We start from the raw sequence: 288,358 nt of genomic DNA, 5'->3' as shown, positions 1-288,358 counted from the left end.
CATGTGTGTATAGCAGAGCTCTGTGCGTCTGTTATCTGTGGATTTATCTGTCATCCAGTTTCTATCATCTATCTAGAGCAGAGGTGGGGAACCTTTTTCTGGCCGGGGGCCATTTGGAAATTTCTACCATCATCCGGGGGCCACATAAAAATCATCACCTTGAAAATTACCCCAGTATATTTAATCAAACAATTAAGTACGGTAACTCACCCTTAAAGGGACTCTGTCACCCAAAAAATCGTATATGAGCTAAGGCCACTCTCATCAGGGGCTTCTGGAATGCTGTAGATATGCCCCCGATGTAACCTGAAAGGTAAGAAAAACGGGTTATATTATACTCACTCAGGACCGGTCCCGCTGCGGTCCGGTCCGATGGGCGTCGCGGTCCGGGTCCGGCGCCTCCCATCTTCATAGGATGACGTCCTCTTCTTTGCTTCCTGCTCCGGCGCAGGCGTACTTTGTCTTCCCTGTTGAGGGCAGAGCAAAGTACTGCAGTGTGCAGGCGCCGGGCCTCTCTCACCTTTCCCGGCTGGTTGCCTTAGCTCATATATGATTTTTGGTGTGACAGGTTCCCTTTAATATAACGGCTGGAGCTGCTTCTCTTTGGTGCAGCTGTGATTTTAGGTGATACTGATCATGTTGCTTCTCACAGTTGCTTTTCCAGGGGTGGCAAAAAGATCACGGGTGGGGGGGGGGGCACAGAAATCACAGGGGGGGCACAAAGATCAAAAGAGGGCACATAGCTGGAGGGGACAGATCACAGGGGGCACAGATCACATGGGAGCACAAATATCACAGGGGGGTACATAGCAGGGGCACAGAGATCACAGGGATGCACATAGCTGGGGTACAGCGATCACAGGGGGGCATATAGCTAGAGGACACAGAAATCACTGGGGGGCATGGAGATCACAGAGGGGCACATAGCTGAAGGGGACAGATCACATGAGAGAACAAATATTGCAAGGGGCACATAGGGGGCACAATGCTGGGAGCTACAGTGATGACAGGGATGCACATAGCTGGGGGCATATAGCTGGAGGGCACAGAAATCACGGGGAATAGAGATCACGGGGGGTACATAGCTGGGAGGCACAGATCACAGGGGGCATATAGCTGGAGGGCACAGAAGTCACAGGGGGAATAGAGATCACGGGGGGTACATAGCTGGGAGGCACAGATCACAGGGGGCATATAGCTGGAGGGCACAGAAATCAAGGGGAATATAGCTGCGGGGGGGCAGAGAGATCACAGGGGGAACAGAGATCACTGAGGGGCACATAAATCACGGGGCACATAGCTGGGGGGCACAGGGATAGCAGGAAGGGCAAAGAGATGACATGGGGCACATAGCTGGGAGGCACAGAAATCCCAGAGGGCTTATAGTTGGGGGAGCAAAGAGATCATATTGGGGCACATAGCAGTGGGGAGCACAAAGATCACAGGGGGCACATAGATTAGCTGAGGGACACAGATCACCTGCAGAGCTGCCAGCACAGAGATCTCTCTGGCTGCAGCAGCTCCTCTTCCGGGACAGTAGGACTGGAGAGCATTTGGCACTGGCTCCGCCCACCCCATCACTAACCCCACCCACCCCGTCCGTTCAACACATCCGTTAAACGTACTGCACTAACGCAAGTGCCGGCGCTTGCACAGCGCTAGAGCAGATGGAGCATCTGCTAGCTCCATCTGCGCTAGCAGTGACGGACCCGGAAACGCTGCAGCCCGTGTCTCGGGTCCGTCACTCAATGACGGCGCATCGCTAGCGCACGCCCATTGTGGGCATGCGCTAGCAATGCATCCGCCATTGACAGTAATGGCAGCGTTAACGGACTACGTTATGCCGCGGTGTAACGTAGTCCGTTAAACGGGTCACACTAGCGCAGTGTGAACCCTAACCCCGCCCAACCCGATGACGCCGTTCATGTGCAGGGCAGGCAGAGTTCTGTGATGAACGCTGCGTGCTGTGCACTTGCAGGATGCAGCTCGGGGACCTTAACGCGGGCCGCATGAGAAGCCACCCCTGATCTAGAGATTCAAAAATTGGAGGCAGCACACCATTCTAAGTGAAAAAAGAAGCTTCTGTTTAAAAGCCCATCATGGCTACATTTCAGTTCGAGTGAGAACATTTTTTTAAGCCAACCAAGAAGCTTCTTTTTTCACTTAGAATGGTGTGCTGCCTCCAATTTTTGAATCTCTACATGAGGTTTTGTTTTTGTCTGGGGGGCTCTGCACCCAACTTATGGTTTTTCAGTTATGCTCTTATTTTTTGTTATCCATTTATCTATTATCTATCCATCTATCGATCTGTCTATTATCTATCTATTATCTTATCTATCCCATATCTATCATCTGTCTATTATGTTTCTATCTATTATCTATCATCTATCTATTATCTATCTTCTGTCTATTATCCATCCATCCTCATATCTATTATCGATCTATCTATATCCATCCATCCCATTTGTATCTATGACTTACCCTCTGAGATCACATTTATCCTGGTCGCTACACTGAGCTCTTGCATTAAGGTTTTCATCTTATTCGTAGGAAAAAAAACAAGATTTGAATGGAAAACCTGAGAGAACTATGAGGCAGCGGAGAAATTTTGTACTATTTGGGATCTTGTCTGTTTAGTCAGGCAGAAACATGCTCAGTGCATAAACGTGAACTTTGTGTTGCATGTTAGACACTGACACCCCTTACCCAGCCTCTCGTATTATCTGTGGGTTGCAAGCATCTTTCGGGGCTAATGAAGGCTGCCATCATCTGCCTGTAACAGCCGCCGGGGGAGCTGACACCAACTTGTGATGCCTGATTTAAAATGACATGAGAGCGCATTTGTGAGACCTGTATCTACTATAATATTGTGGGATATCTGCCCAAAGTAATGGTTTTGCCATTAATCTGAGATGGAAGTTTACCTCTCAGCTAGACTTTAGGAGAAAGTACCTGGAAAGTGTTCATGTGCCGTCGCCAATTCTTCACAGTCACAACACAGTGTTCCTAATTTGCCTGTAATGTTTCTTTGGCGTATTTATTCTTTAAGTTGCATTGGTTATTTATTGGTTAATAAACATTGGGAGAAAGTTATCAAAACAGTCTTTAAAAAAAAAATTGTCTTTGATGCTCTCGTAGCAGCCAATCAAAGCGCAGCTCTCATTTTACTAGAGTTGTTTGAAAAAAGAAAGCTGAGCTCTGATTGGTTCCTGTGGGGAACAAAGACAATTTACACTTGATAAATCGGGCCAATTGTGTTTTATATTATGGTAAAATATTAGCACATTTTACTGTACAATCGGTGACCTGGTAATATATCTATACTGCTGATATAGCAGCATGGTGGACCCCTAGAATGATTATCTCTGGGGGCCCAAGGTACTCTAGTCTGACGCTGGTTTTGCATGTCCCCGCCTCCCTCGCTGGTGATTGATAGTGCTTGCGGTCTGACTATTGTCTGCAGACATTGCTCACGCCAGGCAAGCCGATGTTGTTAATCACCAGTGAGGGAGGCGGAGACATGCACAACTGTGCGCTAAGCCTCTTGGCCACACCCAGGGTGCACCTAGCATTCTAATTAGCATACTGGATTAATCTACAGTTTCTGCAGAACGGGTGCTGTGATTAGATCCCAAAAGATGCAAATTTTTATAGGATTTATATCCCTTCCAAGGCTGCGTGCTTAGTTTATGCGGTCAGACTGCTTCAGCAAGCGTCCTCTAATAAATGCTGTGGTGACTGTAGGTTGCAACTCCAGCAGCAACTACTACTAAGGCCTCGGTCAAGAGAGGAAAAGGCTCCGACATGGCAGCATCGAAGGTGAGAGCAGGAAAGTCTGCAGATTTTGTTGCAAAATGGGCGAGTAATACCTCCAAAAGTGACTCCTCAAAGGAAAGAGCGGCTAAGGTACGTGTTAGTTCTCATCAGGTGGGTGATGCAGTGGTAGCCTGCGGCCTTATAGGGGTCTTTTCATATTAGCTCTTCAAAGGGTCTAGCAATCATGTCTGGGATGTGATCATATACGAATGACTGGTAAAATTGACAGAAAGTTCATCAGCCTTTCCTGGCACGTATTAGAATGATCTCTTAGGTTGCTGTGTAGCACGGCACGGCTAAGATATTTTTTTATTTGGTTCATCAATACATCGAAATCGCCAATCTAAACTATAAAAGTTCTTCCCTGCACAAAGCCTAGCCTCAGCGACGCAGCCTAACCCCCATGAACGAGCTGCCCACAAGATTTGCTACAAGCTCAGGTGAGACATCTGAAGATACAGGACGGCTTTCTGTGTACAGGGGACTTTATCAGGTTCCAGGTCCGCACTGGTTTCTCAGCTACTTTGTAAGTTATTGGATAAAGCGGTGTGTGCGTCGCCAGATGATAGAATTTTGTGCTATTTCATTTCGTAACCCCTTTGCTCTCCCTGACGTTACTAGACGTCACAGCCGGAGTGAAGCATGTACGAAAGGAAGGAGCTGAGCCCGCGCCATAATGGACAAATGTCAGCAGTGTTATACTGCCAACATCTGACTGTAGCAGCAGCTACTGGAGCTAGCTCCTATCACTGCTGCTTTACCGTTTAGATGCCATGTCAGTCACTGATGGTGACCCCTATATTACCTGATTATTGGAGCACTTATGCACCAGCTCTCACCACCAACCATGACATAATAGGTTGGTGTCAGTGGGTTATTATGACTGCTTAGGACCTAATGCCCCTCCATTGCTGGCATCCTGGCGATCCTATGACAGAGCTTCAGAAGGGACCTGCTGTAGTGCAGCGTATAATATAAGCGCTCAAATGTAGGTTAAAGTACTAAGAAAAATCCAAAAAGTTAATATATTTAAAAAAATGTATTTTAATACTAATATAAAGGTATATATCACTTCTCTTTCCCCAGTTACAAAATAAAAAAACACATATGGTATCATAGTATCCATAAAAGACCAAGTTATCAAAAAATCTAATTATTTTAGCTGTACTATAAAAGAGGGGAATAAAGTGACGATGACGTTGGGTTGAAGGTAGATTTTGTTCTAAAAAGCATTATTTTCATCTCTTATGTGGAGCTGACGTTGCTCATGGTGACGCGACTGTGGTTATTGTAGCAGCCACGAGCACATATTGCATGGACTTCTGTATCTTAGGCTACTTTCACACTAGCGTCGGAATCTCCCCGTCGCAATGCGTCGGGCCGAGATTCCGACGCTAGCGTTTGATGCGCCGCACAACGGGTGCAGCGGATGCATTTCTCCGGCACATCCGCTGCCCCATTGTGAGGTGCGGGGAGTTGGGGGCGGAGTTCCGGCCGCGCATGCGCGGTCGGAAAAAGCGGTATTTAACGTTTTTTGCTCCCTGCGGTCCGCCACAGCACGGCGCAACCGTCGCACGACGGTTGCTACGTGTGGCAATGCGTCGCTAATGTTACTCTATGGGGCAAAAACGCATCCTGCAAACAACTTTGCAGGATGTGTTTTTTGCCATAAACGACGCATTGCGACGTATTGCAAAAAACGCTAGTGTGAAAGTAGCCTTACATTGTTTTTAGCCCATTTTGGTGGTTGAAGGAAAATGACTCTGTGTGTATTGGGCCCAGGAGGTTGAAGTCCCCGCAGCTGTGGCAATGACAGAAGCCCCCACTCCCGGTGCTTATAATTAAAAATGGTTATCATACTTACACGATGATATAGTTTTTTCTGCCTGAAGCTGCCATTAGGGGGAGCTACTTGCCTTCACAGTTATACAGCAAGTACATTCCCTATAGAAGACGGTCTGTGCGGCTCTAGGCAGGAGTATTAGGTGCTGCCTTTGGGACCACAGAAAATCGGTCGGCTGGGCGCGACCAATCAGGGAAGTGGGATTTAAAACATGCACTCTGGGACCGCTCACACAGGGTTAATGCCAATGGTGACGGACCGCGTTATGCCACGGGTTACGCACTCCGTTACCGCTGCTATTAACCCTGTGTGTCCCCAACGTTTTACTATTGATGCTGCCTATGCAGCATCAATAGTAAAAAATCTAATGTTAAAAATAATAATAAAAAAAAAACCTGCTATACTCACCTTCCGTAGTCCGACGATGCGCTCGCACCTTCCGCCAGCTTCCGGTCCCAGAGATGCATTGCGAAATTACCCAGAAGACTTAGTGGTCTCGCGAGACCGCTACGTCTTCTGGGTAATTTCGCAATGCATCCTGGGAACGGAAGATGGCGGCAGCCGCACGCCCATTGCCACAGCTCCATTGGATCCCAGGAGGTGAGTATGTAACTATTTTTTATTTTAATTCTTTTTTTTTTAACAGGGATATGTGCCCACACTGCTAAATACTGCGTGGGCTGCATGGCTGCTATATACTACGTGCGCAGTCCTATATACTACATGGCTGCTATATAATACGTGGGCAGTACTGTATACTATATGGCTGCTATATACTACGTTGGGCAGTACTATATACTACATGGCTGCTATATACTACGTGGGCAGTACTATATACTACATGGCTGCTATATAATACGTGGGCAGTACTGTATACTATATGGCTGCTATATACTACGTTGGGCAGTACTATATACTACATGGCTGCTATATACTACGTGGACAGTACTATATACTACATGGCTGCTATATACTACGTGGGCAGTACTATATGCTACATGGCTGCTATATACTACGTGGGCAGTACTATATACTACATGGCTACTATATACTACATGGCTGCTATATACTACATGGCTGCTATATACTACGTGGACAGTACTATATACTGCATGGCTGCTATATACTACGTGGACAGCACTATACTACATGGCTGCTATATACTACGTGGACAGCACTATATACTACATGGCTGCTATATACTACGTGGACAGCACTATATACTACATGGCTGCTATATACTACGTGGACAGCACTATATACTACATGGCTGCTATATACTACGTGGACAGCACTATATACTACATGGCTGCTATATACTACGTGGGCAGTACTATATACTACGTGGGCAGTACTATATACTACATGGCTGCTATATACTACGTGGACAGCACTATATACTAAATGGCTGCTATATACTACGTGGACAGCACTATATACTACATGGCTGCTATATACTACGTGGGCAGTACTATATACTACATGGCTGCTATATACTACGTGGACAGCACTATATACTACATGGCTGCTATATACTACGTGGGCAGTACTATATACTACGTGGGCAGTACTATATACTACATGGCTGCTATATACTACGTGGACAGCACTATATACTAAATGGCTGCTATATACTACGTGGACAGCACTATATACTACATGGCTGCTATATACTACGTGGGCAGTACTATATACTACATGGCTGCTATATACTACATGGCCTGTGTTAGATACTGCGTGGGCTGCGTTATATACAGCGCATCGGGTATTCTACAATATGTATGCATGTATATTGCAGCCACATAGTATATAGCACAGGCCACGTACTATTTGTATGTTATATACTACATGGCTCCTATATACTACGTGGCCTGTGCTATATACTATGTGGCTGCTATATACATACATATTCTAGAATACCCGATGCGTTAGAATCGGGCCACCATCTAGTTCTTAATAAATATGTAAATTTTTTGGAAGCTGGATTATTCCTCCTTTTTGCTCGTAACAGAAATAAGCACCAGAACAACAAGGTAATGGCATAGTAAGGGAGATCCCTCAGGCTGTAACCTGTGTGACTGCCTTTTGCGGCACCTTTCTACCCAGACTCGCATTAAACGATGCCAAAGTATCAGAGCTGCAGAATAGAAACCTGATGCCCTGAAGCCAGGAGGCCTCCCTGACCGGGTGTAGTGAGCCTTAAAACCCATCAAGGCCACTTTGTCCTTATCTGCATACACTTCCAGAATGACAGAACGTATTCAGCGAACGTTGGATGTTTGACAACGTGTAGATAGAGGACCATGTCGCAGCCTACAGAGCTGCAGAACGAAAGCCTAATGGTATACGAGCCAACAGGCCCTGCCAGTGAGTGAGAGTGAGCCTTAGGGTGCAGACAAATGGTTGTATTACTTGAGCGAGGATTGTATTGCAATCCTTGGACTGGCCAGACACATCTCCTGATCTGTTACATACATCAGTCTGTTAGGCTCAGGTCAGGAGAGGTGCCAGGCCAGTCCAAGGATTGCAATACGATCCTCGCACGAGAAATACAGCCATCTGTCTGCCCCCTTAAATGGGTGGTCCGAAACTAATATTAGTTTTCCTTTTAAATATCTGTCTATTTATTGTAATAATATAAGAGTTTTTCTAATATGGTTTGATTAAAAAGTCCTTACCTTTCCCTCTGTAACTAATTTATTTATTGTTGCCAGTCCTTTGAGAACCCCCAGTGTATGCTGGGATACTCGTGGGACGTCATTCATCATGGGGTCACTGCCACAGCATCTGTCCCTACCCTGAAACAAAGCATTATCAGTAACCACCAGCTGGGCAAGTCGCTGCTGTATTGAGCATGCATTGGCTGCAATTCCTTCAAGCTCCCTTCTTACTGTGCAGTATTGAATTTATCCGCTCACAGTGACAGTGCGCTCCTTCACCGACTGGTGAGAAGTGAACTGTCAGTGCCCATTGTAAGGAGATAACCTGGCAAGCAGAGACCAGCCACAAATCAGACATCACTTGCATTGAGTGTCGGTACCAGAACAACAATCAACCTACCCATTTTTGGAATGGAGGGCTTGTCATGGAGGATGACCCTGGCTGCAGCATTTGGAGCAGAGGGAAATGTCCGCGTTGTCGATGAAGAGCACACTGAATTTGCATGAATCGTGAGAGAATTAAAGGATGGCCTGAGAGCCTTCTAGGCCGCAATAGAAGACGGGACCTAAAGTGAGGCCCTGCTGCAGGAGAAAAAACTCACATGGAAGCCTACTAGCCACGATCGGAGCCAGGACCTAAGTTAGAGACCCGGCTTCAGCGAAAGACCTGGAAGGTTGTGGGAATCATGACGAAGCCGGGAATAAAGTAGGGATCAGTTAGATAGTGACAGTGGAGACTGCGAGATGGCGCCGCAAAGAATTGGAACGATGTGACGTAGATGCCAGGGGACAGTGTGCCCACTGTGGACAGGCAGAAGAGGGGGCCTAGAAAAAAGGGGAGGCAGGAAAAAAAAACAGTATAAACACATGTGGTCAAAATTGTTGGTACCCCTCGTTTAGTGACAGAAAAATCCCTACTTTATTCCCGGCTCCTTCATGACTGTGGGTTTTTCTGTCACTGAACATCGCTGACGCAGCACCGCACAACGCAGATGTGAACGTAGCCTTAGTGCTGACCCCATCAGACTGTAAAGACCCATCCTATTACTTGGTATTGTTGGCAGAAAAATGGGAGTATGTGCTCCTTCTAAATATCCATGAAAATCACTTCGATGTTGAGTCTGGTTTAGAAGATTTGCCAGGCTGTATTATTGGAGTATGGGTACATGGGCGTAACCTGGTTTGTACTTGTCCCAACAGCCTTTAAAAGTTACTTCTATATTTTACTTATTCCACAGGGAAAAATGGAGAGTGTCCTATCAGGTCAGAAGACGGCGAGGAAAACTGCTGCCAAAGTCTCGGAATATGGTAAGTAATAGTCACCGTGTGTGCAACTTCTAGAAAACGATTGCGTTTTCAAGTCCCCTATTGGGATTTAAAAAAAAAAAAAACTTTAGTAAAAAGTAAAAAAGAAACAAAACCACAAAAAAGAATATTAATACCCCTAAATGGTACGAAAATCAAAATGGTGAATAATAAAATGCATATAAAAATAATATAATATTTGACTACGGTACTTTACAAAATATTAATAATTAAAAAAAAAGCTAAGATTAGTATCTGCATTACCGTTTTGGCCCACAAAATATTTTATAAAGACACTGTACACCAGGGGTGTCAAACTGCATTCCTTGAGGGCTGCAAACAGGTCATGTTTTCAGGATTTCCTTGTACTGCACAGGTGATAATTTAATCACCAACTCATTATTTATGTAGGTGATTAAATTATCACCTGTGCAGTACAAGGAAATCCTGAAAACATGACCTGTTTGCAGCCCTCGAGGAATGCAGTTTGACACCCCTGATGTACACCATAGACACATATAAAGAAAACTATCCCCAGAAAATGATTATTGTTTTGTTTTTTAGAATGTAAAGAATTTCTCAATACATTATAAGTTGCCTTTAAACAATACAACTTGTCCTGTGTTCGCAAAAAAAAAAAAATAAGTCTTCATATGGATATGTAAAGTTATAGCTTTGGGAGGACACGGAGGAAAAAAACTATAAAGCCGCTGCAAATAGACACTGAGCCCCCGATGAGTTATTATCTCAAAGCAGAATTTTGAACTGATAAATTTTAGAATTAAAAAAAGATGAATATGGACTGTAAACTCACGGGTTAAGTCCTTGACTTTTTCCCAGCACCTGGAGCAACTGGTGACTGTGCGGATGATGCAAGTTACCCCCGAGATTCTCAGGTATGTGTCGCAAAGTGCGCTTCTCCATACACATCCTTTCCTCTCATTGGACATTGTGCTAAGCGCTTCTTGACTTTTTTTTTTTTTACCAATTATTACAGCGTCCTCTCCAAGCCATACCTGAAAAACGAAAGCTGTGCTTAGACAAAAAAGACAAGACCACTCCAGCTAATGAGAGTACCGAAAAGCCAAGTGGAAAGATGGCCAAAGTTCAAACAGAGCCGGAAGCAAAGCCAACGCCACCTGCTCAGATCACCCCAGCAGGTCAGTACATTTGGGATTCAGGAACCAAACACTGAATTGTATGGTTTTCTGGGATTTCTGTAAAAACTAGGTAAAGAGTATAAAGCTGCATTTACAGAGGACTTGTCACTTGCTGAAAAAAATGAAATGCCTTCTAACAATCCCTACGCTTCCCTGATTCTTTCGCACTTTTCCGTTTCGCTCTGCGTCACTCCATTGCAGAGATATTCACATTTGTTGCTTTTGGAGCGCGGTATGTGAAATCTCTGCTTGCAGTCCAACTAGGCGTTTCTTCACAATCTTTTCTTTAAAAAAAACATGACTACACAGACGTAATTATTTTTTACAAAATGCAACTTTTTAAAAGCTGTAAAATATGAAACAAACTATAGTTTGTATATTTGTAACCACTGTAGTCATATTGAGGAATTGTATTACCAGCTCTTTTTTGCCTCACAATGAACACCATATAACCTAAAAAAAATAAAAAAAACTGTGGCGGAATTGCAAGTGTTTTTTTATCCATTTCACCCCACTTGGAGTTTTTTTTAACACATTATTCGGTAAAGTGACTGTTGCCATTAAAAAAAACTAAAGTCCCTCCTGCAAAAAATTAGCCCTCATGTGGGTATATCAGCAGAAAAATAACAAAAAAGTTATGGAAGAAGGGAAGGAGAACAAAAATAAATGAAAAATGAAGGAGATAAAGATTGTGGACACATTCAGAGACCTTTTAAATGAAAGCATTTGATTGATTCTTTCAGTGAGCTCATTCTGACGGGAGTATTTCTAACTATTATTTTCCTTCTTCGGAGCCGCCCTCAGCTGATTTATGACCACATGAAAGTTGAGCTGAACTTTGTGGTCATAAGTCAGGTGAGAAGCTCAGAAGAAAGGAGTTGTTACACTCTCCTATCAGAAAGAGCTCACTGATGGACTCTCAGTTATCTCATTCTGCAACACAAAGACAAGCATTGCAAACGTTTTAATGCCATCCAATTAAAAAAGTAAATTTTGGCCCAAACATTTTTTGTTTAGCATCTGTTTATTTTCTTTCTCTAAAAGCTCTGCTGGACTCTGAAGAAGAGACGATTTTGGCCCTGTTGGAGGGAAGGAGCCCCAAAAAGTCAAAATTGAAGAAAAATTCCTCTACAAAGATTAGGGATGTAGCAGCTGCAACAGTGACCGTCCAGGATAGTAGTGTCCTTGAGAAAAGTCTCCCCCGACATGTCACTTTGTTGCCCAAGAGTCAGAACTCGGAAGACGAAGATTTTGTTATAAAATGCCCGGCTGTCCCAAAACTCAGCCAGTTGTCTGCAAAAAAAAGAGGCAAAAACCACAAGAGTCCCTCCAAGATCAGGTTGTCCAAAAAGAAGCATAAAAAAAATAAAAAAGCAAAGAAGGAGAAAAAAGTGATGGCGGAAGAGACCACCAGCTCTAAACCCACCAAAAAGAAGAAATCTGATAAGGACAAGAAAAGTGAGTGACTCTGTTATGTTGGTCTGAGTGTCCCTTGTAGATGAGCCGATCATTGGGTTTCCACGTGGGGAAGCTGCCATCAGTGGGGCGTAGATTTTAAGAGGAGGTTTCCTCAGGTATGCTATTCAGGAGCGCAGTGCTCCTCTGTCTCCCGGCGTCCTGCATAACAGTGGGCAGTGCGCTCCTGATGCACAGTTTGGAATAATGGCCCAAAAGGAGAGGCACCTGTGCAGCATCGATGGAGGGAAGGGGATACAGCCATCCGGCCAGCTTCAGAGCTGAGCTAGCAGTCACACGCTCCTTGGGATCCAGCCATCCGGCCAGCTTCAGAGCAGGGCTAGCAGTCACACGCTCCTTGGGATACAGCCATCCGGCCAGCTTCAGAGCAGGGCTAGCAGTCACACGCTCCTTGGGATACAGCCATCCGGCCAGCTTCAGAGCAGGGCTAGCAGTCACACGCTCCTTGGGATACAGCCATCCGGCCTGCTTCAGAGCAGGGCTAGCAGTCACACGCTCCTTGGGATCCAGCCATCCGGCCAGCTTCAGAGCAGGGCTAGCAGTCACACGCTCCTTGGGATACAGCCATCCGGCCAGCTTCAGAGCAGGGCTAGCAGTCACACGCTCCTTGGGATCCGGCCAGCTTCAGAGCAGGGCTAGCAGTCACACGCTCCTTGGGATACAGCCATCCGGCCAGCTTCAGAGCAAGGCTAGCAGTCACACGCTCCTAGGGATCCAGCCATCCGGCCAGCTTCAGAGCAGGGCTAGCAGTCACACGCTCCTTGGGATACAGCCATCCGGCCAGCTTCAGAGCAGGGCTAGCAGTCACACGCTCCTTGGGATACAGCCATCCGGCCAGCTTCAGAGCAGGGCTAGCAGTCACACGCTCCTTGGGATCCAGCCATCCGGCCAGCTTCAGAGCAGGGCTAGCAGTCACACGCTCCTTGGGATCCAGCCATCCGGCCAGCTTCAGAGCAGGGCTAGCAGTTACACGCTCCTTGGGATACAGCCATCCGGCCAGCTTCAGAGCAGGGCTAGCAGTCACACGCTCCTTGGGATCCAGCCATCCGGCCAGCTTCAGAGCAGGGCTAGCAGTCACACGCTCCTTGGGATACAGCCATCCGGCCAGCTTCAGAGCAGGGCTAGCAGTCACACGCTCCTTGGGATCCAGCCATCCGGCCAGCTTCAGAGCAGGGCTAGCAGTCACACGCTCCTTGGGATACAGCCATCCTGCCAGCTTCAGAGCAGGGCTAGCAGTCACACGCTCCTTGGGATACAGCCATCCGGCCAGCTTCAGAGCAGGGCTAGCAGTCACACGCTCCTTGGGATACAGCCATCCTGCCAGCTTCAGAGCAGGGCTAGCAGTCACACGCTCCTTGGGATACAGCCATCCGGCCAGCTTCAGAGCAGGGCTAGCAGTCACACGCTCCTTGGGATACAGCCATCCGGCCAGCTTCAGAGCAGGGCTAGCAGTCACACGCTCCTTGGGATCCAGCCATCCGGCCAGCTTCAGAGCAGGGCTAGCAGTCACACGCTCCTTGGGATATAGCCATCCGGCCAGCTTCAGAGCAGGGCTAGCAGTCACACGCTCCTTGGGATACAGCCATCCGGCCAGCTTCAGAGCAGGGCTAGCAGTCACACGCTCCTTGGGATACAGCCATCCGGCCAGCTTCAGAGCAGGGCTAGCAGTCACACGCTCCTTGGGATACAGCCATCCGGCCAGCTTCAGAGCAGGGCTAGCAGTCACACGCTCCTTGGGATACAGCCATCCGGCCAGCTTCAGAGCAGGGCTAGCAGTCACACGCTCCTTGGGATCCGGCCAGCTTCAGAGCAGGGCTAGCAGTCAAACGCTCCTTGGGATATAGCCATCCGGCCAGCTTCAGAGCAGGGCTAGCAGTCACACGCTCCTTGGGATACAGCCATCCGGCCAGCTTCAGAGCAGGGCTAGCAGTCACACGCTCCTTGGGATACCGCCATCCGGCCAGCTTCAGAGCAGGGCTAGCAGTCACACGCTCCTTGGGATACAGCCATCCGGCCAGCTTCAGAGCAGGGCTAGCAGTCACACGCTCCTTGGGATACAGCCATCCGGCCAGCTTCAGAGCAGGGCTAGCAGTCACACGCTCCTTGGGATCCGGCCAGCTTCAGAGCAGGGCTAGCAGTCACACGCTCCTTGGGATATAGCCATCCGGCCAGCTTCAGAGCAGGGCTAGCAGTCACACGCTCCTTGGGATACAGCCATCCGGCCAGCTTCAGAGCAGGGCTAGCAGTCACACGCTCCTTGGGATACAGCCATCCGGCCAGCTTCAGAGCAGGGCTAGCAGTCACACGCTCCTTGGGATACAGCCATCCGGCCAGCTTCAGAGCAGGGCTAGCAGTCACACGCTCCTTGGGATACAGCCATCCGGCCAGCTTCAGAGCAGGGCTAGCAGTCACACGCTCCTTGGGATACAGCCATCCGGCCAGCTTCAGAGCAGGGCTAGCAGTCACACGCTCCTTGGGATACAGCCATCCGGCCAGCTTCAGAGCAGGGCTAGCAGTCACACGCTCCTTGCCAAGGATACCGGCCACTGCTGATAGGCTGCAGAGGTGGTCGGTAATCTAGGCAATAAGCAGTAAACTACAGAGTTAAAAATTCCTCCGCTTTTGAGAACTGAGAGGATTTTTAATAAGAGGTAAATTGCAAAGTTACTTGTTTATTGCAATTTTAGCCATTTAACAAGATAAAACAATCCCTTTAATATTCTTCTAGCGCCACCGATGGTGAAATGAAATATTTCACAGTTACAGTATCTAATACAGAGATATTGTTCCCTGCAGAAGGCGGCGATAAAGCTAAAAAAGAATGCAAGAAGCTGATGCAAGGTTCAGCGGCTTCATTTGGAGAATCCACAGATTCTGGAGTCGGGCTTCAATCAAAACTCAAGAAAAAGGCAAGTATCGGCTATATAGGTGAATATTGTCGTTAATAAGGGGCAGCCCCCAGCTCGTTATTTCAGGGGTCCCTTGTAGATTAACACCAGTGGCTCCTCAGATTCAAGGACTTTTAGAGGACGGATCCACATGTCCAAGTTTCCTCTTCTGCAGTTCTGCTCAGTGCCCACCACCGCCGCCTACGGGGGCCATGGGCAATTCTCAGCCACGCATGTTGGTTTGGGGTCATATATTACATGTTATACCCAGCTGGTGTCAGATCCAGTTTAACCCCTTCCCATCTGCTGCACATAGATCAGCTCTATCCTCATTGATGGGTTAATACAATAAAATAAAAATGACCATGAACCCCCGGCAGGACCCTGGTGAGAGGAGCAGGCGGCTCTCTTGGCATTTTATCTTCTGGTAGTAAATGAGTATACCTTATGAATAGAATATAATAAAAAGCTAAGACTTCTCGTAAAACCCTGCATTGTGCTATTCCTCTGTTATTCCTCCTGGAAATGGCTATAAAATAATCTGTGTTTTTTATATTTATATACAGAAGGTAAAAGTTGACAAAGAATAACTGACTTGCTCATAGAAGCGAAGGTAAGTTTTTGATTTTTGTCTATTGCTGTCATTTTACACATAAAAAGCAATATTCTGCTATTATTTGGCTTTTAGATGGAAAACAACCCTTCAATATGGATCCGAGACAAAAATATTGGTGAACTTCTAAGGCTGTCATATCTCCTGCCCTTGTAACTTGCGATAATCTTGTATGTAGAGGGGTGACGGACCCTACTTTTAGGATAACTTGGGCTCACGAATGGCTTCTGACATGTAGATAAGCTGTGACATTTTTGACACAGAAACTTGCATCTTACATAAAGTTATATGTAGGTGAATGAGGAGTAACAGCAGGGGAAAAAAATCTGGTTTTGAAGTGTGTAGCATGGAGTGTCTGACGCGTTTCCTGCTGGTGCTCAGAGAGTTTCTAGTGTTGGTGTATCGCCGCTGCAATGGATGAAGGGGGCTGGCTGGCTCACTTGTTTCAATGGCCAAGCCAGCCCCCTTGTCTCAGGGTTGTTCTTATGTTTAGGAACATTATCCCACCTCTAAAAGTCTAGACCTATTTAGGCATAACGATGAGGTGGGACCCTTTGAGCCCCCTAATGATCTGCTGTAAAATGCCCTTTCTGAACAGAGAGGTGACTGCACTTGTGCTCCTCAGCTCCATTCATTCTCCAGAGAAAGACCCCACAGACGGAGCTGAAACATAGCTGCTGTTGGTGAATATGGGATTCTTACTTTTTTACTATTTTGGATGTGCTGCCTTTTTCTTCGATTTTTATATCTTTTGATAGGAAACTTTGCCAGTGGATACATATTTTTTCATCCTTTTTTAGCATACAACTTAAAAGGTTTCTTAAAAAGCACATAAATGTGTGAATTAATTTTTGTGTTTTTATATATGCCGCCGATCTCCTGAATCCGGCGTGGCTTTTCATTTGTTCCTGCTCCTCTCCATACCTGAGATACGGTTGTGTCTTCCCTGTATTTAAATCGTCTTGTTAGCCAACTGGGTGTGGTTCTCATAAAAATGCAAAGAGGAAAAAATAGGACCACGCTCAGTTCTCTAAAAAAAAAAAAAAAAGACCAGATTTATATACTGGGAAAAGAGGGACATATCTCAGGAACGGAGAGGAGCAGGAACAAAAGAAACACATCTTTGGATTCAGGAGAACAGCGGCATTTACACCAGGGAAAAATAATTACCGTAGATATTTCTGGCAAGTGATGGGTCTTACGAAAAGAGCTTGAGGGTCCCCCGTCCCCATCACTATTATCAGCCCTATTTCATGCGCTTGTCTGTCTTCATATCTTAGAAGTAACATCTGATTATATTTTCCTTTCTTTCAGAACATCGTTGTATGGAAGACTTTAGACCTCGTTATGTTAATGTATATTTTGCCTACATCGTTATGTCAGGCTTGTCAAAAGAAGATATTATTTTATTACTTTTAAAGCCTCTATTTAATGTTTAAAGCGTTACTCGGTTTGTAGTTGGTTTACTTTTTTTCCTTGTTTTGTTTTTTACTTTGTGTTGTGCATGAGAAAAATAGAGTTCTGATACAATAAAGACTTCGTAGAGTTGTTCTGGTCGGAAGCTTTCATCACCTTTGTGCCGAATAGGAGCCTTAGGCCGGGGACACACACAACGTATAAAAAAACGGTCCGTTTTTGACGGACGAGAATCACACAAATGTTACCAAAACAATGATCCGTGTGCAGTGCGAGGATGCGATTTTCTCGCATTAAATGATCCGTGTGACATCCGTGTGGCATCCGTATGGTGAGATTTTCTCACACACTTGCAAAATGAGCAAATAATGGCTGAGCCTTTCCTGTCACCTGCCCAATGCCTGAGAATTTCTCGCAAGTCACACTGATGGTCCGTGTGCTGTGCTATTTTTTCTCACCCCCATAGACTTTCATTGGCGATTCTCGGCCGAGAAATGCTGACAATCGCAGCATGCTGCGATTTCACTCGGATCCTGAATACGGCCGAGAAAATATCGGATGATGGGAGCTGCCCCATAGATTAACATTGGGAGGAGTGCTATGCGATTTTTTATCGCATTGCACTCGTCCGTATTACGGTCTAGTGTGACCCCGGCCTTAGATCGGTTGTGGCCTGACCTCTGGGATCTGCAACGATCTACAAAATGGGAACCATCGGTCCTCCAGGTGCAACTTCATTCAGGTGGGTTTTTTTTCCACATATGCAGAATAATGGAACGTGGGTCACCTGATTTTCACAGACGGATCAACTGTGCGTTTTGTGACTGGCTAGGAGAAAATATGGCCTTGTAGACATTCCCTTTAATCCCTGTATGCATACGGAGGTAACATTTTATCATGGCTGGGGTACATTTGTGCAAGCAGAGTTATATAGCTGTATTCTGCCTGTAATTGCTAGCTCCGATCGTTGCTGTTTAGCGGTTTTAGATGCTGCTACAAGTCACTAACAGCGGCAGTGATAGCGGGTTATAACAGCAGGTGAGGGTTGCCATGGCTGACACAGGCTGGGCTTCATAGGAGACCATCATGTACATGATATTATACAATACTATAGTATATAGAACAAGCGCTCCAAGGATCGGAGGTTTCAAGTCCTCTAAGAGAAGTAAAAAAAAAATAAGGTAAAAAATATGGTTTTATGAATATAAAAAAAAAACATATAACTTTTAATCATCCCCACCTCTATCCATTGAAAATATAAAATTTTAAAAAATCTCGGTTTATATTGTCTTGTAAAAATGTGATTTATCAAAAGAATAAAAGTAACTCATTTCTATGGTAAATGCTTAAAGAAATTTTTTAAAAATCCCAATAAAAAAATCCAGTAAAAATTTAAAAATCCTACACGTAAAAACAAAAAAATGCAATTAAAACGTCATACATATTGGATGTTTTTCCCCCCCTATTTTTAAGTACATTATATATATATATATATATATATATATATATATATATATATATATATATATATATACATATATATATATATATATATATATATATGGTGAATAAGTCATAAAAGAAGTTATGGCTCTTAGAAGAAGGGGAGGGAAATAAAAAAAAAAAAGTGCAAAAATGAAAAATCACAAACTTTTGCCGCAAGAAGACGGATGAATGGAGGGATAACATTACTGTAATTACATCTTTATTTGATTTTGCGCATATCTTTATATAATTCTTAAAGATAAAAAAGTCAGTTTAACCCTCGCAGCAAACAAAACATTTCTAAATGTCTAACACACACTTACAGATAAATTGTCATAATGATTTTAACATCAAGCACCTCTATAAAATGAAATCCTAAGCGCACGATATAAAGCGGTCAGATTACTGTAAGAAACACTAAACTACAGAGCATTAAAGGCCACCAATCTTTTTGCTGCACGTAGGATACTTTGCTGAGACTAAACTCTTTGGCCCTCGATTCATGGAGCTGTTTTCATCAGAATTCTGGCTTAAAATGTTGTAAAAAAAAAAATCTTTAAAAATTGGATGTGAAATTTTAATACACAAATTTTTTGTTCAGTCTGTTTTATATGATAAGGCATAGTCCATTATCATAAACTTAAAAAACATGGATTTTATGGGGGACATTTTATTTTAACTTAAAGGCGTGTCTAAAAAAAAAAAAAAAAAGCGTATCTGCACAAAAAAAAAAATTCTGAAAAATGTTGAATTGCTTGGATTCTGCAGCTTCTATGTATCACCGTACATAATAGAGAGCAGAAAGAGTTAACAGCACATCTGCCAGTGAGCTCTTCTGACTGCAGGTTTTGTGACCATTGTCTCTTTTCCTAGATCCACTTCTAAGCTGGTATTTATGACCAGTTCAAAGGTTAAAGGGAACCTGTCAGCTGATTCATGCTGCCCAAACCGCGGGCAGCATTTTTTTTTCTGCTGTATATGTAGCAGAATGGTGAGCTAATGATATCCCCGGACCCCGCCCACACCACTGATTGGCAGCTTCCGGTGTACACTGCCAGCAAGCTGCCAATCAGTGCTGGGGGCGGGGTTACACAGATTAGCTGGACTGCCTTTCACGTGAGACCTAGTCAGGCAGTAATCTGCTGATAAAAGACACTGATTGTATTGAAACGACAACACACAGCCTAGTAAGTGACACATCCCTGGAATCAGTGTTTCTATCCCTGTATAATTCTGTCCTCAGATTAAATATTAAAAATCTTGTGACAGATTCTCTTTAAGGGCTTATTCAGACAAGTTTCGCAAAAGAAAAACGGATCATGCATTTGGCATCCGATTTTTACGGATACATTGCACTGGTTAACCCCGGAGTTTGTATTCGATCATGTACATGTTATACTGCTGATGTATACGGTAAATATGGATGCCGCACAGGTGAAAAATCCGGTCACATGGATGAAAGTTTTCATACTCTTGGCTGAACTCAGATAATGGGTTAATAAGCTCATCTGTAGCTACCAATGGGTTTTATTTGGGGGGAGACGCCTAATCTTTAGCTTCTAGCAACTAAGATTTTATAATTTTTATTATTAGGTCCAATTTTTTGTGTTGTGTTTGTAAAATGAATGTTTACAAAATAGGAAATCATGTCATTGTCATTTTTTTAATTGAAGATTGGGACGCCCTTTTCTGAAAAATCCGTACTTGAAAAAATTTTGCAAATTATGTTTCTGATTCATTGCTAATTTGGCAAGTAATGGGTTAAAAATCGTCCCAGTTTCATTGAAAAAACGATTTTCAACTAATTTTCATCTGTGTGTCCGTTTTTGACGCCCCTGTCCGACCCTATCCTTGGTTCCTGAAAATTGTTACCACTTAAATGTCATAATTAGGGTTGAATTGGACTCGTTAGTAAAATTGTGCTGGACTTCTTTGGTTTCTCATTCCATGACATGGGGGACTCCAGTGTATTGGGGATGGTGAAGTCAGAGGCGCCTGCTTTATTAAGAAGTGCACGCCTCTTAATGAATCAGACATAAAAGTGGCGTACTCCTGGGGAAAGATTTGTGGTATAAGATATGCCACACATCACCCTGAATTAGGCAAGCAGGTGTTGCCACGCTCATTCCTGATACGTAATCAGAGCAGCATGAAAATGTAGGCGCAGAGACCCTGATTCCAGCGATGTATCACTTACTGGGCTGCTTGCTATCATTTTGATATAATCACAGTTTTCTCTGCTGCAGGGCTTAAAATGCTGTGCAGTGTATATCCCCGCCCACAACACTGATTGGCTGCTTTTTTTGTGTATATTGACAGAAAACTGCCAATCGGTGGTGGGGGCGGGGTTACGCAGAGCAGTTGACTAGGAGGCACGAGAGACAAAGTCCTGTAGTGATAATCTCCTGCTGATAAAACACTGATTTTAACGAAACTCACAGCCCAATAAGTGACACATTGTGGGAATCAGGATCTCTGCTGCTCTCAGATCATATAGCAAAAGCTGCTGACAGACTCCCTTTTAATAAAGTTCTTGTCTTGAGCCAGCAGAGGCCCATAGAGTGTCGGGATGGTGATGCGTCAGCATTTCTGTCACTCTGCTGTACTGCTTTCCCATACCGCAAGCCATTGCAAAAAAAGTATACAGCCCCATATGCCCTTTTTACAGTTGGAGTCAATGGAAGTAACGTATGGCTATGCTGTATATGTCCAGGGGCCATGTTTCATAGTGCAGCTGATCTAGGACTGAAATGCAATAACTCATGGACTGATGCGGTGCTTCTTCTGGAAAAAAAAAAAAGGCATTTTTACTAATACTGGCCAATATCACTGAATAAATGTGAGACCCTTTATTTTTTGGGAAGGTTTATGACAATATATGTTGATTCTCTTCCATGTCAAACAGCGCCATCCTTGTCTACAGGCTGTGCGTGGTATTGCATTGTAGCCACCTTCGAGTTAATGGAGCTGAGCTGCGTTACTTCGCACATCCCAGGGGCAAGTGGTGCTGATGTTTGTGGCGTCAAGCAGCCATGATTTACCGTTCTTACACAAGCACTTTATGGATCTTGCGGTTCATACTCAGGAGCTAAGAAGGTTAGAATTCCGATCAAGGATGTGAAACGTTAATGATTTCATAAACACTCTTATTCTTATGGATTAAATTAACTAGCGCACGCCCGACGTAAAGCTTTTATTCTCCTTTCTCAGAGTGATAAGTAACAGCAGACTAAATTACGAAGCTTGTGCTTTAAGCTGGAACCTGACAGCCTTTAGTACGGAAAGTGCAGCTCTGCGAAATCATCACCAATTATAGTCTCTAGGAAGAGTATTTTTTACCTGTAGAATAAAATGAGAGAGAATTATACAAAGACGTAAGCAAGAACGATACGTCGATGGGTGTTTGGCGTTAATGCGCTATTATGTCACATGCACGTGACTGCGTTATTCCCCGTTTTGTGCGGAGCTGTGATAGCCCTACCATTCCACTGTGCCAGAAATTTTTTTTTTTTCCTTATGAATTTTTTTTGTGAATTGAGTCGAAAAATGATTTCATTCCTTTAATAGTTCATTAAAAGCTTGTGAGTAAATACACAAAGGAAAAAAAAAAAATAATGGGCCAGATTCGTTATCGTATCTATGGCTTTTTTTTTTTAGTTTGCACCATTTTTTTAATTTTTGCCTTATTCTTTTAATTTGTGCTTTTTTTTAAAGCCTATATTATGCGGCCACTTTCTTTTGTTTTTGTTTTTTTGCAAATGTCCTTTTTTTTGTTCTGATTTCATACGTTTTAATTTTTTTTTGGCAACATTTTAGCGGAGCGTGTGCCTTCTTGCGCTAAAAAATAGCAAAAGAGGTTGAGGACGAAAACGAAGAGCGTCTTTGATTAAGCACAAAATTCATGCAACATTTTGAAGATTTTGGAGCAAAAAACAGCAGCGAAGACCACAAGACAAAATAAAAAGGGATTTTAAAAAAAATGCAAATCATGAATCAGGGCTTATAGTGCGTTTTGTTCCGCAAAAATAATCTAAGACAGACTTCGTCAGGTGGAAGCTGCCCAACCTCTTCAATAATTGACAAGTGACTTAATAAAGTGGTTTTGAAAAGCAGGTTGAGAAAACTCCATATTTGACGCTGCACTATTAGTTCTGGCTTCCAAATACTGATGTAAAATACTGCACGTGTGAACATGGCCTTACATTCAGTCAATAATTGGATAAGAACCAATGCCCCGTAGCTGCGCATCTCGCACTTACCATTAATGCATTATTCATCATAAATCATTACTCCATCTTGCTCCATTCCATCTTCCATCATTGGCTCGTTAATGACTGTGGGGGAGGAAAAAAAAAAGTGTGTTAGATGATTTATCTTTAGAGGGGTTGTCCATCCTTCCCGATCAGGATACGTGTAGAGGGGCTGATGTATGACGCAAAAGAGATCAGACAGATGAATGTTATAGAAGCCTCCCATGAGTCCCATCATTCACGATGAGTAAACAATGCTGGATGTAAAGGAAATTTGTCAGCAGGTTCTTGTTATGTAATCTGAGAGCAGCACGGAGGGGCTGAGACCCTGATTCCAGCGCTGTGTCACTTACTGGGCTGTGTTTTGCTATTTCAATAAAATCAGCGTTTTATCAGCAGGAGATTATCCTTACAGGACTAGGTGTCTCGTGCCTCCTGGTCCGATCTCACCCTCACAACTGATTGGCAGCTTTCTGTCAATACACAGTGTACACAAAAAGCGACCAATCAGTAGTGTGGGCGGGGTTATACAGGACTCAGCATTCCGAGATGAGATCTCCAGCTTAGAAAACAGTGATTGTATCAAAATGTCGGCAAGCAGCCTAGCAAGTGTCACATCACTGGAATCAGGGTTTCAGCCCCTACATCATGCATTACACAACAAATGCCTGGTGACAGATTCCCTTTGACCTCACAGATTATAGCCCAGTGTTCCTTTTTGCTAAACCACAATTCCTAACATGCAGACAGCCGCTATTATATTTGTGAGCCCCGATCTGACAACCCTACAATATAAAGTCTCATACACATTCTCATGACTGCTTTCACATAGATTGTGTGATTGCAATGATATACTGGCTGTTATTACCGCTGCAGTCAAGCCTGCCCCGAGTCCTGGTTTCTGGGATCTCCGTTCCATTTCTGTAGACACACCAGCAGTAGCCTGTGCTCCTCCAGCACTGCGTGCGTGAGAAATCCCCGTTGTCGTCGCACTGAGGCACAAAGGCACCAGGCATGGTGTGTTGTTGGGCTCTCATTTGGCATTGGGTCATCAATGGGGCACCTGAGACATAAAACATAAGTGTGAATGGTCCGTAGACATTTGTGATGGCTCCATACTACTGAGACGACTTCAGTGCACAGGGGAGACATAAACCAGAGAAGACAAGTGGTGGCTGAAAACCAGGAAAATATCGAGGATTTGGGGGTTTATTTTAAATTGTTTTATAGTTTCTTATTTTAATGTATTAATGTCACTTACAGGATATGGACATCCACTGGGGCAATTTTTTGCATTAACTCACATGTTGGTATTTGGGGCTAAAAATCATTTAAGGTGAGGAACATGGTTGTTTTTTTGTTTTTTTTACAGGGGACAAGGGCTTCAATGCATTATAGGTGTAAAGGTGAGTATAACTGTTTTTTTTTTATTTTAAATAAATGTGTAAAACGATGTTGTTTTATTTTAAATACAGGATTTTATTCTTGCTGTGTTTTTTTTACAATATGACTATGAAGTTAGTAATGTGGGTGTCTTATAGACACCTCTCCATTAAAAACCTCTGGGCTTGATGTCAGCTGACAATACAAAGACGACATCAACCACAACCCTATTACCCCACCTGCCACTGCCATAAGGCAAGTGGGAAGAGAGAGGCTAAGAGACAAATTTGGAGCATTTTATGGATGCGCCATTTCTGGGGCCGCTGCAGGCGGTTGCTGGTAGCCTCGGAGGGGGGGGGCAATATATCTGGCCTTTTCCAAAGCTACTAATATCAACCCGCAGCTGTCTGTTTAGCCTTTGCTAGTTTGAATTTATAGAGGGACCCCAAGTCATTTTTTGGGGGAGGGACCCAAATAAATTAACCAGTAAAGGCTAAGCAAACAGCTGTGATCTGTTATTAACATAAGCCACAGTCATGGGCTTTCCCTCTGCTGGTTATGAGAATTACAGGAGAGCCCACACCATTTTTTTTTTATTTAATTCTTTGTTACATAGAATGTACACAGCAGGCGCTGAATACAACTCCCATCGTTGTTGACTGGTCGCGCTAATCTCAGGCAGACCAGGCAACAATGATGAGAGCTGCTTTAGCAGCCGACGCATGGGAACAGCTACTGTAACTGTACTGCTTTTCACAGGCGCCGGTAGGTGTCACACAAATGGCACACGGATAGCAAATGAATACACGGATCTCACATATGTGCATTTGGATGGAATTCTGTGACCAAAAATGTGTAGGGCAACAAGGAGCCTGTAGTAGTCAAATGGTGCCAAATCTTTAATGAAACCTAGTTGCGAAAATTATTTTTTAGCTCATGGATTTAAGTAAAAAAAAAATTGTCCCACATTTAGAGATGACTGATTTCTCCTGGAACTGTAGTTTTTATAATCGCTATTACATAGGAGAGATTCCTTGTTTTATTCCTAATACTTAAAGGGGTGTCCCAAAAGCTATATATATAGGGCTTATCTCTAATCTGCGACCACTGACTGGCAGCAGCGGTGAAAAGTTGTAAGAGAGAAAGGAAACTGGGTGGAGATAGGGAGTGAGGTCTGGAGGAACAGCGAGAGTTTAGAAGGGGTTAGTGATTTTATTTTAAATTTTAGACCCACCATTGACACATTTTCTTAAAGGGAATCTATCAGAAGCAGTAGCATAGAGCAGTGCGCCGATACAGTTAAACTCTGCGGCAGAGCTGGAAGACACAATCTCCTTGCACTGCTGGCAGTGCATAGCAACTTCAACTACCGCTAGTTGAAAACCAATGATAAAGAGGGGAGCCTCAGTTGACTATGGGGCGCATTATACTGTATGGACTATAGGGAGTTCATTATACTATACAGAGGACTATGGGGCGTGCATTATACTATACAGAGAACTATTTAGTGCATTATATTATACAGAGGACTATGGGGCGTGCATTATACTATACAGAGGACTATGTAGTGCATTATACTGTATGGACTATGGGATGCATTATACTGTATGGACTATGGGGTGCATTATACTACACAGAGGACTATTGGGTGCATTATACTGTATGGACTTTGGGGAGTGCATTATACTATACAGAGGACTATGGGGCACATTATACTGTATGGGGTGGTGCATTATACTATACAGAACACTTTGGGTGCATTATACTGTATGGACTATGGGGTGCAGTATACTATACAGAGGACTATGGGTCGCATTATACTGTATGGAGTATGGGGAGTGCATTATACTATACAAAGGACTATGGGGCGCATTATACTGTATGGACTATGGTTTGCATTATACTATACAGAGGACTAGGGCATACAAAGGACTATGGCATGCATTATACTGTATGGACAATGGGGTGCATTATGCTATATGGAGGATTATGGGGGTGTATTATGCTGTATGGACTATGGGGTGTATTATACTGTATGGACTATGGGATGCATTATACTATACAGAGGACTAGGGCATACAAAGGACTATGGCATGCATTATACTGTACGGACAATGGGGTGCATTATGCTATATGGAGGATTATGGGGGTGTATTATGCTGTATGGACTATGGGGTGTATTATACTGTATGGACTATGGGATGCATTATACTATACAGAGGACTAGGGCATACAAAGGATTATGGCATGCATTATACTGTACGGACAATGGGGTGCATTATGCTATATGGAGGATTATGGGGGTGTATTATGCTGTATGGACTATGGGGTGTATTATACTGTATGGACTATGGGATGCACTATACTATATGGTCTATTGGATGCGTTATACTATATGGACTATGGGGTGCATTACACTATATAGAGGACTATGGAGTGCATTGTGCTGTATGGAGTATGGGATGCATTATACTGTATGGACTATGGGGGGCATCATATTATACAGAGGACTATGGGGAGCATTATACTATACAGAGGACTATGGTTTGCTTTATACTCTATGGACTATGGGATTGCATTATACTATACAGAGAACTATGGAGTGCATTATACTGTATGGACTATGATGTGCATTATACTATACAGAGGACTATGGGGCGAATTATACTGTATGGCCTATGGGATGCATTATACTATACAGAGGACCATGGCATGCATTACACTGTATGGATTATGGGGTGCATTATGCTGTATGGAGGATTATGGGTGTGCATTATGTTGTATGGACTATGGGTGCATTATACTACACAGAGGACTATGGGACACATACGGTCGCAGCGGCTCAGAATTGGGGTATCAGCATAATAAGGAGTTTGTGCAGGTTGGGGATAGATGGGGACGGTGCTGAAAATATGAGAAGTGAAATGTGTCTTTGTTATAATCTCTGCAGCCGAGTCATGGCTGGAGAAGTTGTCATGTCGGTCTGGGCCAAATGTAAAAGACAGGAAAAGTGAACGATTCCATCAGAAAGAACGTCAGCGGTAAGTCACTATCTGTAACTGTGCTGTGATCTGTTATATGTTCTGCAGGGCTGGTGTCTACCACTATATGGTCACCGTATGGCGGTAATATCAGTGTTGGTCTCCCAGATCTGCAGAAAACTGTAACACTATCACAATCACAACTGCTGCATCCAGTAAACTAAATGACACATCACTGGAATCGGGGTCTCTGCGCCTACATCATGCTGCTGTCAGATTGCCTTTAAAACAGAAGTCTGCATAGATTATTATTTATTCTATATTAACACTACATACTAGACTTAACATACACAAGACATGTACGGATACAAGATACAGGAGGAGGACGGGGTCCGGCCTAGGCGAGCTAACAATAGAAGTTTATGGAGTACTTCCAAAAACATCTGGAATCTCATGAAATATGTGGTGGGGAATACAGAGATTTGGAGCCTGACATGAGAGAGGACTTCTGTGAATAGATATACTGTTTTTTTAGCTAACATATGTCATAACATCAAGTCCTGCTTTGTTATCACTCGTGTTTGCTACGAAGCTTTCCACAATAGACATAGGAGGGAACATATATTCACCACTCGGGGTTTCATCGATAAAACGGGGCACTGATTCGGTTGAGTAACTGGTAGAGGCATAAACCAGGTTTCCACTTGTTCCAAACTCAGCAGGTAGAAGGTCCCTTTCCTGCGGTACATTGGCTCCTGAAGAAGAAATTGTGAATACTATGAAATGCAGTGGACAGAAGCGGTGTGTAGCCCATGTGTTACATCGCACTGGTGACCAGTATGGGAGGAAATTGACAATTTTGGGGTTTCTTCGTAGAGGACTCCTGGTTTATGCATCTACCATGAATATGGTCGACATCTGAACTAAAGTTACAAAAAAATGACCACCCACAAAGGTGGAAAAGTATTCTGACCAACATTACACTCGGCAAATGGTCCCCAGGGCCAGTGGCCACATCGGTTCGCAGGGCCCTGGTCCATCAGCCACTGACTACCAACATGGCTGCCTGACCAGGTTCCTCTCCGTCTTTTGCTCAACATCTAACTACTGCCTTTAATAGTGATTCACATTACCGTTCGGTACCTCTATATGCCATACATTTCATGGCATGAAGGTTGCCTCTCTCACATTCATGTGGAATCCAGGGAAAAAATTGTGGAACCTACAGTTGCATCCAACACCATGGTAATGAGATAATCTCTATAATATATCTCTATAATACTGTGCTGTATAGTGGCATCACAGGGCGGCAATGGGAGTGGCTACATAGCTTCAGAACCATACACACATACAGCTCTGCCATACAGTATGTGCCCTATTACATTCTCATAATATATCTCAATAATACTGTGCTGTATAGTGGCATCACAGAGCCGCACTCATAGTGGCTACATAGTTACAGAACTATACACACAGCTCTGCCATATGTGCCCCATTACACTCATATAATATATCTCCATAATACTGTGCTGCATAGTGGTATCACAGGGCGGCAGTGGGAGTAACTACATAGCTACAGAACCATGCACACCTACAGCTCTGCCATATGTGCCCCATTACACTCATAATATATCTATAGTACTGTGCTATATAGTGGCATCACAGAGCCGCACTCGGATTGGCTACATAGCTACAGAACCATGCACACCTACAGCTCTGCCACATGTGCCCCATTACACTCATATAATATATCTCCATAATACTGTGCTATATAGTGGCATCACAGAGCCGCACTCGGATTGGTTACATAGCTACAGAACCATGCACACCTACAGCTCTGCCATATGTGCCCCATTACACTCATATAATATATCTCCATAATACTGTGCTGCATAGTGGTATCACAGGGCGGCAGTGGGAGTAACTACATAGCTTCAGAACCATGCACACCTACAGCTCTGCCACATGTGCCCCATTACACTCTCATAATATATCTCTATAGTACTGTGCTATATAGGCAAAAATTGGAACAGCATCTACAGAATACCTGGTGTAGTGCAAAGCTTCCCCAGTCAGTAGTCCAATGACTTCCAGCAATATGAAGAAAAAAGAAGAGAAGCAGCACAAAAAATAAAGAAAAATGTGGACTTTATTGGCAAGATGGCGTGGCGACGTTTCGGATACAAAATCCTTTCTCAAGGCTTGAGAAAGGATTTTGTATCCGAAACGTCGCCACGCCATCTTGGCAATAAAGTCCACATTTTTCTTTATTTTTTGTGCTGCTTCTCTTCTTTTTTCTTCATATAGTACTGTGCTATATAGTGGCATCACAGAGCTGCACTGGGAGTAACTACATAGCTACAGAACCATACACACATACAGCTCTGCCACATGTGCCCCATTACACTCTCATAATCTCATAATATATCTCTATAGTACTGTGCTATATAGTGGCATCACAGGGCGGCACTGGGAGTAACTACATAGCTACAGAACCATGCACACCTATAGCTCTGCCACATGTGCCCCATTACACTCTCATAATCTCATAATATATCTCTATAGTACTGTGCTATATAGTGGCATCACAGAGCCGCACTGGGAGTAACTACATAGCTACAGAACCATACACACATACAGCTCTGCCACATGTGCCCCATTACTGTACCTCTTTTACCGGTTTAAGTCACAGAACCCATTACAGCAGCTATTTTTTGCTTTCTGTAGATATTACAGTTGTAGACTTGGTACCTTCTCTAATAGTGGAATTTGGAGCGTTCTCTGGTCCTTTGGAGTTCTGCACTAAGTAAAACAGATACCACTGCTGCATCCAAGAGTCAAAGAGCTAAAAGATGAAGAAACAAAAATTATTATTCCAGGGTGCACAAGTCTTCTCGTAAATTAATCACATCTGGGAGGAAATACAACATTATGGTTTAATACACTGAACTGGTCCATTGGTAATTTTATGGAAATATTATGAATATAGAAGAACTTTGTTATGGAACATTTGTTCATTTCCAGCTTGTTAAAGAGAATCTGTGACTTGTGATGAATATGTATATTTTTTACATCATGTATTTATCCCTGTTCTCCTGAATCCGACAATGTTTATCTTTTGTTCCTGCTCCTCTGCGTTCCGGAGATGTGGCCTCTTCTTTCCTGTATGCATATGTAGTATTGTTAGCCAAGTGGGTGTGGTCCTCACCTGTTCTTCGTGGGATTGTGCTTGAGGATCACACCTCCTTGGCTAAGAACACGAGGTCTATATACAAGGAAGAAGGGGCCATATCTCAGGAATGGAGAGGAGCAGGAACAAAAGAAAAACAACGCCGGATTCGGGGGAACAGCGACATTTACATTGAATAAAAAAGAAAAACATATTTATGGGAAGTGACAAGTCCTTTTTATGAAGATCATTTGATACTGTTTTCCAGTTGGGATTCCCAACAATAGCTGTAATCTGTGAGGAGACCTGGAAATAACTGTATAATTACCTGCAGCGCCACCACAGGAGAAATAAAGCATTACAAAAGAGTCATTCAAATCAGCAGGTTCTCTATGACAGGGTCTCGGATATATAGAGGGTCTCTTACTCTGTGAGGACCCTGTCCTTTCCTACATTACATAGAGTCTATGTAATGTAGGAAAGGACAGGGTCCTCACAGAGTAAGAGACCCTCTATATATCCGAGACCGACCGAAGAGGGACCCTGTGAAGGAACAGTCTTGCACAAAAGCTACTTTTGGTGGGCCCCCCATCTCTAGGACCCTACGCATGGGAACCAATGATATGTCCACCCCTGAACCGCTGTCCACTTTGGCCACTGGATAAAGATCTTGCACTGAGGGACCCTCACTCAGGGTCTACTAACGGGGTACTCGAAAAATGGTTTTCTAAACTAGACCTCCCCTTTAAACAATGGATTCAGTTATTCCTAACAGAATGTGCCCGATTTGCACTCACCATCCATTCCTCATAGCTCAGAGACCTCCGCAGCTTCCTGAGGTTGTCCAGGGTGGTGCCATTGAACGTTGGATATTTTCTCAAAGGATTCGAGAACTACGGTCAACAGAGAGACACGCAAGACAGAGGGTGAGAGAGAAGAAACGCTAGTAGCTCCCTTTTGGTCTTCCTACATATCATGACATGGTCGGTGGCGTCAATCAAAGATCAACTAAAGTTACACAATTCCTTAAAGGGGCTTTCCATCAAAAATTTAGTGGTATCGAGAGAAGCGGATGAGAATCTCGTCGGCATGTGACCGCCCACGCAAGCGATGGACAGAGAGGGCAATCCTGACAGTGTAAGCATTGCCCCTCATCACGATTTGGCATGCCGTGAGTGCAGACCTTTCTGCTGAGCTTGGAAGACCCCTTTAAGTTATGATCATTGGTCAGTTCTTAGTATGTATTTGGGAAAAGATGGCCAACGTTATCCTGAGGAGATCAGCCAGTAATCTGAGACCTCTGAACAGGAAATCATGCTGGGCGTCATCCTCTAGGGGCGCTGTAATGGCATCCGACAAGTCACATGTAGCTGTCGCTTACCAGGAGCATGTATTCCGCAGCATCCCCAACGCTGTTGCTGGCCATTGCCTTTTTTTCCAGTTTCTGTGAATTTAAAGCAAAATGATTCCAATGACCATCAAAAACTTGACAAATGCCCCCACTTTTAATGTATTATTTGGGTGTCTTTATGCGTCGGGACCCCTTAAACACCCCGATAAAGGTGAGTGAAGCCTCCCGTTTCAAGCACAGAAGCTCTTTCATAGCTGTCACAGATCTCTTATGGGTCTGCATCCCTAGTGCCCTCCTTGTACAGTCACTCCCCTTTTCAAAGGAAGCTGCTCTAGGGACACAAGGTGTTATTTTACTGCTACCAACCTGACCAAAAAATGTTTGGGAAATACAGGTTTTACTTTGGTGGAAATGCTTATAATTACCTGTTGGGATCCATCATCATCTTTAAAAGCCAAAGGAATGTTGAAAGTTGCCATTCTTAGCTTTGGTCGATTTGGGGAAGGAGCTGTTAACGTATATAGGGTCATAAGAAGAGGCAGGAAACAAGCAAGTTTTATTATTTTGAAATGCGATATCACATAAAATTATAAGAGGATTATAAACCTGCAAACTATTATTGCATCAAGGTAACTAATACAATCCCTGTTGCCACCACTAGAGGGCGCTTACTGCATACTGTAAGTAAATCTGTATGCAGTAAGCCGCTCATCTCCCTCTAGTGGTGACTGTAGGTAGACACAATTTTATTATTAATTATAAACATATCTATAATGAAATATTATTAAACTCATTAGGGAAATGTCCAATTATGTAAAATAGTACTGACGTGAGCCGGGAAGTTGTTTAATCATTTCGTTCAGCTTTATCTGCCTTGTTGTCTCGTCCAGCTCACTGATCTTGCTCTGCTGTTGAGTGATGAAGTAGATGGACACTGCTTGGCCGGCGACGAGAAGTGCGACAAAGATGGAGAGGAACGGAACAACTTTTCCTCTGTTACATGTCATAGCACTGGGGGAAAAAAAGCAATCTTTAAATACCTGGTCACGATGAGAGGAATAAAAGCGGCAGTATATGTAATAGATTGAGATAAAACTAGGATCTAGTGCACTAAAGTGAAGTCAATCCGTGGTCTTCTTCATAAATGTTCGTACATAAATGCTGTATTTTCCCTGTCCGCCCATCTGGAAATGTTCAGTGGGGGAGGAGGGGGATGCAGCTTCAGTGTCTCCGCCTCTATCAAGCAGTAGGAGAGGAGGAGGAGCATTCAGGGGTCATCTGTTTGGTCAGGTCACACCATTAATGGGGTCTGATTAAAACAAGTTATCACCTATCCACAGGGCAGGTGTTAACTTGTTGACCGCTGCAACCGATCGGCAGAACGGGGATATCCATCCAGTTAGAGTGGAAGTATACACTTTCCCTATTGGGGTGTTGAGTGCTGCGCTCAGATTTTTCCAGCAGTTCCATAGAGAATGAATGGAGGCATCCGGTTGGCGTGGATCCGAGTGGTCGGACACCCACTGATCTGGAACTTATCACCTACCCAGTGGATTAATAATATTTTGTTTTCACTGGGAAAAACCCCTTAAGGCCATGTTCACACGATCCTTTTTTTCTTGCGGAATTGCCGCGATTTTCCCGCTGCGGGTCCGCAGCTGTTTTCCATGCAGGGTACAGTACAATGTACCCTATGGAAAACAGGAACTGCTGTGCCCACAATGCGGAAAATCAAAAAAAAAAAACGCGCTGAATAACTGCGGGAAAAAAGAAGTACCATGTCACTTCTTTTTTCGGAGCCGCAGCGGTTCTGCACCCATTGACCTCCATTGTGAGGTCAAACCCGCAGTAAAACCCGCAGATGAAAAAAATATCTGCGGGTTTTATTGCGGTTTGTGGTGCCGAACCGCTGCAGCAGGAAGTGCGGGGAAGCGGGCGGAAGTGCGTGGGCGGAGTGTGGCTGCCCCCCCGTGCTCCGATCCCCTTGTGACCACTCTTTACTGTAGCCAAGAGATCAGGAGACGAGCCTCTCTAGACGTTCCATCCCAACCCTTGCAAGGAGCTGGATCATTTGTAAAATGTACTTACCCTTATAAAGCAATTTTTTTTACATATTTTAATAAGTTACATTTAGAAAATGATTAATTTACCATTTTATTTATAAAAAAAAAAAAAAACAGGGTCATTGTGTTGATAAGTCTTCTTCAACCCCCAACATTCGGCGTATTGTTTTTTTTTTTCTTTTTACTATACATACTAGTCCCATAAGGGGTCTGGGACCTGCGAAAATTTGATTTTAGTGTTTGACAATCTGACAATTAGCCAATCAGGACCTGCCTGGATGTACAGTTGTGGGAGGGGCTTAAAGGGGTTGTCTGGAGAAAACAAGTCATCATCTATCAGCCTGATAGTTGGTAAATCACTGATCGGTTGCAGTCTGGCCGCTGGGACTCGCACTGATTGGTAGAATGGGAATATTTTTTCCCCGATTGGGCACTACAATCTCTGTTATGAAATGTCACGGCAGATCAAACACCCGGCTCCATTCATTCTCTAAGAGGCTGCCAGGAAAAACCGAAAGCAAAAAAAGTTATAAATATTATTGTTAGCATTAATAATAGGACTTCCTATAACATCCGGATTTTAGCTTCATGGCTTTTGTAAAATAAAATCCAAAACATTTTAGTGTTTGAGAAGCAACAAAATGTCGTTCATCCCTGTGGCCCCGAAATCACTACAATAACGAGCGAGCTGCAAGATGCCTCTGCCTGGCAACTGGTGACATCACGCAATCCTAGGTGTATGATTGGTTAATTAATTAGATATTATACGCAAAGCAAAAAAAAAACAATCTGAGGGGTTGAAATCAGATTTTCATTAGTGAATGGTCAGTGGCAATTTTTAAGTTTTCACCATCAGTTTGCGTATAGATGTGCGTGTTTCTCTCTCTATGCATATATATATATATCCACTTCTTTCTCTCCACCTCTCTCTGTCTCTCTTCATCCCTCTCTCTCCCTGTCTCTCTTCCCTCCTTTCTCTCTGTCTCTCTCCTTCCCTCTTTCTCTCCCTCTCCTTCGCTCTCTCCCTCTCTCCTTCCCTCTTTTTCTCCTGTCTCTCTTCCCCCCTTTCTCTGTGTCTCCCCTTCCCTCTCTCTCTCTCTCCCTTTCTGTCTCTCTCTCCCCCTCTCCTTCCCTCTCTCTGTCTCTCTCTCCCTGTCTCTCTTCCCTCTCTCTCCCTCCCTCTCTCTCTCCCTCCCTCTCTGTCTCTCTCCCTCTCTCTTCCCCCCTTTCTCTGTGTCTCCCCTTCCCTCTCTCTCTCCCTTTCTGTCTCTCTCTCCCCCTCTCCTTCCCTCTCTCTGTCTCTCTCTCTCCCTGTCTCTCTTCCCTCTCTCTCCTTCCCTCTCTCTCCTTCCCTCTCTGTCTCTCTCCCTCTCTCCTTCCCTCTCTCTCTCCCTCTCCTTCCCTCTCTCTCCCTCTCTCCTTCCCTCTCTCTCTCCCTCTCCTTCCCTCTCTCTCTCCTTCCCTCTCTGTCTCTCTCCCTCTCCTTCCCTCTCTCTCTCCCTCCCTCTCTGTCTCTCTCCCTCTCTCCTTCCCTCTTTCTCTCCCCCTCTCCTTCCCTCTCTCTCCCTGTCTCTCTTCCCTCCTTTCTCTCTGTCTCTGCCCTTCCCTCTCTCTCTCTCTCCCTCTCTGTCTCTCTCTCCCCCTCTCCTTCCCTCTCTCTGTCTCTCTCTCCCTTTCCACACTCCCTTTTTCTCTCTCCCTTTACTTCCTATCTCCCTTTCTCTCTCTCCCCCTCTCTCTGTCTCTATTCGCATGTGTTTATCTGTCCTTATACATATAGGGTCTAAGGGGTAATGTTTCTCCTTATGGAGAGTGACATACCATCTCTGGCTTGTCAAGGTAAGGAGGCTTATTCGCCGTGAAATGCTCCTCTGGGAAATATAATATGCAAATTGCCTCTTTAGAGAAAAAGAGGACTTAACTCTATAGTGCCACCTGTTGGAAGTAGCGATCCTACAAGTCACAATCAACTCTTTAACGAGTCGTGCAATATGACTTAGGATAAAAGCCAAATCTGACTTGCAGGATCGCTACTTCCAACAGGTGGCGCTATAGAGTTCAAGTCCTCTTATTCTCTGAAGAGGCAATTTGCATATTAAATTTCCCAGAGGAGCATTGCACGGCGAATAAGCCTCCTTACCTTGACAAGCCAGCTGGTATGTCACTATCCATAAGGAGAAACCTTACCCCTTAGACCCTATATGTCTATAGACAGATAAACACATGCGCCTAGAGACAGAGGAAGGGTGAGAGAGAAAGGGAGAGGAAGGGTGAGAGAGATAGAGAGGAAGGGTGAGAGAGAGGGCCAACAGCCCAAAACACCGTGTCTGCAAATTGAGATATTGATTTGGCTTTTATCCAAAGTCATATTACAAGACTCGTTAAAGAGTTGATTGTGACTTGCAGGATCGCTGCTTCCAACAGGTGGTGCTATAGAGTTTAAGTCCTCTTTTTCTCTGAAGAGACAATTTGCATATATACATTTGTCTTTCTCCCCCTCTCTTCTCTTTCTCTCGTCCCTCTCTCCCCCTCTATCTCCCCGTCTCTCTCCCTTCCTCTCTGTCTCCCCGTCTCTCTCCCTTCCTCTCTATCTCTCTCGTCTCTCTCCCTTCCTCTCTATCTCTCTCGTCTCTCTCCCTTCCTCTCTATCTCTCTGTCTCTCTCCCTTCCTCTCTATCTCTTTCGTCTCTCTCCCTTCCTCTCTATCTCTCTCGTCTCTCTCCCTTCCTCTCTATCTCTCTCCCTTCCTCTCTATCTCTCTCGTCTCTCTCCCTTCCTCTCTATCTCTCTGTCTCTCTCCCTTCCTCTCTATCTCTCGTCTCTCTCCCTTCCTCTCTATCTCTCTCGTCTCTCTCCCTTCCTTTCTATCTCTCGTCTCTCTCTCTTCCTCTCTATCTCCCCGTCTCTCTCCCTTCCTCTCTATCTCCCCGTCTCTCTCCCTTCCTTTCTATCTCTCGTCTCTCTCCCTTCCTCTCTATCTCCCCGTCTCTCTCCCTTCCTCTCTATCTCTCTGTCTCTCTCCCTTCCTCTCTATCTCTCTGTCTCTCTCCCTTCCTCTCTATCTCCCCGTCTCTCTCCCTTCCTTTCTATCTCTCGTCTCTCTCCCTTCCTCTCTGTCTCCCCGTCTCTCTCCCTTCCTCTCTATCTCCCCGTCTCTCTCCCTTCCTTTCTCCCCGTCTCTCTCCCTTCCTCTCTATCTCCCTGTCTCTCTCCCTTCCTCTCTATCTCTCTTGTCTCTCTCCCTTCCTCTCTATCTCTCGTCTCCCTCCCTTCCTCTCTATCTCTCTCGTCTCTCTCCCTTCCTCTCTCTCTTCCTCTCTATCTCCTCGTCTCTCTCCCTTCCTTTCTATCTCTCGTCTCTCTCTCTTCCTCTCTATCTCCCCGTCTCTCTCCCTTCCTCTCTATCTCCCCGTCTCTCTCCCTTCCTTTCTATCTCTCGTCTCTCTCCCTTCCTCTCTATCTCCCCGTCTCTCTCCCTTCCTCTCTATCTCTCTGTCTCTCTCCCTTCCTCTCTATCTCTCTCCCTTCCTCTCTATCTCCCCGTCTCTCTCCCTTCCTTTCTATCTCTCGTCTCTCTCCCTTCCTCTCTGTCTCCCCGTCTCTCTCCCTTCCTCTCTATCTCCCCGTCTCTCTCCCTTCCTTTCTCCCCGTCTCTCTCCCTTCCTCTCTATCTCCCTGTCTCTCTCCCTTCCTCTCTATCTCTCTCGTCTCTCTCCCTTCCTCTCTATCTCTCGTCTCCCTCCCTTCCTCTCTATCTCTCTCGTCTCTCTCCCTTCCTCTCTCTCTTACTCTCTATCTCCCCGTCTCTCTCCCTTCCTTTCTATCTCTCGTCTCTCTCCCTTCCTCTCTATCTCCCCGTCTCTCTCCCTTCCTCTCTATCTCTCTGTCTCTCTCCCTTCCTCTCTATCTCTCTGTCTCTCTCCCTTCCTCTCTATCTCTCTGTCTCTCTCCCTTCCTCTCTATCTCTCTGTCTCTCTCCCTTCCTCTCTATCTCTCGTCTCTCTCCCTTCCTCTCTGTCTCCCCATCTCTCTCCCTTCCTCTCTATCTCTCTGTCTCTCTCCCTTCCTCTCTATCTCCCCCTTCCTCTCTATCTCCCCGTCTCTCTCCCTTCCTCTCTATCTCTTGTCTCTCTCCCTTCCTCTCTATCTCCCCATCTCTCTCCCTTCCTCTCTATCTCTCCCGTCTCTCTCCCTTCCTCTCTATCTCTCCCGTCTCTCTCCCTTCCTCTCTATCTCTTGTCTCTCTCCCTTCCTCTCTATCTCCCCATCTCTCTCCCTTCCTCTCTATCTCTCCCGTCTCTCTCCCTTCCTCTCTATCTCTCCCGTCTCTCTCCCTTCCTCTCTATCTCCCCATCTCTCTCCCTTCCTCTCTATCTCCCCCTTCCTCTCTATCTCCCCGTCTCTCTCCCTTCCTCTCTATCTCCCCGTCTCTCTCCCTTCCTCTCTATCTCTCGTCTCTCTCCCTTCCTCTCTATCTCCCCATCTCTCTCCCTTCCTCTCTATCTCTCCCGTCTCTCTCCCTTCCTCTCTATCTCTCTCGTCTCTCTCCCTTCCTCTCTATCTCTCTGTCTCTCTCCCTTCCTCTCTATCTCTCTGTCTCTCTCCCTTCCTCTCTATCTCCCCGTCTCTCTCCCTTCCTCTCTATCTCCCCGTCTCTCTCCCTTCCTCTCTATCTCCGCATCTCTCTCCCTTCCTCTCTATCTCCCCGTCTCTCTCCCTTCCTCTCTATCTCTCTCGTCTCTCTCCCTTCCTCTCTATCTCTCCCCGTCTCTCTCCCTTCCTCTCTATCTCTCTGTCTCTCTCCCTTCCTCTCTATCTCCCCGTCTCTCTCCCTTCCTCTCTATCTCCCCGTCTCTCTCCCTTCCTCTCTATCTCCCCGTCTCTCTCCCTTCCTCTCTATCTCTCCCCATCTCTCTCCCTTCCTCTCTATCTCCCCGTCTCTCTCCCTTCCTCTCTATCTCCCCGTCTCTCTCCCTTCCTCTCTATCTCCCCGTCTCTCTCCCTTCCTCTCTATCTCTCCCCATCTCTCTCCCTTCCTCTCTATCTCCCCGTCTCTCTCCCTTCCTCTCTATCTCCCCGTCTCTCTCCCTTCCTCTCTATCTCTCTGTCTCTCTCCCTTCCTCTCTATCTCTCGTCTCTCTCCCTTCCTCTCTATCTCTCTGTCTCTCTCCCTTCCTCTCTATCTCCCCGTCTCTCTCCCTTCCTCTCTATCTCCCCGTCTCTCTCCCTTCCTCTCTATCTCCCCGTCTCTCTCCCTTCCTCTCTATCTCTCCCCATCTCTCTCCCTTCCTCTCTATCTCCCCGTCTCTCTCCCTTCCTCTCTATCTCCCCGTCTCTCTCCCTTCCTCTCTATCTCCCCGTCTCTCTCCCTTCCTCTCTATCTCCCCGTCTCTCTCCCTTCCTCTCTATCTCCCCGTCTCTCTCCCTTCCTCTCTATCTCCCCGTCTCTCTCCCTTCCTCTCTATCTCCCCGTCTCTCTCCCTTCCTCTCTATCTCCCCGTCTCTCTCCCTTCCTCTCTATCTCCCCATCTCTCTCCCTTCCTCTCTATCTCCCCGTCTCTCTCTCTGTAATGTGGAATGTTTTTCTTGGCTGCACAGACGATGAACAGTGCGATATTTGCTGGAATCTGCGGTGTGTGAACCCAGCCTTACAGAGGGTGTCCCATCTGGCACGTTGTCTGTGGTGGTGAATATTGCGGATTTCTGTATTAGTCTGCGGTGGGGCTGACGACCTTGTATAGGACACAATGTGCGTTTGTGACTGGGACAGAGGAGAATGTGGCGGCTCCAGCAGAGGCCATACGGCCATAGCCGTCATAGGATGTCGCGGGCTCCTGTCCTCTGCTGTATCAGGTTCTACGCTATATCTGCGTCGCTGCATTTGACGCTTGTGAAATAACAAACCCTGAAATTAGATGTTTGTTCTTGAAATATTATCTACAAGCAGGAAATGTAGAGACGGCCCATTTACTTTCGTTATATTAGAATTTGTTACTGAGGTGAGGGAATAAAAAGGGGTTACATAAAACCTCTGGGGCCACATAGCAAAGGTCAGAATCGACCTCAGCCACCATCACAGCAAATCACTGGCTTCCTGAGACTGCGTTGTGAAGACCCAATGGGATTGCAGAGGGAGCCTTCCTGTCTGACCACTTAGATATCTAGGCTGCCTTTCAGCATCAGAGGGGTTCTTCTGTTGTGATCAGAGCTGGCTCCAATCACAGCACTCACAGGCTGGTGTCTGCTATGTAAAATAGCTGAGACCCTCCAGGAATGGAGCAGGTTCATCACGAGAACCTGCTCCATGCTGCTCATCCCGACTTCTGCCATACATATACGGCGTATGTCGGGAGAACGTCCGGCAAGGCGTGAGACCACAGTCGCATACTTTTCCGCTATTCATGTTGCCCCAATGGGGTCATGTATAATGATACTTGTATCCGTGTTGGTGGGGCTACAGCCCCCAAAAGCCACATCTGGACTGACTATATACACCAAAGCGATAGATCCCCGTTTTTATATATTGTGCTGTTTCGCCTTCTAAACTGATCCTAATTGAAGTAAATGGTGCTGTGTTGCAATACCAGACTCAGCCCATAGACAAGAGTGGCGCTGTTTATGAAAAAAAACAACACATACTATCATATCGTCCATGGGCTCCTCTCAGAGATGGTTCTAATCGGGTCAGGAGAGGGTTAACTTAATGCTGATAATTGTCCTAATGGTCATGACTTTGCATAAACACATGATACAACACCGCCCTCGGGGTCAGCAAAGCCCATTAATATTAGACAGGGGGAGTCTTGGCGGGCGCTCGTACTGATCTGTTACAAATAGGCTGAAAATGATGGATTCACACAACTTTCCTCTAATGTTTATGGGGGGGGCCTGAAGGATAGTCCTTCATTATTAAGAACTGGAAGACCCCGTTAATAATTATAAAATGCATATTAGTGATGTACTATTAGATATATATTACAATATTAGTAAATGGCTGATGAGCAAAGTGAAAAATTTAAAGCAAATCACTTGGAAAATAAAAGCGAAAGTCTCCGGTGACCGAGACAATCATGAGCTTCTTCAGGGGTCATATATAAACCTATGCATCCGACGGGGGTCCAAGAGGTTCCAGGAGGTTAGGGGACCACGTCCACCTCAAGGCAGGTGGAATTGTGCATTATGTACTGCAAAGGGCCCATATACTGTCCGTGTACAGGGGCCCCTTCTGTCAGTGCCCACTCCTGAGCGTCTCATGCTGCTGATAGTGGTGGCGTGTAGTCCAGCTTTGCTTTGCTCCAGTGATCCCCAATATCACCGTGTCGCCCGTATCCTCAGAGTATATGGACCCAGGCAAAAAAAAACTCCTGTATCCCAGGTTCCCGAAAACTCTGATTATGACACTGCAGAAAGTCACTTCTTTCAGCGTTTTTGCAGCAATTTTTCAACCATAGAAAGCAATAAGTAAGTGCACAAACGCAGGTATCAGGTTTAACTGCGTTGTTAGTGAAAAAAAAAGCAGGTACAGCAGAGTGTGAAACACATTTATTTTTGTGTTTTTCCCAAGTTTAAAACATAACGTCTTGGTCTCCTGGAAATGACAGTTAGGATTACTACAATTTAACAACATTAGCGATATGTGCAAAGTACACATCGGCTGACCAAGGTGTGAGAGTGAACAAGACCGGAGCAACTCAAGGGCCGACCAAAGTGTAAGGGTATGTGTCCACGTTCAGGATTGCATCAGGATTTGGTCAGGATTTTTCATCAGTTTTTGTAAGCCAAAACCAGGAGTGGAACAATTAGCAGAAAAGTATAATAGAAACATATGCACCACTTCTGCATTTATCACCCACTCCTGGTTTTGGCTTACAAAAACTGATGGAAAATCCTGACCAAATCCTGATGCAATCCTGAACGTGGACACATACCCTAAAAAGTAAACTGTGTCCTACAAACTCAATGGTCTGCCAATGTCTTAGGTAAACTATTCCCGACCGACTCACCTATCCCTGCTGTTACGTCTGTAATTGTGTATTCTTCCATGAACTGATGTGAACTTTTTTGTTGAGAAAAATCGCTATTTTTTCGGACATAAAAATCTTTTTACACTAAATAATTTGATCAAATTGCTCTTTTTTTCCAAAATAGTGTTGTGGTTTCACATATGTCTTGCATTGATGATCTAACACATTGCATTGCTCATGCTTCTGTGGTGGAAGCAAAACTAAACTATGGGATCCTGAAAAACCCAGCAAAAAATGCAGGTTGAAAAAGGCTCACAACCCCGAGCCGAAACGTTGGCACTTTGGTCTGTTAAATAGCACCTTTTTTCACCTTCAACTGGTGTGCTACCTCCATTTTTATTTTCTATCTATCTATCATCTACCTATCTATTATCTATTTATTATCTATCGATTAACTATTATCTATCTATCATCCTTCTATTAACTATTATCTATCTATTATCTATCATCTACCTATTATCTACCTATGTATTATCTATCTATATATTATCTCTCTATCTATTTATTATCTATCTTCCACATTTGAAACCTTCAAAAAAAAACCTCAAAACTCATGCATTCAAAAAATGCTTAGATCCTGCAATTACCCCGCTGCAACCTCCCACCCGCCCCACTGTGTCCATCTCCAATACCCTGTAGACTGTAAGCCTGTGATGGTGCTGTACACTCTGTACCTGTCTGACAATCTGTTTATAAATATGGCGGCTCAGTGGTTAGCATTGTTCTTTTGCAATACCGGGGTCCTGGGTTCAAATCCCACCAAGGACAACATCTGCAAGGAGTTTGTATGTTCTCCCCGTGTTTGCGTGGGTTTCCTCCGGGTTCTCCGGTTTCCTCTCACACTCCAGACATACTGATGGGGAATGTTGATTGTGAGCCCCAATGGGGACAGAGATAATGTCTGTAAAGCGCTGCGGAATATGATGGCGCTATATAAATAAGCATAATAAATAATATATGCCACATGTATGTTACCCCCTTTTTCATATGTATAGCACTCTGGTATCTCTCTAACCCGTATATTCATACCGTGGTTCCCTGTCGCCCATCGTGATCACGTCCTCGGCCGGCATCTCCTGCTGCACCAGGTTCTGGGCTTCCTCGGCCATCTTGTGGTTCTGGTCTGCTCCTCTCCGGACCCGTGTTCTGGACGCACTGATTTAATAGTCGCACTGGCTAATATCTAAAAGTGGCTAAAATCTCCTTCGAGAACCAATGAAGCTTCGTTAGGAAGTGAAAGTGACTTAAAAATACTTAATAACAACACACGAATTGGAAATACCCCGAGCAGAAGAGGTTTTTTTCCTCAGTCGGAGTCCACATCTAGACTACTGATTGGCTACAGAACGGCATCACTTGTTGCCGAGCAGACAGGCTTTCACGGTGTGGGACTTTCTCGTTCTCTCAGACTGTGTGCTGTAATATGGGGGAAGGGAGCGTAATACAGGTATAATCTCCGGCTCTAAACCTAAAGTCTACACCGGGGCCGTGTATATAATGGAGTCGTCAGCCAGGCAAATCTGCAGAGATTCGAATTCAGCAAATATTGTGAATTTATCAGAAAAATTTCATTCACATCGAAGTTATTAAAAGCAAATTGAATGTTCTTTATGTTTTGGGGTCTGAGGAGCCCCCACCGTCCAGTCCTCCATGCCTCTTCTTTCCACTTCACCCCTCATGTTAAACGCTGCAACCTATGGCCATCGTCCAGGCTTCTGACTTCACTGCGCACCATGACAGTGATTCGCCCGCCTAGACTCTGCACCGGGTCCAGTACTCACAGGGGAATGTCACGGTGGCGTCGACCCGGTCCGGTCCGTGGCCCTGGGCGCCCTTTGCTAAGGGAGTGTTCTTAAAGGGTTTTTTGGAATAGAGTTTGTTCGTGACGCCACCTGTGGTATTCGGTCAGTAGGGACCGACGCTGCTTAAAGGGGTCCTCTGGGGTGGTGTTGTTGCAGCAAGATGGTATAACTTCCCACAGGTGAAGTAGGCCCCCAGGGCTCCCGCTGTATGGTAAGGATGGTGTATGACGACAAATAAGTGGAGGACACAGATTGGTAAAGTCTTTACCTGGTTTACTGATGGTAGTAGTAGGCCTCAGTCCAGGGTACCAGGCACAGGTGTAGCTCTGGTCTGGCCGGCTTGGAGGCAATAAGCAAATCCCCTTTTCCTGGTGAGGTCCGTAAGCCTTTACTACTTGCAGTGATGTGCGAAGTCGCTGCTGCCTGAAGCTTGCTGGCAAGGTATTCCTTTCCTCTCCTGTCCTGGGACAGGTGCCTAGGCACGGTGGGCAGTGTGAGCCATTTTACAGGGTCTCTATCACGACTCGGGCTCTCAAGATACTGCTTCACTTCAGACTTGGTGTGGGCAAGTAACATGCAGTCTATTGCCCTCCGGTTCTGGCGTGCGTCCTGGAGAGCGACACGACCTCAGGCTCCCGGTACCCGGCTTCTGCACTCTGGCTCTGAGGATGCCCGGTCACAGTTCCCCTCTGAGCCCCTTTTCCTCCACTGTGCTCCTTCCCTCTTTGGCTCCACCACTTTCAACCCCTCGTGTTCTCCTTCTTTCTTGGAGCTGCAGCTCAGCTCTGGCTGCATGGCTCCGTTGTCTGCACTCAGATCCAGACTTCCTTCTCTCTCCTCTCAATCCGACTAACTGTCTAACTCCTCCTCCAGACCAGGATATATCTATCTGAGGGAAGCTGCCCTGAATCCGGGTTCAGAGCTTCCTCTTCTGGCCTGGATTCGGAATGTGTAGTGTGTGGGTGCCTTATCTGGTACAGAGAATCTCCCCTGCCTCCAAGCAGGATATCACCCTCCACGAAAGGAAGGCAACATCACTGTAACAACCGGTTACCTGGGGTGTTACAACAGCATGACACAAAGTGATGTCAGAGGCCCAGTTCGCACATGGAAGCCTCGGCCTCAACTACCTGCGCTTCTCACAAAATTTGAATATCATCAAAAAAATTACTTTATTTCAGTTCTTCAATACAAAAAGTGAAACTCATATATTATATAGAGTCATTACAGACAGAGTGATCTATTTCAAGTGTTTATTTCTGTTAATGTTGATGATTGTGGCTTATAGCCAATGAAAACCCAAAAGTCATTATCTCAGTAAATTAGAATGCTTCATAACACCAGCTTGAAAAATTATTTTAAAATCCAAAATATTGGCCTACTGAAATGTATGTTCAGTAAATGCACTCAATACTTGGTCGGGGCTCCTTTTGCATCAATTACTGCATCAGTGCAGTGTGGCATGGAGGCAATCAGCCTGTGGCACTGCTGAGGGGTTATGGAAGCCCAGGTTGCTTTGATAACAGCCTTCAGCTCGTCTGCATTGTTGGGTCTGGTGTCTCATCTTCCTCTTGACAATACCCCATAGATTCTCTATGTGGTTATGGTCAGGTGAGTTTGCTGCCAATCAAGCACAGTGATACTGTTGTTTTTACACCAGGTATTGGTACTTTTGGCAGTGTGGACAGGGGCCAAATCCTGCTGAAGAATGACATTTCCATCTCCAAAAAGCTTGTCGGCAGTGGGAAGCATGAAGTGCTCTAAAATTTCCTGGTAGATGGCTGCGCTGACTTTGGTCTTGATAAAACACAGTGGACCTACACCAGCAGATGACATGGCCCCCCCAAACCATCACTGATTGTTTAAACTAGACCTCAATCAGTTTGGATTGTGGCCTCTCCACTCTTCCTCCAGACTCTGGGACCTTGATTTCCAAATGAAATGCAAAATTTACTTTCATCTGAAAACATCACCTTGGACCACTGAGCAACAGTCCAGCTCTTTTTCTCCTTGGCCCAGGTAAGACGCTTCTGGCCTTGTCTATTGGCCATGAGTGGCTTGACACAAGGAATGTGACACTTGTAGCCCATGTCCTGGATACGTCTGTGTGTGGTGGCTCTTGAAGCTGTGACTCCAGCAGCAGTCCACTCCTTGTGAATCTCCCCCACATTTTTGGAATGCCCTTTTCTTACCAATCCTTTCAAGGCTGCGGTTATCCCGGTTGCTTGTGCACCTTTTTCTACCACACTTTTTCCTTCCACTCAACTTTCCATTAATATGCTTGGATACAGCACTCTGTGAACAGCCAGCTTCTTTAGAAATGACCTTTTGTGGCTTACCCTCCTTGTGGAGTGTGTCCTTCTGGACATCTGTCAAGGCAGCAGTCTTCCCCATGATTGTGGAGTTACTGAAACAGGGAACTTTTTAAACGCTTAGGAAGCCTTTGCAGGTGTTTTTTGTTAATTATTTTAATTTATTGAGATAATGATTTTTGGGTTTTCATTGGCTGTAAACCATAATCATCAACATTAAGAGAAATAAACACTTGAAATAGATCACTCTGTCTGTAATGACTCTATATAATATATGAGTTTCACTTTTTGTGTTGAAGAACTGAAATAAATTAACTTTTTGATGATATTCTGAGCACCTGTAAGATAGTGGGCATTTCACTTCCAAGCAGAAGCTGCCTGAAGAACGGTGAGGTCACTACATTTAGACACTTCACAGTTTCGAACCCTGAAGGGGCAAAGTGACAAAACCCATGTGCACAGCAAGCCATTTTGACATTGCTGTGGACATATTCATGCTTTTTGACAATTTTTAGCTCTTTTTCAAGCAGGTTCCAGGTGGAATCCACCTGAAAAAAATGTCATGTGAACATACCCATACTCAGCTGGGGACAGCTAGCTGCAAGAATAAGAAGCCTGAAGATAGGAGTTTGCTGTGGGGACGACGCTATTAAATTGGTAATTGTGGTAAGGAATCTGGAGTAGCTCTATTGGTTTGGTCAATAATGCAGAAGATATGGAACAAGGCCAGCTCCCATGGTGTTATATTAATGTGCAGGCGCACGTACACCGAAGTGGCCAATATACAGGCATATCAACTAACACCAAAACCAAAGAAATGAGCTGGACTATAAAATGGTATATATGCAATAAGTAAGGGCATCTTCACACTGTAATCATTTCACACACAAAAAAAACCTAAATAAAATGAGCATAAATAAGAATAAATAATTGCATAGTAATAGTACATATAAAGAACATTGATTACTTAGCTCTAAAAGCCATCCCACCACGTCACGGTGCACCCACTGGGATGGTCCTAACCTGTATCTAGTACTGCTACCTTACCATGTGTCAAATGACTTTAATGTGGATAAGGGCAGTTTTCCATGATTATGTTTTTGGCAATACTCCAATTATGCAATGTTTTTACACCTCCTAGGATGGGAAAAACCTTTCCTATCAATGGGAACTTGTACTTGTGAATTCTCCAAATTATTGAGGGTCCATACATAGTAACCAACATTGGTGTTCACAATGTAGGGATGTGTCAGTAGTCACTATGAGGACTTTACAATGTGTGTGTGGACATCATACTGTGTTAATGGGTCACTGTGGGGGCTTTATAATGTGTGTGGGAAATGGTGGGGACATTGTTCGATGTTAGGTGTCACTATGGGGACCTTTTAATGTGTGTAGGGGAACTGTGGGTACATCATACTGTGTTGGGGGCATCATATTATGTGGAAAGAGTGGAAAAATGATATAGGAGGTATCATACTGCATGTATAGGGCATTTCTGGAGGCATCATACACTATAGGGGACATGAAAGGGTTATCGTGGTAGGTGAGAATATTAAGGGGCTTCAGTAGGGGCACTATTACTTTGTGAGTATAGCATTCCCTTTCCCTGTCTATAAAAGTTGGGAGGTATGCCCCTATGTAATTGTGCTGTGACCCCGCAAACATTTTTTTAGGACTGGTGTGGAGCCCAATTAGAACTTTTGCTAGAGTCCCCATCATTTCCATTAATATACAGTCCAGTAGTTTATATTGCATGAATACGTTCGTACATTGCCGAAAAAGTTCCCCTTTAGTGGTTACTGACGACTCAGACTTAAAAGAGAGAAATTCCCCTTCCTTTCCTCAGTCTGGAAGAAAAACCGAAACATGGAAAGTGCCATAAGTACTGTATCTGTATGGTAAGCAGTCTCCAGCCGCAGTCAGGCTACAGTCACATTACCATTTACACAGTAGCGTAGCTACCGGGGGGCAGAGGGGGCCATCGCCCCGGGCCCGCTGCTCTGAGGGGGCCCAACCGGAGCTACGCTACTGCAACTGTATCGGCGCGATACAGTTACTTTCTGCAGAAGAGCAGGGAGAATCGATCCCCCTGCTCTGCCGCTATGGGGCCCCTGAGCAGGTGGGGGGCCCGGTGCCAGCAGTGGGCCTCCCGCCGTCATCGGAAGATCAGCTGTACCGGCATTCAGAAAATACAGCTGATAGCAATGATGGGAGAAGGAGCGCTACACTCCTTCTCCCATCATCCCCCTGTCAGTGCCGCCGTCTGACATCGCCGACACTGACAGCGGTCGTGATGACGTCACTGCCCGGCCCCCGCTGTCAGGAGATCAGAGGGAGCAGCGCAGGAACCAGGAAGAAGAGAGGTGAGTATTTATTTATTTTTGAATGGGTGCTGCTGCCTTATTACAGGGTCTGCCTATGGGGGTGCTGCCTTATTACAGGGTCTGACTATGGGGGAGCTGCCTTATTACAGGGTCTGACTATGGGGGAGCTGCCTTATTACAGGGTCTGCCTATGGGGGGGGCTGCCTCATTACAGGGTCTGACTATGGGGGTGCTGCCTTATTACAGGGTCTGACTATGGGGGAGCTGCCTTATTACAGGGTCTGACTATGGGGGAGCTGCCTTATTACAGGGTCTGCCTATGGGGGTGCTGCCTTATTACAGGGTCTGACTATGGGGGAGCTGCCTTATTACAGGGTCTGCCTATGGGGGTGCTGCCTTATTACAGGGTCTGACTATGGGGGAGCTGCCTTATTACAGGGTCTGACTATGGGGGAGCTGCCTTATTACAGGGTCTGCCTATGGGGGGGCTGCCTCATTACAGGGTCTGACTATAGGGGTGCTGCCTCATTACAGGGTCTGACTATGGGGGTGCTGCCTTATTACAGTGTCTGCCTATGGGGGCTGCCTTATGCTATAGAGTCTGCCTATGGGGAGTGCATTATACTATATTGTGGACTATTTGGTGCATTATGCTACTGTATATGGAGGCTATCTAGGGGGCCATCATACAGTATGGAGATTACAGTGTGGGGGTCATTATATATTGTTGGAGCCATCAAACAGTTTGGGGGCTACTAAGGAGTCAGTATACTGTGTATAAGAGAGCATCATGCTGTGTATAGGGGAGCTGTACAGGGGGAGACTCGGGAATTTATTAAATGTAAAGTGGGCACTTATTGTTATAGGGCAGGGGTGTCAAACTGCATTCCTCGAGGGCTGCTAACAGGTCATGTTTTCAGGATTTCCTTGTACTGCACAGGTGATAATTTAATCACCAACTCATTATTTGTGTAGGTGATTAAATTATCACCTGTGCAGTACAAGGAAATCCTGAAAACATGACCTGTTTGCAGCCCTCGAGGAATGCAGTTTGACACCCCTGTTATAGGGGGACTCAGGTTACTGTGGCTATCAAAGGGGCACACAGGGCAATATTACTTTCTAGGGGGCAAAATGTGGGCACTGTTTTCTAGGGCACTTGCACCCGGCATTACTATATTATAGAGGGTTGCTTTAGAATTTAGAAGGCAGAGAGAATCACACAGCAGGTGTAGTAATAGGGACACATACGGCAGCAGCGGCTCAGTATTGGGGTATCAGGTGCAGTAATAGGGACACATACGGCAGCAGCGGCTCAGTATTGGGGTATCAGGTGCAGTAATAGGGACACATACGTCAGCAGCGGCTCAGTATTGGGATATCAGGGGCAGTAATAGGGACACATACGGCAGCAGCGGCTCAGTATTGGGGTATCAGGTGCAGAAATAGGGACACATACGGCAGCAGCGGCTCAGTATTGGGATATCAGGGGCAGTAATAGGGACACATACGGCAGCAGCGGCTCAGTATTGGGGTATCAGGGTGCAGTAATAGGGTCACATACGGCAGCAGCGGCTCAGTATTGGGGTATCAGGTGCAGTAATAGGGACACATACGGCAGCAGCGGCTCAGTATTGGGATATCAGGGGCAGTAATAGGGACACATACGGCAGCAGCGGCTCAGTATTGGGGTATCAGGTGCAGTAATAGGGACACATACGGCAGCAGTGGCTCAGTATTGGGGTATCAGGTGCAGTAATAGGGACACATACGGCAGCAGCGGCTCAGTATTGGGGTATCAGGTGCAGTAATAGGGACACATACGGCAGCAGCGGCTCAGTATTGGGGTATCAGGTGCAGTAATAGGGACACATACGTCAGCAGCGGCTCAGTATTGGGGTATCAGGTGCAGTAATAGGGACACATACGGCAGCAGCGGCTCAGTATTGGGGTATCAGGTGCAGTAATAGGGACACATACGGCAGCAGCGGCTCAGTATTGGGATATCAGGGGCAGTAATAGGGACACATACGGCAGCAGCGGCTCAGTATTGGGGTATCAGGGTGCAGTAATAGGGTCACATACGGCAGCAGCGGCTCAGTATTGGGGTATCAGGGGCAGTAATAGGGACACATACGGCAGCAGCGGCTCAGTATTGGGGTATCAGGTGCAGTAATTGGGACACATACGGCAGCAGCGGCTCAGTATTGGGGTATCAGGTGCAGTAATAGGGACACATACGGCAGCAGCGGCTCAGTATTGGGGTATCAGGTGCAGTAATAGGGACACATGCGGCAGCAGCGGCTCAGTATTGGGATATCAGGGGCAGTAATAGGGACACATACGGCAGCAGCGGCTCAGTATTGGGATATCAGGGGCAGTAATAGGGACACATACGGCAGCAGCGGCTCAGTATTGGGGTATCAGGGTGCAGTAATAGGGTCACATACGGCAGCAGTGGCTCAGTATTGGGGTATCAGGGTGCAGTAATAGGGTCACATACGGCAGCAGTGGCTCAGTATTGGGGTATCAGGGGCAGTAATAGGGACACATACGGCAGCAGCGGCTCAGTATTGGGATATCAGGGGCAGTAATAGGGACACATACGGCAGCAGCGGCTCAGTATTGGGGTATCAGGGTGCAGTAATAGGGTCACATACGGCAGCAGTGGCTCAGTATTGGGGTATCAGGGGCAGTAATAGGGACACATACGGCAGCAGCGGCTCAGTATTGGGATATCAGGGGCAGTAATAGGGACACATACGGCAGCAGCTGCTCAGTATTGGGGTATCAGCAGGATGAGGAGTTGTCCAGGTTGGGAATAGATGGTGATGGTGGGAATATGAGATGTGAAATGTGTCTTTGTTGTATTCTCTGCAGACGAGTTGTAGATGGTAGAAGTTGTCATGTTGGTCTGGGCCAGACGGAAAAGACAGGAAAAGTGAATGATTCCATCAGAGAACATCAGCGGTAAGAGATTTTCTGTAACTGTGCTGTGATCTCTTATATGTTCCATAGGACTGGCATTTACCACTGACCATATGGTGGTAATATCCATGTTGGTCGTTATATAGAGATTATCTTCAGTAACAGCACGGTCATCTACTGAGGTTCTCCTCCACTATTAGGGGCCGTCACCGAGTTGTAATCAAGGTTACCTGGTTAGGGACCTACTCAGAAGCTTCGCCCTCCTGGACCAAAACCCTTAGCTATGCCTCTGCATTTACCCATTTCATTGTGTCTTCTATTTTAGTAACAAACTGTATTCATGTGCAAAAGTCATCCATTGTATGAGTACAGCAGACGAGGCACATTCATTATTATGGGGTCCATCTCAATTTCGTTTGGTGGCTGTACATGCAGGACTTTTTCTTCTGTTCTAAAAAAAAAATAGAGGAACCCAGACGGACCCCATGATAATCAGTGGGACCCCTCTGCTCATGTCTGCATATGCAGTAGGTATAATAATAATAATACTAGCAAATTCTTCCAATTAGAAATGTAGTATAGTTCTTCTGATTCGCTATGTCTCTTTCCTCATGCGCAGGCTTTGCAGGACTTTAAGCATGGTTAAATACCATTAGCATCTAGCTATCTAACTGTCGCTATATCAGTGGTCCTAACCATGGATCCTAAGGTCCTGCAATGCCTGCACATGAGGAAAGAGACATAGCAATGTCGGCAACTCAGCAATGAAAGTCTATGGGTCAGTCAAAAAAATGGACATCACTCTGATGCCACATGAGAAGGTGGAGAAACTTTATTTTCTCGGCGGTGAAAAAAACCCTAATAAAACGCTGGACAAATGCTGATGAAAATCTGATAAAAATCACAGAGAAACTCAGTTCGTTCTTTCATATGTGAAGAAAACTGGCATCTGAATAAGGTCTTAAAGAAAGGATGTTACAAAAAGTTAAATATATTATAACGTTAGTGGGGGGGGGTTTTAACTTACAAGGACACTTTGTTAAATTTGTGACAGATCGGCCATCTTTTTTTCTCTTCTCACAAAATTAAAAGTGAGAGGAGGAGCTGTGGAACACACTGCAGCCTATGTAATCTCAGAGTGCGGTAGATGAGCTTGTGCTCTATCCAGGAAGAAAGCAGGATGACAAAGCTTACTTCATCATACTGAGCTTTGTTATCTTGGTTGCTGCCTATGCAGAGGGCAGCAGAAGTTGCCGATTTCATCTAAACTGCTGCGCTCTGCATATGTATCTGTGACACCAACCTCGATGATAAAGCATGTATATACACTGCTCAAATTGCCAATCCTGGTGTTCTGTGGCAAATGCCAAGCGTCCTGTACGGTGTTTGGCTGTGAGCACAACCCCCATCTGTGGACGTCGGGCACTCAGACCATCCTCATGGAGTCGGTTTCTGTTTGTGCAGACACATGCACATTTGTGGCCTGCTGGAGGTCATTTTGCAGGGCTCTGGCAGTGCTCCTCCTGTTCCTCCTTGCACAAAGGAGGAGGTAGCGATCCTGCTGCTGGGTTGTTGTCCTCCTACGGCCCTCTACACATCTCCTGGTGTACTGGCCTGTCTCCTGGTAGTGCCTCCAGCCTCTGGACACTACGCTGCCAGACACAGCAAACCTTCTTGCCACAGCTCGCATTGATGTGCCATCCTGGAGGAGCTGCACTACCTGAGCCACTTGTGTGGGTTGTAGAGTCCGTCTCATGCTACCAGGAGTGTGAAAACACAACCAACATTCAAAAGTGACCAAACATCAGCCAGAAAGCATTGGTACTGAGATGTTATCTGTGGTCCTCACCTGCAGAACCACTCCTTTATTGAGTGTGTCTTGATAATTGCCAATAATTTCCATCTGCTGTCTATTCCATTTGCACAACAGCATGTAAAATTGATTGTCAGTGTTGCTTCCTAAGGCTACTTTCACACTTCCGTCTTTATAAAGACGTTGCAATGCGTCATTCTGTGCAAAAAAACGCATCCTGCAAAGTTGCCCGCAGGATGCGTTTTTTGCACATAGACTTGTATTACCGACGCATCACGACGTATGGACACACGTTCCATACGACGTGCACTGGATGCGTCGGTAATTGGCGGACTGTCGTCACAAAAAAGTTCAATGTAACTTTTTTTGTGCAACGCGTCCGCCATTTTTGACCGCGCAAATTTTTGGCCTAAACGCCGCCCCCTCCTCCCCAGAACTCACAATGTGCAGCGGAAGCGCCTGAAAACTGCATCCGCTGCCCACGTTGTGCACTATTTTGCACAACGTCCGTCAGTACGTCGGGCCGACGGTTTGCGACGGCCCCGTACCGACGGAAGTGTGAAAGTAGCCTAAGTGGACAGTTTGATTTCACAGAAGTTTGATTTACTTGGAGTTAGTTTCTGTTGTTTGAGTGTTCCCTTTATTTTTTTTGAGCAGTGTATATGTGTATATATACAGTACAGACCAAAAGTTTGGACACACCTCATTTAACCCCTTTCTGACATCGGACGTACTATCCCGTCCATGTGGGGTGGGCCCCTATGACCATGGACGGGATAGTACGTCCAGCGCGATCGGCGGCGCTCACGGGGGGAGCGCCGCCGATCGCGGCCGGGTGTCAGCTGCCTATCGCAGCTGACATCCGGCACTATGTGCCAGGAGCGGTCACGGACCGCCCCCGGCACATTAACCCCTGGCACACCGCGATCAAAGATGATCGCGATGTGCCGGCGGTGCAGGGAAGCATCGCGCAGGGAGGGGGCTCCCTGCGGGCTTCCCTGAGCCCCCCGCAGCAACGCGATGTGATCGCGTTGCTGCGAGGGTCTTACCTCCCTCCCTCCCTGCTCTAGCCCCGGATCCAAGATGGCCGCGGATCCGGGTCCTGCAGGGAGGGAGGTGGCTTCACAGAGCCTGCTCAGAGCAGGCACTGTGAAGCCTGTAGCGCTGCATGTCAGATCAGTGATCTGACAGAGTGCTGTGCAAACTGTCAGATCACTGATCTGTGATGTCCCCCCCTGGGACAAAGTAAAAAAGTAAAAAAAAAAATTTTCAAACGTGTAAAAAAAAATAAAAAAAAATATTCCAAAATAATGAAAAAAAATATATATATATTATTCCCATAAATACATTTCTTTATCTAAATAAAAAAAACAAAACAATAAAAGTACACATATTTAGTATCGCCGCGTCCGTAACGGCCCGACCTATAAAACTGGCCCACTAGTTAACCCCTTCAGTAAACACCGTAAGAAAAAAAAAAAAAAAACGAGGCAAAAAACAACGCTTTATTATCATACCGCCGAACAAAAAGTGGAATAACACGCGATCAAAAAGACAGATATAAATAACCATGGTACCGCTGAAAACGTCATCTTGTCCCGCAAAAAACGAGCCCCCATACAGCATCATCAGCAAACAAAAAATAAAAAAGTTATAGTCCTGAGAATAAAGCGATGCCAAAATAATTATTTTTTCTATAAAATAGTTTTTATCGTATAAAAGCGCCAAAACATAAAAAAATGATATAAATGAGGTGTCGCTGTAATCGTACTGACCCGAAGAATAAAACTGCTTTATCAATTTTACCAAACGCGGAACGGTATAAACGCCTCCCCCAAAAGAAATTCATGAATAGCTGGTTTTTGGTCATTCTGCCTCACAAAAATCGGAATAAAAAGCGATCAAAAAATGTCACGTGCCCGAAAATGTTACCAATAAAAACGTCAACTTGTCCCGCAAAAAACAAGACCTCACATGACTCTGTGGACCAAAATATAGAAAAATTATAGCTCTCAAAATGTGGTAACGCAAAAAATATTTTTTGCAATAAAAAGCGTCTTTCAGTGTGTGACGGCTGCCAATTATATAAATCCGCTAAAAAACCCGCTATAAAAGTAAATCAAACCCCCCTTCATCACCCCCTTAGTTAGGGAAAAATTAAAAAAATGTATTTATTTCCACTTTCCCATTAGGGCTAGGGCTAGGGTTAGGGCTAGGGTTAGGGCTAGGGTTAGGGCTAGGGTTAGGGTTAGGGCTAGGGTTAGGGCTAGGGTTAGGGCTAGGGTTAGGGCTAGGGTTAGAGCTAGGGTTAGGATTAGGGTTAGGGCTAGGGTTAGGGCTAGGGTTGGGATTAGGTTTAGGGCTAGGGTTAGGGCTAAGGTTAGGGCTAGGGTTAGGATTAGGGTTAGGGTTAGGGCTAGGGCTACAGTTTGGGTTGGGGCTAAAGTTACAGTTAGGGTTTAGATTACATTTACAGTTGGGAATAGGTTTGGGATTAGGGCTAGGGTTAGGGCTAGGGTTAGGGCTAGGGTTAGGGCTAGGGCTACAGTTTGGGTTGGGGCTAAAGTTACAGTTAGGGTTTAGATTACATTTACGGTTGGGAATAGGGTTGGGATTAGGGTTAGGGGTGTGTCTGGGTTAGAGGTGTGGTTAGGGTTACTGTTGGGATTAGGGTTAGGGGTGTGTTTGGATTAGGGTTTCAGTTATAATTGGGGGGTTTCCACTGTTTCGGCACATCAGGGGCTCTCCAAACGCGATATGGCGTCCGATCTCAATTCCAGCCAATTCTGCGTTGAAAAAGTAAAACAGTGCTTCTTCCCTTCCGAGCTCTCCCGTGTGCCCAAACAGGGGTTTACCCCAACATATGGGGTATCAGCGTACTCAGGACAAATAGGACAACAACTTTTGGGGTCCAATTTCTCCTGTTACCCTTGGGAAAATACAAAACTCGGGGCTAAAACATATTTTTTGTGGGAAAAAAAAAGATTTTTTATTTTCACGGCTCTGCGTTATAAACTGTAGTGAAACACTTGGGGGTTCAAAGTTCTCACAACACATCTAGATTAGTTCCCTGGGGGGTCTAGTTTCCAATATGGGGTCACTTGTGGGGGGTTTCTACTGTTTAGGTACATTAGGGGTTCTGCAAACGCAATGTGACGTCTGCAGACCATTCCATCTAAGTCTGCATTCCAAATGGCGCTCCTTTCTTTCCGAGCTCTGCCATGCGCTCAAACGGTGGTTTCCCCCAACATACGGGGTATCAGCGTACTCAGGACAAATTGGACAACAACTTTTGGGGTCGAATTTCTCCTCTTACCCTCGGGAAAATACAAAACTGTGGGCTAAAAAATAATTTTGGGGGGAAAGATTTTTTTTTTTAATTTTCACGGCTCTGCGTTACAAACTGTAGTGAAACACTTGGGGGTTCAAAGCTATCACAACACATCTAGATGAGTTCCTTAGGGGGTCTAGTTTCCAAAATGGTGTCACTTGTGGGAGGTTTCTACTGTTTAGGTACATTAGAGGCTCTGCAAATGCAATGTGACACCTGCAGACCATTCCATCTAAGTCCTCATTCCAAATGGAGCTCCTTCCCTTCCGAGCCCTCCCATGCGCCCAAACAGTGGTTCCCCCCCACATATGGGGTATCAGCGCACTCAGGACAAATTGGACAACAAATTGTGGGGTCGAATTTCTCCTGTTACCCTCGGGAAAATACAAAACTGGGGGCTAAAAAATAATTTTTGTGGGAAAAAATTTTTGTTTTATTTTTACGGCTCTCCATTATAAACTTCTGTGAAGCCTTTGGTGGGTCAAAGCGCTCAGCACACATCTAGATAAGTTCCTAAGGGGGTCTACTTTCCAAAATGGTGTCACTTGTGGGGGGTTTCTACTGTTTAGGTACATTAGGGGCTCTGCAAACGCAATGTGACACCTGCAGACCATTCCATCTAAGTCTGCATTCAAATGGCACTCCTTCCCTTCTAAGCCCTCCCATGTGCCCAAACAGTGGTTCCCCCCCACATATGGTGTATCATCGCACTCAGGACAAATTGGGCAACAAATTTTGGGGTCCAATTTCTCCTGTTACCCTCAGGAAAATACAAAACTGGGGGCTAAAAAAATAATTTTTGTGGGAAAAAAATTTTGTTTTATTTTTACGGCTCTGCATTATAAACTTCTGTGAAGCACTTGGTGGGTCAAAGTGCTCACCACACCTCTAGATAAGTTCCTTAGGGGGTCTACTTTCCAAAATGGTGTCATTTGTGGGGGGTTTCAATGTTTAGGCACATCAGTGGCTCTTCAAACGCAACATGGCGTTCTATCTCAATTCCTGTCAATTTTGCTTTGAAAAGTCAAACGGCGCTCCTTCCCTTCCGAGCTCTCCCATCCGCCCAAACAGTGGTTTACCCCCACATATGGGGTATCAGCGTACGCAGGACAAATTGTACATCAACTTTTGGGGTCCAATTTCTTCTCTTACCCTTGACAAAATAAAAAATTGGGGGCGAAAAGATAATTTTTGTGAAAAAATATGATTTTTTATTTTTACGGTTCTACATTATAAACTTCTGTGAAGCACTTGGTGGGTCAAAGTGCTCACCACACCTCTAGATAAGTTCCTTAGGGGGTCTACTTTCCAAAATGGTGTAACTTGTGGGGGGTTTCAATGTTTAGGCACATCAGTGGCTCTTCAAACGCAACATGGCGTCCCATCTCAATTCCAGTCAATTTTGCATTGAAAAGTCAAATGGCACTCCTTCGCTTCCGAGCTCTGCCATGCGCCCAAACAGTGGTTTACCCCCACATGTGGGGTATTGGCATACTCAGGACAAATTGTACAACAATGTTTGGGGTCCATTTTCTCCTGTCACCCTTGGTAAAATAAAACAAATTGGAGCTGAATTAAATTTTTTGTGAAAAAAAGTTAAATGTTCATTTTTATTTAAACATTCAAAAAATTCCTGTGAAGCACCAGAAGGGATAATAAACTTCTTGAATATGGTTTTGAGCACCTTGAGGGGTGTAGTTTTTAGAATGGTGTCACACTTGGGTATTTTCTATCATATAGACCCCTCAAAATGACTTCAAATGAGATGTGGTCCCAAAAATAAAATGGTGTTGTAGAAATGAGAAATTGCTGGTCAACTTTTAACCCTTATAACTCCCTAACAAAAAAAAATTTTGGTTCCAAAATTGTGCTGATGTAAAGTAGACATGTGGGAAATGTTACTTATTAAGTATTTTGTGTGACATATCTCTGTGATTTAATTGCATAAAAATTCAAAGTTGGAAAATTGCGAAATTTTCATAATTTTCGCCAAATTTCCGTTTTTTTCACAAATAAACGCAGGTACTATCAAAGAATTTTTACCATTGTCATGAAGTACAATATGTCACGAGAAAACAATGTCAGAATCACCAGGATCCATTGAAGCGTTCCAGAGTTATAACCTCATAAAGGGACAGTGGTCAGAATTGTAAAAATTGGCCCGGTCATTAACGTGCAAACCACCCTTGGGGGTAAAGGGGTTAAAGATTTTTCTGTATTTTCATGACTATGAAGATTGTACATTCACACTGTAGGCATCAAAACTGAAATAACACATTATATGTGTGTATATTATATACTTAACAAAAAAGTGTGAAACAACTGAAAATATGTCTTATATTCTAGGTTTTTCAAAGTAGCCACCTTTTACTTTGATTACTGCTTTTCACACCCTTGGCATTCTCTTGATGAGCTTCAAGAGGTAGTCACCGGGAATGGTCTTCCAACAATCTTGAAGGAGTTCCCAGAGATGCTTAGTACTTGTTGGCCCTTTTGCCTTCATTCTGCGGTCCAGCTCACCCCAAACCATCTCGATTGGGTTCACGTCTGGTGACTGTGGAGGCCAGGTCATCTGGGGTAGCACCCCATCTCTCTCCTTCTTGGTCAAATAGCCCTTACACAGCCTGGAGGTGTGTTTGGGGTCGTTGTCCTGTTGAAAAATAAATGATGGTCCAACTAAACGCAAACCGGATGGAATAGCATGCCGCTGCAAGATGCCGTGGTAGCCATGCTGGTTCAGTATGCCTTCAATTTTGAATAAATCCCCAACAGTGTCACCAGCAAAACACCCCCACATCATCACACCTCCTCCTCCATGCTTCACGGTGGGAACCAGGCATGTAGAGTCCATCCGTTCACCTTTTCTGCGTCGCACAAAGACACGGTGGTTGGAACCAAAGATCTCAAATTTGGACTCATCAGACCAAAGCACAGATTTCCACTGGTCTAATGTCCATTCCTTGTGTTCTTTAGCCCAAACAAGTCTCTTCTGCTTGTTGCCTGTCCTTAGCAGTGGTTTCCTAGCAGCTATTTTACCATGAAGGCCTGCTGCACAAAGTCTCCTCTTAACAGTTGTTGTAGAGATGTGTCTGCTGCTGGAACTCTGTGTGGCATTGACCTGGTCTCTAATCTGAGCTGCTGTTAACCTGCGATTTCTGAGGCTGGTGACTCGGATAAACTTATCCTCAGAAGCAGAGGTGACTCTTGGTCTTCCTTTCCTGGGGCGGTCCTCATGTGAGCCAGTTTCTTTGTTGCGCTTGATGGTTTTTGCCACTGCACTTGGGGACAGTTTCAAAGTTTTCCCAATTTTTCGGACTGACTGACCCTCATTTCTTAAAGTAATGATGGCCACTCGTTTAGCTGCTTTTTTCTTGCCATAATACAAATTCTCACAGTCTATTCAGTAGGACTATTAGCTGTGTATCCACCAGACTTCTGCTCAACACAACTGATGGTCCCAACCCCATTTATAAGGCAAGAAATCTCACTTATTAAACCTGACAGGACACACCTGTGAAGTGAAAACCATTCCCGGTGACTACCTCTTGAAGCTCATCAAGAGAATGCCAAGAGTGTGCAAAGCAGTAATCAAAGCAAAAGGTGGCTACTTTGAAGAACCTAGAATCTATATACATAATTGTCTAAGGGGTACTTCCGTCTGTCTGTCTGTCCTTCTGTCACGGTTATTCGTTCGCTGATTGGTCTCGGCATCTGGCTGTCATGGCTGCCGCGACCAATTAGCGACGGCCACAGTCCGATTAGTCCCTCCCCTACTCCCCTGCACTCACTGCCCGGCGCCCGCTCCGTAATCCCGCTCACACAGGGTTAATGGCAGCGGTAACGGCCCGCGGTGTAACGGACTCCGTTACCACTGCTATTAACCCTGTGTGTCACCCAACTATTTACTATTGATGCTGCCTATGCAGCATCAATAGTAAAAATATGTCATGTTAAAAATAATAAAAAAAAACAAAAAACCTGCTATACTCACCCTCCGCCGCCTTTCTCGCTCCTCGCCACGCTCCCTGGACCGCTCAATTGCAAGCGGCAGCTTCCGGTCCCGTCCCAGGGCTGGTGTGTGGCAAGGACCTGCCGTGACGTCAGGGTCATGTGACCACGACGTCATCATAGGTCCTTGCTCACACCAGCCCTGGGACTTGCAATGGAACTCGGCTTCAGGAAAATGGCCGCCGCGATCTCCATCTGCGCACGCGCGGCATCCTGCGGCCATTTTCCTGAAGCCCCGAGAAGCCGAGCACTACCATCTGTGCACACGCGACCTCCGGAAGATGGCCGCCGCCAGCAATAATCCGTGGACAGTGCTACAACGCGCCTGCGGAGGGTGAGTATGTGTTTATTTTTTATTTTTTTAACCTGTGTCATACGTGGCTGGACAATATACTACATAGCTGGGCAATATACTACATGGGCTGTGCAATATGCTACGTGGCTCTGTGCTGTGGGCAATATACTACGTGACTGGACAATATACTACGTAACTGGGCAATATACTACGTGGCTGAGCAATCTACTACGTGGCTGAGCAATATACTACGTCACTGGGCAATATACTACGTGGCTGGGCAATATAGTACGTGGCTGGGCAATATACTACGTGGCTGGGCAATATAGTACGTGGCTGGGCAATATACTACGTGACTGGGCAATATACTATGTGGCTGGGCAATATACTATGTGGCTGGGCAATATACTACGTGACTGGGCAATATACTACGTGACTGGGCAATATACTATGTGGCTGGGAAATATAGTACGTGGCTGGGCAATATACTACGTGACTGGGCAATATACTATGTGGCTGGGCAATATACTACGTGACTGGGCAATATAGTACGTGGCTGGGCAATATACTACGTGGCTGGGCAATATAGTACGTGACTGGGCAATATACTACGTGGCTGGGCAATATACTATGAGACTAGGCAATATACTACGTGACTGGGCAATATACTATGTGGCTGGGCAATATAGTACGTGGCTGGGCAATATACTACGTGGCTGGAAATATAGTACGTGACTGGGCAATATACTACGTGGCTGGGCAATATACTACGTGACTGGGCAATATACTACGTGACTGGGCTATATACTACGTGACTGGGCAATATACTACGTGGCTGGGCAATATAGTACGTGACTGGGCAATATACTACGTGGCTGGGCAATATACTACGTGACTGGGCAATATACTATGTGGCTGGGCAATATAGTACGTGACTGGGCAATATACTACGTGGCTGGGCAATATACTACGTGGCTGGAAATATAGAACGTGACTGGGCAATATACTACGTGGCTGGGCAATATACTACGTGGCTGGAAATATAGTACGTGGCTGTGCAATATACTACGTGACTGGGGAATATACTACGTGACTGGGCAATATACTACGTGGCTGGAAATATAGTACGTGACTGGGCAATATACTACGTGGCTGGGCAATATACTACGTGACTGGGCAATATACTACGTGGCTGGGCAATATAGTACGTGACTGGGCAATATACTACGTGGCTGGGCAATATACTACGTGACTGGGCAATATACTACGTGGCTGGGCAATATAGTACGTGACTGGGCAATATACTACGTGGCTGGGCAATATACTACGTGGCTGGAAATATAGTACGTGACTGGGCAATATACTACGTGGCTGGGCAATATACTACGTGGCTGGAAATATAGTACGTGGCTGTGCAATATACTACGTGACTGGGCAATATACTACGTGACTGGGCAATATACTACGTGACTGGGCAATATACTACGTGGCTGGGCAATATACTACGTGACTGGGCAATATACTACGTGGCTGGGCAATATAGTACGTGACTGGGCAATATACTACGTGGCTGGGCAATATACTACGTGGCTGGAAATATAGTACGTGACTGGGCAATATACTACGTGGCTGGGCAATATACTACGTGGCTGGAAATATAGTACGTGGCTGTGCAATATACTACGTGACTGGGGAATATACTACGTGACTGGGCAATATACTACGTGGCTGGAAATATAGTACGTGACTGGGCAATATACTACGTGGCTGGGCAATATACTACGTGACTGGGCAATATACTACGTGGCTGGGCAATATAGTACGTGACTGGGCAATATACTACGTGGCTGGGCAATATACTACGTGACTGGGCAATATACTACGTGGCTGGGCAATATAGTACGTGACTGGGCAATATACTACGTGGCTGGGCAATATACTACGTGGCTGGAAATATAGTACGTGACTGGGCAATATACTACGTGGCTGGGCAATATACTACGTGGCTGGAAATATAGTACGTGGCTGTGCAATATACTACGTGACTGGGCAATATACTACGTGACTGGGCAATATACTACGTGGCTGGGCAATATACTACGTGACTGGGCAATATACTACGTGGCTGGGCAATATAGTATGTGACTGGGCAATATACTACGTGGCTGGGCAATATAGTACGTGACTGGGCAATATACTACGTGGCTGGGCAATATACTACGTGACTGGGCAATATACTACGTGGCTGGGCAATATAGTACGTGACTGGGCAATATACTACGTGGCTGGGCAATATACTACGTGGCTGGAAATATAGTACGTGACTGGGCAATATACTACGTGGCTGGGCAATATACTACGTGACTGGGCAATATACTACGTGGCTGGGCAATATAGTACGTGACTGGGCAATATACTACGTGGCTGGGCAATATACTACGTGGCTGGGCAATATAGTACGTGACTGGGCAATATACTACGTGGCTGGGCAATATACTACGTGACTGGGCAATATACTACGTGGCTGGGCAATATACTACGTGGCTGGGCAATATAGTATGTGGCTGGAAATATAGTACGTGGCTGTGCAATATACTACGTGACTGGGCAATATACTACGTGGCTGGAAATATAGTACGTGACTGGGCAATATACTACGTGGCTGGGCAATATACTACGTGACTGGGCAATATACTACGTGGCTGGGCAATATACTACGTGGCTGGGCAATATAGTATGTGGCTGGAAATATAGTATGTGGCTGTGCAATATACTACGTGACTGGGCAATATACTAAGTGGCTGGAAATATAGTACGTGACTGGGCAATATACTACGTGGCTGGGCAATATACTACGTGACAGGGCAATATACTATGTGGCTGGGCAATATACTACGTGGCTGGGCAATATACTACGTGGACATACATATTCTAGAATACCCGATGCGTTAGAATCGGGCAACCATCTAGTACAGGGTGGAGCGCGGTAATTTGCTTTTTTGCACTGCATGCTGTAGCGGCACTGTCGGTCGAAGAGAGGGGAGAGTGGGTGTGGCTTACAGTGGCTGATGGGAGATTTGTATTCCTCTGCCTTTCAGTTGCCATCATGCAGTGGACACGTGAGGAGAGGTCATTTTGTGTTGAAGCGTATTTTTCAAATGCCCACTCGATCATTGCAGTGCAGCGTGCTTTTCGTTTACAATTCGCTGTTCCTCCACGCGGATTTGTTCCTGGACGGCAATCAATTGTAAATTGGGTGAATGCATTCAGAACAGCAGGGAATGTGTCATGTGTACGAAGGGGACCTGAGAGAAGGATTACAACACCACAAAACATCGAGAGAGTTAGAGCAGCAGTACTGCAATCTCCGAAACGCTCTGCTCGGAAGCAATCATTTGCTCTTGGCATTTCAAGACGTTCTCTCCACCGGATTCTTCATGATGAACTGAATTTTCACCCGTATAAAATGTGCGTGGTCCAACATTTGTCAGCATGGGACTATTTGACACGGCGGACCTCTTGTGAAGACATGTTAGCAACGATACCCCGTGACGCAATTGTGTTTTTTTCTGATGAGGCACATTTTCACCTCATTTTCACTGTGTGGTGCGCCATATCACGAGTAGGCATCATTGGTCCTTACTTTTTTCAGGATAATGGTCGTGCCATAACTGTGAACTCCGAATGGTACTTGTCTATGATACAGGATTATTTTCAGCCGGCTCTTGAGGCAATGGAACTAGAGGATACATGGTTCCAACAGGATGGTGCCACTGCACACACAGCGAGGGTTACCATGAATTGTTTGAGGCAAATGTTTCCTGGACGGCTTATCTCTTTGAGGGGAGATGTGAACTGGCCAGCACGCTCACCAGATTTAGCCCCATGCGATTTTTTCCTTTGGGGTTACCTGAAGTCTAAGGTGTATATCAACCGTCCCAACACCTTGGAAGACCTAAGGAACAATATTGAAGCTGAAATTGGCAGAATACCAGTGGACATGCTTGTTAGAGTTCATGAAAACTTCAGAAAACGTATGCAGCAGTGTGTGGATAGCGAAGGTCGACATTTGCCAGATACACTATTTAAAACCATGTAATTTAAAAATTCCATTACTGTTCAGTATAATTAAAATATAAAATAAATTTTTCTAATGATCATAATTTTTTTATTTCATTCCCAAATCAGCAAATTACCGCGCTCCACCCTGTATAAGACATAATTTCAGTTGTTTCACACTTTTTTGTTAAGTATATAATTCCACATGTGTTAATTCATAGTTTTGATGCCTTCAGTGTGAATGTACAATTTTCATAGTCATGAAAATACAGAAAAATCTTTAAATGAGAAGGTGTGTCCAAACTTTTGGTCTGTACTGTATATCCTGGATTTCTCCAATAAAGGAGGGCTAATACAAAACATAAAAGCATTTTGTGCATGAAGGTATTTCGTCACAGGACAGGGCTATGTCCACCAGGCTACGGAGCTGGTCTGTTGACTTGTACCAAGAAATCTAAAATGTAGTATGAGAACAAGAGGATCAAAGGCAAATAAGGGCGTTATCACATTGCGTTCTTGCCCGCGTTCAGTGGTCTCATCGCAAAGCGGGATTTGGGTGTATGCACCAACGGGGCCATTGACTATAATGGTGCCGACATTCACCGTGTGCTACACTTTGCATCATTTTTGGGTGTATACGCCTTCAGGAGGCGGAGACTCTTACGCAGTCTACTACCTGATTGGGCGCCGGGATCATGTGTCACTATAACCGCCCCGGGAGTCAGAGTGCTGACAATGTGGGAACGGCGCCAGCACAGGTGAGTATAGGCTTTTTTATTTTATCGGGCGCTAAGTGTGGGTTATGAGACGTTGTCCAGTAGTGGGCAACATCTTCAACTTTCCATTGAGTTATTTGGGACTTTCCATCTCCCCAGCAGCAATCACTAGCAAAGAGGATAAAGCAGAGTCCATGAAGGCGGCTGCGGTACAATAACCTGTGACATTTGGAATTTTAACTTTTATTTCTTCAGAAGTTGAATGTAGTAGATGACTATTGGGCGTTTCCAGCGATGGCCGAGGTTACTCACCACCGCCGCCCCTGTCTCCGTTTCTGCTTTCTGGAGAATATGAAGATCCTGCTTACTGTCCCAGTTCTGTGCTATATACGATGTGATGGTTTCTCTTCCTCTAATTTGGGGATAATCGGATTTTTCGTTGCAGTAGTATGGCGTCTCTGTTCGCTACGAATGTATTAAAATAATACGACGATTTGTCCAAGTGTTTTCGCCTGAAAACTAAGGTAAAACAGTTTGAAAAATTGCAATATTTTGGGGTAATTCGAAGCTGCACAAAAATTTGCCGACGTTTATGAGGGAACGTGCTGGGATTAAGTGTTATCCGAGCATGAAAGTGCCAGTGGTTTTTACACCAGAAATGATACTCTAGTCCCTGACTGGAGTATCATTACTGGCTAGGTACACGGAGGATCACACCACAAAGAAAATGTGCCAAATTCGTTAAGTGGCGTGCGCATCGTACTCCAGCGAGCCCTTCGTTAAGACTGGCGTGAATCAGTCCCTTCTCCGAAATTGGGCATGGAGATATGAATGGAGCACACATTGAGTTTGGTAATGAAGCGGTGTAAGGAGCACTCCCTGATTTTGGGCAAGGGTGAGATGCAAAGACCATGATCTTAAATTGGGCATGGACAAATGTAAGGAACCTGGAAAATTTGCCATGGTGAATGCTCACAAACTGGGCATGGAGAGGGGTGGGAACATGCTCAGTCTACTACAACATATATATATATATATATATATATATATATATATATATATATATATAAGGACAATGTGTGAACAGACTTCCTACCACAAACATGAAATCACAGTCTTCATAGACCCAAGTTTCAATAACTAATGGTATGTGCAAAAACACGTCACCAAGGCAGAAAACCTCCAGCAGGATGCAAGAGAACAATTTTTAAAGTAAAACAACAAAAAAGCCTCTGTTATGGCGTAAACCGTGCAAAGAAATTGCATGAATTTTATTTTTCCTGAAACAGCGCCATCCTTGTCCACTGGTTGTATCTGGTATTACAGCTCAGCTGGATTTATTTAAATACAAATATATTAATGTAAATGAGTAGCTCCGACCTGGAGATCCTCTGCAATGGTTTTGCGGTTGATGAGCCATCATGTCAGAGGCTGGCGCTGGCAGTTCAGCAGTCGTGGCAGAGATGCTCCATTGTTTCTGCACAGATGGTAAATGGTACATGTTGCAGTCACTTTGCACTTGCCTACAATCTGTGCTCACACTTCTGAGCACTACCAGTCAGAAATAAGTCACATTAGTAGACTTTGTCTCATCTGATCATACGTGCTTAGCCTTAAAGGGGCGGTTAAAAAATTCAAATTTATTTTCAGCTTTAATCCTTATCTATTCCATGCCATAATATAAACTATTTTCTAATATACTTGAATTAAATATTCTCCTATCCTTCCCTCACTACACTATCTGACTGCTTTTCTCTTTTTTTTGCTCCAAATTCACTTTTGATGACACTTCGTTTGAGAATCCCAGTGCATGCTGGGATACCCAAATGAAGTATCATCAGAGGGGCAGAGGGTGAAGCTTCTGCCCCCTCTCTGAAATGGAACAATCAGTGATGCCTGTTTCATTGGCTGGGCTAGTCTCTGCGTGGTGTGCACAATGACAGTGCACTCTCTCACCGCCAGCTCAGATCAGTAGTAATAAATCGGCTGCAGAGCACGTTGTCAGAATACCCAGCATGGAGAGACCAGTGACACCTCCACAAGTGATGCCACTGGTATTCTGACACTGTTCTTGACGATTTGTTACTGCTGAACTGAGCGCCCAGAGAGCGCACTGTCATTGTGCACGTCGCATAGGGACTAGCCCAGCCACTGAAATGAGCATCACTTTGATATGCAAAGAGTTTGTATGTTCTTCCCATGTTTGAATGGTTTCTTCTGGGGTCTCTGTTGTGAATTCTGCTCTTGGGTTCCCTCCAGTGGTGGTAGGTGGGAATGCAGTTGTCTCTGAGTCACAGTCCTGGCCAGGTGTATCTGCTAATTGCTGTTCTGACTGGGATATTTAAGTGTGCAGGATTCATTAGCCCTTGCCAGTTGTCAATGTTTCTTTGGAAGTATTGGATCTCTGCCTGGCCTCACCTGCTTAGCTGCCAATTTCAGCAAAGATAAGTGTTTTGTTTTTTGTATCTGTAGCACACTGTTGTGTGCTTGTTTCAGTTTTTTCCTGCTCTGTTTGTAGGATTCACTGGAGTTGCAGATATACGCTCCTACATCTTGGCCAGTTGTACTATTATGATCTGGTGACCTAGGAGCTGCATGAGAACTTTCACTGGAGAAAGTGGCCACTATACTGACCGCAAACCTGAACGTAACACCGCAACTAGAAGTAGCCGTGGAGTGTACCTAACACACCTAGACACCTAGTCACAGCCGGAGGACTAAATTCCCCTAAAGATGGATATCGGAATACTATCTTGCCTCAGAGAAAATCCCCAAAGGATAGACAGCCCCCCACAAATATTGGCGGTGAGTCGGAGAGGAAAAAACATACACAGGCAGAAAAAACAGGATTGCACAGGAGGCCACTCTAGCTAGATAGGACAGGATAGGACACAGTTCTGTGCGGTCAGTACTAAAACCCTTCAAAAAATCCACAGCAGAATATACAAAAAACATCCTACATCCAACTAAAAATGTAGGAGCGTATATCTGCAACTCCAGTGAATCATACAAACAGAGCAGGAAAAAACTGAAACAAGCACACAACAGTGTGCCACAGATACAAAAACCAAACACTTATCTTTGCTGAAATTCCCAGCTAAGCAGGTGAGGCCAATACTTCCAAAGAAACATTGACAACGGCTAATGAATCCTGCACACTTAAATATCCCAGTCAGAACAGCAATTAGCAGATACACCTGGCCAGGACTGTGACTCAGAGACAACTGCATTCCCACCTACCACCACTGGAGGGAACCCAAGAGCAGAATTCACAACAGGTCTCTAGATCAGGGGTGTCAAACTGCATTCCTCGAGGGCCTCAGACCATGCGTGTTTTCAAGATTTCTTTTGCATTGCACAAGGTGCTGGAATCATTCTGTGCAGGTGATTAAATTATCACCTGTGCAATGCAAGGAAATCCTGAAAACATGACCTGTTTGCGGCCCTCGAGGAATGCAGTTTGACACCTCTGCTCTAGTTTCCTGCCTCACTCCATAAGACCTACATGATAGGAAATCTAGATTGTGAGCCCCAACGGGGACAGTGCCAAAAACACCTGTAAAGCGCTGTGGAATTAATGGAGCTATATAAGCGAGTAAAATAAATTTAAGGGGGGGGGGGGGGGGCAGAGGCTGCAGCAGTGACCACTGCCTCTGTCCCTTGATGAGCTTCATTTGCATATCCCAGCATGCACTGGGATTCTCAAAATGTCTTGAAAAAGGAAAAAAGCAGTTAAGACAGTGTAGTGCGGGAAGGACAGAAATGGTTAATACAAGTACTGTATGTTAGATAACGGTTTTGATTATGACACTAAATAGACAGGGATTTAGAATGAAAATTCCTTTGGATTTTGGAACACCCCTTTAAGCCATCCTTCGGAGGAGGTGTAGAAGTTCGGTGTGAGGGGGTGGGGTGAATTTTCACTGGAATGTCCTCCTCCCCTTGACTGACCACATAATCATCAGGTGCAACAATTCCAGGAAATAAGGGATTTTCCGGGTATTGCAACATTCCAATCTACTGTAAATACATTTCTCGCCATTGTCGAGATCTCGGCTTGCGGTCAGTGAATGGAACGGTTTGTGTTTACACTGGGAGCTGAAAACCTGCACAGACCTGTCTGGGCTTCATGAGGTCTTTTATCATCAACAGGAACAATCATTGTCTGGATCCATCATGAATCACTTATAAAAAGAAGTCAGGATACTAAATGTATGGGATCCTTGCACTTCTCACAGCTGAGGGTTTGTTACAGTTGCATCCAGTCTCCCTCGAGTTACACAATACATTGAATCAAATAGGATTTTATCCTGCTTAGCTATGCAGACTGGAAACTGGCCAGACCTATGCGAGGACGTAATACGCCTGTATACGCATTTTACTATATGTCGCTCACATTGCGCCACCTTCTGACAGAACACAGTTACTGCAGGACACCTTATTATTATGATAGAGATGATAGAGATAGAGATGATAGAGAGGGCACCTGTCAGCCGATTCATGCAGCCTAAAGCACAGGCATCATGAATCTGAGCTGGGCTGCATGAGTGCAGCAGGGTATATCTTTCCATAAGATGCTCAGGGGTAGGAGATCTGGAGAGTGACCACATCCGGAGACCAGACTAGTCGTGGTCGACCATCGACGACTCTTCCCATCGCTGTTGCAGGTGACTAAGATTTCTCCCATGGAAAAAAAACTTGTCAATCACCTTTAGCAGCGCTGGGAATAGCCGGCCAAGGGCAGAGAGCGGCTAATCTGGTTTCCTGCTATGGTCCCCAGCCAGATCTTTATGTTTTTGTTATGGTGTTTCAGAGAAAACATAACCTGTTGAATCCTTGTGGATGGAGCAGGCTCAGCAGCCGATCCTGCTTCACATCAGGCAGACGCCAGCTGTGTTACACAGCCTGCATGAAAAATGTACACTAAACACAGCAATACTGCGATATAAGCAATGGGAGGTTCAAATCCGCTAAGGTTAAGTTCCCACTGAGTTTTTGACCCGGAGTATTTTCACTGCGCAAAAAACGCAGCGTCAGTTCCAGTAAAATGATCGGATTTAGGCTATGTGCACACGTTGCGGATTAGGCTTAGGAATTTCTGGTGCGGATTCTGTCTCCCCTGGCAGAAAACGCACCTGCGGATTTGTCGCGTTTTGTGCGGTTCCACGTTTTTGCTGCATTTTTTACCCCTGCGGTTTTCTATAATGGAATGGGTACAAAAACGCTGCAGAATCACAAAAAAGTAGTGACATGCTACTTCTTTTAAACCGCAGCGTTTCCGCAAAGTGTGCACAGCATTTTTTTTTCTCATTGATTTACATTGTACTGTAAATCAATTGCTGATCTGCAGCGTTTCCGCACTGCAAAAAAACGCTGCGGATCCGCAACGTGTGCACATACCCTTACAGAAATCTCCTGCCCACTGGGTGTTTTTCTTTTTTTTAAAGCTGCAGTTTTGTTTTGAAATCTGCAACAATTTACCACATAAAATTTCATTAGATGCAAAAAAAAAAAAAACCCACAGATAAAAAATGCACGTGCATTTTTAGTGCATTTCCACTTGCGAAAACACTAAAAAAAAAAAAGATACAAAATGCCCCAATAGGAAATCTACATCATCAATAGCACAAAGGCCATGTTCCCGCCACGAGCTTTTGGGGTTACATATTTTCTGCACCCATTATGTAAATTTGGTTACTTGCGTTGGAGTCGTTTTTTTTTTCTACATGTGAACCCATAGAATAATTTAGCATAGCGACAGTAAATCTTTCGGCAGCGTTCTCGTGGGTTTCTGTAGGGGCACTGCCATATAGAATACACTGTTACACAAAATGACTATTTTTTTTTTTAATAATGTGCAGGAGGAGGAGGACGATGCGGCACACGGTCGGTTCTGCGTTTCGCCTCCCAGATGGAGTGTAATACGTGATGTGTTCGAGCCCGCTCAGATGTGATGAAGACCCCCATGTCACCGATAAGGACTCCTGTATGAACACGTCCTATTGTAGACAGTTTGCGGTGGTCTTCTGCATAGTAAGATATGGAATGTATGGAATTATACAGACACTGTACAATGAGAAGTGTACAGAAGCCCCCCGATCTGCGAGATGTGCTCTGCAGGGAGCTACCAGACATCTCTGCAGAAACTGAAGCAGTTTCAGAAAATCCCTTTACCCTGGAGAAGTTATAACAAAATAATAATCCATTTAGCTTTACCCACCCTCCCCAGGTCCAGTGTGGAGTCTCCACTGCTACCTTTGGCATGTGTTAAGTGTCTTTAGTGCTCACTTCATGTCAACAGCGCTGAAGACAATCAGCGAGTAAAACGCCTCCGGAAAAAAAAAACCAAAACATCAAGTTAGGCCGCTGCACCGTCGATGTGACATCAGCACTGCAAACAATAGCAGACCCTGGAAACACAGCGGAGACTCGAGGCTTGACCAGGGAAGACTAAAGATCAGTTCAAAAAAACAAACAGGAATCTCCTTTAACCCCTTTCTGACCTCGGACGGGATAGTACGTCGGAGGTCAGATCCCGCTTTGATGCAGGGCTCCGCGGTGAGCCCGCATCAAAGCCGGGACATGTCAGCTGTTTTGAACAGCTGACATGTGCCCGTAATAGGCGCGGGCAGAATCGCGATCTGCCCGCGCCTATTAACTAGTTAAATGCCGCTGTCAAACGCAGACAGCGGCATTTAACTACCGCATCCGGCCGGAAATGACGTCATCGCCAACCCCCGTCACATGATCGGAGGTCGGCGATGCGTCTCCATTGTAACCATAGAGGTCCTAGAGACCTCTATGGTTACTGATCGCCGGTAGCTGTGAGCGCCACCCTGTATATATATGTTTAAATCACCCCCCTTTCTCCCCAATCAAAAATCACAAAAAAAAAAAAAAAAAATTCAAATCTACACATATTTGGTATCACCGTGCTCAGAATCGCCAGATCTATCAATTAAAAAAAAAAGCATTAACCTGATCGCTGAACAGCGTGGCGAGAAAAAAATTCAAAACGCCAGAATTACGTTTTTTGGTCGCCGCGACATTGCATTAAAATGCAATAACGGGCGATCAAAAGAACGTATCTGCACCAAAATGCCATCATTAAAAACGTCATCTCGGCACGCAAAAAATAAGCCCTCACATGGCCATATTTACGGAAAAATAAAAAAGTTATGGCTCTGGGAGGGAGGGGAGTGAAAAACGAACACGGAAAAACGAAAAATCCCAAAGTCATGAAGGGGTTAAACACCATGGTCTGTACTCCGTGCACGAGGCCACATGCGCCACAATACCCCCTTCTGCCGACTCTGCCCTCGATCATTGCGCCCATCTCTGGTAGAACCTCTAGGGAAGAAGACCCACATAATACGACATCCAATGCTGCCGTCCTCCCGAATCAGATGTGTCTCTTTAGATCCCCTATAAATCTGACCTTCACTGTGACTGGCATCATGTGGATGGTTTCCATTGCCTGAATAAAATTCAACTACATCTAGTAAAATAAAAAGCGACTCGTTGGTTTTGGTCTGGCAATTTTATTAACAACTGATGGACAAGGCTGGAAAACTACAGACGACGACCACGGCGACCGCCCTTTCTGCGGGTGCTGTCTGATGGGATGGGCGTCACATCCTCTGCAGAGAAACAAGAGACACTATTAGAAGACCGGTGATTACAGCAGGAGTATATACATACAGAGCTCACCCAGCTAAGGCGAGGTCTGCATATGGCCATGTAGAGCTGTAATGGAGCTTCTCTACAAAACATATGCCCCATGACCCCAGACTATGAAGACTAATAGAAGACATTTGTGCACAACGTCATTCTGAAGTGACCGTAAACATGCAGTGCTTACAAGCTCTTTCCCACAGATCTTGTAAGCACTGCTCTGCAGCGGGCCGTATCGGGGCCACTTTTGCTTCAGACACTGGACAGGCAAAGTGGTCTCCACAAAGCAAAACAGTTTGGGCCAATGTCGCAGGGAGATCACTGGTCCAAACAAATCAAGGAGAAGCGATTCACCCAGCATGCCAGGAAGTAGAGGATGGGTGCCCTCCTGAAAAGGCACAAAACACATCGCCTTCTACTAATGCCTAGTCTGCATTTCCCCATGAGTACAGAATATTTACCATTACAGGGGATAATAATAATAATAATAATCTTTATTTTTATATAGCGCTAACATATTCCGCAGCGCTTTACAGTTTGGCACACATTATCACATTAGGGGATCTCCACTACTCAAACGCGATATGCCATCTTATAAAATAAAGCCAACCTATGCTCCCCTCAGATACCAGCACTTTCCAGCGATGATGGCAGTGGGTCTCATATGGCCTTGAGACATCATACAAGCCCTGCAGCGGTCACTTCACTCACTTCCTTCCTACCTAACGATAATTTGGGGGAAGTCGGCAGCAGCTCTCACTTTTACTGGATGTCCAAGTCATCTGAAGTGGCGGCTGACATCATCTACCAAGTTGATAGGAGCCACAGGAGAGCAGTGGAGGAGCAGAGCATAGGCTCGTGCTATTTTACAAGGTGTTACATAGCACTTAAGTAGTTCGAGTAGTGGACAACCCCCTTTAACCTTCTACAAGAATAAAGGTTTCCCCATAACCGTTCTTACCGATGCGGCCAATTTTCATGCCAGAACGAGCCAGAGCTCTGAGGGCAGACTGGGCACCAGGTCCAGGGGTCTTGGTTCTGAAAGTAGAATTAATTTCAGGCTATAAATTTGTGCTTATTGACATGAATATATTGGCAATAACAAAAAGACACGAGGGCTTAAAGAATCCCCCATCACATCCACAAGTGGCACCGACGACAGGTTTCTGCAGCGGTGCCTCTTACCCCCGGTGTGGAGGTATATGGTGCGGTAGAAACCCTTCAACTTATTGACTAACACCCTACATAGGGCGCTGAGGAGGCCAACAAGCCATACTGACTGGGTGACCATCAGGCACAGATGCAGCATGGCAAATCTAACCTTTAGTACCTCTAGTGAACACGTATGAAGTGGTCGTACGGCGCATGCGAGTGCTGCTGCCTCCCTCAGTGTCTACCTGCAGCTACAAGAGTGACGGGGAACATACAAGCCAATGTAAAAGGTGGCTACAGCGGTCACATGTACCCTGCTGCCCCTCTAACAGATGACTGTGGGGGTGCAGAGAGCAAGACACTTAATCTAATATTGCCTGAACTAGTGGCAGCAGGAATTGGGCCCCGGTACCGTTAATGTACCCTGAAACTTCTGAATGCCCACGACCATGTGCCTTGAATGACTAGCCCAAGACAGGTCCCGGTGGCATCTCGCTGCCACTTCCCCTATAAGGACAGCTCACCCCCTTTGTGTATAAAAGAACCGTCAGAAGGATCAGGGTGGAGAAGCCTCGGGCTGGGCACTCACAATCAATGGTCCCCAGTTGGCCTTTATAAACAGGTTTCCTCTGAAGTGCTGCTGCCTGTGGTTCGGGCAGCAAGAATCTCATGGCAGGATCTTAAGGACTAGTGTGGATCTCTCTTAAGGGAAGACATGGCTTACTGCTGTAAGTAGATTCAACCCATGATCATTTACACTAGAATTTTTATTTATTTTAATTCTAAAGCGGACTTTTTAAAGGGCCTAGCATAGAATGACTGTTCAGACCAAGCCCTGCTGCTTCATGGTGGAGCCATTTATATACAACTTCCCACCTGCTTGTTTTCTCACCACCATGCTCTACTTTGATTGACAGCTCTGGCTTCATAGAGGCAGAGAAGAGATAGATGGAAACCAAGCAGGTGGGAAGGTGGATATAAAATGGTTGGCAGCCGTGATGCACCCAGTGTATGGACTTTGTGCCAACAGTCCCTTTACAGTGGTCTGCAGCTGACAGCCACAGGTGAAGCCAATCTCTACCATAGACTGACATAAGGCCCCCTAAACGGTCACTGAATGGCTCCACAGGCAGCAATCGGACACATCAGGGTGTAATGTGCAAGTCAGCGCAGCCATGTGAAACACTGTTCCTGCAGCGGGATCCTGGCATACCATCACATCATCTGAGCCCAAATACTGCATTTTTGGGTTGACCGGAGAATAACGCAACTGAATTCACCGATTCACATTTTTCCTCTTCCCATTTCACACATTTATAGATGCCAGTGGTCCCATTCCTAGGGCATTGCTCTGCGGCTCTCCACTGCCAAACATATACAGCAAGTTATCTTGAGGAGACTAAGCATCTCCGCAAGATAAATTGACATGCTGCGGTCTCGAAAAGTGCAGCATAGTGGAGATGAGATTTCTCTAAGTCCCCTCCACTATGGTGTAACATCTGGCGGCTGTGGATGTACGCAGCGTCCAACCAGTGGGAATATACCTTAAGGGTCACCCAACACGGTGCCTCTTCTCGTCCATTACCTGTTGCCTCCAGTGGCTCGGAGCTTGATGTGAAGAGCGGTGATGCCGAGCTCCTTGCACCTCTGGGCGACATCTTGAGCCGCCAACATAGCGGCATAAGGAGAGGACTCGTCTCTGTCGGCTTTCACCTTCATCCCGCCGGTCACACGGCAGATTGTTTCCCTGCAGAGTGCGACACGCAGGTAAGAGCAGAGCCATCACGTGACTACACTACAGCTTTAGGATCGGGAGGGGGGTCACTTACTTGCCAGACAGATCGGTCACATGTACAAAGGTGTCGTTGAAAGAGGCAAAGATGTGGCAGACTCCAAACACGTTCTCCCCTTCGGCCACTTGTGGCCCCAGGCTGATCACCTGCTCTTCCTTCTTTTCCTTACCCTTACGTGGAGCCATTTCTAGGAACAAACATCACACAGGACATTATATAGGCACCCACCTATCACATATACGGGTCAGACACTGCTGTAATGCTTCTGTATAATCGCAGACAAAATCAGTAACTGCAGGAATGGGGGGAGGACATGCTAGGGATTGGTGTAGGGCGAGTAGGGGGCCACAGGGGCAGAAGAACAGGGCGCAAAATGCCATGGCATCAGCTGCACTTATTGGGCACAGCCACGTGCCAAGCTGAAGGCGTAAAGCTTCTTAATCTTGGTTGCTGCCACCAACCAAAAGCTACGCAGACCCCAATTAGGCTACGTTCACATTAACGTCGCGCCGCTGTTGCGTCGGCGACGCAGCGGCGACGCGCCCCTATGTTTAACATAGGGGACGCGTGCGTCTTTTTGCACGCGTTTTCCGACACGTGCGTCGTTTTAGAAGCTAGCGTCGGATGCAAGAAAACGCTACAAGTTGCATTTTTCTTGCGTCCGATTTCGTCAAAAAACGACGCACGCGTCGCAAAAAGCGCGCGTTTTTGCGCGCGTTTTTCCGTGCGTCGCCGACGCAGGGCGGTGCAACGCTAGTGTGAACGTAGACTTACTGGTTGATTAGAGGGGGTCTGACTGCTGCGACCGGCACATGGCGCCACCATGTGCATCCACTATGTGCTCAGCTTTATCTTGTAGCCCCACAGAACCAATGTAGCAGTGGTCCAGATCCTTCTGCTGATCCGTGAAGGTCCCAGCAGCCGAGACCTCACCACTCCTACAAATGGTTGACTGCAGATTTTTGCGCACAGCGAGGATTCCCCAATATGAGCGGTGGTCACAGGCCGACTAGAAACGAGCAGCCTCGCTCAATGCGAGAGAACAGAACCTGGACATGTCTATCTGGACTGTGGCAGGATGTATACAAAATACTGCCTGCTGCCAGCACCGAGACTGGCGAGTCCTCATCACGCAGCACGCACAATACGACAAATCTCTAGCCTGCCATCACAGATCGAACGTAAATTTATAACCCGAGTAGAGATGAGCGAGCGTGCCGGGATAAGGCGTTATCTGAGCATGCTCGGGTGCTAACCGAGTGTCTTGCGAACTTATTGCATGCAGAAGCAGCATATCGAGCAATCCCTCCAGTGTTGCGGCTTTCGGACAGTGGCAAGACGTGCAGCCACGGGGGACTCGAAACATTTATCAAGCACGCCGAAAATAATCAATTTAAAAACATGAGCATGCTCAGATAACACCTTATCCAAGCAGGTTCGGTGAGCACTAAACCCAAGGCCGGACAACCCCTTTAATAACTACGGTAGAAAAACGCAACACGGTTTGGTAAGTACAGAACGAGGATTCATTACGTTACATAAAAACATCTGGGGTAACTAGGGGTTAAGGCCGCGTGATACATTAATGTTCTGGCGAAACACAAACAATGGACGAATTATAGGGAGGTGAGCACTATATTAGGGCACATTACATGGGGACACCGGGCTCAGGACTGGACCGGAGGAAGGGAAGCAGAGCACTAACAGGCGCAGATATTGGCCCATCCCAGAGGGGGCTGCGGACCCCTGGTGCCAGGTACTAGGACCCCGAGCACATGAGAGGAGCCATGGGGGGAAACAGCCGAGCTGCGAGGCCTGGAGGCGCACACTGACCTGCAGTCCTATGTAAATAAGGCACAGCCACCCTCCGCTCCGTAGAGGAGCATGCGGGGCCGCAGAGCCCAGGGTGTCCCTGACTCCGGCGATATCAGTACACCGGCCCCCTCCACACCGAGCACCGTGCCCCCTTACTCCCCGCCGCCATCTCCCCTCAGTTACGAAGGATGGATTCGGATTCGGTTGCCGAGGCCGCACTTACTGCTACGTCTTCTCGAGGAGCCGCTACAGGAAAGGAAGGAAGTTGGGCGGAGGGGGCAAAGGTCACTCCCATAACCGGAAGTGGCTCCTCCTCGCCACTTCCGGGGTCACCGCAGTAAAGCGAGATCTTTTTTTTCCTAAAAGAATAATGTTTATGGCCGTAATATTGTACGAAACTGCAACGGAAAGGATTTATTCATCTTGGAAAATCACAGCTTGAGAGATCACAGATATCCGTTTTCCAGTAACAAAGATGGCGGATCTGTAGTCATTCTTGGGAATACTCAGAATGCGTGCTTGTTGCCCATAGCAACCAATCAGCGTCTCCGTTTTATTGCTCCAGCTCAGGTAAAAAGAAAAGAAAAGAAAAGGGAGCTGTGATTGGTTGATGTGAACAGTTTTGCTTGAGGCTTTCTGGAGGTTGTTTTTGCCTCCTTGTTTTTCTAGAGCCGTGGCTTCATGCTTCTGCAGCAACATGGCGGCATGAGGCCTTATTGCCTCTATTTTTGTGGGACGAGTTATCATTTTGACTGATACTGTTCACCTTACCATAAAATTAGCTGAAATCTATATATACATACACCTAAATATATACAGTGCAGACCAAAAGTTTGGACACACCTTCTCATTTAAAGATTTTTCTGTATTTTCATGACTATGAAAATTGTACATTCACACTGAAGGCATCAAAACTATGAATTAACACATGTGGAATTATATAGTTAACAAAAAAGTGTGAAACTACTGAAATTATGTCTTATATTCTAGGTTCTTCAAAGTAGCCACCTTTTGCTTTGATGACTGCTTTGCACACTCTTGGCATTCTCTTGATGAGCTTCAAGAGATAGTCACCGGGAATGGTTTTCCAACAATCTTGAAGGAGTTCCCAGAGATGCTTAGCACTTGTTGGCCCTTTTGCCTTCACTTTGCGCTCCAGCTCACCCCTGGTGACTGTGGAGGCCAGGTCATCTGGCGTAGCACCCCGTCACTCTCCTTCTTTGTCAAATAGCCCTTGCACAGCCTGGAGGTGTGTTTGGGGTCATTGTCCTGTTGAAAAATAAATGATGGTCCAACTAAACGCAAACCGGATGGAATAGCATGCTGCTGCAAGATGCTGTGGTAGCCATGCTGGTTCAGTATGCCTTCAGTGTGAATGTACAATTTTCATAGTCATGAAAATACAGAAAAATCTTTAAATGAGAAGGTGTGTCCAAACTTTTGGTCTGTACTGTATATATACAGTGCCTACAAGTAGTATTCAACCCCTGCAGATTTAATAAGATGCAAATAAGTTAGAGCCTTCAAACTTCAAACAAGAGCAGGATTTATTAACAGATGCATAAATCTTACAAACCAAAAAGTTTTGTTGCTCAGTTAAATTTTTATAAATTTTAAACATAAAAGTGTGGGTCAATTATTATTCAACCCCTAGGTTTAATATTTTGTGGAATAACCTTTGTTTGCAATTACAGCTAATAATCGTCTTTTATAAGACCTGATCAGGCCGGCACAGGTCTCTGGAGTTATCTTGGCCCACTCCTCCATTCAGATCTTCTCCAAGTTATCTAGGTTCTTTGGGTGTCTCATGTGGACTTTAATCTTGAGCTCCTTCCACAAGTTTTCAATTGGGTTAAGGTCAGGAGACTGACTAGGCCACTGCAACTCCTTGATTTTTTGCCTCTTGAACCAGGCCTTGGTTTTCTTGGCTGTGTGCTTTGGGTCGTTGTCTTGTTGGAAGATGAAATGACGACCCATCTTAAGATCCTTGATGGAGGAGCGGAGGTTCTTGGCCAAAATCTCCAGGTAGGCCGTGCTATCCATCTTCCCATGGATGCGGACCAGATGGCCAGGCCCCTTGGCTGAGAAACAGCCCCACAGCATGATGCTGCCACCACCATGCTTGACTGTAGGGATGGTATTCTTGGGGTCGTATGCAGTGCCATCCAGTCTCCAAACGTCACGTGTGTGGTTGGCACCAAAGATCTCGATCTTGGTCTCATCAGACCAGAGAACCTTGAACCAGTCAGTCTCAGAGTCCTCCAAGTGATCATGAGCAAACTGTAGACGAGCCTTGACATGACGCTTGGAAAGTAAAGGTACCTTACGGGCTCGTCTGGAACGGAGACCATTGCGGTGGAGTACGTTACTTATGGTATTGACTGAAACCAATGTCCCCACTGCCATGAGATCTTCCCGGAGCTCCTTCCTTGTTGTCCTTGGGTTAGCCTTGACTCTTCGGACAAGCCTGGCCTCGGCACGGGAGGAAACTTTCAAAGGCTGTCCAGGCCATGGAAGGCTAACAGTAGTTCCATAAGCCTTCCACTTCCGAATGATGCTCCCAACAGTGGAGACAGGTAGGCCCAACTCCTTGGAAAGGGTTTTGTACCCCTTGCCAGCCTTGTGACCCTCCACGATCTTGTCTCTGATGGCCTTGGAATGCTCCTTTGTCTTTACCATGTTGACCATGTATGAGTGCTGTTCACAAGTTTGGGGAGGGTCTTAAATAGTCAGAAAAGGCTGGAAAAAGAGATAATTAATCCAAACATGTGAAGCTCATTGTTCTTTGTTCCTGAACTACTTCTTAATACTTTAGGGGAACCAAACAGAATTCTGGTGGGTTGAGGGGTTGAATAATAAATGACCCTCTGAAAAGACTTTTCACAATTTAAAAAAAAAAATAAACAAAGAAATAACATTCTTTTTTGCTGCAGTGCATTTCACACTTCCAGGCTGATCTACAGTCCAAATGTCACAATGCCAAATTAATTCCAAATATGTAAACCTGCTAAATCTGCAGGGGGTTGAATACTACTTGTAGGCGCTGTATATTTGTAGATTGTGAGCATTCGCGGGCAGGGTCCTCTCTCCTCATGTACCAGTCGGGACTTGTATAAGATTATTGTACCTGTTTTTATTATATATACCCCTCCTCATATGTAAAGCGCCATGGAATAAATGGCGCTATAATAATAATATATATATATATATATATATATATATATATTAGAAAAAAAGGGGGAAACAGCACAGCAGAGTTCCAGAAAAAAGTGATGTTATTGCCCAAAAGTGTTGACGTTTCAGATACAATCCTTTCTAAAGCGCTTGAGAAAGGATTGTATCCGAAACGTCGCCATAACATCCAACGAGAGGCCGGATATTATACACCGGGGGGGGGGGGGGGGAAGCTGGATGTTATACACTGGGGGGCGAGGGGTCAGATGTTATACACTATGGGCAATGTGGTCCAATGTTATACCTGTTAGTAAAGGCAGATGGCTTGGTGAGGGACCTGAGGTTATGCACCTGGGCTGGGGGACACTGGGGGGGAAGGGCCGAATGTTATACAATGTAGGTGAGGGGTCGGATGTTATAGAACAGGGGGCAATGGGGTATACAATGGTGACGAGGGGCTGCATATCATACAACCGGGCAATGGGACTGAGTGAAAAAGGTGAAAACATTAAGATATGTGTCCCAATACTTCTCTCCATATAGTGTTGCCCTGTATATATTACACACAGCCTCGTCCGAATCAGGTCATTTAGTTTTCCTCCACAGTATAATTTTCTCTGGGCCATATTGTCCAATTTTCTATTAATGCCACTAAAATCAATATTGTCATCACAAAGCATTATATAAAGCACATCACATATGAAAGAAGTGGCCTTCCGAGACCTTATTAGTAGACTTCCAGGAATTGAATGGGAACTCGTTGGCAAATTCATACCGTCCTAATTGTAAGCAGCATGACAGTGACAGGTCCTTATAACACTGAAAGAAGGGGTGTACTTTTTAACCCCATTCTACTATGAAGACTCCACTAGCGATTTTTGAAGCAAAAACTTGGACAAAACACTCAAAAAAGATACCCGGGTGTGTTTTGGGCATCTTTTGAGCTTTCTCATTGAGTGTCTTCAGAGCGGTAAATGCCAGAAGAATGGTCGGATCACTTTTATGGAAACCTGAAGCCGTTAAAAGATGCTCAAAAGCCTGAATATTTGAACAGCATATAAATACACATATTTCTACACTTTCTTTTAAACATTTTTGTGTTTTCTCATATGGGTTTCGAACTGGACCTGCTCCAAACGCACCTGAAAAAACGTCATGTGGACATACCCTAATGGAGCAATAGGGTACATCCACTTAATTCAAACTCCAGAGGACTCAGGACACTATTTACTGACGAACGGTGTCACGTCTCCTTACCACCGCCTTTGGTGTCCTGACAGTCTACGAATTCCACACTTTCCCTCTGCACCCCCAGTATAGTTTGTGGCTGCTGACATTGTATTTTTGCTGGAAGCAATGACACTGCCACTAAGGTGCGCGCATGCACTGACTTCTCTGACAGGGCCAGTGCCCACAGATCCACCTTCTCCAACCAATACTTTCCCAGTTACTTAAAAGATCCTTCCCCATTAATCTATTGAGTAAAACAGTGCAGAGGTTCCTATCTATCCAAAGCTGTCCTTCATAGTTGTATTCTGACCCTGACCTCCTGCCAATATACTGTGTAAGATGGCTGTCAGACACATAGTGGATGGGAGACAAACCTGGAGGAATGCTTTTGTAAGGGGTAATCGGCCATGACTGGTTGATTGTGAGCAGCTGAAGAGTTGGAAGAGACGGCTGTTCACCATATCTCCATCCCTGGGTATGGTTCACTTTGTAAAATTAGGCTGTTAGTCTCCCACATGCCTGTGTGCATGGAGGTGTGCAGATCTCCTGGATTGAGTGCCTTTGCTAAAGGACTAAGTAGCTGGATTCTAAGCCGGGTGGGCTAACCAGCAGTATTGTATGGAGTTTTTTGCTTTATGTTTTACATTATGCCGGACTAGGGCTATATTTGAGTTTCCACTGATGTGGTTTATGAGGACTGAGATAAACCAGCCCGAATTTTATATAGAAAAGGTTCCTGTGATACCTTATATCGCTCTCAAGTGAGTAGCATTGCTACAACTGTATTGAGCCAATTCTGCTTGCCTTGACCTTGGCTTGTTGGACTATACTTCATGGCTTATATATTGGAAACCATCATCGGCTGTTAATGATGACAACTCTGAGGTTGTTCGCAAGTGGGATCCTGAAATCCAGATTCTTGGACATAGGTTAGAGAATGAATATTGGGGTGCCTCTAATGCCAAATCCGATCCACTACAACGTAGGTCTTGTGTGAAATGGGCCCCCAGCAGTCAGATATTTGTCACCTATCCTGTGATATCCAATGTAGATGGCACAAGCTGTGGTGCTTCCGAGCTGCAGCCTGTAAACAAAGACTGGGGCAGAGGCAGAGAGGCAGAGCTGGACTTGAGAAAGGTGCGTTTGTCATTCGAAATGTGTGATGAAATACACATCTATGCCAGACAACCTTTAACAAAAATGAAAGAAAGCAAAAAACCCTTCTATAATTCTTTAAAGAGTTATGTGTAATGGAAGGAAGCTGGGGAAGAGGATCCTACAATTCGAAGAGCATTGAGCATCTGCTTACATATTTCATGTTCTGGGCCAATTAAGGACGCCTGAAACTGCCTAAAACAACAATAGGCGATCCTTGCATTTTTAAGGGAAGCTTTATTCACTCTGGAGACATTTGCTGAGAAATTCCGGATATGTTGTGTGGACTCAGCTGATCTCGGAATAAATGTTTTTTGTTTTAGGAGAACGAGGTGAACACAGAACTCAGCAGATGTCGAATGTGTAGCATCAGCCTAAAAGGAATAACCAATGCTCTCCGCCACACTCCTTTTATTTAACCCCTTTACCCCCAAGGGTGGTTTGCACGTTAATGACCGGGCCAATTTTTACAATTCTGACCACTGTCCCTTTATGAGGTTATAACTCTGGAACGCTTCAATGGATCCTGGTGATTCTGACATTGTTTTCTCGTGACATATTGTACTTCATGACAATGGTAAAAATTCTTTGATAGTACCTGCGTTTATTTGTGAAAAAAACGGAAATTTGGCAAAAATTATGAAAATTTCGCAATTTTCCAACTTTGAATTTTTATGCAATTAAATCACAGAGATATGTCACACAAAATACTTAATAAGTAACATTTCCCACATGTCTACTTTACATCAGCACAATTTTGGAACCAAAATTTTTTTTTGTTAGGGAGTTATAAGGGTTAAAAGTTGACCAGCAATTTCTCATTTCTACAACACCATTTTATTTTAGGGACCACATCTCATTTGAAGTCATTTTGAGGGGTCTATATGATAGAAAATACCCAAGTGTGACACCATTCTAAAAACTACACCCCTCAAGGTGCTCAAAACCATATTCAAGAAGTTTATTAACCCTTCTGGTGCTTCACAGGAATTTTTTGAATGTTTAAATAAAAATGAACATTTAACTTTTTTTCACAAAAAATTTAATTCAGCTCCAATTTGTTTTATTTTACCAAGGGTAACAGGAGAAAATGGACCCCAAACATTGTTGTACATTTTGTCCTGAGTATGCCAATACCCCACATGTGGGGGTAAACCACTGTTTGGGCGCATGGCAGAGCTCGGAAGCGAAGGAGTGCCATTTGACTTTTCAATGCAAAATTGACTGGAATTGAGATGGGACGCCATGTTTCGTTTGGAGAGCCCCTGATGTGGCTAAACATTGAAACCCCCCACAAGTGACACCATTTTGGAAAGTAGACCCCCTAAGGAACTTATCTAGAGGTGTGGTGAGCACTTTGACCCACCAAGTGCTTCACAGAAGTTTATAATGTAGAACCGTAAAAATAAAAAATCATATTTTTTCACAAAAATTATCTTTTCGCCCCCAATTTTTTATTTTCCCAAGGGTAAGAGAAGAAATTGGACCCCAAAAGTTGTTGTACAATTTGTCCTGAGTACGCTGATAGCCCATATGTGGGGGTAAACCACTGTTTGGGTGGATGGGAGAGCTCGGAAGGGAAGGAGCGCCGTTTGACTTTTCAATGCAAAATTGACAGGAATTGAGATGGGACGTCATGTTGCGTTTGAAGAGCCACTGATGTGCCTAAACATTGAAACCCCCCACAAGTGACACCATTTTGGAAAGTAGACCCCATAAGGAACTTATCTAGAGGTGTGGTGAGCACTTTGACCCACCAAGTGCTTCACAGAAGTTTATAATGTAGAACCGTAAAAATAAAAAATCATATTTTTTCACAAAAATTATCTTTTTGCCCCCAATTTTTTATTTTCCCAAGGGTAAGAGAAGAAATTGGACCCAAAAAGTTGTTGTACAATTTGTCCTGAGTACGCTGATACCCCATATGTGGGGGTAAACCACTGTTTGGGCGGATGGGAGAGCTCGCAAGGGAAGGAGCGCCGTTTGACTTTTCAATGCAAAATTGACAGGAATTGAGATGGGACGCCATGTTGCGTTTGAAGAGCCACTGATGTGCCTAAACATTGAAACCCCCCACAAATGACACCATTTTGGAAAGTAGACCCCCTAAGGAACTTATCTAGAGGTGTGGTGAGCACTTTGACCCACCAAGTGCTTCACAGAAGTTTATAATGCAGAGCCGTAAAAATAAAACAAAATTTTTTTCCCACAAAAATTATTTTTTTAGCCCCCAGTTTTGTATTTTCCTGAGGGTAACAGGAGAAATTGGACCCCAAAATTTGTTGCCCAATTTGTCCTGAGTGCGATGATACACCATATGTGGGGGGAACCACTGTTTGGGCACATGGGAGGGCTCAGAAGGGAAGGAGTGCCATTTGAATGCAGACTTAGATGGAATGGTCTGCAGGTGTCACATTGCGTTTTCAGAGCCCCTAATGTACCTAAACAGTAGAAACCCCCCACAAGTGACACCATTTTGGAAAGTAGACCCCCTTAGGAACTTATCTAGAGGTGTGGTGAGCACTTTGACCCACCAAGTGCTTCACAGAAGTTTATAATGCAGAGCCGTAAAAATAAAACAAAATTTTTTTCCCACAAAAATTATTTTTTTAGCCCCCAGTTTTGTATTTTCCCGAGGGTAACAGGAGAAATTCTACCCCACAATTTGTTGTCCAATTTGTCCTGAGTGCGCTGATACCCCATATGTGGGGGGGAACCACTGTTTGGGCGCATGGCAGGGCTCGGAAAGGAAGGAGCTCCATTTGGAATGAGGACTTAGATGGAATGGTCTGCAGGTGTCACATTGCATTTGCAGAGCCCCTAATGTACCTAAACAGTAGAAACCTCCCATAAGTGACACCATTTTGGAAACTAGACCCCCTAAGGAACTCATCTAGATGTGTTGTGATAGCTTTGAACCCCCAAGTGTTTCACTACAGTTTGTAACGCAGAGCCGTGAAAATTAAAAAAAAAAAATCTTTCCCCCCAAAATTATTTTTTAGCCCCCAGTTTTGTATTTTCCCGAGGGTAAGAGGAGAAATTCGACCCCAAAAGTTGTTGTCCAATTTGTCCTGAGTACGCTGATACCCCGTATGTTGGGGGAAACCACCGTTTGAGCGCATGGCAGAGCTCGGAAGGGAAGGAGCGCCATTTGGAATGCAGACTTAGATGGAATGGTCTGCAGACGTCACATTGCGTTTGCAGAACCCCTAATGTACCTAAACAGTAGAAACCCCCCACAAGTGACCCCATATTGGAAACTAGACCCCCCAGGGAACTAATCTAGATGTGTTGTGAGAACTTTGAACCCCCAAGTGTTTCACTACAGTTTATAACGCAGAGCCGTGAAAATAAAAAATCCTTTTTTTTCCCACAAAAAATATGTTTTAGCCCCGAGTTTTGTATTTTCCCAAGGGTAACAGGAGAAATTGGACCCCAAAAGTTGTTGTCCTATTTGTCCTGAGTACGCTGATACCCCATATGTTGGGGTAAACCCCTGTTTGGGCACACGGGAGAGCTCGGAAGGGAAGAAGCACTGTTTTACTTTTTCAACGCAGAATTGGCTGGAATTGAGATCGGACGCCATGTCGCGTTTGGAGAGCCCCTGATGTGCCTAAACAGTGGAAACCCCACAATTATAATTGAAACCCTAATCCAAACACATCCCTAACCCTAATCCCAACAGTAACCCTAACCACACCTCTAACCCAGACACACCCCTAACCCTAATCCCAACCCTATTCCCAACCGTAAATGTAATCTAAACCCTAACTGTAACTTTAGCCCCAACCCAAACTGTAGCCCTAGCCCTAACCCTAGCCCTAACCCTAGCCCTAACCCTAGCCCTAACCCTAACCCTAGCCCTAGCCCTAACCCTAGCCCTAACCCTAGCCCTAGCTCTAACCCTAGCCCTAACCCTAACCCTAACCCTAACCCTAGCCCTAACCCTAGCCCTAACCCTAGCCCTAACTCTAACCCTAGCCCTAATGGGAAAATGGAAATAAATACATTTTTTAAATTTTTCCCTAACTAAGGGGGTGATGAAGGGGGGTTTGATTTACTTTTATAGCGGGTTTTTTAGCGGATTTTTATGATTGGCAGCCGTCACACACTGAAAGACGCTTTTTATTGCAAAAAATATTTTTTGCGTTAACACATTTTGAGAGCTATAATTTTTCTATATTTTGGTCCACAGACTCATGTGAGGTCTTGTTTTTTGCGGGACGAGTTGACGTTTTTATTGGTATCATTTTCGGGCACGTGACATTTTTTGATCGCTTTTTATTCCAATTTTTGTGAGGCAGAATGACCAAAAACCAGCTATTCATGAATTTCTTTTGGGGGAGGTGTTTATACCGTTCCGCGTTTGGTAAAATTGATAAAGCAGTTTTATTCTTCGGGTCAGTACGATTACAGCGACACCTCATTTATATCATTTTTTTATGTTTTGGCGCTTTTATACGATAAAAACTATTTTATAGAAAAAATAATTATTTTAGCATCGCTTTATTCTCAGGACTATAACTTTTTTATTTTTTGCTGATGATGCTGTATGGTGGCTCGTTTTTTGCGGGACAAGATGACGTTTTCAGCGGTACCATGGTTATTTATATCTGTCTTTTTGATCGCGTGTTATTCCACTTTTTGTTCGGCGGTATGATAATAAAGCGTTGTTTTTTGCCTCGTTTTTTTTTTTTCTTCTTACGGTGTTTACTGAAGGGGTTAACTAGTGGGCCAGTTTTATAGGTCGGGCCGTTACGGACGCGGCGATACTAAATATTTGTACTTTTATTGTTTTTTTTTTTTTATTTAGATAAAGAAATGTATTTATGGGAATAATATTTTTATTTTTTTTTCATTATTTTGGAATATTTTTTTTTATTTTTTTTTACACATTTGAAAATTTTTTTTTTAACTTTTTTACTTTGTCCCAGGGGGGGACATCACAGATCAGTGATCTGACAGTTTGCACAGCACTCTGTCAGATCACTGATCTGACATGCAGCGCTGCAGCCTTCACAGTGCCTGCTCTGAGCAGGCTCTGTGAAGCCACCTCCCTCCCTGCAGGACCCGGATCCGCGGCCATCTTGGATCCGGGGCTGGAGGGAGCAGGGAGGGAGGTGAGACCCTCGCAGCAACGTGATCACATCGCGTTGCTGCGGGGGGCTCAGGGAAGCCCGCAGGGAGCCCCCTCCCTGCGGGAAGCTTCCCTGTACCGCCGGCACATCGCGATCATCTTTGATCGCGGTGTGCCGGGGGTTAATGTGCTGGGGGCGGTCCGTGACCGCTCCTGGCACATAGTGCCGGATGTCAGCTGCGATAGGCAGCTGACACCCGGCCGCGATCGGCGGCGCTCCCCCGGTGAGCGCCGCCGATCGCGCTGGACGTACTATCCCGTCCATGGTCATGGGGGCCCACCCCACATGGATGGGATAGTACGTCCGATGTCAGAAAGGGGTTAATGTTTTTCTAATCTAAACAGGTTCAAAGTTCTCTGATGATTAATTTTTTAATAAAAATCTCTTTGGTGGTCTGAGATTTGTTTTTCCAATACCGAACTCAACGTTATCTGCAAATATACTGAACAAAAATATAAAAGAAACACTTTTGTTTTTTGCTCCCATTTTTCATATGCTGAAATCAGAGATTTTTTTCTAATTCTCTTCTAATCTGTGTTAGTGAGCTCTTCTAATCTGTTAGCGAGCTCTTCTTCTAATCTGTGTTAGTGAGCTCTTCTCCTAATCTGTGTTAGTGAGCTCTTCTCCTAATCTGTGTTAGTGAGCTCTTCTCCTAATGTGTTAGTGAGCTCTTCTCCTAATGTTTTAGTGAGCTCTTCTCCTAATCTGTGTTAGTGAGCTCTTCTCCTAATCTGTGTTAGTGAGCTCTTCTCTTAATGTGTTAGTGAGCTCTTCTCCTAATCTGTGTTAGTGAGCTCTTCTCCTAATCTGTGTTAGTGAGCTCTTCTCCTAATGTGTTAGCGAGCTCTTCTTCTAATCTGTTAGTGAGCTCTTCTCTTAATCTGTGTTAGTGAGCTCTTCTCCTAATGTGTTAGTGAGCTCTTCTCCTAATCTGTGTTAGTGAGCTCTTCTCCTAATCTGTGTTAGTGAGCTCTTCTCCTAATGTGTTAGCGAGCTCTTCTTCTAATCTGTTAGTGAGCTCTTCTCCTAATCTGTGTTAGTGAGCTCTTCTTCTAATCTGGGTTTGTGAGCTCTTCTTCTAATCTGTGTTAGTGAGCTCTTCTAATCTGTGTTATTGAGCTCTTCTAATCTGTGTTAGTGAGATCTTCTCCTAATCTGTGTTAGTGAGCTCTTCTAATCTGTGTTAGTGAGCTCTTCTAATCTGTGTTAGTGAGCTCTTCTAATCTGTTAGCGAGCTCTTCTTCTAATCTGTGTTAGTGAGCTCTTCTCCTAATCTGTGTTAGTGAGCTCTTCTCCTAATCTGTGTTAGTGAGCTCTTCTAATCTGTGTTAGTGAGCTCTTCTAATCTGTGTTAGTGAGCTCTTCTAATCTGTTAGCGAGCTCTTCTTCTAATCTGTGTTAGTGAGCTCTTCTCCTAATCTGTGTTAGTGAGCTCTTCTCCTAATCTGTGTTAGTGAGCTCTTCTCCTAATGTGTTAGTGAGCTCTTCTCCTAATGTTTTAGTGAGCTCTTCTCCTAATCTGTGTTAGTGAGCTCTTCTCCTAATCTGTGTTAGTGAGCTCTTCTCCTAATGTGTTAGTGAGCTCTTCTCCTAATCTGTGTTAGTGAGCTCTTCTCCTAATCTTTGTTAGTGAGCTCTTCTCCTAATGTGTTAGCGAGCTCTTCTTCTAATCTGTTAGTGAGCTCTTCTCTTAATCTGTGTTAGTGAGCTCTTCTCCTAATGTGTTAGTGAGCTCTTCTCCTAATCTGTGTTAGTGAGCTCTTCTCCTAATCTGTGTTAGTGAGCTCTTCTCCTAATGTGTTAGCGAGCTCTTCTTCTAATCTGTTAGTGAGCTCTTCTCCTAATCTGTGTTAGTGAGCTCTTCTTCTAATCTGGGTTTGTGAGCTCTTCTTCTAATCTGTGTTAGTGAGCTCTTCTAATCTGTGTTATTGAGCTCTTCTAATCTGTGTTAGTGAGATCTTCTCCTAATCTGTGTTAGTGAGCTCTTCTCCTAACGTGTTAGTGAGCTCTTCTAATCTGTGAGCTCTTCTAATGTTTTAGTGAGCTCTTCTCCTAATGTGTTAGTGAGCTCGTCTCCTAATCTGTGTTAGTGAGCTCTTCTCCTAATCTGTGTTAGTGAGCTCTTCTCCTAATGTGTTAGTGAGCTCTTCTCCTAATCTGTGTTAGTGAGCTCTTCTCCTAATCTGTGTTAGTGAGCTCTTCTCCTAATCTGTTAGTGAGTTCTCCTAATCTGTGTTAGTGAGCTCTTCTCCTAATGTGTTAGTGAGCTCTTCTCCTAATCTGTGTTAGTGAGCTCTTCTCCTAATGTGTTAGCGAGCTCTTCTAATCTGTTAGTGAGTTCTTCTCCTAATCTGTGTTAGTGAGCTCTTCTCCTAATGTGTTAGTGAGCTCTTCTTCTAATCTGGGTTTGTGAGCTCTTCTTCTAATCTGTGTTATTGAGCTCTTCTAATCTGTGTTAGTGAGCTCTTCTCCTAATCTGTGTTAGTGAGCTCTTCTCCTAACGTGTTAGTGAGCTCTTCTTCTAATCTGTGTTAGTGAGCTCTTCTTCTAATCTGTGTTAGTGAGCTCTTCTCCTAATCTGTGTTAGTGAGCTCTTCTTCTAATGTGTTAGTGAGCTCTTCTTCTAATCTGGGTTTGTGAGCTCTTCTTCTAATCTGTGTTAGTAAGCTCTTCTTCTAATCTGGGTTAGTGAGCTCTTCTCCTAATCTATGTTAGTGAGCCCTTCTTCTAATCTGGGTTAGTGAGCTCTTCTAATTATTATTATTGTATATTTTTATAGCGCCATTTATTCCATGGCGCTTTACATGTGAAAAGGGGGCAAATATAGACAAATAGTACTAAACATGAGCAAAAAACAAGGCACACACGTACATAAAGAGGAAGGACCCTGCCCGCGAGGGCTCACAGTTTGCAGGGGATGGGTGAAGATTTACTAGGAGAGGGTAGAGCTGGTTGTGCGGCGGTTCAGTAGGTTGAGGATCACTGCAGGTTGTAGGCTTGTCGGAAGAGGTGAGTCTTCAGGTTCTTTTTAAAGGTTTCTATGGTAGGCAAGAGTCAGATGTGTTGTGGTAGAGTTCCAGAGTATGGGGAAAACACGGGAGAAGTCTTGGATGCGGTTGTGGGAAGAAGAGATGAGAGGGGAATAGAGAAGGAGGTCTTGAGAGGATCGGAGGTTGCGTGTAGGTAAGTACCGGGAAACCATGTCACAGATGTATGGAGGAGACAGGTTGTGGATGGCTGTGTATGTCATTGTAAGGGTTCTGAACTAGAGTCTTTGGGTGATAGGAAGCCAGTGAAGGGCTTGCCATAGGGGAGAGGCTGGGGGGAGACAGGTAGATTAGTCGGGCAGCAGAGTATAGGATGAATTAGTGCCAGAGTGGAGGCCAGAGAGTAGGAGGTTGCAGTAGTCAAGGTTGGAGATAAGGGCATGCACTAGTATTTTTGTGGTGTCGCGGTGTAGGAATGCGCAGATCCGTGTGTTAATGAGCTCTTCTTCTAATCTGTTAGTGAGCTCTTCTCCTAATCTGTGTTAGTGAGCGCTTCTTCTAATCAGTGTTAGTGAGCTCTTCCTCTAATCTGTGTTAGTGAGCTCTTCACATCCAGATGATGATTAGACAGCATGATGGCTACAATAAAAGGCCACCCTACAACAGGATTTTACAGGATTGTGGGTCCTTTAGGGGCGGAAAACCAGTCAGTATCTGGTGTGACCACCATTTGCCTCATGCAGTGCAAAACATCTCTTTCGCATAGCTTAGGTTGGTGTTTGTGGCCTGTTAAATGTTGGTCCACTTCCCTTCAATGGATGTGCGAAGTTGCCGGATACTTGGCAGGAACTTGAACATGCTGTCGTATATACCGATCCAGAGCATTCCAAACATGATCAATGGGTGACAAGTTTGGTGAGTATGCTGGTCATACAAGATCTTCGTACAGCCATTGAAGAGGAGTGGACCAACATCCACAGGCTACGATCAGCAACGTGATCAACTCTATGCGAAGGAGATGTGTTGCACTGCATGAGGCAAATGGTGGTCATACCAGATACTGATTGGGTTTCTTCCCCCCTTCTGGGTCCCCAAATACTGTAAAACTACATTTTAGAGTGGCTCACCTGTTCAATAACCATGCTGTCTAATCATCATCTGGATATGTCACATCTGTGAGGTGGATGGATTATCTCGGCAAAGAAGTGCTCACTAACACAGATGTCATGTTCTGTTCCGAATCTGCGGGCCGGTGCTCCAGGGGTTAATACTTGGAGCCTCTCCTTGGCTCTGGGAGGGGTTTATATGACTGCTGTCCGGCTCCATTCCTTGTCAGTTATACTTCTGCCCTCGGCTGAGTTAGTTGACCCCCTGTCGGTGCCTGCCTTGTCCGATTCCCTGCTGTTGACCCGGTCCGTTTACCGTTGCTCTCGTCTTCTGGTTTGGTACTGTGTGTGTTCCTGGTTTCCGACTTCAGCTACGTCCCTGACTAATCTCCCATCTATACCCCTTGTACGGTTTTGACTCTTGGCCTGACTTTGACGTCCCTCCTGTTTAGCGCTCATTGGCGCCCCTTACCACCTTGCCTTCCAGCAGGTCCCCGTCACGCTCAGCGACTCCCTCCTGGAGTGTTGTGGCTGGCCCTGCCCCGGGTCCGCCTTTGGCAAGTCACATGCCGCAGGTCCTGCTGGCCGGCGGTCAGCTCCCTCCGGGCTCTGCGCAGTCTCGTCGTGCCCGACCTGAATCAGGACCCCTGCACTGACCGGTATATCAGTCACGGAGTCTTGACAACAAATTTACACAAATTTGTGACCATATTTGACAGAAAAAGGACTTTTGTCCTGAGATAAAAGTCTCAGAACTTTGAGTTCAGCTCATGAAAAATGTTTTTTTCTCCAGTGGTGGTTACAGATACACTCATATTATTTACTCCTATGTACACTGAACAAAAATGTAAAGTTTCACAGTTTCCGCCACCACTGGATAATGGCGGAAATGTGCCGTCTAGTGACGGTTCACACTTCTCTATCTGGAGTCTGTTTTTGGTGAATTCCAGAACATCACCCGCCTGACTACATTGTGTCAGCTGTAAAGTTTGTTGGAGGAGGGATAATGGTATTAACGTATATTGTTTTTCAGGGTTTGACATAGGCCCCTTAGTTGCAGTGAAGGGGAATCTTAAAAAAGGTTGTCCACTACAAAATATTCTCTCCTGGAAAGTAAATCCTCCCCCTACATATATCAGGCGCCGATACTGTGTCTCTCGAGGCTTGTGTGACATTTTTATGTCAAGTGAGCTCTCCAACCAATTAGCCACTGTTCAGTTTCTTCGGACAAAATTAACACTTGGAAGAAGTTAGAGTTGCTGCTGTTCTGATTTCCTCAAGATGTCATTTATGTCCCAAGGAAGTGAGAGTGAACAGCCGCTGATTGGATGCAGGGATCACGTGACAGTGTCATGCAATCCCTGGGACACCCGGAATGTTGAGTACAGGAGGTTTTTATTTTACAAGCGGAAATATAGCGATTGAGAAGGGGTTGTCCGAGTAGTGGACGGCCTCTTTAATACTTCAGTATAGAAGACATTTTGGACAATTGTTTACTTTTAACTTTGTAGGAACAGTTTGGGGAAGGACCTCTTCTGTTATCCATAACTGTACCCAGAGCACAAGGAAAGGTCTATAAAGACATGGTTGGGGAAATTTGGTGCGAAAGCCGTGACCTGTCGCACAGAGCCCGGAATTTAATCCCGTTCAACACCTTTGGGATGAACTAGGACTGAGATTGTGAGTCCGGCCTTTCATCTGTTCTCAATGTCTGACCTCACAAATGCTCTTCTGGATGAATGGGCAAAAATTCCCACAGACACCTCCGAAATCTTGTAGAAATCCAAGATGGCACATGGAGCGGTACCACCAGTATTTATTACCATACATAAGACACTTTATTTTGACTACTTTACAAGCATTACTGAGGGTTGTATAGCTGGCGCTCCATCTCACCCCAAATTATTGGTACCAGATTAACTTTCATTTCATTCCATTTAATGACATTACCACATGGTTAATAAGAGAAGGGGACAAGATCTAAAACAATGCTATAAAAGGAAGAAAAAGTTCATAATAATATCGATTACACGGAAAGAGCTTTATCGACCGCATTCGGTGGGGCTACAGCGCAACTTTACTCTGTGCAGCTACCACTTAAGTATAATGCAGGTGAACGGGGTTCCATTGCGACCCTTAGAGTAAACCACAAAGGCCAAAACCAAATAGGCAGATTTTTTGCAACTTGCTTGTCACGGTTGCAGTGCCCTGTGGGTCGTGGTTCAAGCCCATCCTCCTGCATTAAACTATGAAGTAGCGATTTTTGGACGTGTCCAAAAATTATCACGTAGCACCAGCCTAAATCCAAAATTTGATTAAAAAAAAATAACATTGAAATGGAATATTTTACTGAGCAGCTCAGTTATAACCGCAGCACGTATAGAAAAGTGGGACTGCACCTTTAAAAGAAAAAAAAACATTATTAGTCCTCAGTGTCAAGAGTGGTTAAAGGACCAGCAAATGTATAAAGAAAATCCAATGACGATGTACACAGGGAATAAAGAGCAGAATTTGGCGAATATGTGAACTCTGAGCTATACTACGAGAGCATTGCATGCTGGGACACTTCCCATCTAGAGTCACCAGTCGCCATTCTGTCCTGAAAGCTTGCAATCATACGTGACTTTACATCACAGAATCCCTGATTATTATTGCTACAGTGTATTCTAGTCAGATTCCCATGACGGCAAAGTCTGAAGACTCATTCTTCAAAATTGGGCAAATGTTTCGGGATGCTATCGGCCATCTTTGGAGAGGCCCTACCATTTTTTTTTAAAGGGGTTGTAAACATTTTTGGGGTTTTTTGTAGTTTTAGTGTTCATTGTGCGGTAAAAATAAACTGGTTGCATTATTCTCCAGTTCAATACGACTACGGCAATACCAAATAAATATAAATTTTTTTTTAAAAATTTAGTGGTTAAAAAAAATTCTGAACTTTGTAAAATTGTGACGCCAATTTTCGGAGACCCGTAACTTTTTTTAACTTTTACATCCATTGAGCGGTGTGACAGCTTGTATTTTTTTGCATGGCGATCTGGAGTTTTTAATGATATTATTTTAGGGCACATATGACATTTTGATCACTTTTTATTGCATTTTTTGTGAAGGTGCCGCAAATGAAAAATAGCAATTCTGGTGTTGTTGTTTTTGATTTATGGCATTTACTGTACAGGTTAAATAATTTATTATGATAGAACAAACTTTTGTGGATGCGACAATACCAAATAGCGTGTTTTTTTTTTTGTTTTTTTTTATTTGGCCTGGGGAAAAGGTTGCTTTTTAAAAAAAAAAAAAAAAAAACAACAACTATTTTTGTAACTTTGTTTAGTCCTCTTTGAACCTTCGATGGCTTGTTCTATATAATGCAGAACTGTAACGGGCAGCACGGTGGCGCAGTGGTTAGCACAGCAGCCTTGCAGCGCTGGGGTCCTGGGTTCTAATCCCTCCTTGGACAACATCTGCAAAGAGTTTGTATGTTCTCTCCGTGTTTGCGTGGGTTTCCTCTGGGTTCTCCGGTTTCCTCCCACATTCCAAAGACATACTGATAGGGATTCTAGATTGTGAGCCCCATCGGGGACAGTGATGATAATGTGTGCAAAACTGTAAAGCGCTGCGGAATATGTTAGCGCTATATAAAAATAAAGATTATTATTATTATTATTAACTGTAGTATGTAGGCAAATTTCGGTTCTTACATCGGCTCCCTGCAATTACTTTGGGAGCAAACAATGGGGGCTCAAATCGAAGCACCTTCCTGTTAGCATCACTTTAATTAAAGGGGTTGTTCACAGGATAGGTGACAACTTGCTGATTAGTCGGGGCTTCAGCTTCTGGTACAAACACCGATCAGCAGAAAGGGGAATGTTTAGGCTATGTGCACACGTTGCGGATTGGTATGCGGATTTTTCCGCACTGTTTTTGCAAAATCCGCACTGCGGATTTACCGTGGGTTTGTGCGGATTCCTCCTGTGTTTTTACACCTGCGGATTCCTATTATGGAGCAGGTGTAAACCGCTGCGGAATCTGCACAAAGAGTTGACATGCTGCGGAATAAACAACGCTACGTTTCCGTGCGTTTTTTCCGCACCATGTGCACTGCGGATTTCGTTTTTCATACGTTTACATGGTACTGTACAACGCATGAAAAACTGCTGCGAATCCGCAGCCAAATCCGCAACGTGTGCACATAGTCTTAGTCCTCATGGGGCACTTTTAACCCTGCTACAAAATGGGGACGCCTGACCAGAGTGCAATTTATACTGTATGGGGCTGCCAGAAAAATCCAAGCACAGTGCTCAGCGGCCCCATAGGGAGTGAATGAAGCAGTGGATGAGAATGTGCACTGCCACACCAATTTAGTGGTATAACGGTGCCCTTTCCTGCTGGTCTCATCTGTCAGACTCCCAACAATCCTTCAGATACAGTTAGGGCCAGAAATATTTGGACAGTGACACAAGTTTTGTTATTTTAGCTGTTTACAAAAACATGTTCAGAAATAAAATTATATATGTAATATGGGCTGAAAGTGCACACTCCCAGCTGCAATATGATAGTTTCCACATCCAAATCGGAGAAAGGGTTTAGGAATCATATCTCTGTAATGCATAGCGTCCTCTTTTTCAAGGGACCAAAAGTAATTGGACAATGGACTCTAAGGGCTGCAATTAACTCTGAAGGCGTCTCCCTCGTTAACCTGTAATCAATGAAGTAGTTAAAAGGTCAGGGGTGGATTCCAGGTGTGTGGTTTTGCATTTGGAAGCTGTTGCTGTGAGCAGACAACATGCGGTCAAAGGAACTCTCAATTGAGGTGAAGCAGAACATCCTGAGGCTGAAAAAAAAGAAAAAATCCATCAGAGAGATAGCAGACATGCTTGGAGTAGCTAAATCAACAGTTGGGTACATTCTGAGAAAAAAGGAATTGACTGGTGAGCTTGGGAACTCAAAAAGGCCTGGGCGTCCACGGATGACAACAGTGGTGGATGATCGCCGCATACTTAATTTGGTGAAGAAGAACCCGTTCACAACATCAACTGAAGTCCAGAACACTCTCAGTGAAGTAGGTGTATCTGTCTCTAAGTCAACAGTAAAGAGAAGACTCCATGACAGTAAATACAAAGGGTTCACATCTAGATGCAAACCATTCATCAATACCAAAAATAGACAGGCCAGAGTTAAATTTGCAGAAAAACACCTCAAGAAGCCAGCTCAGTTCTGGAAAAGTATTCTATGGACAGATGAGACAAAGATCAACCTGTACCAGAATGATGGGAAGAAAAAAGTTTGGAGAAGAAAGGGAACGGCACATGATCCAAGGCACACCACATCCTCTGTAAAACATGGTGGAGGCAACGTGATGGCATGGGCATGCATGGCTTTCAATGGCACTGGGTCACTTGTGTTTATTGATGACATAAGAGCAGACAAGAGTAGCCGGATGAATTCTGAAGTGTACCGGGATATACTTTCAGCCCAGATTCAGCCAAATGCTGCAAAGTTGATTGGACGGCGCTTCATAGTACAGATGGACAATGACCCCAAGCATACAGCCAAAGCTACCCAGGAGTTCATGAGTGCCAAAAAGTGGAACATTCTGCAATGGCCAAGTCAATCTCCAGATCTAAACCCAATTGAGCATGCATTTCACTTGCTCAAATCCAGACTTAAGACGGAAAGACCCACAAACAAGCAAGACCTGAAGGCTGCGGCTGTAAAGGCCTGGCAAAGCATTAAGAAGGAGGAAACCCAGTGTTTGGTGATGTCCATGGGTTCCAGACTTAAGGCAGTGATTGCCTCCAAAGGATTTGCAACAAAATATTGAAATTAAAAATATTTTGTTTGGGTTATGTTTATTTGTCCAATTACTTTTGACCTCCTAAAATGTGGAGTGTTTGTAAAGAAATGTGTACAATTCCTACATTTTCTATCAGATATTTTTGTTCAACCCTTCAAATTAAACGTTACAATCTGCACTTGAATTCAGTTGTAGAGGTTTCATTTCAAATCCAATGTGGTGGCATGCAGAACCCAACTCGCGAAAATTGTGTTACTGTCCAAATATTTCTGGCCCTAACTGTAGGTGATACTAGTGATGAGCGAGTATACTCATTGCTTGGGTTTACCCCAGCAGGCTCAGGTGGTCTCCCGAGTATTAATGACTGCTCGGAGATTTAGTTTTCATCACCGCAGCTGCATAATTTTCGGCCGTGATGAAAACTAAATCCCCGAGCAGTCACTAATACTCGGGAGACCACCCGAGCATGCACGGGAAAACCTGAGCAATGAGTATACTCGCTCATCACTAGTAATAACTTGTTTTCAACAGATAATCCCTTTAAATGTCAGTAATGGACAGCAGTACTTAAGGTGTTAAACAGCAGCTATCAGAGCTAGCTCCTGTCGCTTGTGAAGCAGGGCCAGCGCTTCATGCACCCACACCTGACATGTGCCATTCCTGTGCCGTTAAAGAAATGGAGAAACAAGTATTGTGGTTTTCGGACTATAAGAAGCACTTTTTTGCCACAAATTTGGGAGGCAAATGAGGGTGAGTCTTATAGTCCGAATGTAGCTTACGGTGGGGTAGGGGCGGTGGTGGTATGCGGTCACAGGAGGCAGGGTTACCTCTGCAGGAAGCTGGCATCGGCAGGAGTGGGGCGATGCTGCAAGCCCCGGGCTGAGGGGGTGTCTTGGTGAAGTGAGGTAGGATCAATTGATTTCCCGGTAGCGGACTTCAGTAAAATGCCGACTCAATGAGCCAAGATCTCAATCTGTGCATTTTCCTGAAGCCCACCCAATGTGCAGAGTGGTGACTCTGCTCCGGCTTCGCAGCGCCGACATTTTACTCAAGCCTACCGCCGGGAGATCAATGGCTCCTGCCTCGCACTGCCGGGACACCTCCTCCTCTTAGCACAGGGCCCGCAGCATCACCCCACTCATGCCGCCGCTGACTTCCTGCCTGCTATGACCCTGTTCCACTACCACAACCCCACCCCCCGTAAGCCACATTCGGACTATAGGACAGACCCCCATTTTTACATTATACTTTTTTTAAATTTGGGGTGCGTCTTATGGTCCGAAAAATACGGTATTTCGTTACAAAGCTTGATTTTACTCGGTAACTAATTAGTGCTGGGCCTTCCTGCTGTGAGAGGGGAAGAGAGCGCTTCTCATTTAGTGACTGGCTGTACATTACAATGCTGTAAGATATTGAGGATTTCATATATTTTTTTCTTTTGGGAGCATAATTTAGGTGTTTAGAACCCCTTTAAAAGCTTTCGTACCTGTGTCCGCTAGTGCTGCCGTATGAGGCGCGTTAATCAGAAAATAGCTCAATACACTGCTTGCACCAAACTGTACACTAATTACATGAATAATAAGGATTTCACTCAACCAAATATCACATTCAGTTATCTACGCGATTCCAAGAAGCATCTTGGAAAATAAGTCTCTCTGTGGGAAGACGGGGAAATATTCCTGAAATACATGGTATTTCATAGCTTAGTGGCACTTCCAGTACAGAGGGATTTTGGACACCAGCTCACGTTGTTGGACAGTTCGATTCCAGACCTATCCAAGATTTACATCTTGCCCATGTCATTGGGGCTCATTTATTAATACTTTTAAGAAGTGGTTGAGTCCAAGTTTACAACAGTCACACAAATTTGTAAGACCCTAGAAAGCAGAGGATCCTACACAATATAAACCAGGCCTCTAAAACAGGCCCTTCAGGCTGCATGTCCGATGCTGTGTGTGATGCCTTCAGGAGTAAAGGACGTCAATGTCGATGTCTTTTCATGGAAGTCACTTGCCAAGCGCATAGGCCTTGAGTTCCTTGATGCCGTAACTACTTGGTCAAATTCTTGAGACTTTGTCCTCTTCCTAAAAGCAGCAGCCAACAGCTACCTCGTGTTCTGCAGCTCCTCTCTCAGCCAGGTGGGCAGTGTCTGGCCCATCTTGTACAGCAGCTTGGAGAGCTCGATGTTATGGTCCCTATAATAATCCGCCAGGAAGGATCGTGACTGCAAAAAGGAAATCAAGATTACTCAAGAAGAAATAACGCTACGTAGCGCATGGCCGACAAAGGTCTTCACACAGTCTTTTCTTTGGCTAGACATTTTCTAGACTTCCTAACACATTTTTTTTTTTTTTAAATCAAATCTTTTTAATTTATTTTTTCTCCAGGCAGTGAAAGGATATAATTTTTGTAGCATACTTCATAATCTAATTTTGCTTCTTTATCTTCCAAGCACAAGCTGTTTCAATGTCTGGTTCATGGTCCTTTAGAAGCCGCTTCCAACTGCTGCTCAGTAATGATCCATACACAACATTAAAACAGTCTGTGTAGGGGAAATCCTGCTGTCGGAGTACTTAGTTGGAAGCAGAGGCTTAGACTGGTGAATTCCCTTACACTGACTGTTTCAATATAGGATAAAGATCTTGTCGGGCAGCAGTTGAAAGGATCTTCTAAAGGAGCATGGACTACATAAACTCATAACTCTAATAGCTGCAGAATAACATGGATATGGAATAACTTATTCATCGCTGCTAATCTGACCGTTGAGACCCCCAACGATTCCAAGTATGAGGCTCTACGGTCTGAATGGAGTGGAGGTAGGTCATGCGAATTTAACTTTATTAATTCTCTACAGAACTTCCAGAAATTGTCAAGATCTCAGCTATCTTTGGTAGACCCATTAACGTGTCCTAGAGACCAATGGGGCCAGTGGTGGGAGAAGGCCAAGCATGGTATTGTTTCCATGCTTGTTTTCATAGAAGATACCTCCAGTGGTCACAGACCACTCCTGCCAGCGATTCAGCTGCTTCCACTGAAGTCACTTCAATAAAGCAGCAGCTTCTCTTCCGCTCTGATCTGTTGGAGGGCATGACTACATAACACGGCGGGGAGCACGCTGTCAATCAGCATGACTTTGGCTGTCATGCCCAGTCAACAGAGCAGCCTGGAAGAGGAAGAGCTGTTCTGTTGATGTGGAGCAGCTGAATCGTTGGCAGGAGCGGTTGGTGACTCCTCTGAGCCGTTGCCGGGCAGAACTGACAGGTGGTTGCTTCTGTTAGTTTTATAAAAAATAAAAAAATAGTTCTGAATAACCCCTTTAACACTTTCCTTGTATAGCCCAAGACCAGAACAGAGCCTTTTAACTGGGTCTAAAACTAAAAAATTGTAACAAGGAACTTCTCAAAACTTACATCCGAGTCCATATCTGGGTATTTTCTCCCCTTACTCTTTCCCAAACATTTGGTTTTCCCGCCATCCAGAAGTTGGCACCAAAATCCCTTCTTGGCATCAAACCTGGAAAAAAAATAAGAAAGAAATAAAGGAGCTGGTCTTTCCTGGTGTTAGGCATTTGAGATAATTGCACTAATTACATGTCTGTGCTGCCAACTGTAAAGTGTTAAAATGAAGGGGGAAACTTTTTTTTTTTTAAAGTCAATTAAGAGTTTTAAGTGAAAAATAGAAAATCCTTGAGTTGCCATTTAGACATGTCAAGAGCGGAAAATTCTCAGCCCTTCAAGTGCCAAATGTCTCTCTATGTTAAGTACAGATCTGATTTAATGAGGCCGAGTGCAAAAAAAGTAATGGATCTCATAAATCGAATGGCTTAACCTCTTAGTGACTGGGTATTTTTCAGTAGTTTTTAGTCCATTTGTAATATTTTTTCAATTAAAGGGATATTTTGTATTCAGTGCAGACCAAAAGTTTGGACACACCTTCTCATTTAAAGATTTTTCTGTATTTTCATGACTATGAAAATTGTACATTCACACTGAAGGCATCAAAACTATGAATTAACAAATGTGGAATTATATACTTAACAAAAAAGTGTGAAACAACTGAAAATATGTCTTATATTCTAGGTTCTATAGCCACCTTTTGCTTTGATGACTGCTTTGCACACTCTTGGCATTCTCTTGATGAGCTTCAAGAGGTAGTCACCGGGAATGGTCTTCCAACAATCTTGAAGGAGTTCCCAGAGAGGCTTAGCACTTGTTGGCCCTTTTGCCTTCACTCTGCGGTCCAGCTCACCCCAAACCATCTCGATTGGGTTCAGGTCTGGTGACTGTGGAGGCCAGGTCATCTGGCGCAGCACCCCATCACTCTCCTTCTTGGTCAAATAGCCCTTACACAGCCTGGAGGTGTGTTTGGGGTCATTGTCCTGTTGAAAAATAAATGATGGTCCAACTAAACGCAAACCGGATGGAATAGCATGCCGCTGCAAGATGCTGTGGTAGCCATGCTGGTTCAGTATGCCTTCAGTTTTGAATAAATCCCCAACAGTGTCACCAGCAAAGCACCCCCACACCATCACACCTCCTCCTCCATGCTTCACGGTGGGAACCAGGCATGTAGAGTCCATCTGTTCACCTTTTCTGCGTCGCACAAAGACACGGTGGTTGGAACCAAAGATCTCAAATTTGGACTCATCAGACCAAAGCACAGATTTCCACTGGACTATTGTCCATTCCTTGTGTTCTTTAGCCCAAACAAGTCTCTTCTGCTTGTTGCCTGTCCTTAGCAGTGGTTTCCTAGCAGCTATTTTACCATGAAGGCCTGCTGCACAAAGTCTCCTCTTAACAGTTCTTCTAGAGATGTGTCTGCTGCTAGAACTCTGTGTGGCATTGACCTGGTTTCTAATATGAGCTGCTGTTATCCTGCGATTTCTGAGGCTGGTGACTCGGATAAACTTATCCTCAGAAGCAGAGGTGACTCTTGGTCTTCCTTTCCTGGGGCGGTCCTCATGTGAGCCAGTTTCTTTGTAAGGCTTGATGGATTTTGCCACTGCACTTGGGGACACTTTCAAAGTTTTCCCAATTTTTCGGACTGACTGACCTTCATTTCTTAAAGTAATGATGGCCACTCGTTTTTCTTTACTTAGCTGCTTTTTTCTTGCCATAATACAAATTTTAACAGTGTATTCAGTAGGACTATCAGCTGTGTATCCACCAGACTTCTGCACAACACAACTGATGGTCCCAACCCCATTTATAAGGCAAGAAATCCCACTTATTAAACCTGACAGGGCACACCTGTGAAGTGAAAACCATTCCCGGTGACTGCCTCTTGAAGCTCATCAAGAGAATGCCAAGAGTGTGCAAAGCAGTCATCAAAGGAAAAGGTGGCTACTGTGAAGAACCTAGAATATAAGACATATTTTCAGTTGTTTCACACTTTTTTGTTAAGTATATAATTCCACATGTGTTAATTCATAGTTTTGATGCCTTCAGTGTGAATGTACAATCTTCATAGTCATGAAAATACAGAAAAATCTTTAAATGAGAAGGTGTCCAAACTTTTGGTCTGTACTGTATATAATTTTACAGTATGTCACTAGTTTATGCCATAACACTGTGATGAAGGGTGCCTTCCCACCGATGCCAAAGAGCTGCAGACTTTTTATGCTCAGGATTGGGCAGGATCCTGGTAGTTGGACACTGAGGATTTGCAAACTGGGGCTTTTCTTTTTTTGTTTTTAGAGTCATACTTCCTGTCTTTTCAGGAAGAATTTTCAGCAGTCTACTTATCAGCAGAGTCAGAATTACAATGACAGGAAACAGCTGATAATACAGGATCCACCAATAACTTTAGGTCACCCCCTTCACAATGACCTTTGCACACACTCATTAGACGCCTCAATACAAAACATACAGTTGGGGTCTGACCATTGTTGATAATGTACATGTGTTATTTCCTGTTACAACAGGAAGTTTGAGTCTAAAAAAAAAAGCCCTAGTGGTCAGTATAATAATTGCAAGTTTTCTATTTTTTTATGTAATACAGATTGAGATATGAGAACAAAATGACCCATAAATTATAAAATACCTACATTTAAAGACCTGATTTAAACAAAAGTTAATTTTCTAATATAACCCTTCCTGATAATTACTGCATTAAAATGATTTAAAGAATAACTGGAATTTCAGGCAACTTTTTAGAATAAGCGGTCTGGTGTGTCCATGAGAAATAACATTATTTCTAGGTTGTATACTGCATTTTTCACCAGTTTTCCCCCCTGCGGGCTCTAGCTCCTTTTTTCAGTTGTCTCTGAGCTGGTGGATGTAGACTAGCTGTTATGATGTCTCCCATACACTGTACGTAGAGAAAAAGGGATAACTGCTCTTCTGTCCCTATGATGCACACAAACTGTGCTGTGTAGCTGTGAATCCAGCACTGGAGAGAGAAATTGCTTGCCAGAAGCTACAGTGCAAATCTGTGTCAGTGCTTCTCACTCATCCATATAATAAGAGGTGTAACCTGACACCTCACTGTGTCGGCAGTCGGTCTTGCTTTGACCAAGATGGATTTAAGCTTGGACAGAAGGATAAGTTCAGAACTTGGACCTCCATTTATCTGGTATCGATGACCCAAGGTTAACACTAAACTCCTGGCTGTATGAGGGGAGCAGAGGATTCGGGGCTCTGATCAATATGAAGAATTGTTAGGAAAAAAATAGGAAATAAAATGAATAAATAAAAAGTGAAAAAATTGGAGGGCCGTATACAAGTTGTGTACTTACCCCAGAGTTTTGTGGTAGTCTACGGCATTCGCCAGTCCAAGGAATTTCTGAACAGAGTCCATTACGTTGGCAGGCTCGGCGCGCAGCAGTTTACCATCTAAAACCAGAATCTAGGGGGAAGGAGAAAAAGTCCCGAAATTAAGGATTACAGCGTTGAAATGATACTCAAAGGGGTTTATGGGAGCCCGAAATCTGCAGTCTCAGATACTGCAAGCGGAGACATTTTCCGGATACGGCAAGTAAAGCAAAGGGGTCCACGATTCGGGTCAGCTTCAGAGTGTCACTTACAAACTCTATTGGACAGAGCTTGTAAGTGCTGCGTTCTATGCCTAGGAGACCGATCACCGCTGACAAGACTTCAGAGGTGGCCGGTGACCTAAACAATAATATTATAAATGCCTTTGTTTTTGAGAACAGTGACGATTTTTAAGAAAATTGCAATTTGTTTTCAAAAAACCACGTTGCAATTTTACCTATTTAATATGAGAATCATTTTTTTAAAGTCAAAAGTTTTCATTGGTGGGAAGGGAGACCCCCAACTGATTGCTCTCATAAAGAGGCAGCAGGGCTCAGTTTTACTAATGTTTTACTTGGTCGACTCTCAGAAAGGCGATGTCAACCATTTATAGGTTCAAAGAGAACAGTGACCAGATCACAGTTCAGTATTTCTCACCCTTCAATTCAGCGATTAGTGGGATCTCAGCACCCGGACCACCACTGTCACAATGATATATATGAATGGGGGTTTCCATTCACATATACCGGGACCTGAGCAGATTGTAGACCACGCAGAGGACTGCAGACCACGCAGAGGACTGCAGACCACGCAGAGGACTGCAGACCACGCAGAGGACTGCAGACCACGCAGAGGACTGCAGACCACGCAGAGGACTGCAGACCACGCAGAGGACTGCAGACCACGCAGCATTATATAGGGCAAGAGAGACCGATTCCAATTATTAGGCTATGAGCTGTGGTTTCAATACAATCAGTGTTTTATCAGAAGGAGAATATCACAGAAGGACTAGATCTCACGTGCAGACCAGTCCAGATACTGTGTAACCCCGCCCCTCACCACTGATTGGCAACTTGATGACAGTGTAGACAGGAAGTTGCCGCTCAATGGTGTGGGCGGGGTTATACAGAGCTCAGCATTCAGAGCACTGTTACATCTGCAACAGAGAAAACTGGGATTCAATTAAAAGTGCACCAAGCAGCCCAGTAAGTGACATATCGCTGGAATCAGGGTCTCTGCCCCTACATCATGCTGTTCTGAGATTACATGGCAGAGAACAGCTGTCAAGATTCCTTTTCACGTTTACTGCATAATAGTTATTTTTGCACTGTATGGGAAAGCACAGCAGACTACGCTTACCTATAGAGGGAAAAAAGGTATGCCGACATATGCCGACATATAGCGGCTCGGCAGAAGCAAAAAATAGAACTATGGCTTCTATATGAAGAATGACGGTCCATTAGAACATTTGATATTTGCATCATCTTTTCTAAAAGGGACAATACTAAATATAATGTCACAGATACAAAGGGGGAAATGGGCGGCAAATTTGCAGTAATAATGCAGGTTTTTCTTGCCAAGACCCCACACTAGAGAGGAGGTGAGTGCACTCGGGGGTCTCTCACTCACCTGGTTAGCATGAAAGTGGTTTAGCCATCGCTCGATATGAGTGGAATACCATCCGGGGACAAGGCTCCTGCTCTGCAGCGCTCGCAGCTTCGGTGGGGCGTCTGCTCCTGCAGTTATGACTTCTTGGAAAGTGTATTTCAGGGCTACAGGATCATCATGCGCCCTTTGATGCTGACGGCAAAATTACAAAACAAAAAAATTAAACCAGTCCACTTATCGGCACACACCAAACATTTTATGGTAGTCTGTTACATTGCGTAAGACTTTAGAGCCCCCATACGCATTTGACTAATGCTGGGCTGTCAGTCTTCTGTATGGGATTTCTTTGCAGCCCCATTGGGTTGAACCTGCTGAAAATCCTCCAGGTGCCGCACTTTCAGGGAGATTGATTGGCCATTTAGTTGGCTGCCTATGTTCGGGCTATTGCCAGCCATAGCCTTCAGCTCAGTGGTGTGTTGTTCTGCGCTCTGAACTCTTATATTCTGATCTTTGTTGCCAGACCTTAGACTTGTCTTTGATTACCCGTTTGTATTACCCCTTTTGCCTTGATGCACTCTGACCGTGGAATTCTGACCCCGGACTGTGACCTGACTACACCTTTGTCTCTTGCCTCTGTTTAGGACGTACCCTCCTGGCTCTTGACCTCGGACTCCTTGACTTCCCACACTCACGGCTTGTCCGTGAGAAGTGACTCAGCATCATATTACGTGTATGGGGGTCAACGACAGGTGATTGGTGATATAATGTCACGGTTGTGTCAAAGGCTGCAGACGGTTGCACTTTATCAGTCTGAAGAAGGTCTCAGCAGTTTGCTTTGCAGACTTCTGTCTGGTCCTTCTGATGCTAGGACCCAGTGGCCACCACCCCCAGCTCTAATGGTCACACCTGGATCTGGGTGTTTATAACTCCCAACTTGCTGTTGGGAGTTGCGGGTGATTTTTCCATTTGCATTTCCCTGTTGAGGCTCGGAGCTGTAGCAGCCGGCTATCATCCTCTTTGGAGTTTGGAGGAGGTTGGTGTTTCTTTCTGTTCCACTTGTTTCATTTGTCTATCCCAGTTGTCTTGAGAGGTAGTGGGGATTGACTAGTGCTCATCAGGTCCTTCCCGGTGAAGGGTCTTATCGCCAGGGTCATGCAGGGATTCGTTATCCTGCTCGGCGATAGGTGCGGAACCGATATAGGGACGATAGGGCAGACAGGGTGACATTAGATCTGTCTAGGGGTCCTGTTATGATGCGGTGGTCTAGGAGCAACATGGAACGAGCTCAGAAGGAAGTGGTAACTGTACTGACCGCAGACCCCAAGCTCAACACAACACTAGAAGTAGCCGTGGAATGCTCCTAACTCTGCCTAGGCATCTCGTCACAGCCTAAGAGCTAACTACCCCTGAAGACAGAAGCAGGAAAACTATCTTGCCTCAGAGAAAATCCCCAAAGGATAGATTAGCCCCCCACAAATAATGACTGTGAGTGGAGAGGAATAAGACATACACAGAATGAAACCAGGATGAGCACAGGAGGCCAGTCTAGCTTGATAGATAGGACAGGATGGAACACTGTGCGGTCAGTATTAAACACTACAAATATCCACGCAGAGTTAACAAAAATCTCCACACCTGACTAAAGGTGTGGAGGGTCACTCTGCTTCCCAGAGCTTCCAGCAAGACAGAAAATATACAAACTGATAATGCTGGACAAACAAAGAAAGCACAGAATAGACAAGTCCACAAACTATGGACAGAAAAAGTAAGCAAAAACTTAGCTTTGCAGAACTGGTCAGGATAACAGGGAACTCCAAAGAGATGTGAATCCAACCAGGAACCATTTACAAGTGGCACTGGCTGAAGAAACAGCCAGGCCTAAATAGGCGAGAGAGGAGACGATAAGTGAAGGCAGCTGGACAGCTAACTCCAAGGAGCAGCCATACCACTTGAAACCACAAGAGGGAGCCCAAGAGCAGAACTCACAAAAGTGCCACTTACAACCACCGGAGGGAGCCCAAGAGCAGAATTCACAACAGCACCCCCCCCCTTGAGGAGGGGTCACCGAACCCTCACCAGAGCCCCCAGGCCGATCAGGACGAGCCAAATGAAAAGCACGAACCAAATCGGTGGCATGGACATCGGAGGCAACAACCCAAGAATTATCCTCCTGGCCATAACCCTTCCACTTGACAAGATACTGAAGCCTCCGCCTCGAAAAACGAGAATCCAAAATCTTCTCAACCTCATATTCCAACTCTCCAACTCTCCCTCAACCAACACCGGGGCAGGAGGGTCAACCGAGGGAACAACGGGCACCACATATCTCCGTAACAAAGATCTATGGAAAACATTATGAATGGCAAAAGAGGCTGGAAGAGCCAAACGAAAAGACACCGGATTAATAATTTCAGAAATTTTATAAGGACCAATAAACCGAGGCTTAAACTTAGGGGAGGAAACCTTCATAGGAACATGACGAGAAGACAACCAAACCAAATCCCCCACACGAAGCCGGGGACCAACACACCGACGGCGGTTAGGAAAACGTTGAGCCCTTTCCTGAGACAACGTTAAATTCTCCTCCTCATGAGTCCAAATCTGCTGCAGCCTGTCCACCACAGAATCAACACCAGGACAATCAGAAGGCTCAACCTGCCCAGAAGAAAAACGAGGATGAAAACCAAAATTAAAAAAGAAAGGTGAAACCAAAAGTAGCTGAACTAGCCCGATTATTAAGGGCAAACTCAGCCAACGGCAAGAAAGCCACCCAATCATCCTGATCAGCAGCCACAAAGCATCTCAAATAGGTCTCCAAGGTCTGATTAGTTCGCTCAGTTTGGCCATTAGTCTGAGGATGAAACGCCGAAGAAAAAGACAAATCAATGCCCATCCTAGCACAAAAGGCCCGCCAAAATCTAGAGACAAACTGAGAACCTCTGTCAGACACAATATTCTCCGGAATGCCATGCAAATGAACCACATGCTGAAAAAATAATGGAACCAGATCTGAGGAGGAAGGCAACTTAGGCAAAGGTACCAGATGGACCATTTTAGAGAACCGGTCACAAACAACCCAGATAACAGACATCTTCTGGGAAACAGGAAGATCCTAAATAAAATCCATGGAAATATGCGTCCAGGGCCTCTCAGGGACCGGCAAAGGTAAAAGCAACCCACTAGCGCGGGAACAGCAAGGCTTGGCCCGGGCGCAAGTCCCACAGGACTGCACAAAAGCACGCACATCGCGCGACAAGGAAGGCCACCAAAAGGACCTAGCAACCAAATCTCTGGTACCAAAAATCCCAGGATGACCAGCCAACACTGAACAATGAACCTCAGAAATAACCTTACTTGTCCATCTATCAGGAACGAACAGCTTCCCCACTGGACAGCGGTCAGGCCTATCAGCCTGAAATTCCTGAAGCACCCGCCGCAAAACAGGGGAGATAGCAGAAAGAATCACCCCCTCCTTAAGAATGCCAACCGGCTCAAGGACTCCAGGAGAATCAGGCGAAAAACTCCTAGAGAGGGCATCAGCCTTAACATTCTTAGATCCCGGAAGATACGAGACCACAAAATCAAAACGGGAGAAAAACAGGGACCATCGAGCCTGTCTAGGATTCAGCCGCTTGGCCGACTCGAGGTAAATCAGATTCTTATGATCGGTCAGGACCACAACGCGGTGTTTAGCACCCTCAAGCCAATGTCGCCACTCCTCAAACGCCCACTTCATAGCCAACAACTCCCGATTGCCGACATCATAATTGCGTTCCGCAGGCGAAAACTTTCTGGAAAAGAAGGCACACGGTTTCATCAAAGAACCATCAGATTCCCTCTAAGACAAAACAGCCCCTGCCCCAATCTCAGAAGCGTCGACCTCAACCTGAAAAGGAAGAGAAACATCCGGTTGACGCAACACAGGGGCAGAAGTAAATCGGCGTTTAAGCTCCTGAAAGGCCTCAACAGCCTCCGAGGACCAATTCGTTACATCAGCGCCTTTCTTCGTCAAATCAGTAAGGGGCTTAACCACACTGGAAAAGTTGGCAATGAAACGGCGATAGAAATTAGCAAAGCCCAAAAATTTTTGAAGGCTCTTCACAGATGTGGGTTGAATCCAGTCATGAATAGCTTGGACCTTAACTGGATCCATTTCTATAGACGAGGGAGAAAAAATAAAACCCAAAAAAGAGACCTTCTGAACTCTGAATAGGCACTTAAACCCCTTCACAAACAAAGCATTATCACGAAGAATCTGGAACACCATCCTGACCTGCTTCACATGAGACTCCCAATCATCGGAAAAAATCAAAATATCATCCAAATATACAACCATGAATTTATCAAGATAGTTGCGGAAAATATCATGCATGAAAGCCTGGAACACAGATGGAGCATTAGAAAGCCCAAATGGCATCACAAGATATTCAAAATGGCCTTCAGGCGTATTAAATGCAGTTTTCCTTTCGTCACCCTGTTTAATACGAACAAGATTATATGCCCCTCGGAGGTCAATCTTAGTAAACCAACTAGCGCTCTTAATCTGAGCAAACAAATCAGTAAGCAAGGGCAAGGGGTATTGGAATTTGACCGTGATCTTATTAAGAAGACGATAATCAATACAGGGTCTCAAGGAGCCATCCTTCTTAGCAACAAAAAAGAAACCCGCTCCCAAAGGTGACGAAGAGGGCCGAATATGCCCCTTCTCCAAAGACTCCTTAACATAACTCCGCATGGCGGCATGCTCTGGCACAGACAGATTGAAAAGTCGGCCCTTAGGGAACTTACAACCAGGAATCAAGTTAATAGCACAATCACAGTCCCTGTGCGGAGGAAGGGAACTGGACTTGGGCTCAAATACATCCAGGAAACTCAGGAACCTCAGGAGAGGGGGAAGAGGAAATTGACATCAAAGGAACGTCACTATGTACCCCTTGACAACCCCAACTAGTCACCGACATAGTTTTCCAATCCAGCACCGGATTATGTTCCTGTAACCATGGAAAACGCAGTACAACAACATCATGCAGGTTATGCAACACCAGAAAACAGCAATCTTCCTCATGTGCTGGAGCCATGTACATAGTCATCTGTGTCCAGTACTGAGGTTTATTCTTGGCCAGGGGTGTAGCATCAATACCCCTCAAAGGAATAGGGCTTTGCAAAGGCTGTAAGGAAAAACCACAGCGCCTGGCAAATTCTAAGTCCATTAAGTTCAGGGCAGCGCCTGAATCCACAAATGCCATGACAGAAAAGGACGACAATGAGCAAATCAGGGTCACAGATAAGAGAAATTTAGGCTGTATAGTACTAATGGTAACAGACCTAGCGACTCTCTTAGTACGCTTAGGGCAATCAGAGATAACATGAGCAGAATCACCACAGTAGAAACACAGCCTATTCTGACGTCTGAATTCCTGACGTTCCGTTCTAGTCAAAATCCTATCACATTGCATAGGTTCTGGACTCTGCTCAGAGGATACTGCCATATGGTGCACAGCTTTGCGCTCGCGCAGACGCTGATCGATCTGAATGGCTAGAGACATAGATTCGCTCAAACCGGCAGGCGTAGGAAAGCCCACCATAACATCTTTAAGGGCTTCAGAAAGACCCTTTCTGAAAATAGCCGCCAGAGCCTCTTCATTCCATTTAGTGAGCACAGACCATTTTCTAAATTTCTGGCAGTATAACTCTGCCTCTTCCTGACCTTGACACAAGGCCAACAGGGTTTTTTCTGCATGATCCACAGAATTAGGTTCGTCGTACAATAATCCGAGCGCTTGAAAAAATGCATCAACATTCAATAATGCCGGATCCCCTGCTTCAAGAGAAAAAGCCCAGTCTTGAGGGTCACCCCGCAGCAAGGATATGATGATTTTTACCTGCTGAATGGGATCACCAGAAGAACGGGGTTTCAAAGCAAAAAACAATCTGCAGTTATTTTTAAAGTTCAAAAACTTGGATCTGTCCCCAAAAAACAAATCAGGAGTAGGAATTCTAGGCTCTAAGCCGGAGTCTGGACAACATAGTCCTGGATGCTCTGTACTCTTGCAGCAAGTTGATCCACACGAGAAAACAAACCTTGAACATCCATGCCAAAGCATATATCCTGAACCACCCAGATATCAAGAGGAAAAAAAAAAAGACAAACTAAAGCACAGAAAAAAAAATGGTTCAGAACTTTCTTTTCCTTCTTTTGAGATGCAATTAATTCATTTTTGGCCACTTGTACTGTTATGATGCGGTGGTCTAGGAGCAACATGGAACGAGCTCAGAAGGAAGTGGTAACTGTACTGACCGCAGACCCTAAGCTCAACACAACACTAGAAGTAGCCGTGGAATGCTCCTAACTCTGCCTAGGCATCTCGTCACAGCCTAAGAGCTAACTACCCCTGAAGACAGAAGCAGGAAAACTATCTTGCCTCAGAGAAAATCCCCAAAGGATAGATTAGCCCCCCACAAATAATGACTGTGAGTGGAGAGGAATAAGACATACACAGAATGAAACCAGGATGAGCACAGGAGGCCAGTCTAGCTTGATAGATAGGACAGGATGGAACACTGTGCGGTCAGTATTAAACACTACAAAAATCCACGCAGAGTTAACAAAAATCTCCACACCTGACTAAAGGTGTGGAGGGTCACTCTGCTTCCCAGAGCTTCCAGCAAGACAGAAAATATACAAACTGATAATGCTGGACAAACAAAGAAAGCACAGAATAGACAAGTCCACAAACTATGGACAGAAAAAGTAAGCAAAAACTTAGCTTTGCAGAACTGGTCAGGATAACAGGGAACTCCAAAGAGATGTGAATCCAACCAGGAACCATTTACAAGTGGCACTGACTGAAGAAACAGCCAGGCCTAAATAGGCGAGAGAGGAGACGATAAGTGAAGGCAGCTGGACAGCTAACTCCAAGGAGCAGCCATACCACTTGAAACCACAAGAGGGAGCCCAAGAGCAGAACTCACAAAAGTGCCACTTACAACCACCGGAGGGAGCCCAAGAGCAGAATTCACAACAGGGTCCCCACTTCCCCCTTCCCTAGTGTTTGGTTCCTTTTCTCTTACCCCTTTGTGTTGCACTTATTCTGTCCTACATTGTGCGTGACAGATAAGGATCCAGCATGTGTGATTTCAGAATGCTGACCCTTTCATTCTCTAAGATCTGTCACCATCAGAGACGTCTATGAGTTGGACATGATAGTTGCCGGACGAAACGACAGCCATCTAAGTTGCACGGAGGCTTCATGGCTCTTTAAGTAATGAATCTGGCATGTAAATGAGTCAGTTACCTGGTACCAGGAGTAAGCGCGGTCCACAGGATTAATGAGGATTGTAATGAGCTTTGCCTTAGGCAGAAGAGCCGCTACCCGACGGGGAACAACTTCTGAGTCAAAATAGTTGGCGCTCTTCTCAAAGTAGAAGTCCGACGTGGTGTTCGAGGGGATAGGGAAATACTCCATGTACCTAGAGGGTGAGACAAAAAGCCATTTACATCCAAGCCATGTCTGTGTAAGGGGAAAATGCTTATCCTGGTGTCTCAGTATTAAAGAGGATCCTTAAAGGGGTTTTTCAATCTTTGAACATGTTGTGGATTTGATTCATAATCTGCATGGGTACTAATGTACTGCGTGCATCTCACAGTGTCATGAGTAACAAGAATAATTACAACAGTGTCCTACGCCATGTAATAGAGCAGGGGTGGGGAATCTTTTCTTCTGCCAAGAGCCATTTGGATATTTATACCATCCTTCGGGGGCGGTACAAATTGCGAGCTAACTCCGCCCACAAGGAGCGTCCTGACACTGGAACTAAATATGCTGCACAGAGCTGGGCAAGACAAGAAATGGAAAGTAATTCTAGGCTGTGGTGGCATCATTTGGTGACTTTTTTGACACTGGGAAACTCTTTTAGGATGTATTTATTCTGAGTGGGGGCAAATATATCAAGGAAACAACCCCCAACATTACCAATCTGGGCACTGATGATAACATTGATGACAAGCATTTGTGATATCAGTCTAGAACATGGAGGGATACATAGAAAACTATATGTTCACAATCCATTATTGTTTTTGTGGGTGAAGGTACACTAATAGTATAGGACTGATTAGGTTGCTTAATTTAAATTGGTCCTGTCATTTGCCATAAATGTTGTTTTGTTTTTAACCTGCTTTTCTCCTGAATCCGGCGTTGTTTTTCTTTTGTTCCTGCTCCTGATATATGCCCTCCTCTTCCCTGTATGCATATCCCAGTCTATTTAGCCAAGTGGGCGTTTTCCTTGACTCCTCTCTGTGGAAGTATTCTTATGACTCATGCCCAGTTGGCTGAAAATACTTGATTTACATACCAGGAAGAAATGGTCATATCTCAGGAATGGTGAGGAGCAGGAACAAAAGAAAAACAATGCTGGATTCAGGAGAACAGCGGCGTTTACGCCAGGTCTAAAATTACACATTTGTGGCAAAGTGTTTTTAGGCCTTAGTCCCCCATCTTAAGAGCCGTTGTTGAAAATGCAAACTATAGGATCAATATATCAAAGAATCTAAAGTCCGATGGATAATCTATTCTGTTACCTGTTATCAACCATTATAACCTCAAAGAAGAAACCAGCAGTGTTCTTCAATGGCGGCATAATATACAAGCTCAATGAGATGTAACATACCAGTCAATCCCTTTGTGGTAATTCTGACCATTGAAGAACTGGATTTCCTCAAAGGTCTCCGAGCTGGGGTAATTACTGCTCAGATCCGGGTGCATTCCCAGGAAGAGGTACAAAGCAGTGGTTCCTGAGGAACATGATGGGAAACAAGTTAATATTAAACTTTGCTGCGTTCTTAAAACATCACCTTGTACTGATCATTGTCTTGTGTCATCTGCTGTATTTACATCCAGAGCTGTATTCAAAATTCTGCTGGAATGGTTCAAGACTGGGTAGTTTAACTAATATTTGTTCAGTTTTGATAAAATCCCTGTTTTCTCTGCTGTAGATGTAGCAGTTGAACTCTGTATAACCCCGCCCATACATCTGATTGGCAGTATCTTGTGTACACTGCCAGCAAACTGCCAATCAGTGATGGAGGCGGGGTTACACAGTCTAGCTGGACTACCTGGCACGAGACAATTAGTCCTACAGTGATAATCTCCTGCTGATAAAAAGCTGAATGTATTGGACTTGTAGTAAGTTGCTGAGCAAGTGATACATTACTGCAATCAGGCTCTCAGCCCGTACATCATGCTGCTCTCAGATTAAATAGCAAAAACCTGCTGACCGATTCTCTTTAAGTCTGTTTAGACAGACCAACTGCACTTCTATGGGCACAAACCAAATCAGTAATAGATCACTCAGTGCCTGTAGGCTGCCATTGTTCTCTGCAGCACATCTCCTATTTGTGCTGCCGAAAAAAACATTTTTTAAAGAAAACACGAGAAATGAGCATTTTGCTCGTTTGCCAGGTGATCGGCAGCCTGTTTTGACAAAACGAGCGTCTTTAGACCATGGAAACCTCAGACCCTTAATAAATGTTTAACTCGACCACATATTTAGACACATTACACCCCGACCCCTCTGCCAGGCTGACATAGTGTCCACACTTCAGTCTCACTGTTAACAAGCATCCGCTGCAGCTGCCATTATACTTATTACCCGGCAGCTGTGCCAGCTCATATACCGTGGCACCAGCTCAATATTCAGTGCTCTGCCGTCCTTCGATTCAACAACTTTTTTTTTTCCCAGCCTAATTCCACCCATCTCCTGACATCCTGCACTAATCCTGGCTCCCACTGTGAACGCGCCACATCCTGTATTAATCTCACTTTCCCCCTCTTTTCATACTCTTCATCATGTTGTAATCCTTCCTGCCCCTCCGCACTTGCTAATAATCCCACCTCCCATGGGACAAATATAACATCCTATGCTCAGAGGTGTTACATGCTCGCGGATCGCCCCGCCGCCGGTGCGCACACATACGCAGGTCATTATTCCAGGCAGGCATCTTGCAGCTCTTAAAGAGACAGATACCTGTTTTCTGAGGTCCGATTATGAGCAGCTTGGGAAAGCGGTCGCAGGTTTTCTCCTTGGACCAAATGTCTTTGTGCCTCTTGTCCTCACAAGGATCCTACAATCGGAAGGAAAGATTACAAAGGATTTCTACAAAACGCGAAACCAGTTATATCTCATCCTGGGTGACACAGAAAAGGGTCGGAATTTACAGTTTGGGCAATTTTCTTCTATTTCTGCGATATTGATAGCCCATTTTGATGTAAAACTAGGATGATAAACATTAATAGAACTAGGTCCCTATACACCCCCCCCACCAAAAAAAAAATATATATATTGCCGCACATTGTTTCACTAACAATTTTTGCATTTTTGGTGGGCACACGGCTTGTACATGTAAAGGTATACTTCACCTGTACAGATCATGTGTCATCATCCATATTTCAATAGTTGACTCCTTGGTAAAATGACACCACCGGCCTGTTCTGCCCTGTGACAATCTCTCCGGGTTAGAGTGGTCACGGACCGCTCCTGCTGGCGATTCTCCTGCTTCCAGTAATGTCCCGTCGCCAGAGCAGCTTCAACTCTTCTGTTCTGCTCTGTTGACTGGGTGTCGTCACTGCCACCATCATGTTGATTGACAGCCCACTCCCTGCTGACAAACTGTCTATTGTTCTGCCCTGTGACAATTTCTCCTGGCTTAGAGTGGTCACGGACCGCCCCTGCTGGCGATTCTCCTGCTTCCAGTAATGTCCCGTCAGAGCAGCTTCAACTCTTCTGTTCTGCTCTGTTGACTGGGTGTCGTCACTGCCAACATCATGTTGATTGACAGCCAGTTCCCTGCTGACAAACTGTCTATCGTTCTGCCCTGTGAAAATCTCTCCTGGCTTAGAGTGGTCACGGACCGCTCCTGCCGACGACTCTCCTGCTTCCTGTAATGTCCCGTTGCCAGAGTAGCTTCAACTGTTCTGCTCTGTTGACTGGGTGTTGTCACTGCCAACATCATATTGATTGACAGCCGGCTCCCTGCTGACAAACTGCGGGAAGCTGGCTATTAATCAGTATGAGCGGCAGTGATAACCTGTCAGAGCAGAGTGGAAGAAAAGGAACTGCTCTGTCAATGTGATGTCACCGGAAGAAGAAGTCTGCCAAAAAAATAAAATCTTACATACAATAACCATTTTTAACAGCTCCTTCGCAAAGATTACTCGAGTACATCTTATTTAATTTTTTCATGTAAAAAAAAACGAACATAAGGATGGCATAAGTACTGTATGTAAAAAAGATGGATTGCCTTCCTGCTCTGCATCGCTGTGTGCTCCGTTGAGTTCTGGGAAGAGATGATAGCCCTGTGTAGTAAATCACCTCTCACCTTCCCGGAGGAGCTGCGCTGCTGGCAGCTCTGGACGCCATTCAAGCCCCAGGCTGTTTTCCGCATTCGGCGGGATAAAGAAATGATAGGAAACATAATGGACCGGTAAACTCCACTGGAACGTGTGGGGATTAAGTGTCTCCTGTAGCTTCATGTATACCAGTGGCCACGCATCCTATATAGCCGTCACCTAAGGTGCAACCTTTACAACAGGCACCGTATAGGGGCTGGAACAATCACTTAGGGTGTATGGGTCTGTCCTCACACTTCTGACGGCTTCCATGTTAAATCTGAACTCACCCGATCCTTTAGTCTCAAGAGGGTTAGCTGATCCTATAGTCTCAAGGTGGTCTAGGACATTGAGGACACATGTATATCCAAGAAAAATCAGCATGAATATGTATTTAAGGGAGGGTAGGACCAAAATCTGCGAGACAAGTAAATGTTTGGCCAAAAGCTGATGATGGTGTATGACTAGCTTTACTAGTGGTCAGTCAGAAAACAACCATGTTGACTGTTTCCAATGACTACTAGCATTACTGTGAATGCCCCTCTGGAGTCCATGGTGATCAATGCAATTTTACTCTGTACGTTGAAGCAATGGAGCCCCTAATACACTCATCAGCGGGTCAAAGGAGGAGTGGAAACAATGATATTAGCCCCTACGTCCTCATTTAGTGAATGAGACCCTGGAACATTTTTCCTTTTCTACCTTTATTCCACGGGTTGCGTTTCCCTTACCTGCCACAAGGGGTCCTTCTCCTCCGGAAATATCTGGAAATACTTATGGGCCAGCTGGACCGGAGGCAGAGTCTGCAGTTTGAGGTTTGTCCAGGTGTTCAGAAACTGCACCAAGTGCTTGAATGTGTACAGTCCCAGGCGGTCATTTCCGTAATTAGACAAGTGGGTCATAAAAATGCTGATCTGAAATAAAACATTACAGCTGCCGGTCAGGAAGAACTAACACAGAGACACACACATTATACATACATATACACTCACAGTATGTACGCACCTAAATAAGAACAGCTTATACTCACCTCCCAGACCGCAGGACCTGGCGTGACATTATGTCATGTGAGCGCTGCAGCCAATCAGCGGCCACTGATGGGCTGCAGCGCTCTCCCTTTCGGATGAGGGAAGTGTGCATGCTGCAGTGCATCAGTGTATGCTGAGTGTTACATTATGTGAGCGCTGCTGTGTAGCATACAGTGCCTTGCAAAAGTATTCGGCCCCCTGAAACTTTTCCACCTTTTCCCACATATCATGCTTCAAACAAAGATACCAAATGTAAATTTTTGGTGAAGAATCAACAACAAGTGGAACACAATTGTGAAGTTGAACAAAATTTATTGGTTATTTTAAATTTTTTGTGGAAATTCAAAAACTGAAAAGTGGAGCGTGCAATATTATTCAGCCCCTTTACTTTCAGTGCAGCAAACTCACTCCAGAAGTTCATTGTGGGTCTCTGAATGATCCAATGTTGTCCTAAATGCCTAATGATGATAAATATAATCCACCTGTGTGTAATCAAGTCTCCGTATAAATGCACCTGCTCTGTGATAGTCTCAGGGTTCTGTTTGAAGCACAAAGAGCATCATGAAGACCAAGGAACACAACAGGCAGGTCCGTGATACTGTTGTGGAGAAGTTTAAAGCTGGATTTGGATACAAAATGATTTCCAAAACTTTAAACATCCCAAGGAGCACTGTGCAAGCGATCATATTGAAATGGAAGGAGTATCATACCACTGCAAATCTACCAAGACCCGGCCGTCCCTCTAAACTTTCATCTCAAACAAGGAGAAGACTGATCAGAGATGCAGCCAAGAGGCCCATGATCACTCTGGATGAACTGCAGAGATCTACAGCTGAGGTGGGACAGTCTGTCCATATGACAACAATCAGTCAAACACTGCACAAATCTGGCCTTTATGTAAGAGTGGCAAGAAGAAAGCCATTTCTCAAAGATATCCATAAAAGTGTTGTTTAAAGTTTGCAGCAAGCCACCTGGGAGACACACCAAACATGTGGAAGAAGGTGCTCTGGTCAGATGAAACCAAAATCGAACTTTTTGGCAACAATGAAAATCGATATGTTTGGCGTAAAGGCAACACAGCTCATCCCCCTGAACACACCATCCCCACTGTCAAACATGGTGGTGGCAGCTGTTCTGAATTCTGTGGCAGAGCTCCCTCTGTGGTCACAAGTGGTACTGCGGCTTCTGAGTTTCCTTCCTCAGGTGATGTGGTGAAGTCGTTAGGTGCTGCTCTATTTAACTCCACCTAGTGCTTTGCTCCTGGCCTCCAGTCAATGTTCTAGTATTGGTCTTGCTTCCTCCTGGATCGTTCCTGTGGCCGTCTGCTCTGCATAAGCTAAGTTCTGCTTGTGTTTATTTTGTTGCTATATTTTCTGTCCAGCTTGCTTTTTGGGTTTCTTGCTTGCTGGAAGCTCTGAGACGCAGAGGGAGCACCTCCGTACCTTTAGTCGGTGCGGAGGGTCTTTTTGCCCCTCTGCGTGGTTGTTTGTAGGTTTTTGTGTTGACCGCAAAGCTATCTTTCCTATACTCGATCTATTCAGTAAGTCGGGCCTCACTTTGCTAAATCTATTTCATCTCTGTGTTTGTATTTTCATCTTACTCACAGTCATTATATGTGGGGGGCTGCCTTTTCCTTTGGGGAATTTCTCTGAGGCAAGGTAGGCTTATTTTTCTTCCTTCAGGTCTGGTCAGGAGCGCTCCACGGCTACCTTTAGTGTGGTATGATAGGATTAGGGATTGCGGTCAGCAGAGTTTCCACGTCTCAGAGCTCGTCCTATGTTTTGTGGGTTTTGTCAGGTCACTTGTGTGCTCTGAACTTCAAGGTCCATTGTGGTTCTGAATTACCAAATCATAACAGTACTGGAGGCCCAAAGTACTAATGCTTCTCAATAGAGGGAAAAAAGAAGTTCTGAGACCATTTTTTTTTCATTGCACTGTGTTTTGCCTTTTTTTGCCCCTAGAAATTTGGGTAGTTCAAGACAGGTGTAGTGATGGACATTAAAGGTCTGTCTTCATGTGTGGATCATCTTACTGCAAGAGTACAAAATATTCAAGACTTTGTGATTGTGCTATCGATTTGATTCCTGGTAGTAAGTTTCCTAAAGGTCGACTGTTTAATTTATCTGTACCTGAGCACGCCGCTATGCGGAGTTACGTGAAGGAGTCCTTGGAGAAGGGTCATATTCGCCCGTCATCGTCGCCATTGGGAGCGGGGTTCTTTTTTGTGGCCAAGAAGGATGGTTCGCTGAGACCTTGTATAGATTACCGCCTTCTAAATAAAATCACGGTCAAATTTCAGTACCCCTTGCCGCTGCTATCTGATTTGTTTGCTCGGATCAAGGGGGCTAGTTGGTTCACCAAGATAGATCTTCGTGGTGCGTATAATCTTGTGCGTATTAAGCGGGGCGATGAATGGAAAACTGCATTTAATACGCCCGAGGGCCATTTTGAGTACCTAGTTATGCCTTTCGGACTTGCCAATGCTCCATCGGTGTTTCAGTCCTTTATGCATGACATCTTCCGAGAGTACCTGAATAAATTCCTGATTGTATACTTGGATGATATTTTGGTCTTCTCGGATGATTGGGGGTCTCATGTGAAGCAAGTCAGAATGGTGTTCCAGGTCCTGCGTGCTAATTCTTTGTTTGTGAAGGGATCAAAGTGTCTCTTTGGTGTTCAGAAGGTTTCATTTTTGGGGTTAATTTTTTCCCCTTCTACTATCGAGATGGACCCTGTTTAGGTCCAAGCCATCTATGATTGGACTCAGCCGACATCTCTGAAGAGTCTGCAAAAGTTCCTGGGCTTTGCTAATTTTTATCGTCGCTTCATCTGTAATTTTTCTAGTATTGCTAAACCATTGACCGATTTGACCAAGAAGGGTGCTGATGTGGTCAATTGGTCTTCTGCTGCTGTGGAAGCTTTTCAAGAGTTAAAGCGTCGTTTTTCTTCTGCCCCTGTGTTGGGTCAACCAGATGTTTCGCTTCCGTTCCAGGTCGAGGTTGATGCTTCTGAAATTGGAGCGGGGGCTGTTTTGTCGCAGAGAAGTACTGATTGCTCGGTGATGAAACCATGCGCCTTCTTTTCCAGGAAGTTTTCGCCTGCTGAGCGAAATTATGATGTTGGCAATCGAGAGTTGCTGGCCATGAAGTGAGCATTCGATGAGTGGCGTCATTGGCTTGAAGGAGCTAAGCATCGCATGGTGGTCTTGACTGATCACAAGAACTTGACTTATCTCGAGTCTGCCAAACCGTTGACTCCTAGACAGGCTCGTTGGTCGCTGTTTTTCTCCCGTTTTGACTTTGTGGTTTCGTACCTTCCGGGCTCTAAAAATGTGAAGGCGGATGCCCTGTCTAGGAGTTTTGTGCCCGATTCTCCGGGTTTGTCTGAACCGGCGGGTATTCTCAAAGAGGGAGTAATTTTGTCTGCCATCTCCCCTGATTTGCGGCGGGTGCTGCAAAAATTTCAGGCTAATAAACCTGATCGTTGCCCAGCGGAGAAACTGTTTGTCCCTGATAGGTGGACCAATAAAGTTATCTCTGAGGTTCATTGTTCGGTGTTGGCTGGTCATCCTGGAATCTTTGGTACCAGAGATTTAGTGGCTAGATCCTTTTGGTGGCCGTCTCTGTCGCGGGATGTGCGTTCTTTTGTGCAGTCCTGTGGGATTTGTGCTCGGGCTAAGCCCTGCTGTTCTCGTGCCAGTGGGTTGCTTTTGCCCTTGCCGGTCCCGAAGAGGCCTTGGACACATATCTCTATGGATTTTATTTCGGATCTCCCCGTCTCTCAAAAAATGTCGGTCATTTGGGTGGTTTGTGATCGCTTCTCCAAGATGATCCATTTGGTTCCCTTGTCTAAATTACCTTCCTCCTCTGATTTGGTGCCATTGTTCTTCCAGCATGTGGTTCGTTTACATGGCATTCCAGAGAACATCGTTTCTGACAGAGGTTCCCAGTTTGTTTCGAGGTTTTGGCGAGCTTTTTGTGCTAGGATGGGTATTGATTTGTCTTTTTCCTCGGCTTTCCATCCTCAGACTAATGGCCAGACCGAACGAACCAATCAGACCTTGGAAACATATCTGAGATGCTTTGTTTCTGCTGATCAGGATGATTGGGTGTCCTTCTTGCCTTTGGCTGAGTTCGCCCTTAATAATCGGGCCAGCTCGGCTACCTTGGTTTCGCCGTTTTTCTGCAACTCTGGGTTCCATCCTCGTTTCTCTTCAGGGCAGGTTGAGTCTTCGGACTGTCCTGGTGTGGATACGGTGGTGGACAGGTTACAGCAGATTTGGACTCATGTAGTTGACAATTTGACCTTGTCCCAGGAGAAGGCTCAACGTTTCGCTAATCGCAGACGCTGTGTGGGTCCCCGACTTCGTGTTGGGGATTTGGTTTGGTTGTCATCTCGTCATATTCCTATGAAGGTTTCCTCTCCTAAGTTTAAGCCTCGTTTCATTGGTCCGTATAGGATTTCTGAGGTTCTTAATCCTGTGTCTTTTCGTTTGACCCTTCCAGATTCTTTTTCCATCCATAACGTATTCCATAGGTCATTGTTGCGGAGATACGTGGCACCTATGGTTCCATCTGTTGATCCTCCTGCCCCGGTTTTGGTGGAGGGGGAGTTGGAGTATATTGTGGAGAAGATTTTGGATTCTCGTGTTTCGAGACGGAAACTCCAGTATCTGGTTAAGTGGAAGGGTTATGGTCAGGAAGATAATTCCTGGGTCTTTGCCTCTGATGTCCATGCTGCCGATCTTGTTCGTGCCTTTCATGTGGCTCATCCTGGTCGGCCTGGGGGCTCTGGTGAGGGTTCGGTGACCCCTCCTCAAGGGGGGGGGGTACTGTTGTGAATTCTGTGGCAGAGCTCCCTCCTGTGGTCACAAGTGGTACTGCGGCTTCTGAGTTTCCTTCCTCAGGTGATGTGGTGAAGTCGTTAGGTGCTGCTCTATTTAACTCCACCTAGTGCTTTGCTCCTGGCCTCCAGTCAATGTTCTAGTATTGGTCTTGCTTCCTCCTGGATCGTTCCTGTGGCCGTCTGCTCTGCATAAGCTAAGTTTTGCTTGTGTTTATTTTGTTGCTATATTTTCTGTCCAGCTTGCTTTTTGGGTTTCTTGCTTGCTGGAAGCTCTGAGACGCAGAGGGAGCACCTCCGTACCGTTAGTCGGTGCGGAGGGTCTTTTTGCCCCTCTGCGTGGTTGTTTGTAGGTTTTTGTGTTGACCGCAAAGCTATCTTTCCTATACTCGATCTATTCAGTAAGTCGGGCCTCACTTTGCTAAATCTATTTCATCTCTGTGTTTGTATTTTCATCTTACTCACAGTCATTATATGTGGGGGGCTGCCTTTTCCTTTGGGGAATTTCTCTGAGGCAAGGTAGGCTTATTTTTCTTCCTTCAGGGCTAGCTAGTTTCTCAGGCTGTGCCCGAGGCGCCTAGGTCTGGTCAGGAGCGCTCCACAGCTACCTTTAGTGTGGTATGATAGGATTAGGGATTGCGGTCAGCAGAGTTTCCACGTCTCAGAGCTTGTCCTATGTTTTGTGGGTTTTGTCAGGTCACTTGTGTGCTCTAAACTTCAAGGTCCATTGTGGTTCTGAATTACCTAATCATAACAGGCAGCATCATGGTTTGGGCCTGCTTTTCTTCAGTAGGGACATGGAAGATGGTTAAAATTGATGGGAAGATGGATGGAGCCAAAAACAGGACCATTCTTGAAGAAAACCTGTTGGAGTCTGCAAAAGACCTGAGACTGGGACGGAGAGTTGTCATCCAACAAGACAATGATCCCAAACATAAAGCAAAATCTACAATGGAATGGTTCACAAATAAACGTATCCAGATGTTAGAATGGCCAAGTCAAAGTCCAGACCTCAATCCAATCGAGAATCTGTGGAAAGAGCTGAAAACTGCTGTTCAAACGATCTCCATCAAACCTCACTGAGAGCGAGCTGTTTGCCAAGGAAGAATGGGCAAGAATTTCAGTCTCTCGATGTACAAAAGTGATAGAGACATACCTCAAGCGACCTGTAGCTGTAATCGCAGCAAAAGGTGGCGCAACAAAGTATTAAGTTAAAGGGGCAGAATAATACTGCACGCCCCACTTTTCAGTTTTTGAATTTCCACAAAAAATTAAAATAAGCAATAAATTTCACTCAACTTCACAATTGTGTTCCACTTGTTGTTGATTCTTCACCAAGAATTCACATTTGGTATCTTTATGTTTGAAGCATGATATGTGGGAAAAGGTTGAAAAGTTCCAGGGAGCCGAATACTTTCGCAAGGCACTGTATGTGTGTGCATAAACATGTGTATGTGCAGTATGTGTGTATATACTTGTATATATGCAGTGTGTGTGTATATACTTGTATATGTGTAGTGTGTGTGATAACATGATTATAATTGAATAAATGTTGATTTTTTTTTGTTGAAGAATAAATGCGGATTGTTGTTCATGGGGAAAAAAAGACATCCCTTTAAAATAAGCCCTAATCCATCTTTCGTAGCAAAAAATAATATAAGACCCTGTCATATTTTCAGGGAAACACGGAAGACACCTTCATAGGGAGTACAGACAAGATATAGAGCAGATATGTGTATTCCATAGCCACAATTATGGATATATAGCCCCACAGGCATAGCCAGGAGGGACTAGGTAGCTCACATGAATCCAAGATATCCACATCGGTCGACTACCTGATATGTTTGGGGTGCGACTACCTGATATGTATGGGGGTCTCCCGACTTTTTCCTAACAGATGATGCCGGGGGGGGGGGGGGTTGGGGCGGAAAGAAAGACTGGACTATAGGAATTTCAATTGAATTCCCGGTCCACGTTCTGAAGGTTAATTTCTCTACACCCTTCTCTGCATGTGTGGTAGGACCTGGGCATCTTCTAATAGGTTCTCACCGCAAATGGTCTTCACAATCTTCCACTAAAGGCACAAAAGAAAGTTCAGAACCATCCCAGCAATCCCTCCTTTTCTTTGATCCTATTTTGTCTCATGTTTCATCGAAAACTGAGAAATACATCAAGACATCTTCTCTACGTGTCTCGGGAGACCAGCCATATCCCACTAACCTTGGTGTGTGGCTGTGAGACAACTAGCTGCAGCAGGACAAAATATTACTATACCCCACCCCTTAGGCCAAGGGATCAAAAGGAGATTAACCCCTTACTTGCTTACTTCAACCATTAATTTCCAGTTTTAGTGTTCCTTTTAATGGGAGGGTCTCGTAAAGGCAACCTAGCTTATAGGAAATGAAAATCTCTAGCCTGTAAAGTATGATGAGCAACAACAACCACAAAAACGTAATAATGCCAAAGTCACATATAGTCACGTCAAGGAGACCACCTTCCCTGTTGAAACTCATCACCTGGGACCGGATGCTATTTTCTTCTATTTCGATGCCCCCTTCCCTACAGTCTTACGACCCCAAGTTCTCATGTCATGCCATCTTTAGGAGATACCTGGACCATGATGTCCGTTATATAACAGTCACGTTACGCGAAAAGCATGAGCTCACCGTGATTTATGATGGAATTTGATTTCGTTTTACCAGAAACCAATCTCCTTTCCTAAAACTGATCGCCCCAGGTTCCACTCCCGGAACCCCTACGAGACAGTTTCCTTACTGCAGTCCCTGCACAGGGAATATTATATTACACGGAGGCCCTACAGATGAGATAATCCCTTTACGGTGGAATTTGAGGTCTCCGCTCAGTGACTTCACCCCGTTGTCCTTGCCCCCTTTGTCCTTGCCCCTCTTTTTTACCTATATCTTACAGGAATAAATCTGAGGACGTTGGAGGTTATCAGTGCGCTGCAATATATGTGTTATATATACGGTGCAGGAAGAAGCCTGGGAAACAATTACTCCTTCATCAAATATTGATAAGAGCATTTAATGGCTTTTTATAGCTTACAACGGCCCGGCCATTTATTGATCTGATTGACTGGAACAGCTAAAGTGAGGAGCACCTGGGATCTGGAGGCAGGGTACTGCAGCCTCGTGGAGTGCGCCATATATCTGGGATTTTACACTGAGCCTCAATAAAGGGGGTCAGGACGCAGCACTAGATCACACACTGGACATAAATAGCAGCACCGGGACAGTGTGAGAGTACAAATGATGTCACGAGGGGATATCAACGCACACGGAAGATAAATAACGCAGCTGGCAGCAGCAGCCCACACCCACGGACATCATTGTTCTTGCGCTGGAACTCACAGGGTTTAGCAGCACGGTGAGGAACAGTTCTCCTCCATTAATAATCTTATCCAGTTCCACAGGGCCCCCGGGATATTCATTATAGAATATGGTGTGTGTGAAGAGGCCGCAGGTTTGGCGGGGCAGCACCTATAACAAAAAAAAAAAAAAGGTTAGAGGTGAAGATGCATTCCTCATAAAGACCAAAAGATTAGTCTATATTTTTTATTTTAAAAATATTAATCGATCCCACTCCATAAACAATTCTTTTATACAAGTCCCAGCCTTTCTGTAAGGCACCTTGCTCCAGCCGGAGTCCTCCCCCACTGCCCAAAGCGGTGGACAGGAACACTAAATCAGGCTCCCTTTAAACAGGTTTTCCCATAATAGTTCATATAGGAAACCTGTCTATTAGGTTGTATAACTTGGACCAAGATCGGACTACAATGCACGGACTGGCTGGCGGCTCTCCCGTCCCCGTAGCTGCATTTGTTAAGCAATCCTTGCATGTTGCGTTGTCGAACAGCCGCTCACCAGAAGGGATCAAGTTTGTCATCATGAACAGATATTACATAACCTATTTCTGGTCTTATATACTGTACATTTCCTATATATTTTTGGGGGGTGTTAGTCGCTACAGTGGCTCTCTGGCATCTCTCTCTTCCCCACATTGGGAGTTGATAGGTGGTAATGACGCTGGGTTGACGGATGCATGCACGGCCGGCAGAGATTGTGCACACGTCCTTGTCTAATGCATAGGATAGGTGCATAAAACCTGCCAGCAAGACACCAGACTTTGCGAGCACCTGTCAACGCAACAACATCAGCACCTATCACCATCCGATGCGGCATCCCTTGAAAAGAGCTACGGTAATGTGAAACGTTCCAAGAGATGAATTTCCTATTTTTCAATCACACGAGTGGGGTCCATTTATAGATCTCTATGAACTTTACTATTTATTAATAAAAACTATAAACTCCTCGGTTTGGGACGAACCATAATGCCTCCATGGATGAATCCTCTTCGGAAGCGCGCAGGTTTCAGGTGTGGATACTCCTCAGTGCTCGTAACTTTAATTCCCCAAATTTGCTTCCAGGCTTCGTATAGTTGTACATGTATGGGGTACACACCAGAGTGATGAGGAGCCACTGCGTACCCCATATCGGTTGGGATCCCGTGCTCCTAAAATGCAACAAAAGGGTTGATTACCTTCATAGAAGATCTGGCTTTTCCAAAGATTATTTTAAATGAAAGGGAGAGATACCAGTGTGAGTCATGTAGATCAGAAGCGGACTGACAGTCATTACATGTCTCACACTGGTAACGTAAACCTCCTGACCCATAAGAACATCTCAAAGTCATGGCCACGAAGCAGTGTCCACTGAAGAAACTTCCAAGACTGATATAGAAGAAGGCAACCGAGCCATTCTCGCTCACACTCACCACAGCAAACTTCCGGTTCAACGCCATCTGCTCCGCCAGCACCGACTGGTTGTGGAAGAGGTGAGGCTGCATGTGACTCCACATGTGAGGGAACCACCAGAACTGCTTCACGTAAGAAAGCAAGAGGTCATCTCCTTCGTCCTCTGCGTCCGTACCTGGCAGGATAGTCCACGAATGAGATTGTGAAATGCCAGTAAACTCCGCACTGCTGCAGTAAATCCTTCAACTCTGCACCAAATATTCTGCTATCGTTCCTCTAAAAGACCAGATCAGTCCAAATTCTCCAACTGAAGGTTAAAAGAAGCTATTTATACCGGTGTCCTAACCTTTCTAAGAAGAAGCCCTATTAAAAAAAAGGTGCAGGAGTAATCGGAAAATACTGCAGAGACGAGAGGAGGTTCTGATTCTCTATGGCTGCCGAAAGTAGAACTTCCTATGGCAGCCTTCAGCCCGAGAATATGGTCTGTATTCTGCTGGTAGGTAGACATGGGAGGCAAAACAAATCTAAAAATGTCTCCTTCAGATTGTGATCACTGACGTCCACACTTATTTTTCTACAACCAATTGATGAGGACTTGGGTTAAAGGGTTTGTCCTATAAGGACCATCCTTGTCCATCGCGAACCGAGACCCTGACATATTAGAGAGACTCACTTAGTACAAGCAGCTCCCCATCCTGGCTGACTGCAGACATCCTTCTATTACTCATGAAAGGCCGCCATCTAATACTACACCATTAAATTGTTCATAAAGGGTGCCAAAATTGGGACACGGGGGCAATCAAGCCTTTCTAAAAAGAAACTCATCTGTGAAGATACAAACCACCCTTTAAATTGCTAGGATGAGACATTCTTAAAGGGAATCTTTCAGCAGATTTTTACCATGTAATTTTGGAACAGCAAGGTGTAGGGAATCAAAGTCTGATTCCAGTGATGTTTCACTTACTAGGCTGTTTCAATAAAATCAGTGTTTTATCAACAGGAGATTATCATACAGGACTAGGTGTCTAGTGCTTCCTAGTCAACTGCTCTGTGTAACCCCGCCTCCATCACTGATTGGCAGCTTTCTGTCAATATACAGTGAACACAGAAAGTGGCCAATCAGTGATGTGGGCGGGGTTATACACAGCTCAGCATTCTAGATCTACAGGAGAGAAAACAGCAATTAGATCAAAATGACAGCATGCAGGCCAGCATGTGACACATCTCTGGAATCAGGGTCACAGCCCTACGTTAAGCTGATTTCAGATTACATAGCAAAAACCTGCTGACAGAATCCTTTTAAAGTGGTTGTGCTGGCAAACTCTCCCGCTCGATCTGACATCAGTCACCACTGGAGGAGGGCGGTAAAATTGCAGAGGAATCCCATCTCCCCATCATACAGCATCTACTCTCAATGTCAACTCAGGCTGGAAAGTATAGGTTCAGAACCCATTTAATACAAATAATTACTGAATAGACTTTAAAAGAGTAACTAATCTTTAGAAAAGTCTTTATATTTTTGATGCCCTTCAGATCGATGCCCCTCACCGATCGCTCGAAAGACCACAGAGAAGAGCACAACTCAGGAGACGGAGCGCTAAGATTACGGAGTCAATAAAAAGTCATAGAAAGCGAAGAACTAAAAAATGAAAAGCAAGACAAGAAAAAGCTTAAAGGGAACCTGACAGCTGATATACTGTCCGAACCATGGGCAGCATGTATGAGACATTGGCTGTATCATTTCAGCCAAGTATGTTTGACTTTGAGATGTTGCGGCGGGGATTGGGACTGAGCCGCAAGGGAGACTAGTCGGACTGGCTGGACCCTGGCAGCTTTTCCTTGACTGGTTTCTCCCAGCATGGGTGTACAGGTAGAGACCGGTGAATCCAGGAGAATGGGCAGGGAGATGCCACCAGCGAAAGACCTGTCCAACTAGATTCCCGCGTGGCTCGGTATCCGGCCCCGCCGCAACGCTTCAAATTCAAACATACCTGGATGAAATCTTGCAGCCATCGTCTGTCACATGCTTCCTCTGGTTCGGGCCAGATTTAATAAATGTTGATAGTTTGGTCTTTAACAGATCCTTCCAACTCACCAGTGTGGAAGAACTTTCCAGAAAAGCCAAGATTGAAAGTGAAATTGGGGATGTGCGTTCTCAGCTCATTCTGGGTGTCATAGAGCTCCTAGAATAAAATGAGGGGAAATCACTTTTTTTGGACACCTACTCAACAACAACAACAAAAAAACACCAAATAGAGCACTAAACATGACAGAACTTCTCCTACCTTCACATCTTCTACTTTCATTCGAGTTCCCTCCTTGCCAACGAATATATCATCTATGTCGACGAGCACGTAGCGGTTTAGCGGAAGGGACAACCTCTTTCCAGTCAGGAATGACACCGAGTCCACGAAGACTAACTTATGAAGCCAAAAGTTCAAGTTGTTACCAAAAAGGACCCTTTGGATACCATCATGGAGGCCCAGATCCTGTACCACGGTTGTGTGTAGGGCCGCGTCAATGCTCAGGTGAGGTATGGTCTCGGCTGACTTCGTCTTGGCCAGAAGAACCGCTTCATAGGTGGAATGGTTGGACTGGAAGACGGTCCAGTCTTCTCCCGGTAGATCGCCCTTTTCCACCTGGTTGGGCTTGGTTATGTACAGTAGAGGGGACTTTTGGTTGATACTGCAGTCTTTGAGGCCTAGGTTGGAGTGGAGATATAGGGGGAAGCCTTTAAGTTGAGCGCTCAGTAGGCTGTTTTCATTGGCCTGTGGTGGAAAGAAAGAAATTCATGTCCAACGTCGTAATGACCACAGCTATTTTCTGGCAGAAGATGATTAAATAATGCCTGGTCAGTGCGCCAAGAAGCAAGCAACGGGAATAAGGCTGACTTTGTAGTGGAGGCCTACGCTATACATCAAGAATGTAGCTCTATACATGCACAGAAGCCTTCGTACCCCATCCATCTCTTCCCGAGCCCGGTCGTCTTCCATTTTCACGCTGTTTCTGTTTACACCGGAGACATGGCTGATGCGCAAACACTCGGCTTCTGCTTACCCCAAAAAGATTCACACCTGTGCCGTCACGGTATAAACCATGTATGCGACTCAGGCGACAGCACAGCAGCTTGCGAAATGTTGCAGCTTTCAGATGCAAGAAGCAAAATTACCAGTGATTTTTTTTTTTAATCACTTTTTCTTGGCAAACATCACACATAAAGAGAGAAAATGCTAACGTGCTGTCAGCACCAACCCCAGAAAGCATTCCAGCTCCGCTACTGTGTCGGTAAAAACAATACTTAACACTTACAAGGAATGCGTGATCAGAAAAAGAATGGATTTGATATTTCCAATTTTTTAAAAACCGTAAAGAAACATATATTTTTCATTTTTCACTCCTGTTATCTATCATTTTTCAGCAGTCTCGTTGTCATCACAGACAGGATTATATTGAAAGGTAAAGCCTGTGTGTGCAGTAGATAACACAGGATCCATCATTCAGAGCAGGTTATACAGTGGCATGTAAAAGTTTGGGCACCCCTGGTCAAAATTAAACAAGTTGAAGATCAGATGATCTCTAAAAGGCCTAAAGTTATAGATTACACATTTCCTTTGTCTTTTAGGCACAAAATATTTATATATATATATATATTGCATAGTTTATATTCCTCCATATAGTATAATGCACCTCGATATAAAATGCACCTACGCGCTGCAGTACGGTACTTTGCTCTGCCCTCAACAGGACAGATAAGTACGCCTGCGCAGGAGCGCGATGCCGGGGAGACTGTGTGGATGATGTAGGGACGCGTCATCCACATGAAGGCAAGAAGGAGGACGGCGATAGTAAGAAGATGGGAGGCGCCGGACCAAAGAGAGCGACACACATCGGACCGGACCATCTCCATAGGAGAAGTTCTAATAGCCACCGCCCCCCTCCCCCCCCCCCCCAAAAAAAAAAAACAAAAAAACACATGGCGGGGGTCACAGAGGAGCATATCTCACAACCTTACAGCCTTTAGTAATTTTCCTCCTTCAGAAGGCTAGATTCCCCTTTCATTGCACTCACAAATCTCTCCACGCAGTATAAAGGGCCTACAAACAGTACAATGGCCCCACACCTCACCGTATAATAGCCCCCAGTAACCTTACAAACAGTATAATGGCCCCCACACAATATGATGGCCCCACACAAACCTTCATACTGTATAATTGCTTGCATACAGTTTAATATCCCCTACATTGCCCTCATATAGCATAACGCCCCATAGTCATCCATATAGTATAATGCACTCCCCATAGTCCTCCATATAGTATAATGCACTCCCCATAGTCCTCCATATAGTATAATACACTCCCCATAGTCCTCAATATAGTATAATGCACTCCCCATAGTCCTCCATATAGTATAATGCACTCCCCATAGTCCTCCATATAGTATAATGCACTCCCCATAGTCCTCCATATAGTATAATGCACTCCCCATAGTCCTCCATATAGTATAATGCACTCCCCATAGTCCTCCATATAGTATAATGCACTCCCCATAGTCCTCCATATAGTATAATGCACTCCCCATAGACCTCTGTATACAGCTCTGGCACAACTTAAGAGACCACTGCAAAATGTTCAGTTTGTCTGATTTTTCTCGATTTAGGTATATTTTTGAGTAAAATATAAACTGTTCTTTTATTTCTATAAACTTTCCAAGCAATAATTTTTGTATTTTTTTCTGACAAAGAAAAATGGTCAAAAAAAAAACCACGTGCTTTCAGACCTCAAATAATGCAAAGAAAACAAGTTGATAATCATTTACAAACAACAATACTAATGTTTTAACTCAGGAAGAGTTCAGAAATCAATATTTTGTGGAATAACCATGATTTTTAATCACAGCTTTCATGCGTCTTGGCATGCTTTCCACCAGTTTCTCACACTTCTTCTGGTGCAAAAAGTCAAGCAGTTCTTTGTTTGATGGCTTGTGACTATTCATCATCCTCTTGATTACATTCCAGAGGTTTTCAATGGGGTTCAGGTCTGGAGATTGGGCTGCCCATGACAGGGTTTTGATGTGGTGGTCTGTTTAATTTTTGCCAGAACTATAGTATAATGAACTCCCCATAGGCCTCCATATAGTATAATGCATTCCACATAGTCCTTCATATAGTATAATGAACTCCCCATAGGCCTCCATATAGTATAATGCACTCCCCATAGTCCTTCATATAATATAATGAACTCCCCATAGTCCTCCATATAGTATACTGCACTCCCCATAGTCCTCCATATAGTATACTGCACTCCCCATAGGCCTCCATATAGTATAATGCATTCCACATAGTCCTTCATATAGTATAATGAACTCCCCATAGGCCTCCATATAGTATAATGCACTCCCCATAGTCCTTCATATAATATAATGAACTCCCCATAGTCCTCCATATAGTATAATGCACTCCCCATAGTCCTCCATATAGTATACTGCACTCCCCATAGGCCTCCATATAGTATAATGCATTCCACATAGTCCTTCATATAGTATAATGAACTCCCCATAGGCCTCCATATAGTATAATGCACTCCCCATAGTCCTCCATATAGTACAATGCACTCCCCGTAGTCCTTCATATAGTATACTGCGCTCCCCATAGTCCTTCATATAGTATAATGCACTCCGCGTAGGCCTCCATATAGTATAATGCGCTCCCCGTAGGCCTCCATATAGTATAATGCGCTCCCCATAGTCCTTCATATAGTATAATGCGCTCCGCATAGGCCTCCATACAGTATCTCTGCAGCGAGTGTTCTGAAGTGATCACACATTTCAGAACAGCATTGCACCTTGTGGTGATCTCATCGCGCCCGCTGTGCCAAGACGTCGAGGAAGAATGATTCGGGAGATATCATCAGCTGACGCTCCCTCTTTCATCATTACTTTCAACTGTATCGGCACAGTTGAATGTGTGATAACGGGGGGCAGGGTTCCAGAGCTGGCACTGGGCCCCCCTATCTCATGGGCCCCATAGCAGCCGCGTCACCTGCTGCCATTGGCGGTACAACACTAGTTAAATAACAGCTTCCCTTCTCCTTTAAAGCGAATCTGTCACCAGGTTTTTTCTACCCCATCTGAGAGCATCATGATGAAGGGGCAGAGCCCCTGATTGCAGTGATATAACACTTACTGGGCTGCTTGCTGCAGTTTTGATTAAAAACGGTTTTGTCTACTGTAGATCTACCAGATCTCTGAATGCTGAGCTCTGTATAACCCCGCCCACAACATTCATTGGCAGCTTTCCTTGTACACTGTGCATAGGCAGAAAGCTGCGAATCAAGAGGTGGGGTTATATGGAGCTCATGAAAACGGAGGACTACATGGCAGCAGGTTTACTAGTCCTATAGTGATAATATCCTTTTATTAAAACTACAAAAAGCAGCCAAGTAAGTGACACATCGCTGGAATCAGGGTCTCTGTCTCTACAGTATGCTGCTCTCAGATTAGGTAGCCAAAACCTCTGATAGATTTCTTTTTAATACTGACCTTTACCAAGATCAGTGCATGCCTAGCAAGCTATCCTATACAGTCAATGGCTGCCCAAGTCCAAGTAGTTGTTGTACAGAATATGAAGTATTAGTTTAGTATAAGCCCTAGTGGCCAATGTGAAAACTGCAAGACTTTTTTTTTTATATAGCCATTATGAAAAAAAATCATCAAAAATCATCAAAAAATGCTCCGTTTATTTTCTATGGGGCTTAAAAAAAAAGTTTGACAGTCCCAAAGGGAACGAAACGAGCGGCGTTTGAGAACGAGCACTGCCGGGGATAAAAGTTCCCCCTTTACTGATCGGTGTGAGTCCCAGTGGTCGGACCCCCGCACCAAACTTATCTGTTTTCACCAAACAACACCTTTAAAGGGGCAAAAAGAGATTTTTACAAACATTCGGTAGGAGCTTTCTGGGGCCGATGGGCTTAGTACAACAGGTACCCTGATATTGCGCCCCCTGCTGGTACAAAATAGTATTAAAAGTAAAAAAAAAAAAAAACTAACGTGCAAATACTTTTGGAAAGTATAGAAGATTGATAAAAAAAAATATGCAAAAACATCATTAAATAGTTATATGATTTCAGTAATTTTACGCTCTTCGCAAAAAAAAAGGGAGGCGGACGAGAAGCCAAATCGTGCAGAACATGGCGGCATATTAGGTCATATACATGGATTTCAAAGGGAAGGATAAAATCTGTTTATTTTTCCATTCAGCGGCGCGGACTACGCCGGATTACTTCTGAAAAGTTGTGTAAACAGGTGGCCCCGCATGGAGTCCGGCTGCTAAACTGCAGATCTGGTTACACAGAAATCTGATGACATAGGCAGGCCCCATCATGGCTGATACAGGGTAACGACTAATGGGAAGAAGAACTACTGGGCCCAGCACAAAGGAGAACTACACCCAAGACCCCACTGCATAACGGCAACACGGGGGCTCAAGTGGTTAACCATACACCGTGATCCTGTGTTATGCAAGGAGTTTGCATGCTCTCCCTGTGTTTCCTCCCACACTCCAAAGACATACTGATGGGGACAGCGATGAAGATCTCTTTGGAATTAAAGGGAATATATCAGCAGGTTGTGCTGTGTAATCCGATTTAGGGACAGAGACCCTGATTCCAGTGATGTATCACTTACTATACTCCATTTGGATGTTTCAATACAAAGTGTTTTATCAGCAGGAGATTATCATAACAGGACTAGGTGGCTCATGCCTGGTAGTCTAACAACACCCCTAGCTTTCTGTCAATGTACAATGTACACAGAAAGCGGCCAATCAGTGGTGTGGGCGGGGTTATACACAGCTCAGCATTCCGAGATCTGCAGCAGAGAAAACGGTGATTTTATCACAATTGCTGCACTCAGTAAACTAAGTGATACATCATTGGAATCAGGCTCTCAGCCCCTACATCATGCTGCTGTTAAATTACATAGCAAAAACCTGAGGGTGGGGTTACAAGGCGCAGTTTTCTAGGAGGCACGAGGCACTAGTCCTGAAGTAATAATCTCCTGGTGATAAAACACTGATTTTATTGAAACAGCAGCACACAGCTTAATAAGTGACACATCTATCACAACTTCTGCACTTAGTAAACTAAGTGATACATCAGTGCAATCAGGGTCTCAGCCCCTACATCATGCTGCTCTCAGATTACATTACACACATTCCTTTTAATTTTACTTTGTAATTGAGTAAGATAATGACCATCATTAGCAAATTCAAGAAAAGATCATCTCAGTCTTCGGTCCATTATGGCTTTCTTTGCCTCCTTGGATACAGATCCTTATCTAATGTCGTTCTTGCTTCCAAACTGCACTTAACGTCTTCCTTTTGTGGCCGTTTTTTGCTTTTGCGCATTTATTTTTTTTTATCCTCTCTTTCTCCCAAGAGTCGAAACTTTTATATTTTCCCATTTTCAGTGCCGTATCGGGGCTTGTTCTTGAGGGACGAGTTGTAGATTTGAAGGACACCATTCACATTGCTATAAAATATATTAAATAAAAGGGAAAAAAATTGAGTGTAGAAAAATAGTGAAGAAAAAAAAAAAAATTCCACCATTTTTGGGGTTTCGTTTTTACAACATTCATTGTATGGTAAAAATGAAGTGGCACCAAGGTTCTCCAGATCGGTCGAATATGGCGATACCACATTTTGTTAAAAACATGGTTGGCAGCCACAATGAGACGTTACGTTAGTCTATAAAGAAGAACTAGATGTGCGTTCAGTCTGACATATAGCAAGGATCAGGTTCTAGAGGCCTCCAGAGTATTTCAGATGTCCTAACCATGACAAGCCTCGCGAGGAAAACATTCTGTCCTCCATATCTCAGATACTTCAACAACTGTCCTCCATATCTTAGATATTTCACCTAATGGTGACCATGTATTGTTTTATCCAGGTCATACAAGTCTACAGAGACAGGTGGCCATCGAGCCTAGATATGTAGTACCACCACAAGTTGCTTGGGATCCTCTCATCTAAAGTTCTCCAATGCTGGAGCCATTGTGACTCCATCTCACAAGGTTTATCTGACGCCGATCCAATTTCTCATTCCTGGTTCTCCATAGAGTTGGTATAAGGACTATGATGGTCTGCCTCCAGTGGGATGGTGGGTGAGGGAAGAATTGGCCATGCTGACTTAGGATACTCAACTTTTCGTTCTCTTTGGAGAAAAGTCACCTCCAGAGGCGTCTGGCAGCGTGTAATGGGCCCCATACACAGACTAAAGTCAATATAGACAGGTTTGTCCAACAGTCTCATGTGTATGGGGTCCTTGGCCAATTGATGGTTGGGAGAGATGTCAGACATGTCAGATTTCGTCTGTTGATCGCGTTGTTTTCCCTGAGATAAGCCACCGGCCGATGTGTCATTGGTGGCCTTCTCAAAGAGAACTCAGGAGCACTTGACCCAACGAGCTTGCTGTATATCGGAGAGTCGACTGAGATGGCTGTTGGCCAAACAATTGGCCGAAGCCACCTAAAGTGTGGCCACCTTAACTCTGCTCTACCCATACAGAACACATGGACCACTGATGAACCGAGTGTGAGGGTCAAGAGAGATAGTGGTCAGCCAAATAAGGGTTTGGCCAACAGCCACCTTAAAGTGTACCTGTCCATCTGACAAACATGTAGAAAAGCATGGTCTTGCTGACTTTAGTAAAGACTCCTTTTGAGATGGCCTCTTCATCAGCATTCTGCCAGCACTCGTCAGCCAGACGAGCGGTGGATGCCGCGTCACTGCCAGACACGCCGGCACATCTCCTAGGGCTTACCACTTATATTGGACACACCAACGTGGACATTATACCTTGCTACAAGCATTTACTGCTATTGTGCCGCTGATACTCCATTACATTCATGAAAACGCTCCTTTGTCCCTGAAGTTATTGTTACTGAAGAAGGCCGTGTATTTGGGCCGAAACGTTTATTTGATGACTACAATAAATTGCAAAAACTACATATAAGTTGAGTGCCTTAGTTTATCTCTGCTACTAGACAAGCAGAAGACACTTAAGGCCCCGATATTTATTAAAGTAATGTCTGCAGAACCCACCAATATCAACACGTTCAGCTGATCGCCTATTGCCTACAGGAGCCCCCAACAGATCATGTTGGGGGAGATAAGGATCTGGCATGTCTGATTTCGGGTGGTTCTCCGAGAGATATTCCACCACTAGAGATGTCTCACTCAGAGGACACAGGAGCTTTCGGCAAAGAGAGGCCTCTTAAGTGTGAGAGTCGAAAATTCCGAAAAATCATTTTGCCAAAAAACCCAGAGCCAGCGTCACCACCTGGTGCACCTGGGCGAATGCAGGGCCCTTGACAAACTTGGGGGGGATTGCTCTCGCCGTCGGCAGGGTTGTAATGGCGGGTGAGGTGGGTGAAGAGTCTGCCAATGCCAGTTTATAGCACACATACAGATAAAGTGTATTGCAGCGCACAGACCTAATCAGAGGCCAGCAGCTGACATCGGCATGTGCGTGATTGGAGAGCATGGCAGTGACGTCATGCGCTCCCGTCGCTTGCACAATGAAGACAGCTGTTGGCTTCAGAAGAGGATACTGTGTGGCAGTGGGTTGGACTGATGGGGCGTGAGTATTTATTCATTTTTTTAAATCCATGAGAAGACGCTGGCTATACTACTGCATGGATGACTGTGGGCTGTGTATTATACTACATGGATGACTGTGGGCTGTGTATTATACTACATGGATGAATATAGGCTGTGCATTATACTACATGGAAGACTGAGGGCTGTGCATTATACTACATGGAGGACTGTGGGCTGTGTATTATACTACATGGATGAATATAGGCTGTGCATTATACTACATGGAAGACTGAGGGCTGTGCATTATACTACATGGAGGACTGTGGGCTGTGTATTATACTACATGGATGACTATGGACTGTGCATTATACTACATGAATGACTGTGGGCTGTGTATTATACTACATGGATGAATATAGGCTGTGCATTATACAACATGGATGACTATGGGCTGTGCATTATACTACATGGATGACAGTGGGCTGTGCATTATACTACATGGATGACAGTGGGCTGTGCATTATACTACATGGATGAATATAGGCTGTGCATTATACTACATGGATGACAGTGGGCTGTGCATTATACTACATGGATGACAGTGGGCTGTGTATTATACAACATGGATGACTGTGGGCTGTGTATTATACTACATGGATGACTATGGGCTGTGCATTATACTATATGGATGACTATGGGCTGTGTATTATACTACATGGATGACTGTGGGCTGTGTATTATACTACATGGATGAATGTGGGCTGTGCATTATACAACATGGATGACTGTGGGCTGTGCATTATACTACATGGATGACTGTGGGCTGTGCATTATACAACATGGATGAATGTGGGCTGTGCATTATACTACATGGATGACTGTGGGCTGTGTATTATACTACATGGATGAATATGGGCTGTGCATTATACTACATGGATGACTAGGGGCTGTGCATTATACTACATGGATGACTATGGGCTGTGCATTATACTACATGGATGACTGTGGGTTGTACATTATACTACATGGAGGACTATGGGCTGAGCATTATACTACATGGATGATTATGGGCTGTGCATTATACAACATGGAGGACTATGGGCTGTGCATTATACTACATGGATGACTATGGGCTACGCATTATACTACATGGATGGATGACTACAGGCTGTGCATTATACTACATGAATGACTGTGGGCTATGCATTATACTACGTGGATGGATGACTATAGGCTGTGCATTATACTACATGGATGACTGTGGGTTGTACATTATACTACGTGGAGGACTATGGGCTGTGCATTATACTACATGGATGATTATGGGCTGTACATTATACAACATGGAGGACTATGGGCTGTGCGTTATACTACATGGATGACTATGTGCTGTGCATTATACTACATGGATGACTGTGGGTTGTACATTATACTACATGGATGATTATGGGATGTGCATTATACAACATGGAGGACTATGGGCTGTGCATTATACTACATGGATGACTGTGTGCTGTGCATTATACTACATGGATGACTATGGGCTGTGCATTATACTACATGGATGACTATGGGCTATGCATTATACAACATGGAGGACTATGGGCTGTGCATTATACTACATGGATGACTGTGGGTTGTACATTATACTACATGGATGATTATGGGATGTGCATTATACAACATGGAGGACTATGGGCTGTGCATTATACTACATGGATGACTGTGTGCTGTGCATTATACTACATGGATGACTATGGGCTGTGCATTATACTACATGGATGACTATGGGCTATGCATTATACAACATGGAGGACTATGGGCTGTGCATTATACTACATGGATGACTGTGGGTTGTACATTATACTACATGGATGATTATGGGATGTGCATTACACTACATGGATGACTATGGGCTGTGCATTATACTACATGGATGACTATGGGCTATGCATTATACTACATGGATGACTGTGGGCTGTGTATTATACTACATGGATGAATATGGGCTGTGCATTATACTACATGGATGACTAGGGGCTGTGCATTATACTACATGGATGACTATGGGCTGTGCATTATACTACATGGATGACTGTGGGTTGTACATTATACTACATGGAGGACTATGGGCTGAGCATTATACTACATGGATGATTATGGGCTGTGCATTATACAACATGGAGGACTATGGGCTGTGCATTATACTACATGGATGACTGTGGGCTGTACATTATACTACATGGATGACTGTGGGCTGTGCATTATACTACATGGATGACTATGAGCTGTGCATTATATTACATGGATGACTGTGGGCTGTGAGTTATACTACATGGATGACTATGGGCTGTGCATTATACTACGTGGATGACTATGGGCTGTGCATTATACTACATGGATGACTGTGGGCTGTGCATTATACTACATGGATGACTGTGGGCTGTGCATTATACTACATGGATGGCTATGGGGTACATTATACTATATGGATGACTATGGGCTGTGCATTATACTACATGGATGACTGTGGGCTGTGCATTATACTACATGGATGGATGACTATAGGCTACGCATTATACTACATGGATGGATGACTATAGGCTGTGCATTATACTACATGGATGACTGTGGGCTATGCATTATACTACGTGGATGGATGACTATAGGCTGTGCATTATACTACATGGATGACTGTGGGTTGTACATTATACTACATGGATGACTGTGGGCTGTGCATTATACTACATGGATGACTGTGGGCTGTGCATTATACTACATGGATGGCTATGGGGTACATTATACTACATGGATGACTGTGGGCTGTGCATTTTATATGGAGGTGCATTATACTATGGAGGAATATGGACTGTGCACTATACTCTATAAAATGAATGGGGTGTATAGGTTTAAAGTTGGTTAAAGGAATTGTTTCATCATACACATGAATGGTATATGTCTGACTGGAGTCATAACTCCCAGTTAAAGTTACAGACCATACCAGTGGACAAACACGTCCTACAGAGAAGTGTCATGGCCAATCCCCCATTGGTCTGACATTGGACATATGTCAGCAATATGCAGCCAATATCTGTGATGGGACAATGCATTTAATTCATTAACACCTATTGAAAAATGTGCCTGTTCTGCAGAGGCAAGCAAGGAAGCTATCAACTAAAAGGTCGTACTGTATGTTATATGCATGATCCTATTAACAGTGACAACTGAGAACCAAGACTAGCTGTCAGCAAAAAGGTGAAGCTTAAAAAGATGATCCACCTTTGGGGAATTTATTTTTATTTAAATGTATCTATTTGGGATAAAAAAAAAAAAATCACTTTTGCAATTGGATTTCATTAAACAATTTGGCCTTTATAGACTTTTTTTCTTCCCTGCAAATTCATTATTTTGTATGTGATCTGTGGTCATAAATAAGAGGAGAGGAGCTCAGAAAAAAACAGATATAAGAGTTACAAACCGTCTTATCAGAAGGAGCTCACTGATGGTTTCTCAGTTAACTCATTCTGCAGTCAGCAATAGACAGAGCCACACAGATGTTATAGAAAGCGCGCAGTGCTACATTTTTAATGAAACTCAATTGCAAAAATTATTTTTACCCCAAAATACATGCATTTAAGAAAAGAAAATAATGTTCCTGAAGGTGGTCAACCCCTTTAACTAATAGTTAAGAGAATGCAGTCTACTGATCCATTAGTATCTTTTAAAAAAATGTAGTATATATCTATAAGTATGTGTTAATATAACACTTGGCCTCCTATATCTAGATTACACACAGAAAATGACTGCATTTTTTTAATAACTATTAGCTTGGCTTATGAGGTTTTCCCCATTGGGCAAATTCTACTTAGAAGGGTCCGTAAATAATAAGCAGATCACAAATAATTATATTGCTGAGATCCTCAATGATTGGGTAATTGGGGAAACTTATCAGCAATTATTTAGTTTTCCTGCAGCTCCTCCGCAGGATAAATGAAGTATTACACAGTGTCTATTCATGTCAATGAGAGGTCTGCGTACAGCAGAATAGTACAGGTCCCCTAGAGGTAGAGAGATGTTTGTTAACTGGGTGAAATAATTTTTGGACTAGCCTAAAAATTATCATTTTCGAGAGCACACCAGCATGTGTTAACAGGACATGTGCTGCCAAAAACAATGACAATACGTACATACAGAACCATTATGGGAAGTGTGGTTAGCTATAAAATTACCACTGATCTACTTCCATGTTGGTTTACCACCGCAGGATAAATGAAGTATTACACAGTGTCTATTCATGTCAATGAGAGGTCTGTGTACAGCAGAATAGTACAGGTCCCCTAGAGGTAGAGAGATGCTTGTTCACTGGGTGAAATAATTTTTGGGCTAGCCGAAAAATTATCGTTTTCAACAGCACACCAGCATGCGTTAGCAGGACATGTGCTGCTAAGAACATCAGGACATGTGCTGCCGAGAACAATGACAGTATGTACATACAGAACGATTATGGGAAGTGTGGTTAGCTATAAAATTACCACCGATCGACTTCCATATTGGTTTACCACCGAAGGTCAGCTAGTCTAAATGCACCATTAGTGATGACAATCCTGGACTGGGGATCTTATTTTTCTAAACCTGTTCAATCCCTTTAACAATGGACGCTCTGGAGGATTTTATGGCCTTAGGGCATTGTCAGAAATGTACCGTATTAAATGACACAAAGGGAAAGTAACCCACATTGCAATGCATCAGTGGGATCTCAGCTGCTGGGGAGTGGTGATGAGCTCAACGCTAATGTATTCCAAATCCAGCGCTGGGTATGAACGGCGCTCAAGATATGATTCTACTCAAGGTTACTACACCAGGCAAAATATTACATAAAAACAGAAAACTACATCAATTCCTCATCTACCCTTGTGATTTATACCCATTCAACGCCCATAGAGGAGAAATTGGACTTAAAGGCCATGTGTTGTCTAGTAGACTGGGAGGGAGAGGAAGGGAAGCTTAATGAATGGGATAGGAGAAGTTGAAAGGGGTGGTCCAGAGCAAGACCCTGGTCGGAGAACAATGTCCCTTTTACAGCTTTGTCAGAGGATTAAGGCCACTCAACTGGACTAAATAAGTTGTGTCTTGGGCCCGGGAATAAAAGAAAGAACGAATGGGTTGACCACAAAAGAATGCATCCAAGCTTTGAGAAATCAGATTTCCAAAGACTGGGGAATTTCAGGGCATCAATTCTACAACTGTCAGACATTATCGAGCTACCAGTGAGTCCATGACCACCTTACCTTGAAGAAGCCTATGATGCCAACACCATACTCCACACAGTACTTGTCCAGTAATTCTCGGTTCCACGCATCCAGGTTAACATATTTTAGGATATTTTCATACACAATTAGTGCAAATCGCCCCCTATCTTTATCGGTAAGAGTAGGCATGTCACCCTTGCCTGGAGCTATCTCGGTCCGATACTTAAAGCGACTTGACTCCAAAATAGCCACTATTTCCTGCCCAAGTTGAGAATAAAGGCTTTCCACAAAGACTAGCACCAGCGGATCTGTTCTAGAAGTATCCATTGACCTCAAGTTCTTCACAGGGAGTAGACGTGAAGGGCTAATTTTAGGCTCGTCACAGTCCAGGGATTGCGGCTCACCACCCGTAGGCTCCAGTCCTCTTTTCCATCCATAAAGATAGTAGGCTGAGATGAAGACACTCAAAAGACAGAAGGCAAACAGAAGCAGGAGAACTAGTTGTGGGCTTACTGACCTCCCAAATCTTCGCGACTTCAGGGACAAGCTCATGGTCCTTGCACCTTCCCAGGAGGAGCGGCACAGGCGCTCACTAAAACAAGCCCACACACCTTGGTTATGTAGAAAGTACCCTTAACTCATCCTTTTCATGTCACCATGGCATGTCCATCGGAAGTCCAACCCTATGATGAATCGGGTACGTAAGACTGGTTTATCGTAGGATTCTCCGGCAATGTTGGAGAGATGGTCTGCCGGAGGGAGGCTTAGGTGTAACTTGCTGTCATTCATCATTTGTGGAATCAGGATTGCAATGGTGCGGGATATTGATGGAATTCATCGGCTGTAAGAGAAAACATCAAAGTTATCAACTTCAAAAGGTAGGTCCAAGAACTTCTCAAGAGCTCAGTCTAGTAATAACTTTAGCAGTAGATCAAACATCTATAGTCAGCAACACCGAAATCTTGAAAGACACTCCTCTGCTCATATCTCTTCTCATGGAACACATAACATCAGATAATTCCGTAGACTGCCAAATAATAATAAAAAAAAAATAGGAATCGGGGAGAAAACATGCAACATGAAATAGACAGTTCTCATCACTGGTAAGATAAAATCCATAAAAGAAGGAACTGCTGCTAACAAGAAATTGTGCCAATAGGTTTTACTTCCTTCTTCTACTACAATCCAATTCTGGGCTTAGGGAACAAAGGGACCTCATAAAAGACAGTCCTTAGGGGGCTGGACAATTACATTTTTGGAAGGAAGCATGCTTTCTGCTTAGGATGGTCACTTTTACAGACGTTGTGGCATGTGTCACTCATGACGCGTGGCCAGACCACCTCACATGCTCGGATGGTGTAAAATGGCCGTAGATCGTAAGATGCTATTAATGGTATACCTGTAGACTGCCCACTTGACAAAGAACCAACTCATTGATAGCCTGTGGGTCTCCCATTAAAAAAAAATTCTGGGTCCTCTTGTGGCCTTTACTTCCTGGTTCCTTCTAATTGATGTGGAAATATTCTTTTTTGGGGCCAATTTTATCAGGATTGGCTGACTGTCTAATGTGTATTTGAACCTTCTGAATCTCCACTGATGGTTGGGATCAAGATCATGTAGTTGGACTTCAACTTCCATAGCCTCTTCTTTTTGGGGAGATGACTGGCTGCTAGAATATTTATAGGGAGAACACATGAATGATGTGTATGGGGTCAGGTGACATAGCTTATATCCAAAAGACGGCTATGTAATGTGTATGGCCAGACTTGAGGCCTCCATACTCATGGAGAAGGTGCTGATTTTGTTGAGACCCGCCAACCATTTGATATGTACTGTACAAGTGACTATTAAAGTTAGGGGAGAGAAGAATCGGGCAGTTAGAATCCTGGCCAGGAGTGTCCAGCAGCAAAGGTCCTCCTCTTTCCCCGCTGTAACCACATGCACGTGTAAGGGGCAGTCGAGAGAGATGGCCGTTTGCAGACCGCTCATGTGTATGGCCAGCTTTAGGATCATACACCATGTGGTTGACATGGGTGTCAAAAATCTTTATGACCCCTGGGTTCTCCAAACAATGTCTACTCTTGATAAGTGATCTGTCCACCTAGGCCCATAGTCCTAATCCCACCTTGTGGCCAGGTTGACCTTTGTTTTGCCAGGTTCTACGCTCTCTCTCGCGACAAACTAATTGACAGCTCACAGGTCCATAGTCCTAATCCCACCTTGTGGCCAGGTTGTCCTGTGTTTTGCCAGGTTCTATACTCCCTCCCTCGACAATGTAATTGACATCTCACAGGTCCATAGTCCTAATCCCACCTTGTAGCCAGGTTGACCTGTGTTTTGCCAGGTTCTACACTCTTTCTCGCGACAATCTAATGGACATCTCACCACATCTGCTGAAGGACTTCATTATGTCTCTATGAGTGTGAGCCCGCACACATTTCAGTAGAATGACTTTAGTTCGTCTTGCACTTAGCCTCAAGATAATATCAGACCAGGCAATTCATGACATTAAAATGTTCCAGGACTGACACTAATGAATGAAATTTCAGGACCGACGCTCATACACTGCCCACAGGGTTATTACTGCAAGAGCCGAGCGGCCATTTATTACTATAAATTAGTGTCAGAGCAATTAGGCCGCATGTATAAAACTTGTATGTCACACCACCCAATGCTTCATTTACAGCAAAGGCATCCTGCGGCTCACCGTCTATAGTGCAACTACAAGTCTCAGCATGCATGCTGCAATCATATCCACCAGGTAGAGCGAAGCATGGGGTGGCTTAAAGGAAATGTGTCATCAGAAAATGAAATATTGAAAAAAATCAGGTTTTAATATTAAATATATTTATTTTTTTAAATGTTTGACAATCATTTTTTATGTTCCATATATGTAATAGATGAGTGCAGTTTTCATCCTGGCCCCTAGACCGCAGAGCTTTCTAGACTTGCTCCGATCAGGGCAAAGGTTAAAGGAAGGGGTGGGAGGTGAGCTGTGACATCACCTATTCTAAATGGTGTATACTGTGTTATTTGCTATATATAGAGGTTAACTGTCATTGTCCAGAGAGGGGAGAAGGTGAGCTGTGACATCATTTATTGTAAAACTAGATGGTGGCCCGATTCTAATGCATCGGGTATTCTAGAATATGTATGTATGTTTGTATGTATATAGCAGCCACATAGTATATAGCACAGGCCACGTAGTATATAGGAGCCATGTAGTATATAGCAGACAAATACGATGTGGCCTGTGCTATAGGTGAGCTGAGACATCAATTGTAATGGCTGATTGTGTGTAATCTACCATATATAGAGGTGTTACTTGTCATTGTTCAGGAGTGGAAGAAGTGAGCTGTGACATCACTTATTGTAAATGGGGAATACTGTGTTATTTGCTGTATATAGAGGTGTGACTTGTCATTGTGCAGGGAGAGAAGGAGGTGAGATGTGACATCACCTATTGTAACTGGTAGATCTATGCTTTCTATTGTGTATAAAAATGCTAAATTTGATTTTAAAGGGAGGGGGAGGTGAGCTGTCACCTATTCTAAATGGTGGATCATGTGTAATCTACTATATATAGAGGTGTTATCAGTCATTGTACAGGAGGGAGAGGAAGTGAGTTGTGACATCACCTATTGTAAATGGTGGATCCTGTGATATCTGCTGTATATCGAGGTGCGACTTGTCCTCGTGCATGGAGAGAAGTGTTATGATCAGGTGACCTTGGAGCAGCATGAAAACTTTCCCTGGAGTAGGTGGTAACTATACAGACCGCAAACCCTGATCTTAACACCGCAACTAGAAGTAGCCGTGGGGTGTACCTAACAAAACCTAGACACCTCGACACAGCCGGAGGACTAAATACCCCTATAGATGGAAATAGGAATTTCTACCTTGCCTCAGAGTAGAACCCCAAAGGATAGGCAGCCCCCCACAAATATTGACTGTGAGTAGTAGAGGAAAACACACACGCAGGCAGGAAACAGGATTTAGCAAATGAGGCCACACTAGCTAAATAGGAAAGAATAGGACAGGATACTAAGCAGTCAGTATTAAAAATCCTTCCAAAAAAATCCACAGCAGAAAATACAAAAACTCCACCATCTAACTAAAGATGTAGAGTGTATATCTGCAACTCTAGAGAATCCAACAAGACTGAGAAAACACTGACACAGTCTAAGCTGCACAAGAGAAAAACAAATGAATAGCACAGAATACAAGCACACTGCATGTGTGCCACAGAAAAAGAAACAGACACTTATCTTTTGCTGAATTGGCAGCTAAGCAGGAGAAGCCAGAAAGTGATCCAACACTTCACAAGAAACATTGACAACTGGCGAGGACTAATGAATCCTGCACACCTAAATATCCCAGTCAGATTTGCAATCAGCAGATACACCTGTCCAGAACTGCAGGCCAGGGACAACTGCATTACCACCTACAGCCACCGGAGGGAGCCCAAAAGCAGAATTCACAACAGAGAAGTAGGTGAGCTGTGACATCACCTATTGTAAATGGTAGATCTATGCTTTCTACTGTGTATAAAAATGCTACCTTGATGGATCCTGTGTTATCTGCTGTACATAGAGGTGTTATCAGTCATTTTACAGGAGGAGGAGGTGAGCTGTAACATCACTAATTGTGAATGGTGGATCCTGTGCTATCTGCTGTACATAGAGGGGATCAGTGATTGTACAAAAGGAGGTGAGCTGTGACATTACATTGTGAATGGTGGATCCTGTGCTATCTGCTTTACATAGAGGGGATCAGTCATTATACAGGAGGAGGTGAGCTGTGACATCACCTTTTGTGAATTGTGGATCATGTTATCTACTGTACATAGAGGTGTTGTCAGTCATTGTAAAGGAGGAGGTGAGCTGTGATATCACCTATTGTGAATGGTGGATCCTGTGTTATCTACTGTATATAGAGGTGTTATCATTCATTGTACAGGAGGGGGAGGTGAGCTGTGACATCACCTATTGTGAATGGTGGATCCTGTGTTATTTACTGTATATAGAGGTGTTATCAGTCATTGTACAGGAGAAGGTGAGCTATGACATCACCTATTGTGAACTGTGGATTATGTGTATCTACTGTATATAGAGGTGTTTTCTTTCATAGTGGAGAGAGGCAGAGGTGGTAAGCCATTATATCACCTATTGTGACGTTACCTGTAGGGATGAGCGGACCCGTGAAAGTTCGGGTTCTGGTACCCAACCCAAACTTTAGTTCAACGTTCTGTTCGTGTACCAGAACTTGAACCAGAGCCCGAACCTCATTTAAAACAATGGAGACCCGAACTTTGGAGCAGGAAAGTTTCTCTCTGTCCTCCCGGACTTCCCCAGGACCTCTGAACATTGCAACTGACTTCTGAGAGAAGCTCGGCACTTGGCACCTGACACTAACTGTCCGGTACGAACGCCTTTTAAGTTCGGGTTCGCTCAGCTAGAGCTACCTGTCATTGTTATCCTGTCCGTCATGACAATAAGATTGATGAAAAGTCATTTGTACAGACCAGCGCAAATTGAAAATATCTGATTATTTTCTTAATACAGTAAGTGAAAATGAAGAAGTAAAAAAAAAAACACTTGAAAATTAAAAAAAAAAAAAAATACTAATAAATAAATACCGTAGGTACTTTCTGGAGACACATTTAGAATTTCACTTCCGAATATATTTTGCAATTCCTCAACAAAACTTCCATACACCAAATAAGACTAAGCCCCGGGGCGGAGGAGCCCGACATGAGCGCCAAATTCTCATCAATGCCTTATACACTGTCGCTTTCTAAAAAAAAAAAAAGGAAAAATTTGCATAATTCCTTTTTAGCCCTATATTATCCCTGATAGATTTCAATGGTTCCATCATATCACCTCTCCTCATTTACAAACACCCTTTCAGTGTTAGATTAGGCATGGAGCACATACACAATGCCGCCCGGCTGGAATTCCTAAGCCCTCATTACTCCAGGCTCATTTGCATTCTAAACTCCCAAAACAATTTTTCTCCTTTCCGCCTCCCGGTCCTCCACATGAATCAAACCTGCCCGGTGACAGACGAGGAGAGAGAAAGACTATCTAGGTCATGTTCCCTCTGGGGAGAAGCCAACGAGACACTTCTTGCTACTTCTCAACACCTTGACAGGTGCTTCTCCGAGATCTAATCTCTCACTGCCGAGTGGTCGGGCCAAGACTCCCCAAAGCATTTCTAGAAGGCCACCATATACGCTTCCCAGATACCCACATGACTAACTCGCATTGGCAAGGGCATCCTAATTCTGCCCCACACACAGCTTTCAGTTCCTCTACTTACGAAATTAGCATTCTGCAAACACGGCACCGGAGTGCACCCTAATCCTGTCCTACCGAGCTCATCTACCCTAACGAAATCCCACACACGGCTCTGCCAACAAGCAAATCCAGGGAGAGGCTGAAGATAGCAACACAAGCTCCTATTTCTATTTTTTACCCTTGTACAAAAAAAACAAACCCTAGACGCACATACTAGATAGAGAGGAGAGCGGAACTATTAAACCATCCATTACCGATTGACAGAACGCAACAGAATAAAATGCCCAATTGTAGCCGTCTCCAGCAGACGAGAGGGTGACACCGGTAATTAGCCTCTCGGGGCGGCTTTTTCTAGCACAGAATGGAAGGCTGAAGAAATACCAGCATTACACAATTTACACATGAGACAGAAGCAGGTCAGAACAACGCTTTACCCTTCTAACAAGAAATTGCATTCGGCAATAAAAAGAAATAATTAAAAAAATCATCCTTATTAAAATCTTAGATTGGCATTTGTATGGGGGGAGGAAAATCCTTCAAAATATTCTGCAAAAGGGTAGGTGCACATGACCATTTTCTCTCCATCTGAGAAAAATGGTGCGATTATTCTGATCTGATGCTGATCAGGGTTTGATCAGAGTAGCATCAGTTTTTGTCGAAGGTGGGTAGAAAAAAAAAAAGTCCTCCCCCTCCATTCTGTCAGTCTGAGAAAATCGAGACCACATTTGATTGTCATATGAGTGCGGGCCGATGTTATTCGCAAACCCATAGACTTGCATTGCCTACTTTGATCTGACACTCAGATCAAAGTTGGACATGTCTCCAACTTTCTCGGTCCAAGAAAAAAATTGGACATGTGCACAGCCCCATACAATATCATGAGTATGAGTGCTATTCAACACAACAAATTGTTCTTGTCTAGTATAAATCAGTCACGTCGACGAGCCAAAAGAGACAGACAACTTAACAGACCCAAAATGTATATTTAGGATGAATAGATTGACAGGCCCTATAACAAAGTGCCTTTTTGTCATCCGTCTGGTAGATATGTTGGAATACCTCACCTGCAAAGTTTTTTGACATAATGGACCCCATATATATGCACGATCCATTATATATAAATAAAAGTAAACATATATATATATATATATTTATATATATTTAAATTGGTTGGGCCAAGATAAGCTTGGGCTGGGAGATATATGGCGTCATCGGGTGCAGAAACGAGGAAGAGTGACCGAGAAATCGAGTGATTTATCGGAGATGGGTCCCGTGAGAGGACGCCTTAGGTTAAGGCCCAGAGTTTGTAACTCCTAAAGGTAAAGGTCTCAGATAGGATGGACTATGCAAGACGAACAGAGCGTCCTGGGAGGGAGTTAAGGAGCATCAGAGACAGAAGAGATAAGTTCCGGTCATACTGACAAAGTAGCTCTCCTAAGGGGAAAGAAGGTGTAAAGCCGCGGGTTGTGTAAAAGACTATTCCAAGCTGAACTGTAGTGTTGAGTTGGGTTGTGGTGAAGTAGTGAGGATAGGAATAGTGAAGACAGAGGACAAGCAAAGAGACAGAAGAGAAAGGCACTGAATTTGTCTGAGGAAAATGTTAAGCATTATGAAGGAAACATTTGAGAAGATATGTACCCGCTATCTACCGTATATAACGCTCCCCAAGTTAATGTTCAATACAAAGTTTATTTTGAACTGGGGGTCTCCCTCTTTGAACTGTCAAACATCTGGTCCTGGCCAGCAACATGCGTGCTTCATGGGCTTAGCGCCCTCTAAATATACGTTCACACACCGAACCAGACCCACCACCTCATGTAACGTGCCAGGGCGTAAGAGATTGGTGCCTCGCCCACGGCTACCGCCCCGCACCACATTACACCCCCACCAATTCCTGTAATGGGGAGGAGGGAGCTGGTATCTCGTTTTGAGGCATGCACTTCATTTAATTTCTATTGGACTGACAGATGGCTAAGTGACGTACTTGGCCATTTCGTTAAGTCCCATAGACTTTCAATGGAGCAGCAGTGTGCATGTTCGACTGTCACGCCTTTAAACTGGGGGAATTAGCGGCTGGACCCCCCAGTGATTATATAGATCAGATAAACAATGGAAGTAGAACACCCAAATCACTATTAGAATCTTTATTAGAACAATCAGAAAAAATATGAAAAAAATGGATAAAAATAGGAGAGTGGAACGAAGAACCCCACTGTCCCATGTGCCCACTGCATAAACCTTATTGAAAAAGATCAGAATGCAAACACAGAAAAACTCAAAATGAAAAGGAATAACTTGTCAATGAAGGATTGGATGAACCTGGGGGAAGTGTAGTACTCAAGGCCACCGTAACTCTTTAAAAGAAATGTCAGCTCAGCATGTGAGACAACACACCCATGGTTTCCTGTCCCCCCTAATGAAGCGATAGAGAAAAGGATTACGGTAGTTCTTGGGGTAAGAACGTGATCTGACCGGTCACCACCAGGCATTATATGGACTCCCATCATGTTCATCCAGAAAGGTTTGGATTTAGCAGGCCTACAGTCATCCTACTAAGAATTTAGTCAGTAGCAAGACACTGACCATCAAAGCCAGTAAAGACATGTACATACGGGCCTCTCTATGCTCCATTACTGACTGGAAAAACAGCGCCTACAGCAATTTGGAATTACATGTTCTAACTATCCACACAAATAAGGAATCCATGACTGTGGGGAACAAGAAAAGTCATGTGAGATGGTTTCGGTCAGAGCGGGCAGCTGGAGGAGCACGGTACTCAAGGTTTTACAGCCATGGTCTATGTGGTGTGTCACCCTAAACAATTACAAAATATAGGCTGCCCCGTACCCAACATTAATGGCATCATAATAATAATAGTTTTATATCCTTAAAATGTCTTTTTCCTCAAATATAAAAACCATATAAAAGAAAAAAGTGGTCTTCTTACCCCTAGCAATCAAAGGCCGAAATTAATTTTCCAATGGAATTATGAAAACGAAAGCTGGAGTACCCGGAATTGTTGAAATAGGCAACAAGGAGACCACCAAGTCAGATTTCAAACATGAGGCCCAAACAGAGTTAAATGGATAGTCCCAAAATACTAAGATAACGCTCATGCATAGAATAGGGGACAATTGCTGGGGGTCCGACTGCTGATAACCGTCACGATCTGGGCTTGAATGGGGCAAAAGTGCACATGTTCGAACTCCACTCCATTCACTGTTTATGGGAGTGCTGGAAATAGGCTTTCTATAGCAGTCCCAATGGATTGTGCATAGGCTGAATACGTGCCCCTCCATGCCATTCAAGACAGGGACTCTACAGAACCCATTCTCAAGGTTCCAAAGCCCCATTCTCGGGGAATGCTGGGGGGTACTTGCAGTGGAACTTCCAGAAATCAATACGTTTCCCCCAATCTTATGGTTAGGGAATAACTTACTATTGGGCTAGGGTCAGACGGCCGTAGATTCTCTCATCCAAGAGACACCTCACAGATGAGAAATTCAGAGCACACTGAGGAGAAGATGGAGAAGAAAATGTCTCCATTGTGTCAGTGCGCAGAAATTGGACTTCATTTAGACAACATCATAGTGCAGTCCGATCGTTTCCACTCACTCATTGACTTGCATGGTCCAGTGCAATCCGATAATCGGATCAAATTCGGACATGTTGAGACTTTTTCTTCGGACTGGCACTTTCCGAGGAAAAAAAAAAAATGGACATGTGCGTGGCCCCATAGTTTAACGTTAGTCCAAGTGCAACCCTATGTTGTCGGATTGCGCTTGGACGGAACATACGGTGGTGTGCACCTAACCTTTGTGAATAATCCTTTAAGCAAATTCACAAAAATAGTTTGGTGAGCTCTGTATTGCCCAACATGGCACATAATAATGAACAATGTCAGGTTGCCTGGTTGTAGTGAATTATTCATTTTGTGACCAAGAAACTGGTGAAAAAAGTGACCAAGAAGCTGTGAAAAGTCGGCAGATGGGAAAAAATAAGAATTCTCCAGGTTTTGTGCATAGCATAAAGTAACAATCCATAACATAAACCAACTTGTTGTGCAGGTCAATTTCCAGTGCAAAGGGAATTTTTGCAGCAAGGTATAGGTGAGATTTCGTAAAATCTCGCCCACCTTACTGGTACTAGCCCCGAAAAATCAGCAGCACATTCACGTATGAATAGTGGGGCATCATTACACCACTGTCTCTTTTGAAGAAGCCATGGTACATACAAGGCCTTTCTTATCAGAAGCCACATCAGAACAGGATGTCTACACATAAAGAACAATGGAGTCCAGAGATAAGTGGAGAGTTCCTGTATTGGAGCCGATCACTTCATAGGTGACAGACACGGACATTCCAGGTCTCCTTCAGATGTACTTGAAGGTGTCTGGTGCAGATCAGATACCATGGACCAAGACAATCCTAGGTACACAAGTATGCTGATAGCTGATTATTTTTTCTATATATTACCCTTAGGGTACCGTCACACTATAACATTTCGATCGCTACGACGGTACGATTCGTGACGTTCCAGCGATATCGTTACGATATCGCTGTGTCTGACACGCAGCAGCGATCAGGGATCCTGCTGAGAATCGTACGTCGTAGCAGATCGTATGGAACTTTCTTTCATCGCTGGATCTCCCGCTGTCATCGCTAGATCGGTGTGTGTGACACCGATCTAGCGATGCGATCCAGCGATGCGTTCGCTTGTAACCAGGGTAAACATCGGGTAACTAAGCGCAGGACCGCGCTTAGTTACCCGATGTTTACCCTGGTTACAAGCGTTAAACTAAAAAAAAACAAACAGCACATACTTACATTCTGGTGTCTGTCAGGTCCCTTGCCGTCTCTGCTTCCCGCACTGTGACTGACGGCCGTAAAGTGAAAGCAGAGCACAGCGGCTGTGCTTTCACTTTCACTTTACGGCCGGCAGTCACTGAGTGCGGGAAGCAGACTGCAAGGGACCTGACGGACACCAGAATGTAAGTATGTGCTGTTTGGTTTTTTTTAGTTTAACGTTTGTAACCAGGGTAAACATAGGGTAACTAAGCGCGGTCCTGCGCTTAGTTACCCGATGTTTACCCTGGTTACCCAGGGACCTCGGCATCGTTGGTCGCTGGAGAGCTGTCTGTGTGACAGCTCCCCAGCGACCACACTACGATTTACCTACGATCACGGCCAGGTCATATCGTTGGTCGTGATCGTAGGTAAATCGTATAGTGTGACGGTACCCTTAAAGATGGTGTCTACTTCAGAAAACTCAAGACTATCCTATAGATATGTTATCATATGCTAGCGTTAAAGGGATTATCCCGGACTTTGCTTATTTTTTCTTAGAATGCCTAAGAACTTAAGGTACCGTCACACTAGACGATTTCGCTAGCGATCCGTGACGTTGCAGCATCCTGGCTAGCGATATCGTCCAGTGTGACACGCATCAGCGATCAGGCCCCTGCTGTGATATCGCTGGTCGGGGAAGAAAGTCCAGAACTTTGTTTCGTCGCTGGATCTCCCGCTGACATCGCTGAATCGGCGTGTGTGACGCCGATTCAGCGATGTCTTCGCTGGTAACCAGGGTAAACATCGGGTTACTAAGCGCAGGGCGCTGTCTGTCCCCGGCGCTGTGCTTCTCTGCTCTGGCTGTGAGCACAGCGGCCGGAAAGCAGAGCGGGGACGTCACCGCTCTGCTTTCCGGCTGCCCGGCGCTCACAGCCAGAGCAGAGAAGCTGAGCGCCGAGGACAGACAGCGGTAGGTAAGTATGTAGTGGTTGTTTTTTTTACTTTAACGATGGTAACCAGGGTAAACATCGGGTTACTAAGCGCGGCCCTGCGCTTAGTAACCCGATGTTTACCCTGGTTACCAGCGAAGACATCGCTGTTTACCCTGGTTACCGGGGACCTCGGGATCGTTGGTCGCTGGAGAGCTGTCTGTGTGACAGCTCTCCAGCGACCAAACAGCGACCAAACAGCGACACTGCAGCGATCCGGATCGTTGTCGGTATCGCTGCAGCGTCGCTTAGTGTGACGGTACCTTAACAGACAGGCAGTTGCTAACTACCTGACTTTTCTGACCAAGGCTGATCTTTGCCGGTGATTTCACCTTCTTCTTTTGACCTCATGTCAACAGAGCAGCAGGGAGCCAGTTGTCAATCAGCAAAACATTGGCAGTGACACAACTTCGACAGAACAGAGCAGAAGACAAGGTGTTCCTCTGTCAACGTGAGGTCACCGGAAGTAGTATAATCTGCCCTGGAATTGGTTTCCCTAAGGGTACCGTCACACAGTGGCATTTTGATCGTTACGACGGCACGATCCGTGACGTTCCAGCGATATATCCGTGACGTTCCAGCGATCTCGCTGTGTCTGACACGCTCCTGCGATCAGGGACCCCGCTGAGAATCGTACGTCGTAGCAGATCGTTTGAAACTTTCTTTCGTCGTCTAGTGTCCCACTGTGGCGGCATGATCGCATGGTGTAACAAAGGTGTGCACGATATTGTATACGATGTGCGCATAGTAACCAACGGCTTCTACATCGCACATACGTCATGAAATTATCGCTCCAGCGTCGTACATTGCAAAATGTGACAGCAGTCTACGACGCTGGAGCGATATTGTTACGATGCTGGAGCGTCACGGAACGTGCCGTCGTAGCGATCAAAATGCCACTGTGTGACGGTACCCTAACAGATTACTGGTGACTGAGGGTCCTAGCATCTAATAAAAAGGTTGCCCAAGGTGGATAACCAACCTCTAAAAATATGAATAGTTCTGGTCCCAATATCTCAATTTATCGTATTGGTCACTAAGGGTCCAACCAATAGGACCCCCATAAACTTGAGAACTGGGTTCTACAGAGCCACATCTGGAATGGAGCGAAAGAGCACATGGTCGACAGCGCTTAGCCGTTTCTGCTAACATCATTGACAAAGAATGGAGAGGAGGTTGAGCATGTGAACCTCCACTCAAGACGGGGCTCTGCAGAGCACAGTTCCCGGGTTCCAGATCCCCGTTCTCAGAATTACTTAGGGCAGGAGTGAGAAACCTTTTTTCTGCCAATGGCCATTTGGATATTTATACCACTGAGGGCTACAAATCATGCGCAAACTCTACAGACAAAGTACGTCTTGACCCTGGCTTTGGTGTCACAATGTAATCTTTCACTGCACCTCCACTCCACTCAAGATGGGGCTCTGCAGAGCACGGTTACCGGGTGTCAGATCCCCGTTCTCGTGACTACTTAGGGAAGGAGTGAGGAATCTTTTTTTCTGCAAGGGCCATTTGAATATTTATACCATCCTTCGAGGACTACAATTTGTGCGCTAATTCTACCCAGAAAGTACGTCTTGACCCTGGCTTTGGTGTCAGGATGTAATCTTTCATTGCATGCGCCTGTAGTGAACACTACGTGCTCATGCTCACAGAGCAAGAAGAAATTGAAAGGTTGGTGGCCTTCAAAACACAGCTGCCAGCCCAAGCACTGCAGTCCTCGCGAATCTGCCCAAAGTCCAGAAAAAAGGTCATTAAATGGCCCTCGGCTTGAGGTTCCCCATCCCTGACTAATTAGGGTAAGACCCACCAGCAATCCATAAGTTGTCCAAAGATTAGGTAACTAGATAACATGCAATTTTTGGGACTAACCCTTTAGATTTATAGATTTGATAGCGTACATCCCTGACCAAGCTTAAATGACATGTTACTTTTGCAGCCAAATGTTTTTGCATCTCGAAAATGTACAAAATAAAGAGATTAAGCAACCTGCAATTAGCCTTTCTTAAAAATATCCTACCGTTGAAAGCCTACAACTTTTATGTAGACCTATGGCTGTCGGTGATCTGCGAAATCACACGGTCTCCTATCAGCGTTCAATGTCTTCCAGCACAATTTGAAGCACATTGAAAACTAATGAATGGAAAAATGTTTATATGAATGAGTTATTCCAGAGATATTTAGTTCAGTAGCCCAGGGCCAGAGACGTGTCAGCCGTCCTCGACAGCGCAGGAATGTACTTGCAGGAGCACTGTCTCTGCAAGACATGCAAGTGACCCACAGGCTAAGTGTAATCTCTGCCGTTTAAAGTGGCTGCATGAGGCATTGATTTGTTTTATTTATTTTTTTTGCAAGTTGATTTGTCCTTTTCGTACATTATTTTTGTTACAGAAGCTTTAGTATTTACATTTTTTTGCAAAGATTTTAATATATTATATACATTTATTTTTCAATTTGTAAAAATACCAAATGTGAATTTATGTTTGTTTTTTTTTAATTTTATAAAGTATTAAAAAAATGTTTATTTGTTTTACAGATTTTTTCCACTTTAGTCTCATAGGGTGATTTTTTTTTTAAATAATGTACTGGTATATATTTATCTTAGTATGCCCAACTGTAAAGGTACCTTCACACATAACGATATTGTTAACGATATCGTTGCTTTTTGTGACGTAGCAACGATATCGTTAATAAAATCGTTATGTGTGACAGCGACCAACGATCAGGCCCCTGCTGGGAGATCGTTGGTCGCTGAAGAAAGTCCAGAACTTTATTTAGTCGCTGGACTCCCTGCAGACATCGCTGGATCGGCGTGTGTGACACCGATCCAGCGATGTCTTCACTGGTAACCAGGGTAAACAGCGGGTAACTAAGCGCAGGGCCGCGCTTAGTAACCCGATGTTTACCCTGGTTACCAGCGTAAAAGTAAAAAAAAAAACAAACAGTACATACTTACCTACCGCTGTCTGTCCTCCAGCGCTGTGCTCTGCACTCCTCCTGTACTGGCTGTGAGCGTCGGTCAGCCGGAAAGCAGAGCGGTGACGTCACCGCTCTGCTTTCCGGCCGCACAGCCAGTTAGTTACCCGATGTTTACCCTGGTTACCGGCATCGTTGGTCGCTGGAGAGCGGTCTGTGTGACATCTCTCCAGCGACCAAACAGCGACGCTGCAGCGATCCGGATCGTTGTCGGTATCGCTGCAGCGTCGCTTAATGTGAAGGGGCCTTAAGGAATATTTTCAGAAAGCCCTTGGGTCTTCGAATGGACCCTGGACTGTGGGCACTCCCGTGGTGCCTCTGATCCTAGCCTTTAGAATGGGGCCACAAACGTGGAAGCCATGGCCATTCTCTTGACTAGCAGCACCCAGGCAATCAACACTATCTGTATGCCAATGACGAATATACTTGCGTGACACATCTGGTGATGGCTTATCTCCCCTGAAAATAAAAGGATCGGGTGTGGACATCTTAAGTATCCAACTCTTCTCTCCCTATCTGCCCAGGTGGAGTTCGGAGCCCCCATACATCTCATAGTGTGCCATAGTGATGAGAGTAGTCTGGCTCTTTTTGGTGATCTGCATCACTTGGCTCTACTCACCAAAAAGAGTCGGCTCCTTTGGATCCCAAATGGATCCCTATCAAATATTTGTTCAAATTAACATTTAAGATGAAATTAATGCAGCTTAAACCCTGCCCTTCCACAGCCGAAATCTTGGCTACCTGCAGTCAACCAATTAAATCACTTTGTGGGTAGGGTTTAAAACAGGCAGGTGGGGTTTGAGCCACCAAATACAGTCTTTTTAGTGGTGCTCGCTGGGGTTTCTGGCTCCCATCATTCATGGCAGTGAGATGGTAAGTTGTACTAGATCACTTGCGAACCACCCATTAGTAGAGTGCCAGTCGGGTTTAGCAGACTTATATAATGTGTATGGGGGCTGTTGTGAATTCCGCTCTTGGGCTCCCTCTGGTGGTTGTAAGTGGCACTTTTGTGAGTTCTGCTCTTGGGCTCCCTCTTGTGGTTTCAAGAGGTATGGCTGCTCCTTGGAGTTAGCTGTCTTCAGCTGCTTCCACTGATCGTCTTTTCTGCTCGGCTATTTATGCCTGGTTCTGTCCTTCAGCCAATGCCACTTGTAAATGTTCCTGGTTGGATTCACATCTCTTTGGAGTTCCCTGTTATACTGACCAGTTCTGCAAAGCTAAGTTTTTGCTTGCTCTTTTCTGTTCACAGTTTGTGGACTTATCCGTTCAGTGCTTCTATGTTTGTCCAGCGTTATCAGTATGAATTAATTCTGTCTTGCTGGAAGCTCTGGGAAGCAGATTTACCCTCCACACCTTTAGTCAGGTGTGGAGATTTTTAGTAAACTCTGCGTGGATTTTTGTAGTGTTTTATACTGACCGCACAGTATTCCATCCTGTCCTATCTATCAAGCTAGACTGGCCTCCTGTGCTCCTCCTGGTTTCATTCTGTGTATGTCTTTTCCCTCTGCACTCACAGTCATTATTTGTGGGGGGCTAATCTATCCTTTGGGGATTTTCTCTGAGGCAAGATAGTTTTCCTGCTTCTATCTTTAGGGGTAGTTAGCTCTTAGGCTGTGACGAGGTGCCTAGGGAGAGTTAGGAGCATTCCATGGCTACTTCTAGTGTTGTGTTCAGCTTAGGGACTGCGGTCAGTACAGTTACCACTTTCTTTAGAGGTCGTTCCATGTTGCTCCTAAACCGCCGTATCATAACAGTACAAGTGGCCAAAAATGAATTAAATGCATCTCAAAAAAAGGAAAAGAAAGTTCTGAACCATTTTTTTTTCTGTGCGCTGGTTTGTCTTTTTTTTCCTCTTGATATCTGGGTGGTTCAGGATATATGCTCTGGCATGGATGTTCAGGGTTTGTTTTCTCGTGTGGATCAACTTGCTGCAAGAGTACAGAGTATCCAGGACTATGTTGTCCAGACTCCGGCTTTAGAGCCTAGAATTCCTATTCCTGATTTGTTTTTTTGGGGACAGATGCAAGTTTTTGAACTTTAAAAATAACTGCAAATTGTTTTTTGCTTTGAAACCCCGTTCTTCAGGTGATCCCATTCAGCAAGTAAAAATCATCATATCCTTGCTGCGTGGTGACCCTCAAGACTGGGCCTTTTCTCTTGAAACAGGGGATCCGGCATTATTGAATGTAGATGCATTTTTTCAAGCGCTCAGATTATTGTATGACGAACCTAATTCTGTGGATCGTGCAGAGAAAACCCTGTTGGCCTTGTGTCAAGGTCAGGAAGCGGCAGAGTTATACTGCCAGAAATTTAGAAAATGGTCTGTGCTCACTAAATGGAATGAGGAGGCTCTGGCTGCTATTTTCAGAAAAGGTCTTTCTGAAGCCCTTAAAGATGTTATGGTGGGCTTCCCTACGCCTACTGGTTTGAGCGAATCTATGTCTCTAGCCATTCAAATTGATCGGCCTCTGCGCGAGCGCAAAGCTGTGCACCATATGGCAGTGTCCTCGGAGCAGAGTCCTGAACCTATGCAATGTGATAGGATTTTGACTAGAACAGAACGGCAGGAATTCAGACGTCAGAATAGGCTGTGTTTCTACTGTGGTGATTCTGCTCATGTTATCTCTGATTGCCCTAAGCGTACTAAGAGAGTCGCTAGGTCTGTTACCATTAGTACTATACAGCCTAAATTTCTCTTATCTGTGACCCTGATTTGCTCATTGTCATCCTTTTCTGTCATGGCATTTGTGGATTCAGGCGCTGCCCTGAACTTAATGGACTTAGAATTCGCCAGGCGCTGTGGTTTTTCCTTGCAGCCTTTGCAGAGCCCTATTCCTTTGAGGGGTATTGATGCTACACCCTTGGCCAAGGATAAACCTCAGTACTGGACGCAGATGACTATGTACATGGCCCCAGCATATCAGGAAGATTGCCGTTTTCTGGTGTTGCATAACCTGCATGATGTTGTTGTACTGGGTTTTCCATGGTTACAGAAACATAATCCGGTGCTGGATTGGAAAACTATGTCTGTGACTAGTTGGGGTTGTCAAGGGGTACATAGTGACGTTCCTTTGATGTCAATTTCCTCTTCCCCCTCTTCTGAGTTCCCTGAGTTCTTGTCGGATTTCCAGGATGTATTTGATGAGCCAAAGTCCAGTTCCCTTCCACCACACAGGGACTGTGATTGTGCTAATAACTTGATTCCTGGTTGCAAGTTCCCAGAGGCCGACTTTTCAATCTGTCTGTGCCAGAGCATGCCGCCATGCGGAGTTATGTTAAGGAGTTATGTTAAGGAGTCTTGGTTTCTTTTTTGTTGCTAAGAAGGATGGCTCCTTGAGACCCTGTATTGATTATCGTCTTCTTAATAAGATCACAGTTAAATTCCAATACCCCTTGCCTCTGCTTACTGATTTGTTTGCTCAGATTAAGGGGGCTAGTTGGTTTACTAAGATTGACCTCCGAGGGGCATATAATCTTGTTCGTATTAAATAGGGTGACGAATGGAAAACTGCATTTAATACGCCCGAAGGCCATTTTGAATACCTTGTGATGCCATTTGGGCTCTCTAATGCTCCATCTGTGTTCCAGTCTTTCATGCATGATATTTTCCACAATTATCTTGATAAATTCATGGTCGTATATTTGGATGATATTTTGATTTTTTCCGATGATTGGGAGTCTCATGTGAAGCAGGTCAGGATGGTATTTCAGATCCTTCGTGATAATGCTTTGTTTGTGAAGGGGTCTAAGTGCCTATTCGGAGTTCAGAAGGTCTCTTTTTTGGGTTTTATTTTTTCTCCCTCGTCTATAGAAATGGATCCTGTTAAGGTCCAAGCTATTCATGACTGGATTCAACCCACATCTGTGAAGGGCCTTCAAAAATTTTTGGGCTTTGCTAATTTCTATCGCCGTTTCATTGCCAACTTTTCCAGTGTGGTTAAGCCCCTTACTGATTTGACGAAGAAAGGCGCTGATGTGACGAATTGGTCCTCTGCGGCTGTTGAGGCCTTTCAGGAGCTTAAGCGCCGATTTACTTCTGCCCCTGTGTTGCGTCAGCCGGATGTTTCTCTTCCTTTTCAGGTTGAGGTCGACGCTTCTGAGATTGGGGCAGGGGCCGTTTTGTCTCAGAGGGAGTCTGATTCTTCTTTGATGAAACCGTGGGCCTTTTTTTCCAGAAAGTTTTCGCCTGCGGAACGCAATTATGATGTCGGCAATCGGGAGTTGTTGGCTATGAAGTGGGCGTTTGAGGAGTGGCGTCATTGGCTTGAGGGAGCTAAGCACCGCGTTGTGGTCTTGACTGATCATAAGAATCTGGTTTACCTCGAGTCGGCCAAGCGGCTGAATCATAGACAGGCTCGATGGTCTCTGTTTTTCTCCCGTTTTGATTTTGTGGTCTCGTATCATCCGGGATCTAAGAATGTTAAGGCTGATGCCCTCTCTAGGAGTTTTTTGCCTGATTCTCCTGGAGTCCTTGAGCCGGTTGGCATTCTTAAGGAAGGGGTGATTTTTTTCTGCCATCTCCCCTGATTTGCGGCGGGTGCTTCAGGAATTTCAGGCTGATAGGCCTGACCGCTGTCCTGTGGGGAAGCGGTTTGTTCCTGATAGATGGATGAGTAAGGTGACTTCTGAGGTTCATTGTTCTGTGTTGGCTGGTCATCCTGGGATATTTAGTACCAGAGATTTGGTTGCTAGGTCCTTTTGGTGGCCTTCCTTGTCGCGCGATGTCCGTGCTTTTGTGCAGTCCTGTGGGACTTGCGCCCGAGCCAAGCCTTGCTGTTCCCGCGCTAGTGGGTTGCTTTTGCCTCTGCCGGTCCCTGAGAGGCCCTGGACGCATATTTCCATGGATTTTATTTCGGATCTTCCTGTTTCCCAGAAGATGTCTGTTATCTGGGTTGTTTGTGACCGGTTCTCTAAAATGGTCCATCTGGTACCTTTGCCTAAAGGTACCGTCACACATAGCGACGCTGCAGCGATACCGACAACGATCCGGATCGCTGCAGCGTCGCTGTTTGGTCGCTGGAGAGCTGTCACACAGACAGCTCTCCAGCGACCAACGATCCCGAGGTCCCCGGTAACCAGGGTAAACATCGGGTAACTAAGCGCAGGGCCGCGCTTAGTAACCCGATGTTTACCCTGGTTACCATCCTAAAAAGTAAAAAAACAAACGCTACATACTTACCTTCCGCTGTCTGTCCTCGGCGCTCTGCTTCTCTGGTCTGGCTGTGAGCGCCGGGCAGCCAGAAAGCAGAGCGGTGACGTCACCGCTCTGCTTTCCGGCTGACCGACGCTCACAGCCAGAGCAGGAGGAGTGCAGAGCACAGCGCTGGAGGACAGACAGCGGTAGGTAAGTATGAAGTGTTTGTTTTTTTACTTTTAGGATGGTAACCAGGGTAAACATCGGGTTACTAAGCGCGGCCCTGCGCTTAGTTACCCGATGTTTACCCTGGTTACCAGCAAAGACATCGCTGAATCGGTGTCACACACGCCGATTCAGCGATGTCTACGGTGAGTCCAGCGACCAAATAAAGTTCTGGACTTTCTTCCCCGACCAACGACAGCACAGCAGGGGCCTGATCGCTGCTGCCTGTCACACTGGACGATATCGCTAGCCAGGACGCTGCAACGTCACGGATCGCTAGCGATATCGTCTAGTGTGACAGTACCTTAAGTTGCCTTCCTCCTCAGATCTGGTTCCATTGTTTTTTCAGCATGTGGTTCGTTTGCATGGCATTCCGGAGAATATTGTGTCTGACAGAGGTTCTCAGTTTGTCTCTAGATTTTGGCGGGCCTTTTGTGCTAGGATGGGCATTGATTTGTCTTTTTCTTCGGTGTTTCATCCTCAGACTAATGGCCAAACTGAGCGAACTAATCAGACCTTGGAGACCTATTTGAGATGCTTTGTGTCTGCTGATCAGGATGATTGGGTGTCTTTCTTGCCGTTGGCTGAGTTTGCCCTTAATAATCGGGCTAGTTCGGCTACTTTGGTTTCACCTTTCTTTTGTAATTTTGGTTTTCATCCTCGCTTTTCTTCTGGGCAGGTTGGGCCTTCTGATTGTCCTGGTGTTGATTCTGTGGTGGACAGGCTGCAGCAGATTTGGACTCATGTGGTGGACAATTTGATGTTGTGTCAGGAAAGGGCTCAACGTTTTGCTAACCGCCGTCGGTGTGTTGGTCCCCGGGTTCGTGTGGGGATTTGGTTTGGTTGTCTTCTCGTCATGTTCCTATGAAGGTTTCGTCCCCTAAGTTTAAGCCTCGGTTTGTTGGTCCTCATAAAATTTCTGAAATTATTAATCCGGTGTCTTTTCGTTTGGCTCTTCCAGCCTCTTTTGCCTCATAATGTTTTCCATAGATCTTTGTTGCGGAGATATGTGGTGCCCGTTGTTCCCTCGGTTGACCCTCCTGCCCCGGTGTTGGTTGAGGGAGAGTTGGAATATGAGGTTGAGAAGATTCTCGTTTGGATTCTCGTTTTTCGAGGCGGAGGCTTCAGTATCTTGTCAAGTGGAAGGGTTATGGTCAGGAGGATAATTCTTCGGTTGTTGCCTCCGATGTCCATGCCACCAATTTGGTTCGTGCTTTTCACTTGGCTCGTCCTGATCGGCCTGGGGGCTCTGGTGAGGGTTCGGTGACCCCTCCTCAAAGGGGGGGGTACTGTTGTGAATTCCGCTCTTGGGCTCTCTCTTGTGGTTTCAAGAGGTATGGCTCTCCTTGGAGTTAGCTGTCTTCAGCTGCTTCCACTGATCGTCTTTTCTGCTCGGCTATTTATGCCTGGTTCTGTCCTTCAGCCAGTGCCACTTGTAAATGTTCCTGGTTGGATTCACATCTCTTTGGAGTTGCCTGTTATCCTGACCAGTTCTGCAAAGCTAAGTTTTTGCTTGCTCTTTTCTGTTCACAGTTTGTGGACTTATCCGTTCAGTGCTTCTATGTTTGTCCAGCGTTATCAGTATGAATTCTGTCTTGCTGGAAGCTCTGGGAAGCAGATTTACCCTCCACACCTTTAGTCAGGTGTGGAGATTTTTAGTAAACTCTGCGTGGATTTTTGTAGTGTTTTATACTGACCGCACAGTATTCCATCCTGTCCTATCTATCAAGCTAGACTGGCCTCCTGTGCTCATCCTGGTTTCATTCTGTGTATGTCTTTTCCCTCTCCACTCACAGTCATTATTTGTGGGGGGCTAATCTATCCTTTGGGGATTTTCTCTGAGGCAAGATAGTTTTCCTGCTTCTATCTTTAGGGGTAGTTAGCTCTTAGGCTGTGACGAGGTGCCTAGGGAGAGTTAGGAGCATTCCACGGCTACTTCTAGTGTTGTGTTCAGCTTAGGGACTGCGGTCAGTACAGTTACCACTTTCTTCAGAGCTCGTTCCATGTTGCTCCTAAACCACCGTATCATAACAGGGGGCCCTTAGTCTAAAAAGGTAAAGACCCACATCTAACCCCCCAAAAAATGTATATTATGGGGTAGAAGAAAGTATAGGATTGAGACAGGGTTCCCCTATGGGCCATTTAACAAAATAGACGATTTATAGTAACAGAAACAAAGCTGCAAACCGAACCGACCATTGCTAGAAACCTCATGGATGGTCACCATCGACAGGACAGTTCCTCCAACTTGTAAGGCTAGGGTCACATTGCGTTAGTGCAATCCGTTTAGCGCTAGCTCTAGTGGATTGCGCTAACGCAATGTTTTTAACGGGGCCGCGTCCCGGGGTCGCGGTAACGTCCTCGCTCTCGCAGATCCCCGATCTGCGAGAGCGGGGAACGGACCGCGGGCGCGCCTTGGATGCTGCAAGCAGCGTGCGCGGCGCGCCAGAAAACACCGGCGCGTCGCTAGCGCGTGCCGAACATGGCACGCGCTAGTGCTGCGCGTTCCCATTGCCGTGAATGGGCGCGCTAACGGACGCATCGCACGGCGTTAATTTCGCCGTGCAACGCTGTCCGTTAGCGCGTTCCCATTAACGCAATGGGAACCTAGCCTAAGACACATTTCTATGGTAGAATTATTCTATATTTCTTCACTGCTGGCCAGGGCTGTGGAGTCGGAGTCCATTTTGGTGGCGTCAGAGTCGGTGTCATGGAAATTGAGGAGTCGGAATTGGAGTTTGGCTTACCAACTCCACAGCCCTGTTAGGCCCATTTTGGTGGAGTTGGGGTCAGGGAAATTGAAGAGTCGGAGACCGACTCCACAGCCCTGCTGCTGGGATCATATTCCTGTCTCAAACTATTCAGCAGGGCTGCGCAATATCCAGGAAACATTGAACTTACAGATTTGCTCCTGGTGCCTGGCTATTTGGAACCTTTTTCCTTCCTACCTCTATTGAAGTTCTTATTGCCTGACTGCAAGGTTGGACTAATTGGCTCATAAAGCTTAGGGTCATTTGTCAACACTGGCTATACAAGAATGCTTTACCGGAGTAACTAGGATATAATTCAATTGGAACATCACACTATTCCTTTTACAGAGAAAAAAAGTGTCTGCCAAAAGGTCACTGATTGAGATCTTTCTAGTTAAAATGACCAAAATACTGTATATATGACTGAGGCTTCACTGTTCACTGCACTTTCAGACTACTTGTCTCATTTGATAAAGAGATAGACAATCTGCAATCTATTTAAAATGTATGCCGTCCTACCAGAGACTTACTTCAAAGTGACGACCAGTAAGTCTTTTGCTACTGAATAACTTGCTGTCCACCGCCTGTTGTTAAGCGCCATCCATCTAGCAGCAGAGAGGCCAAGGGGGATTACAGGTAGCGGGGAGGGTTTTACCCGTTTAGTCCTGTTCTCCTGTCTGTCAAACTGCACACAGACATAACAGAGGTGTGGACTTTCAGTACGAGCAATCAGACAATGACAGGGGCAATACACACAGAAGATAAATGAAGCAGAATGTTTATAAAGAGGAATCATCAACCCCAAAAAAACTAAATAAATTACAGGGCATGAGTGTGACGGTTCACGAAGAAAATCAAAAAGTGGACCCACTAGACCGTGACGACGATCCCCTCACGGACGAGCTGGCCAGATGGTGCGCCCCCTATACAGGGAGAGTTAGGGGCAGGCCCACGAGGGACTATTGCCTCGGAGGCTGGAGGACCAAGACGAAATGGAGAGACCAAGGGAAACCGGTTTTTACGTACCGGTAATAGGATTTTACAGAGTCCACGACAGCACCCACAACGAGAGAGGGGATCCGCCCACCTTCCGGACAGGAACCTACAGGTTAAAAAGGGGCGGTCCCCCTCGCCCTCCAGTTTGTGTTCCAGAGTACAAGGGATACCGCCAATGAATCAGTACATGACAATATTATCTTAAACACTACTAAATACCACCACCTCTATAGAGTGATCTCTAAGGCACACCTTCCAACAGAGTGCAGGAATAAGTAACTAAATACGGGGGGGAATGTATGGGTGCTGTCGTGGACTCTGTAAAATCCTATTACCGGTACGTAAAAACCGGTTTTCCTATCGCCACGACAGCACCCACAACGAGAGACTTTCAAAGACTATTTAACTGGGAGGGACCACAGCACTAAGTACTGAACGGCCAAACTGTAAGCTGGAATTAGCAGATAGATCAAGGCGATAGTGCTTATAAAAGGTGGAAGGTGATGACCAAGTTGCCGCCTTACATATCATTTCAATGGGGACATCTGCCTTCTCCGCCCAGGATGATGCCATGGCCCGAGTGGAGTGCGCCCTGATGCCTTCTGGTGGTGTTACTCCCCTGGCAGAATAGGCAAGACATATCGCTTCTCTAATCCATCTAGCGATAGAGTTCTTCGTGACACCAGAACCTTTTTTCTGATTCTGGAAAGAAACAAACAGAGCCCTACTCTGTCTCCAGCTTTGTGTCCTATCCAGGTATTCTAATATCGCCCTCTTTACATCTAGGGTATGATATTTTTTCTCCTCTTCTGAACCTGGATTTTCATAGAAAGATGGTAAATAAATCTCCTGACTTCTATGAAATTTAGTTGCTACTTTTGGTAAATATGCAGGATCAGGTTTTAGGACAATCTTATCCTGGAGAATTATTAGATAGGGAGGATCTACTGATAACGCATGTATATCACTGACCCTCCTGGCAGACGTTAATGCTAAAAGTAGAGCTGTCTTTAAAGTTAAATTTTTTATCGAAATAGAGTCTAATGGCTCAAAAGGAGGTTCAGTCAACGCCTCAAGCACCAAATTTAGATCCCAAGGGGGGATTCTTACAATATGGATTGGGTTAGAACGCTGACATGCCTTAATAAACCTAGTAACCCATCTATTACCAGCTACATCACTGTTATATAGAGCTCCCAAGGCTGAAACATGAACTCTCAGAGTGTTGACTGCTAAACCCAATTCCCAGCCCTTCTGAAGGAATTCTAAAATAGCTGAAATCGGAGCCTTATCTCCTAATGGTTGCTGATGAAACATAAGGAATTTTTTCCACATTTTTGTATAGATTTTTGTAGTAACCTCCTTCCTGCTTTTCAATAAGGTAGTAATTAAAGCATTGGAGAACCCTCTCTCCTTCAGAAGCTCCCTCTCAAGTTCCAAGCCGTTAAGTGAAGAGTCTCCAAATTTGGATGACGAAATGGACCTTGAGAAAGGAGTTCCGGAACCACTGGCAACACCCAGGGATCGGTCACTGACATTGTCCTGAGGAGAGAGAACCAAGGCCTCCTGGGCCAGAAGGGGGCAATTAAGATCACTGGCTCCTTCCTCCCGGATCTTCCTGAGAACTATCGGAATCAGACACATAGGAGGAAAGGCATATGCCAGCTGGAAGTCCCAACGGACACGAAGGGAATCCACTATGAATGGTTGGTCTGCTATGTGTAAGGATGCGAACCTCCTGACCTTCCTGTTCTTCCTCGTAGCAAATAGATCTATTATCGGCAAACCCCACAGATTGACTATTCAATCGAATATCTGTTGGTCTAGGGACCACTCTCCCTGACGCAGGGAATGGCGACTGAGATAGTCCGCCTCTATATTGAGTTCCCCTTTTATATGAACTGTTGACAGGGATTGTAAGTGATTCTCGGCCAGAGACAATATCTGTGCTGTAGTGGTCATTAGGGATCGTGATCTTGTCCCCCCCTGATGATTGATGTAGGCTACCACAGTCATATTGTCTGTTTGTATTTGTACATGTGCATTCCTCAGGGATGGTAGTAAGCAAAGAAGAGCCTGTTTGACTGCCACTAGCTCTCTTAGATTTGAGGAATTCTGGGATTCTTGAATCGACCATTGCCCTTGGGTTAGAATGTCTCCCATATGGGCCCCCCAACCGAACGGACTGGCATCTGTTGTAATTACGTTGTTCGGAGTGATGGTCCAGATAACCCCTTTTGACAAATGTGCCAGATTGAGCCACCATCTCAGATCGTGAAGAGTGGCGGGTGATAGACCGAATTTTCTGCTCAGAGCACCGTGAAGATCTTTCTCCGCTTGAAGAACCTCGTATTGAAGCATTCGAGTATGAGCCTGAGCCCATCTCACTGCCGATATACACGCAGTCAAAGATCCTAGTAGAGACATTGCGTCTCTTAAACTTAAGTTTGGAGTTTTCCTTACAGCCGTGATTCTTTGAATAATCTTCTGCTTCTTCTCTTCTGGTAGGAAGGATGACTGATCTTCTGAGTCTAGAAGAACTCCTAGAAAGATTTGACGTCTTGTGGGTTCCAGTTTTGACTTTTCCCAGTTGACTATCCACCTGAGTTCCTGTAGGGATGATATTATGGCATTTACCCTAAACGTACACTGAGCAATTGAATTTCCAACTATCAAAAAATCGTCTAGATAGGGCACTACAAGGGTTTCCTTTTCCCTAATATGGGCCATTACTTCCGAGATAACTTTAGTAAAAATTCTAAGTGCCATGGATAGACCAAAGGGCATTGCCAAATATTGGAAATGTTTAAGCTGATGGTTTACCCATACTGCCATTCTGAGGAATTGCTGGTGATTTCTGTGAACTGGAAGATGGTAGTACGCATCTTTTAGATCCAAGACCGACATGTAGCACCTAGGAAACAAAAGCTTAGTTGTTGATTTAATGGATTCCATCTTAAAAGCGTGGTACTGAAGATATTTATTCAATTTACGTAAATTTATGATAGTCCTAAAGGACCCATCAGGTTTAGAGATTAAGAATAGCGGAGAATAAAAACCCGTCTTCTCCTGATGTTTTGGTACTTCTTCAATAACTCGCTTTGTAAGCAATTGTTGAATCTCTAATTCTAAGGCCTGTTGTTGGGCCGGAGTGTCCAGTAATGTTATCACAAAATGATTTGGTGGAGTTCTCAAAAATTCTAATTTTAATCCTGACTCAACCACCCCCATTATCCAGGCACTAGAAGTAATCTTTTTCCATTTATCCGAGAAGAACTTTAGTCTTCCCCCTACTGGTAGATCAGTTTTATCTGTAATTACGTCTACGTCTTGAGAAAGATGAAGGGTTCTTATAGTATCCACCTTTCTTCTTTTGATCCGATGTTTCCCAGTCGCGATTATTTCCCTGCTGGTCTGACTGGAATCTTCTGAAGGGCATGCGTCTCCGGAAGGCATTCCTAAAAGTGGGATTAAACGTTTTAGGAAATCCCTTCTTTCTGTCTTCTGCCTTTGCAAGGATGTCATCCAGCATCGGGCCGAATAGGTACTCACCCCTACATGGAATGGAGCACAATTTGGCTTTTGCCTGAGCATCCCCCTTCCAGGTTTTTAGCCAAAGTGCCCGTCGGGCTGCATTTGAGAGACCCGCCGATCTTGCAGCCAATTTCAGGGAATCAATCGAGGCATCCGCTAGATAAGCCGCTCCTTCCCTGACCTGAGACAGGGAGTTTAACAATTTATCCCTGGGTACTTTTGCTTTAAGCTGTTCCTCCAGCTGAGTCACCCAGACCATAACTGATCTTGCCGTACAGGTGCCTGCGATTGCGGGCTTAAAGGCTCCAGATGATGCTTCCCATACCTTCTTAAGGAGCATGTCAGCCTTCCTGTCTGAAGGATCCTTAAGGAGTCCTACATCCTCTAACGGTAGCGAGCCTGTTTTCGAGGTAGAGGCTACTGCTGCATCTATTTTAGGGATCTTCATCCACTGGGATAAGGTGTCATCCTCAAAGGGGTACCTTCTTTTTGCGGCCGAAGGTAAGAACCCTTTATCCAGCTTGTCCCACTCCCGTTTGACCAGATCTTTAATGGTATCTACCACCGGGAAAGCTTTGCGACTTCTCTGGCTCAGCCCTGCGAACATGATCTCCTGGGTTGTTTTCGGCTCTTTACTCTCAGCCTCACCCATAGTCGCACGGACTGCCTTAATTAAAGTCTCCATATTATCTGTGGCAAAGCAAGGCCTTCCTTCCTCATCTGAGGAGGATGGTGATGAACTCTCCGAGCACTCGCCATCTTGCAACGAAGGGCTGGGATCGGATACCATTTCCATACTACTCTTCTCATGCCGCTTAGATTTAAGAGAAGATTTTATTTCTTCCCTAATTACTTCCCTCAAATCCGATACACGAAGGGGAGCCTCTTCCTCTAATGTACGGCATATACACGTCTGACATAATCTCTTTACATAGGTGTCAGGTAGTGGCTCCGTGCATAACGCACACTGCTTATGTTTGGACTTTGAGACCTTCTTCCCCTATAACAAAACATAGTATAGAAGACAGTTGTATCAGCCAGTGGCTCAGATATAACACTCACCACTGCTGATGAAATTAGAGTACCGGTTTCTGAGGGGGTGAGGTGCGATGTGACGTGCCAGGATCCTGCTGCCCGCGTGCCACATCTCCACTCTGAGATCTGCTGCTGCTCCTTTTCGGTGTCTCCTGTGGAAGACATCTTGCCGCACACCACTCACCAAGCGCTGCCTTTTTTTCAAAGGTCCCGCGCTCCTCCTCCCGGCCTCCTCCGGAAGTCGTTAGATCACTTCCGGGTCATAAACGCCGACATGCTCCCGCAGCATCGCGCGCGTGTGGACGACCCAGGGTGGCGTGCCTTCCCCTGGGAACGCCACTCCGACGTTCAGCCGCTCCTTGCCAGACGAGGGGGGAAGCTGGACACAGGACTTCCCCCGACGCTGCTTCCGGGCCCCCGACTGCCGTTCTCACCTGGACACCGCACAGAGGCTTGGCGGACCCGGGTAGGTGAACGAGACCTGTAGGCTCCCGCCGTCCGGACAGGAACCCAAACTGGAGGGCGAGGGGGACCGCCCCTTTTTAACCTGTAGGTTCCTGTCTGGAAGGTGGGCGGATCCCCTCTCTCGTTGTGGGTGCTGTCGTGGCGATAGGAAAACACAGGACCAAAGGGAGAGGAGGAGGTACAAGGCTGACAGGAGCGGAAAAGACACAGGAGGCTAAAGTACCTCACGAAAGTGGAACTACAGAGGCTAGAGACAGTTAAGGCACGGTACTATAAAAAGTACTGTAAAGACACAAGGGTAGCGAGTGGAATGCTGAGACACTGGGACTATAACCGAAGCACAGGAAAGCAAAGGGCACAGGAGTGGCTAGAAACTCAGCAGCAGCATAGGACTGTAGAGATACCGGAATGGCGAATGAGGCTGCAGGGATACCGGAATGTTGAGTGAGGCTGCAGGGATACCGGATAGGCGAGTGAGGCTGCAAGGATACCGGATTGGCGAGTGAGGCTGCAGAGAAATAAAGAGAAAACCGTGGTCAGGAAGCTAGGAGCACACAGACATACGTACGGCCAGGAGCACTTGTGGGCACAAATGATCATCAGGCACAGAGGGGCGGCAGGAAGCGGTTTACATGCCAGCGCGATGAGCACTTCCGGGTAACAGTCCTCCAGGATGATAGAAAGGACCAGAAGGAGCGCCAGCAGGAAGATTAGAGGTGCGCGCGCGCAGTGCTGAATCTGGCGTGTGCGCGCGCCCAACGAGCATCAGAGGCCGGGAGCGAGTGCAGAGAGGAAGACACCGCAGGAGAGGAGGCGTGCCGGAACGCCAAAGACAGGTGAGTATGAATGGGTGCGGGAGGCGACAGCGGCATAACAATGAGAATCAGGGCTGTTCCTGGACATATTAAACTGGTACTTTGGACACATCATAAGAAGAGTGCAATCAGTGGAGAAAGACATCATAGTCAGAAGAATAGAAGGAAAAAGGCTAAGAGAAAGATCAGCAGCCCAATGGCTTGAAATAATCAAGATGAGAATACCCTGGTGGACCTATCTAGGTTTGGACAAAATCGATCTTCATAGAGAGCGATCATCCATCAAGTCGCCATGGCTCGAAATCGAGCCGAGGGCCAATAATAATAATAATAATAATTTGACCAAGAGAAGTTTTAACATATTTTGGAGCATAAGAGAAGCAAGACTATGCTACTTGTGAAATGACAAGTACGGTGTAAATACAGAACAGAATAGAGGGATTTCATATTGATAAGGTCCCGAAAATGTTTGGCCACTTCTGCCAGTTTGAGAAAATAGCTCCCGATGCCAAGGTGGTTGATTCTTACTACTGAGGAACAACTTTTTTTTATGACATACAAGAATGGATTTCAAGGATCCAGTAAGTAGAATCACACACATCTATGAACCAAAAACAGATTTCAAAAGCCAGGATGTCGCTAGCAATAAATGGTCCCATAGTGGCTCAGATGGGCACCACATGCATCATGGTGATCCTGGGTTCCTTTAAGAAAAAGTCATTCTTCTAAAGGATGGGTCAGACGTTGCTCTATTCCATCTTCGCACTTTGCTGTGAAAACTATCCCCTAGTCATCACTTTCATAGATTCATGGAAAGTAATATTTGCAAGGTCTATTAACAATAGCCAGCATTGTAGATTTTCTCACGATTTCTGTCTGTCTGGTCTCGGCTCTAGGGAGGGGGTTGAAGATTAACTCTCCAAGTTCCACGGCCATTACCAAGTACATTATTACAGTACCCATCCCCCCACCGTCTTATATTTTCAAGCAAAATTTAAGGCATTTACTGATTCAAATCCATCAAACGCCACAGTGATCCTTCAGCAATTAGTTCCGGGCTGCCATCGACTGGAAGATGCTCGAGTAACAATGCCGAAAGCTGATTATTTTTGTTATCGCACAGCAGGCGTCCACAAGATGAGGTTTTTTTTTCTCTCCACATGTCTTATCACAAAGAAGACACACGGTTGGGTGCCTGCAATTTCTAGACAGCTTTACCGCTTCCGAACGATTCTTACACTGGGAAGATGGATACAGTGAAATCTGTGTTCCCTGTCAATTAACCAAGCCCCATTACATGTGCGAACTGTGCGTGAACTTACCGTATGCCTCGGAAATGAGGAAAATACAGATCTAAACCTATAGAGAAGATATCGTCAGTAATATTTGGAATGACAGATGGACATTTCAGACTCTGGAAAGTCAAAAGATGTGTGTCTAAGCCGAGTACCAGTTGCCAATCAGCCATCGGAAAGGATTATGACAGGAATAGACCACTTTGCTTTTATGGTTTTAAAGGCCATCTACGCACCAGAAGAGCTATCTGCCCACACCAGTACTAGATAAGAATCTATATAAGCTATATAAGCTAGCATAGCCCCCAATACTACTACTCTAGTTGAGCTAGGAATTACACAGGAGCTCATAGCAGCATGGACACTGAGGCCAAATTCAGATATTCGCCAAGTGTGGACCACCACTTCAGGACGGATTTCAGGTGCCCAAACTCAACAACCTCATTTGTCTATGGGGATGTCAAGTTTGGGTTTTGAGACCCATGGTCAGTCCGGAAATTGAGGACCATGTCTCACAGACATCTGAATTAGGCCTCAGTGTGGTCAATCACAACTCTAGCCTTGTTCACCTACCTAGCATTTCATCAGTATTTGGAAGCCAAACCAGGAGTGGATCCAAAATACAGGACCTTCATGAATGTTTCTTTTACTGTTTTACTTCCTCCAGGTTCCACTCCTAATCTTGGCTTAGGTATGTCGATGAAACACTGACCAAAAGAACTGATGTGTCAGTGTGGCCTTGCAATGGGCTGGTTTGTTCTCCTGACATGTTTATTTTGAGAATTTTCGTATTCTTCATCAATTCTGGGTGAAATTTTTCTCAGAACTCTTAATTCTCATAGAACAAATTGATAACTGGGTGTTACCAGTTAAGTGTATGTTCTTACAGAGGGTAACACTGACCAATTAGTGCTGTTACCAGTTATGGGATTTGTCCTTTCAGAGGCAAATTGTCTCTTCAGAGACGCAGAGGACTTGATTTCTAGCGACATCTATGAGAAGTAGGATCCTATAAGTCTTTATCGACCTTTTAAAGAGCCTTGCCACATGACTTAGGATAAACATCAAACCGCAATCTTAATATGCAAATACGTGTTTCGGGGTGTTGCCCCTACTCAGTGCATAGCATGAGATCTGATTTGGTTGGTTGAGAGGCCTCTGACTGGGCTCTAAGGAGAAAATTACCCCTTAAATTCCCTCCACTGGATAACGCTAACCAATAGTGATGACAGTGTTGGACTGTGTCAGGACACAACTCTTTTAAAGGGAAGGGTAATCCCCTGTTGTACAGTACAATGAAGCGTTATAAGAAAAAATTCTCCATTGTTATTTTATGGGGAGCAGAAGTAAGATTGTCCTAATTCAGACATGCCAGGAGAGCTGCGGGATCCTCTTTAAATTAATCAAATACGTAGGTGCCTCATCTCAGCAACAACATTATAAAGGAGTTTGCCTACTCTAAACCCACCCTCAATTAACCGCGGCTCTAACCCTGAAGAGCCAACGTGTCCTGTATACTATATCTCCCTGTAGCAATTATTGACTGAAATGAAAATGAGCAGTTTACTGAAATTCCATCAACCGGATTCTCCGTTAAGTAAAGGGTTAGCACTTTTGCATCTATTTTAGCGGTATAGTGTGTACTTGTCCATTGTGTATCTGAACGTGATTTGGGCATCAGCCACATCGCACATTAGGAGACATCATGTTCTGTTCCCTCGCAGAGATTGCAAGATACATTATCAATTAAGGTGTCCACTCGTATAACCACGATCCCCTACGCGGTCCAATAGTGCTTCAATATATGCAAACATTAGCCTCACGATGGATTACATACACGGGTAATGGAGTCGGCACAAGAGGGAGTGTAGGCTTTATTATGTTATTGGGGCTAAACATTTTGATCAAGAAGGGGTTGCCCCAGTAGTGGACAACCCCTTTAAGATAAGCAGTTGCCAAAGGAGTCTTCTAGCATCTCATTATCGGGTAGTCGGGAGAGAAAGTTGTCTGCTCACAGTTCGATCCGACACCTATTCAATGTGTATGGGGGCCCTTAAAATAAATCATGCAGCTGTATGTGTTGGACATGACTAATGCCATCTCACCATCAAGGTTTAAAGGGAATCTGTCAACAGGTTTTTGCTACCTAATCTGAGAGCAGCACGATGTAGGAGCAGCTCTTTTAAGAAAACTTATGACCCCCATACACAAAATACTGTTGACCAATCCCAACTTTAGTCTAATACAGTGTTCCCAAACTCCGATCCTCAAGAGCCACCAACAGGTCACGTTTTCAGGATTTCCTTAGTATTGCCCAGGTGATAATTGACTCACCTGCACAGGCAATAATTCCATCACCTGTGCAATACTAAGGAAATCCTGAAAATATGACCTGTTGGTGGCTCTTGAGGACTGGAGTTGTGGAACACTGGTCTAATGCATAGGGGGGGCTTCCCAACTCTCTCTAGACAGATGATATTGGGAGCGAGAAGGATTATCAGGCTGGAATTCCAATAGCTGATCTTTCTGTTCGGCGACAAGATAAACCACTGCCAAAGGAGTCTGACAGCGGCTCTCCCATAGAGAGCACAGAAGTGCTTGTTCATGCGGAGCGGTCCTGTGTATGGGTGAGCTGGAGAAGATACCTGTCGAATGAGCTACTGTTGGATAGCTGTAGGTCTACACGATTAAGCCCTTCCCTTAATTTGTTGAAACCAACCTTCCTAAAGTTCCAGGTTTTTTAATTTCCCTTTTGAAATGTTTTATTGAATACTATATTGAAACTTACCATATTATGGTCAGGGACCTTAATACTGAAATACCCTAATAGGACATTTGGGGATAATATAAGGCAGTCCTTTATCTATTAGCCACAAGAGCACATGGAAAAATAAAGTCCTTTTTCTTTCTGGAGGACACCACCATGTAATGCCTCATTTGTCCTGTGACAGTGCTGTAGTAAAACCCAGAACTGGGGAACAGCATGTAATCATCTTATTTTTAGGATGCTCTTCTAATAAAAATTTATTTCAAACGTGGACAACCCATTTACGTCACATTTAAAAAAAAAAAAAATCTTTAGATCTTTATTTCAGATATTCCCAAGATCATAAAATTGTGCAACACATGTGGCCGAAAAAAAAAAGTCCCTTAACCACAACCACCCTCCAAACTAAAAAAGGTAGAATAGGAGTCTCTGCAGCTCAACAGCTCCTGGTGTTATCTCGGTAGATTTAATACTCGTTCAATTTTTTTTACAGAAACCACGAAGATTAAGGTAGATCTCAGCCCACACAGCTTTCTTCATCTGTAGCATATACAAGGCAAAGTCTAAAAAAAAAAAGTCAGCTCGTACCTCAGTACAAATCAATGGCATCCATACTGCATTTAACACCTCCCCTGCTGGTCACCGGTCACTGCACCAGTATGACGGCCATTTCCCAAAGCCGAATAATAAGCGATATTCCCCCCTGTCGTAATTACCACAATCACCACCACTTTCTGAGCTCAAACCCGGGGGACGCTGAGGTAATGACATCTCCTCTCACTGCATCTGCTTTCTGTTCTTTCTCACTAGAAGTGTCTTCGCCACCCATACGCGCCTCAAATTAATTGGGGAAAAAAAATAGCAATTTTTTTTTTTTTTTTTTTTGAGGAGAGGGGGGGAAAAGGGTGGACGCATTGTGTCAATTCATCTTTAAAAATTTTTTGAAGACCTGAAGGGTCTCTTCAAACAGTGACCATGCCCAGCACCATATCCAAAAGATTTTCACGTAAGAAAATAGATGATGTAGATATTATTTGTCCACTCGATAAAATGGCTTCTGCTATTCGAAATAAAAGAAAAAAATGTAAAAAAAATAAATAAAAATGAACACCAGGGAAAAAAAAGGTTTAAAAAGATAAAAATAATAATAAATCCTGAGTGGTTTTATACTGTCCAGGCTGTAAGACCATGATGTCTTCATACATCTCAACAGGATCTCCGTTGGGCAAGCCGCTCAGGATCCTCTCATTTGTAGACATGATGTTTACCAGCATCTACTGGTCTCTCAGGATACCTGGAAAGATTATACGACTTTTCTCCAGGGACGGTGTCTGGAAGGCAGGCCGTCATCACTGAACACTAGTCGAATTTGTTGTATCCCGCTGTGAGCGGCAGACAGGTGATGACCTCCATCCCCCCCAACACTGAACCATTTAGACACAAATATAACCATCGTAACAGTAAAAGATCAAATAATAAAAAGCATCTAAGGGGGTAAAGAAACAATCACCATGGTCACACGTTCAGTATTTGGTCAGTATTTTACCTCAGTATTTGTAAGCCAAAACCAGGAGAAAAACAATCAGAGGAAAAGTATAACAGAAACACGTCACCACTTCTCCATTTTCTGGTTTTGGCTTACAAATACTGAGGTAAAAAACTGACCAAATACTGAACGTGTGAATGTGGTAAAGGTTTTATACGTGTAAGAAAGATAATAAAATCTTTGCACCCCAAATACACAACCGATCCATTATATTTTCATTTATTTCGGACCAATTTTGTAGTGGTTGAACAGGAATTTTACGAGATTCACTCAACAGAGGTTGAAATTGCAGAGCATCAAACTTGAGGCTTACCATCGTTAACAAGCTAGTAGAGATGACTGAACCCGAACTACAACCAAACCGGTTAAAAAAAAAATATATCTCTGTGTTTAATTAGAAAAAAAAACAAACCCTGTAAAATGAGTTAGGAGATTTAGGTTATGGTCACACGATTAGTATTTAACAAATTTTGATTTTATTCACTAGATCTTGGAATAAAAATAAGATCCACAATTGGACGTGATTAAATAAAATGTTCCTGTGCTGAGATAATCTTAGAAATGTGTCCCTGCTGTGTACTGTGTAATGGCCGTGTCTGACCGTGCAGGAACATGGTCTGATCATACCACAGCTCCTGGGCAGGGGGGAAGCAAAAGAGAATATACAGACATTACAGGAGGGGATTGCAAATAATTCTTTCTTTGAAGTAAAACATTGTTTAAAAACAAGCAGTGAAATGTTTTATCTCACAAAAAGAGTCAGCTGTGATCCTGTGCTGTCCTGTCTGTATCCTCTCTTTTGCTTCCTCCCCTGCCCAGGAGCTGTGGTATGATCAGACCATGTTCCTGCACAGTCAGACACAGCCAAAATGTTCCTGTGCTGAGATAATCTTATAAATGTGACCCTGCTGTGTACACAGCAGGGTCACATTTATAAGATTATCTCAGCACAGGAACATTTTATTTCATCATATTCAATTGTGGATCTTATTACCCTGGCTGAAGTTTATTTAAAAAAAAAAAAAAAAAAAAAATTGACCTAGCAAACTATCTTTACTCAGCATCTCCAGGTCCAGTACTGAGTCTCAGTAGCAGATTCTGTTGTTGACAGCGTTGCAGACAATAAATGAGCTCAGCAACTCGTGCGGTCAACTCTGGCACAGCCACATAGTTATTAGCTGCTATGCTGTCAATGTAGCGCAGGGCTCTGGAGTCGGTAAGCCAATCCTCTGACTCCAACTTCAACTCCAACTCCACAGCCCTGCCTCACTATTGAGCATGGACATATAGTGCAGCACAGGCTCATCTCCATGACTCCGACTCCACAGCCCTGCCTCACTACTGAGCATGTACATAAAGTGCAGCACAGGCTCATCTACATTACTCCGACTCCACAGCACCAGTCACTACTGAGCATGTATATAAAGTGCAGCACAGGTTCATCTCCATGACTCCGACTCCACAGCCCTGCCTCACTACTGAGCATGTACATAAAGTGCAGCACAGGCTCATCTCCATGACTCCGACTCCACAGCCCTGCCTCACTACTGAGCATGTACATAAAGTGCAGCACAGGCTCATCTCCATGACTCCGACTCCACAGCCCTGCCTCACTACTGAGCATGTACATAAAGTGCAGCACAGGCTCATCTCCATGACTCCGACTCAACAGCCCTGCCTCACTACTGAGCATGTACATAACGTGCAGCACAGGCTCATCTCCATGACTCTGACTCCACAGCACCAGTCACTACTGAGCATGTATATAAAGTGCAGCACAGGTTCATCTCCATGACTCCAACTCCACAGCCCTGCCTCACTACTGAGCATGTGCATAAAGTGCAGCACAGGCTCATCTCCATGACTCCGACTCAACAGCCCTGCCTCACTACTGAGCATGTACATAACGTGCAGCACAGGCTCATCTCCATGACTCTGACTCCACAGCACCAGTCACTACTGAGCATGTATATAAAGTGCAGCACAGGTTCATCTCCATGACTCCAACTCCACAGCCCTGCCTCACTACTGAGCATGTGCATAAAGTGCAGCACAGGTTCATCTCAACTAAAAGATGAGATCCTTAGATCTGAAACATCAGACATTTATAGGACATTTCAGAACTTTCTCAAATTCTTGTGAAAACATTTAAAGCACACACCTACTGTACCCAATTTATTATATATTTTAGGAGTCGGTCCATTTTATACCGACTCCACCAAAATGGACACCGACTCTGACTCTACAGCCTTAGACATAAGTGCTGCAGACAATAATAGACACTGGGGGCACAGGCAGAAACCCAGCGCTGGACCTGGATCTGGGAAGGATGAGAAAAGCACAGCTTGTTTACACATCAGAAAACACATCAGAAATCACATCAAAACATCACCAAAAGCCTCACAACTGAGGCAAAAAGTGGCGCTGTTTCTGGATGAGAGCAGCACCGTTACACTGGTAATTTCACTGTGAAGACCAATATCTCTGCATAATATGACATAAGACACAGGCACCCCTGCCGATCAGCTGTTACCGGCGGCGGTTGGAAGTTCTAGGATGCTGCCAGAACACAGCAGCTCCATCATATCTACAGGGGTCGCGTCTGGGTACTGCAGGTCCATACTCTCAGGTTATGTATACATGTAGCATTTTTGCTCCATTTTTTTGTGCATTAAAAAAGCAGCGTTCTACAGTAGCATCAAAAAACATTTCTAAAATCTCATTCACACAATGTGTTTTTTTCCTTGAAATTTTTTGTGCTGTGGTGCGTTTTTTCTTTTTTACTAACCCTGCAGTATGTCAATTCCTTCAGTGTTTTTCAACCATTCACTGAAGGCCTAGAAACCCCAACTAAAGACACATAAAGTAGCATGACGATGTAGAGTTTTTCCAGCCAACACCATGAGGAAAAAAAACTAACAAAAACGCCCTGTGTGAACGAACCTTAGAAACCGGGAATGCTGGCCAATTAATGCAGCTTCCTCAATAAGGGATCCTGGCCTTGTAGTACGACACACATAAGTGACAGTGGTTATTGCAAATAGTGGTAATAAATTGTGTAAATGATATTGGAGTAGCTAAACTTCAAACTTCGAATTCTGTGCTGTGTAAAGGTCGACCGTTCAAGACCATTTATTGGGTGTTAGCGACATAAATTACCATATTTTTTTCAAATACAGAAGGACCTCATAAAAAAAGCCAAACTCAAAGGGCCATTTTTTATTATTATTACTTTGGTGATTATTTTTATTTTTTATTCTTATTTTTCTTTTAATTGGTTTTTATTAGGCAACTTGTTGCTGTTAAAATCTTGTAACAAATGATACATGCCCATTATCTGTATGTTATATTTGCTGCTAAAATGTTGTAATAAATGATACATGCCCACTTTTTGTATGTTACATTTGCATATGTAATTGCCCCTGTTCTGTGATTTGTCCTTGTAAGGTTAAATACTGCTTCCTTGCATATCATTAATAAATATCCACCTGAAGAAGACGGCGCACGCCGTTGAAACGCGTTGTGGTTTTACCCTAACTGGTGTCTGTGTTCTCCTTCTGCACTCCTGAGACCGGCTATTCTGTTCCTGTTGCAAAACTCAAAAGGTCAAACATATCTAATGAGAACTTGGGGGTGCATTATACAGTACTTTATGGATGACTATGGGCTGTGCAATATGCTTTATGGATGACTATGGGCCTACATTATACAACATGAATGACTATGGGCTGTGCATTATACAACATGAATGACTATGGGCTGCGCATTATACAACATGAATGACTATGGGCTGCGCATTATACTACATGGATGACTATGGGCTGTATATTATACTACATGGATGACTATGGGATGTGCATTATACTACATGGATGGCTCTGAGCTCTGCATTATAGGGGCAGCCTTGCAGCGCTGGAGTCCTGGGTTCAAATCCCACCAAGGACAACATCTGCAAAGAGTTTGTATGTTCTCTCCGTGTTTGTGTGGGTTTCCTCAGGGTACTCCGGTTTCCTCCCACATTCCAAAGACATACTGATAGGGAATTTAGATTGTGAGCCCCGTCGGGGACAGCGATGATAACGTGTGCAACCTGTAAAGCGCTGCAGAATATGTTAGCGCTATATAAAAATAAAGATTATTATTATTCTTATACATGGATGGCTATGAGCTCTGCATTATACAACATGGATGACTGTGGGCTGTACATTATACTACATGGATGACCTTGGCTGTTTATTATACTTTATAGTAGACAATGAACTGTGCAGATTATTATATGAAGGATATGGGCTGTGCATTATACTATATGGAGGACTACGGGGTGCATTAGACTACATGGATGACTATGGGTTGTGTATTATACTATATGGATGACTATGGGCTGTGCAGTATACTATATAGATGACTATGGGCTGTGCAGTATATTATATAGATGACTATGGGCTGTGCAGTATACTATATGGAGGACTATAGGGGGTGCATTTTACTTCTACTATGAGGCCCATGACCTCTACGTGCGCCCCTGAACGGGGGACATATACCAGGATGGGGCCAGGACAAGGGACATATCAGAATGAAGGGCACATATATATATTGTAAGATTACGCTACCTGAGTGTGTTGGGGACACTCGCTTGGCACAAGATTCAAGCACTCAGGCACGGTACCTCACATGAGTCTGGTTTATTAAACTGCATAAACCATATGATGTACAGTCCATTGCAATCCAGCCACGAAACATTAAAGGACATCAGACAGTACATGTAGCAGATAGGCTTCTCTGCTGTATATTACAATTCCCCCAGTCCGGGGTTACCTTTCAGGAGTCCACTCCTCACACTGACTTCACGTCAGTCCCAGGTCCTCAACACAGACCATCCAGGTCTACGGTCTCCAGGTGCTTCCAGGAGGACTCCACTCCTAGGAGCCTCCAACACCAACCGTCCAGGTCTACGGTCTCCAGGTGCTTCCAGGAGGACTCCACTCCTAGGAGCCTCCAACACCGACCGTCCAGGACCTTGCAGCACCCAGGCCACTCTGTAGTGTCCAGCCATGACACATGGAAGTCTGTCCACAGTTGCAGTTTCCCAAACACTCCCTCCATGTGCTACACACACCTACTTTTCATAGGTGTAACCACACCCAGGTACCTGTCACATGGCTAGTCAGGTGAGTGTGACATCATCACAGGTCCTTCAACACAAAACCAACTTACGTATTCAGACACGCCTCTTTGGGTGGGTTTGTAGGTGACTAGACCCACCCATCTCTCCAATCACCTGGAAGCCTTCCCAATGTAAACAAATCCCTCAGTAGTAGATCTGCTTGAGCAAAACATACCCAGGCTTCCATCACAGGGCCACCTACCTCTGTGATACATAGCGTCCATCAATCACATGACCAGTTGCTGTTTCAACCCAATTATGTCTCCATGTGCATCCCGAAGTGCACATGCAGCGCCCCCTGGCTGCAACACTTGTCACTGCACAATATATATATATATTTTTCAGGACTGGGGCGTGCCTTTGTCCGAATCTTGCCCCGGGGCCCATCAGACTCTAGTTACACCACTGTAAAAGCAACATATTTTTCTGTACAACTTTGAATGCAAGTAAATTCTTGTTTTCTCCATAAATTAACAATTCTGTGGCATCTTTTTTTTTTTTTTTTTTAAGAACTCTGTACTGGGTCATTGATCTATTACAGTAAAATGATGAATAAATTGTCAATGGGACTTGTCGGTAGGGTGTGTCTCTGTAGTCTGACATAGCAATGGTTATACAATCTGCGCACACCCTATTAATGAGGGAAGTAGATTTTTTTTATATACATTTCCCGGCTACAACAAAAAGGAACGATGATGCAAAATTCTAAAAACAAAGTTCCTTGTAATTGTTTTGCTCCGAAAAAAAGTACCGTATTTACTTAAATTCGAGAGAGGAAAAATTCCTTTTACCTCTAATTACCTTGTGAATGGGGTCACATTCCGTATGGGTAAACCCAAAATTAGCACATGCGGGGGAAAAAAAAAAAAGAAAAATACCAGACGTAACCTACAGCTGCGCTAACCAGTCTCCAGCACATTCCATGTATAATGCACATCTGCCCCAGGCAGCTAATGACTGCTGCAGAATCCGCGCCGTTCAGACCGGCAAAGTCTCGTCTCCCTAAATAACTCACCTTGTGCTTCCATCTGGTGCCGGAGATATCCAACACAGACAATGCACCGATACCTCACTCTCCCAGAAGAAACCCCGGCCTTCTTCTCTATTCTTCTTCATAATAGCCTGTGCAAACGGCTTACAAAGCTGGAAAAATTGTTAGTCACGTCACCGCCGGACCACTAATGCTTTGCAGTAAAAGGATTTAAATGCCGTAATTGCCTCTGGGATGCAAAAGCATTAGATTTCATAGAGTGCGTTTCTAAACACTGCTCGATCCTCATAAGGTGCGTAGCGAGCGCGGCTGTCGCCGCCGCGCACTGTAGCTTTTCACCGAGACACAAATTATCATCCTTTATTTAAACAGAGCAAATACATTCGTCGGCGTCGTACACTGAAGAACAATACACCGGAGACGCGGAACAAAGAAGTTCCGATGGAAGTCACACAAAAAGGTGTTGGCTCCAATCGACAAGTACGTAATGTCAGGCTGAAAAATGAAATGGGGTCGGGTCCCCTTTGGAAAGAGGTAGGGGGAATTTACAGTGACAGTTGTCTGTATGATGGATATATTTGATTTTTTTTTATGGTAAAATTGCCAAATTCAAAAGGAAATCTGGAAAGTGAAGAAGTGTGAAATAAACTTTTACATATTGTGTTATGGGCTTATACAAATTATCACCTATTCTTTGGGCCGGGCCATTGAGACTGATAGCTAGAATGTTGGTCCTGTGTCCCACCTACAAGCGACAAGACCACAACCAGGAATAGTTGAATGGAGCTTTGGTGGAGCACGAGCCCTGCAGCACCATTCAAATGTATAATCTAGGATTCCACCATGCTTCTTAGGGTGTACAGTATTAATTTTCTCAACGCCACTGTAGCCCTTTTATGGGCGCAGGGAAACATTGGCTAGCTTTCAGTACCTACGCTCAATGAGTCTTGGCGCTAGAGATGAGGGAATCAATTCGCGGGACAGGAAGCCCGCAAATCTTTTGCCTTCTGGTGTCCTTGTTAGGTTGCATAGATGACGTCGAGACAGCCCTGGCTAATTAAATGTTGCGTTGGACACGCCGAAAGGTAAGAGATTTGCAGGGCCTCCTGTCTAGCTGCCAGGTACCTCTTGCAAGTGAATCGATCTCTATTTGGCGCCCATGATCCAGTCAGTGGTATTTCTTCTTTGGACCATTTTTGATGTTTACACCCCACAAGATCTGTCTTGAACCAGTTAACTAGCCATCACAATTTGGACTTTGTTAAAGTGGCTCAGATCCTTACGCTTGCCCATTTTTCTATATTCCAACACACATACAAGAACTTACTGGTTCACTTGCAAATATATCCCATCTCTTGACAGGTGCAATTGTCAAAAAAAAATAACAAATGCTATCCACTTCACCTGATCTGTTTAGAGTTGGAAGATTTTGTTTGCGTGCCATTCTGACATTGTCAGTAGCTTAGGTTGACAACCAGTGAACAATTTATCGTTCACTTACTGATAGTGACCACAGTTTACTGAAAGGCAATGGACCAGTTTCTACGAATTGATTTGCACCAAATCTAGGAGAAAGTGTTGAGTTTCCCTGCAGTTCCACCACAGGGGAAATAAATTATACAGTATGCACTGAAATCTATAGACAATCAATGTCATTCCATCTCATTCATAAGCATGTGGAATCCTCCAAAGCAAATTTGCAACCATTTTCGACTATAGCTATTAAAAGGGAGTCCAAAATAAGGGAACTTTATCCTAACTTAGAGTTTGAAAATGGAAACCAGACATAGACAACATCTATTGAACAGTTTGATAACTTTTGATTTGATGACTCTCAACGTCAACGTAAATGTTATCACTCAAAAGGGAGAACAGGTACTGAGAAGCCTGCAAAAAAACACATCCAAGCAAAAACTTCAAGCTGTAAAGCTCTTCGATTCTAGACATATATTAGTGAATTGCTCTGATGTCGCACCATTCTACTAACCAGAAGATGCCGACAGGTAGAAGGAGGCTCACAGGGCTCTGGTCTGAGGGAAGTAGACTACTGAGTGGAACAATTCTGGACACTTCACTGTTGGCACCACAACATTCGACAGAATTTTCAGTCATGCTCCTACCAATACCCACATTAAAACTGGTTTCCAGCTCACATATTTAGCACTGACAAAAGTTCTGCGTGGTCAACACTGCTGATAGGTTTCCATTAAGACATGGTAACCTTGTACTGAAGTCATAGCACTATGACTTAGCTTCAACATCTTGTGACTTGACCCAACTGGATCTAAAGGACATGTCTGATTACACTTGCCAACTTTCCTGGAATGCCCGAGAGACTCCTGGAAAAATAAAGGAGACCTCACGCATGCCCAGAAGAGATAGTAAAGCACACAGGCAAGGCACACAACATATTCTCCCTAACAGAAGAGTCTCCAGGTTTCTTTTGTGGAGGGAGAATGAAAGAGGTTTAAGAGAGCGCAAGGCCCAAAATAGGTAGGAAAAAAATCCCAGTGGTCCATTTCACACACCATGTACAACGCCTCTTCTGGAAGATCTTACCAAAAAGTAGGTAAGTATCAGTTTAACGAACATTAATCTCAATTATGGACAAACAACATGGATCCATGACCATGCCTGAAGCCAACATGGGAGCATCATATCTAATGGGTCAGCTAGACCTAGATTTGTAACACTAGCTCCTAAATGACAACATCTCTGTTAAAAACATTAGAAACCGTCTTAAAAAAAAATCTGAAGAAAAGTTCCAATGCATGAAAGTGATGAGGGCATAAAGAGAACAGGTAGAAGATAAAGGTTTCACACTATGTTTTTGAGGCGAAGTGAACCCATTTTTGTGTTTTTTTTTTGTCAGGGGGCTAAAGTCGCTATGTTACGATACATAAAAAAACATTTTGGGTTGTGTTATTATTGCGTGTTTTTTTTGGTTAAAAAATGTGGCATTGATGTTTTTTTTTTTTAAACACGCCTTGCCTATAGGCTTTGCTATATGTCAAAAGAAAAAAAAACATGTTACCCAAGGGTCCTCATAGGTTCTCAATGTCCACCCAGGATAGAAGCAAGACCCCTTATCGGCAGCCTGATAGTTGTAGGGTTATCATACACATGTTTTTGATTTTCGATAAAAATCTTATTCTAAGAGATGAAAAGTAGGTCGCATGCATATGGTAACTCCACCAATCCTCAAGAGATACGGAAAAGACAAGCAATAATTGTATTAATTTTTCACTGAAAATTGACTATAACTTTCTGAAAAAGTCTCGTGCTATAGCTGGTAAATTGTGTTATTTCGAAGAAAAAGGAAAAAAAATGAGTCAAATTTACATAGGTAATGCCTAGGAATTTTGAAAACCAGAACTACAGGAGTAAGCACTGTACAAGTAGAGGCCAACCTTACTGTCACCAAAATACATTCTCAAAGACTAGCCCCCGGGGCGAGGTTTTCTTATATTACCGGTCTTTTCACATAGGTTAGAAGAAAATTTGCAAGTCCATCGCCTTCTAATCCCTGCTTTATGCGGTAATGAATTGCATAGATTACATCGGGGTGGACAAATCCTAGAGAGTTTATGGGCCATTTAGAAAGTCCTGGAGACAATTTTACTTTTTTAGTGACCTGGAAATTGCGAATTTCTACTATTAACTATCTAGAAAGCTAGCGCCGAATCGGTGACCCAAGAGGATGAAACTGGGCCATAATGGTGCTGAGTTTTTGCCACCCAAGTAAATCCCTAAACTCACTGCTATGTTTGAAATGATGTTCTTCTGTAAAGCGGAATCCTACACATATTCTTGCCGTTATTGGGTTGGGGTTAGCCTTGGGGATGTGGATTGCTACATTCGTGGGTCTGGGGATAGCCAGGTAGATAGTCATGGAGATAGAGATAGCCATCGGATAGGGTTAGGCATGTTGATGGGTCTAACCATGGGGATGGGACTAGCCATAGGGATAAGGATAGCCATGGGGATAGAGCTAGCCATGGAGATAGAGATAGCCTAATCATGAGGATGGGGATAGCCATGGAAATAGCGACAGCCAGTAGGATGGGACTAGAAATGCGGATTAGACACGCCATGAGGATAGTGATAGCCATAGGGATGGGAACAGCCATGGAGATAGTGATATCCATTGGGATAGCCATGGAAATAGTGACCCATTATAATGGGACTAGACATGGGGATTTGACAAGCCATGAGGATAGTGATAACCATAGAGATGGGAACAGCCATGGGGATAGCCATGGAGATTGTGATATCCATTGGGATAGCCATGGAAATAGCGACAGCCACTAGGATGGGACTAGAAATGGTGAATAGACAAGCCATGAGGATAGTGATAGCCTTAGGGATGGGATGAGAACAGCCATGTGGATGGGGATAGCCATGGTGATTGTGATATTCATGGGGACAGCCATGGGTATGGGACCCTCCAGGATTGGGTTCTCTCTTTCTAGAGGTCACAGAGAAGTCTCATATGCCGTTTCGATACTACATCTTCACTATCCTTCTAGACTTAAGGCAGTTTCACACGTTTGACACACACTGTCCAGTACAGATCATGATATCCAGCTTGATCAAACAATCCTTAGGTCAACGACCGTCTACTGCGACAGTGGCTGCCAGTCCATTGTCCTTTGGATAGGTAAAGTACCAACATGTCCCATGTCTATTGACATACGAGGATAACCGGGCTGTCACCACATATATTAGATTTCTGTAAAATAAAAATGATCCCAGATCCAATGGTAACGGCCAACTTAAAGGGGTATTCCATCTCTGCTCACTTCTGCATCGGGAATTGTGACCCCATCGTCCCCTTTCACATACCGATGCAGGAAGCGAGCGGCGCCGGATTAACCCTTTACAAGGGGTGTAGCCATAAGGTCTTTTATTTGGAGGCCCTACCTCTGCTACCCCTCAACTATGTGTTTTGTGGTTATGCCATAAATGTTAGTGTTTAGAAAACCCCTTGAAGAGACAATTCAAACAAAGTGCAATACATCCTGCCGAGAAAAGTCCTTACCTTTTGAGACATTTCCAATCTAATGTGAGTGGCAAGTGCTGGGTGCCAACACCATAGGGGTTGTCACACGGAGCCTCACAAATTAGCCCCCCAAAATATAATGTTAATGAATATAACTCTTAATAACCGAGGAGATTAGGGTGCCGCTCACAGGTGACAACCATATGGGCACAGAAATGTCTATAGTGGTTGTCACCAGAATGTCACGTGTGTAGAATTTCTAGGAATTTAATTTACCGTATATGTTCAGTTATGATAGAAGTGATGGAATTACATGGATACAGGAATACTTTGATTTCTGGACAGATGAGACAGATAATGAACCGACATCGGTGGAAATGTGATGGCAGATCCGACCGCTGCAATGTGATATGACGCCTGGTTGTATAAATATGATTTAACGCCGCTGATCCCAAAAATACTATGAAAAAGAAAAAAAAAAAGAGGGGACACCTCCGCTGTGTATCCTAGGGAAACAATCCAATCGCTTCATTCATTCCTGCCTCCTGCCGGGAGCATACCCACATCCTAAAAAGGGTGAACTTCCAAGGGGGACGTTATTGACCACTATGGTTGATGTCATGGAAATAATTACGGCGCGGAGCCCCTCGCCCTAAACTTCCCAATCAGGGCTGCCTTCCCTTAACGGCCCCACGAATTATCCTCCAGTCCTCTTATCCCATGCACAGCCCCTATCTCCAGCCTGCGGCCATAACTTTATCACCAGGACTTGGCCTATGTGCCCCTCACCTGCCCAGTCCCATCAAGACACAGAGAAACAACTGGTGCCACACGTGGAGGCGTCTCCCCACTGGTGGCATGGAAAACAGATACCTTCCCCTCCATGGTGTCACATTCATGTACTGTAATCTATCAGATCTGCTGCACTGCCATATACCTCCACATAGTACACATACACAGACATGCACTGCCAGCCTGGTCCTTCTGGTCCTCCCAGCCCTGATTGACACATCTTGGTGCCACCTTACCTGCACCATCCATGGTTGTGGATCTCCTGGGCCTGATCCCTGATCCCTTCCCAGTGCTAGGAGAAGGTTTCTCAGGCTGCAAAGGGGGAATCCAGCTCCTGCAACACAGCTAGAAAGAGGGAGGGAAGGGGGAGGAGGAGAGGCAGGGAGGAGGGGGAGGTTAGCAAACCCTTCACAAAGGCTGATTCACATTAACCCATGCAGTGCTGCAGAGCTGAGAGTCCACCCCCTGATCAGCACACCCTCTACCTGACACCAAGCGCCCATCTGCCCCTACCAGGATCCACTGACCTCTGACCTTGTAGGTAGAATTGCGCCCTTCATTATTTGCACCACCCTACATGCCTGGGAGGAAGATAGCCACCGAATCGGATCATTTCGAAACAAGTTTTAGGTTGCACGGAGATAATAAAAATTGCTAAAATTGGCAAATTATCAGATGTATCTAAAAAACGTCGAAAAATCGAAAATTTGCATTAACCCGATGATTACGGAGGCGAAGTGAAAAAGATAAAAATCGGAATGACGAAATATTTATCAGGATAAAGGATAGTTTGCGTGTTCTGTTCACTGTCAATTAGGGTCATGTGACACTTTAAATAAATGCCTTACTTAAAAGGGTAAAGCAGCGGACCCTCAAACTGGTCAGGTACAAGCTGTATAAGGTGAGTATGTTCACACAGATTTTCCAGGCCTAAGAAAAATGGGGGTTTGAAAAGCGTATGATCCCACACAGAAGGATGACCCCCACAGTATGATCCCTCCAACACAGAACGATGGTCACCACAGCCCCTTATACACTGAATGAATGGCCCCACGTTCCTCATACAGTATTATCCACCAAAGCCCCCAACATGGTATGATCACCCTCACACAGTGTGATGGCCTTCATGATACCCACACACAGTATGATGGCCCCCCATAGTACCCCCATACAGTTTGATCACCCCACAGCCCACAACACAGTTTGAATACCCCTCAAAGGCCCACTCATAGTATGATGGCACCCGCAGATCCTCAACCCAGTATGATACCACACCACCCCCCAACACAGAATGATTACTCCCTCAGTATGGTCTCCCGCAGCCCCCCATCATATTGGTCCCACATGTGAATGGCAAAAAAAAAGAAACACCACTCTCCTCGCCCCCGTTCCCCTGGCGCACCTCCCTAGTCTGAGGCTCCACACCAGGCGTGATCTAATGACTGCGCTGAGACACTCGGTCACCCAGGCTGATTGGTGGAGAAGTGAGTCTATGGCTCTCTCCGTCCTCCTCCACCATTACATTGACCGGTTAAATGGGGGCAAGGAGGCTGGTCACGGTGTGCGTTTTACAAGCCACTGTTTCCACACCTTGTGCTATCTCTTTTTGTGGGCTGGATAGGAACAATGAAAATTGTGACCCTGTGGGTTGTAGTTTGCCCAGATCTGTTGTTCACGTGTCTTTTTTTTTGTGAATTTAGCATCGACTAATATAACCCTATTCATTTCTGATTTTTGTCTAATTTGCAGATAAAAATTGCTTGATTAAAACAATTTGTCCGTGAAAAAAAACCAAACAGCACGAGGATGCCATCCATATTGCATACCAGTGCTGTCTGGTTTTTACTGTCTATTGCCGGGAAAAGCTTAGAAACCTTCATCTTTTTTTTTTTTTTGAACAGAAGAAAAATAGATGCCACACTGATGCTAAAAATGGACTCACAGACAAAAAAAAATGAAAATCTGATAAAAAACACTGATGGATACACCGAAAAATAAAGTGTGAAAGGAGCCTAAGGTCATGTTCACACAGCAGTAATTAGATGAGTATTTTTACATTAGTATCTGACTGTAAACCTAAACCAGGAATCTGTCAAAAGTGCAGTAAGTGCAAATGTTTCCTTTAGATGATTTCTCTGTTTGTTCCGCTCCTGGGTCGGGCTTACAAATATGTGAAATACTGACATTTGGGCAAATCCAAAGGACATCATCTGCCAGGAGTTTGTTCAGAGTTTGGCCAGACGAGTGTATATAAAATCATCTACCTTTTATCGAGAAAAACACACCTGATCTTTCATCTGTATGGTGCTCAGCATTCCATCCATATGTCTGTTTTTTACGTCCATCAATTAAAAAAAATTAAAAACGGATGTCCTACATTTGGACCCATATGGCTGGATCCATAAAAAAAGGATTAAGACCTTTGGTGATTCCTATCTGGCCCATAGACCTGGACAGCAAGAGGTTTGTAAGCGGAGTCCTCCCCACCTCTGTCTTACGTCTCAATTTCACCGGTATCCTTAGGCTGCAGATAACGGTGGAGGTGGGAGCCATTGGATCCTGCTTCGACCATTCAGCCTGTACGACGTAGTGTCTCGGCGCAGCAAGCGTGATGACATCACTAGATCACTCCTATTGTGGAGCCTCAGTCTGCAGAGCAAAGATTGGAGTAGCGTGCAGGAGGAACGGGGGCGAGGTGAGTAGTGATTATTTGGTTTTTTGTCATTCACTTGTGGCGGGGTTATGGGACTATCATTATGTGTTTGGGGTCTGTGGAGATCATACTGTTGGGGTCATCATGTGTTAGTGACCTGTGGCTGTCCTCATTGGTCCTCATGTTTGGGGAACTATAGGGGTCATCATTCTGTGTTTGGGTCTGTGAGGGTTGTCATCATTCTGCATTTGGGTGCTTTGGGAGGTCATACTGTAGGGGTCATCATTCTGATTTTGAGGTTGTGGGGGTCAATATAATGTGTTTGCAGACTGTGGGGCTCATACTGTGTTGGGGATGCTGTGTGGGCCATCATATTGTGTTAGGGGGTTTTGTGGGATTATACTATGACGATAAAACTGCATGGGGCAATGTAGAGACCATCATGCTGTGTATAAGGGAAGGTGAGGGCCATCATTCTTTTTGGAGGCTGTGGTGGCCATCATATTGTGTTGGAGGCTATGGATGATCATTCTGCGAAGGTCATCATTCTGCATATAGTGTAGGTGTGGCGTCCCAGGGTCCTGGTCATCACAGTAGCATTGCTTTCCTCATGGGGAGAGTGATGTTACGCTTGTAGGCAAGAAGGGATAACTGCAACCAGGTACCACAAACATGCAACACATTCACACTCCAGGCCACCAGGGGGAGCTTTTGATCCTACTTGCTAGGTGACTCCCCATTTATATATAACTGGTAGTTTGTAGGGAAAGTTAGTCAGTTCCAGGAAGGTCCAGTCAGGAGATGGACTGGATCAGTCTGAGGCAGCAGAAGGTTTTATGGAGCTGTGGAGTCGCAGTGCTCCAGCTCCTGGAAAGAGACATACAGAAAGCCGAATACATTGCAGAGAGCATGCAGGAGAGCAAAGCACAGGAGAGAATACCAGGGGGAGACCAGCCCCGAGCAGGCTGCCTCCTTCTGAGGTGCAGAGACCAGTAGCCGGAACACCAAGGGTGTAAGGACCTCTATGGCTTACATCAGAGACCGGCAGGACAGCTGAACTCCAAGTTACCTGTCCGACCTAACACCCAGGAGGCACGGTGGCACCCTTCAGAGGCCGGGGCATGCTAGAGTCCCTTTAAACAGCCTCAAGCCACCAGTCATACAGGTTATGTCCTATCCTACCCTGGGGACAGAGAGAGAGATAACATCTGTGAGGACCTTATGTGAAGCTTTAAGCAGAAGGGACTACAACACCACGGCGCCGGAGGACGGCTTTTGATTTCCACCTGGGTAAGGGGACTCCTAACTTGCCTTCAAGCCGGCCTGACCCTGCCTGCCCTGCGATCTGGTGCTCTGGACAGCGGATGCTGAAGTCTTCAGTAAACCAAGGTAAAGAGACAAACCTGTGTCCTCATTCTCTACAGCACTCCTCACCATCTTCCATCTACACACCGTGAGCCCTGGGGATACACTTCACCTGTGGGACGTTATACCACCTAGCTGCCATAACATCACCCCAGAGAGCCCTTTAAAGCAGCGTCGGTCCCCACTGACCGAATACCACGAACACAAACTTTATTCCCTTCAAAGACCTTTCCCTTTAACGTTGATCCCCAAGGGCCACGGACCGGGTCGCCACCGTGACATCCTCCTGTGAAGCGCAGGACCCGGTACCGAGTACCCCACGGCCCTGTGGGCGCGTCAACAGGAGCTGAAGGGTATCATACTGTGTGGAAGTCATCATTCTGTATGGGATCATACTATGTTTGGAGCTGTTGTAGCCATCTTACTGTGTTGGTTTGCTATCATGGATCATACTGTGGTTGAGGGGAATCATACTGTGTTAGGGACTGTGTTGGCCATCTTACTGTGTCTGGTATCATAATTTTTGAGGGGACATTATGGGTTCACACTGTGTTGGGGGACTGTATGGGTATCATACTGTATATGGGGGCTATACATTTCAGCATACTGTGTGAGGAGCCGTGGCAACATATTGTTTGTAGGGGCTATGGAGACTGTTTATAGCAGGGGTGTCAAACTGCATTCCACGAGGGCCGCAAACAGGTCATGTTTTCAGGATTTCCTTGTATTGCACAGGTGATAATTTAATCAACTGCACAGAATGATTCCAGCACCTTGTGTAATGCAAAGGAAATCTTGAAAACACGCATGGTCTGAGGCCCTCGAGGAATGCAGTTTGACACCCCTGGTTTATAGCACATGTGACAGAATGGCTGGTGGTAAAGACCTCCGTGATACCGATTCTGTAATAAGAGTCACTAGTGTAATATGTTAGTTCATGATATTTACTTTTTCCTAAATATTCCACCACCACCTGTGAGTGATATTATTGAGAAGTGGAAGGAACTGCAGAAACGTAGCCACAAATTGAAGACCATGTAAAGAGCAGCGTAAATGAGCTGAGGATCACAGTGCATTAAAGTCACCAATGCTCTGTTGACTCCTTAACTGCAGAGTCCAAACCTCATCTGGAATTAATATGAGAGCAAAACCTGTTCCCCCAATTGGACCTTCATGGCACAAGTTTCCATAGTTGAGTTGCATGCAATCCTTACATCACGAAGCATTGGATGGAGTGGTGTAAAGCACGTCCTCACTGGACTTTTGCTACTTACCTGTCGTAGCACCGGTGCCGGGCTGCTTCCTTCTATGGTCACCTTCGTTTGCTCCAGTCAGTGACGGATTTTTCAAGTATTCGAGAGAACCTCTTCAAAACCATCACAATCCATTCTTTTCAGCTGGTTATTCAGCTCTTCAATGAACTCCTGCTTTTTTATCATCTATCTGCATTTACTTTCTGGCTTAGACTGGCAGTTAATCATTTGTCTACTGTAAAGGCACCTTCACACTAAGCGAGGTCGCTAGCGAGATCGCTGCTGAGTCACAAGTTTTGTGACGCAACAGCGACCTCAGTAGCGATCTCGCTATGTTTGACACGTAGCAGCGACCAAGCCCCTGCTGTGAGATCGCTGGTCGTGTCGGAATGGCCTGGACCTTTTTTTGATCGTTGAGGTCCCGCTGGGTAGCACACATCGCTGTGTTTGACACCTTACCAACGACCTCGTTGACGACTCAGACACCGACACATAGGCGTGCATTTGCATTGCCTTTTCCGCACCCCTCTGCTCCGATTGGTGGTCACTACTGCGTTCTGATTGGCGATCATGCCTTCAACAGAAGGCGACATAGTAGCGCTTCCATCCTAGGTGTCAGAAGAACCGTTGAAGAATAGATAAATCGAAGAGGAGTCGCAGGCCGGAGAACTCTACAACGATCTGCAAACCACCACGCGGTCAGGAACAAAGGACGGAAGGGCTATTGTGTCGCCTCATAAGGCAAGGCCGCCACCAATAAGACCGCAGTAGCGACCACCAATCGGAACTGAATGGGCGCGGAAAAGGCAACGCAAATGCACGCCTGTGTGACTACAACGTCACACAGGACGTCCCTCATCGAGGTCTGAATCGTCATAATAGCTGCCATGTGACAGGGTCACAACGACCAACGACATCGTTGTACAGGTCTCTACAGGTCGCCGCATCGCTGCTGCGTCGTTGGGAAGATCTCACTGTTTGACATCTCACCAGCGACCACATAGTGACGCAGCAACGATCCCTGACAGGTCGTATCGTTGTCGGGATCGCTTTAGCGTCGCTAAGTGTGACGGGGCCTTAAGAGTAAGAAACTCTTCTCTCCAATTCTGGTACTGTTCATACTTTTACACTGATGCAACAGAGTGTAATATTTTCTGCCAGTATCCAAACTGCCTCTTCATCATCACTATTGCCTGTGGCTAACCATTCTTTGCTGATAGCTTACAACTCTGCCGTTAACCATTTGATTGCTGCAAGTTTTGAATTTACATCTACACTTCCTGTGTTTGTCACTCCTGGCTCTGTGTCATCTCATATTCCTGCTCTGCTTGTCTACTTGTCTCCTGTAGGTGTAATGTGTAGGTGTCTCTATAATTTTGTCAATACAGTGTATGTGTGTAGCTTGCTAAAGGGGTTGTCAGGGCTTGGAAGAAAAGGCTGCACTTACTCTTTGTGTGTTGTCACAATTTCCGGCTATTCCTGGGGTGGTCTGTTTCTCTTAATTGTCTACTATTGAGAGAAGGCATCAAGTATGCTAATCGCACACATCCGGTTTAATGACTGCTGATTTGCACCAGGAATATCAGAGAATCGTGACAGTGAGTGCACCACACGTTGTCATGGCTCGACAGTCATGAAGAGTAACACATAGAGTTTTGTCCCAAGTCCTTATGAGGTGATGGGGAATATGCTGCTGATCGTCACCTACCATTAACCCTTTGCATGTAATTTGCAGCTGCTGTTCTAGTTGTTAGCACTGTACAGTACATGGAGAATACATTGAGAGTACTGTTGCCTGCAGTACTAATCACCGGCCACAGGAGGCCACTGTTTCCCCTGTAACTGATCGAAAACTCTGGATTAAACTGGTTTGAGCAGGATTTTTAGTCAGAGTTACCCATGGCAGAGACCTGTGTTATGTTAAATGGCCTCTGTTCTGCTGGTTTGAACTGCAATTTGGAAAGAACCAGGGGAACTACAGACTCTGCTGTGGCGGTGGTCAGCGCATGGCACCGCTCCTTTACGGCGATAGGGACCCACTAAGAGGTTCGCCTTGACATAGCAGTCGACTTCATACAGTCTGATCAGAATGTTAAACTAAGAGCCTCATGTGCAGTTATATATATTTTTGGCAAGAGGCATTAGATTAATGTATGATTTTTGGTGGTGCTGTTCATTCTCTTTTTCAGCATTCTTCTGAAAAAAAAAACACATGAAAAAAAAAAGCGCAGCTGCATTTTTAAATGCAGAATCAAAGCTTTTCTGTAATATTAAAAAAATGTTAAAAACTCTGCTTCATATCTGCACCAAAATCGCATAAAATAAGTGGGAAAACACATAAAAGAAACACAGCAAATACGCAATAATCGGAGAAGAGTGTTATTGCGTCGCGTGCTGCGGACAACTGCAGAAGAAAAGCAGCAGAAAGAACGCAGCATTTGCGCTATGTGTGAACACGGCCTCAGCATTATAGTTTTATCACTTTTTGGGACTTTAATAGGAAAATATCAATCACACTATTTTTTTGCGTCATTTTATAATAAATAATCTTATCACTATTATTTGCAGGTTGTTACGATTACAGTGACAACAAATATGTGAGTGTTAGTTGTTGATTTATGATGGTTATTTATTTATTTTTTTAAATGTGCATTAAAAATGACATTTTTTTTCATTGTCGGTTGAATGTTTTGGCCATGATTCCAAAAGGTATGTGTGGTGCAAAGCCAAAACTATGCATCACCAAAAGAACACCATTCTCACAGTGAAGCATGGTGGTGAAAGCATTATGCTTTTGTGCTTTTTTTCAGCAGCTGGAACTGGGACATTATTCAAAGAGGAGGAGTTTATGAACAGTTCTACATATCTATACATTTTGCAAAAAAAACAAACCCTTCATATCTTTAAATAAAAAGCTTAAGATGAAGAAGAATCTCACCTTTCAGTATGGCAAAGACTAAGCATGCCACCAAATCAACAAAAGAAGATCAAAGTTTTGGAATGGCTGAGCCAGAGCCCAGAACTAAATCCGACTGAAAATGTGTGGGTTGCCTGAGTAGGGCTCTGTAAACAGGAGATGCCCTCGCAATCTGACAGATTTAGAGCTACTGTAAGGAAGAGTGGGCAAAGATTGCCAATTCTAGAAGTGTCATGCTGGTAGTTGCCTACCCCCAAAAGACTGAATGCTGTAAAAAATGCAAAGAGTACTTCAATAAAGTATTAGTTTAAGGGTATGCATATTTATGCAACTACATTATTTTAGCTTAGGCTTCTTTCACACTTCAGTTGTTTGGCGTCAGTCACTTCCGACATAGTGACGGATCGACGGATCCGTCAGAATTGTTGAGAAAACGGTTCTAACGGATCCGTTTTTTTGACGGATCCGTTACTTGGGGGTTGTCTGGGAAAAGTATCTACTTTTTGAGCATGCGCAATTGAAAAAGCGGATTGGGGCGACGGATCCGCCGAAATGTCGGTCGCGACGGATCCGTCGCCCATAGGCGGCCATTCTATGGAATGACGGACGCGACTGATCCGTCGCGATCCGCCATTTCGGCGTTGACAAAAAACGTTATACTGTCCGTCTATTTCTAGATGACGTCCGCCAAATTTTGACGGATCCGTCACATGGCGGATGGAATGGACGACCATCCGTCACAATCCGTCGCTAATGCAAGTCTATGGGAAAATAACGGATCCGTCAAAAAAAAAAGACGGATCCGTTATTTGAGGAAAATGGCGGTTTTAGACTGACGCCAAACAACTGAAGTGTGAAAGAGGCCTTAGCATACATGATCTTCTAAATACCTATTAGTCTAGTTGTCTTTTAATTATCTATCTATTCTTAAACCTATGTATAAATCTGTCTATGTATCTTTTGTCTATCCATCCACCTATCCATCCATCATCTAACTATCAACCATCCTTCTATCCAACCATTATCCATCCATCAATTAATCCATCCATCATCCATCCATCCATCCATCCGTCAATTAATCCATAGATCATCCATCTATGCAACCATCATCCATCCATCAATTAATCCATCCATCATTCATCCATCTATCCAACCATCATTCATCCATCAATTAACCCATCCATCACCCATCTATGCAACCATCATACATCCATCAATTAATCCATCTATTATCTATCCATCAATCCAACCATCATCTATCTATCTATCTATCTATCTATCTATCTATCTATCTATCTATCTATCTGTCTGTCTGTCTGTCTGTCTGTCTGTCTGTCTGCCTGTCCGTCCGTCCGTCCATCCATCCATCCATCCATCTCTGTCCCTCCTTGTCTGTATTTAGTGCTCAGGAGGTTGAACATATAAATATACCTCGGAGCTTTGACAGTTTTACACGTTGTGCATTAGTGTTTTGTGGCTGTGAGCTGGAGCGACACTTTATGGTTCTCATCAGCATGGATGGGAGGCTGTCTTGTGCGCTCAGACTCCAGGGATTGCCTTACAAGGCTGTAATTCATTGTGATGTTGGTACCATTTATTAATTAAAATGAAAGTCACAGGTAAAAGTACAAGGAAGGCTCAGTAATCCGAAAAGCATGAGTCTAACTTAAGATATTCTTAAAGGGGTTGTCCAGGATAACAAAAAACTCTGTTATGCTCTTCCCCCCCAAAAAAAAAAACAAAACAAAGCAAACAAAAACAGAACTTTTGTTCATGGGAATTGTCTGATTTTGCAGTTTATTTCCCTTAATGTAAGAGAGCTGTCTAGTTTTAGAATACTGATGACTTGTTAGGATAAGGCCATCAATATCAGATTGGCGGGAGCAGTGGGAGGACCACAGGAACAGTTGCCTTTGGCAAAATTTCAAAAGTAAAAAAAAAGTTGCAGCGATATCGCTAGAGACGGAGGTCAGGGGCCGTGTACATGCCACGGATTTCTGACCAGGTATCCAGATCTCTGGTCGAGCACCATTTTAAATTGGATCAGCATCAACAAAAAACCAATACGGTTTCATTCTGTGAAAGAGCAAAAAGCCATAGGTGCCACTCCTCCCTGTCCTGTAGGCTGCACACTGCTGTAGGCCTACAGCCTAAAGAGACGTCAGTGCCTCAGCGCAGGTGTCACGATAGTCGGTGTCGGTCCACATGGTGTGCAGGAGAAAAGAGGACTAATTTTCTCAAAGTGAGTGTAAACTTTTTTTTTTTGTAGGACGGTGGCACAAAGATGTCATTATTACTTTTGAAGGGGCCACAAGGTAGTATTATTACTGTGTAAAGGAGTCACTCTGACGGCATTTTTTGTTTTAAGGGGCCCAGCTGTCGCTGTTTTTGACAGAAGTTCCAAAACATCCAGTTACCACAGCATATTGATAGAATACATGATCCTACCTATATCTTGTATACCAGTCGTACTGGTAGTAAAAAGTATAACTCTTATATTCCTAAGGCTTCTTTCACACTTCCGTCGGTACGGGGCCGTCACGTAGCGTCGGTGCGACGTACCGACGGACGTTGTGAAAATTCGGCACAACGTGGGCAGCGGATGCAGTTTTTCAACGCATCCGCTGCCCATTCAAAAGTCCCGGGGAGGAGCGGGCGGAGTTCCGTCCGCGCATGCGCGATAGGAAATGCAGGATCCGACGTACAAAAAAGAGTTCCCTTGAATGTTTTTTCGTGACGACGGTTCACCAAAACACGACACATCCAGTGCACGACGGACGCGACGTATGGCCATACGTCGCGATCCGTCGGCAATACAAGTCCATGAGAAAAAAAACGCATCCTGCGGGCACATTTGCAGGATGCATTTTTTTCCCAAAACGACGCATTGCGACGGAGGCCAAACGACGCAAGTGTGAAAGTAGCCTAACTGTACCTGCTCCAGCAACGTCCGCCTTTGGCACCAGGTGCCAATGTAATCACTCCTTGGGTGGTAATGGAGGTGGCAGTTTTGCCAATATTACTGGATTTCGTAGGTGTTGTCCAGCTAATAATTTTGATGTGTGCTGCCCAGACAAGAAGGATGTGCATGTGTTCTGTCTGGCTTTTCATCAGGTGTAATCAGCTCCCTGCTGTGGTCTATGGGGCAGGACCACACCCTATTTAACCTCCACGCAATCTTGTTCAGAGTTGTTTTGCTTCCTCATACATCTATGTATGCTGATATCTTGATTCTACCCTGGCTTGATCCTGATATTGTCTCTTCTGTCCTTCCTGACTTTTGATTTTGTCCGTGGTTCTGTACTTCCAGTTACTGACCCAGGTAGTTTTACTACTCTTGCCTCAGGCTCATTCCTACAGCCAACAGCTACTTAGTGGGCGCAATTCAGGGGGCCATGTTGTAAGTCCGGGTTCTAGTATAAGGGTTTCTCTAGGATCTGCTAGACAAGGTTGCTACAGCCAAATCTATCCAAGGTTGTCTTTTTCAGCAGATGGTCTCTTACAAACTTTACAATAGCACACTGACATTGTCTTACCTACTTCATGCTCCGTCACCCCTCTCCCATGTTGTCTACCGGGAATTGTTCCAAGTCCTAGGGCATTTTGCATTGTCGTAAGTACTGTAATAAGTACAGTATACACATGTTCTGGTGACACAGTCTCTAGTTATACCCAGTAACTGGTGTCTGTGGCATGTAACGTGTGCAGTAATGGTGACCTTGTAGCGCACTGACTGAAATGCTATAATTACAAATCAAACTGGTCCTTTAGTTCAGGCATATACCGTAACTAACCGACTAGCGCAGAATTATATATGTAGGATCCTGCTCAGACAAGTCTTCTGATGCTTCATTCCATAGGAAAAAATGAGGCTGTACTGGTAATAATGGGAGCACGCTGAGGTGTAACGTGAACCTTCTAGGCCTAGAGGTGACACCGAGCTGGGAAACCATTGGCCTAGTTAGTCAGAACAGTGCAGGTTAATAAAATAATTCTGGCTATCACAAATGCTGTTAGTTTTATTCAATAGGACAACACATGCAGCCTAACTGTTTCTCATTGGGAAGAGGTTTTTAGCTTTTGGTGGTAGACCGTCTCGTTCACACAGTTGCCACAAAAGGATAAGCGATCCTGAGCAGAGTAGATTCTGGTAGAATCAGCATAGTCTTAACTATTACAGTATACCGATTACACCGTTTTCTTGAAAAAGTGGTTGATACAGGCCCGAAACGCGTAGAACAATAAACAGCTTTTACTCTATATTGCACCCTTGTGTGAAAAATCATCCTTACGCCAAAGCGCAGCAGCTTAGCCATGACTATGCCCATTCTACCACAATCTAGTTTTGTGGATTGGCAAATAACACCAGATAAAATAAATATTATGGAAAGAAATATCCTACCAATGACAAAGAAGTCAATAAATCTCAAAAAAATTAGATTAACGATATTAAATTTTATTAATCAGTCATTACAAATAATAATAAAAGAAGCCATGGGTACATACAGTTTGATAACATGCGCCGATCAGAGGGTGCACTACCTGCGACGACTCACCGCGTGCATCACGTCTTCTTTATTATTATAACAATTTCTTTTAGCACTTTTTACAGGTATTTGTGGGATTGCTATATTGTTTTATATGGCATTATCCAAATCGTAATGTTTCTATTTTATGGTCCACATTTTCTTCTCTTTCGCATTTTTTGCTTTTCCAGTTTCATGTCACCTATGAAATGATTATCTTTTTCTCTGTAGTAACGCCCCTTTTTCTTTGCACTTATGCACTTTTCCTCATATATACTCTGCATAGATACGGCAGCCCCCTTGAGCTCCAACAAAATGAAGTTGGCTGTGCGCATGCGCTCTGAGTCTGTATGCCGCGAACTACCGCGGATCACCATGTGATGCGCATGCTGAAACGTTACAGGAAGTGCACCCTCTGACCTGGGCGCGTCATCAGATGGGCCGGGCGCATCACAGTGATGGTGCGGATATCGGCATGTATGTGCCACATCAAGTGATTTCGTTAGATTCACCTGGCGTGAGTAATACATACACATCCAACATTCTGTGACGCTAGTCACTACTCACAGAAAGACCGTGAGGCAGAAAAGTCCGATGTTCCGGGGTCAATACCAAGAGAGCATGTAGATAACCAAAGGAAAAGACAAAGGCGTAAGTCAGGTCACAGTCCAGGGTCAATAGCAAGAGATACAACACCAACGAAACACAAAGACATAGTCAGAAGATGGTCCAAAGAGTCTGGCAGCAGAAGATCAGAACTCAGAACAACAGAATCAGGCAAACACTCATGAGTAAGCACAAACTACGTCTGGCAAGGATCAGGGGCAGATGGCTCAGTTAAATAGCTTGGGCAATCTCCAGAACACCGAACACCTGGAGAAAGTCCCGCACCTCCCAGTCACAGATTAAACAGCTGAGCTGCCAATCAAAGCACCGACAGCTCAGCAAGCCCATGACAGGATTGGACAGCAAAGCTGTCAATCAAAACACTGACACTTCAGCAAGACACAGCTTCTATCGGACAGCATAGCAATCAATCACTGAGCAGAGGAATCGTGACATATTCACTTTGGAATAGCCTAACCCCTGAAGAAGCGATTGCAAAACGTGCGTTGGGGTACGAGGGTGTACACTCAGGACATGGGTAAGATGCAATGATTTTCACTATGTGTTTGGTCAGTTTTAACCATGTTTGCCGTTACAATTCGCTAGTTTTATATGATCACATACAAATGTGTGTTATACAATAATTAGGCTTTGCAAATTTGTATTTTTTTTTGCTTGTACATGACAATCTCCTTTTTAATTTCTTTTTATGTGTTTGAGTGACAGCCACACTAATATTACTACACTAATCATTTATGTGATACTTTCTTAGTGTGTGGGCTGCACACAATGACTTACACTTTTTGGTGATGATATATTCTACTCTCTCATGTACACGCCTATGCTGCATGACCATATGACTAATCTATTATTTGATTACTAAACTCTATGGACCCTTTGTTGTCTTCCTCTTTGTGAGCTCCATCTGTGAATGTCATTTAACTATAAAGCATGGAGAAAAGTTTCATTATGTGGAATTGCTAAATAGCATGGCTTCTTTCATTATTGTTCATAATTGCGGATTAATAAAATATTATATCCTTTATTGAAATTTTTGAAGATTTATTGACTTCTTTGTCTTTGGTAAGATATTCATATTTTGGAGTCTTCTCCGTAATTTATGATATTTATAGTCCTGAAATCCTTTTCCTCTATCTTGTGGAAAAAGTAGAACCTGTCAGGTCACATAACGCTATGAACCTGCAAGTTAACAGTGTTAGAATGGTGCCTGGCCGCCATACCGAAAGTGCTGTTACCGGGAGAAAATTAACTTTATTCCTACCGGGAGCCGCCGGCTTTCAGTGATGCAGCCGGCATGGCTATAGTCACTGGTCACAGCATTGTGATTGGTGGCTGTGAGTTCGCCCCGGCACTTGACTGACAGCTTGTGCTACAGTGTACCAGTGCAGAGTCTGCTGTCAGTCAGTGTCGGGTTGTGCTTACAGCTGCCACTCTCTCTCCTGCATGACTGAAAGCCGGCGGCTCGCATGAGGAATAAAGTTAATTTTCTCCTGGGTTCTGCACTTTAAGTATGGTGGCCGGACACCTTCTAAACCTACATTAACTCTATAACTTCAGGTTAATAATGTTATCCGATATCACAGGGTTCTCTTAAAAAGAGTTTTTTACTTTAATGTACCCCCTCTTCACTGCACTCTTTCAGTCTTTGTGATCAACTGCTGTCACCACTGATGCCAGTGATTCACTGCAATGGGGGAGTTTTACAAAAGCTGAATGCATCAGAATTTTGGAGGTGCTGCAAAACATTTGTCCTGCGTGCCATGCACCAGGTGTCTGATGTGTAGTAGCTATTTTTTGCACATCACTAAAGTTTTAAAAAGTTTCTAAAAAGAATCTTATATCCCAATTCAACATTTGCATCTTTTTAAACAATTTTTTATTATTTTGTCTTTCTTTTTGTGCTAGCAGATTTTGCTCCAAATTCATCAAAATGGCGCAAACTGGCAAATGCAAACATTTTTTAGGGGGTGATTTTTTGCGCCTTTTTTAATTAAAATGTCACCTTTTCAATAAGTTTTAAAGAAGATATTGAATATACTTAGACTCATGAGCTCTCACGTGTTAGCTGGACCGGATGTTCAAAGTAAAGTACACCACCCTCTTCAAGTCCAAGAGATCTTTAATAATTCACTAAGTTTGTGCTGCTAAATCAAATACCAGATCGGCATTAAACTTCTGTTAAAAATCATTACAGTCACACTCTGGGCCTGATTTATCACTGACATTTTTTTTAAGTAACTTTTTTCTTTTTGACTCATGGTATTCATCTTTTGTACACTAAATTCTGGTGCATATGGTGCATGACTTTTGTCCAAAATTAATTTTTTTTGTCCTCAATAGTTATTCCGTTTTTTTTTTCTCGAAATAAAATAAAATGTTTTGTTAAAATATCGCAAAATGTGCACAATAATTACAGACCTACATAAAATTACTCACAGGGGAGGACTGGAGGTAATTCGCGCAAAAAAATTGCGACTTTTTAAAAAGTCACAATTGATGAATCAGTGTAAAATTTCTGGAAAAACCTAAGACTTACGATAATGGTGAACGTAAAAAAAACCCCGGTGAACACATATAAAATAAGCGTTAAAAAAGTGCAAAACAAGAAGAAGAAGAAGTCACAAATAAAAAACACCAAAAACTAAAGAAAAAAAAAGGAACCAATGCAATAATCGGAACTATGTGTGCCTGTTTTAGAGAAATGTGGAACAAAATGGTTTCATTAATAATCATTTAGAAGAATTACACTCATATCAAGACCATGAACAGCTGCAATGTGACACAACATAATGTGCCTTCCAGTGCTGTGTGCTGCGGGAGGTCGCTTGTGTCTTAGACTTCCTGGTGTTTTATAGAAGGGTTATGGGACCAGAAGAGTGCATGTGAAAATGACTATCATTACTTATGTTGTCAATTTGCATCTCAAATGAAGCTTTAAATATGTATTAGTATAGAACATCTCACCAGCATCTCCCGTTTTTATAGGCTATTACGCTCTTGTTGCTTCGGCCTTTTAATTGCCTTTTTGTTTGAATGGTAAATCTCATATTTCAGCGATATGTTGGAATTAAAGAGGAACTAGACCTAAAATCAAATCTTTATTGTTAATGTGCATTTTAATTCAATTTTTTTCAGCTACTCAGTTTTTAATTATGTGTTGTTATAGACCTGATGGCCTTATCGGATTCCTGAAGCTCGTTGCGAGGTGATCTCCCAGGATATGAAGAGAATGTTGAGCCTGGGTGTCATCGTTCAGCCCTATTGTCCTGGTGCCGAAGCCAAATGGAGAGTCCAGATCGACTCATATCTGATGCCCCGAGTCGATGAGCTTATTGAGAGGCTAGGATCAGCCTGATGCCCCTGGTCGATGAACTTATTGAGAGGCTACGGTCAGCCAGGTACATCACCACCCTGGACCTAACGAAGGGGTCTCCAAGTGCCAAAGAGAAGACGGCCTTCTCTACACCTGACGGGTGATTTCAATATACCTGGATGCCATGCAGACTACAAGGAGCCCCAGCTACCTTCCAGAGGGCTATTGACCGGATACAAGTCCCACACAAGAAGTACGCCACTGCTTAATTGGACGACATTGTGATCTTCAGCCTGGATTCGGGAAGTCACCTGCAGAAGGTCCAGGCAGTACACGATGCACTAAGGAAAGCGGGGTTTACCATAAACCCAAAGAAGTGTGCCCTCGTGAAAGAGGAGGCGAAGTACTTGGGTTACATCATTGGAAGGGGCGAGATAAAGCCGCAAGTAGACGAAGTGGAGACAATCCAAAAGTGGCCACAGTTGGTCTTGAAAAAGAAGGTTAGAGCTTTTCACGGAATTATGGAAAATTATCGCTGATTTATCCCGAACTTCACCATGATAGCTGCTCCCCTGACTGATCTTCTCAAGAGCACAAAGTCGACGATGGTCAAATGGTACTCTGAAGCGGAGATGGCATTCCAGGAGTTAAAGCTTGTTCTGTGCAGACATCCAGTCTTGGTCACACCAGACTTCACAAAAGAGTTTGTGCTCCAGACGGACGCCTCCGAAGTCGGTTTAGGAGCTGTGCTGTCCCAGGTAATAGATGGTGAAGGACACCCAGTCCTATACCTGAGTAGGAAACTCTCCTCCTGTGAGAAGAATTACGCCATCGTGAAGAAAGAAAGAATGCTTGGCCATCAAGTGGGCAATCGACACCCCAAGATATTACCTGTTAGGAAGAAGGTTCAGGCTAATATCTGATCATGTACCCCAGAGATGGATGAGGGAAAAGAAGGAGAAGAATGCCTGGGTAACTAGGTGGTTTCTGGCGCTCTAGGACTTTACTTTCCATGTAGAGCACAGGCAAGGGAGGTTGCATGGGAATGTAGATGCCCTGTCCAGAGTCCCCTGCTTAGCCAGTGAAGGTGCCCAAACCGCCAGCTTTGGGCAAAGGGGGGAATGAGTGACAGAGTCACTGGTGAAGTGATGGAGGGGAGATACGTGTCACTGCACATGATAGCGTCAGTGATATAAAACCAGAATAGTTTCCTTCATCACACTACATGTGATGTCTGTTTATTGAAAGTTATGTGGGCTGGTTTTAGTGGACCTCCTTAGAGTGGGTGGGAGTGGTCCACCGTATCTCCACTTTATCTCCACCTGGACCTGTCCGATGTTGAGATCATGTGATCAATCACATGATGAAGGAGTCACATGGCCTGGGCTTAAATGTCTGACTGCCAGAACTTCCGCAGGCGTTCAGCAATGTCAGAGATTTTTTTTCTCGGAAATGTGCCTTCCTCGCGTAAGCAGAAGGTAGCGCTCTAGGCATGTGCCTACCCCTCGTACTAATCTTGACCACCAGCCATTCAGTCTTATGTTGCTAAAGGCAGACGGCTTGGCGAGGAGACGGATTTTATATGCTAGGGGCCGGATGGTATACAGTGGTGCAATGAGGCTGAATCTGAAACATGAATTCAGTAACTAAGACCTGTGTCCCAATTATTTTTTCCGCACGGTCTATGTCAGTTCTTAGTCACAGAACAAAAGAATAATTAGAACTTTGTACCTTTAAATTGTCCAAAATGTTTAATCGGGTCATATAATAAATACGTTCTGTTGGTGACCTTAACATTACAGCTGCTCTTGTGTTTCCTCCCATATTTACTTACACACCTTTTTCTGATTTTATTTTAATTCCCATTTCTCATCATATCTCACAAGAAAAACAGAATTTCTCAAATTTCACTGTAAGCTTTATCCATTTCCTCCACCATAAAAATAACAAACAAATTCTTTTTCCGCTTTCTCCTGCGTTGCGCCCAGATTCTGGAATGTACAGTAACACATCAGCAAAGCTCCCAAATTATTGAGGTGACCTACTTCACTATAACTACCGAGCAAGCTGACATTATTTAGATTCCATTACTTTAACCTATTTTCCTTGCTTATATAGCACCAACATATTCCGCAGCGCTTCACAGACATTGTCATCACTGTCCCCAATGGGGCTCACAATCTAGATTCCCTATCAGTATGTCTTTGGAATGTGGGAGGAATCTGGAGAAACTTGAGAAAGCCCATGCAAAAGCGAGGAGAGCATACAAACTCCTCACAAATGTTTCCTCGGTGGGATTTCAACCCATGACCCCAGGACACAGTCTAGTCGCAATGTGGCTGGGAGTATGCAATTTGTATACTTATGAGAAATGACCGCCCACCATAGAGCAGCCCTTCTTCTTTCGGGCTGCTCTGTTGATGGGGCAATGTCATGCTGATTGACTGCCGGCTCTCTGCATTTAGGCAGCAGGAAGCTGACTGTCAATCAGCATGACGCCCTGTTAAGAGAGCAGAGTGAAAGAGAAGCCGCTGCTCTGTCGATGTCACATCAGCAGAAGTCGCTATCGCCGGCATGGGCGGACTGTGACGGTTCTGTGCCGGCAGAGATCAGTGCCAAGCAGAACAGGCAGGCAGATAGCAACTCCCTGCCTTTTAGTTCTTAGACCCATAGTAAAAAAATAATAGTCCTGGATAAACTCTTTAATTTCATGCACAAAGTGTCCTCCTAGTATTCACAGTTTTGCTTTGTCCAAAATTAGTCAAAGGGTTTGGATTTTGTGAAAAATTAAAACATGCGCTATAATCATCAGGTGTCACCTCTGTAGAACAGGCGCTGACCACTCCATAATCTGCGCCAGCACTGGAGGTTCAGCTGTCACAGGCAGGACCGCTGTGATCTGTGATTAACTGCAGCGGTCAGGTGACTTGAACATTGCGCCACCAGAGAAACAGCCAATGACAGCGGTTTAAGTAGCCCACAGCCAATCACAAGTTGAAGCTGCCCAGGTGGCATTGCCACCTCTGCAGCCTCTGTGCAGTGGTCTTGCCATAGACCATAGACGTCATCACTGCCGCTGCCTGCACAGACCACGGAAAGGCATGAGATGGACACATGGCGGTGGCAGCTGGTGAGTATGGCACAATTTCTTATTTTTACAGAAACCAAGATAGGAAGGCAAGATTACATTTATTCCCCTTAAAGGGATTGTCCACTTTGAGAAAGAAACAAAACCTTTAATTTCAAGAAAAAAATGGACTCAAACATAATTTTATTTAAAGTAGACAACCTCTTTAATAGTGTGTGAAATAAATAACTGTATTGTAACTAAATTTTAAGGAAATTTTAGTATATGCAAAGTTTATTCTAACATTCCGAATGAGCTGGCATAAGATAACGGGAGGTTTTACGATAACAGTAAAGCAGAACTAAGAAGTAGCGGTAATAATATTCATAATGACGGTAGTCACAGTGATCTCAAAGTCCTGTTCTTCTTGTACTTTTCTTTTATTCTGACCACCATGCTTTGAATCCACTTTCAGACCAAATTATAATATTTAGGCCCCTGAGAAGCTGGCGAAATTGGAACGGAACCAAATGCAAATCTGTATACCAACTGTTATGTAGCAGATCTCAAAAACACTTATTTTGGTTGAAGCGCTCATTTGACTTTATTTACTTAAAGGGACTTATTGTATAAATTCTTTTATTTTTGGCAATATTATTTTCAGTATCACACTCTATTAGGACAAAAAAATCAAGAAATATATATGGGGTGCTCACTACTAAGGGAAGTGCTCAGGAGAAAAAAGTATATAAATGTGAAAAATAACTCCGGCACACTTCAAGTTCCAGATAAATGAGATGATTTATTATTGCATTTCCAAATTATGTACTAGTAGTGCGTCCAACTCTCGGTATCCAAGCAATTCAGTGAATAAGGTATACAATTCAACGTTTCGGCTTATTTTAGCCTTTATCAAGAAATACCTCATATACGGAGTGTATCCGGGCGATCCGAGTCCATGGTCCCGGGGCCAGGGGCTCCTTCCCTGTTCCTAACATTAGGGGCCCCCGAGCTCGCCCTGTTCCCCGGATTACTTCTGACTTCTGATGGTGAATGTGCTGGGGCCATGTACCCTTCCTCCACCCAGGGAAGAGGAAAGTAGTAGTGTACCGTAATACACCAACCAGACTAACAAGGTAATAAAAACAGGGATAAAGGAAAATTCCAATCATACAAATATACTCACACAAGCAACAGAGCTAAGCACCAGGGAATGGAGGATGGGGTAAAACCAAAGTAGGAGAAAGAGGGGAATTATCACATACTCAAAACCTACCAACAGTCTCAGATAAATATACCAAACGACTTTTCAAACAACAACAACAAACCACCATCTCCTAACCATGCTACACAAGGAGAATAAGGGAGTGTGTGGGTTAAAAAGAGTAATTTTATTTCATATACAAAAGTCAATAAATCATGCATTAAGTACATACAAAAAGATTTAAAGTGCATAAGAATGGTTAAGACGAGCAGGCATCCCCCGGTGTGCATGACCCAGTATATCCATATACATAAAGGCAGTGAGCCGCTGATAATATACATAACAAAAACCCCAATGGTACATAAGGTATAACAGCAGCGCTTACCAATCTGGAGGGCAACAGGACACCGGACTGGACCCAAAGAAAGAGACCCCCGACGCGCGTTTCGCTTCTTGTATTGTGCTCTCTCAAGGGGAAGCGAGGAAATAGAGGCACAACGACCTTAAAATACGATTGGGCGGCGTGCGTGTAATTAGTCACATGCTAGGTCACAGCCAATAAATGCGGCACTTGCGGCACATGCGTGCACCGACCACCAGGTCCTGCATCAGATGACGGCGTCATACATCACCCCTGATGATAAAAAAAATTCCACCTTCTCCTATTAGTCCATGAAAATGGACAACACATGGATGTCATCTGAGTGATGTCCGATATTTTCACACACCCATAGATTTTCATTGCCGAGTTTGATCTGATACTCGGAGCAAAATAGGACCTGTCTCAATGATTTTGTTAGTCTTTAAAAAATTATGGACATGTGAACAGTCCTACAGTTTTCAATCCTTGAAGAACATGGATCGTTCCCGTATGTGAAAAACTAATTGGCCTATGTATTCGAGAGATCTCGCTTTAACTGCAAGAGGGTTGGTGGAGGGTGGTGGGATACCACTATGCATGATGGGATCCTACAACCCAGAGGTTTAGGCACCATTTTTGGCTCTTTGGGAGATATTAAGGAGTGTTCAGCACTAGTGATTAGTGAGCGTGCTCGCATGAGGTGTTACCCGAGCATGCTCATTTGCCAACCGAATGTCTACTCTACGGAATGCTGGAATACTATGTTCGAATTGCTATGGCTACATCTCTCATGGCTATTTGACAGCCGCAACACATGCAGGGATTCAATGTTTGTTAAGCTATCCCTGCATGTGTTGTTGCTGTCGAGCAGCCGCAAGACACGCAGCCGCGGGGACTCGGAACATATTTTTCAAGCACGCCGGAGACACTCTATTAGCACTCGATCATGGTCAGATAACACCTTATCCAAGCATGCTCGCTCGTCACTAATCGGCACTCTTTTGCCGAAAATAATAATAATAAAAAATAATACAAATTTTAGTATCGGTATAACCCTACCCAGGAGGATCATATCTTCAGATCATTTTTATCTTACAATGAACATCGTAAAAATCTAACACAAAAAACAATGGCAGAATTGCATTTTTTTCTCCATTTTTGCCATTTTACCCCACTTGGATTATTTTTTTCTCATTCTCGGTACACTGTATGATAAAATGAATGGTGTCTTTAAAACTCATCCCACAAAAAATAAACAAGTTCTAATATGGGATAGAAAAATAAACAAAAAATATGGCTCTTGGACATAGGGTACAAAAATTCAACTCCTTGCCTCTGAAAAATTGATTAAGGGGCTAAAATCACCAGTGTCAATGGATTAGTGCACGTGTATGATCATTCACATGGGAGACTTTAGGGTACCTCTTCTTGGAGTCCATGGAATCCCAGCCCTAGAATCCTTAAAGATCGTTGGCATGATCCTCAGAATAGGAGATAAATGATTTAGAGGGATTCCCCTTTTTATACCTTGGTTTCAAGGACTTGGTATACAGGGAGGATCTTTGGTTACATATACCCTTCAATAAGGGCTCATTCAGACATCCGATTTTTGCGTACGAGCACTCGTATTTGTGATAGTCAATGGGGCAATTCACATGATGGGGCCCAAGCTGTATGTGGAAAATCGAGGAGACATGTCAAAATGGTTGGATGAAAGTCGGCAATGCAAGTCTATGGTTCCTTAAAAAAATTGGGCCGCATACAGATGACATCCAACTGCGGTCCAATTTTCACGGACAGTCACACGAGAAAAACGGATGACACTCAGACCACACTCTGGTCAAAGTCTGATCAGAATAATCGGTTCATTTTTCTCATACGAGAGAAAAGTTGAAGTCTGAATTAGGCGAGCTCTTGTCTCCACATAACCGTAATTCGAGGCTGCATTCTACCGGAGCGGAGCGTATTTGTAATCCAGTGCTCTGTTATTTGATTACTAGACAACGCCTTTTAGTAATACAGTAATTCATTTTGCTGACAGGCTGAAATAGAGCACAGATTATATAAAGTTACTTTTTGCTTAAAATGTCAACTGCAAACATTTCAGGATTACGTTCTGAAATATAACGAATGAGGACAAATAGAAATTTTTCAACAATGAAAATCTGTTGAGATAAATAAAAAAAAATCCCCCAAGAAAACCTGCCAGAATCATTGGCCTAAAGAGCTTTCATCTAGCCATAAGCAGTGCATGAGCGAAGGAAGTCTTTACGTGTTTTAATAATGGGCAAGACTTGCTGATTTTTTTTTTGCTTGTGCAAATACTACTTTTTTATGTAATTACCTAAATCTCTATCTATTTAATGCTTTAATGTAGTATTTTTCTAGTATACTTTAATACAAAATGTCTTCCATCACTATTCTATCTGCTTTTTTTTCTACTCCTGCAATGACAGTGCGCTCTGTTGTTACCTCATCACTTCTGATCAGAGCTGGCGAGAGAGCGCACTGTCACTGTACACTGAGAAGAACAATGCATAGTAACAAGATCTTACTGAGCATTCGTCGGAATTGACAACTGATGCATGCTCAGTAGAAGTGGGACTAGCCCAACCCCTGAGACGGAGGTCACTGATGATGCTTAGTTTTAGGTAGGGAGCAGAGGCCCCAGCAGTGACTGACTCCTCTGCCCCTTGATGATGACTCGTTTGACTGTCCCAGGGTGCATTGGGATTCTTAAACGAAGTGTCATAAAAGAGGAAATAGTAGAAAAAATAAAGGAGTTACGGTAGATAGCGTAGTGAGGGAAGGATTGGGAATTTTTATTTAATGTATATATACAGTACAGACCAAAAGTTTGGACACACCTTCTCATTTAAAGATTTTTCTGTATTTTCATGACTATGTACATTCACACTGAAAGCATCAAAACTATGAATTAACACATGTGGAATTATATACTTAACAGAAAAGTGTGAAACAACTGAAAATATGTCTTATATTATAGGTTCTTCAAAGTAGCCACCTTTTGCTTTGATGACTGCTTTGCACACTGTTGGCATTCTCTTGATGAGCTTCAAGAGGTAGTCACCGGAAATGGTCTTCCAACAATCTTGAAGGCGTTCCCAGAGATGCTTAGCACTTGTTGGCCCTTTTGTCTTCACTCTGCGGTCCAGCTCACCCCAAACCATCAGGTCATCTGGCATAGCACCCCATCACTCTCCTTCTTGGTCAGATAGCCCTTACACAGCCTTGAGGTGTGTTTGGGGTCAAATTCCTGTTGAAAAATAAATGATGGTTCAGCTAAAAGCAAACCGGATGGAATAGCATGCCGCTGCAAGATGCTGTGATAGCCATGCTGGTTCAATATGCCTTCAATTTTGAATAAATCCCCAACAGCGTCACCAGCAAAGCACCCCCACACCATCACACCTCCTCCTCCATGCTTCACGGTGGGAACCAGGCATGTAGAGTCCATCCGTTCACCTTTTCTGCGTCGCACAAAGACACGGTGGTTGGAACCAAAGATCTCAAATTTGGACTCATCAGACCAAAGCAGATTTAAACTGGTCTATTGTCCATTCCTTGTGTTCTTTAGCCCAAACAAGTCTCTTCTGCTTGTTGCCTGTCCTTAGCAGTGGTTTCCTAGCAGCTATTTTACCATGAAGGCCGGCTGCACAAAGTCTCCTCTTAACAGTTGTTGTAGAGATGTGTCTGCTGCTAGAACTCTGTGTGGCATTGACCTGGTCTCTAATCTGAGCTGCTGTTAACCTGCGATTTCTGAGGCTGGTGACTCTGATAAACTTATCTTCAGAAGCAGAGGTGACTCTTGGTCTTCCTTTCCTGGGGCGGTCCACATGTGAGCCAGGTTCTTTGTAGTGCTTCATGGTTTTTGCAACTGAACTTGGGGACACTTTCAAAGTTTTCCCAATTTTTTGGACTGACTGAGCTTCATTTCTTAAAGAAATGATGGCCACTCGTTTTCTTTACTTAGCTGCTTTTTTCTTGCCATAATACAAATTCTAACAGTCTATTCAGTAGGACTATTAGCTCTGTGTCCACCAGACTTCTGCACAACACAACTGATGATCCCAACCCCATTTACAAGGCAAGAAATCCCACTTATTAAACCTGACAGAGCACACCTGTGAAGTGAAAACCACCTCTTGAAGCACATCAAGAGAATGCCAAGAGTGTACAAAGCAGTCATCAAAGCAAAAGGTGGCTACTTTGAAGAACCTAGAAAATAAGACATACGGTAATTTCAGTTGTTTCACACTTTTTGGTTAAGTATATAATTTCACATGTGTTAATTCATAGTTTTGATGGCTTCAGTGTGAATATACAATTTTCATAGTCATGAAAATACGGAAAAATCTTTAAATGAGAAGGTGTGTCCAAACTTTTGGTCTGTACTGTATGTATAAAAAAAGATTAGTTTATGACATTAAACAGATAGAGATTTAGGATTAAAATAACATTTAGTTTCAAAACACCCCATTAAGAGTGATGATGCGCACGCTTGCTTTAAACCAGTCTGGCTAGAGTGTAAGGCGCCAAAATCATTAAGAGGCACATGCCATTTAATGAATTCTCGGCATCTTCTCACTAGTGTGTATCTCCATGCACCACAACAGAAATGCTATCCAGTCCAGGACTAGAGTAGTGTACCTGCTGGCACTTTTGATGAAGAGGATGCGCAGACATGGCCACTTTGCCCATTTGGGCGGAGCTGTTTTAAACATATGAAAATGGCAAAAATTGCAAAAGTTTTGCACAACTCAGCGATGCCAAAAATTGTTGCGACATTTCAAAGCCATTGAGATAATTTTCTGGGGTAGAAGCTTTGATGAATCGGCCCCTTGCTCTTTGGATTAAAATTGGCAAATCACTGAGCAATGGCATTTATACACAGTGATCTGTAGATCCTATGTTGTAAGGGATTGTATTCCTCAAGATCTATGGTCACAATTCTGATGTACCATTGACTTTACAAATCAAAGTGGATTTGTCACCAGATTTCACAAGACACACTGCATACATTAATAGCTAGATCTCTTATACATTACAAGGCTGGTGTACTTACATTGAAATTCCATGTCATTAGCTATTTAAACTCAACCTCCACCCACCTAGCGCTTATTGACATCTCCTCAGTGTCCCTCCTCCCTGCTGATGCTGAAATTTCACATTGCTCAGTACAAGCTGCAGGGTGCTTTCGGTACTGTATATATCTGGGAGATATTTGTCAAAAGTATTTCTTGATATACAGTATATTTTTGACTACAAATAATATGTAAAGAAAAACCTTGGGATTAGGGAAAAATATACCTATTGTTGGTTAGACAATAAAGAGTTCTTCCCCATTAGAATAAATACTGTTCTTTAAAAGGTTGTGTGGCCTTGGGGTACAAGTCTCCAGTCAGTCCATGTGTGTTGTGATGATTTGCATACATCTGGCCACATTCCTACTAAACATGTCTGGCCTCATTCAATTCACTTGCATTGAGTGGGGCCATGCAAGTCTAGTTGGCACGTGACCGCATGGATGCAAATCACATTCTCGCAGTTACGCACCTGCTGCTCCTGATGCTGGTACAGGAGGATCCTGACAGTGCTCAGTGTACATAGAGTGACTGAAGACTTGTACCCTAAGGCTGGACAACTCAGGGAGTACCCTAAACCCGGGGAGTACCGTAAAACAAAAACAAAACCTCAGGTAGTGGGATAAAGTTGAACACAAAGATTCCCATAGATGCCACATTACCCTGTGCTCATCCAATTGAGGTGAAAGAGGTGTGATACTTGCCATCCAAACAGCTTGAAGGGCTATAGAGACATTTCCATACGTTGCGCTACTTGTAGGTATCAGAGTGGAAGCTGCTATGTACGTATTTGGCACACTCATGACTACTTATAAGCCAGCATGGAAGCCCATAATAATGTAAGTTCCATGTGACTCTATAGTGGAGACGTTCCTGTTATATATATGTGACATGCAGAAATAGTGCTAACTGTTGTCCGGATATATAAGTGAAGCACCACCGGAGGTGAACCTACGCTCATCAGTCAGCTCTTACGTAAAATGCCAGCCATAGTCTGCACTCACCTGGCCTAGCTTTAAAATCCTGGATTTTTGACTATAAACATTTGTCAATAACTCATTTGTCCAAGTTCTTTTAATATTTCCTTAGATACTTCTATAGTTAGAGCATACTGTCTCTTACGTCCTCGAATGAAGGGGATGAACTGGATCCATCTTTTGCACATACATAGCCTGAAGAATGTGGCAGGTGTCCTCTGTGTCTTTTGATGGCCGCTCCTTTGTTAGACTTTTGAAGTTTGAGCTTTTAAGTCCAATCAATGGGGCACAATGCTCTTTTGGGAATTTGAGAGCTGCACCTGTGGCATCAAGTGGAGAAGAAGAGGATGTGCACTAGATGTTTTTTTAGGGAAGATCTCGGATCTGACCTTTCATGTACAGTGATTACACTACAGATTTTTTTTTTTCCCGTAAATGAACTATTTGACATGTCCGGACCAGTCTAATTAGTTTTCAAATGTGAAAAATACAATATCTCATAATCTATTGAAAAAAAGATAAAAAGGTGCTGTTGTATTGACTAAACTAGCTCACAACGACACTCTGTGCTGGTTCATTCACCATCTTAGACATCCTTCCTTTAGCCAACACTTGTTCAACACAGTGAAGTATATCGGTGGAGTCACCTGGAGAGGCTTATTATGACCGGCTTATGAGGATCTTCATGGTAGTACTGTGTCTGGCACTCTTAGGTAGATATTGTGGCTAACACTTACTGGGATGCGATGACTGTCTATATTACTGTTTTCCAATCTTTTTGGCCTTGGGGCACTTTTGGTGAAAAATAATTTACCTTGTGACACTCCTACCAAATATATACACTGCTCAAAAAAATAAACGGAACACTAAAATACCACATCCTAGATATCTCCGAATGAAATATTCCAGTTGCAAATTTTTATTCATTGCATAGTGCAATGTGATAAGAACAATAAAACATAACAATTATCATTGTAAATCAAAATGAATATCCTGTGGATGTCTGGATTTGGAATGATATTCAAAATCAAAGTGGAAAATCAAGTTACAGGCTGATCCAACTTCAGTGGACATGCCTCATGATAAGGAAAATATGCTCAGTATTGTATGTGGCCTCCATGTGCCTGTATGACCTCCCTACTGTACAATGCCTGGGCATGCTCCTGATGAGGCTGTGGATAGTCTCCTGAGGGATCTGCCTCCTCCCAGATCTGCATTAAAGCATCCGCCAACTCCTGGACAGTCTATGGTGCAACGTGACGTTGGTGGATGGAGCGAGACATAATGTCCCAGATGTGCTCAATCGGATTCAGGTCTGGGGAACAGGCGGGCCAGTCCATACCTTCAATGTCTTCATCTTGCAGGAATTGCTGACACACTCTAGCCACATGAGGTCTGGCATTGTCCTGCATTAGGGGGAACTCAGGGCCAACCACACCAGCATATGGTCTCACAAGGGGTCTGAGGATCTCATCTCGGTACCTAGAGGCTGGAGGCACCACCAGGAGACAGGCCAGTACACCAGGAGACATAGAGGGGGCCATAGGAGGGCAACAACCCAGCAGCAGGACCGCTACCTCTGCCTTTGTGCAAGGAGGAACAGGAGGAGCACTGCCAGAGCCCTGCAAAATGACCTCCAGCAGGCCACAAATGTACGTGTCTGAACAAATGGTTAGAAACTGACTCCATGAGGATGGTCTGAGTGCCCGACATCCACAGATGGGGGTTGTGCTCACATCCCAACACCGTGCAGGATGCTTGGCATTTGCCACAGAACACCAGGATTGTCAAATTCGCCTCTGGCGCCCCGTGCTCTTATCAAATGAAAGCAGGCTCACACTGAGAACATGTGAACAGACGTGACAGAGTCTGGAGACGCCGTGGAGAGCGATCTGCTGCCTGCAACATCCTTCAGCATGACTGGTTTGGCAGTGGGTCAGTAATGGTGTGGGGTGGCATTTCTTTGGAGGGCCGCACAGCACTCCATGTGCTCACCAGAGGTAGCCTGATTGCCATTAGGTACCGAGATGAGATCCTCAGACCCCTTGTGAGACCATATGCTGGTGCGGTTGGCCCTGGGTTCCTCCTAATTCAGGACAATGCCAGACCTCATGTGGTTGGAGTGTGTCAGCAGTTCCTGCAAGATGAAGGCATTGAAGCTGTGGACTGGCCTGCCCGTTCCCCAGACCTGAATCCGATTGAGCACATCTGGGACATAATGTCTGGCTCCATCCACCAACTTCACGTTGCACTACTGACTGTCCAGGAGTTGGCGGAAGTTTTAGTCCAAGTCTGGGAGGAGATCCCTCAGGAGACCATCCGCCGCCTCATCAGGAGCATGCCCAGGCGTTGTACAGTAGGGAGGTCATACAGGCACATGGAGGCCACAAAAAATACTGAGCATCTTTTTTTGCCATGAGGCATTTCCACTGAAGTTGTATCAGCCTGTAATTTGATTTTCCACTTTGATTTTGAGTATCATTCCAAATCCAGACCACCATGGGATATTCCTTTTAATTTACATTGATAATTGTTATGTTTTGTTCTGATCACATTCCACTATGCAATGAATAAAAATTTGCAACTGGAATATTTCATTCAGAGATATCTAGGATGTGGTATTTTAGGGTTCCCTTTATTTTTTTAAGCAGTATATATATATATATATATATATATATATATATATATATATATAAATATATATATATATACTGAATATATATATATATATATATATATATATATTATTTTTTTAAAGGACCAAAATACATGTAGTGGACCTTTGAATATATCAACATTTTTACACTGGGTCCAATAAATATATATAAAAAATATACACTGCCCCCTACATGTTTACTGCTTTCAAAGTAAGCACGTGCTGCCTTTCAAATGCCCTTGATTGCTTGTTCATCAGCAAGTGTGACCACCTTTATAAAAGCAGAAGTTTGGGCAGTTTGCTGGTAGAGAGGGTGTTAACAAAATGCTAAGCAGGAAAGACAACAACAATGATCTTAGAGGAGCAATTGCTGCTGCCCATCAATCTGGGAAGTGTAATAAGGCCTTTTCCAAAAAATTTGGAAAAGATTTAACACAAAAGATGGATATGCTTCTGATCTACAATCTCATCTAGAATCTGTGGGCTGAATTGGTGCTGTTTTTCTTGGAAGGAAGCAGCCATGTTTTACTAATCTAATTGGTAAATTTCTCTGTTGTCTTGACCATAACCCACAAAATCTTATTTTTTTAATTTCTGAGTCGGGTAAAGACGCCGTTCCGTTCCTTCTGCTGACAAGGTGGGACATCATTCCATAACTTTTTGACTTTAGTTTTTACTTTGCTAACAGTATGTAATAGAGTAAACTAACAGTTCCTCCCATTATTTCTGTCGTATGAGTCCAGTCATACAATCCAGATACTTCGCATAAGGGTATGGGATTTATTATTTATTTCTCATTACTTATTTAGCACCCAAGAGGCCTGAATTAAGGTATTGAAGGCTTCTAGGCAAAACATTTGGTGGTGACCCCTGCACAGTAGCAGGGTCACATACAGTATGTGGCTTAGGCTTTGTTCACATCACATCTAAACCTTTTGTTAAGAGAATTCCCCCGGGTAACATAGTAACATAGTAACATAGTAACATAGTTAGTAAGGCCGAAAAAAGACATTTGTCCATCCAGTTCAGCCTATATTCCATCATAATAAATCCCCAGATCTACGTCCTTCTACAGAACCTAATTGTATGATACAATATTGTTCTGCTCCAGGAAGACATCCAGGCCTCTCTTGAACCCCTCGACTGAGTTCGCCATCACCATCTCCTCAGGAAAGCAATTCCAGATTCTCACTGCCCTAACAGTAAAGAATCCTCTTCTATGTTGGTGGAAAAACCTTCTCTCCTCCAGACGCAAAGAATGCCCCCTTGTGCCCGTCACCTTCCTTGGTATAAACAGATCCTCAGCGAGATATTTGTATTGTCCCCTTATATACTTATACATGGTTATTAGATCGCCCCTCAGTCGTCTTTTTTCTAGACTAAATAATCCTAATTTCGCTAATCTATCTGGGTATTGTAGTTCTCCCATCCCCTTTATTAATTTTGTTGCCCTCCTTTGTACTCTCTCTAGTTCCATTATATCCTTCCTGAGCACCGGTGACCAAAACTGGACACAGTACTCCATGTGCGGTCTAACTAGGGATTTGTACAGAGGCAGTATAATGCTCTCATCATGTGTATCCAGACCACTTTTAATGCACCCCATGATCCTGTTTGCCTTGGCAGCTGCTGCCTGGCACTGGCTGCTCCAGGTAAGTTTATCATTAACTAGGATCCCCAAGTCCTTCTCCCTGTCAGATTTACCCAGTGGTTTCCCGTTCAGTGTGTAATGGTGATATTGATTCCTTCTTCCCATGTGTATAACCTTACATTTATCATTGTTAAACCTCATCTGCCACCTTTCAGCCCAAGTTTCCAACTTATCCAGATCCATCTGTAGCAGAATACTATCTTCTCTTGTATTAACTGATTTACATAGTTTTGTATCATCTGCAAATATCGATATTTTACTGTGTAAACCTTCTACCAGATCATTAATGAATATGTTGAAGAGAACAGGTCCCAATACTGACCCCTGCGGTACCCCACTGGTCACAGCGACCCAGTTAGAGACTATACCATTTATAACCACCCTCTGCTTTCTATCACTAAGCCAGTTACTAACCCATTTACACACATTTTCCCCCAGACCAAGCATTCTCATTTTGTGTACCAACCTCTTGTGCGGCACGGTATCAAACGCTTTGGAAAAATCGAGATATACCACGTCCAATGACTCACCGTGGTCCAGCCTATAGCTTACCTCTTCATAAAAACTGATTACCGTATATACTCGAGTATAAGCCGAGATTTTCAGCCCAAATTTTTGGGCTGAAAGTGCCCCTCTCGGCTTATACTCGAGTCAATGTGGGTGGCAGGGTCGGCGGGTGAGGGGGTGAGGGCGCTGAGGTATACTTACCTAGTCCCAGCGATCCTCGCGCTGTCCCTGCCGTCCCACGGGCTTCTGTGCTGCAGCTTCTTCCCCTCTTCAGCGGTCACGTGGGACCGCTCATTAGAGATATGAATAAGCGGCTCCACCTCCCATAGGAGCGGAGCCGCCTATTCATTCCTCTAATCAGCGGTGCCGGTGACCGCTGACAGGAAGAGCTGCGGCACCGAAGACCAGGCAGAGGGACAGCGCGAGGATCGCCAGGACTAGGTAAGTATAGCATATTCACCTGTCCTCGTTCCAGCCGCCGAGCGTCGCTCCATCTTCCCGGCCGGCGCCTCCATCTTCCCGGCGTCTGCGCTCTGACTGATCAGGCAGAGGGCGCGATGACGCATACAGTGTGCGCGGCGCCCTCTGCCTGATCAGTCAGAGCAGAGACGCCGGGAAGATGGAGGCGCCGGAACTAGACGCCGGGAGCTGCAATCAAGGGAGGTGAGTATGTGTTTTTTTTTTTTATTGCAGCAGCGGCGGCAGAGATTTCTATGGGGCACAATGAACGGTGCAGAGCACCGTATATGGCACAGCAATGGGGCACAATGAACGGTGCAAAGCACCGTATATGGCACAGCAATGGGGCACAATGAACGGAGCAGAGCACCGTATATGGCACAGATATGGGGCACAATGAACGGTGCAGAGCACCGTATATGGCACAGCAATGGGGCACAATGAACGGTGCAGAGCACTGTATATGGCACAGCAATGGGGCACAATGAACGGTGCAGAGCACCGTATATGGCACAGCAATGGGGCACAATGAACGGTGCAGAGCACCGTATATGGCACAGCAATGGGGCACAATGAACGGTGCAGAGCACCGTATATGGCACAGCAATGGGGCACAATGAACGGTGCAGAGCACTGTATATGGCACAGCAATGGGTCACAATGAACGGTGCAGAGCACCGTATATGGCACAGCTATGGGGCACAATGAACGGTGCAGAGCACTATATGGGGCACAGCTATGGGGAAATAATGAACGGTGTAGAGCACTATATGGCACATCTATGGGGAAATAATGATCTATTTTTATTTTTGAAATTCACCGGTAAATGCTGCATTTCCACCCTAGGCTTATACTCGAGTCAATAAGTTTTCCCAGTTTTTTGTGGCAAAATTAGGGGGGTCGGCTTATACTCGGGTCGGCTTATACTCGAGTATATACGGTAGATTGGTTTGACAGGAGCGATTTCTCATAAACCCATGCTGATATGGAGTTAAACAGTTATTCTCATTGAGATAATCCAGAATAACATCCCTCAGAAACCCTTCAAATATTTTACCAACAATAGAGGTTAGACTTACTGGCCTATAATTTCCAGGTTCACTTTTAGAGCCCTTTTTGAATATTGGCACCACATTTGCTATGCGCCAATCCTGCGGAACAGACCCTGTCGCTATAGAGTCCCTAAAAATAAGAAATAATGGTTTATCTATTACATTACTTAGTTCTCTTAGTACTCGTGGGTGTATGCCATCCGGACCCGGAGATTTATCTATTTTAATCTTATTTAGCCGGTTTCGCACCTCTTCTTGGGTTAGATTGGTGACCCTTAATATAGGGTTTTCATTGTTTCTTGGGATTTCACCTAGCATTTCATTTTCCACCGTGAATACCGTGGAGAAGAAGGTGTTTAATATGTTAGCTTTTTCCTCGTCATCTACAACCATTCTTTCCTCACTATTTTTTAAGGGGCCTACATTTTCCGTTTTTATTCTTTTACTATTGATATAGTTGAAGAACAGTTTGGGATTAGTTTTACTCTCCTTAGCAATGTGCTTCTCTGTTTCCTTTTTGGCAGCTTTAATTAGTTTTTTAGATAAAGTATTTTTCTCCCTGTAGTTTTTTAGAGCTTCAATGGTGCCATCCTTCTTTAGTAGTGCAAATGCTTTCTTTTTACTGTTAATTGCCTGTCTTACTTCTTTGTTTAGCCACATTGGGTTTTTCCTATTTCTAGTCCTTTTATTCCCACAAGGTATAAACCGCTTACACTGCCTATTTAGGATGTTCTTAAACATTTCCCATTTATTATCTGTATTCTTATTTCTGAGGATATTGTCCCAGTCTACCAGATTAAGGGCATCTCTAAGCTGTTCAAACTTTGCCTTCCTAAAGTTCAGTGTTTTTGTGACTCCCTGACAAGTCCCCCTAGTGAAAGACAGGTGAAACTGTACAATATTGTGGTCGCTATTTCCTAGATGCCCGACCACCTGCAGATTTGTTATTCTGTCAGGTCTATTAGATAGTATTAGGTCTAAAAGTGCTGCTCCTCTGGTTGGATTCTGCACCAATTGTGAAAGATAATTTTTCTTGGTTATTAGCAGAAACCTGTTGCCTTTATGGGTTTCACAGGTTTCTGTTTCCCAGTTAATATCCGGGTAGTTAAAGTCCCCCATAACCAGGACCTCATTATGGGTTGCAGCTTCATCTATCTGCTTTAGAAGTAGACTTTCCATGGTTTCTGTTATATTTGGGGGTTTGTAACAGACCCCAATGAGAATTTTGTTACCATTTTTCCCTCCATGAATTTCGACCCATATGGACTCGACATCCTCATTTCCTTCGCTAATATCCTCCCTTAAAGTGGACTTTAGACAAGACTTTACATAGAGACAAACCCCTCCTCCTCTCCGATTTTTACGATCCTTTCTAAACAGACTGTAACCCTGTAAGTTAACTGCCCAGTCATAGCTTTCATCTAACCATGTCTCGGTTATTCCCACTATGTCAAAGTTACCTGTAGATATTTCTGCTTCTAGTTCTTCCATCTTGTTTGTCAGGCTTCTGGCGTTTGCGAGCATGCAGTTTAGAGTATTTTGTTTTGTTCCAATCTCCTCACTGTGGATTGTTTTAGAAATGTTCTTACCTCCCTTCTGAGTATGTTTTCCTGGATCTTCTTTGTTCAAGTCTAATGTTTTTCTTCCCGTCCCCTCTTCTTCTAGTTTAACGCCCTCCTGATGAGTGTAGCGAGTCTTCTGGCGAATGTGTGTTTCCCAGGTTTGTTGAGGTGTAGTCCGTCTCTGGCGAGGAGTCCATCGTACAAGTAATTCACACCGTGGTCCAGGAATCCGAATCCTTGTTGTCTGCACCATAGTCTTAGCCAGTTGTTTGCATCAAGGATCCTGTTCCATCTCCTGGTGCCATGCCCGTCTACTGGAAGGATAGAAGAAAAAACTACCTGTGCATCCAGTTCCTTTACTTTCTTCCCCAACTCTTCAAAGTCTTTGCAGATTGTCGGTAGGTCCTTCCTTGCCGTGTCATTGGTGCCAACATGTATCAGAAGAAATGGGTGGACGTCCTTGGAGCTAAAGAGCTTTGGTATCCTATCGGTCACATCCTTGATCATCGCACCTGGAAGGCAGCATACTTCTCTTGCAGTTATGTCCGGTCTGCAGATGGCTGCTTCTGTGCCTCTCAGTAGTGAGTCTCCCACCACCACCACTCTTCGTTGCTTCTTGGCTGTACTTTTTGCTGTCACTTGTTGCTGTGTGCCCTTTTCTTTTTTGCTTGCTGGTATTGCTTCATCCTTAGGGTACACTTTACAGTCAGGGGTAGACACAGACAGAAGGTGGAAGTAGGTAGGTGGAATGGGCCCTTTTATTCTTTGAGCCCCTATAGCTGCACAGGTTGCATCAATGATATGGCCGCCCCTGCATACACTGGCAAATGCTGTCCATAGGCACCAATGTAAAAAATACTGCAGTGTATATTTTTGAACTGTGACCACAGTCTTTGCACTGAGAAAAAGTATACCGCCATTGGACAAAGGCCAAAAATGGTCTCCACTGGGTGAATGGCGGTCTGTGGATACATTCGGTGTCTGCTGGGAGCTTTTCTGTGCATGCATTAAATGTAACAGGAATAGTTTTGAGACCGTAGTCTTACCCTGGTCACATATCAACCGGACATCCAAACAGGTGTCCTTCCTTTAAGCCATCACTGGCGCTAACATATTCAGTAGTGGACTGTTCTTATTTGGTTCCACCAGAAGAATTAATTCTGAAGACCCATTATTGTGTCGGAGCCCGAGACCATCAAAGGAATCTCTGGCATTTTGGCATTCCAGTCCAACCCTAGCTCCATCTGGATCTGATTCAAATTGTAGATTTTTCTGTATTAGAAAAAAAATTAAGGAAAAAATGTGTTAAATTTACTCAAACTGATATGAGTATGATGATGGACATGCTGCCAAAAGCTTCAAGTTGGAAACCATTGCCTTGATTTATGGTCAGGGCTTATCCAATGTGACTTTCGTGAGGACACACATTAATTCAATGAAAGTAATGAACACCCTCGGAATTGTCCAAAATCTTATACAAAACATTGTCATTTTTAATTTCTTTTTGGCCACTAAATGGAAAACTCATGGAAATTATAATCCCCCAATACTTAGAGATCTTGGGCTTTGCTTTGGGCAGAGACAGTTATTAACTACTCTTTGCATAAAAAGGGTTAATGGTAACTCATTCACACACACTTACATTATCAGCTTCCTGCCCCAACTTGCTACAGAATTCTCTGCATTCCTCTCAGCTGATATTTTCCATGTACATCTATCCTTGTATTGCCCCTGGAGGCTGAAATGGACTCTCAAGTCATAGAAGACAAGAAGAAATATGGCAGTCGTCAATGAACTTTGCAAGAAAGTCAGCAAGATGTTATTAATGATTTTCTTAATAGAGTTGAAAATACTTGTATATGGCAAAGAAATGGCAATATGGCCATGGTTTAATTATCATTCGAGGCTCATGCCAATGGTGGACATGCCATGGGTATTGAGGGTAGAGGGATGATTATGGAAGTACCTTTGACTCTTTATTACAGATAAGTAGGCCCTGAAAAGTCTGTCCTGATTGTGTCATGAACAAACAACTCAGAGCTGAGTTTTGGAACGATCTTGTCTCTGCATCATTTCATCCTGGCTGATATTCTTCTCCTGGACAGGTTTCCATTGTGTGGTTGAAACCACACTCATGTTGACAGTAACATCTCAGTTCCACCTGAAAAATAATGTGGCCATGGTTAGAGTTGAGCGACCTTGACCTTTTTAGAGTCGAGCCGGGTTTCGCGAAACCCGACTATCTCAAAAGTCGGGTCGAGTGAAATCGGCCGATTATGACGTAAAGTCGGGATCGACCGAAACACGAAACCCAATGCAAGTCAATGGGGTAGCATAGTCGGCAGTGAGTGGGGGCCAGGAAAACACCTAGAGTGCCCATTTTAATGTCAAAACCATCCATTCTTCTTAATGAAGCTTGTCAAGCGTAATTTACCTTATAATAATTGGAAGGCATTTGAAATTGGGGGTCATTTGGCTAAAGTTGTGGTGGGTAGGGCTGGTTCAAGTAATTAGTGGGCCCAGGAAATCTGGACCACGTCACGGCAGTGGAGCAGGGAGAGGTAAGTATTTCAACTTTGCAAGTGCTGTGATCCTGAGCAAGCAGGGGGGGCCCACTCGTTGGCATTGGCACTGGCACAGGGCCCCTCAAAGTACAGCGGTGTGTTTGCACGGCGGGGGCGCCTCCCACCGGCAGCAACACTTTTGCGTACTATGAGAGGCCCTGTGCCAGTGACGTCGCCAACTAGTATTCCTCCCCCCACCTGATGAAGGAACCTGCACTTTCATCTGCACCTTCCTCTTTGTCCCCGTGTAAGGTGGTATGGTATGCGGGAAGAGCAACCTGACTTTCAGCAGGGTCACAATGTTGTTGTGTAGCGTGCACGGGGAATGTTGCGTTATGGGTCAATGTACCAGCAGACTCATCTATCACTGGCTGGGCAATGGGCAGGATGAGGAGGAAACACAGATATAGGCCCAAATAATAAAGTGGGCTAAATGCAGTTCAAAATTGGTAACACAGGAATAACCAGGGGGCATTGCAGTGGAGGACAACTGGAATGAGAGGCTGACACAGAGAGTAGGCCCAAATCAGTAAGTAGTCAAAATGCAGTTCAAAATTGGCAACCGTAGTAAACAGGCGGCACAGCTTTGTTCAGTGGAGGAGAACAGCAAGGAGTGGCAGACACCGATAGTAGGCCCCAACCCAACTAGTAGGCCAAATGCAGTCTAACATTAACAACTACTTAACGAGCGCCTGAAAACGGAATTTCAGGACAGGAAACCAGGAGAACAGCAAGGAGCGGCAGACACTGTTAGTAGGCCCCAAACCAACTAGTACGCCAAATGCAGTTGTTCCATTTAACCACAATTTAACGAGAGCCTGAAGATAGAAGCTCAGGAAAGGCAACCTGGAGAACACCTTGGAGTGGAACACACCATCTCTCTCCACCCCATACCCATTTTGTAGGCCTAATGCTGTGTAGTTTTCTACAACTACTAAACGAGAGTCGGAAGACCGAAGCAATGGCAAGGCAACCTGGGAAACACCTTGGAGTGTAACACACCATCTCTCTCCACCCGATACCCATTTTGTAGGCCTAATGCTGTGTAGTTTTCTACAACTACTAAACGAGAGTCGGAAGATCGAAGCAATGGCGAGGAAACCTGGAGAACACCTTGGAGTGTAACACACCATCTCTCTCCACCCCATACCCATTTTGTAGGCCTAATGCTGTGTAGTTTTCTACAACTACTAAACGAGAGTCGGAAGACCGAAGCAATGGCAAGGCAACCTGGGGAACACCTTGGAGTGTAACACACCATCTCTCTCCACCCAATACCCATTTTGTAGGCCTAATGCAGTGTAGTTTTCTACAACTACTAAACGAGAGTCAGAAGACCGAAGCAATGGCAAGGCAACCTGGGGAACACCTTGGAGTGTAACACACCATCTCTCTCCACCCGATACCCATTTTGTAGGCCTAATGCAGTGTAGTTTTCTACAACTACTAAACGAGAGTCGGAAGACCGAAGCAATGGCAAGGCAACCTGGGGAACACCTTGGAGTGTAACACACCATCTCTCTCCACCCCATACCCATTTTGCAGGCCTAATGCAGCCTACTTTCCGACAACTACTAAACGAGAGCATGAAGATCGAAGCTCAGGAAAGGCAACCTGGAGAACACCTTGGAGTGGAACACACCATCTCTCTCCACCCCATACCCATTTTGTAGGCCTAATGCTGTGTAGTTTTCTACAACTACTAAACGAGAGTCAGAAGACCGAAGCAATGGCAAGGCAACCTGGGGAACACCTTGGAGTGTAACACACCATCTCTCTCCACCCGATACCCATTTTGTAGGCCTAATGCAGTGTAGTTTTCTACAACTACTAAATGAGAGTCGGAAGACCGAAGCAATGGCAAGGCAACCTGGGGAACACCTTGGAGTGTAACACACCATCTCTCTCCACCCCATACCCATTTTGTAGGCCTAATGCAGCCTACTTTCCGACAACTACTAAACGAGAGCATGAAGATCGAAGCTCAGGAAAGGCAACCTGGGGAACACCTTGGAGTGGAACACACCATCTCTCTCCACCCCATACCCATTTTGTAGGCCTAATGCAGTGTAGTTTTCTACAACTACTAAACGAGAGTCGGAAGACCGAAGCAATGGCAAGGCAACCTGGGGAACACCTTGGAGTGGAACACACCATCTCTCTCCACCCCATACCCATTTTGTAGGCCTAATGCAGTGTAGTTTTCTACAACTACTAAACGAGAGTCGGAAGACCGAAGCAATGGCAAGGCAACCTGGGGAACACCTTGGAGTGTAACACACCATCTCTCTCCACCCCATACCCATTTTGTAGGCCTAATGCAGCCTACTTTCCGACAACTACTAAACGAGAGCATGAAGATCGAAGCTCAGGAAAGGCAACCTGGGGAACACCTTGGAGTGTAACACACCCTCTCTCTACATCACGGAAGGGCTGATTCTTAGGAAGGAAGGCTGTCGGAAAGAAGCAGGGCGCGTCCGAGGGTGATTATATTCTTATTAGGTATATACTCACCCTCGGACGCGCCCTGCTTCTTTATTTGTAATGAATGTTTATTTGCAATGTGGTTTTGACTTACTCTATTTTTTTGGTAAATAATGATTTTATTATTTTCATTGTTTTGCATCTTCTTGGCAATAATATAAAGAAGACGCGACAGGACAACACTCGGTGGATGCCATATCTGTGTTTTAAATTGAAAAAAACTTTCAGTTAACTACTTGCAGGAGAAAGTTATAGTAGCTGGTGGCCATTTTTAGTACTGTACCAGATTTTTGTTGTATGTGTTTGTTTTTAATGTTAAAATGTCTGCATTTGATATCTCTCCAGTATTTTCTTTTTTATAAGCAAAATACTTATTTTTATATTTTCTGATGTTGGTTCAAGGGGTACACGGGCAGCAGTAGACAGGTCAGTGGAGGCCTAGTGGAAGGAGGGACCGCAGACAGGCTTCGAAGCCCTAACATAATAAATTAGCCTGGCTGTAGGCAATTTACAATTGGTTCCAGGGGAACACGGGCGGCAGTAGACAGGTCAGTGGAGGCCTAGTGGAAGGAGGGACCGCAGACAGGCTTCGAAGCCCTAACATAATAAATTGGCCTGGCTGTAGGCAATTTACAATTGGTTCCAGGGGAACACGGGCGGCAGTAGACAGGTCAGTGGAGGCCTAGTGGAAGGAGGGACCGCAGACAGGCTTCGAAGACCTAACATAATAAATTGGGCTGGCTGTAGGCAATTTAAAATTGGTTCCAGGGGAACCCGGGCAGCAGTAGACAGGTCAATGGAGGCCTAGTGGAAGGAGGGACCGCAGACAGGCTTCGAAGCCCTAACATAATAAATTGGGCTGGCTGTAGGCAATTTAAAATTGGTTCCAGGGGAACCCGGGCAGCAGTAGACAGGTCAGTGGAGGCCTAGTGGAAGGAGGGACCGCAGACAGGCTTCGAAGCCCTAACATAATAAATTGGGCTGGCTGTAGGCAATTTAAAATTGGTTCCAGGGGAACACGGGCAGCAGTAGACAGGTCAGTGGAGGCCTAGTGGAAGGAGGGACCGCAGACAGGCTTCGAAGCCCTAACATAATAAATTGGCCTGGCTGTAGGCAATTTACAATTGGTTCCAGGGGAACACGGGCGGCAGTAGACAGGTCAGTGGAGGCCTAGTGGAAGGAGGGACCGCAGACAGGCTTCGAAGCCCTTACATAATAAATTGGGCTGGCTGTAGGCAATTTAAAATTGGTTCCAGGGGAACACGGGCAGCAGTAGACAGGTCAGTGGAGGACTAGTGGAAGGAGGGACCGCAGACAGGCTTCGAAGCCCTAACATAATAAATTGGCCTGGCTGTAGGCAATTTACAATTGGTTCCAGGGGAACCCGGGCGGCAGTAGACAGGTCAGTGGAGGCCTAGTGGAAGGAGGGACCGCAGACAGGCTTCGAAGCCCTAACATAATAAATTGGCCTGGCTGTAGGCAATTTACAATTGGTTCCAGGGGAACACGGGCGGCAGTAGACAGGTCAGTGGAGGCCTAGTGGAAGGAGGGACCGCAGACAGGCTTCGAAGCCCTAACATAATAAATTGGGCTGGCTGTAGGCAATGTAAAATTGGTTCCAGGGGAACACGGGCAGCAGTAGACAGGTCAGTGGAGGCCTAGTGGAAGGAGGCACCGCAGACAGGCTTCGAAGCCCTAACATAATAAATTGGGTTGGCTGTAGGCAATTTAAAATTGGTTCCAGGGGAACCCGGGCAGCAGTAGACAGGTCAGTGGAGGCCTAGTGGAAGGAGGGACCGCAGACAGGCTTCGAAGCCCTAACATAATAAATTGGGCTGGCTGTAGGCAATTTAAAATTGGTTCCAGGGGAACCCGGGCAGCAGTAGACAGGTCAGTGGAGGCCTAGTGGAAGGAGGGACCGCAGACAGGCTTCGAAGCCCTAACATAATAAATTGGCCTGGCTGTAGGCAATTTACAATTGGTTCCAGGGGAACCCGGGCGGCAGTAGACAGGTCAGTGGAGGCCTAGTGGAAGGAGGGACCGCAGACAGGCTTCGAAGCCCTAACATAATAAATTGGCCTGGCTGTAGGCAATTTACAATTGGTTCCAGGGGAACACGGGCGGCAGTAGACAGGTCAGTGGAGGCCTAGTGGAAGGAGGGACCGCAGACAGGCTTCGAAGCCCTAACATAATAAATTGGCCTGGCTGTAGGCAATTTACAATTGGTTCCAGGGGAACACGGGCGGCAGTAGACAGGTCAGTGGAGGCCTAGTGGAAGGAGGGACCGCAGACAGGCTTCGAAGCCCTAACATAATAAATTGTCCTGGCTGTAGGCAATTTACAATTGGTTCCAGGGGAACACGGGCGGCAGTAGACAGGTCAGTGGAGGCCTAGTGGAAGGAGGGACCGCAGACAGGCTTCGAAGCCCTAACATAATAAATTGGGCTGGCTGTAGGCAATTTAAAATTGGTTCCAGGGGAACCCGGGCAGCAGTAGACAGGTCAATGGAGGCCTAGTGGAAGGAGGGACCGCAGACAGGCTTCGAAGCCCTAACATAATAAATTGGGCTGGCTGTAGGCAATTTAAAATTGGTTCCAGGGGAACACGGGCAGCAGTAGACAGGTCAGTGGAGGCCTAGTGGAAGGAGGGACCGCAGACAGGCTTCGAAGCCCTAACATAATAAATTGGCCTGGCTGTAGGCAATTTACAATTGGTTCCAGGGGAACACGGGCAGCAGTAGACAGGTCAGTGGAGGCCTAGTGGAAGGAGGGACCGCAGACAGGCTTCGAAGCCCTAACATAATAAATTGGCCTGGCTGTAGGCAATTTACAATTGGTTCCAGGGGAACACGGGCGGCAGTAGACAGGTCAGTGGAGGCCTAGTGGAAGGAGGGACCGCAGACAGGCTTCGAAGCCCTAACATAATAAATTGGGCTGGCTGTAGGCAATTTAAAATTGGTTCCAGGGGAACCCGGGCAGCAGTAGACAGGTCAGTGGAGGCCTAGTGGAAGGAGGGACCGCAGACAGGCTTCGAAGCCCTAACATAATAAATTGGGCTGGCTGTAGGCAATTTAAAATTGGTTCCAGGGGAACAGGGGCAGCAGTAGACAGGTCAGTGGAGGCCTAGTGGAAGGAGGGACCGCAGACAGGCTTCGAAGCCCTAACATAATAAATTGGCCTGGCTGTAGGCAATTTACAATTGGTTCCAGGGGAACACGGGCGGCAGTAGACAGGTCAGTGGAGGCCTAGTGGAAGGAGGGACCGCAGACAGGCTTCGAAGCCCTAACATAATAAATTGGGCTGGCTGTAGGCAATGCAAAATTGGTTCCAGGGGAACCCGGGCAGCAGTAGACAGGTCAGTGGAGGCCTAGTGGAAGGAGGGACCGCAGACAGGCTTCGAAGCCCTAACATAATAATTTGGGCTGGCTGTAGGCAATTTAAAATTGGTTCCAGGGGAACCCGGGCAGCAGTAGACAGGTCAGTGGAGGCCTAGTGGAAGGAGGGACCGCAGACAGGCTTCGAAGCCCTAACATAATAAATTGGGCTGGCTGTAGGCAATTTAAAATTGGTTCCAGGGGAACCCGGGCAGCAGTAGACAGGTCAGTGGAGGCCTAGTGGAAGGAGTGACCGCAGACAGGCTTCGAAGGCCTAACATAAGAAAAATGTCAATACAATGGTATTGACAGTGCCAGGCATTGAAGGATGTCAGCGCATAGACTAAACATTGGTGGAGCTGTGAGAGAAAATTTTGCAAGTGGTAGAGCACTGTTTGACCTGGGGGGGGGACTGTCTTGTGGCCGGCGGTACAGGCCCAGGGCCCTTCATATTACAACGGTGTGTCTGACGTTGGGTGCGCACCACCACCGCCAGACACTTTATTGTACTATGAGGGACCTAGTGGCAGTGCCGTCGACCAAAAGCGGGCACACCCACCTCTTCAGACAAACAGTACTCTCACGGGTGCTGGCGCCAAGTGGCGATACCACGGCCCCGTGTGGGGACTATGGCCATTTAGGGAGGTGTTAACATGTCGGATGCTGGACAATCAGGTGCTGCAAATTACGAGATTGGAAAAGTCGTTCAGAATAGTCCACAGGCAAGACCTTTACATAGGAAAGCTAGGTGTCAGCCGGGCAATGTGGGGCAAAAGATTTCGAAATCCAGTTGTGGTTCATTTTAATGAAGGTTAGATCATCTACATTTTGGGTAGCCAGACGAGTCCTTTTTTCTGTTAGTATTGAACCTGCAGCACTGAATACTCTTTCTGATAGGACACTAGCTGCCGGGCAAGCAAGCTCCTGCAATGCATATTCTGCCAATTCTGGCCAGGTGTCTAATTTTGATGCCCAGTAATCAAATGGGAATGACGGTTGAGGGAGAACGTCGATAAGGGATGAAAAATAGTTAATAACCATACTGGACAAATGTTGTCTCCTGTCACTTTGAATTGATGCTGCAGTACCTGTCCTGTCTGCTGTCATAGCAAAATCACTCCACAACCTGGTCAGAAAACCCCTCTGGCCAACGACACTTCTGATTTCTGCCCCTCTAACACCTCTGGTCTGCTGGCCCCTGCAGCTCGTGTTAGAACGATCACGGGCGCTGTGTGCAGGGAATGCCAGAAGCAAACGGTCAACAAGAGTTGATTGTTTGGTTGCTAATATTAGTTCCAAGTTCTCATGTGGCATTATATTTTGCAATTTGCCTTTATAGCGAGGATCAAGGAGGCAGGCCAACCAGTAATCGTCATCGTTCATCATTTTTGTTATGCGTGTGTCCCTTTTGAGGATACGTAAGGCATAATCCGCCATGTGGGCCAAAGTTCCAGTTCTCAAATCTGTGGTTGTGCTTGGTTGAGGGGCAGTTTCAGGCAAATCCACGTCACTTGTGTCCCTCCAAAAACCAGAACCCGGCCTTGCCGCGCCAACAATTTCCACTGGCCCCGGAAAAGCTTCCTCATTAAAAATATAATCATCCCCATCATCCTCCTCGTCCTCCTCCTCCTCTTCGCCCGCTACCTCGTCCTGTACACTGCCCTGGCCAGACAATGGCTGACTGTCATCAAGGCTTTCCTCTTCCTCAGCTGCAGACGCCTGATCCTTTATGTGCGTCAAACTTTGCATCAGCAGACGCATTAGGGGGATGCTCATGCTTATTATGGCGTTGTCTGCACTAACCAGCCGTGTGCATTCCTCAAAACACTGAAGGACTTGACACATGTCTTGAATCTTCGACCACTGCACACCTGACAACTCCATGTCTGCCATCCTACTGCCTGCCCGTGTATGTGTATCCTCCCACAAAAACATAACAGCCCGCCTCTGTTCACACAGTCTCTGAAGCATGTGCAGTGTTGAGTTCCACCTTGTTGCAACGTCTATGATTAGGCGATGCTGGGGAAGATTCAAAGAACGCTGATAGGTCTGCATACGGCTGGAGTGTACGGGCGAACGGCGGATATGTGAGCAAAGTCCACGCACTTTGAGGAGCAGGTCGGATAACCCCGGATAACTTTTCAGGAAGCACTGCACCACCAGGTTTAAGGTGTGAGCCAGGCAAGGAATGTGTTTCAGTTGGGAAATGGAGATGGCAGCCATGAAATTCCTTCCGTTATCACTCACTACCTTGCCTGCCTCAAGATCTACAGTGCCCAGCCACGACTGCGTTTCTTTCTGCAAGAACTCGGACAGAACTTCAGCGGTGTGTCTGTTGTCGCCCAAACACTTCATAGCCAATACAGCCTGCTGACGTTTGCCAGTAGCTGCCCCATAATGGGAGACCTGGTGTGCAACAGTGGCAGCTGCGGATGGAGTGGTTGTGCGACTGCGGTCTGTGGACGAGGTCTCGCTTCTGCAGGAGGACGAGGAGGAGGAGGAGGGGGTGCGAATGGCTACAGCCAACTGTTTCCTAGACCGTGGGCTAGGCAGAACTGTCCCAAACTTGCTGTCCCCTGTGGACCCTGCATCCACCACATTTACCCAGTGTGCCGTGATGGACACGTAACGTCCCTGGCCATGCCTACTGGTCCATGCATCTGTTGTCAGGTGCACCTTTGTGCTCACAGATTGCCTGAGTGCATGGACGATGTGCTCTTTAACATGCTGGTGGAGGGCTGGGATGGCTTTTCTGGAAAAAAAGTGTTGACTGGGTAGCTCGTAGCGTGGTACAGCGTAGTCCATCAGGGCTTTGAAAGCTTCGCTTTCAACTAACCGGTAGGGCATCATCTCTAACGAGATTAGTCTAGCTATGTGGGCGTTCAAACCCTGTGTACGCGGATGCGAGGCTAAGTACTTCCTTTTTCTAACCATAGTCTCATGTAGGGTGAGCTGGACTGGAGAGCTGGAGATCGTGGAACTAGCGGGGGTGCCGGTGGACATGGCAGACTGAGAGACGGTGGGAGATGGTATTGTTGCCGCCGGTGCCCTAGATGCAGTGTTTCCTACTACGAAACTGGTGATTCCCTGACCCTGACTTCTTTGGCCTGGCAAAGAAACCTGCACAGATACTGCAGGTGGTGCAGAAAATGGTGGCCCTACACTGCCGGAAGGGATGTTGCGTTGATGACTAGCTTCATTGGCCGAGGGTGCTACAACCTTAAGGGACGTTTGGTAGTTAGTCCAAGCTTGCAAATGCATGGTGGTTAAATGTCTATGCATGCAACTTGTATTGAGACTTTTCAGATTCTGCCCTCTGCTTAAGGTAGTTGAACATTTTTGACAGATGACTTTGCGCTGATCAATTGGATGTTGTTTAAAAAAATGCCAGACTGCACTCTTTCTAGCATCGGATACCTTTTCAGGCATTGCAGACTGAGCTTTAACCGGATGGCCACGCTGTCCTCCAACAGGTTTTGACTTTGCCACGCGTTTTGGGCAAGATACGGGCCCGGCAGATGGAACCTGTTGCGATGTTGATGCCTGCTGCGGCCCCTCCTCCTCCGCTTCAGAACTGCTGCCGCCTGCACCCTGTTCCCCCAATGGCTGCCAATCGGGGTCAAGAACTGGGTCATCTATTACCTCTTCTTGTAGCTCGTGTGCAACTTCGTCTGTGTCACCGTGGCGGTCGGTGGTATAGCGTTCGTGATGGGGCAACATAGTCTCATCAGGGTCTGATTCTTGATCAGCACCCTGCGAGGGCAATGTTGTGGTCTGAGTCAAAGGACCAGCATAGTAGTCTGGCTGTGGCTGTGCATCAGTGCACTCCATGTCAGATTCAACTTGTAATGGGCATGGACTGTTAACTGCTTCACTTTCTAAGCCAGGGACGGTATGTGTAAAGAGCTCCATGGAGTAACCCGTTGTGTCGCCTGCTGCATTCTTCTCTGTTGTTGTTTTTGCTGAAGAGGACAAGGAAGCGACTTGTCCCTGACCGTGAACATCCACTAACGACGCGCTGCTTTTACTTTTACCAGTTTCACGAGAGGAGGCAAAAGAGCTAGAGGCTGAGTCAGCAAGATAAGCCAAAACTTGCTCTTGCTGCTCCGGCTTTAAAAGCGGTTTTCCTACTCCCAGAAAAGGGAGCGTTCGAGGCCTTGTGTAGCCAGACGACGAACCTGGCTCCACAGCTCCAGACTTAGGTGCAATATTTTTTTTCCCACGACCACCTGATGCTCCACCACTACCACTACCCTCATTACCAGCTGACAATGAACGCCCCCGGCCACGACCTCTTCCACCAGACTTCCTCATTATTTTAAAAACGTTACCAAACTAACGGTATTTGTTGCTGTCACACAACTTACACGGTGAGCTATAACTTCAGTATGATTTAGCTACCCCTTTACAGGTGGGTGAGACCACAACGAAAATCAGGCACAATGTTACACACTCTGTTGTTGGTGGCAACAAATGAGAGAGATGCCACACACGCAGGACTGTCACTGAAGCGCAAATGTAAATATTAATCTCCCACTGATTTGTGTTTTTTTTTTTTTTAAAAAGGAGACTTTAGAAAAAAAAAAAAATGATTTTTTAAGGAAGAATTTATAAACCAAATAAAATGAAATGATTTTTTCAGGGAGAATTTAGAAAACAAATAAAACATAAAATAGCCTTTCTAGGGCCCAGTGAGTGAGAGAGGACGCACACAGGAGTCAGGAGTGGCACACAAGCCCAGAGGCCAATATTTATCTCCCACTGATTGATTTAGTGATTTTTTCAGGTAGATTTTGGAACCCAAATCAAGCAAAAAAATTAATAGGCTTTCTATGGCCCACAATTGGAGAGAGAGAGATGGCACACCCAGGAGTCAAGACTGGCACACAAGCAGAAAGGGCAATATTAATCTCCCACTGATTTGTTTTGTTTTTTTCTTTTCAGGGAGACTTTAGAAAAAAAAATACAAAAAAAATGATTTTTTTCAGGAATAATTTAGAAACCAAATAAAATAAAATGATTTTTTCAGGGAGAATTTAGAAAACAAATAAAACAAAAAATAGGCTTTGTAGGGCCCACTGAGTGAGAGAGGACGCACACAGGAGTCAGGAGTGGCACACAAGCCCAGAGGCCAATATTTATCTCCCACTAATTGATTTAGTGATTTTTTCAGGTAGATTTTGGAACCCAAATCAAGCAAAAAAATTAATAGGCTTTCTATGGCCCACAATTGGAGAGAGAGAGATGGCACACCCAGGAGTCAAGACTGGCACACAAGCAGAAAGGGCAATATTAATCTCCCACTGATTTGATTTTTTTTTTTTTTTTTCAGGGAGACTTTAGAAAAAAAAACAAACAAAAAAAATGATTTTTTTCAGGAATAATTTAGAAACCAAATAAAATAAAATGATTTTTTCTGGGAGAATTTAGAAAACAAATAAAACAAAAAATAGGTTTTCTAGGGCCCACTGAGTGAGAGAGGACGCACACAGGAGTCAGGAGTGGCACACAAGCCCAGAGGCCAATATTTATCTCCCACTGATTGATTTATTGATTTTTTCAGGTAGAATTTAGAACCCAAATCAACCAAAAAAATAAATAGGCTTTCTATGGCCCACTATTTGTGAGAGACATGGCACGCTCAGGACTGGCACACAAGCCCAGAGGCCAATATTAATCTCCCACTTTTTTTTTTTTTTCCAGGGAAAATTTATAAACCCAATAAAAAAAATAATAAATAGACTTTCTATGGCCCACTATCTGAGAGAGAGAGATGGCACGCTTAGGACTGGCACACAAGCCCAAAGGCCAATATTAATCTCCCACTGATTGATTTATTGATTTTTTCAGGTAGATTTTGGAACCCAAATCAAGCAAAAAAATAAATAGGCTTTCTATGGCCCACAATTGGAGAGAGAGAGATGGCACACCCAGGAGTCAAGACTGGCACACAAGCTGAAAGGGCAATATTAATCTCCCACTGATTTGATTTTTTTTTTTTTTTCAGGGAGACTTTAGAAAAAAAAAAAAAATGAATTTTTCAGGAAGAATTTAGAAACAAAATAAAATAAAATGATTGTTTCAGGGAGAATTTAGAAAACAAATGAAAAAAAAATAGGCTTTGTAGGGCCCACTGAGTGAGAGAGGACGCACACAGGAGTCAGGAGTGGCACACAAGCCCAGAGGCCAATATTTATCTCCCACTGATTGATTTAGTGATTTTTTCAGGTAGATTTTGGAACCCAAATCAAGCAAAAAAATTAATAGGCTTTCTATGGCCCACAATTGGAGAGAGAGAGATGGCACACCCAGGAGTCAAGACTGGCACACAAGCAGAAAGGGCAATATTATTCTCCCATTGATTTGTTTTTTTTTTTTTTTTTTTCAGGGAGACTTTAGAAACAAAAAATACAAAAAAAATGATTTTTTTCAGGAATAATTTAGAAACCAAATAAAATAAAATGATTTTTTCAGGGAGAATTTAGAAAACAAATAAAACAAAAATAGGCTTTGTAGGGCCCACTGAGTGAGAGAGGACGCACACAGGAGTCAGGAGTGGCACACAAGCCCAGAGGCCAATATTTATCTCCCACTGATTGATTTAGTGATTTTTTCAGGTAGATTTTGGAACCCAAATTAAGCAAAAAAATTAATAGGCTTTCTATGGCCCACAATTGGAGAGAGAGAGATGGCACACCCAGGAGTCAAGACTGGCACACAAGCAGAAAGGGCAATATTATTCTCCCACTGATTTGTTTTGTTTTTTTTTTTCAGGGAGACTTTAGAAAAAAAAATACAAAAAAAATGATTTTTTTCAGGAATAATTTAGAAACCAAATAAAATAAAATGATTTTTTCAGGGAGAATTTAGAAAACAAATAAAACAAAAAATAGGCTTTGTAGGGCCCACTGAGTGAGAGAGGACGCACACAGGAGTCAGGAGTGGCACACAAGCCCAGAGGCCAATATTTATCTCCCACTGATTGATTTATTGATTTTTTCAGGTAGAATTTAGAACCCAAATCAACCAAAAAAATAAATAGGCTTTCTATGGCCCACTATTTGTGAGAGAGATGGCACGCTCAGGACTGGCACACAAGCCCAGAGGCCAATATTAATCTCCCACTTTTTTTTTTTTTTCCAGGGAAAATTTATAAACCCAATAAAAAAAATAATAAATAGGCTTTCTATGGCCCACTATCTGAGAGAGAGAGATGGCACGCTTAGGACTGGCACACAAGCCCAAAGGCCAATATTAATCTCCCACTGATTGATTTATTGATTTTTTCAGGTAGATTTTGGAACCCAAATCAAGCAAAAAAATAAATAGGCTTTATATGGCCCACTGAGAGATGGCACACACAGGAGTAAGGAGTGGCACACAAGCCCTGAGGCCAATATTTTTCTCCCACTGATTGATGTAGTGATTTTTTCAGGTAGATTTTAGAACCCAAATCAAGCAAAAAAATAAATAGGCTTTCTATGGCCCACTGAGTGAGAGATGACACAGACAGGGATGGCACTCTAGCAGAAATGTCAATCTTAATCTCCCACAAAAAAAAAAAAAAAAGGAACTGTCCTTCAATTACTATCTCCCTGCAGTAATCTCAGCCAGGTATGGCAGGCAGCAATAAGGAGTGGACTGATGCACAAATTAAATAAAAAGTGTGGACAAACAAACAAGATAGCTGTGCAGAAAGGAAGGAACAAGAGGATTTGTGCTTTGAAAAAAGCAGTTGGTTTGCACAGCGGCGTACACACAGCAATGCAGCTATCAGGGAGCCTTCTAGGGCAGCCCAATGAGCTACAGCGCTGAGGGGAAAAAAAAAAAAATGTAGCTTCCACTGTCCCTGCACACCGAAGGTGGTGTTGGGCAGTGGAAATCGCTACAGCACAAGCGGTTTGGTGGTTAATGGACCCTGCCTAACGCTATCCCTGCTTCTGACGAAGCGGCAGCAACCTCTCCCTAGGCTCAGATCAGCAGCAGTAACATGGCGGTCGGCGGGAACGCCCCTTTATAGCCCCTGTGACGCCGCGGACAGCAAGCCAATCACTGCAATGCCCTTCTCTAAGATGGTGGGGACCAGGACCTATGTCATCACGCTGCCCACACTCTGCGTTTACCTTCATTGGCTGAGAAATGGCGCTTTTCGCGTCATTGAAACGCGACTTTGGCGCGAAAGTCGCGTACCGCATGGCCGACCCCGCACAGGGGTCGGATCGGGTTTAATGAAACCCGACTTTGTCAAAAGTCGGCGACTTTTGAAAATGTTCGACCCGTTTCGCTCAACCCTAGCCATGGTCACTCATCGCACGTGGATGTAGTCCTGGCCACGAGACATCTGCTTTGAAGTGGAAAATCAGCATGGGCTTCAGTCTCTCAGTTTTACTCATTGTTGGGGATACCAGAAGACGACATAAAGTGGTCATACAACTGAATGCTTGGGTATAGTCAAGGCAGACCCACGGCTGATGATCACCAAGCTAGTTTAAAGAGTGGCTTCAAGAAAATAAAGGCGATTGCTTAGAGTGTGTACCAGCCTCAAATCCCAGTGCTTCTCGTCTGATCCAGTCTTCAACACACCAGAAATGACCTCCTATCCAATCACTGGTTGTGGAAGGTCACTGTGATTGGATGAGAGTGCATCTCTGGGAATGTGTGAAGGACAGAACCAGCCATAATCCGGCCTCTAACCTTCTGGTGAGACCCCTGGCCTGTGGTGGAATGACTACTTTTGGGTGAGGTATTTATAAACACCACCTCCTTTCAGTCCAGGAGTCCTGGGAAATAGTTGGCAGACTAGCAGATATTAGGTAAGTACCAGAATGAGATCTGCAAAGGATTAAGACTTTAATTTTTTTTCTCTGGAACAGCCCTTTAAGACCCTTTTACACAAACCAATGATCATAAGAGAACATATTCTTGATTGCCCTCTGTTAGCATGCCCAGTGATCAACCAATAAATTAAGCAAACACTTGATTGCCATTGACTGCATCTTTTATGTGGGCCTAAAAATTATCATTTGTGTGCAACATCTCACCTGGTGCTGATTTACGAAAATTATCCATACTGTTTGGGAATAAACTAATGGTCTAATGATCGTTCGCCCCCGCACAGCTTGGACATTTACAATGACTGGCGTTTGTGAATGAAAGTTTAATGGGGTACTATGGTTGGAATAAGTTATCACCCATTCACAGGATAGGTCATAACTTTCACATCAGTGGGAGTCCAAATGCGAGACTGATCACCAGAATGGGACACTTTTATTCCTGATAGAACCTAGCAATATTGAGCATGCTTCAATAAAGGGAACCTGTCACCTCAAATTGGCGGGATATGTAAATGCACTTTTTCCAGTCCGATGGGCGGTGTTTCATCTTCATTTCTCCACCTCATCCGTCCCTGTTGTCCGCAATATGTTCAATAATTAGAGTACTTGTCCTCCATAGTTCGCGTGTGCGCAATGCAATCTTCGCTCGCGCATGCGCAGTATGCTTTGCCCAACTGTAGGCAAAGCCGAAAAGCATTACTGCGGATGCGCCCGTGCACTATGTCCCAGACCACAGCGAAATACTTCCAGAACATAGTGTGCGGGCGCATGCGCAAAGCATACTGCGCGTGCGCGAGCGAAGAATGCATTGAGCACGCGTGAACTATGGAGGACAAGTACTCTAATTCTCGAACATATTGCGGACAACAGGGACAGATGGGGTGGAGAAATGAAGGAGAAATGCCGCCCATCAGGCCGGAAAAAAGGCATTTATATATCCTGCCAATTTGAGGTGACAGGTTCTCTTTAACTCTCTATAAAACTGTCGGAAAAAGCCAACCTACAGTACTAACGATCCATTCTGTCAGTGATTAAAGTGCCCCGTTATGGCGATCACTGGGGGTTTCAGAGGTTGACCCTCCACTGATCTGAAAGTTATCACTTATCCAATGGATAGGTGATAACTTGATCCAACTGGAATAATCCTTTATTAAATGGATTGTCTGGAACTTTAACATTGATGCCCTATCCTTACGATCGGTCATCAATGTCTGATGATGGGGTGCGACACCCGGCACCCCCACCGATCAGCTGTCCCAATGTCAGTTACAGAGCTGCACAGCTCCATCGACTGTATAGTGGCCGCGGATGGGACTGCACATCCTATTCAAATCAATATCGGGTAGATGTGCTGTACCTGGTCACGTCCACTATTTAATCTACTGAGGAGTTCCAGCCGCCACCTGGATCAGCTGATCAGCGGGAGTGCAGGGTGTCCCACATCCACCGATCAGACATTGATGACTGTAAACGTTAAAGTCCCGCACAGTCCCTTTAACTGCCAATATTCATGGTATCTTATTGATCGGCTGTGATTAGTTTTAGCTAGATTATCTGCCTATGTAAAATGGCCCTCTTTTCTAAAAAAAAAAAAAAAAAGGGTTTGCATTCGTAAGACACTCCCCTTTAAAAATCATTAAAAAAAAGCCTCAAAATCCATATATATTTTTTTGTGTTTTGCTACATTGGTCTGAATTCTGGTGAAGCAGAAATTCACAGTTTTGCCCTTTTTTTAAATCAGCAGAAAGACATCTAAGGTCACTGCGAGGTTAAGCGACCAGCAGACGAAGAGCTTGGCTTGCGGCACAGTCATGATGAATCAGACCGTTCATCATGGGGCCTCTGTTCAACATTTTCTACTTACATTTTTTGCAAGCTGTTGAACATATTTTCTGGATTTTGGCCCATCTGTCAAATGCTAAAATACTGCAGGAGGTAGTTCTGGGATGTCATTTTATTATTTCCGGCCTTATACATTATGTGCATGGAAGAGACAGAATGATTCCATCGTGATCACATTCGTCTGCCTTCAAGTCCGTCCACCCGTAAACTGCGTTCTTCTACAATTTGTTACGGAATTTGCTTGACCAAGACCGGAGAATTTTTCGTTTATTGGAATTCTTTATCTATATATTTGTATTAGCGACTCGGAATGTATACAGCATAATTTGCCAAAACTTGACGTATTCTTTCCTATCCGACCGCTGCCTATAATAACAATTACGAGTCGGAACATCAGCCCCGTGTGTCGTGAAAACAAATGTCCTGAAGTTTATCTCTGAAAGAGTTAACTCTCGGTAAAGGAGTTCAGACAGGCGCGTATTCCTATCCGTCTCCAAGGGGCACTTCCATGGAGATCCGATTCTCTTATAAATAGTGGAAATATTCATACAAACAGTGATTCATCCCGCATCGAAGGTTTCCTGGGACTTAAAAAAAAAAAACCTTTCCAAACACGAAATAAGAGAAGGCGTATTTTTGGTTCTCAGTAACGATAATGGCATTTCTCCCCAGGACAAGAATGAGGCTTCTTTACACGTGAAAGACGGCTATCTCACCCCGCTAATAATGAGCTAGCCCCGGGCCGGAGCGAAGCTATGGAATGGGAAACTTCAAAAAGCCAAGATGGATTGAAAATGGGTGGAGGTGGACTGGGGGGACAAAACCCAAGCTGGAGGGAGCATGGTTTAAATATAAGCACAGAAGAGAAGCCTAAGTGTTTCCGTTTTTGCACCTGCTGCTGCCTTAAGTGTATAATGACCTAAAAAGAGCTTAATTAGCAGCCTAAATGACTTGGCAAAAGTCCCCAACCCTCTCATTTAACAGTTCGGCTGAGCCTTCTCCTTCCAAAAAAGGCCTACCACTGTTCTTTTAAAGCTGAACCGAGGAAAGCTTCGTGCCATTTTATTTTCTCCGTGACATTGACACGCACATGCAGCTGTTATGTAATGTAACATAATCCAGGGAAAATATATAAAAGACAATAGCCATGAACGTTTTCTATACTTTCGCTCACCAATATGTCTCATATATGTCTCATATATATGTCTCAAATATCACCTCGGAAAGGGCGATAACTGTGCACTGGACAGTATGAGGAGATTATAGTTGTAAGTGGAAAGATCGTCAATGTAAATTGACTCTAAAACCCAACCAGGATCTCATCTACAGTTTTTATGGTTCAGGAGTGGACATACAAAGCCATCCACAACCTGTCTCCTCCGTACAGCTGTGACCTCGTCTCCCGGTACTTACCTACACGCAACCTCCGATCCTCACAAGATCTCCTTCTCTACTCCCCTCTTATCTCCTCTTCCCACAATCACATACAAGATTTCTCCCACACATCACCCCTACTCTGGAACTCTCCACCACAACATATCAGACTCTCACCTACCATCGAAACCTTCAAAAAGAACCTGAAGACCCACCTTTTTCGACAAGCCTACAACCTGCAGTAAAGACCGATCGACCAAACCGCTGCACGACCAGCTCTATCCTCGCCTACTGTATCCTCACCCATCCCTTGTAGATTGTGAGCTCTCGCGGGCAGGGTCCTCACTCCTCCTGTACCAGTTGTGACTTGTATTGTTTAAGATTATTGTACTTGTTTTTATTATGTATACCCCTCCTCACATGTAAAGCGCCATGGAATAAATGGCGCTATAATCTAATATATAATTGCCTAGAATACTACTTCCTGCAATTTGTGCCAACTTCCGTGGCTTTGTCCGGAGCTAATGTCCGGAGCTAATGTCCGGATCTAATGTCCGGAGCTAATGTCCGGAGATTAATTGCCTAGAATACTACTTCCTGCAATTTGTGCCAACTTCCGTGGCTTTGTCCGGAGCTAATGTCCAGAGCTAATGTCCGGAGCTAATGTGCGGAGATAATGTCCGGAGCTAATGTCCGGAGCTAATGTCCGGAGCTAATGTCCGGAGCTAATGTCCGGAGATAAGTGACGTCAACAGTGTCCAGTGTCTGATTGGTTGCCGCCTGCTGCGAGCGACCAATCAGAAACGTGCCGTACTGTGACACACTCCGCCCGCCATTTTGGTGTGATTTTTGAATTTTTACTTAAATAACAAGAATTGTCAAGAGCTGGTGAGTGCAGCCATTTTTTGTTCTTTCTTACTATTATTTATTAATTGTATTATTCTTACATTTGAATAAATAAAGTATATATGGATTCTAGACTCCCGATTCTTTAGAATCGGGCTGCCATCTAGTAATAAATAATAATAATACCACATGTGCAGCGGCATAGAGGCTCATTAGTTATGGACTGCTTCCTACCATCTACTAGATTGCATGTAAGGGACTAGGTTTGTGGCTTTCACAGAGCCATAAATTAGCTTGTCATAGTTTTTTACCACTCCACGGTCACTGTTGCTGGACCTCTGTCCATCAGTGGGCTCCTGTCCCTACCCCTCTTCCGGCTCCCATGCTACAGCCATTTAGCCACTGATACTATCTTCTCCTAGGGACCATCTTCCCCAACTAATTCCCCAGTTACCCACCCAGGATCCTCCCTCACTGCTGTTTACTATTTTAGGGTCTTATCTATTTTCCGAATTGTCATCCGTTATCACCCTGGCTTGTTTCCTGACCTTTACTTTTGTCTGCTGCCTGCCCTGACCACCTGACAGTTTCTCATATTGAAGGAACTCTGACTTTCCTGACTTTTGCTTGACCACCGACCATATTGAGTGAAATGTAACTATAACAAACTTTCTTCTGTGACTAAACTGATCACATTTAGGCTTCCATTATCTCCAGCTGTTGTTAATGAAGACTACTTCAAAGAAAACCCAATACCACAGTAGAAAACTCTTTACAAAGGGTGAAGACCATGGGATCCTTCAATTTCCACTTCTTAGTATACACCTAAATTACTGTCAGGTAGGCCTCTTGCGATAAGTTGTATGAGGGTTTTTTCTCCAATTAAAAGTGATGTCCTAACGCTTGAATTTGCTTTTGTTATACATAATATTCCATGGAAGAACCCATTTAGGAGCATAAGGCTCTTTATTTGTATGTTTTCTTTTCAAATTTGGTGCATCTTTAAATATTACACTTTTTTATGGAGACTTTTCTCTTTTGCAATTAATATAGCAGGCCTGGAATTATTTGCCTAGGGAACCATGGTCACTTTCCCACCCATTTTACAAAAGGCAAGAATGTCATAAGATCTAAAAAAAAAAAAAATTTTTGTACAAATTTTTCTTTCCCCAAATTTTAAACTTTTTTACATGATGAAACTGGCACTTAGTCCTTGATAAATTCCCCCCAGAGTGTATATGATTGGTGAGTGATCAGACCAAGAAGATTAAATTGTCCTGAAAGATATTAGTTATTACTGGTTTTTACTGAAACTGGGGCATTTTATTTCAGGACAGCGGTGCCTATTTGGGAGTATCACACTTCAATTCTTCGGAGGCATCCAGTCCATAAAGTATGACTAAGAGCGTGAAACGCGTAGGAAAAGTGTTTCCATTCTTTATTCTTTTTCTTTATATTTTTAAGAGAATATTAATAAATTATGTTTCTATAATTTTTTTCTTTAGGTTGCACGAAATCTACTCCTTATAGACTAGTCTATATCTTGTGCTCCATAAGTAAAGTATTATATACAGTGAGGGGACACTTGGACCTTGCCAGCATAAAGCAAACAAATCCAAAATAATGAAATATTAATTATATTTAAAATAATGCCAAAAAATATAAAATCTTATCACTACTTTAATAAACCTAATGGAGAACATTACATTTTTGGTCCTTACTCAAAAGTATCATAGGGATGCATCATGAGACTTATTTCTAATATTTTGTTAAATGGAACCTGTTATCAGATTTTTTATGCGTAAACCAATGGCATGGTGCTGTAATACTTGTAAACAGCTTTCCAAACATTCCCTTATTACAATTGGACAATTGCCAGTCTGGAAAATAAAGGAAAATTACAAAGGCACATGTGGTATGTAACTAGCATGCTTGGAGTCATGGGGCGTTATAGTAGCAGAGTAGAGTCATGGGGGCGGTACAGTAGAGTCATGGAGAGGTACAGTAGCAGGGTAGAGTCATAGGGGTGGTACAGTAGAGTCATGGAGTCATGGGGGCAGTACAGTATCAGAGTAGAGTCATGGGGGCGGTACAGTAGAGTCATGGAGAGGTACAGTAGCAGGGTAGAGTCATGGGGTGGTACAGTAGAGTTATGGAGTCATGGGGGCAGTACAGTAACAGAGTAGAGTCATGGGGGTGGTACAGTAGAGTCATGGAGGAGGTACAGTAGCAGGGTAAAGTCATGGGGGTGGTACAGTAGAGTCATGGAGTCATGGGGGCAGTACAGTAACAGAGTAGAGTCATGGGGGTGGTACAGTAGAGTCATGGAGGAGGTACAGTAGCAGGGTAAAGTCATGGGGGTGGTACAGTAGAGTCATGGAGTCATGGGGCAGTACAGTAGCAGAGTGGAGTCATGGGGGTGGCACAGTAGAGTCATGGAGTCATGGGGGCAGTACAGTAGCAGAGTGGAGTCATGGGGGTGGTACAGTAGAGTCATGGAGTCATGAGGGCAGTACAGTATCAGAGTAGAGTCATGGGGGTGGTACAGTAGAGTCATGGAGTCATGGGGGCAGTACAGTAGCAGAGTAGGGTCATGGGGGTGGTACAGTAGCAGGGTAAAGTCATGGGGGTGGTACAGTAGAGTCATGGAGTCATGGGGCAGTACAGTAGCAGAGTGGAGTCATGGGGGTGGTACAGTAGAGTCATGGAGTCATGGGGGCAGTACAGTAGCAGAGTGGAGTCATGGGGGTGGTACAGTAGAGTCATGGAGTCATGGGGGCAGTACAGTATCAGAGTAGAGTCATGGGGGTGGTACAGTAGAGTCATGGAGTCATGGGGGCAGTACAGTAGCAGAGTAGGGTCATGGGGGTGGTACAGTAGCAGGGTTGAGTCATGGGGGCGGTACAGTAGAGTCATGGAATCATGAGGGCAGTACAGTGGCAGGGTAGAGTCATGGCTTTTACACGCCTTCCTCTTTGAAACCCTTTGGACCTTTGACATTGACACTACGCTCTGTTTTTACACTTGTACTAGTAAAAGGAAAAAAAACCTGAGCATGCATATAATTTTGGTCCAGCAGTGCTGATGTCAAAGTCCCAGGGGTTCTCAAAGGAAAGGGCACGGTAGCAGTCATGAATAGGGTTGAGCGAAACGGGTCGAACATTTTCAAAAGTCGCCGACTTTTGGCTAAGTCGGGGTTTCATGAAACCCGATCCGACCCCTGTGCGGGGTCGGCCATGCGGTACGCGACTTTCGCGCCAAAGTCGCGTTTCAATGACGCGAAAAGCGCCATTTCTCAGCCAATGAAGGTAAACGCAGAGTGTGGGCAGCGTGATGACATAGGTCCTGGTCCCCACCATCTTAGAGAAGGGCATTGCAGTGATTGGCTTGCTGTCTGCGACGTCACAGGGGCTATAAAGAGGCGTTCCCGCCGACCGCCATCTTACTGCTGCTGATCTGAGCTTAGGGAGAGGTTGCTGCCGCTTTGTCAGAAGCAGGGATAGCGTTAGGCAGGGTCCATTAACCACAAAACCGCTTGTGCTGCAGCGATTTGCACTGTCCAACACCACCCTCGGTGTGCAGGGACAGTGGAAGTTTTTTTTTTTTTTTTTTTCCCCTCAGCGCTGTAGCTCATTGGGCTGCCCTAGAAGGCTCCCTGATAGCTGCATTGCTGTGTGTACGCCGCTGTGCAAACCAACTGCTTTTTTCAAAGCACAAATCCTCTTGTTCCTTCCTTTCTGCACAGCTATCTTTTTTGTTTGTCCACACTTTTTATTTCATTTGTGCATCAGTCCACTCCTTATTGCTGCCTGCCATACCTGGCTGAGATTACTGCAGGCAGGGAGATAGTAGCTGCCTGCCATACCTGGCTGAGATTACTGCAGGCAGGGAGATAGTAATTGTAGGACATTCCCTGTTTTTTTTTTTTTTTTTTTTTTGGTGGGAGATTAAGATTGGCAATTTGGCATTTCTGCTAGAGTGCCATCCCTGTGTGTGCCATCTCTCTCACATAGTGGGCCATAGAAAGCCTTTTCATTTTTCTGTATTTTTTTTTGTGGGGTGTATAAATTCTCCCTGATAAAAATACAGTGGGAGATTAATATTGGCCTTTGGGCTTGTGTGCCAGTCCTGAGTGTGCCATCTCTCTCACAAATAGTGGGCCATAGAAAGCCTATTTTATTTTTTTTGGGGTTTTATAAATTCTCCCTGAAAAAAAGGGAGATTAATATTGGCCTCTGGGCTTGTGTGCCAGTCCTGAGCGTGCCATCTGTGCCAGCCCTAGGCGTGCCATCTCTCTCACAAATAGTGGGCCATAGAAAGCCTATTTATTTTTTTTTTTGGTTTTATAAATTCTCCCTGAAAAAAAGGGAGATTAATATTGGCCTCTGGGCTTGTGTGCCAGTCCTGAGCGTGCCATCTGTGCCAGCCCTGAGCGTGCCATCTCTCTCACAAATAGTGGGCCATAGAAAGCCTATTTAATTTTTTTTTTTGTTTTATAAATTTTCCCTGAAAAAAGGGAGATTAATATTGGCCTCTGGGCTTGTGTGCCAGTTGTGAGCGTGCCATCTGTGCCAGTCCTGAGCGTGCCATCTCTCTCACAAATAGTGGGCCATAGAAAGCCTATTTAAATATTTTTTTGGTTTTATAAATTCTCCCAGAAAAAAAGGGAGATTAATATTGGCCTCTGGGCTTGTGTGCCAGTCCTGAGCGTGCCATCTGTGCCAGCCCTGAGCGTGCCATCTCTCTCACAAATAGTGGGCCATAGAAAGCCTATTTAATTTTTTTTTTTGTTTTATCAATTTTCCCTGAAAAAAGGGAGATTAATATTGGCCTCTGGGCTTGTGTGCCAGTTGTGAGCGTGCCATCTGTGCCAGTCCTGAGCGTGCCATCTCTCTCACAAATAGTGGGCCATAGAAAGCCTATTTAAATATTTTTTTGGTTTTATAAATTCTCCCAGAAAAAAAGGGAGATTAATATTGGCCTCTGGGCTTCTGTGCCAGTCCTGAGCGTGCCATCTGTGCCAGTCCTGAGCGTCCCATCTCTCTCACAAATAGTGGGCCATAGAAAGCCTATTTTATTTTTTTTTTGGGTTTTAGAAATTCTCCCTGAAAAAAGGGAGATTAATATTGGCCTCTGGGCTTGTGTGCCAGTTGTGAGCGTGCCATCTGTGCCAGTCCTGAGCGTGCCATCTCTCTCACAAATAGTGGGCCATAGAAAGCCTATTTAAATATTTTTTTGGTTTTATAAATTCTCCCAGAAAAAAAGGGAGATTAATATTGGCCTCTGGGCTTCTGTGCCAGTCCTGAGCGTGCCATCTGTGCCAGTCCTGAGCGTCCCATCTCTCTCACAAATAGTGGGCCATAGAAAGCCTATTTTATTTTTTTTTTGGGTTTTAGAAATTCTCCCTGAAAAAAGGGAGATTAATATTGGCCTCTGGGCTTGTGTGCCAGTTGTGAGCGTGCCATCTGTGCCAGTCCTGAGCGTGCCATCTCTCTCACAAATAGTGGGCCATAGAAAGCCTATTTAAATATTTTTTTGGTTTTATAAATTCTCCCAGAAAAAAAGGGAGATTAATATTGGCCTCTGGGCTTCTGTGCCAGTCCTGAGCGTGCCATCTGTGCCAGTCCTGAGCGTCCCATCTCTCTCACAAATAGTGGGCCATAGAAAGCCTATTTTATTTTTTTTGGGGGTTTTATAAATTCTCCCTGAAAAAAAGGGAGATTAATATTGGCCTCTGGGCTTGTGTGCCAGTCCTGAGCGTGCCATCTGTGCCAGCCCTGAGCGTGCCATCTCTCTCACAAATAGTGGGCCATAGAAAGCCTATTTAATTTTTTTTTTTGTTTTATAAATTTTCCCTGAAAAAAGGGAGATTAATATTGGCCTCTGGGCTTGTGTGCCAGTTGTGAGCGTGCCATCTGTGCCAGTCCTGAGCGTGCCATCTCTCTCACAAATAGTGGGCCATAGAAAGCCTATTTAAATATTTTTTTGGTTTTATAAATTCTCCCAGAAAAAAAGGGAGATTAATATTGGCCTCTGGGCTTCTGTGCCAGTCCTGAGCGTGCCATCTGTGCCAGTCCTGAGCGTCCCATCTCTCTCACAAATAGTGGGCCATAGAAAGCCTATTTTATTTTTTTTTTGGGTTTTAGAAATTCTCCCTGGAAAAAAAAAAAGAAAGATTAATATTGCCCTTTGGGCTTGTGTGCCAGTACTAAGCGTTCCATCTCTCTCTCTCTCTCTCAGTCAGTGGGCCATAGAACGCCTATTTTTGGTTTTATTTGTTTTCTAAATTCTCCCTGAAAAAATCATTTTATTTTATTTGGTTTCTAAATTCTTCCTGATAAAATCATATTTTTTTTATTATTTTTATTTCTAAAGTCTCCCTGAAAAAAAAAAAAAAAAAACAACCAAAAAAACAGTGGGAGATTAATATTGGCCTTTCTGCTTGTGTGCCAGTCTTGACTCCTGGGTGTGCCATCTCTCTCTCTCTCTCTCTCTCTCTCTCTCTCTCTCTCTCCAATTGTGGTCCATAGAAAGCCTATATTTTTTTTCCTTGATTTGGGTTCTAAAATCTACCAGAGAAAATAACTACATCAATCATTGGTAGAAAAATATTGGCCTCTGGGTTTGTGTGCCACTCCTGACTCCTGTGTGCGTCATCTCTCAGTCAGTGGGCCATAGAACGCCTATTTTTGGTTTTATTTGTTTTCTAAATTCTCCCTGAAAAAATCATTTTATTTTATTTGGTTTCTAAATTCTTCCTGATAAAATCATATTTTTTTTATTATTTTTTTTTCTAAAGTCTCCCTGAAAAAAAAAAAAAAAAACAGTGGGAGATTAATATTGGCCTTTCTGCTTGTGTGCCAGTCTTGACTCCTGGGTGCGTCATCTCTCAGTCAGTGGGCCATAGAACGCCTATTTTTGGTTTTATTTGTTTTATAAATTCTCCCTGAAAAAATCATTTTATTTTATTTGGTTTCTAAATTCTTCCTGATAAAATCATATTTTTTTTATTATTTTTTTTTCTAAAGTCTCCCTGAAAAAAAAAAAAAAAAAACAACCAAAAAAAACAGTGGGAGATTAATATTGGCCTTTCTGCTTGTGTGCCAGTCTTGACTCCTGGGTGTGCCATCTCTCTCTCTCTCTCTCTCTCTCTCTCTCTCTCTCTCTCCAATTGTGGTCCATAGAAAGCCTATATTTTTTTTCCTTGATTTGGGTTCTAAAATCTACCAGAGAAAATAACTACATCAATCATTGGTAGAAAAATATTGGCCTCTGGGTTTGTGTGCCACTCCTGACTCCTGTGTGCGTCATCTCTCAGTCAGTGGGCCATAGAACGCCTATTTTTGTTTTTATTTGTTTTATAAATTCTCCCTGAAAAAATCATTTTATTTTATTTGGTTTCTAAATTCTTCCTGATAAAATCATATTTTTTTTATTATTTTTTTTTCTAAAGTCTCCCTGAAAAAAAAAAAAAAAAAAAAACAGTGGGAGATTAATATTGGCCTTTCTGCTTGTGTGCCAGTCTTGACTCCTGGGTGTGCCATCTCTCTCTCTCTCTCTCTCCAATTGTGGTCCATAGAAAGCCTACATTTTTTTTCCTTGATTTGGGTTCCAAAATCTACCAGAGAAAATAACTCCATCAATCATTGGTAGAAAAATATTGGCCTCTGGGCTTGTGTGCCACTCCTGATTCCTGTGTGCGTCATCTCTCACTCAGTGGCCCATAGAAAGCATATAGTTTGTTACATTTGTTTTCTAAATTCTCCCTGCAAAAATCTATTTTTTTTTTTTTGGGGGGTTTCTAAAGTGTTCCTGAAAAAAATAAAAATAAAAAAAAAATAATAGTGTGACATTAATATTAACATTTGTGCTTCAGTGACAGTCCTGCGTGTGGGGCATCTCTCTAATTTGCAGCCACCAAAAAAAGAGTGTGTAACATTGGGCCTGATTTTCGCTGTGGTCTCACCAACCTGTAAAGGGGTAGCTAAATCATACTGAAGTTATAGCTCACCGTGTAAGTTGTGTGACTGCAACAAATAACGTTAGTTTGGTTACGTTTTTAAAACAATGAGGAAGTCTAGTGGAAGAGGTCGTGGCCGGGGGCGTTCATTGTCAGCTGGTAATGAGGGTAGTGGTAGTGGTGGAGCATCAGGTGGTCGTGGGGGAAAAAATATTGCACCTAAGTCTGGAGCTGTGGAGCCAGGTTCGTCGTCCGGCTACACAAGGCCTCGAACGCTCCCTTTTCTGGGATTAGGAAAACCGCTTTTAAAGCCGGAGCAGCAAGAGCAAGTTTTGGCTTATCTTGCTGACTCAGCCTCTAGCTCTTTTGCCTCATCTCGTGAAACTGGTAAAAGTAAAAGCAGCGCGTCGTTAGTGGATGTTCACGGTCAGGGACAAGTCACTTCCTTGTCCTCTTCAGCAAAAACAACAACAGAGAAGAATGCAGCAGGCGACACAACGGGTTACTCCATGGAGCTCTTTACACATACCGTCCCTGGCTTAGAAAGTGAAGCAGTTAACAGTCCATGCCCATTACAAATTGAATCTGACATGGAGTGCACTGACGCACAGCCACAGCCAGACTACTATGCTGGTCCTTTGACTCAGACCACAACATTGCCCTCGCAGGGTGCTGATCAAGAATCAGACCCTGATGAGACTATGTTGCCCCATCACGAACGCTATACCACCGAACGACACGGTGACACAGACGAAGTTGCGCAGGAGGTACAAGAAGAGTTATTAGATGACCCAGTTCTTGACCCCGATTGGCAGCCATTGGGGGAACAGGGTGCAGGCGGCAGCAGTTCTGAAGCAGAGGAGGAGGAGGGGCCGCAGCAGGCATCAACATCGCCACAGGTTCCATCTGCCGGGCCCGTATCTTGCCCAAAACGCGTGGCAAAGCCAAAACCTGGTGGAGGACAGCGTGGCCATCCGGTTAAAGCTCAGTCTGCAATGCCTGAAAAGGTATCCGATGCTAGAAAGAGTGCAGTCTGGCATTTTTTTAAACAACATCCAATTGATCAGCGCAAAGTCATCTGTCAAAAATGTTCTACTTCCTTAAGCAGAGGTCAGAATCTGAAAAGTCTCAATACTAGTTGCATGCATAGACATTTAACCACCATGCATTTGAAAGCTTGGACTAACTACCAAACGTCCCTTAAGGTTGTTGCACCCTCGGCCAATGAAGCTAGTCATCAACGCAACATCCCTTCCGGCAGTGTAGGACCACCATTTAGCGCACCACCTGCTGTATCTGTGCAGGTATCTTTGCCAGGCCAAAGCAGTCAGGGTCAGGGAATCACCAGTTTCGTAGTAGGAAACACTGCATCTAGGGCACCGGCGGCAACAATACCATCTCCCACCGTCTCTCAGTCTGCCATGTCCACCGGCACCCCCGCTAGTTCCACGATCTCCAGCTCTCCAGTCCAGCTCACCCTACATGAGACTATGGTTAGAAAAAGGAAATACTTAGCCTCGCATCCGCGTACACAGGGTTTGAACGCCCACATAGCTAGACTAATCTCGTTAGAGATGATGCCCTACCGGTTAGTTGAAAGCGAAGCTTTCAAAGACCTGATGGACTACGCTGTACCACGCTACGAGCTACCCAGTCGACACTTTTTTTCCAGAAAAGCCATCCCAGCCCTCCACCAGCATGTTAAAGAGCGCATCGTCCATGCACTCAGGCAATCTGTGAGCACAAAGGTGCACCTGACAACAGATGCATGGACCAGTAGGCATGGCCAGGGACGTTACGTGTCCATCACGGCACACTGGGTAAATGTGGTGGATTCAGGGTCCACAGGGGACAGCAAGTTTGGGACAGTTCTGCCTAGCCCACGGTCTAGTAAACAGTTGTCTGTAGCCGTTCGCACCCCCTCCTCCTCCTCCTCCTCGTCCTCCTGCAGAAGCAAGAGCTCGTCCACAGACCGCAGTCGCACAAACACTCCATCCGCACCTGCCACTGTTGCACACCAGGTCTCCCATTATGGGGCAGCTACTGGCATACGTCAGCAGGCTGTATTGGCTATGAAGTGTTTGGGCGACAATAGACACACCGCGGAAGTTCTGTCCGAGTTCTTGCAGCAAGAAACGCAGTCGTGGCTGGGCACTGTAGATCTTGAGGCAGGCAAGGTAGTGAGTGATAACGGAAGGAATTTCATGGCTGCCATCTCCCTTTCCCAACTGAAACACATTCCTTGCCTGGCTCACACCTTAAACCTGGTGGTGCAGTGCTTCCTGAAAAGTTATCCGGGGTTATCCGACCTGCTCCTCAAAGTGCGTGGACTTTGCGCACATATCCGCCGTTCGCCTGTACACTCCAGCCGTATGCAGACCTATCAGCGTTCTTTGAACCTTCCCCAGCATCGCCTAATCATAGACGTTGCAACAAGGTGGAACTCAACACTGCACATGCTTCAGAGACTGTGCGAACAGAGGCGGGCTGTTATGTTTTTGTGGGAGGATACACATACACGGGCAGGCAGTAGGATGGCAGACATGGAGTTGTCAGGTGTGCAGTGGTCGAAGATTCAAGACATGTGTCAAGTCCTTCAGTGTTTTGAGGAATGCACACGGCTGGTTAGTGCAGACAACGCCATAATAAGCATGAGCATCCCCCTAATGCGTCTGCTGATGCAAAGTTTGACGCACATAAAGGATCAGGCGTCTGCACCAGAGGAAGAGGAAAGCCTTGATGACAGTCAGCGATTGTCTGGTCAGGGCAGTGTACATGACGAGGTACCGGGCGAAGAGGAGGTGGAGGATGAGGAGGATGATGGGGATGAGTATATTTTTAATGAGGAAGCTTTCCCGGGGGCACGGGAAATTGGTGGCGTGGCAAGGCCGGGTTCTGGTTTTTTGAGGGACACAAGTGACGTAGATTTGCCTGCAACTGCCCCTCAACCAAGCACAACCGCAGATTTGACAACGGGAACTTTGGCCCACATGGCGGATTATGCCTTGCGTATCCTCAAAAGGGACACACGCATTACAAAAATGATGAACGATGACGATTACTGGTTGGCCTGCCTCCTTGATCCTCGCTATAAAGGCAAATTGCAAAATATTATGCCACATGAGAACTTGGAACTAATATTAGCAACAAAACAATCAACTCTTGTTGACCGTTTGCTTCTGGCATTCCCTGCACACAGCGCCCGTGATCGTTCTCACACGAGCTCCAGGGGCCAGCAGACCAGAGGTGTTAGAGGGGCAGAAATCAGAAGTGCCGTTGGACAGAGGGGTTTTCTGACCAGGTTGTGGAGTGATTTTTCTATGACCGCAGACAGGACAGGTACTGCAGCATCAATTCAAAGTGACAGGAGACAACATTTGTCCAGTATGGTTACAAACTATTTTTCATCCCTTATCGACGTTCTCCCTCAACCGTCATTCCCATTTGATTACTGGGCATCCAAATTAGACACCTGGCCAGAATTGGCAGAATATGCATTGCAGGAGCTTGCTTGCCCGGCAGCTAGTGTCCTATCAGAAAGAGTATTCAGTGCTGCAGGTTCAATACTAACAGAAAAAAGGACTCGTCTGGCTACCCAAAATGTAGATGATCTAACCTTCATTAAAATGAACCACAACTGGATTTCAAAATCTTTTGCCCCACCCTGCCCGGCTGACACCTAGCTTTCCTATGAAAAGGTCTTGCCTGTGGACTATTCTGAATGACTTTTCCAATCTCGTAATTTTCTTCACCTGATTGTCCAGCATACGACATGTTTCCACCTCACGAAATGGCCAAACTCCCCACACGGGGCCGTGCTATCGCCACTTTGCGCTTGGACCCTTGAGAGTGCTGTTTGTCTGAAGAGGTGGGTGTGGCCGCTTTTGGTCGACGGCACTGCCACTGGGTCCCTCATAGTACAATAAAGTGTCTCTGGCGGTGGTGGTGCGCACCCAACGTCAGACACACCGTTGTAATATGAGGGGCCCTGTGCCTGTACCGCCGGCCACAAGACAGTTCCCCCCCCCAGCTCAAACAGTGCTCTACCACTAGCAAAATTATCTCTCACAGCTTCACCAATGTGTAGTCTAGCCGCTGACATCCTTCAATGCCTGGCACTGACAATACCATTGTTTTGACATTTTTGTTATGTTAGGCCTTCGAAGCCTGTCTGCGGTCCCTTCTTTCTACAACTACTACACTGACCAGGCCACTGCTGGCCGTGTTACCCTGGAACCAATTTAAATGTGCCTACAGTCAGCCCAATTTTGTTATGTTAGGCCTTCGAAGACTGTCTGCCGTCACTCCTTCCACTAGACTTCCACTGACCATACACTGCTGCCCATGTACCCCTGGAACCAATTTAAAGTGCCTACAGCCAGCCCAATTTTGTTATGTTAGGCCTTCGAAGCCTGTCTGCGGTCACTCCTTCCACTAGACTTCCACTGACCAGACCACTGCTGCCCGTGTACCCCTGGAACCAATTTAAAAGTGCCTACAGCCAGCCCAAGTTTGTTATGTTAGGCCTTGGAAGCCTGTCTGCGGTCACTCCTTCCACTAGACTTCCACTGACCAGACCACTGCTGCCCGTGTACCCCTGGAACCAATTTAAAAGTGCCTACAGCCAGCCCAAGTTTGTTATGTTAGGCCTTGGAAGCCTGTCTGCGGTCACTCCTTCCACTAGACTTCCACTGACCAGACCACTGCTGCCCGTGTACCCCTGGAACCAATTTAAAAGTGCCTACAGCCAGCCCAAGTTTGTTATGTTAGGCCTTCTAAGCCTGTCTGCGGTCCATTCTTTCAACTACTACTACACTGACCAGGTCACTGCTGCCCGTGTACCCCTGGAACCAATTTAAAATTGCCTACAGCCAGCCCAATTTTTTTATTTTAGGCCTTCGATGCCTGTCTGCGGTCCATTCTTTCAACTACTACTACACTGACCAGGTCACTGCTGCCCGTGTACCCCTGGAACCAATTTAAAATTGCCTACAGCCATGTGTTATTATTTTAGGCATTCGATGCCTGTCTGCGGTCCATTTTTTCAACTACTACTACACTGACCAGGTCACTGCTGCCCGTGTACCCCGGGAACCAATTTAAAATTGCCTACAGCCATGTGTTATTATTTTAGGCCTTCGATGCCTGTCTGCGGTCACTCCTTCCACTAGGCCTCCACTGACCACACCACTGCTGTCCGTGTACCCCTGGAACCAATTTAAAATTGCCTACAGCCATGTGTTATTATTTTAGGCCTTCGATGCCTGTCTGCGGTCACTCCTTCCACTAGGCCTCCACTGACCACACCACTGCTGTCCGTGTACCCCTGGAACCAATTTAAAATTGCCTACAGCCATGTGTTATTATTTTAGGCATTCGATGCCTGTCTGCGGTCCATTTTTTCAACTACTACTACACTGACCAGGTCACTGCTGCCCGTGTACCCCTGGAACCAATTTAAAATTGCCTACAGCCATGTGTTATTATTTTAGGCCTTCGATGCCTGTCTGCGGTCACTCCTTCCACTAGGCCTCCACTGACCACACCACTGCTGTCCGTGTACCCCTGGAACCAATTTAAAATTGCCTACAGCCAGCCCAATTTTTTTATTTTAGGCCTTCGATGCCTGTCTGCGGTCCATTCTTTCAACTACTACTACACTGACCAGGTCACTGCTGTCCGTGTACCCCTGGAACCAATTTAAAATTGCCTACAGCCATGTGTTATTATTTTAGGCATTCGATGCCTGTCTGCGGTCCATTTTTTCAACTACTACTACACTGACCAGGTCACTGCTGCCCGTGTACCCCTGGAACCAATTTAAAATTGCCTACAGCCATGTGTTATTATTTTAGGCCTTCGATGCCTGTCTGCGGTCACTCCTTCCACTAGGCCTCCACTGACCACACCACTGCTGTCCGTGTACCCCTGGAACCAATTTAAAATTGCCTACAGCCAGCCCAATTTTTTTATTTTAGGCCTTCGATGCCTGTCTGCGGTCCATTCTTTCAACTACTACTACACTGACCAGGTCACTGCTGCCCGTGTACCCCTGGAACCAATTTAAAATTGCCTACAGCCATGTGTTATTATTTTAGGCATTCGATGCCTGTCTGCGGTCCATTTTTTCAACTACTACTACACTGACCAGGTCACTGCTGCCCGTGTACCCCGGGAACCAATTTAAAATTGCCTACAGCCATGTGTTATTATTTTAGGCCTTCGATGCCTGTCTGCGGTCACTCCTTCCACTAGGCCTCCACTGACCACACCACTGCTGTCCGTGTACCCCTGGAACCAATTTAAAATTGCCTACAGCCATGTGTTATTATTTTAGGCCTTCGATGCCTGTCTGCGGTCACTCCTTCCACTAGGCCTCCACTGACCACACCACTGCTGTCCGTGTACCCCTGGAACCAATTTAAAATTGCCTACAGCCATGTGTTATTATTTTAGGCATTCGATGCCTGTCTGCGGTCCATTTTTTCAACTACTACTACACTGACCAGGTCACTGCTGCCCGTGTACCCCTGGAACCAATTTAAAATTGCCTACAGCCATGTGTTATTATTTTAGGCCTTCGATGCCTGTCTGCGGTCACTCCTTCCACTAGGCCTCCACTGACCACACCACTGCTGTCCGTGTACCCCTGGAACCAATTTAAAATTGCCTACAGCCAGCCCAATTTTTTTATTTTAGGCCTTCGATGCCTGTCTGCGGTCCATTCTTTCAACTACTACTACACTGACCAGGTCACTGCTGCCCGTGTACCCCTGGAACCAATTTAAAATTGCCTACAGCCATGTGTTATTATTTTAGGCCTTCGATGCCTGTCTGCGGTCACTCCTTCCACTAGGCCTCCACTGACCACACCACTGCTGTCCGTGTACCCCTGGAACCAATTTAAAATTGCCTACAGCCATGTGTTATTATTTTAGGCATTCGATGCCTGTCTGCGGTCCATTTTTTCAACTACTACTACACTGACCAGGTCACTGCTGCCCGTGTACCCCTGGAACCAATTTAAAATTGCCTACAGCCATGTGTTATTATTTTAGGCCTTCGATGCCTGTCTGCGGTCACTCCTTCCACTAGGCCTCCACTGACCACACCACTGCTGTCCGTGTACCCCTGGAACCAATTTAAAATTGCCTACAGCCATGTGTTATTATTTTAGGCCTTCGATGCCTGTCTGCGGTCACTCCTTCCACTAGGCCTCCACTGACCACACCACTGCTGTCCGTGTACCCCTGGAACCAATTTAAAATTGCCTACAGCCATGTGTTATTATTTTAGGCCTTCGATGCCTGTCTGCGGTCACTCCTTCCACTAGGCCTCCACTGACCACACCACTGCTGTCCGTGTACCCCTGGAACCAATTTAAAATTGCCTACAGCCATGTGTTATTATTTTAGGCCTTCGATGCCTGTCTGCGGTCCATTCTTTCAACTACTACTACACTGACCAGGGCACTGCTGGCCGTGTACCCCTGGAACCAACATCAGAAAATATAAAAATAAGTATTTTGCTTATAAAAAAGAAAATACTGGTGAGATATCAAATGCAGACATTTTAACATTAAAAACAAACACACAACTAAAATCTGGTACAGTACTAAAAATGGCCACCAGCTACAATTACTTTCTCCTGCAAGTAGTTAACTGAAAGTTTTTTTAAATTGAAAACACACATATGGCATCCACCGAGTGTTGTCCTGTCGCGTCTTCTTTATATTATTGCCGAGAAGATGCAAAATAATGAAAATAATAAAATCATTAATTACCAAAATAATAGAGAAAGTCAACACCACATTGCAAATAAACATTCATTCCAAATAAAGAAGCAGGGCGCGTCCGAGGGTGAGTATATACCTAATAAGAATATAATCACCCTCGGACGCGCAATGCTTATTTCCAACAGCCTTCCTTCCTAAGAATCAGCCCTTCCGTCGTGTAGAGAGACGTTGTGTTACACTCCAAGGTGTTCCCCAGGTTGCCTTTCCTGAGCTTCGATCTTCCGGCTCTCGTTTAGTAGTTCTTGGAAACTACTCTGCATTAGGCCTTCAAATTGGGTATGGGGTGTAGAGAGATGGTGTGTTCCACTCCAAGGTGTTCCCCAGGTTGCCTTTCCTGAGCTTCGATCTTCCGGCTCTCGTTTAGTAGTTGTTGGAAACTACGCTGCATTAGGCCTTCAAATTGGGTATGGGGTGTAGCGAGAGGGTGTGTTACACTCCAAGGTGTTCCCCAGGTTGCCTTTCCTGAGCTTCGATCTTCCGGCTCTCGTTTAGTAGTTCTTGGAAACTACACTGCATTAGGCCTTCAAATTGGGTATGGGGTGTAGAGAGAGGGTGTGTTACACTCCAAGGTGTTCCCCAGGTTGCCTTTCCTGAGCTTCGATCTTCCGGCTCTCGTTTAGTAGTTCTTGGAAACTACACTGCATTAGGCCTTCAAATTGGGTATGGGGTGTAGAGAGAGGGTGTGTTACACTCCAAGGTGTTCCCCAGGTTGCCTTTCCTGAGCTTCGATATTCCGGCTCTCGTTTAGTAGTTGTCGGAAACTACGCTGCATTAGGCCTACAAATTGGGTATGGGGCGTAGAGAGAGGGTGTGTTACACTCCAAGGTGTTCCCCAGGTTGCCTTTCCTGAGCTTCGATATTCCGGCTCTCGTTTAGTAGTTGTCGGAAACTACGCTGCATTAGGCCTACAAATTGGGTATGGGGTGTAGAGAGAGGGTGTGTTACACTCCAAGGTGTTCCCCAGGTTGCCTTTCCTGAGCTTCGATCTTCATGCTCTCGTTTAGTAGTTGTCGGAAACTACGCTGCATTAGGCCTACAAATTGGGTATGGGGTGTAGAGAGAGGGTTTGTTACACTCCAAGGTGTTCCCCAGGTTGCCTTTCCTGAGCTTCGATCTTCCGGCTCTCGTTTAGTAGTTGTTGGAAACTACGCTGCATTAGGCCTTCAAATTGGGTATGGGGTGTAGCGAGAGGGTGTGTTACACTCCAAGGTGTTCCCCAGGTTGCCTTTCCTGAGCTTCGATCTTCCGGCTCTCGTTTAGTAGTTCTTGGAAACTACACTGCATTAGGCCTTCAAATTGGGTATGGGGTGTAGAGAGAGGGTGTGTTACACTCCAAGGTGTTCCCCAGGTTGCCTTTCCTGAGCTTCGATATTCCGGCTCTCGTTTAGTAGTTGTCGGAAACTACGCTGCATTAGGCCTACAAATTGGGTATGGGGTGTAGAGAGAGGGTGTGTTACACTCCAAGGTGTTCCCCAGGTTGCCTTTCCTGAGCTTCGATATTCCGGCTCTCGTTTAGTAGTTGTCGGAAACTACGCTGCATTAGGCCTACAAATTGGGTATGGGGTGTAGAGAGAGGGTGTGTTACACTCCAAGGTGTTCCCCAGGTTGCCTTTCCTGAGCTTCGATCTTCATGCTCTCGTTTAGTAGTTGTCGGAAACTACGCTGCATTAGGCCTACAAATTGGGTATGGGGTGTAGAGAGAGGGTTTGTTACACTCCAAGGTGTTCCCCAGGTTGCCTTTCCTGAGCTTCGATCTTCCGGCTCTCGTTTAGTAGTTGTTGGAAACTACGCTGCATTAGGCCTTCAAATTGGGTATGGGGTGTAGCGAGAGGGTGTGTTACACTCCAAGGTGTTCCCCAGGTTGCCTTTCCTGAGCTTCAATCTTCCGGCTCTCGTTTAGTAGTTCTTGGAAACTACACTGCATTAGACCTTCAAATTGGGTATGGGGTGTAGAGAGAGGGTGTGTTACACTCTAAGGTGTTCCCCAGGTTTCCTTGCCATTGCTTCGGTCTTCCGACTCTCGTTTAGTAGTTGTAGAAAAGTACACTGCATTAGGCCATACAAAATGGGTATGGGGTGGAGAGAGATGGTGTGTTACACTCCAAGGTGTTCCCCAGGTTGCCTTTCCTGAGCTTCTATCTTCAGGCTCTCATTAAATTGTGGTTAAATGGAACAACTGCATTTGGCGTACTAGTTGGTTTGGGGCCTACTATCGGTGTCTGCCACTCCTTGCTGTTCTCCTCCACTGAACAAAGCTGTGCCGCCTGTTTACTACGGTTGCCAATTTTGAACTGCATTTCGACTACTTACTGATTTGGCCCTACTCTCTGTGTCAGCCTCTCATTCCAGTTGTCCTCCACTGCAATGCCCCCTGGTTATTCCTGTGTTACCAATTTTGAACTGCATTTAGCCCACTTTCTTCTTTGGGCCTATATCTGTGTTTCCACTTCATCGTGCCCATTGCCCAGCCAGTGATAGATGAGTCTGCTGGTACATTGACCCATAACGCAACATTCCCCGTGCACGCTACACAACAACATTGTGACCCTGCTGAAAGTCAGGTTGCTCTTCCCGCATACCATACCACCTTACACGGGGACAAAGAGGAAGGTGCAGATGAAAGTGCAGGTTCCTTCATCAGGTGGGGGGAGGAATACTAGTTGGCGACGTCACTGGCACAGGGCCTCTCATAGTACGCAAAAGTGTTGCTGCCGGTGGGAGGCGCCCCCGCCGTGCAAACACACCGCTGTACTTTGAGGGGCCCTGTGCCAGTGCCAATGCCAACGAGTGGGCCCCCCCTGCTTGCTCAGGTTCACAGCACTTGCAAAGTTGAAATACTTACCTCTCCCTGCTCCACTGCCGTGACGTGGTCCAGATTTCCTGGGCCCACTAATTACTTGAACCAGCCCTACCCCCCACAACTTTAGCCAAATGACCCCCAATTTCAAATGCCTTCCAATTATTATAAGGTAAATTACGCTTGACAAGCTTCATTAAGAAGAATGGATGGTTTTGACATTAAAATGGCCACTCTAGGTGTTTTCCTGGCCCCCACTCACTGCCGACTATGCTGCCCCATTGACTTGCATTGGGTTTCGTGTTTCGGTCGATCCCGACTTTACGTCATAATCGGCCGATTTCACTCGACCCGACTTTGGACATAGTCGGGTTTCGCAAAACCCGGCTCGACTCTAAAAAGGTCAAGGTCGCTCAACTCTAGTCATGAATCCATGACTCTGCCATGTTACAGCCCCGGCCCCATTACTCCAGGCTTGCTATTTACATACTTTGCCCACAGATATAAAAAGTCTTTCGCTAGTAGATTGGCAATTTTAATAAGAACATGTCTGGAAAGCTATTTATAAGTGCTGAAGTACCGTGCCCATGGTTTACCCACTAAAAATCTGATGGCAGGTTCTCTTTAGCAAGATATTAAAGGGAATCTGTCACCAGGATTTTGCTACCCCACCTGAAGGCAGCATAATGTAGGGGCAGATACCCTGATTCCAGAGATTATCACTTATTGTGCTGCTTACTGTAGTTTTGATAAAATCACTGATTTATCTGCTTTAAATGCTGAGCTCTGTATAACCCCGCCCACACTACTGATTGGCAGATTTCTGTGTAAGTATGCAGAAAGCAGCCAATCAGTGGTGTGGGCGGGGTTATACATAGATCATAAACAGGGTGTCTACTAGGAATTTCAGGGCCACATACTGGCAAAATTTTCAGGACCCCCTTGAGACTCTGCCCAGACTCCACCCCTCGAGCCTTCCACAGTCCCACAGCCCACTCATAGAAAAACTCAACATCTTCACCACTTCCTCACCAATCACACATTAACAATTCCCATCACCAGATCACATAAATAGCCAGCAGCTTTTGTTTTGGCCAAAAGATTTTTTAAGCTGCCACCATGACAAAGTGGACTTTTTTGGTGGGGCCCCACTCTGCTCTAACCTATTGAACATTTGTTAAAATATGCAATACAATTTAGGTATATTTTTATTTATTTTTCAATAATATTTGAAATGACCAAAAATATCACATACAAGAGACAAATACCATTGCACCATGACCAGATAACATATTAGCATCACAGAGACTGGATAATATCACATACAAGGGACAAATACCACTGCGACATGTCCAGACCACATATTACCACCACATGGTGGCCAATAATACCACATACAAGAAACAAGTACCACCACATCATGACCAGACCACATATTCCCACCACATAGTGACCAAATAACAGCACATACAAGGAACAAATACCGCCACACCATGGCCGGACACCAACCAACACGTAGTGACTGAAAACTACAACACTGATCATTAATAAAAAAACACACAATATTAATATCACCATAAGTGTCATTATACACAGTATAGTAGTATGCAGTGTCCTGGTACAGGTAATACAGTGATTACCAGTTACATATACAGGAGCTCTGTATATAGTATATAGTGTACAGGTAATACAGTGATTACTGGTGACATTATACACAGGAGCTCTGTATATAGTATACAGTGTACAGTGTCCAGGTACAGGTAACACACTGACTCACCACTGACGTCTCTAGGTGAAGTCCTTCATCTTCACTTTTCATCTTCATCCAGCACAGACCACCATCACTTCTTCCAGCCAGGGCTCATCTCTACAGGAAATAACACAGTTATCTAGAGCTCTGCTTGCAGAACACATTACTTAATTTTTCCCAACTCCTACACTACACCAGATGAAGAAAAAAAGGTTACATAGTGTCACTCTGCACAGTAACAGGACTACCCCCCCCCCCCCCATTTAAAGCAGTGTCCTCAAAAAATAAAATACATCACTGCAGTAATAATATCCCTTAATTAGCCCCTATGATAATAATATCCCCCATCCTGTCCCCTAGGTGTGTCTTATTCCTGGCTCCAGTCATATGTTCTCCCATCCTGCCCTCATGAGTATCCATTCAGCCCCCATGTGATGTCCCATCCTTCCCCATCTGTCCCATGATCCTGCCCCATCTGCCCCATCTGTCTCCATCGTATCCATCTTGACCCATGATCCTACACCATGTGTCTCCATCCTGCCCCATCTCTCCATCCTGCCCCATGATCCTGCACCATATATCTCCATCCTGCCCCATCTGTCTCCATCCTGCCCCATATTCCTGCGCCATCTGTCTCCATCCTGCTCCCTGTGTTTCCATCCTGCTCCATGTCTCCATTCTGCTCCCTGTGTTTCCATCCTGCTCCATGTCTCCATCCTGCCCCGTGTCTCCCTCCTGCTCCCTGTGTTTCCATCCTGCTCCATGTCTCCATCCTGCCCCCTGTGTTTCCATCCTGCCCCGTGTCTCCCTCCTGCTCCCTGTGTCTCCCTCCTGCTCCCTGTGTCTCCATTCTGCCCCCTGTGTCTCCATCCTGCCCCGTGTCTCCATCCTGCGCCCTGTGTCTCCATCCTGCCCCGTGTCTCCATTCTGCCATGTATCTCCTTTCTACCCCGTGTCTCCATTCTGCCCCCTGTTTCCATCCTGCCCCATGTGTCTCCATCCTGCCCCGTTTCCATCCTGCCCCATGTGTCTCCATCCTGCCCCCTGTGTCTCCTTCCTGCCCCCTGTGTTTCCATTGTGCCCCCTGTGTCTCTATTCTTCCCCGTATGTTTCCATCCTGCTCCCTGTGTCTCCATCCTGCCCCCTGTGTCTCCATCCTGCCCCCTGTGTCTCCATTGTGCCCCCTGTGTCTCTATTCTTCCCCGTATGTTTCCATCCTGCCCCCTGTGTCTCCATCCTGCCCCGTGTCTCCATCCTGCCCCCTGTGTCTCCATCCTGCCCCGTGTCTCCATCCTGCCCCCTGTGTCTCCATCCTGCCCTGTGTCTCCATTCTTCCCCCTGTGTCTCCATTCTGCCCCCTGTTTCCATCCTGCCCCGTGTCTCCATCCTGCCCCCTGTGTCTCCATCCTGCCCCGTGTCTCCATCCTGCCCCCTGTGTCTCCATCCTGCCCTGTGTCTCCATTCTTCCCCCTGTGTCTCCATTCTGCCCCCTGTTTCCATCCTGCCCCCTGTGTCTCCATCCTGCCCCCTGTGTCTCCATTGTGCCCCCTGTGTCTCTATTCTTCCCCGTATGTTTCCATCCTGCTCCCTGTGTCTCCATCCTGCCCCCTGTGTCTCCATTCTGCCCCCTGTTTCCATCCTGCTCCCTGTGTCTCCATCCTGCCCCCTGTGTCTCCATCCTGCCCCCTGTGTCTCCATTGTGCCCCCTGTGTCTCTATTCTTCCCCGTATGTTTCCATCCTGCTCCCTGTGTCTCCATCCTGCCCCCTGTGTCTCCATCCTGCCCCCTGTGTCTCCATTGTGCCCCCTGTGTCTCTATTCTTCCCCTTATGTTTCCATCCTGTTCCATGTGTCTCCATTCTTCCCCCTGTGTCTCCATTCTGCCCAGTGTCTCCATTCTTCCCCCTGTGTCACCATCCTGCCCCGTATGTTTCCATCCTGCTCCCTGTGTCTCCATTCTGCCCCCATGTCTCCCATCCTGCCCCCTGTGTCTCCATCCTGCCCCGTGTCTCCATTCTGCCCCCTGTGTCTCCATCCTGCCCCCTGTGTCTCCATTCTGCCCCCTATGTCTCCATCCTGCCCCCTATGTCTCCAACCTGCCCCATGTCTCCATTCTGCCCCCTATGTCTCCATCCTGCCCCGTGTCTCCATTCTGCCCCCTGTGTCTCCATCCTGCCCCCTGTGTCTCTATTCTGCCCCCTGTGTCTCCATCCTGCCCCATGTCTCCATCCTGCCCCCTGTGTCTCCATCCTGCCCCGTGTCTCCATCCTGCCCCCTGTGTCTCCATCCTGCCCCATGTCTCCATCCTGCCCCCTGTGTCTCCATCCTGCTCCCTGTGTCTCCATCCTGCCCCCTGTGTCTCCATCCTGCCCCGTGTCTCCATCCTGCCCCCTGTGTCTCCATCCTGCCCCGTGTCTCCATCCTGCCCCCTGTGTCTCCATCCTGCCCCATGTCTCCATCCTGCCCCCTGTGTCTCCATCCTGCCCCGTGTCTCCATCCTGCCCCCTGTGTCTCCATCCTGCCCCGTGTCTCCATCCTGCCCCCTGTGTCTCCCATCCTGCCCCGTGTCTCCATCCTGCCCCCTGTGTCTCCATCCTGCCCCGTGTCTCCATCCTGCCCCCTGTGTCTCCATCCTGCCCCGTGTCTCCATCCTGCCCCGTGTCTCCATCCTGCCCCCTGTGTCTCCATCCTGCCCCGTGTCTCCATTCTGCCCCCTGTGTCTCCATCCTGCCCCGTGTCTCCATCCTGCCCCCTGTGTCTCCATCCTGCCCCGTGTCTCCATTCTGCCCCCTGTGTCTCCATCCTGCCCCGGGGCTTGCTGCTTTCAATAAAAAACAAAAACTTTCTCCTTACCTGGCCGCACTCCAGCGGCGACGTTCCACCCCAGGCATTTCAAATGCGTACTCGCTGCTGAATGACAATGACGTCATACACCGGTGACGTGCGCGCTGACGTCAGCTGCCAACCTCCGATTGGCTGGCGGCTTTTAACTATTGCCGTGTGGGCCTGCACAGCAATAGAGTTTAACTGAACCTGCGCCTCGGACACAGGTTCAGTTACTGGACCAGCCGGAGCCTGCCGCTGGTGCCACAAGAGCAGAAGAGATGGGGCCCTGCTCAGAAATATGGAGGACTACCTGGCAGTGGGTTTACTATTCATCTAGTGATAATAATCTCCTTCTAATAAAGCATTGATTTTATCAAAGCTACAGCAAGCAGTCTGGTAAGTGATACATTGCTGTAATCCGGGTCTCTGTCCATACATTATCCTGCTCTCAGATTACATAGCAAGAACCTGATGACAGATTTCCTTTAAGTAAATGCTCATCATACATCCCTTTTGTTGGACAGGACTTGACCCTATTTATCATGCAAGGTCTTATTCTCCAGGGTGGAAGCTAGGGTGGGCTGACGGGGTGTGTGTTGAGCGCAATGGGAAGGGGATCTGCCTTATTTTGTGTATTTCGAAAAAGTGAATCTTTCCCGCGGGACTGAAGGAAAATCTCGATATGAACCTTTTTTTGGCTGCTCTCTTGGTTGCTTTTTTGTAAAGACTCAGTGGAAGGAACAGATTAAGCTGCTGAATTTCTTGGCCTACTTTCAAAAGCTGAAAAAACTTTTTCCCATAGCGGCGTTGTTTTTATTAATAGAATGTAACATTTCGAACTTTTTGTGGTTTTTCCTGTTTAATTTGCATTTCCTGTAGGCATTTTAAAACTCTACAATTACTAGCAATGTTATGGAGCTCCAGCCTGGTCAAGGCCACCCAGATTCTGCTTCTCTGCCAGGATTATTTTATTGTTTCCTACATCATTTATATTTAATAGCCTTTTAAAGGTCTGCGGTTATTTAGCACATTGCACTTTACTGTCTGACGGTAACAGACGTGCTTGGGGCAGTTTTATACTTTGAAACTAGAAATGAATTGGGTTTTTGGGATTCTTGAAGTATTTTAATTGGTTCCTATTACATCATACTTTTTTCCCTCTTGGTTCTGACCTCAATTTATGTCTTCAAACAGCTTACATATGAGGCAGTATGTTTTTTTTTTAAATTGCTGAATTAGTCTGCTACATCACTGTTACAGCTCTGCTACCTTGAATCTTCTCGGCAACTAAGTTCTGCTTCTCTGGTTCCTCATCTGCTATATCACTGTGTCAGCACTGTGATATAGCTGTGCTGGTTCCTCCTCACTGAGTCAGCACTGCTACATCTCCATGTCTACCTGGGGTAGAATAGGACTCAAATTCAGCCCTGGCATTTGAGAGCACACAAGGCCACTTGTATATCACATTTATAGAATACAAACTGCTGTAAAGCCAAAATAACACTGTGAAATTTAGAGGCAAACCTGTCAGGTCAGACAACACTGCTTTCCTGCATTTATTGGGGTTGATCTGCAAGTTAAAGGGACTCAGTCAGCACAGAAAGACTTTTCAAACCAAGAACTAGTGCTCGGTGCATCATGGTGGCCAAACATGAGGAGCATTGATCACCTCCCTCCAGTGAAAGTGACCTCAGTATCGGGGGCAGAGCTGCTCTTTTATCTCCCCACTCTCTCCTTACATCGTGCACTGACAGTGCGCTCTCTTGCCGACTTGACATTTCCAATTAGAGCCGATGAGGGAGTGCACTGTCACTGTGCACTCAGAATACTGAGAATACAGATTGAGCCTCCGCGAGAATTGACAACTGACGCATGCATAGTAGAGCAGGGACTAGCCCAGCCCCTGAAATGGACGTCACCCATGACGCTTCGTTTCAGGCGGTTGGCAGAGATCGCAGCCTCTGCCCGCTGATAATGTCACTTTTGAGTATCCCAACATGCTCTAGTGGTTTTCAAACATAATGTCATCAAAATGGAAATAGGTAAAAAAAAAAGGGCAAAACAAACTAAAGCAGTTAGATTAGGGGGAGACATAACAACTGTCTACAAATATCTGAAGGGATGTCACAGTATAGAGGGATCATCCTTATTCTTATTTGCACATGGAAACACGAGAAGCAATGGAATGAAATTGAAAGGAGAAGATACAAATTAGAAATTAGAAAAAACTTTTTGACAGTGAAGGTGATCAATGAGTTGAACAGGCTACCACGAGAGGTGGTGAGTTCTCCTTCAATGGAGGTCTTCAAACTGATTCTGGACAGACGTCTATCTGAGATGGTTTAGTGAATCCTGCATTGAGCAGGGGGTATGGATACAACGACCCTGGAGGACCCTTGAAACTCTAACAGTCTATGATTCTATGATTCTAGGGAATAATAGTGACCTGTTAATTAAAGTATATTAGAAAAGCTATTTGATTATTGCAATAGATACTTAGTCATTTAGGATGAAAACCATTGTTAGTTTATTAGCCATAGCTCTCACTTTAGATGTCTGAATTTGTCCGAAAGCAGGGATACTGAAGCCAGCACTGATTGGGCGCATGGATCAGGTGACATAACAATGTCACATGATCCAAAGAAGAGTCAGTGCCAACACCGCTGGAACAGCGCTGGCACCGGAGTGGAATATACAGTATTGAGATTGAGCTGTAATGAACAACTCCTTTATCTTTAAACCTGAGCTCGAGCTATGTAAATCAATGGGTGACTAGTCAGGGGGCATTGATTTCCCTGCACTAATCCTCCCTCTTGTTCATGATTGTCGGAAGCAACATTACCGCCAGCTCTTCACGGGTTGTCGAATTTGGCTTCACTGCTGCTTCTCTGTCAGAGAAATCCAGTATAGGGATCTAGAAAGAACAAATAGGATATCAGGGGGAGGATTACTCGTGCATCCCTCAAGTGAAGGAGCGTCCCACCGCTGGCACCGGCCCATCTGACATTTGCCAGAATTGCCAGATGGCCAGTCCGGCCATGATGTCTACTATGCTACCTTGAATCTTATATGCAAATCTATCAGCTACACCAGTTTCTGTGACTCTTTTTAACCAGTTGCTGTGATTCCAACTCTGCTACTCCACTTCATGTAGTTCTATCTTCTTCTGCCTCCGTTGTTTAAGTTATCAGCCTGCTGCACCATCTGTCCACTCCGTAAGAATTGCTCACCTGGATAAAGCGCATTGAGAATCCGTCACATCAGGTGAGACTTAACTGTTAGTATCTTATCCATAAGCAAATTAGATGTGAGCAGGGTCGGAGTTCCCATCTGGTAGTTCTAGTAAATGTCAGATGAGTCGATACCCTCTGCTTCGTTGGCAGCCAGATTTTTGATTTATCAGAAATACTTTAAAGCAGCTCCATATGGCCACATAATGATTCGGGAATGAAGTAGAGATAAATGGCCATGTGCTGTACTCTATCTCAGATTGCTGGCTATTTCTTATTAATAAAAGCAATATCTTTTTCAAATATTATAGACCAGTTCATGTTGAACTGGTCATCGATGTAATAGTGGCTGCAGAGCAGAATAGTAATTTTTTTCCCTTTATTTCATCTCTCCTTTGCCGTGATATTAGCAACCAAAGTATTTGGTAGTTAATGAGTCAAAAAATATTTTTCAGTCCAAGTGGGTGTCATCAGACAGTTTTCACTTGGGGCGTGCACTTCTCCTCCCTGTATGAGTTGCCAAATCATAAGCTGGCAGGAGTACAGCAGAAAAAGAACATGCCTCCACCATAGCTTAGGTTTCTCAGTGTGTGAGATGTAATGATACAGCTGTGACCTCCTGGTCTAAAAACGTTTGCATGATTAGGAAGTGTTTTGAGATTAGAGCACACAAAACTGACACCTTTCACATAAGGTCCCTGTGAGGTAAGTGGAAGAACAGCGGAGTTAAGCTGTGTCACATTACAAACACTTCTATCAGCTCTCCTCTCATAGCACTATCAGCTCTGATGTACTGCTGCTCCCCCACACTGCCTGTCTGGACATGTATCAGTAATCACAGTTATTTCTGTTATGCTCAATTTTTACTCACTCCCCAGTGACATTTGAGCAAGGTCTCATTATATCTCCAGCAGTGGTAGTCCAGAGCAGGCAGCTTACTCATGTGTGATATATATAACGACAGCCATAATCTCACTGCAGAGCAATTACAAGTTGCTTGAGAACAACATACCTAAGCGTGATTACATCTCACACAGTCAGCAAACAGGAGAGCTGATAGAGGGCTTTGTAATTTGACACAGTTAAACTCAGATGTGCTGCACATTCTCCCACACTGACTCATGGAGGAGCTCAGAACAGGAGATCAGAGCTGCATCATTGTATCTTACACGCTTAGAAATGTTAGCTATGATGAGAGCGTGTTTCAGTGTTGCTGTCTGCTTATGATTGGTCAGCATCATACAGGGAGAAGACACTTCCCTAGTGAAAACTGTCTGATAACACCCACTTGGACTTAAAAAAAGTTAACTCTTTAGGTGTCAAATACTTTCATTGCTAATATCTCTGCAATGGAGAGGCAAGATTAAAAAAAACAACTTTTTATTCCACCGTGCAGCCACTATTATATCGTCTGTCCAATTTAGCATGAACTTTTTTTTTAAAGGTTTTCTTTGTAGGCTTATCTGAAAAAACAAAACAAAAAACTGTTATCCCCTATCCCTAGGATATGAAATAAATAGCTGGTTGCTGTGAGTTCCACCACTGAGACCCCTCATACAGGGCCGGCTCCAGGTTTTCCTGGTTCTTGGGCCCCTTTAACACATACCAAAATTCATGATGCACTGATACAGCAGATGAATATACAGTATGTGCCCATACTGTATGGAGCATTATATCGGGTCCATTCTGTATGGAGCATTATATGGGGCCCATTCTGTATGGAACAATATACGGGGTCCATTATTCTGTATGGAGCATTATATGGGGCCCATTCTGTATGGAGCAATATATAAGGCCCATTATGTATGGAGCATTATATGGGGCCCATTCTGTATGGAACAATATATGGGGTCCATTATTCTGTATGGAGCATTATATGGGGCCCATTCTGTATGGAACAATATATGGGGTCCATTATTCTGTATGGAGCATTATATGGGGCCCATTCTGTATGGAACAATATATGGGGTCCATTATTCTGTATGGAGCATTATATGGGGCCCATTCTGTATGGAACAATATATGGGGCCCATTCTGTATGGAACAATATATGGGGTCCATTATTCTGTATGGAACAATATATGGGGTCCATTATTCTGTATGGAGCATTATATGGGGCCTATTCTGTATGGAGCAATATATAAGGCCCATTCTGTATGGAGCAATATATGGGGTCCATTCTGTATGGAACAATATATGGGGTCCATTATTCTGTATAGGCCCTTTCTGTATGGAACAATGTATAAGGCCCATTCTGTATGGAGCATTATGTGGGGCCCATTCTGTATGGAACAATATATGGGGTCCATTATTCTGTATGGAGCATTATATGGGGCCCATTCTGTATGGAACAATATATGGGGTCCATTATTCTGTATGGAGCATTATATGGGGCCCATTCTGTATGGAACAATATATGGGGCCCATTCTGTATGGAACAATATATGGGGTCCATTATTCTGTATGGAACAATATATGGGGTCCATTATTCTGTATGGAGCATTATATGGGGCCTATTCTGTATGGAGCAATATATAAGGCCCATTCTGTATGGAGCAATATATGGGGTCCATTCTGTATGGAACAATATATGGGGTCCATTATTCTGTATAGGCCCTTTCTGTATGGAACAATGTATAAGGCCCATTCTGTATGGAGTATTATATGGGGCCCATTCTGTATGGATCAATATATGGGGTCCATTATTCTGTATGGAGCATTATATGGGGCCTATTCTGTATGGAGCAATATATAAGGCCCATTCTGTATGGAGCAATATATGGGGTCCATTCTGTATGGAACAATATATGGGGTCCATTATTCTGTATGGAGCATTATATGGGGCCCATTCTGTATGGAACAATATATAAGGCCCATGCTGTATGGAGCAGAATGGGCCCCATATAATGCCTTGAGACGTCACAGAGTCAGGAGACGTCACAGTCACTGGAGCTGCGCAGGAACACAGAGAGGTAAGTATTGCAAGTGTCGGGGCCAGGAGCAAGTAGAGGGGGCCCACTCATGGACGATGGCACCAGACTCCATGAAGTGCCGATGTCCCTGATGGCCCCCCGCTACCTCAAGGCCCTGGCACTTTCTCAGGTACAGAGGGTTATGATGCCGACCCTGCCTCCATGGATTCCAAAATGACAACTTTTAAACCCTAAGAACAGGGTTCTTCAGCAGCCGTGCACATGCTCGGATTCCACTTCATTCATTGTCTGAGGGACTGTAGAAATGACAGCTGATCTGTCAGCAAAGCTACTTCAGGAAAAAAATGCCATCTCTTCCGTGAAGCGGCTCTGCCTATGAAAACCTTGTTGGGTGCGCCATCATCTTAATTAAAGACTTCATGTGCACATACCCTTAAAGGAAATTTGTCACCAGGTTTTTACCTCCTAAACTGAGAGGATCATAACGTATAGACAAATACTCTGATTCCACTGATGTATCACTTACTGGGCTGCTTGCTGTAGTTTTGATAAAATCACTGTTTTATAAGCAGGAGATTCTCACTGGGGGACTAGTAAACCTGCTGCCAGGTATCTATGAGCTCGGTATGACCACGCCCCCAACACTGATTGGTAGCTCTCTGCCTACGCACAGCGTACACAGAAAGCTGCCAATCAGTGATGTGGGCGGGGTTATACAGAGCTCAGCAGTCAGAAAACTGCTAGATCTGCTGAAAATAAAGTTGATTTTTATCAAAACCGTACCAAGCAGCCCAGTAAGCGATACATTGCTGTAATCAGGTGTCTCAGCAAAAACCTGGTGACAGAATCCCTTTAAGGATAGATATCGTATTTTACTTTAATGTTTTTTAGTATACAGCTTAGAACTACTGTACATTCTTTTGCTTTATAGTTTGGATGCTGTGCTCCATTTTGTCCAATATATGAAGTAATGTTACTTATATTTTCGGCTGGAGAAGGTTTTAGTACAAGTTTTAGGTGAGAAACCCTTGAGGGCCTACAAGTTCTTTATGAGGGCCACATAAAACAAGAATAAATGAAAACCAGCAAAGCTTTCTCCCCGAAATTATAAAGACGGAATGTTTGCACTTTATGCTTAAGTTAACAATCTTCCGGCATCAGCTCGATAGAATCCTCACATCTCTTATTTTTGTAATGGAATATTCTGCCCTTTCCATTATCTGCTTGGACCTCTATTAAGTGCCAGCCGAAAGATCTCCCAGCCAACAATTAACACTGGTGATCCCCCATTAATCTCGATGTAGGTGGGAGGAATGGATGACTGCCAGACCACTCAATGCAGCTCATCATGGTGGAAAACTAGATAACCGAATATGAAAAAAAAAAAACCTTTCTAAATAATGTACATCCTCAAAAATAATAATAATAATAATACTCTTGAATATTGTTAACTCTGCCAATAGAATATTGTGTGTGTTACCGCTCTTACCTTTTTCATATTTTACAGAGCTTCCTGTTTTAAGTACCGTAGTTGATAGGTCACTGCCTCCTGCAAGATCAACACACTGCTTTTATGTCCCTGTGATTATTCTATGATCCTGTTGACTGCAAATGGTTCTGTCCTCATCAATTTCACAGAACATATTGTATGCCACCCTGAGCTTATGAACGCAGTCACATGAGAAGACGAGTCATTGCCTCCGACAAGATCAACACACTCATCTCCTGCTGCCAGAGCTGTGAAGATGACATGTCAAACATACAACGTTTTTTTCAAAGTCCATCTCTGACTTCAGCTGCAACTTTTTCACAAATAAAAAATAAATTATCGTATGATAGCCGCCAAGAGCTCTGCGTAAGTTATAGCCATCATGACCAGGAATCGTGCCCTCATATCGGGCGATCTAATTCCCTAAATGTCACAATCGTTAGCGTTTTCGGATTTAGAAAGCTGGGAGAGGGAGGAGTCTCCCTCTGTTTTCCGATTGGCGCCCTCGTGACGACATCACTAGGGCACGGTCGTTGCCATGGCAACCAGAGGTCGCGTCGTCATAACGACCTCTGGGTCAACCAGCTACGGCAAGCCTGTTAGACCAATTAAATTGTTTTTATTGCGTAAAACCGATAAAGCATAAAAACAATTATATAAATGTGGCATCACTGTAATTGTACTGTCCCGAAGAACAAAGCTGCCTTATCACTTTTACCACACGGTGAATGGCATGAAAACCCTCCCAAAGAAACAATTCCTGAATTGCTGTTTTTTGTTCATTCTGCCTCTCAAAAATCGGAATACAAAAGTGATCAAAAAATGTCATGTGCCCAAAAAATGGTGCTAATAATAATGTCAACTCGTCCTGAAAAAAACAAGCCCTCACATGCCTGTCAGCGAAATATGGAAAAATGATAGAGAATAAAGTTGTCTAATCACTATTTCCCCATGAGGAACGGCGTAAAAAAATAAATAAAACCAATTCTTCACCTGCTGTTGATTTGTTCATTTTGGATCCAAAAGTTCTCAGTAAGATTCAGCTCACATTTATCCTGAGCTCTGCGCTGAGCACTTACACCAGGATCTCCAAGTAAATATGTGAAAAACGTGATTCAGACAGAACCCCCAATGGAAGATTCCCTATAATAAGGCTGATGGAGGCAATGTGGATGCCATAGGACCTATGATTGGGCGGTGTCAGTCTTTTTAGGTATATGAAAAGAAGGACACCACTAAACAGGGTCCAGAGCAACTCTGCTGCCTTATTCTAGTGAATGGATGACTCAGGGGTTTCATCTGAATTATATCATTCAGAGGTTTAGATGGAATTGGAAATCCCTATGTAAGTGCTAAGCAGAGAGCACAAGATAAATATGATCCAAAATGTTATGCAAAATGTTCCCAATAAAAGTTAAACTCAATCCACACAAAAAACAAGTCCTCACTAAGGTCCATCATCTGTCAATGAAATATAGGGGACTTCCATGTTACAGGTAGTACAAAGGCTCTGGAAAAGTGCTATGACTCCTCACCCCCAAAAGAAATCCAGTGAATTTTGCGCTCCCAAATTCAAATGCCCCCTCTTCTTCTGAGCCCCACAGTGAGCCTAAGCCACATTTAGAGAGCCCGCTTAATTTTCAGGTGCATGTCTACAGAAGCTCGAGCTGGGCATGATGTACAGGCAGTATAATGTTCTGGACACTACAACGTACTGGGCATTACAATGACAGATTAGCATTTTTCACTCAGCAACAACCACTGCTGCTTGTTTCTGGAAAATACCCATGGAATCCAAATCAGCATTACACCTGTAGATAAATTCCCGGAGGGGTGTACAGTAATTTCCAAAATGGGGTCACTTGAGAGAGGATATTCTGCTCTTCTGGCACTTATGGGCTCTGCATATGGATCTGCAAACTCTTTTACGATTTGTTCTCCAAGAGCCAAATAGCGCTCCTTCCCTCCCGAGTCTTGCTGCGTGGTGAAGCAGTACCCAGTGGTAAAAAATTCTGTAACACATTTGAGTTGTCAATATGATCTCTGCTCCCTTAGATGAAATAATTAAGAGGTATAGGTTATAAAATGGAGTCACCTACAGGTTTTTTTCTGCTGTTCTGGCTTCTCAGGGGCTTTTCCAGTGCATCATGGCACCCTCAAACCTTAACAAAATCTGCACTACAAACATGGCGCTCCTTCCCCCCTAAGCTTTCCACTGTGCCTGAAAAGTAGTTCCCGATTACATGTAGGATATTGGTGCACTCAAGGAAAGATTGCACAACAAACTGAGAGGTCTATTTTTTCCTATTGACTCATAAAAAAATAAAACTTGGGGCTAAACAACATTTTAGTAGTAAAAATTTAATCATTATTTCCTCACCGTCCAATGATATGCAATTCTGTGATGCACACGTTGTGTCAACATGCTAGACAATTTTATTGGAGTGGTAATTTGTAAAATGGGGTCAATTATGACGATTTATGATGTTCTGGCACCTCAGGGGCTCTGCCAATGTGACACGGCACCCTCAAACCATTCCAGCAAAATCTGAACTCAAACATGGTGCTACTTCCTGTTGTGAATTCTGTGGCAGAGCTCCCTCCTGTGGTCACAAGTGGTACTTCGGCTGATTCTCTCTGTGAGCTTCTGTTGGTGGAGGGAAGTGGTACTGCGGCTTCTGAGTTTCCTCCCTCAGGTGATCTGGTGAGGTCGTTAGGTGCTTCTCTACTTAACTCCACCTAATGCTTTGATCCTGGCTTCCTGTCAATGCTCCAGTGTTGGACTTGCTTTTCCCTGGATCATTCCTGTGGCCTGCTGCTCTGCATAGCTAAGTTCTTCTTTGCTATTTGTTTGCTATTTTTTCTGTCCAGCTTGTCTAATTTGTTGCTGGAAGCTCTGGGACGCAAAGGGTGTACCTCCGTGCCGTTAGTTCGGTACGGAGGGTCTTTTTGTCCCCTTTGCGTGGTTTTCTTTAGGGTTTTGTGTAGACCGCAAAGTTACCTTTTCTATCCTCGATCTGTTAAGAAAGTCGGGCCTCACTTTGCTGAATCTATTTCATCTCTACGTTTGTCTTTTCATCTTAACTCACAGTCATTATATGTGGGGGGCTGCCTTTTCCTTTGGGGTATTTCTCTGAGGCAAGGAAGGCTTATTTTCTATCTTCAGGCTAGTTAGTTTCTCAGGCTGTGCCGAGTGCCTAGGCAGAGTTAGGCGCAATCCACGGCTGCCTCTAGTGTTGTTTGGAGAGGATTAGGGATTGCGGTCTGCAGAGTTCTCACGTCTCAGAGCTCGTTCTATGATTTTGGGTTATTGTAAGATCACTGTATGTGCTCTGACCGCTATGTCCATTGTAGTACTGAATTGCCTTTCACAACAGTACAGGAAGCCAAAAGTACTAATGATTCTCAATAGAGGGAAAAAAGAAGTTCTGAGACCATTTTTTTTTCTTTGCACTGTGTTTTGCCTTTTTTTCCCCTAGACATTTGGGTGGTTCAGTACACAGGTGTAGCGATGGACATTAGAAGTCTGTCTTCATTTGTGGATCAGCTCTCGGCAAGAGTACAAAAGATTCAAGACACTATTGATCAGAAAGCTATGTTGGAACCAAGAATTCCTATTCCTGATTTGTTTTTTGGAGATAGAACTAAGTTTCTGAGTTTCAAAAATAATTGTAAATTATTTCTGGCCTTGAAACCTCGCTCCTCTGGTGATCCAGTTCAACAGGTTTTGATTGTTATTTCTTTTTTGCGCGGTGACCCTCAGGACTGGGCATTTTCTCTTGCGCCAGGAGATCCTGCATTGAGTAATATCGATGCGTTTTTCCTGGCGCTCGGATTGCTGTACGATGAACCTAATTCAGTGGATCAGGCAGAGAAAAATTTGCTGGCTCTTTGTCAGGGTCAGGATGAGATAGAGGTATATTGTCAGAAATTTAGAAAGTGGTCTGTGCTCACTCAATGGAATGAATCTGCGCTGGCAGCTATGTTCAGAAAGGGTCTCTCTGAAGCCCTTAAGGATGTCATGGTGGGATTTCCTATGCCTGCTGGTTTGAATGAGTCTATGTCTTTGGCCATTCAGATCAGTCGACGCTTGCGTGAGCGTAAATCTGTGCACCATTTGGCGGTATTACCTGAGCTTAAACCTGAACCTATGCAGTGCGATAGGACTTTGACCAGAGTTGAACGGCAAGAAAACAGACGTCTGAATGGGCTGTGTTTCTACTGTGGTGATTCCACTCATGCTATCTCTGATTGTCCTAAGCGCACTAAGCGGTTCGCTAGGTCTGCCACCATTGGTACGGTACAGTCAAAATTTCTTCTGTCCGTTACCTTGATCTGCTCTTTGTCATCGTATTCTGTCATGGCATTTGTGGATTCAGGCGCTGCCCTGAATTTGATGGACTTGGAGTATGCTAAGCGTTGTGGGTTTCTCTTAGAGCACTTGCAGTGTCCTATTCCATTGAGAGGAATTGATGCTACGCCTTTGGCCAAGAATAAGCCTCAATACTGGACCCAGCTGACCATGTGCATGGCTCCTGCACATCAGAAGGTTATTCGCTTTCTGGTGTTGCATAATCTGCATGATGTGGTCGTGTTGGGGTTGCCATGGCTACAAGCCCATAATCCAGTATTAGATTGGAAATCCATGTCGGTGTCCAGCTGGGGTTGTCAGGGGGTACATGGTGATGTTCCATTTCTGTCAATTTCGTCATCCACCCCTTCTGAGGTTCCAGAGATCTTGTCTGATTACCGGGATGTATTTGATGAGCCCAAGTCCGATGCCCTACCTCCGCATAGGGATTGTGATTGTGCTATCAATTTGATTCCTGGTAGTAAATTCCCAAAAGGTCGACTGTTTAATTTATCCGTGCCTGAGCATGCCGCTATGCGCAGTTATGTGAAGGAATCCCTGGAGAAGGGGCATATTCGCCCATTATCGTCACCATTAGGAGCAGGGTTCTTTTTGTAGCCAAGAAGGATGGTTCGCTGAGACCTTGTATAGATTACCGCCTTCCAAATAAGATCACGGTTAAATTTCAGTACCCCTTGCCATTGTTATCTGATTTGTTTGCTCGGATTAAGGGGGCTAGTTGGTTCACCAAGATAAATCTTCGTGGTGCGTATAATCTGGTGCGAATCAGGCGAGGAGATGAATGGAAAACTGCATTTAATACGCCCGAGGGTCATTTTGAGTATCTAGTGATGCCATTCGGACTTGCCAATGCTCCATCAGTGTTTCAGTCCTTTATGCATGACATCTTCCGAGAGTACCTGGATAAATTCCTGATTGTGTACTTGGATGACATTTTGATCTTCTCGGATGATTGGGAGTCTCATGTGAAGCAGGTCAGAACAGTTTTTCAGGTCCTACGTGCTAATTCTTTGTTTGTGAAGGGATCAAAGTGTCTCTTTGGTGTGCAGAAGGTTTCATTTTTGGGGTTCATCTTTTCCCCTTCTACTATCGAGATGGATCCTGTTAAGGTCCAAGCCATCCATGATTGGACTCAGCCGACATCTCTGAAAAGTCTGCAAAAGTTCCTGGGCTTTGCTAATTTTTATCGTCGCTTCATCTGCAATTTTTCTAGTATTGCCAAACCATTGACCGATTTGACCAAGAAGGGTGCTGATTTGGTCAATTGGTCTTCTGCTGCTGTGGAAGCTTTTCAAGACTTGAAGTGTCGTTTTTCTTCTGCCCCTGTGTTGTGTCAACCAGATGTTTCTCTTCCGTTCCAGGTCGAGGTTGATGCTTCTGAGATTGGAGCAGGGGCTGTTTTGTCGCAGAGAGGTTCTGATTGCTCAGTGATGAAACCATGCGCTTTTTTTTCCAGGAAGTTTTCGCCTGCTGAGCGAAATTATGATGTGGGCAACTGTTGTGAATTCTGTGGCTGAATTCACTCCTGTGGTCACAAGTGGTACTGCAGCTTCTGAGCTTCCTCCCTCAGTTGTTCTGGTGAGCTCGTTAACTGCTTCATTACTTAACTCCGCCTGATGTTGCTATCCTTGCTCCTTGGCAATGTTTCAGTGTTGGATCTGAGCTTCTCCTGATTGTTCCTGTGACCTGCTGCTCTGTATAGCTAAGTGCTTTTTGCTTTTTTGTTGCTTTTTTTCTGTCCAGCTTGTCTTTTGTTTTGCTGGAAGCTCTGAGACGCAAAGGGTGTACCGCCGTGCCGTTAGTTCGGCACGGTGGTTTTTTTTTGCCCCCTTTGCGTGGTTTTGCTTTAGGGTTTTTTGTAGACTGCAAAGTTCGCTTTACTGTCCTCGCTCTGTCCTAGAATATCGGGCCCCACTTTGCTGAATCTATTTCATCCCTACGTTTTGTCTTTTCATCTTACTCACAGTCATTATATGTGGGGGGCTGCCTTTTCCTTTGGGGAATTTCTCTGGGGCAAGTCAGGCCTATTTTTCTATCTTCAGGCTAGCTAGTTTCTTAGGCTGTGCCGAGTTGCCTAGGTAGTTGTTAGGCGCAATCCACAGCCGCTTTTAGTTGTGTTTAGGATAGGATCAGGTGTGCAGTCTACAGAGTTTCCACGTCTCAGAGCTCGTTCTTGTATTTTTGGGTATTTGTCAGATCACTGTGTGCGCTCTGATCTCTAAGCACTCTGTGTTTCTGGATTGCCTTCATAACACCTGTCATTAGCAAACATAACAGTACAAGGAGCCCAACTAATGATTCTCAATAGAGGGAAAGAAAAAGTTCTGACATCATTTTTTTTTTTTTTCTGCTCTGTGTTCACTTTTTTTTTTTCCCCTAGACATTTGGGTGATTCTGGACACAGGTGTGGACATGGATATTCAGGGTCTGTGCTCTTCAATGGATAATCTCGTTATAAATGTACAAAAAATTCAAGATACTATTGATCAGAAATCTATGTTAGAACCAAGAATTCCTATTCCTGATTTGTTTTTTGGAGATAGAACTAAGTTTCTAAGTTTCAAAAATAATTGTAAGCTATTTCTGGCCTTGAAACCTCATTCTTCTGGTAATCCTATTCAACAGGTTTTGATTATTATTTCTTTTTTGCATGGCGACCCTCAAGACTGGGCATTTTCTCTTGCGCCAGGAGACCTTGCATTGAGTAGTGTCGATGCGTTTTTCCTGGCGCTCGGATTGCTGTACGATGAGCCTAATTCAGTGGATCAGGCTGAGAAAAATTTGCTGACTTTGTGCCAGGGTCAGGATGATATAGAAGTATATTGTCAGAAATTTAGGAAATGGTCAGTACTCACTCAGTGGAATGAATCTGCGCTGGCAGCTTTGTTCAGAAAGGGTCTCTCTGAGGCTCTTAAGGATGTCATGGTGGGATTTCCTATGCCTGCTGGTTTGAATGAGTCTTTGTCTTTGGCCATTCAGATCGGTCGACGCTTGCGCGAGCGTAAATCTGTGCACCATTTGGCGGTACTGCCTGAGGTTAAACCTGAGCCTATGCAGTGCGATAGGACTATGACTAGAGTTGAACGGCAGGAATACAGACGTCTGAATGGTCTGTGTTTCTACTGTGGTGATTCCACTCATGCTTTTTCTGATTGTCCTAAGCGCACTAAGCGGTCCGCTAGGTCTGCCGTCATTGGTACTGTACAGTCCAAATTCCTTCTGTCCATTACCTTGATATGCTCTTTGTCGTCGTTTTCTGTCATGGCGTTTGTGGATTCGGGCGCTGCCCTGAATCTGATGGATTTGGATTATGCTAAACGTTGTGGGTTTTTCTTGGAGCCTTTGCGGTGTCCTATTCCATTGAGAGGAATTGATGCTACACCTTTGGCCAAGAATAAACCTCAATACTGGGCCCAGCTGACCATGTGCATGGCTCCTGCACATCAGGAAGTTATTCGCTTTCTGGTGTTGCATAATCTGCATGATGTGGTCGTGTTGGGGTTGCCATGGCTACAAACCCATAATCCAGTATTGGATTGGAATTCCATGTCGGTATCCAGCTGGGGTTGTCAGGGGGTACATGGTGATGTTCCATTTCTGTCAATTTCGTCATCCACCCCTTCTGAGGTTCCAGAGTTCTTGTCTGATTACCGGGATGTATTTGATGAGCCCAAGTCCGATGCCCTACCTCCGCATAGGGATTGTGATTGTGCTATCAATTTGATTCCTGGTAGTAAATTCCCTAAAGGTCGATTATTTAATTTATCCGTGCCCGAACACGCCGCTATGCGCAGTTATGTGAAGGAATCCCTGGAGAAGGGACATATTCGCCCATCGTCATCACCACTGGGAGCAGGGTTCTTCTTTGTAGCCAAGAAGGATGGTTCGCTGAGACCGTGTATTGATTACCGCCTTCTTAATAAGATCACTGTTAAATTTCAGTATCCCTTGCCATTGTTATCTGACTTGTTTGCTCGGATTAAGGGGGCTAGTTGGTTCACTAAGATAGATCTTCGTGGTGCGTATAATCTGGTGAGAATCAGGCAAGGAGATGAATGGAAAACTGCATTCAATACGCCCGAGGGTCATTTTGAGTATCTAGTGATGCCGTTCGGACTTGCCAATGCTCCATCTGTGTTTCAGTCTTTTATGCATGACATCTTCCGTGAGTATCTGGATAAATTCCTGATTGTTTACTTGGATGACATTTTGATCTTCTCAGATGATTGGGAGTCTCATGTGAAGCAGGTCAGAATGGTTTTTCAGGTCCTGCGTGCTAACTCTTTGTTTGTGAAGGGATCAAAGTGTCTCTTCGGTGTGCAGAAAGTTTCATTTTTGGGGTTCATCTTTACC

General features: G+C 44.8%; 4 protein-coding genes across 6 annotated transcripts; 1 reads left to right on the top strand and 3 right to left on the bottom strand.

Moving 5' to 3' along the window:
• Positions 1-3,804: 3,804 nt before the first annotated feature.
• Positions 3,805-15,205, top strand: LOC138674447 (nucleolar protein 58-like). The gene is made up of 7 exons (XM_069762289.1): positions 3,805-3,906; positions 8,374-8,491; positions 9,520-9,627; positions 10,465-10,520; positions 10,622-10,784; positions 11,829-12,242; positions 15,057-15,205. The coding sequence occupies exons 1-7, from the start codon at positions 3,805-3,807 to the stop codon at positions 15,203-15,205; spliced, it is 1,110 nt and encodes a 369-aa protein (XP_069618390.1).
• A 3,660-nt stretch (positions 15,206-18,865) lies between these two features.
• On the bottom strand, positions 18,866-43,270 carry CD74 (CD74 molecule). 2 transcript variants are annotated; one of them, XM_069763566.1, is made up of 10 exons: positions 42,913-43,268; positions 32,626-32,807; positions 32,222-32,304; positions 31,827-31,889; positions 31,243-31,338; positions 30,028-30,121; positions 27,906-28,031; positions 23,781-23,975; positions 22,922-22,996; positions 18,866-22,001 (listed from the first exon to the last, which is right to left on the bottom strand). In XM_069763566.1, the coding sequence occupies exons 1-9, from the start codon at positions 42,990-42,992 to the stop codon at positions 22,932-22,934; spliced, it is 984 nt and encodes a 327-aa protein (XP_069619667.1). In that variant the 5' UTR covers positions 42,993-43,268; the 3' UTR covers positions 18,866-22,001; positions 22,922-22,931. The 2 variants fall into 2 exon arrangements, with proteins under 2 accessions (XP_069619667.1, XP_069619668.1); XM_069763567.1 differs by lacking the exon at positions 27,906-28,031 and having other exon boundaries at positions 42,913-43,270.
• A 29,729-nt stretch (positions 43,271-72,999) lies between these two features.
• On the bottom strand, positions 73,000-78,212 carry RPS14 (ribosomal protein S14). Of its 2 annotated transcripts, none has more exons than XM_069763564.1 (5): positions 78,132-78,212; positions 76,130-76,280; positions 75,886-76,047; positions 74,110-74,186; positions 73,000-73,114 (listed from the first exon to the last, which is right to left on the bottom strand). In XM_069763564.1, exons 2-5 carry the CDS (start codon positions 76,276-76,278, stop codon positions 73,047-73,049), a joined length of 456 nt encoding a protein of 151 aa, XP_069619665.1. In that variant the 5' UTR covers positions 76,279-76,280; positions 78,132-78,212; the 3' UTR covers positions 73,000-73,046. The 2 variants fall into 2 exon arrangements, with proteins under 2 accessions (XP_069619665.1, XP_069619666.1); XM_069763565.1 differs by having other exon boundaries at positions 77,927-78,165.
• Positions 78,213-100,266: 22,054 nt separating this feature from the next.
• On the bottom strand, positions 100,267-192,639 carry NDST1 (N-deacetylase and N-sulfotransferase 1). The gene is made up of 15 exons (XM_069763563.1): positions 192,519-192,639; positions 144,760-145,561; positions 131,163-131,645; positions 130,973-131,060; positions 128,898-129,052; positions 128,451-128,636; positions 127,475-127,603; positions 118,965-119,147; positions 116,873-116,969; positions 115,517-115,640; positions 114,145-114,319; positions 106,871-107,041; positions 105,226-105,335; positions 101,900-102,002; positions 100,267-100,713 (listed from the first exon to the last, which is right to left on the bottom strand). Exons 2-15 carry the CDS (start codon positions 145,270-145,272, stop codon positions 100,594-100,596), a joined length of 2,637 nt encoding a protein of 878 aa, XP_069619664.1. The 5' UTR covers positions 145,273-145,561; positions 192,519-192,639; the 3' UTR covers positions 100,267-100,593.
• Positions 192,640-288,358: the final 95,719 nt, after the last annotated feature.

Source organism: Ranitomeya imitator, chromosome 4 (assembly GCF_032444005.1).
Source record: "Ranitomeya imitator isolate aRanImi1 chromosome 4, aRanImi1.pri, whole genome shotgun sequence".
Taxonomy (NCBI): domain Eukaryota; kingdom Metazoa; phylum Chordata; class Amphibia; order Anura; family Dendrobatidae; genus Ranitomeya; species Ranitomeya imitator.
The sequence above is the reverse complement of the archived record's forward strand: the minus strand, read 5'-3'. Positions and strand labels throughout refer to the sequence as shown.

Coding starts and splice junctions, on each gene's coding strand:
- LOC138674447 (XM_069762289.1), top strand. CDS start 3,805: ATGGCAGCATCGAAGGTGAGAGCAGGAAAGTCTGCAGATTTTGTTGCA. Junction 8,492..9,519: donor TATCAGTAACCACCAGCTGG/GCAAGTCGCTGC, acceptor TTGTCCCAACAG/CCTTTAAAAGTTACTTCTAT. Junction 10,521..10,621: donor GTTACCCCCGAGATTCTCAG/GTATGTGTCGCA, acceptor CAATTATTACAG/CGTCCTCTCCAAGCCATACC.
- CD74 (XM_069763566.1), bottom strand. CDS start 42,992: ATGGCCGAGGAAGCCCAGAACCTGGTGCAGCAGGAGATGCCGGCCGAG. Junction 32,808..42,912: donor ATGGGCGACAGGGAACCACG/GTATGAATATAC, acceptor TTTTTCCCCCAG/TGCTATGACATGTAACAGAG. Junction 23,976..27,905: donor TATCGATGAAACCCCGAGTG/GTGAATATATGT, acceptor TTTATGTCTCAG/GTGCCCCATTGATGACCCAA.
- RPS14 (XM_069763564.1), bottom strand. CDS start 76,278: ATGGCTCCACGTAAGGGTAAGGAAAAGAAGGAAGAGCAGGTGATCAGC. Junction 74,187..75,885: donor CGAGCCACTGGAGGCAACAG/GTAATGGACGAG, acceptor TTCTACTTTCAG/AACCAAGACCCCTGGACCTG. Junction 73,115..74,109: donor CATGAAAATTGGCCGCATCG/GTAAGAACGGTT, acceptor GTTTCTCTGCAG/AGGATGTGACGCCCATCCCA.
- NDST1 (XM_069763563.1), bottom strand. CDS start 145,272: ATGAGCTTGTCCCTGAAGTCGCGAAGATTTGGGAGGTCAGTAAGCCCA. Junction 129,053..130,972: donor TGGAAAGTTCTTCCACACTG/GTGAGTTGGAAG, acceptor CTATCCTGCCAG/GTACGGACGCAGAGGACGAA. Junction 102,003..105,225: donor GACTACCACAAAACTCTGGG/GTAAGTACACAA, acceptor TTTTTTTTCCAG/GTTTGATGCCAAGAAGGGAT.